The sequence below is a fragment of the Protomyctophum parallelum genome (genome assembly GCF_964188405.1).
Source record: "Protomyctophum parallelum genome assembly, chromosome: 11".
Classification (NCBI taxonomy): Eukaryota; Metazoa; Chordata; class Actinopteri; order Myctophiformes; family Myctophidae; genus Protomyctophum; species Protomyctophum parallelum.
This window is the reverse complement of record NC_139707.1, coordinates 21,330,299-21,574,321: the sequence shown is the minus strand read 5'-3', so window position 1 is coordinate 21,574,321 and position 244,023 is coordinate 21,330,299. Positions and strand designations below refer to the sequence as shown.

The window sequence follows — 244,023 nt, the reverse complement described above, 5'->3', positions numbered from 1 at the left end:
CAAAGACTGTTAGTCTTTGTATTGAGTTGTGCTTGAAATGTACTTTAATTTACAGTAATCTCTGTACTTTAAACTGTTAATAAATATTTCAATCAATCATGGTTGACTTGGCAATAATGCACAGTTGCACAGTGCACACCCTCACTTAAATGATAACTAGAAGTAGCGCCTCCATGGCACGGGAATAATAATAATAATAATAGCAGAAACCTGTTTTTTGATTGATTGAAATATTTATTAACAGTTTGTAGAATTTACAGTACATTTTAAGCACAAACTCAATACAAAGACTGTCAACTGTGAGTGGACGACCCAATTAAGCATTACACTTGTTTACAACAGGGTCCACATTGTTCAATTCATCAAAACATTTAAGGACATACAACCATTTAGAGACATACAAATAGACATTTCTATGTAGCTAAAGAACAGAACAGGAATTCATCATATGGGAAGCAAAAAAGGGAAAATATACAAGCACTGGGAAAATATACAATATACAGTGAGGGAAATGGGTTGGGGGGGTGGGGGGGATTCAGATTTTACAGAGGCCAGTTTCGAATTGCAGCCATCCGTAGGTGCCCTTTGAGAGCGGTTTTGAAGGAGTCAAGGGATTCACATGTCTTAATGACTGTTGGTAGGGCGTTCCACATTTTGGTGGCATAGGAGCGAAAAGAATTTAGTCCCTTGTTTGTGCCGAATCTGGGTTGTACATGGTTTGTTGCACTCCCTCTGGTGTTGTGGGTGTGGACTTCGTTTACATTAAGGAAGTATTTAGACAGGTACATGGGTATCTTGGTGGTGTATCGAATCTTGTGGACCAGACCCATTGCAAGATGCTGTACTCTGTCGACGACCCTAAGCCATCCCAGCCTGTCAAAGTGGGCAGGGGTGAGGTGGGTTCGGGGGGTGAGGCCAAGTAGGAGCCTGACCAGTTTGTTTTGGGAGGTCTGGAGCCTTGTTTTAAGGGCCTTTGAGGTGCTGTGGTACCAAGAGGTGGATGCATAGTCAAAGAAACCTTGTACGAGGGCTCCTGTTAAGGTCTTCAAGGTGTTTTTGCTGACCAGTGAGGAGATCCTGTAAAGGAATCTTGTTCTTTGATTGACTTTTTTGATTACGTTGGTGGCCATTTTATCACCGGAAAGATTAGCCTCCAGGATGGAACCTAGGTAGGTAATTTGATCTTTTCGTGTGATAATATTGTCACCCACTCTAACCAAGAAGCCATCTGCCTTGCTGAGTTTACTATTTGATCCGAAGAGGATGGATTCAGTTTTTCCCAGGTGTAAGGATAGTTTGTTATCAGCGAGCCAGGTGCAGATTCTACCGAGTTCAGAGCTGAGGGTCTTTTCAACCTGCAGTTTGTTCCTGTCCGAGACCAGCAGTGCTGAGTCATCTGCGAACAGGAACAAGTTGCAGTCACAAGCTGAAGTCATGTCGTTAACATAAATTAGGAACAGTAAAGGCCCTAGTATGCTTCCTTGTGGGACACCACAGCTCACTGGGAGGGGAGGGGACAGTGTTCCGTTCACCTCCACCATCTGTTCTCTCCCCTCCAGGTAGGATTGCATCCAGCTCACTGATGTGCTATCAAAACCAATAGCTTTAAGCTTGTTAACCAGTATGGAGTGGTTCACGGTGTCAAAAGCCTTTTGGAGGTCCAGCATGACCATGCCGCAGTATTTTCCAGCATCCACCTCGTGTTTGATGTGATCGCTCAAATAGAGGAGGCATGTGTCAGTGGAGTGGGATGTTCTGAAGCCAGATTGGAACTCGTACAGCAATTTATTAGTGGCAAGATACTTTTCAACCTGTTCATAGACTATTTTTTCCATCACTTTCGAGATGGAGCTTAGAATAGAAATAGGGCGGTAGTTGCCGGGTTCTAATTTACTCCCTTTTTTGTACAAGGGGGTTACTTTGGCCAGTTTAAAATCTTGGGGGACCTGTCCCTGTTTGATGGAGAGGTTAACTATGTGGGTGATGACTGGAGCTATGGAAAAGGCTGAGTCTCTGAGAAATTTGGAGGGAATATTGTCATGGCCAGTGGCCTTGTGGGGTTGGAGGGCACTCAGTTTTTTAAGTACCTCCTCGGTTGTTACCATTGCCATTTTAAAATCATCTTTACAAACACCAAGGTTTTTGTGGCCTGTATAATGATAAGAGATGCAGAAATGAACTAGAAAAAGTCCCATTCTGGGCACAGGTTTCCACCAGGAGGATAGGAGAGTGTGTGATGTTTGGCAAAATGTTTAGGAGTAATTTAAACATGTTTGTTTGGGTTTGGGTTTGGGTTTGTGTGTGTGTGTGTGTGTGTGTGTGTGTGTGTGTGTGTGTGTGTGTGTGTGTGTGTGTGTGTGTGTCGCCGGGGCATGCACGGCATGGGAAGGTGGATATGCTTGGGATAGCCTATCCGTGGATATGCACAGCTTTGGATGTCCGTGATGCTCCTGAGGAGGAGGATTCTAAAAACGACTTATAAATCCTATTCCTAAAGCCTTGTTTATACTTCACTGTGCAACGGTCCATGCTGGAAAATAGCAGATATGCAAACTCACAGCACATCTCATTCAAGACACTGAACTTGCAGATCTGCCATTTTTGCCATCCAAATGCATTATATGGTTAAATGGGGATGTTACTATAGGGTGCACGTTGCTGTTTGATGATGTTGCGTAGTGGTCCTAATGGAAAAAATCACACAAGTGTGAACCAAGTGGTGCAACTCCCGTCTATTGGTTCTCTGTATCGTTCCAATTTGTATCGTTCCAATTTCTTCTCTGTATCGTTCCAATTTCTTCTCTGTATCGTTCCAATTTCTTCTCTGTATCGTTTGTCCAGCAGGTGGCAGCCATGTCACATACTTCTCTCGTTCCAATTTCACGCATGCGCACACCACTCGTGCTCACACAGGTAGGCCTACACACGTACACAGGTACATGGACATTGCATGCTGGATGTAGAAGTGGTTGCACCACTTAAAAATGCTGAAATATGCCTGAATAATGCGTTTTATATTAACTGTACAAATTATGTGGAGACATTGATAATAATCCTAGTGGAAAAATGCTGAAATATTCCCGAATAATGCGTTTTATATTAACTGTACAAATTATGTGGAGACATTGATAATAATCCTAGAACCTTATGGCAGAGTACTTCGTCTGTGGAAGTGTGGAGGCAAGTGGAGCACTGGTAAGCTCGGCCCTAGCAACCAGATACCATGCATGTCGACCCTATTCTGATTCTGGTAGTGGGATAAAACTTTATATCACACACTTCACATTATTTGATAAACAATACAATATGCTTTTCAAAAAGTACAAAACACTAACAACTTAATACAATGATTATGACAAGGAACCGTGAAAATAAACACACACCTGAGGTAATGGTCTCATGACATGTTGTTTTTCAAACTTTTGTTGTCCTTCTCATGGTCCTACTTTTAGTTTGTTTTAGTTTTCTTTTTTAGTTTAGTCTAGTCTTTATTTTTTTTAATGATTTGTACTTTATTAATTTTCTTTTATATATATATATATATATATATATATATATATATATATAAAACATTGACAAAGACATAGACAAAACACAACCAAAGAAATACATAACAAAACAATATTACAGATGCACAGAAATATCCCGCAGTCCACCCCAGCCCCAATTCCAGAAATAGCCTATTCCTTCAGAGTATTTTTCCAACGTTGCAGCCCGTTCAGAGCTCACTCATAGCCAGAAACTAATCAGAGTCATGATACATGCATAATGGTAAAAGCCCCACTTTAAGTCATAGTCGTCCATTCTATTGAGCAGCCTGTATGACAGTCGCTCGTAAACGGCCAATAGTCCCATCGAGGCATCCCAGAGGGACGGTGCAGGTGCAGATGGAGCCTTCTTTTATCCAGGAGCGGTTCGAAGTTAGTTTTCACCAACTCGTCCAGTCTAGAAGGGAAGACTATGCCCAAATATTTTATGCCCTTTTTAGGCCATTCAAATGAGCCCGCCTGAAACAATGATTTAGGACAATATGAAGTGAGTGGTAGGGCCTCAGATTTTTGACCAATTTATCTTATAGCCTGATATGGATGAGAACCTATCAATCGTTTTAAATATAGTCTAGTCTTTATTTGACTAAATATAAGATTTTAGTTGATTTAGTCAACTATAATTATATTATGTTGGCAGGCATGGCACCACAGCCTTTGACATGGCAGAGACAATAATAAATATAGCTGCAAGCAGTGATAAGGCAGGGCCAAGCAAGAAGGCAATAAGAGCTACCTACTGAGCTATCCAGACAGAATCTGATGTTTCTTTGTTAACAGCAAAATCATTCAGTGTTTTTGACGACAATTGTGTGTGTCCTGGTTTTGGGCATTATTACAGTATGTTCGCTGTTCTTGTTTTCACGTACAAACTTCTCTTCAACTGGGATTTCAGATAATGGTCCATAGATTGTAATTTGTGTGTAGAACGTTTCACGCAAATTGCTAAAAAATCCAGGCAGAACATCAGGTATAAGTATTTCTCAAACTGCTCAAAATGGCAGAAACTCTGAGGGCGGAGCTTTCTGGTCAAAGTGACAGTATGTATTACAAAACAGCAATTTTCATTGGCTCATAAAACCTATATTTTTTCAATTAAAAATAATTTACTTCCGATTTGTACGTAAAGGTCCAAAGTTCATGTGTAGAACATTTCGTGCATTTTGATCAAAGATCCCAGGAGGAGATAGATTTGAACTGTTTTTCATATAATTCAAAATTCAAAACACGATACTTATGAGGCATGAGGAGACATACCAGTATATGTGTATCGAAGTTTCATTGCTTGACGGTCAAACGGTTCATGAACTATACACATTGAAAGTTTGCATTTTCAATTGAGTGCTATAGCGCCACCTTTTGGCCAATGCTCTCACCGTTTGGCATAGCCCTCTACCATATTGCTGCGTTTCGTGAAAACCGACTGCACGGTTAAATTGGGTATTTATTGTTTTTCAAAGTTTCAACTGCTCAAAATGATGGGCGGAACTTACTGGCCAAAGTGAGATATGTTTCACATGAGTCAAGGCACATGTGTAAACAAGGTCCATGGAATTTGGCCAAACGAGGCATGAATTATGCCTGTTCAAAGTTTTCATTTTCAAGCGATTGCTATAGCGCCCCCTTTGGCCAATTGGAGTAAGACTGGTTTCAGCGCTATTTGGCATAACTCTCTACCATATTGTAAAGTTTCATAAACATGTGACTCTGCATGTATATATTAGGGACCGATGGTCAAACTGTTCATGAGCTATGCCTGTTCAAAGTTTGCATTTTCAATTGAGTGCTCTAGCGCCACCCTTGGTTGTGGGCTTCGCATCCTCACCGTTGGCATAGCCCTCTCTACCATATTGTTTTGCGAAAACCGACTGCACGGTTAAGTCAGAACTACTATTTTTTGAAGGAGAAGAAGAAAACAGATAAATACAATAAGGTACCAAGAAGTCCCTTCTGGCTTGGTCCCTTATTACAACTAGCCCTTACCCGCGGGGGGTACTGCGCCCAGTGCGTTTTTAATTCACTAATAAATTCATTATTAATAATTAATGTGTCAAATCGAAAAAAGGGCTCCGTTACACCCTCCATATGGTCAATGCCTGTGTGAAAAGGGAGCGATTGGTGCAGGCATTGAGGAGATAAGTGTTTGTTTCTGACAGACAGACACACACACACTCAGACATTGTTAGAATTATAGTATGATATGTGAATAAGAGGTTGAGGAGCGAGACAGAAAATGTGTACCTGTGAAGTCACAAAAAATTGTGCGATTACACAGTTAATTTAAAAAACAAAAGTGAACCTTTATTATCTTTGCACGTTTGAGTTTTGATGCCATATTTCTCCACATCTCATAATTTCTTTATATATTTATATCTATTTATCTATAGAGATTTAACATGGCACAATTTGTTTAATTGTTTTTTTTACCAGTGCTGATGAGCGTAAACCAGGTAACACGTTTTCTTTTGTTCTGTATTTACAATAAAATGAAGGAAATGTACACGACTCTATGGCATACACAATTTTGACAATACGTATGAATACAGTTTGATCCCTCTGTACAAACTAACATCTTTAGTTTACTATTATAATTTTACTTTTCTTTTTTTACAGATACTGTATGAGTTCACAATCCATTTTGGCTTCTGCACATACAACATACACTTCCCCACCTAGACTCTTTGCCGCGTACCTTTCCTCACATGACTGACATCTTTCACCATGCTATCACAGCTATGGGTTTCAGAAAGAAACCACGAAAAAAACCAACAATAACTAACATCTAGAGACAGAGCAGGGCGCACATGTCTCATGATAGTGTCCCGTAACGTCCATCAACAGATCCACTGCATTATTCCATCTTCAAAAAAATAAAAATAAAATAAAAAACATTCCTAAATTTCCTTCTTTGGCTCACATCCTCTTTCCATCTGTCTTTCGCTTGTTTGAACTCCCCCCCACCCGCCCCCAACACACACACGCACGCACTCACTCACTCACTTTAGAATAAACTCGCACACAAAAAAAAAGTTCATGAAATAGTTCATCTGTTGGGAGAGTGGGTTGTGAACCCCACACCTCTACTACAAGTTGAAGATTTCCCTCTAGATACAGATCTCATCTGAACCTAAAATCACTTTGTCCCCACCCCGCCAGGGTTTCCCCTAGGTCTATACCCAGGAGTCAGGGGAGCCAGGGTACTGCTCTGCCCTGTATGAAGGCCTTTGTGTGCTAGAGTAAAAGTCCACGTAGTTGGTGGTGGATTTGAGTCCATGAGGCTGGGAGCTGTAGTCTGCCGTGGGAGGGTAGGTGATGACTTCATCCATGTAGGGCTCATCATAGCCATAGGGGTGCTGAAGGTACATTCTGTAGGTGTCATAGTTCCTCCTGCCTGGCTCCTCACCATAGTAAATTGGCTGCAGGAAGACAAGCAAAGATTTTAGGAAGACGTGCAATTCCAAAAGGAATGTCGTAAGGCATGTCGTGAGGCAGAATGTAATGTGCAAAAAAACTAAATAGCATCACTACTACCACAAGGTGTGTTTTCCCTACATCTTTGAGGGGCGCTAGACCCTTCTATATTCAGCTATATTGTAGATCTTTGTCCTAACACAAACATTAAATGCCATTGACAATGAATGGAGAATTTACGTCATATGTGTCTGAGCAAATCAACATGCTACATCATGATTGATGATGTACGATGATAAATAAAGAGCGCCCCTCACATCACACGGGTATGATTTTCTTAACACTAGACTGGTGTACTTTGGGCCCGTATACTCAGGGGCCACGTAAGTACTCACCCCAACCAGCAATACTGCTCAATTACATTTTATTATAGTGCCAAATTACAACAAGTTGTCTGAAGACACTTTACATAATGGAGCAGAGACATTGTCCCGCTCGGAGCAAGCAATTTTTACCAACCAACACATTTTGCTTTGCACCACTTATTTCGTTCGCTGTGGCTTCCTTTACCCATGAACACAGATCTGGTGCTTGTTCCATTAAACATGTCACAAACATGCTGGCGAAGCAGCACAAATGTGATGAAAAGCTCAGCCAATCAGTGAAGCCAAACAGACAGATATTTGGTGTGTCCATTAAGACCCGCGGACAGACAGATTTTTCAATTATCTTTGGTTTCTCATCAAATTGCCACTAGACACTGCATAGCCCTGGGTCAAACACAGGTTTAGTGAATAGATATTACAATCCAACTATGCATTTATTACTGTATATACATATACAGATTATGACTATCTTGAAACCTCAAAATGCTGTTAACAAAATAGAATATCCACAAGGTTGTATCGCAAAGCATTGCGAGCTTGTAAATAAAAGGAAGGAATAAAATAATTCTGAAATTCTTTTGACAAAAAAAAAACACTTAAAAATGGGCCTGTGATCCAAAATGGGCCCAATGGCCTAATAATTAGCTGTCGCTTGCTGAAAGGAAACAGATCTTGTCGGCAAACGACACAGTGGTGTGATGGGAGTATAAATTGAGGTTATATTTTACCTGTGTTCTTCTTGGCTCCTCCCTTGTGGGTGAGGAATAGGACCCTATGTAATACGGAGAAGGTTTTAAAGACCCTAGAAGAGAAAAAGGGTATTAATGCACAGCAAATACTCTTACAAATCCATATGAATCCCTTTAGGACTGGTGTCTGCATTTTGATAAAGAGGGGAAAAGCACTGCTATGCAGGGGAGAAGAATAACACCAGGTTATAAAGCCAGCTACCAATGCATTGACATCTACAAAACACATTCCATAGGGTTTTTTCTTCTTCTTTTCTTTGCACATTTTCTAAGCAGAGGAATCCTGAAACTCAATTCTCCACTTCTCTGTGTGGGGCTGGGAATGTTGCGGGTGCAGCTAAGTTTGTTTAGTCTGCCCTGCCAGTGTCTGACCCAGCCGACCTTCTAACCAGCCAATAGCCAGGCAGCCTGGGTAGCTCAGATAGCGGCTTTGGATGTTATCAGATGATTTGATCTCCGTCATCAGCAGTTATCTTATCAACACCATTCAATGCAGCCAGTATGGACATTTCCACATACTGACCTTGTTGTCAGCCATTGTCCAACTTGGCGTTGGTCGCGTTGTCCGACTATTACTAACCGTAACAGCAAAATCTAACCCTAACCGTAACCTCAGCCTTAACCGGACACGTAATTCCCTTAAACTCATATCAGTCTTAACCGGCCCTGTAAGTCAGTTTCATGATGTTTTTGCTTCAACTGCAGTAACTTCACTTCCGCATTTCCTAGTCGCCTAGGCAGTATGTGGAAATGTCCATACATTGAATGGTCCTGATAAGAACATACTGGTGATTATCGGCTGATAACAATCGAAGCGGGTGGCTCATAAAGGGCTCCCCATGTGGCTGTAGTATGTCTAGGTACCCTTTCTGCGCCTGCCCGCATAGTCCACTTTGGGCCTGCAGTGGCAGTGTTGTAGAGCAGAGGTTCCCAACCACCGGTACACGAGAAGGGAATCCTACAACCGTCACCAGGATTTTCCGGTGAAAAGTTTACTCAGGCCGGTCGTATCTTTACCGTTCACGTGTTCAGAGCAGCACCAGCAGCATAACAACAAGCTGTAGCATATTTTGTCACACTCGCACTAATGAAACAAAACACTACACGGTATGGGATTATAATTTAACTTCAAAACATTCAAGTATTCAGAATATAATGTAACCCAGGTAAAGTACGCACTTAAACTGCATGTTTAACTAAAGTTGTCCACATGTCCAGACTCCAAGGTCATTTCTGAAAAAGACATGACAAGACCAGACAATGACCGTTTTTTGGTCATTGTTGATATAAAGCCTTTTGGGTCAATGATATAACATTATACTGTGATAGCGGCGGGTAGGCTACTTAGGCCAGTCAACTGTCTTCTGTGGGTTAGGTGTTTGCGATCCGTGATAATAGAAAGGTTGGGAACCCCTGTTGTAGAGATTAGAGAATGCCCAGCAAAGAGACTCCTAACACTTGTAGACTATGCCGCAAGTAACGCACCCTCCATCACAATAAATGGAACTTGAATGTGAATGCTTCTTTTCAAAGTAGCTGACTCTGTAAGAGCTAGCAGGCCCTAGTAGTGGAGTAAAATATGTCGGTGATGGCAGTTGGTACAGGGGGATGTTGAGAGGTTTGGAATGTAGCGGGGGGATAAAATGGATTACAGCCTTCACAGGCACAGACCCTGAGGGCATCCTTTCTTTACAGTCTGGTGCACATGGCCGATGTGGTTCAAATCATATTTCAAAGACTTTACTGATTTGCAAGCTATACGCAGCTCAATGATCAGCTTATTATGATTACTGTACCTGTATATTGGTTTTTATGCACACTGTTGTCCCCTTGGTAATTATAAAATTGCATAGTTGACTTTGCCCTCTGGTAATCTGAGCGGTTCTCTTTGATGCCCAATATGGCAGGAGACGAGGTGGCACTACCAGCTGTGGATGGAAACAAAAAGCACAATTTATACCTTTATAGGACATTTTCAACTTGATCGGGGAATGTTAAAAACAGTGGACCAGGAATTGGAAATACGAGAGCCGGACCAACTTGTCGGATTAGTTTAATTTCTACATGGGTTGGGTGTTGCAATATATGAAACTGATTTTTGATTCCCATTGCTCAGACTAAGCTGCTGATCTCCATCTGTGCCCTAGTAGTCTTATTCCCATTCTTGAACTGTATGTCATATAGCTAGTTTTAATTAAAACTTTCACCTGGATATGCAGGTGCTGAGCACCGCCTCATTACATCTCTAACTCGTGTTTTTTTACCTACCAGGGTTGTTGACAGGGGACATCTGTATGGAGCCAGTAGGCAGAGTGGGCTGGGACTTGAACCTGTCTCGCTCTAATGTCGACACTGGAGTGAGGAAGTGGTTTTGGTTCCATCCATCCTATTAAGAGTAAGAGAAGAACAGTGTTATATATCAGTCCTGTGTTGCAGTTGTTTCCTTATGTTTTTGGTACAAAGCAGCAATGTTTGTAACATCACTACGATGCAGATGCACTGAAGCCACTGAGTGTATGTGTGTGCGTGCATGCGTCTATATGTTGTTGAAGGGAGACAGATTGCATGATAGCAGTGTGGTTAAGGTTCTTACTTTCTTATAGATGGTACGCAGGTCCCTGTACTGCCACAGTGTATTCAGCACCTGAGCAGCTGCTTTAAGCACCTTCATGGAGTACCTAAGCAGACGGATACATAACAGGTTGTCTTTAGGTATTCCAGAATCACATGAGCCTCATTTCCAGTCATAAAAGCAAACATTGCATGTTAGCGGTGGAAGGAAGAATTTGGAAGAGTGGTTGCACTCAGAGTCCTTTTGGACACATAGGAGGCCAGAAATAGCTACCATGCCACCATTCCACTAGGAGGTGTAACCTCAGCATACATAATACCACCTTCCCTCTGGCTATGGCTTCTGTGTGTGTGTCTGAGAGTGTGTGTGTGCGTGCGTGCGTGCGTGAATGCATGAATGCATATGCTCCTATGTCTGTGTGAGAGTGTGCAATGTCGCCGGAGCACTATCAACGTCTGCGGTGTATTCATTAAGCTCTCCTCTGGAGCAGGGTTCCTCTCAAACTGACACGTGCTGCTGTAACACACCTGTCCCCCCTGCCCTTGGTGATGTTGACCAGCTTCTCGATGCCGCCCGTGTCGGCCAGGGCCTTGGCATTCTCCATGTTCTTGCTCGTGACCTCGTGCAGTGTGCAGCAGATGGCCGCCACCGTCTCGTCAGACAAGAGCGTGGTGTTTCCTCCCGGGAGGCGGTTGACCAGGTCCCTCATTGCATACTTCCCTGAGGGAGGGACAGTGAGAGAGAGAGTTGAGTGATACTAAATAATACGAACGTGAATTATATGCTTTTTGAGCGGTGCCTCCGCTCCATTACACAGCTATGTGTGTCCTTGTGTATGTATGTGTACGTGTCCGAGCACAGACACCCCCACACCCTAAAGTGGCCAGTAGAGTACAATAGAGTACAGCACAGCGTAAAGTGGCACAGAGTACACTACAGTACGAGCGGCACCCTGGGTGCGTTCCTGCCAGGGTCTGGATGTTCAGGATGGTAGTAGGCCAAAGAAGTAACATTTCTTTCAATTTAAACTTTAAATTGAATAACTAGATTTGTTACCGGCCAACTCGGGAATCAGGAATGATGCATACCCATTGCATACCTGTACATGTTTAGGGGCAGTGGTGCTGACAGATTGAGATTAGGGTACATATATATGGGAAGTTGCAGGTTTATCAATATTGTCTGTCCGTGTCCCTTGTATGGCCATATATGGAGATCTCTGTATGCGTTCTCTGACTTCCAAATTAATTATTTCATTCATAGAATGAGAGCATAGCATAGACAGGAGGCTGAGCCGAGGGTACCTGATACCATTGGCAGAATAACTAAATTGGAGAAAAAAGAAGGGAAAAACGTCTTTACAAGGTTGAACTTGCACAGGTTGTACTCTGCCATTTTAGTCTGTGCTGTACTCTACTGGCCACTTTAGGTGTTGCAGCTGTCCATGCTCGGACACATACACGGTTCCGGCGAGCCGCCCTGTGTCCGAAACAGTCAAGAAATACCGATGTGGGGGTCCCCGGGGGGTCCACTCCCCGGAGCATCCAGTCCCCCAGAACGTGCCCAGGGCTCGTACTGTAGTGTACTCTGTGCCACTTTAGGCTGTGCTCTACTCTACTCTACTGTACTCTACTGGCCACTTTACGGTGTGGGGGTGTCCGTGCTCGGACACGTACAAATACACATACTGTACATACATACGGACATAGCTGCATGAGGCACCGCTCAAAAATGGCAATAGCTAATTATTATTAAAAAAGAGAAGAGAAGGATCCGGGCACACAAAGTAAAAAAATGAGGAATGCCTTTATTAAATTAAAAGGAAGTTGCCTTTTAATTTAATAAAGGCACACACACATAAAGGCACAAACACACAATTAAAAGGCAGTTGCCTTTTGATTTAATAAAGGTGTTCCTCATTTCTTAACTTTGTGTGCCCGGATCCTGTTTTGATCCCGTTTTTGATCCGTGTGAGCACCTTTTTATCATTATCACACCCTGCTACCTCCATTGAGCACCTGGTTAGTTCCTCTTTCTTCTCAGCAAATTATTATTGTCTGGCAACTCATGTCAGTAATGTAATATGTATCAATATGTTGGCGTTTCATTGGACTCAGCTCAAATGAAGTGAACCAGTAGGCCTACAGCAGCACTAACCTATGACTCAGCTCAAATGAAGTGAACCAGTAGGCCTACAGCAGCACTAACCTATGACTCAGCTCAAATGAAGTGAACCAGTAGGCCTACAGCAGCACTAACCTATGACTTGGCTCAAATGAAGTGAACCAGTAGGCCTACAGCAGCACTAACCTATGAGCTCCTTGTTCCTGACATCCAGTGCCATGTTCCTCAAGGCAGTGGCGACAGAACACACCACGCGGTCGTTATCCATCCTCAGCAGCTCTACCAAGATTGGCAGTCCCTTCTCCTTACGCACGGCTGCTCGAATATATGATGCAAACTGCATTCGCACACACAAATCGGAAAATAAATGCACATTGCCGCACATATTTATCCACACAAGAACACGCACAGAGGGCATTAAAACATCAAAAATGTCCACAGGCCATGTGGGACACACATTGCTGAGAATGGATTTTAGGAGTGCACGTTTAACCACTTTCAACCTGGTGTTGCTATTTTAGGCATGTCATTATAGCCTCAATGCTATGGCAGTGCACAGATTAACGAGACAATTAAGTCAGACAGAGAATAGAAAAAAAATACTTGGTGCTTGACATGAAATTAGGTTATGGAGTCATTTATGGTCCTTTGCAAAGTCTTTCAAACCATTTGCTTCGACTTCAGATGTCGAATATAACTTTGAAAAGTGCAATGTAACGGAGCTTAATGAAAGCCTCTGCTAAATGAAAAGGGCATGCTTACCTTCCAGTTGCCAGCAGACAGGTTTTGCAGTGACCCAGCAGAGCCTTCCAGAGTGGCTGGGTTGGAACTCTCAGCTAGCAGAGTCAGATAGGGTTTGACCACCGCTGGGTGCCACAGCATCTCTGCCCCCTTGGGAGACTTGGAGAAGCCAGGAATTGGTCCTACCCCATCCCACTGAATGACACGAAACAAATGGTTTGTTTAATTCATCTGATGGCGGTTGCTGTAGCTTTTCAGGACTGTGGGTTCACTGTGTGTATTTTATGTTAAACCTGACGTTTAAAATTGACTAATTGGCCTTACACCTGCAAGACAGGTTTACTTGCATAGCACATATCTCGGCTGTCGGGAAGAAAACAAAGCAATACTGCCTCATCAGAGTTGGTATTGTGACTTTATATATTGTCAATTATGTGCATGAGAGGGGGGAGAGGTGGTGGAGTTAGCTGCTTTAGCAGACAGTTTGAGGGTCCAATGGAGTTAAGAGGTTTTGTCCGAAGCCCTTTGTGCTACTTTTCATTTGGGTCAATATTTATTTTAACACACAGACTACACCACGGTAGGCTCACTCACCGTGTCTTCTGTGGAACTCTTTTTCTTCTTCTTCTTTTTCCTGCCCCAGCAGCTAGAGTCCAACTCCTTGCTGGGTGACTCGTCGCCCAGCAGACCGTCCACCTCTTGGCCCCCAGTCAGTCGAGATGGGATCTCCAGCTCCAGACGGTACGACAGGTTCCTCAGAGTGCATATACAGTTCTCCACAATCTGAGGGCAGGGAAGTGGAGAAGGCGATTGATTGATTGATTGATTGATTGATTGATTGATTGAAGCCTGGAAGCTTGTTTCCATTGTGGTCCTTAGAATAGAAGAACGTAGAATAGCCAGGTGGCAATACAAAAAAGGCAAAGACAAAACAATAAAAGATGCATTAATATAAAAACCCTGTTTTGGGGGAACATTCGCCAAAAATAGCAAATCTCCAAGCTACAAGTGCAGTGGCTGACTCCAGTCAACTAAGTATTAGTTTAATTAGCAGGGATTCCCAAACTGGTGTGTGCACCCCTTGTGGTGTGGGAAAGGCCTCTGGGGGGTGTGTGACATGAAAAAGGGTAATGGCGGTTTAATGGTGTTATCTAAAACAAATTAAAAAATCCGGTAAAACACTGTTGTAAGGAGATGTATAGTATATAGCAGCTTGCCTCACAAGACGTCATAGAGGCATGACAACGTTATGAGGGCCAATTCCCATATGGTCGCTTTCTATATTACAAATAAGGCTTTTTTCCTCTCCTTTTTCTTTCCTTTGTCACTTTACTGTTCATGGGTGCATGTCTGGGAGATTTCAATTTCTACCTCCAGACACATACGAAGGTAGGGCAATTAAATGAGCTATCTGGAATCTGAATGTTTACCACGGTGTGTCTACGGGTTGCAAGTTTGGTGACAAAAGACATCGCATAGCTGGTGCTGCTAGGCGGGCAAATTAGCCAGCGGTAACAATGATTCAAACTGGCTGGGCGGGATGTTTCCCCAAAGCCTTTCATCATGTGGAAACATGTTTTCCTGTTAGCTTAGCTTAGTGTGTGTGTGTGTGCATGCGCTGTGCTGTGCGTACCTTGTGAGCATGCGTTTTGTACCTTGCTGAGAGCGTGCACTGACCTTGCTGTGCGTGTGTGTGTCGTGTGTGTGTACTTTGCTGTGCATGTGTTGTATGCAGTGGTGGAATGTAACTAAGTACATTTACTAAGTACTGTAGTTAAGTACAATTTTGACATATTTGTACTTTTGACATATTTTCTGTACTTTTACTCTACTACAATTACTAGTTACTTACTTACAAAACACAAATCAACAACTTCAGCCCTATTTGAAAACTTGAAATGAGACATTCTGCATGAAGAGTACTTATTACTTTTGGTACTTTAAGTACATTTCAATACTTTTGTTCTTTTACTCAAGTAAACTTTTACTTCTACATTGCAGTATTGAAACTTTCACTTTTACTTAAGTGAAAACTTTGAGTCCCTTTTTTCCACCACTGGTTGTGTGTGTGTGTTGTGTGTGTACCTTGCTGTGCGTACCTTGCTGTGCGTGTGTGTGTACCTTGTGTGTGTGTGTGTACCTTGCTGTGCGTGTGTGTGTACCTTGCTGTGCGTGTGTGTGTACCTTGCTGTGCGTGTGTGTGTTGTGTGTGTACCTTGCTGTCGAAATCGGAAGTGTTGACACAGGCTTTGATGACGTAGAGGAGTGAGTCCACGAGACCTTCGCAAGTACGCATTTGTTTCCTGGCCTCCTCACCAGCTGAGCTTAGGTTCCTTCAAAACCACACACACACACACACACATCAACGTTTGTCAATAGAAAACAGTCTGAAAATGTTTGAAATGTACATAAACAAATTGAGAACAGACATTGTGTGCGCGTGTGTGCTTCCCCTAACCCAGCGCCGGAGAGTGTGGTGTGGGTTTTACTATCCAAAGGCTCCATCCATAATACATGAGGTGTGTGTGTGGTCGGACTGAAGCCATTATAAGCGCTTTGCTGAGTAAATGAGAAACTAACTGAGCGTGCTCATCTCGCACGCACGCACGCACGCACGCACGCACGCACGCACGCACGCACGCACGCACGCACACACACACACACACACACACACACACACACACACACACACACACACACACACACACACACACACACACACACACACACACACACACACACACACACACACACACACACACACACACACACACACACACACACACACACACACACACACACACACACACACACACACACAGAGTTCAATTGACTGTTATCAAGGTCCATATTGAGCACATGTCTTCAAAGGAAAGAGCCCCCCAGGAGGCTGGCTGGCCCAGTGCATTGTCCTTAGCATGGCTCCTGCACTAGGACTGTATTGGTACTTCTCTGGGAATGATGGCATTAAAATATTACCAGTCATCTGGTAACACCACGAACGCCCGGGGGTATTTAGGACCATTACATCAGAGCACCCAGCGATTTGCAGCAACGGAGCACATTTAGCAATGCACCAGGCGCTATCCCGGATGTAGCTGAAGTAGCTAGATGTAGCCAAAACACCCCCGAGGCGATCGACAACAACGGGAAATATGATTAATTCTAACGCGACTAGCGACGGGACCGCGATGGCCCGTCCTTTTAAGATTTTCGTTCTCATCCGCTAAAATGGGGGGGAACATTTTGGATGACGTCACAACCGGAATGACATCGAATGTTGCCCAACAGGCGCTCCCAGGCTGTGGAGCGATGCGCTCGGTTTTGATATCAATAAAGTTCCGTCCTTTTATTAATCTCCGTCCTGAGCGTCGAGCGTTACTATTTGATAGGACGGAGAACTCTGTTTATGCCGCTAAGGGTGTTAACAAGGTCTGGTGTAGATGTCATCTTTGCGCAATAAGGTCCAATGTAATTTGATGTCATAATGCATGATGTTGAGTATACTACAAACAAGCCAAGTGTGCTAGTATGCTAGAAAAAAAAACTATTTTTAATTGTGCTTGTCGATCTGCTATTTTCACTAGTTTGGGGCCCGGGCAAACATGTACAGTAATTTCTCTTTTGGGTCACGGAATAAAACGTTTGGAAACCACACTGCCTACGTGGATGCCTATGTCTCAAAAGACACACATGCATACTGTATGTGGATGCAACTACTCCAACTGTCCACAGTGGGGTGCTAGAGGCCAGGCCGTACCTCAGACAGCCCGAGGTGTTCCTCAGCACCAGGGAGGAGTGGAACTTGAGCTTGTGGTCGTCATCGAAGGTGGAGCTGCTCCAGCCCGAGTGAGGGATAATCACAGTGTTGGTCATGGTCGTTAAGGCGTCCCGAATGATTGTCATCTTGACAGAGTCACATGACGACAGGTTCCACAGCACCCCTGTGAAGACATACACACACACACTCATTAACATGCAGGTAGGCACGTGGACGCAAACCGTCACATTCACACATGTACATGGCACACACACACACACACACACACACACAGTTGAGACCTCAATAGAGTAGTGGGTCCTTTTACAGCTGTGTGAGTGTGTGTGTGTGTGTGTGTGTGTGTGTGTGTGTGTGTGTGTGTGTGTGTGTGTGTGTGTGTGCATGCGTGCAAAAGCACATAATATACACACACAAACTGAACCCTGGGGAACATAAAAGTCCTCCAAATGAAACCAGTCCTGCAGCAATGCAGCATGCATGCGTCCAGGCATCTGCATCAGATAGCATGCTAGCAGAATACCCACCAGGCGAATATTATTCACTTGAAATGGAGAAAAAAAAGAAAAAAAGAGAAAAAGCGGGGGCTAAATTTCCATATGGTGTTGGTTCAGACATTTTAAATGAAACATGAAAAATGTCTCCCCAAGATTCATGTAATAATTTCATTCATTTTCCAAATGCATTTACAGCAAACACTGATAGTTGCACACAGTCCAGGGCAGGCACTAGCCTTTGATTCTGCATCTGTGAGGGATTAGCCTGCATGTAGCATGTTCTTCTAATTAGATGGCACCGCGCTTCTCAGCTGATAGCGAGGCTCAGGCAGTCAACGTTCCTGCCTGGCACACGTTAACCTTGGAAGGCGCCAATGCTGCTGGAGCTCAGATGTGTGGTACACAGGCACAGCCACGGAGCTAATCACGAGTGCTGCCACAGCAAAATGAAAAGAATGACACAGTAATGTCTCCACACACCCGCATGTTGTTTTGAAAGAGGGAGAGAGAGAGAGGGAGAAACAGATCTCGAATTTTTCCCTTCGTTCTATTGCAATTGCCGACCTGGCCTTGTTGTAAATACAGAAAGTATAGCATGGGTGGAGGCAAATTATTGCATTGCACTTTGTGTGTGGTTGTGTGCGTGTACGTGTCTGTTAAGAGAGATCCTAAAGGAATTGTAGCCTTCCTGAACCGTCCTCTTTCAACCTCAGCGTGTATTTCCTCTCCACTCTCTCTAATTAAACCAATAGAGATGATAAGAGTCCCTAATGTGGCTCAGGGGGCCCCATTCAGACCCAGTGCCAGAGACAGACGGATATCTGTGGGACAGAGAAATAAGATAAATAAAATCGCTTAAACGAGGGCAAAAAGCTTCAGATTCCTAGTCTTCATTCTGACGAGAATATCAAAACAAAAAGGAATGCCACTTGGCTCTCTTCAGTTAACATGCAGCACGTGCCTCTTATCTCTGCCTAACAGCGGTGTGCGCGCATGTTTAAGGTGTGTATGGGGCTGCAGGCCGAGGCACAGCCTAACGTCTCCACTCAGGCTGTGGGATTAATTTCAATCAAACCTTTCAGATGTGATGGAGCCTTGGCCATGACTCTGGCTGTCGACTGTACCATCCCTTATTTTTACTGTTGCGCGCGCACGCACGCACGCACGCACGCGCACGCACGCACACGCACGCGCACACACACACACACACACACACACACACACACACACACACACACACACACACACACACACACACACACACACACACACAACACACAACACACACCACACACCACACACCACACACACCACACACCACACACACCACACACACACACACACACACACACACACACACACACACACACACACACACACACACACACACAGCTAATGCAGTGATAATAATACAAAGCCTCTCTGTGCAAAGATTTCCTAATTTCCCAGCTGTTATCAATTACTTATTTAAAAGATCTTCCGGTCCGTACCACCTTTTTTATAGCTAAACTTGGGACAAACAAGTCCTCCTGCAGCTTGCGGAGGCTCTCGTATGCCGCAGGAGACGAATCACCAGTCAAAAACGTATGTGCCTGACAATGTCTGCAGTGCTACACCAGCAGTCGCCAGTAGCCGCAAGTCACATTTGACAGTCAGATGGAGCACAGCTGTGTACTAGTGTTTATGCATGTGCGTGCACGCGGGAGAGAGCGCATGCTCTCATGTGCCGCTCTGTGTTGTAATGTACAATGGTACTTTGGCCCAAGGTAGGTAGTACAAATACCTCAACATTGCACTTAAGTAGAATACTTGAGTACATATACTTAGTTACTTTCCACCACTGCCAGTCACAATAATTATAATCTCAAAAGAAGTCAATGAGGTACTGGACTGACTTTATACTGTAATTTGGTATTACACCCAATATATTTGGCCGTGGACTCCCATCTGAAACTATTTCGTGCCAGGGACCACCCATACGAGATATGAGTTGTTTAAAAAATATTCAGAAATTATTCGCATTAGCTTCCTATGTTTGTACAAGCGGTTTATCTTATTTTGCTGTGCAATATCTTGTCTCCAAATGAACTAATGGTGCTTTTAATTTATTAGTTTTTAAGTGGATTTTAGATTTTAATAGTATTTTAGCTCTTTTAACTAGCATACTAAAAGCCAGTGAAACGACATTTCGTTCTCTTATGCATTTTATGTATCTGCTGAATGACAATAAAGCTATCTATCTATCCCCTGGAACCCCGTTAAGGGACCCCACTTTGAGAACCTCTGCTTTAGGGTGTAGCACAGTATAAATGTAACCGTGTTGGAGCCTGAGTCATGCCAGATTTGTGGGTCCTATGCCGATCCAGATTTTGCACAAAAAGTGCAACATTGTCTACCCAATTTGGATTTGAAATGAATTTGATTAAAGTAATTTAACAACATTTCATTTATAATCAAACTAATAAAATAAACACAATCTTTTTCTATTCAACAATAAAAACGTGAGCATTGTGAGCTTGTAGATCAGCTATTTCTGGAAACATCTGAAAACTCACCAAAAATGTCCAAAATAGGGATGCTAAGTTGAAAGTGTTTCAAAATTGGGGACACATCGGCTGCATAACTGCAGATCAAAAAAGTATATTACTGGCACATACAGTATATATCGCTCTGGCTCTACTGTGTGTGCATTGGAGTATTTGGATGGTTAATGCAGACTCAGAGAGAGGCTAGATGACAATCAGCAAGCTGTTCTGTATGGCAGAGAATGAAATGAGGCTTTGCAGAGGCTGTAGCGCGTCTCGCTTCAGGACCTACACTCTGTTCCAAACACTGAGCCTAGCTCTGTGGGGTTTATTTCCCCACAGGCCATCCACAAATACACACAAAACAAGGTTTGTCCTTTGGATAATTGCCAAAACATGCCTCATCTAACTGCGGCCAAGGACTATATAGCAAAAGTATAGCGGAGAAAACTACTCGCACTGCAGAAATGTACAATCAGGCTCGCATAAGCTAAATTGAATCTCACCTTGGTTAGGTGGTTGGTTATGTTTGTTGAGAGTGAGAGCCATATGATAAGAGCTGGATTAATTAGGACAAAGGCTTCCACAACATTGAGAGAGAGAGAGAGAGAGAGAGAGAGAGAGAGAGAGAGAGAGAGAGAGAGAGAGAGAGTTTGTGTGTGTGTGTGTGTGTGTGTGTGTGTGTGTGTGTGTGTGTGTGTGTGTGTGTGTGTGTGTGTGTGTGTGTGTGTGTGTGTGTGTCATCTTCTGGTGACATATATGGCCCTCTGTACGGCCAGTGGCCAGGTGTACCGTGCATAACAGCTGATGACAGCACAGGGTGGTGTGAACTTTTGATCTCGGGTGGGGGAATGGGTGGGGGTGCTTGTAAGGACAGTGCAACAACAACAACAGCAGCAGCTGAAAGGGGCAGGACCCGAGAGTGTGTCACAAGTCCCCACAACATGACCCCCTAACCTAGAGTCCTGAACAGGCACAGACTGCTCCTGTAACGAATACTCTGTGGAACTCAGGAACCAGGGGCAGCTAGGAAAAGGGCCAGTGATGCAGGGACGACAGACGGCGTCTCGGTTAGGCTTGTACAACAGTGTTTGCTGCCCGAAGGCATGTTTCATTTTCAAAGACGACCATGGCCCAAACAAGAGAGAGACAATGGCGGGGCACTAGGCCTAGGGAGTGATTTCTGTCCGTTTTAATTAGCACTCTAATGGTGGACACCCCTCATCAGCCAGCTGAAAACTCTTCATGTGAATTGTTCTCATCGCTAGCGATTATCCAAAGGTGATGTGGCGGCACTGACCTTTTACTAATTGTTCAGAGTCTCAAACTACCAATTAGCCACAGTTTGGCTACTGACTGGGAGGGGCGGGGGGTTGGGGGCTGTTGACTCTACTACAAACATCCCTCTGTTCGAGTGGCCTTTGAAGGAGAAGAATTTGCCGCCATCGGCTTACAATGTGAAGCGTTTCAGTCTTTAAACCTCTGCCTTAAAAGACAGAATTTGGAGGAAAGGAGGAGCAATAATCAATCGACTCTCATTAGAAGACAGTGACATTCCTCTTTCAAAACATTGCATTAACTTTGAAATCGGTGAGCATGTGTTCACTGGAAATGTCAGTCGATTATTTCTTTCCTCTGGCTTGCATCAAGCTGGAGCAAACCGAAACTTAATTGAAACAGGAGACCGGGGGTGGGGATGCGATGCTACACTAGCACAACAAACAACATGGTTGTTCCTCTTGCCCTGCGCTCGTGCTCCCACTGTATTATGTGTGCCTGCGGGGATTGTTGGGCTGTAATCTGAGACCATTAGAGTGAGGGAGGCCGGAGCCAAATGTGAAGTGCTGACTCAGGCACCTGGGAGCCAAGCGTCTTGGCTTGGCTTATTTTCTGTAACTCTCTACCCCAATCCTAAACAACTCTGATTTACACGCTGTTTGCAGAGCTCAGACGACACACAAACACAAGGACAGTGATTTCTTTCTTCTTCTACAGGCACTGCGAGTGACCGCGGAGTCTCGGTGCATTTCACAAAATGAGAACAATACATCTGCTAAAGTAAATTACTGAAAATAATATGAGCAATAATAAAGACAGTAGTATATAACTAGAAATTACAGTCATATTATACCAGCTTGCGGCAAGCTTTTTTTGGCCTAAATTTAAACATCCTGTCTTGAACAAACTAAAAGATGTCATTATATTAAAGGGTAGGTAACCTCATAAAAAACATGCAGTAATCCTGGTCTCTAAAATACCTCCCCCTGGCTAGCCAGGGCGCCTGATGGAGGGGAAAGGATCCTGGTCTCTAAAATACCTCCCCCTGGTCAGCCGGGGCACCTGATGGAGGGGAAAGGAACTGGTTGGAATAACGTGTTCCTTCCACACGCTACGTCCAACCAGGGAAACTCCCCCCTGTCAGGCAAAAAGAAGCAGCATGGACCATAGATATTTAAAAAAATAGATGCCTCATTGGCCGCCACAGTTCAGTGGAGCCATGTGTGTTGAGGGCGGAACAATTCACACTGGGGGAGGAAGTATACGCCGGAAGTGTGGAAGGCACAGACCCGGACAACATGTGCTCTGTGACAGACACTCATGCTTCCGCGGTGCTTCGCAAGGAATCTCGGGAAAGTTTTGCCCTCCTTTGAGCACATACGCTCCAGAGTCGGAAAGGGCGTCTAGCCGTCTACCTTTATATGTCTATGGCTTGGACTCCTCATGCATAGAAGGAAGCATGAGGTCAGTCCGCTGCCCCCCCCCGCGTTGGCAGAGGAAGTGTAGCGTCCAGGATAGCATTATATAATTGACACTGGGTGAAAAAATTCTGTGGCAAAATCGTGGGATAAAAAAAAAAGTCTTTAAAATAAAATCTAGTAGTCAGTGGGTTCCACAGACCACTCATGGGATGTGGAACCCAGTGACTACATTGGCAAAAAACAAACCATGTCACTCTTTCAAGTATATTCAATGCACAAAAGTACCAGTATGTCACTGCTATGCTCTAGTCCAGTGGTTCCCAAACATTTCAGGTCGAGACCCAAAAGAGAAATTAGACGTTTGCCTGGGACTAAAACTAGTGAAGTGATGTATTATTTGTTTAAATGTATGAAAATAAATGGGATTTTTACTCGAGTCGTGACCCACAAAAATTGGTCCGTGACCCATAGAAATTGGTCCATGACCCACAAATGGGTCCTGACCCACTGTTTGGGCCACCACTGCTCTAGTCTAACTGCTAGCCCCAAACTGAATTGACAGTTCTAAACTCTGTAAAGGGATGTATGTTTTGCTTACATCGACGTGTTGTTATCTACTTCCATGGCCAACTTTGTTTGAGCTGGCATGCTTTTTTTTCCATGTACTCCCTATGACCGCAGAAGCTGTCTGCTTGGCATGATTTCAATCAGCTGATGCAGGGAAGGAAGAACGGCTGGTGATATCATAGAGGACGTGATGAGACCTGAGGTACCACATACGATTTAGTCGAGAGTCCATTATATGATACAGCCAACATGACAAACTCAAAGAGCCGCACGAGAGGGATATGAGAATCAAGATTCATGACTGTCTCACTAAAGTGTGATGGCTCCAACCTGCTGGCAGCCCCCCCTAATACTTGCACTTCCACAAGGTTAATAATTCAGTCATCCCCTGTCCAGGTTGCATAACACTCCCCGTGGGCAGAACTCTCGAGTAGGATGTGGGCACAGTGAGATGGTGCTGGATAGCTGTGCGCTGGAATGCGACCTCACTTCACTTCCCAGCGCCAGATGGAAAGGGAAGATACTACTATACAGAGTGGTGACACAGTACAGAGGTTCCACATGGGCTTATGAAACTATGTGAACGCTGTACTCACTTATTTATATTCAAAGAGGAGGAGAGGGCACAGTTGATACTCGGAGAGAGTTCAGTGTGCATGCTTAACAGATACACATGCATGTTTCATGCACACACAAGGACAATCGTCTCTTAGGCCATTTAGACTGGCAGCCAAATCCAATCAGATCTGTGCCAAATCCAGATTAAAATCCCAATTGTTTTATGAAGTCTGAACACAAACAAGTCACATGGAATCCGACTTGAGACACATTCAGAGATGGTTTCATTTTCCAGCGTTATCATGCATGCATGCATGCATGTATATGATTTTGTTGTTGTCGCTTGTCTGTTATGTCGCATTTCCTGAACGTAATCAACTAGCGCCTACATCATTATGCCTACACCGTTGCCACGGTAACTAAAGCAGATATCTGTGACCGATCTGATCTGATCACTTGCAACCTCAAGGTAGCAAAGCGTAACACCACATTTGGTCAGTCTTCTTACTCAGTACAAGGGATACACCTGTGGAATGCCCTACCAACTGAAATAAAACGACAAACTGATCTACAAATGTTTAATGATGAAGTCAAACTCTGGTTGAAATCGGGCCAGAGGTGCGACCACTAATGTGTTAGGTACATTTTAAAACTGTTATTGTACTGATGTATTAGCATTTGTATGTAAAGGATTGTTTTAGTATAGGTATGTTGTAAAGGATTGTTTTAGGTGGAGGTATAGAATTTTAGAAAGGTCTAACCAGGGACTGGGGTTGCAAATTAGCCTTGGCTACAAACCCATATACATTGCAACGGTTTCATGTTTTTACAACTTGATACATTGTTTTTTGCATTGTCCCTGTCAAATAGACGTATAAATAAAATGCGTGTGAACAGTCAGGCCAAAATATCGGATTTGAGAAATCCATTTTGATTTGACTGCAGTCTAAATGGGGCCTTACACTCTCACACATGTCTCACGCAGGCATCCTCACACATGTCGCAAGCAGGCCTGCATCCTTACCTGTGACAAGTTCTCGCACTTCTGCATCCACAGTCTTCCTCAGCAGGCGGAGCAGGGCAGGGATGCCCCCTGCGTTCTTAACAGATATCTTGTTGTCGTCCATAGCCTTGCCGTAGACCAGGTTCCTCAGCGCTCCACACGAGTTCCTCTGGACCTCCAGGACCTTATGGTCCAGCAAGTCTACCAGGTGTTTGATGCCCCCCAATCGGCACACCTGGGGACGGGGTTAAATGAGAGCCATGAGTTCACACACTGGTATCGATGCAGGGAACAGAACCCAGACTGCCAACGCAGCAGTTTGGCTGCCCAGACACTGCAGACGGCGCAGAGAGTTGAAAGGCAGGAGATAAAGGTCTGGGCGGTGATTCAGAATCAATACTGTAATCTCACATAAGAATTGGGCATAGATTACAATTTAGGCATTTAGATTAAGTAGGAATGTAAAAAACAAAAGGTTCCCCAATCATGAGTGAAGGCAAGCATTTATTCACACACGCACACGCACACGCACACACACACACACACACACACACACACACACACACACACAGGAATCCATTCAGACAACATTCATGTTATTTGGAAAATGTAATGTAGGTAAGCAAGCAATGAAGCTGCCATTAAAAATAAATAAAAACAAATTTCTATCAAATGATGTGATATGAATACAATTCAGTATGTTGATATGTTTCCACCGGAGAATGAGAACCACATTCCTTATATCAGTAAAACCTTGATTTGAACTGACCTTATCAAAATCTAATGTTATTTTCTTGGAAAGGCATTAAAACTGTCTACATACGTAACTGTATGGTGCATACATAAGCTTGCCTACATTTAAGAATAGGGCTGTGGTGACAATAGTGATGTGTGTTTGAGCGTGTGCATGCATTTGTGTATACAGTATGTGCATCTGCGGCATTGTGTAAAATACAACTTTTGTGTGTGTGTGTGCATATGATTATCTATGTGTCAGCTTGTTTGCAGTCGTATCTCAGTATTCGATGAATGCTCTGAGGACCCTGGTGGTCCCCCCCCCCCCCCCCAACCCCACTCCACTGCGGTAAAGGGGGACTGAGTGGCCACGCTAAGCTTTACAGTCTTCGGTGCACAATTGGACACACTGGTGCATACAACCCCCCCCAGGGTGAGATCGTACAAATGGACCTCCACATGCTGGCTACTGATGAATAGAGTTTTTAAGGGGGGGGGGGGGGTTGTGGAAACCCTCAAGCACTAAATAATGGGTATCGATCAGCGTGCTCAGTAAAAGTAGAGCGTAGCGGTAAGTGCAGGGGAGGGGTTGAGGTGTTGGGGAAAGGTTAGGTGCTTGCTGGTGTGTGTGTGCCGATGTGGGTGCACGGTCTGAGACCATGGTGTGCGCATGTGCGGCAGTGGTGGAAAAAAGTACTCAAATTTTTTACTTACTATCAATACTGCAACATAAAAATACTCTTTACTCTTTACTTACAAGTAAAGGTCCGGAATTAAAATACAAAAGTATTGGCTTCAAGTACTTAAAGTAAAAGTAGTCATTGTGCAGATGGTCCCATTTCAAGTCTTCAAATGGATAAAAATCTATTGAAAATAGCCGATCTACAGGCCGACCATGCGTCACATCGCAACGCATTGTGAGCTTGTAGATCGCCTATTTTCAAATAGCTGAAATGTATACAGTATAATAATCAAAATCAACATCAAAATCCACAAAGTAACTACAGTAGTAACTAAAAGTTTCAAATAATTGCAGTGGAGTAAAAGTACAATATTTGCCACTGAAATGGAGTAAAGTATTGGAAATTTGGAAATACACCAGAGTAAAGTAAAAGTACCTCAAAATTGTAAAGGTATATTCAGTGATTTCACTTAATTCAAATATCACCTTTTTTTGTGATAATCCTCCCTACTTTAGTGTGCTGACCATAATTAGTTCCTCCCTATCCCCAGTGAACAGCAGGGGTCAAAAAACCCTAGTTTCGGCTTTGGTGGTGGGTGAGAAAGCCTTCATTCAATCAGGATAGAGGGGGCCTTCCTCCAATCAGGATCGAGTGGGGCGGGCCTTGGTGCACGTGCGGTTGGCCTGTTGCGTGTCATCCACTGTAGAGCGTGTGCATGTGCATATCTTGTTACCGGGGCGGAAACTGAATGCTCCTTTAAGTAAATGTAATTAGTTACTTTCCACCACTGGTTGAGCAGCGGCGAAAGTGAATACCCACCTCGACCTTGACTCTGTTATCGCCGTAGCACAGGTGCTGCAGGTAGGCGGCTGCGTTGGCCTGCACCGAGGGGAACTGGTGCTGTAGCATGTGGATCACCTCGGGCAGCTCCGGGTCTCGCCATGCAAACTCCCTGCCAAGACAAAAAAGCACACAGAGGTTATCAGCGTGACAGCAGAGACGAAACAACAAAATTCCCTCCACCCGCACCGAACCCCGCGTTGGCAAGCCTCGCACCTGTCCCCCCACCCCCCTCTACCCACCACCACCCGCAGGGCTGACCCATGCACGTACGTATATCCCAGGAAATGATATTCGTATCCTGTTATATATTACATCTCACATGCGTTACAGTTGAATTATTGCTGTCCCCCACACAGGTTATTAGAAAAAAAGGGAGGGAGGGGATTTTACTTCAGGCATTTGGAGGTTCAGGTACATGGAGTTATTTGTCATGTACTGTAGGAGAACACTGTCTTACCGACAAAAGCTGTCCACATGGAAGTAGTGCTGCATAGCTACTGGAATGTGAACTGTGTAAGTTTCTCTATTTGGTCCCATGGTTTGATAATGGGGCAAATGCTGATGTCTGAAGAGGGAGTGAGAGAGAGAGTAGCATCAACATATCCCAGGAAATGGAACAGAAATGGATGTATTGACGTTTAACGTGTGGGCAGATATTCTATTGCCCTTGTCAGTGCGTGATGTATGGAGCATGAGTGTAGTCCAATCAGATCAGCTCTTAAAAAACAAAACAAAAAAACACCCAGTTTTGACAATCAACAATACAAATACACTGCTGTATTTCCCCATGCTTCCTCAAATGCTGATATTGGGGCCAGAAATCACTCACTACTCACTGTCTGTAGTGAACTACACTACGTAGGGAGTTCAACAGTTTGTAAGGCTGACCAAATGTATAGTGAGAATTATTATTATTATTGTAATGAATCCAAGCACTCATCATGTATTGCACTGAAAGAAAAATGAGAGGACAGAGCGCATCATTTTGGTATGTTTTAACACGATTGCCCGGGGTTATTTAATCCATTAAATCATAGTGCCCAAGCGATTTATAGCAGCGGAGCACTTTTCATTTTTCAGATGGGTTTACTACAGTATAGTCACCTACAGAGAACTCCCTATAGATAGTGAGTAGGGAGTAGTGTTTTCAATGTTTTCAGACACAGCATAGCATACACAATAAAATCCTGAATGTTACCCCTCATTGGTCCATTTGTACACTCTCTGAGTTAAATGAACACTCAGGACTTTACTGTGTAGGACAACAGCACTGTCCTCCCCTGGACTGGTGTTACCACTCTACACTAACATACAAGGCTGTGAACAACAGAGCTCCTGATGTGCAAGGTCAGGAGTTTACCGCTTAAGTCAATGCTGACCCCCCCACCCCCCTCTCTCTCTACACTCACACATGGCTATGTGACAGAAACAGACGCAGCACTTCAGTGCATGTGAGAATCCATTGTAAAGTGTCCAGACGTAGTGTGGGCAGCTTAATGGCTAAGGCTGTGGATGGCTCGCTGTTTTAATAGTAAGAGGACACCAGTGTTGACCCAGCAGAATAGAGACGCCTTGTAAGCGTTAAGTAACGCTCATGGCTGGCTGATTCACACTACACCACACCGCACTGGCTGCTGATCGTTGCTTAGAGACACACCAACATTTAAATTGTTTTCCTTACCTCGGGTCCTTCTGTATGCTGTCTATGGAGGGTGAGCGGGTGGCGCTGTCGTCCATCACGATGGCCTGGCGGGCGTAGGTGGGGTCAGGCGGCCGATACTGCGCAGAGCGGTAGGGATCGGCGTAAGTGGCCGCCGCGTTGAGAGCATAGTTGCTTCTTTGGTAGGTCATGGCACTGCGCTGGCTGGAGCTCCTCTGGAGGCTGCCCACACCTAGTGCCGGAAGAGACGAAAAGAAAAGGAAAATAACACCCAGATAAAACCTCCACTGTGAAACTTAAGGCAGAAGTAAGGACACATGCAAACAACACCGACCAACCAGCGAGGGTTTGTGTTGTCGCTCAAGACCTTTTCAGCTAAACACCGGGCATACAAGAAAATACACACACTCACGCCTGCTCTGAGAGGTGAAGCAAATCCTGCCCGTCTGGAACCAATTAGTGATGATGATAAAACACAGCTCCCATGATGCCACGGTGCACAAGCCTCCCGTCTTCAAAGGCCCATTTGCATTGTTGTTTGTTTTACAAGCCAGTGGGATCCTGCAGGTTTACAGAAGGGGGCTGGTGGCCTCAACCAGCAAGATGATGCACAAAATCCCTTCCTTTATCCCTCAAACTCACACCTCTCTCACTGCTTTCCACTCAATGTTGTAGGCTCAGGACAACTTTGTCTTGCACGGCAGTGCAGCAACAGTAAACCGAAACCGCGTCTAAAAGGCAGACAGAGAGGCAGTGACTCCCCACAGGTGGAATCCCATCCAGAAAACAAACAACACACAGAGACAGGATATGTTTCCGTACGTGGCCAAACATCCTATCTGAGAGCATCTCCCGTCTGCCATCTTCCAATGTCTTCTATTTGCTTATTACTCTCCTCCAAGAGATACTGTGACCTAGCATTGCGCGTGCGCGCGCACACACACACACACACACACACACACACACACACACACACACACACAAGCTGGTGTATTTCCCCTGCTCCCTAGAAGCCACGTGACTGTGAGGCAGCGTGACTGCTGCTCTGGTCAGATTGCTATCTACCATCAAGCAGAGACTGGGCATGTGCATATGAAGCCTCACCCCCTACCAGAAACCAAGACGTCAACAAGCAGCCCTGCTCCAAAAAATACTATTTCTCACATCAGTGCCCTTCTGTGCTTTGCACTGAATGGCACTGCCCTGTGATAGGAGGGTAGGGTGATTTTGTGTCTCACAATGTGATTTTAGGGATCTCATAAATGGCAGTGATCCTAGGCTGGGTGAGGCTAAATAAAAGATTATGTGTCGTTGCGTTTTGCCAAGGTTATGTGCTTACGTCTGCAGTTTAATAACAGTGCTTGCAATTTCCCAAGCAACACCAGGCCAATTCCTAAATATATCTAATTTGATTTGATCAAACATTTTCAACTCCTTTACCCATGGTGGGGAGAGGTGGTTGCCAGAGTCACAAGATATATAGTACATTGTTATATTTGTATTCTATACACTGATCGTTGTGGACCAAGGATCAATATTTCCATTTAACGTAAAGAATGGCTCTCCCACTCACATTACGAGAAGAAAAAAGTACAGCACAAGCTTCCAGAGGAGGATAAACAATGTATGGATCCTGAGTGAAGGAAAATAGCCCTGTAAATTCAAAACAATAACAAAGAATATTCTGGGATTTAATTGGATTCATTAAATTTTTTACAAAGACCCCACACTGCATGCACCCCACCCCACCAATACAGTGTGTACACCGTGGGGACGCTGGGGCTTCATCACAGCATCAATAGCACATGTACAGTATCACTGGACTTGGTGTGTATGTGTGTGTGTGTGTGTGTGTGTGTGTGTGTGTGTGTGTGTGTGTGTGCCTGCGTTAAGTGCGTTATACATAATATATGTATATATGTATATATTATGTATGCACGTCCGTGGTGATGACACTAGCAGCCTTGGATCCAGACAGAAAGCAAACACCCAAGCGATACCTGAAGTCTTGTATTAACCATGAAGTGCTCCTCTAAAAGAGAGGCCACTTAAGACCTCAGTGCTGCAGTGTCTGCATCAGTCTCTTTGCTAAAGAGACATCATCTACCTCTCCACTTCACAGCTTTCCATGTGCTCTGCTGTGAAACAGGCAAACAGCAAGTGACTCAATAGCCACGGGTAGGATTGGGCCAGTAAGAGCAATTTCATTTAAAATAATATTTTCTTTATTCATCATTGTTGTTCTATATATAACTGTGAAAAGTGGAATGGCTAAGTAATCAATTGTCAGGTGTGGGGTTGCCATGGCAGTCAATTGGCAGGATGGAAATTGCACAGGTGAGGGGAGTTGACCAGAGCCTTTTGTGGAGTTTCTGGACAACTGTGGGTCCGACCGACTCGATACCGGGCACTGGGGGGGGGGGGGGGGGGGGGGGAAACGTGTGTGTCGAATTTGAAGTCGGAGGGGCAAACGGTTCTCGAGTTACGTGCACACACACGCACGCAGACAGACATGGCGCATTTATAGTAGGATTGTGAACTAATAAACATTTAGAAAACCAAGGATTTGTTGACTCATACGTCAGCTATATGCTATTTCACTCCAAGTCAAAGCTCTCTCCAGACTCGACACTTCACAATGCTGTAATCACAATTACAGCAGTACTGATTAAGTCTGTATATAGGTACATGATTACGTATACAACAATTCATCGGCAGGTGTATGACATGGTAAATTAGCAGGACCAACCTGAAGCACTCCGATAGAGGGTGCCCTGTGGGCCGTGATTGGGGCTGCGATACAGCGGGCCATGGTACGTCCGGTCCTCATAGATGGGTGCGATGTGGCGTTCGGGTGACATGGCCGACCTCAGGTCCTGACCCAGCGGGCTGTGTTGACTGGCATAGGAGCTCCGCAGTCCTGGAGACGGAAAGACAAGAAGACAGAGTTAGCCCGCTAGTGCTAGTCCAAACGAACCGAACAACTGGTGAGTGTCTCTAGTTCACAGTTTCTCAAACAGTGGGTCGGGAGACTTGGGACCCATGTTTGGGTCACGGACACATTTTTATGGGTCATGAGTAAATATGAATGCATGTCATTTCAATGACAGGTGGCTTGTGTAAACAAACCGTAATAGTTGGACATGTATTTTGATAGGCTAATGATATACTTAATAGCCAGTGTTGACTTCATTATACGGCTCACATATATTTGCGGCTCTATTTTGTATTTATTATTTTTGTCCAAAATGACATTAAAGGTTGCCGACCCCTGGCATAGTCTGAACAAGTAGGTGGAGTGAGATCAATCAAAACGAAAATGGGAGAGAAAGGAAGGCATCGTAAGACATATGGTGGTTAGAAAATGTCACCACAGAATAATTTCTCGTGTGACATTTGCATTGCAGACTGATCACTGTCACTAGGGTTATGACACCAGTGCTAAATATACACAACAGATTGATTCATCACATGCACAAGAACATGCAGTGAAATGAAACAAACTAAAACAACACAGCACGGGTTGCGATATCACAGTTTTAACTTGACAGCTCAACTGCACTCTAAAGACTTAATTGAAATATATTTGAAATACATTGTTTTCAACGAACAAGGGCGGCGCAAATATCAGCAATTTAAAATAAAGGGATTTAAAGCTGAGCTGTTCCTGAGTCTAGTGCATTCTGCCAACTTCCGGTCTAGAACTTGTCACTCGTCGCCTAGCACTTCACCAATAGAAGTCGACAGAGTTACTACAACTCTGTTCACGTCATGGGGCCAGTCCAATGGCGGCATTGGACTGGCCCCATGATGTGAACAGAGTTGTCGTAACTCTGTCGTATTTCAATGGCTCTGGTCACGACATAGACGTCATCACCAGGGGCCCTTCCCCATATATGGGAAAGTCAATATATGGCCATATCACGCCTCCATATATGGTCACGCCTCGTAACATCATACCTCCATATGTGGTCACGCCTCGTGACCACGTGACATCATGGAGACCTCCCTATGTCTCCCTATGTCATTCTGACATCATCAAACCCAAAAATTAAGGCCCAGCCCTACCTGATCCCTAATTAAACCCTGAACATTCCTACACAAGTAGGAATTGCACAGGCAAAATAAATATCATTAGGTATTACTGTTTTATATCTGTATTATTATTCTTTTTTTCCCCCTCCAAAGACCGGGCCGTTTGTTTACAGTAAGTGTTAAAAATGTATATTTCATATATCTCATTAAAAACACTGGAGTTGACTTTGTCACTGCCCAATTTTGTACTCTCCCTACACACCCACATTGCACTGCATCTTTAGCCCATTAATACTGACTAAGAATCTATAGCAACATAAGTTTTTTATAAAACTGTCAGCGGCCAAATACTCGATTTTGGGGGGGTCCTTGATATGAAAAAGTTCACACCTCAGCTCTGATAGGTTTATATCCCCATTACACCATTAAGGTAGACAAGGACAGGGACCAATTGGATAAGGAAGAGCAGATGTCAGGCAATGTGCAGCACGGTGAACAGTCTGTGCTTCTGTTGTGAACCACATGTACACCTGCCAGGGCCCCTGGCCCAGGGGTGGGAAACCCCAGAGAAATGACTCCTCACTGCCAAACGGGTCACTATGACGACATGCTGTGGTGGCGAGGCTGTCTGACTCAGGATCAGGCAGTCCAGATGTGAAACAATAACGGGCCTGTGATCGAGTCAACAGCAACATCTGTTGCTCTGTGTATGGCAACATACTGTAAATCATGTTAGGCTCTTACCATGCACACAGCCCCAGAGCTCAGAGGCTATTCTGCTAGAGTCAGCATATTGCTTTTGTGTGTGTGTGTGTGTGTGTGTGTGTGTGTGTGTGTGTGTTTAAACCGGTGCCTAGCAGGTGATGTACCAGCCGTTTTTAAACATGCTGTGGTACAGCCGTTGCTTAAAAAGCCCAAACTCGATCCCTCTGTCCCATCCAACTTCAGGCCCATTTCCAAGCTCTCGTTTAACTCAAAAGTTATGGAAAATTGCGTCCTGGCCCAACTGATGCCCCATCTGAACGCCCATGGCATCTTAGAAGTGTTCCAGTCTGGGTACAAAACCCTCCATAGTACTGAGACTGCACTCATACGAATCTTTAATGATATATTTTTGGCTACGGACTCTGGTGATTCTCTTATTCTGGTGCTCTTGGACCTTACTGCCGCTTTCGACACGGTAGATTACAGCATTTTGCTCTCTCGCTTGGAGCACTGGGTTGGCATTAAAGGGTCAGCACTGGAGTTTTTCAGATCCTACCTGTCAGGGAGAAGTCTCTGTGTTACCCTAGGAGACGCTACATCCTCCACAGCATCCCTCCACTGCGGGGTGCCACAGGGCTCTATCTTAGGTCCAATCTTGTTTATGTTGTACCTGCTCCCCCTAGGATCTATTTTTAGAAAACATGGTGTTTCCTTCCACTGTTACGCTGATGACAGCCAAATCTACCTGCCTCTGAAACGTAACAACCCTGACTCCTTAAAACCCTTGCTCGCTTGCCTGGAGGATGTAAAAGCATGGCTGGCTTTAAACTTTTTAAACTTTAACAACGGCAAGACCGAAGTTATGGTGTTTGGGCCAAGCAACAATGTGTTTCCCTCCTGGTGATTTAGGTCCCCTTGAGCCTTTCTTAAAGCCAACTGCCACCAATCTAGGTGTTAAAATAGACTCTGATCTAAAAATGGACAAACAAGTAAATGAAAGTCAGAAAGAGCTTCTTCAAGCTTAGAAGGCTGGCAAAGATTAAATCTCGTCTTTCCCGCCCTGTGTTCGAAACCGTGATCCATGCCTTTATGACATCCCTCCTCGACTACTGTAATGCCCTGTATATTGGAGTCAACCAGGCCTCCATCTCTCGCTTACAGTTAGTCCAGAATGCCGCCGCACGGTTGCTTACAGGTACACGTAAGCGAGACCACATTAGTCCTGTACTAGCCTCCCTCCATTGGCTTCCTGTGCGATACAGGATTGATTTCAAAGTTTTGCTTTTTGTTTTTAAATGTTTCAATGGTTTGGCACCCATTTATCTGTCTGAACTGCTCAAACCTTATGTTCCCACAAGGACCCTCAGGTCCTCTGACCAGCTTCTCCTGGTGGTGCCTAAATCAAGGCTGAAGCTCAGAGGGAACCGGGCTTTTGCAGTGGCAGCTCCCAAGCTCTGGAATGAGCTGCCTCTGCACATAAGACAAGCCCCCACTCTTCAGGTGTTTAAATCACGCCTCAAGACGTATTTGTATTCTTTGGCTTTTCCAAGCATAGTATGAGCTTTTTGATGTTGAAAGTGACACTGTGTACTGTATGTTGTTTGTTTTTTAAATGAAGTTGTGATTTTTATTATTTTATTGTAAAGCACTTTGGTACAACTTGTTATTTAAATGGACTATATAAATAAAGATGGTATGGTGTGTGTGTGTGTGTGTGTGTGTGTGTGTGTGTGTGTGTGTGTGTGCGTGTGCGTGCGTTCTAAGTTGTTATGGTCTGTTATGGTCTGTTTCAGAGAAGTTGGATAGTATTTCTTGCACATACTGTACAAAAACAGTGTCCCCGACTCCCCAGGAGTCTATACTGGCTCCCTCCTATTTTCCCTCTACACCAAACATTAAATCAGTCTATTTTCACAGAGAATGATCATCCCAGAGTAATGAAGCTATGGTTCATTGCAGCTATGGTGTTATTTGGGGATGTTGTGAATGATACATTTGGCTAACATAACATATTTGCATAACATCTGTTTGCAGAGAATATTAGGTTAAAAAAATAAAACTTCTGGGAACTCAGATTAATTAGGTTATAAGATTTACTGATAAAATGCAACATATTAACATTTTTATAAAAAATTTATAATGAGATCATAACATGAAATACATGAGTGTCCTCTTTCAAGAAAAAACATTAAACCATCACATTAGTTTCCAGCATTTGTAAGAAGGGTTCAAATGTTTTCTTTCAAATTAATGTATAGGCTAGTGTTTAAAAACAGCCCATGATTACATTAAGACATAGCTTCAGATTATAGCAAGCTCAAGGACAAGTGCAGGCCCAATGGGTTTCATATCTTGCTTTAATAAGCTCTTTTTATATGGCAACCATACTCACTGTACATTGACAGATTTCTGAGGACAGATGGAAGTGTAAATGGAACGTGGACAGTGATCCCATCAAAGCTGAAGTAAACCAGAAAATGTGTTTTACTTGTAAGGTCAATGCAAGACAGCTGGGTTTTCTTTCCCTTGACCTACCTAATAAGAACTAGATGAGACTTTAAGTTCAGTTTGAACAGTTAAAACAGAACATGCTGTAAGTGCATGTGTGTCACCTCACATTTCTGAACCCTAGTGGATCTGGGTACTGTTGGAAACCTATTGCTCAGTGCTCATCTCACCAGGCTCCAAACATCACTTTGGCCAAGTTCAGACTGGCATTCCACATTTTGGCCTATACAGATTTAATTGGAATCAGATTTGTTTTAGTGTGAAAAGCAAACAAACAAAAAAATCAGATTTTAATCACATTCATAGGTGGTTTGAAATGCGATTGAAATCCAACTTCCACAGGCGTGTCTCAGTCTGAACACACAACAGCCGATCTACAAACTCAACGCGTCGTGACACAAGCGGCATGAGTTTTTGATCTGCTATTTTCGGCAAGCGACCATCATATAACAGAGTAAACATTAAGCTCACACCTATGTAAGTAGGGGCGGCGGCGGCGGTGGCTCAGGGGTAGAGTGCCTGGATGGTAACCGTGAGGTTGCCAGTTCGAACCCGGGCTCCCCCAGAGTTACTGTCGAAGTGTCCTTGAGCAAGACACTGAACCCCTAATTGCTCCCGATGTGCTAGTTGGTGCCTTGCATGGTTTCCGCTGCCATCGGTGTATGAATGTGTGTGTGAATGGGTGAATGTAATGCACAATCTCTGTAAAGCGCCTTGGATAAAGGCGCTATATAAATGCACCATTTACCATTTATGTGATTACCACAGCAACCAATGACCAACGCTTGACAATGACAAATCTGATCTGATCACTTGCAAATAACAGTGTTGAACAGTCAGTTCTAAAGCTCGTACTGGGATTTGCTGCAGTCAGAACAAAGCCCTAGCCCCAGTTAGAACAAACTACAAAGCCCTAGACCCCCCCCCCCTGCCCTACACACGCACTTAACCCCCTAACTGCTCCCCGGGCAGAATTTCAGGTATGTGCAAATGACCCCAACAGCAACTAAATGAGGGATCCTTATCACACTTCAACATAGAGGTAAGGAATAAAGGAGAGAGAGATCTGAGAACCTCTTGGGCGGTGATGGGATGAGTGAGTTTTCCTCGGCTTTAAGGCAGAGCCACAAGAGACCCATGTACAGTGGACAGGTGAGGCCAGGGCGAGGAGCTCTACAAAAAAAGGATGAAAAAAAGAATATTCCCCCAGACCCCCACTCCTTTGGGGTGTTTTTTATATATATAGTATATATGCACATTCGTCCTCTGCTTTTTACACATCCTATAACAACTAGTGAGCAGCCATTCCGGCGCAGAAGGGGAGCAATTCGGGGTTAAGAGTCTTGCTCAGGGACACACATCGACACATTGCTGACCTGACCTGGAATTGTACGGGACAACCAGGGGCTCTGGCACCCCAGACGGGCTCACAAAGCACTCAGCTATGGTGGCCCGTAAGCGGCCTCTATACCTTATTCGTACCTCTAACCCTAACCCTATTCTCTGTGGGCAGCTTTAGGTCAAGGGACCATGTAAATCGCCATCTGTGACATGCATGATGCTAATGGTGAGCTGAGACAGAATACAGTATCAAACAACTCAACAGGTGTCCGAGTCCCGTTCATGACGACCTTTGCTGCATGTCTCTCTCCCTCTTTCCTGTCCATCTTCACTTGATACTATCAATAAAGGCCAAAAAACTCAAGGAGTTGTGACGTTGTGATATATAATGGGTTCAATGTGAAGTGACGGGATGCTTTATGGACTGTAGCTAAATGGAATAAAATATATTATACAAGAATTGAAAGAAGTATATTTCTCGTTTTTGGTGACACATACACCGAAGCTGGCAGCATTGAGAAAGAGGTGGCATGCATTCTGACAGGAACATGCAAGGAGCAGTAAATGAAGGGAAGCAATTCTCCCCCACTAGACAGGGACCGCTGCCGTGTGCTGCGCGACGGCTCATTCAATGGCCGTGGCAGCCTTTCAATGTAAAGACAGAGCACACAATAACCAATAGCAGCAGCAGCTTGGCAGGAAATCAGCTTCTCTTGTTCAAAGCTTTTTCTTTTTTCAGGGGGTGGAGGGGCTAATAAGAGCGGTGTGGGGGGGGGGGGGGGGGGGGGGAGGGGGAGAGATAATGAACAAAATCGAGCCACATCAGAGACTCCTCTTCCTGTGTAAACCCTGGTGACACCGTCAGGCCTCTCAACACCGTCGTGCCCCAGCTGCAGGGAGACCTCCGTGAGTCTCTCCCCTCTCAGTCTCCCTTCAAGCAGCACATTAAAAACAGCCTCTAGAGACAAATCGCCCACACCCACCCACCTCCTCCTTTATTCTCCTCCCTTAGAAGAAAATGCGGCAGTCACTTCTAAGAGGCAAATCTGCAAATTGTCACTGAAAATAATAGAAGACAGTCTTACAGCATTCCTTATGCATTATAGTCGTTTAATTCTTGCCCTCGGCTCTCTCTCTCTCTGTGTGACTTTAACAGATTGCACTTGGCAGAGGCTAGGCGAAAGGGAAGGGCGGTGGCGGCTTGGCGTGCGCACGCGCCCTCTCCTGCTCTGAAGAAACAAACATTTAAATGGATACAGCTGACTGCATTCCGCAACGAAAATAATGTTGAAAAGGAAAAAAGAGCTCTCTAAGAACAAACAGTCTGAGTGTGGGGGTTGGCTACATGCTGTGGAAAATGATTATCAAAATATAGTGAAGAAAAGATTTTGAACCTGCAAAAACTTAACAGCCGGTGCTGTTGAGTTTTTACACACAGGCTTCATGGCCATTACAGGAAAGTCTGGAGTGATAATATAACTCAAGAGATTGTCAAAATGGAGCCATAGGCGCAGACCCACTCTTTTTCTATTCTGCTGTGCACTGAAATGGACACGAGGCATAATGACCGAATTACAGGGACAATTTGTCTTCATCTTCAGTGACAGAGGGAGGAAGGTAGGCTTTTCCCTGCCGGTGACTGTGCAGAGAGGTAGGATGGAGAGATGATGAGGGAACGGGAAGGAAAGACAGGAGGCGGATCAGCGAAGAGGGAGAGGAGCAGAGCCAAGGAGGACAAGAGTAGACGTTTTTATATTGTTATGGGACAAGAGAGAGGGAAGGAGAAATGGGCATTGGCATTTTGAGTGGCATTCGTAAACAGCATGATGTGATAGTAATGAGGCTGGCCATGTGACCTGTCCAGATACTTCCAGAAAAGCCTCGTCAAGCACCAGGGATGAAAACCACTTGTATGTCAGAGGCAAGGATAAAGTGAGGAAGAAAGCGTGTGTTAGGCCGTATTGTGAGGTCCCTTTTCGTTCAGTTCCGTTCCCACGGAAGTGCGACTACACAATTTTTTCTCCATAAAAGAGATTTATAGGTAGAAAGTCCAAATTCTACTCGTGCCCTCCTGCAGTTTTTTTATAATCCGTGATCGAAGACGGGACTATTTCTTACAAGGCGTAATAATATGTGCAAGGGGAGTGGTGTGGTTTTGGTCAAATGGACCAATCGCGTAGCCGCTTTATTCCCTTGAGTATGTGCGTGACGTCATCGTATGCGGAAGAACTTTTTGTTGTCCAAAGCAACCTAGCAACTCACTGTTGCGACGCTGTTTTCATTCACTCTAAACTGGGAAAATGGGAAAGAGCTGTTGTGCGATTGACTGTACAAACAGATATCTATTTTTTTACAGACTGCCGAAATGTAAAGAAATAATAAGTAAATGGATCGCTGCACTTCGCCGATGTAGTCATGTTTCAGGGCTACTGGAATCCATGGATTTGCGGGTGCCACTTTCACTTTGTGTCAGGTATGTTGCTTTTTTTGTAAAACCATACGTTCAATGTAAAAGGGCCTTTTCACACAATGTCCCGTTTTAAACGAACCTAACGGAGTTCTCTTCTTGTGGACCAAGAAGTGGATTAACATAGGCCGTTCCCCTGAAAGAGATCTGGTCAGGAGTAATTACTCATCAACATGTTACGTGAGTCCGTGGAAAGACTTGATGTTAATGTTCTTATTGATCAACACACCCAGTTACTGAATGTTAAGTCTCCATGGTTTTCCTCGTATGACACTGATTTATATGACACATTAAGAGTCCACTGATAACCACTACAGTGGTTTAATATCAAACTTTTTTTTGTTTTTGTTTTTTCAAGGACCCACATAACTTTAGATTGTTATTGCACAAATGGATCCTTAAGGTCTGTAACTTACTCTGAGAGTGTACGAATGGAACCAAATGCACCCATAGTGTCAGAGTTACAGACCCGCATGTGTCCATTTGTACACTCAGGCTGTAAGGGTCCATTTGGTTCCATCTCTCAGAGTTACAGACCTGTAAGGTCCATTTGGTTCCACTCTCACAGACCTGTAGGCTTAAGGCCTAAGAAGGGTCCATTTGGGGTCCATTGGTTCCATTTGTACACTCAGTTACAGACATGCAGGCTAATCCTCTCTCACTCTAATGCCAGACTGGCATTAGAGTGAGACACTGGCATTGCCAGTGTGTGCCAGTGGTCACCCTTGGCACCCGTGGTTAAAGCTGCCTACCCCTGCTCTACACCAAACTTATTTGCCAAAATAGCCGGTCTACAAGCTCACAATGTTGTGAGCTTGTAGATCTGCTATTTTCTGCAAATGTTCCCTCCAGAATAGGGATGCTATTGTTCCAGTGGTTAATGTAAAAAAATAATCTCACAATGATTTGGCAGCCCCGTCCCGGATGAGTTTGTTTTGAGGCTGATGTCTGAAACAGGACATAATGAGAAAACACCCCATATATGTAAACAAATTAATATCATATTTCTAGTAAATGTTTTTGTTGTTTTTGTTATTTAAGGGAAAAAGAGTGATGATCCTCAACATCCTGACTACATGCCAAGGTTATTTGGTTTCACCTCCATCACTGATCGAAGTACAGCAGAGGTACAGACTGTTGTTGAAGTCCCAGGCATTGGGGTCCAGACAGAGGAAACACAAAATGACATTGCCTCATTACAGATTAAATCTTTAAATGCTGAATGTGGGGGGGGGGGGGGGGGTGGATGTACAAATGACAGATGCTGTGACACACTTGCGGTACTTGTAAATAAATGTTTCATACAATTATTTTGTAATCATTCTGACCTCTAGTACTTTTAGTCTTGTGCATTTTTTTGCATTATTCCAATTTAGGGGGCGTGGTAACATTTGGATAGATTTTCTGCCATTTTGGTCCAAGGTGCCCTGATTTTCTTTTCTACCTTACATTACACAGTAGGTTGAGACATTTTCTATGTATGAAACATAAGCTTTTGGCACAATTTACTGTGTAGGTTTCATTGTACTGTGTGGAAAACACTTAAGTTGAAGCATATTATTTAACAAATATGCTACATTTCATGATCTAAATTCACATATGAGTAAACTAAAGGCACCAATACTTGTTTCAGATGTTAACCCTTGGCCTACAATTCACGGAAAAAACTGAATTAATCGAAAAATCTAAACCTCCCGTTAACGAAAAAAACGGAATGACAATCAATATCAGTTATCGCGGGGTCAAAAGAGCAAAAATTTATATTTTTTCGCTAATATCACTAATGTTGGATGTAATTTACCAAAAAACGGCCGAAATCCGCATGATCGTGCGCTATCGTGCACGCGCGCCGTCTCTATGTGCGTCGCTGTAAAAAATGTGATATTTTGCGATCTTTTGGGGTTGATTTGAGGATAATTTGACTTAGTTATGAAAAATATAGCATTAGCTTAGCAATCCGGACCAGCCAAGCTATTGACTAGGGTCAAAATAGTACAGGATGTTGTTGATCGTTCAACCGGAAGTGACTTAGATCCGTCTATTTTAGCCAAAATCAGCATAATGATGCTTTCCCGCCATCTGGTGGCGAATCGAGAGAATACATTTGCAATGAATGAATGACAAAAAAACATCTCTTCAATCCACCAGATCTTTCTTGTATGTTAAAACGATGAATTAAAAATATGCCAATTTGTTACCCAAACAAAAAAATTGGGGCTGGCAGGGCAAGGGTTAAGTATATGCATTTGACATTTGAGAAAGATTTTGTGTTGCCAAAAACACATTTTACAAGCAAAAACAGCAGCACAAGATTTTCGTTTTTTGGTTATACACTGTTTATACATTTCTGGCTTGTGACAAAATACTGCAGGATATTATGAGTAGAACTTTTAACCCAAAGTCCAGAAGGGTATTATCTATGAAAAAATGCATTGAATGAGTAGTTCCCATGACATAGGAACGAAACTCATTTTCTAAGCACTTTTTCATGGGTCCCAACACGGCCTATGTGTGTATGTATGTGTGTGTGTGTGTGTGTGTGTGTGTGTGTGTATGTGCATGCGTGTGTGTGCATGCATGTGTTTGTGTCAGACAGAGAGAGCAGTGGGAGGGAAAGTGGAAAGCCTGATTTCTACTTTCTTGCACTGTGCCGCCTGACGATAATAACCGATATATAAGCTCACAGCGTGTCGCATCCGCAGCGCATTGTGAGCTTGTGTACAGTAGCTTGCGTACAGACAGACAGGTGACTATGCAGGCTGAGCAGTGCACATCTGGCTTGGCTGGGTTGGAACTGCCCAGCATCTCTGCCTGCTGCATGAAAGACAACTGAATGCCAGTGGTGGAAAAAGTACTCACTTTTTTTACTCTTACTTAAGTAAAAGTATCAATACTGCAATGTAGAAGTACTCCGCTACAAGTAGACCTCCGGAATTCAAAATGTACTTGAGTAAAAGTACAAAGGTATTTGCGAAATGTACTTAAAGAACCAAAAGTAGAAGTACTAATTATACAGAATGTCCCATTTCACAAATTTTCAAATGTATAAAAACTTTTGAAAATAGCAGATCTACAAGCGCACAATGTGTCACACGCATTGTGAGCTTCTAGATCTGCTATTTCAAATGGCCAAAATGTATATAGGGCTGAAATGGTAATGTATGTTTTGTAATACTAATCCAAATCTACAACTTATCAAATAAATGTAGTGGAGTAAAAGTACAATATTTGCCTGTAATGGAGTAGAAGTAAGAACTGAATTTGACTGTGTGTGTGTGTGTGTGTGTGTGTGTGTGTGTGTGTATGTGCACGCGACACACGCACGCGTGCATGTGAGTGCATGTAATGATGAGCCAACACCAGGCAGTGGAGTAATGGGCTCTCCGAGATGATTATTCCTAACTGACTTCAGCAAACGACAGGAGACAGCAGAGAAATGGTTAAACACACAGCAGTTGCCATTTGGTCTCCGGAGGAATACAACGCAAAGGCGCGCTGATGCACATCTAGCACAAGGCATTTCCCCCGTGGCCCTTTAAGAGTGAATTGGATGGGTTTAATGCGAGTCACAACAAATAAGAAGAAATCAGCTCTGATTGATGTAGCGGTAGCCACATACAACCACAGTACATGCACTGATGCAAGAACAACACAGACCAAACACAGCATATCCTCGCTGACGGGCAGAAACTTGCATCTCCGTAGTTCTACGTAGTTTAAAAAAAATGAATGCCCTACTATTAATAAGTCTCTCTCCAAGTATGAAGTGATTGTGACTAAATAATAACTTTGGCTAATAGTAGCACTAATAGTAACACTGGATCCGTTGGAACACAGGTCATTTTCTGTTCCAATTTCCTGAATAGTAACGGATTTGGAGGTTTCCACCCAACAGCAACGATATGGAGAGAATAATGGTGTTAACAGCATAATAAGTTCACCTTGAAGGTCGTCGTCTACCAGGGCATCTGTGAAGGCATCCCACGGCAGCATTGAAGTTAAGCACAAGCACTCAATTAACCTTATGGTAACCTGGTGGATAAGTGCTGATGGCTCACAATGTGTGGAGGGGAGAAAGAAATTAAATTCTGCTTGTTTAAGGGTGGAGCCCTTGATGCACGCAAACTTTAAAATAACCACTCCAGGCTTACTGTTTCCACTGAAAAAGCTGCCTAGAAATGGGAACAATTGTGTACTTTTTGTAATCCGCCTGGTGTGCAATAACAAAGATTTTCTTAATCTACCTGACCTGTATTGTTATCTATGGTAAAAAACATTTTAAAGAGCCAATAATTAGCTTCGTGGCAGATAGGCTGAGAAGCAAAGAGTGAATACTGGATGTGCATACTGGATGTCAGTATGCTGATAATTACAGCTAGTAGTAGCCTATATATTTATTGGCCAATGGTACTGTACCAGCAGCAATGGCACAACATGAAGAATGCTGCTGGTTGTTAGTGTTCCGTTTAAGTCTGGAGTGAGAGACATAAAAAATATTTATGCCTGGCAGCATAAAAGGCTGTGTCCATAAAAAGCATTTTTTTAAAGCTGCCAGCACCTTCCTGCCCCTCGCGTTTTAGTGATCTCGTCAGACGTAGAAAATAGTTCAACATTTAGAGAGGAATTTCACTTGACTTCTTTTGACCGGTCAATGGAGGAAGAACTAAAGGACTAAAAAGATCAACAAACGGATGCTGACTGCAACTGTGAATCAATCCACTCCTATCTAGCCTGGTAAATCATCCCGGTCGCGTGATTAACATTTTTGTGTAAGACACATGAAAATGTGAATTCACTCGACCAGGAGGGTTTATCAGACTAACTCACACCCCTACTCAAGGCAGTGGGATATTCATTGAGGACCACCAATCGCAAGGATTTAGTTTCTGACATAGACTTTTGGAGCTGCGTAACGCTGGCTGCCTGTTGCTATTGTTGTAACAAATCAATTTCCCCTCGGGGATTAATAAAGTATTTTCCATTCCATTCCATTCCTAGACAAGTTTACCGTTATGTTATCCGTTAGCTAGGTAGGTTATAAAACCTACAAACATAAGCACTCCATCACATGTTTGATTGATGTCCAACGCACTCAACGATGACAACAATGCTTTCTGAGAACACAGGCCCTAATAATACATTTCAGTGGCCAAACACTGTTCAATGTACAGTTTTGTTGTATCATTTAATTGCCTGCCACCACAGAAAGATTTTTATTGTATGCGTTACACGTATACTGTATAGCAGTGGTTCCCAAATGTCTTAGCTTGAAACCCAAAAGATAAATTGTATGTCTCCCCGGGACCCAAACTAGTGAAAACAGCCAATCTACAATCTCACAACAGCTTGTAGACCTGCAGTGAATTTGTTTTTACTAGCTTATGAAAGATTCTTTTGTTTTTGGGGGATTTTTTAAAAATGTTTTGAAATAATGATAATTAAAAACAAAATGTAGGAAACAAAAACCTATACAAATCTGTCTGTGACCCACATATAGGTCCCGAGTCCCGACACACTGTTTTGAAAACAGTGCTGTATAGTGTATAGGATATATATATACGCAGCAGTTACCAGACTAATACAGACTAATGAGGGCTTATCAGTATCACGCACGTCTTAATAAGCCCACTTACTATAGCAGTCGATATACATTTCCACCTACTGGAACACGAAACATCTTGGATGTTGGGTTTGCTGATTCTTACTTACTTATGCCTGAAACCCTTCATTACTTGCGCAAGCAGAGCGCACAAGTAATAATTTCGCCCGGTCTCTTCCGCCGTGACAGCCGTCCCGCCATTTGATGTTTATGCAAAAAAAACATCAAATCTGTGCCTGTTTTGCTGGGACCAGATTACACAAATGACCATATTTCTTACGTCATCATTTAGAGCTAGTCATACGTATACTATATACATAATCAGTAAAAATAAAATAGCAAATTGTGCCTGATCTGCTGCATATTTATTTATTTTTTGTTAAGAGGGGATTTAGGCTATGGTAGATATTTGAAGAGATAATTTCATAACTGCTTAGTGCTACAGCCTAGGCACCACTGTAACAAAAATCCAGCATAAAGATTAAGATAACTGAAGAAGCGTTAAGATGGAGGCTTGATTTCGGAGGCAGTGAGTGGGAAGACAAAATGCAAAAAGGACAACGATTCGTATTTACGAGTTTGAAAATGTCAAGCCCTACGCAGAAAAACTACAACACATCCATCAATCAACTGCAGGACGTGTGAAATACTCCAAAGGACCTGTCAGCTACTAGCGCATATGATGGGTTCTATTGTACATCACACGGTAAAATTCTCAGTGTTCAGACGAGTTTTAAGCAAAATCACAGATAGCCTAGGACGAGTTTGTATGACTTTTATGCAAAGTCACAGAGTTATTAGTTTATTATGAATCCAGAATAGCCCCTTTTATATTTTGACCTCACCAAGATGGCCGCTGGATAGACTCCTGTAATAGCACCGATCTTTAGCATCGTTTTTCTTGGAATTGAGACTCAGATTGAGGCGAATGAACAGAACACTGATGTAGTATCGATCGGCAGATTGGTAATGGCCAATCTTTACTTTCGCTCAATTTGGGCAGAATTTCTGGGTAAAATAAAAAGACACCTTTTCTATGGCCGGCGGTGAGGGACATTTGACTGAATCATGGGTGACAGTCAAAGTGTTTTAACTCCAAGAGCGTACAAATGGCAAATGGGCTCAATGCTCACTGATCTCAGACCTAGACATGATTTTTTGGACACACTAGATTTATTCTGGGTTTTGAGCTGAACTGGTTTAGGAACCCCTAAGCATATGGACGCGCTGTCAGAATGTGAGCCTGTTTGAAATGGGCTGGCCTTGAAACCACACAGTGACTCACACAAATCTACACCAGTGGAAAAGACGAGTGCAGCAGGGCTAAAGAAAGAAGATGCTGCACAGTGACTCTCCTTTTCTTTCTTTTTTTCTTTCTTTTTGTACTGTCAGCCAGCGTTGACTTTAAATGTGCAGTTTTACAACTGGCTGGCTTAACACGCTGTAGTGGAACTCCACTGACAGCTAACAGTACACCTCGTTCTGATCTAAGAGGGTCTGATAGGTCTCCAGAGGGAAGCAGCCACAGAGCACACACCCTGAATACATAGCTATGGGTGTTGTTGGAGTGTGTGTGTGTGTGTGTGTGCTTTTGTGTACCTGTGAGGCAGTCGGGCCGTGTCATCCTCTCGTAAATGTCATAACTCTGTGCTCCGTAGGGGTCAGTGGGGTCGTGGAGCATGGGGCGTGGCAGAGTGGAGCTGTAGTGCTGGGGCACCGCTGTCATACTGGCTCTGACCGGCGATGACTGCGAGGGCTGCATGGTGAGCGGCTGGTTGGCACCGTCTAACATAACGAGAGGCGAACCCATGTGGCCAGATGGCGGACATGTGGACGTCTGGTACGGCGAGGTGGTGCGGCTGGCGTTGCCTGAGCGCGAGCTGGCAGAGCCCACGCGACGCAGGGTGGCCGGGGAGTTCTTCTGGGTGGCGTACGGTGAGCCGCCGCCGGCGACCGCCGCTGTGGCACGCTGGGCTGCTGGCAGTGTGGTGGAGTAGATGCTGGAGAGGGGCTTGGGTTCCGCCACGATGGCCGAGCCGTAGGCGCTTCCCGTGGAGGTGCGCAGGGAGCCGCGGGAGGGCGACACGCCGCTGGTGTAGGCCGGCGACTGGGTGCGGGAGGGCACCGAGCTCACCCTGCGCATGGCACGACCCGGTACAGCACTGGGCACCGCCGGAGCCTGCCAAGAGGAAACACCCCGCTTCATCATTACATAAGTCTATTAACCCATTTAGGACGGGAACCCGTTCTGGGGTTCTAGTTGCTATATGTACAGTATATAGCAGTTTTTGAGGGGTGCTAGCCCCTCCTATGCCCAGCTTTCCGGGTTTGTGTGAACACAAACATTGGCTTGTGATTGGCTGATCACTCCATAGCGATGATTTGATTGGCTGAGCAAAGTAAATATTTTTTTTTTTATATATATTTTTTATCCCACGATTTTGTAACCCATTTTTCACCCCTGTGTCAATCATCTAATGTGATCCTGGGCTCTACACACCCTCCGCCAACCTGGGGAGAGCAACGGACTTAACTCATGCTTCCTTCATGCTTGAGTGTCCAAGTTGCTCCTTTACACCTGACAGGGGGGAGTTTCCCTGGTTGGACGTAGCGCATGGAAGGAACACGTTATTCCAACCAGTTCCTTTCCCCTCCATCAGGCGCCCCGGCTGGCCAGGGGGAGGCAGTTTAGAGACCAGGATTACTGCATGTTTTTGTGAGGGTATCTACCCTAGGGGACACGGGGAGAACATGCAAACTCCACACAGAAAGGCCCTTTCGCCAACCCCGCCTTCCGGTATGGGCACTGATGATGCGGAGGAGGAAACACGCCGCCAGCACCCACAGCGCCCCGAGCGGGAATCGAACCCAGGACCTTCTAGCTGTGAGGCGACAGCACTACCAACTGTGCCACCGTGCCCCTGAGCAAAGTAAATATTGAAGATAAAAGTGAGGGCAGAAAAGTGACTTTTGTGATGATTTACAATTACAATTTACAATTTGACGCTCTTAATCCAGAGCGATTTACAGTAAGCAAGAACAAAAACATGGTAATACATCATATACATAAAAATTGTCATCATGACTCATACGTAAGCTAAGAAGAACCTAACAGTGGAATATATAGAGTGCATATCTACATACAATACTATCTAAGTTACATGAATTGAGCCTTTGCCTAGGCCTACGCCTGAAAGGTCGTTGAGGCTAGGGCAAGTGCTACGGCAAGTGCTACTACGGGCTAAGATGGAGTCTGAAGAAGTAGGTTTTCAGACTATGGCGGAAGATTGGTATTGAGTCTGTAGTTCTGATTGCAATGGGAAGTGCATTCCATAGTTTTGGAGCCAGAAGGGAGAAGAGTTTGGGACATGTGGAGACGTTTTTAGTGAAGGTACATCCAGCTTCCCTGCATTGGGTGATCCGAGCGTGCGGGAGGGTTTGTAGGGTTCGATCAGACTTGCAAGACATGGGGGTGCCATACCTTTGGTTGCTTTGAATGCCAGCATCAGAGTTTTGTACTCGGCTGAAGTCGGCTTGATTTGATTGGCTGAGCACGGAATGTGATGTACTGTATGTATGATTGATGCATCAGATTGCAATAAAACAATGTCTTGATTTTCATATTCTCTAAATATTGTTATCTATCCACAGTTATTTGAATCATTCTTGGTTCTTTGTGTTGACATAAAAAAGTCCATACCATCTAAGCAATAGTTATATCCAGGATGTGCATCTGAAAATAAAGCACTTTGAATCTCGGTTCCCGTGAGGTGATAGTTTAACAAAAACTCTGCAAGCCGCTTAACTCGCCCCACAAGTAATTTAAAAAGAGTTCAGAGACTCTTCATCTCTGAGTGCAAAAACTAATACTAGCACCATTAAACTTTTTTATTAAATTTTTTTCTATCTCAGACATCCAACTAATTTAGTATGGAAACTGTATTAGGGCAGCAGTGGTTCAGGAGGTAGCCCGCTTAGTTCAAACACCAACTCTTCCTGGCTTAGCGTTGAAGTGTCCTTGAGTAAGACGGTGAACCCCAACTGCTCCCTGGGTGCTGTTAAAAAGTGTTACCCACTGCTCCCATTAGTTAGGAGTCTGGTAAGTAACGTACATGTGCAAACGTATTTGGCCCATACCCAAACACTGGTAGTACCTGGGCTGAAGCCTGACCCTCAGCCCTGGCGTTCCTCAGCAGCGTGCCTACGCCAGGGCCTGTGCCAGGAAAGGAGTGCTGCATCCTCAGCTCTGTCTTGCCCATGTTCTGGCTGCTATAGTAGCCGCTGCTGGCATCCTGGTAGCCGCTGTCCGAGTACGAGTTCATCTGAGTTGAGCTACGCGAATTCCCTGCGGACCCTTGAGGGCGGGACAGAGGGGAGGATTAGTGCAGGGGGAGAGGGTGAAGATGGAGGAGACGAGGACAGGGTGTGGGATAGAGGGAGAGGAGAAGGAGAAGGAGAGAGAGGGAGGTGGGTACGAGAGAGGGAGAGAGGAAATCATAAGTGGTTTTCATCATAGACGTGACCTTTATCCAGACCACATCGGTAACGACAAGAGGACCAGTGCGGGTGGGGCTTGGGGCGAGCAAGTTCTACTTCCGTGCGGTTCAAGTGTCAGCCAGCAATGCATAAGCTGTAACGGGAGGGTCAGCTTTATGATCCAGAATATGACCGGGAAACATTTAATGTAAGTGGAAAGGAGAAAAGCCACAAAAAGTCCAAAGTCCAACAAACGAGGAAAAGAAGTGACAGACACACAAGACAAACAGTGATAAAAAACAAAAATTAAAAACAGCCAGGTGGGTTGAAAAAGGAAAATGTAGATAGGGCGAGTAATAGTAACAGACCCTCACTTTCATGGAGAGATGTCTGCTCAGGAGAGTACAGGGACACCTGCTCCGACTCGCTCCTGAGGCGGTAACCGGGCGACTGGGAGCTGTCCGTCACCCGAGACTTGCCATCGCCTGAGGTGGAGGCATCTGGATAGAGAAGAAACGGAGCAGAATGGAGAGTCAGAGGAGCACAAAAATTAAATTTTCAATCATTTCAAAAACGTACAGATTGATACATGATTTTATTTAGTTCAAATCTTTTTCGGGTCAGAGCAGGACAAAAAACGATCATATCTGCTACATTAATTTCATGCTCATGTACATTTCGAAGTCATTACGTTTTATTGTCCCACTAAATTAAGCAAGAGGAATTGGGGCAGGGTGGCACACCACCATGCCAGGGTCTGTCCCCACGATACACACTGCTCCCTTCTCTGATGCCCACCCTCTGTCTCTTCATGCACGACAGTCACCAAATTTGGTGAATGGCAGTTAGAATTAGCCCCGTAATGTCTACGGTTAACTGCTGCACAGCGTTGCCCGGCGATCTCGTTAAGCGTGACCTCTGTCAATGGGTCCTTTAACAATCACTATAACAATGGGTGATGGGGAATGGATGGGGGCTTGGGGTGAAAGGATTGGCAGACTGCATCCCACAGGAGGGGGTGCTGGATAGCGCGTTGGCCGGTGTATCGTTGAGGGTTTAATTGCGTGTAGAAGTTCCCCTTGTTTGGCTGTTTGTGTTGATCTGTTGACACTGAGGCCTAGTGCGTTGGACAGCCCCGGTGGCTGGCACGCCCACTCCAGTGACCGTTTCAGTACAACCAGCCAAGAAACCCTCATCTACAGTATGTGCCTGCCCAGGCCCACTCCTCTAGCTTTACCAAATGACTGTGTGGGCTTATTGCGGGGAGGGGATGGGAGGGGGGGGGGGGGGGGGGTGCTGATGCGTCCGCAACAGAGTACATTCTCTTTGTGCGATTATTATAGCCTAATGTGGAATGATGGGCATGACCGCAGCGATCCGAGGCCAGTTAAACCTGGAGGATAGGACTGCTGTGTTCACTGAGAATGGTTATGGTGTCTGTGCTGTGTTTGAATACATTATGTAAAATTCATAGGGTTCTCAGGCCTCGTTAAAAAACTATATTTATATTACAGCAGTAACGCATCTCCACGATGGAGACACTTGTATCCAAACAGCATTCATGTGCCCTTCTGTAGGCATGAACAGCAATGGAGTGTTTTGTCTCTATTGGTAACTTTCCATTGCAGACAGTGGTTCCATTTCTGCCACACAGCATGTCATTTCAGACCACGTAGCTCTTGAACTGAGCCTTGGCCTTGTGGTTTGATCAATTAGATGCCAAATAGCCACAGAGAGAGGGAGTGGGTTAGAGAGAGAGAACTCTCCCCCAAGTTAAAAGAGCCCGTTTCCACAGTAACACTTCCTCCCTAAACTCTCAGGCGGACGAAGGATATGGTGTCCCTTGTAGCCAATAAGCCTCTTTTAAGTCAGACCTGGCCCATTAACCTTTAAAAAGAAAAAGAAAAAGGCATTCCCTTCAACACCAGTTCTTCAAGGTTCAGGGTTTCTTTATTGTTATATCTAAGGGTACATTGCGGTACAGTTTATAAGAGTTAATGTCTTTATTGTTGATAATACAATGTTACTCAGGCCTACAACATAATGAGGAGAGAGGCTTTGAGGATGGATAACTCAATAATATACTCCAATATTGATAGTCTATTACGGTGAGGCATTACAACTCAACAGCAGCCTATATCTCAACACTGACAGCACCCCCGCAAAAAAAAGAAACAAGGCATTGTCAATAAACAGATCTAGATTGGAATTAATTTAGTTGGGAAAAAAGTACATTAAAGCGCCCGTCTCCATCTATCATCTACAGTAAAATGAGAAATCGATGGGAATCAAACTAGCACTAGCACGGATTATTTCCCGACTCTGTTCAAGAGCTAATCAAATGCATTCTGCAAGGAAATGCCTCTATCAAATGAGAAAAAACTAATTAATATTCCCATGGCATATGTACAATCATAACCCCCCATAGGCTACTCTGACAGGATCGACAATAAAAGATTAATGGCCATTGCATAAATACACTACATTACAAGTTCCATTATACAAGTAATAAGGCATGAAATACAGTGTTAAATTAAGTTCATTATCCTTCCCCTTCTGTAGATGCTTCAAGGATGAAAAACAAAGACCATGGGGGGGATTTGGGAGGGGGTCCCCTTCATCATTGACAGGCTTGTCAATGATGTGGAGACAGTATTGTATATATATAACAAAGAATATGCCTGAGGCAATCAGTCATTGGAAGGCTAAGTTCTAAAGGTTCCCGTTAGTTATGATTACTGGGGATATGTAAAACATGCTAGTCGTGCACATCATACATGCATGCCTGCACACTGACACAGAGCCAGTGGCCACATGCCGAGTTCAGCCAGCTGGTCGTCAATGATTCAAAACAAAAATGCTTGACATTACGCGCTATTGATGTCATGTTTTATGTGTCAGGTGTGTTTTGTTGTTGTGATTGATCTAAAATGTTAATCCTGCTACGATGCCGTAATTGCAGTCTCTCCTATACTAGAACTAAACTAAATCAAACTGAGAGCAGATGACACTGAACTCATGATGTACTCTTAAAGGCTGTACATTAATGAATAACTGACGTGAAATGACAGAACAATGTCTTTGACAGAACAATGTCATTTCAGGAAGTGGATCTTTTGTAAGGAGGTTGAGATAGAAAGCTCCTGTATATTGATGAACAGCTGTTTGCTAAACTGAACTACTCTCGAGAGTCGAGACTACAAAGAGTAACAATAGGACAATACACGTACCTGCAGATCTCCAAGGGAGGGACTTCTCAGATGAGCTGAAAGAGGCAAAAAGTGCAAAAAACAATGAATGTACAGTACAAATGCAGAGAAATCACAATCAGTGAATAGCCCGAGTGGACCACAATGGAAATAAGCTTTAGATTTTGTATGATTTGATCCACAATTGTGTATGTATTGTTGTCGTCTAGTCTTTTATTGATGCCCATAATAAATGTCACAGAAATATGTAGTATCTCCCAGTATTTTCCACTGATAGAATATCAGAATATAGAATAGAATAGAATGGACATGGGCCACAGACACAGTGACTGTGTAGCATGCTGTATACCTGCACTAAATATACAATAGACAATAAATTAATTAACCCATTAAGAATCTGTGTGACATTAGTGTTTAACCACTTTAACCATTATTTTAAACTGGCCCATACCCTGTTAGGTGTTGAAAAATAGCAGATATACAAGCTCAAGCTTGTAGATCTGCTATTTTTTTTAAATCACGAAAATGTGACACAAATCTTTGAATAGAGGGTATGCGCAATTGCGCATGCATAAAGTCAATGGCAAATTGAGTGGCAAAGTGAGTGGAAAAGTGAGTTTAACATTGTTTAACATAGTTTAATACAATCAGATAAGACATTTCAGTTTGGAGCATCTGCTGATACCGATTTTTCCCATATTTTGCCATATCACAATAGTATTGGCTCTCGATCCAATTCCGATCATTTGAAAATGACGTGATCGACAACCGTAATAGAAACATACGATTTGTGCAATTGTTGATGTTTGAAGGTATCCTGCAGGAGAAACCACAGAGCAGAGAGCCAGACTACTGTTTTTGAGGAGCGCTAGCCTCTCATATGCACAGCTTTGTGTGTACCACATTTGTGATGATTTGATTGGCTGAGCACGGAATGTGATGAATGATGATGTATGATGATAAGAGCGCCCCTCACTTCACACAAGTGTTATTTTTACTCATCTGCTGAGGTCCTTGATGACCACACAAAAAGGAAACTGCAATGTGAGACAATGTGCAAGCTTGGGCTTATAAACATATAAGTACATACTGTATACATCCCTGCAGTTTATGTGGTGGTGCACAAGTCAGCAGGCCACAGGTCCACTGTCCTCCCGAGGGAATAATAAGGCATATATCCAGGCCGGACAGGGAGCGTTTAAATTTCAACATGACCAGTGCAGCCAAACACGGAGCATTACCTAGTGATGTTCTGACAGACAGGATCTAAATGTATAGAGCCCTCCATGATTGATGGTGGGGTCAAGAGTGGCTGGTCCTGGATCAGTGGTGGAGGAGTGCAGGCTAGTAATAGACAGACAGATAGCTCAAACTGATGGGATTGGGAAGACCCGGCAGGCCAGCAGGATGCAAGGCATCCATTCCTTCCTAGCAAAGGGAATGTTCTGGGATGAGGTGGTGGGGAAAGCTCACACACAAAGAGAGAGCAAGACCGAGAAAGAGGAAATTAAGTGAGGCAGCAAAGCAAGAGGCGCAAACGATGAGATTGAAAATGAGGGAGCAAGATACAATGCAGGAGAGATTGAAAAAGTGAAACAGAGAGAGAGAGAGAGAGAGAGAAAGAAAGAAAGAACGAGAGAGGTAGGCTGAGTAAGCTGTCTCAGAGCATACAGCACTCCACACTGATTATAGGGGTTGCACAGCAAGGTAAGTGCAGCTCTAAGGCATATTAGCCTGAGCACACAGTCATTTTAAAAGCCACCTGAACAAATTCAACTTATGTAAGTTCTAAACACTTCCCTTTTCCAACAAAGTGAATGCAATTTAGAGTAACATTTCCAGGGATTATTATTTTGAAGGAGATTGCCCATGCAGTGAACCTTGGAACATCTCCCCCGTTCTCCATCTTCTTCTACTTCTTCTTCTTCCCCCCCACCTGCCATTGCCACTTGCTTCCTATGATCTTTCCACTTAAAGTGCTGCTCACTGAGCTTAAGCTGGGCAGGATCCTCTGAATGTTAATGAGTGCAGCAGGCAATTAAAAAAAAAAACAGGCAGTGGAAGTTTGGCGCTGTGTGCTCCATTAAACCATGGCAATGGTTGAACAGAGATGGCTCCTATCACTATGATACACTGTGCCATCCCTCTGCAATGTAAGCATCTGGCCGGCAGGCTGTCTGGCTGGCTGGTGTGGGTGGAGAGAATGAAGAAGAAAAAAAAAGATCTAGACGGGGTCCATAATGGTGAGGCTCCGATCAACATACTGTTGATGATGAAGGTCTGTGGCTTCTGGTGCTTCTATCATGCACACACCTCGTGTGTTCTTTCTGTATCTGCTAGCCTTTAAAATGTATTTCTGGTGTTTCAGCAATGTCATATTGATGTCAGTCATCTCCAAATGTGGGCATGGTTCCAGCCTGATCCGAGCAACATTGATTATAATATTTAAAGTTTAAAGTCTGCTCATCTGTCCGATGGTTTTCAAGATTAGCTCTGGACAAACATACACACAGACGATTAGCCTCGTACAGAGCCGTGCTGTAAAGAGAGGCCGTTAAAACTGCTATTGCTCACAATCAAGGACCCAAGCCTTACAGGACATTTTATTTCACAGCATTCTTTGGCGGTGGTGGAGGGGGATCTTTTCACTGGCAAAGTGGGAGGTCTGATCTTTTCTTGGAGTTTTGCCCCAAGGTCAAGTTTGACTGCCAGCCTTGCCCTTGTAGGCATATAAAAGGGGCCGGTCCATTCTCGAGGTTCTATGAAATGTAATGACCCCCCCCCCCCCCCCCCCCATCAAAGCCCACCGGTGTGCCGTCACCTCTATTGTTGTCCCTACTGTATGGGCTATTGAGCAAAAAGCAGCATGACAACTCCCAGAGCTAATCGTCTACATTCACACACAAATAGGGGAATACCTAGTTGTTTTTCTATTCTCTGGCCCTTAAAACAAACCTTTATTCAAAAAAGGTGTGAAAAGGGGTCTGTATGTTTTCTTACAGTGTTGTTGGGGTGATACAGGGTGGTGTTATTGATTCCCTACTGGTCAATAAGTCTGCCTGGAGGTCCCAGTGGTTCATGTCGAGTAAAACTGTCGACAGATAGCACTACAGTAAACAGACCTGCTTGTGGAGAGACAGACAGACAAATCTTAGCTCAGTTTCAGTTCAGTTCCACACCCCCACAGGGAGTGCAGTGCCCGGTGTCAAGTCCGTCGGACCGCTGGTTGTCCAGAATCAGAACAAAAGCCTCTGCACGGGCTATGGACAGGGCCCAAATTAGCCAATTGATCACACCTTATCGCCCCCAGATCTCCAGGTATGGAGCTGGCTTGTTCTGACATCACAATGATGTTCTGACATCCAGAAAAGGAATACAGACACACACATAATTTTGCATAAAAAATAATTTCATAACTGGGTGTGCCATCTATATTATCTATAAATTCACCAAGTCTCTGTGTGTACGTACCTGTACGTACGTGTGTATGTCTGTAATCCACGTAACTCCGGAACCGTTCGCCCCACCAAATTCAAATTCGACACACGTTCCACACCCCCACAGGGAGTGTTGTGCACCCCTAGATCTCCATATATGGAGCTGGCCTGTTCAGACATCACAACAAGGTTCTGACATCCGCATAGACTGACATCTGCATAACTTGGGCTAAAGTGGTTAATGTATGTTTTGTAATAATAATCCATCTAAATCTACAAAGTAACTAAAGTTTTCAAATAATTAAGTAAAACAAAGTAGTAGTAGAAGTAAAAGTACTGAAAATTGGAAAAAATAAAAAATAAAAATTGTACTGAAATATATATGTACTTAGTTACTTTACACCACTGCCAGTAGGAGGGTGTTCTTTATGGGTCACAGACACACACACACACACACACGGTGGCTTGGCCAAAAAATAAAAAAAACAGTGTTGAAATTGTTTCCTGAAGTAGAGCTAAAAACATTGCTGCAACGTGTCGACAGCACCCCTCACTAGGGATACACAATGAAATCGGTAGCATAATCGGAATTGTCCATAAAAATCGGAGATCAGTCATAATGTAATAATCGTGCACCCCTACCCCTCACCCATGTGGACCAAACCCACCGCCCACCCACTGACAAAATGGTCCCTGGTGGCATCTAACCGGGTCGTAGCGCCAGGCACCACGAAGTGTTAATCCTAACCCTAATGTGTAATCATAACCCTTCCACTTAAATAAAATAGAAGGAGTATAAAACCGGCCCAGAAGACATTAGGCAAAATGTGGCAATGGAGAAAGAACGTCAGTATTAAAATACAGATGAGTGAGACAGGAAATCCCTCCATCCCAGATCTCGTACCTGGTAGTCTCAGACAAAAATCAACAGAAGCCCTTCACATTAATAGCCGCCATTAACATGTGCCCATTAAGCAATTTCTTATTAAGATGTCATAGTCCATTAACCTCCACTCTAATTTCCCTTGTCGCTATAAGGAATACATTTTTTACCAAGAGCTAAATGCATCCCCATGTCTGACTTACTCGTTTCCAACTTAGCAGCCATTCACGTGAACTATGAGGTACATGATGTGACATTGAAACGACTTGAATGAGCACATTGGAAAAGTCTCAACCTCTAGCTGATGAGAAGGACTAGAACATGGAAGCCACACTTCCTACAGCCAGTACTCTACAATCCACCATGTGCCTCCACAGTTCACACACACATACATACAATGATCACAGAATTTCACCTACACACAGGATAATATTTCAGAGTAACTGCAGCTCAGCCGTGAGGCAAACTGATTGGAGTCAAACAAATGCACAGGGGATTCTTGAGTGGAGACAAACTGATCTGTCCCTTACAAAATAGATCATGTCTACGGGAGAAAAAAAACCTTCCCACTTCCAATCAGAACTGAGCTACGATGACATAAGGTTCCACTATGGAATATGACTACCGCTGAGAAGGATGGAAAAAGCCATGTGTTGAACTGTGGCAGTGCGGTGACCATGGGCACAGTGTGTGTGTGTGCATGTGTGAGAGAGAGAGAGATACTGTGTGGGCATGTGTGTCTTCTCATTACCTGCTGCTAGCAGCGCCTGGCGACTCGGCCCCGAGTCTGCATCGTTCCAGCTGATTGGCCACAATCTGTCTCTCCACTTCCAGTTCCCTGGTTAGCCGTTCAAACTGGAGCTCCTACACACACACACACGCACGCACACACACACACACGCACACACACACACGCACACACACACACACACACACACACACACAAGAGGAGAACGTAAGTTATTTCCATTGACAGATGTGACAAATGTGAAGTCAATATGAAGGGGATAGCATGACAGCTTGACAGCTCGGTTGGACGCCATTACCACCTCGTCGCTGCCTCGCGGTTTAATAACCCCATAAAACACACCCTTGGGGCAATCGGGGAAAATAAGCCATGGGTTCACGGAGGGTGCTCGGACAAGCTTATATAGCCTACAAGTACACGTTGGTGCACATGCACTAACATGCGCGTTCAGAAACACACCGTGTAGTATGTGACGATGACGCACACGCCACATGCACTAACACACGCGTTCAGAAGCACGCAGACGCAGTAGCACTAGTACGTGGTGGTATTGACATTTCAGCCAGCCCACGCACACAGAGCAGTAAGCACCACTTCAGCGGGTGCAGAAAACGGTGATATTCAGCCCTGGCGGGAGCGTTCCTGTGGGAGCCGAGCAGAAATCAGCATCTGACTACTCTAATTATCTAGCCTGAGCAGGACCGCTGATGCTGTGAGTCGCACAGCTCTCTAGCTGCACACACACTGCAGCATGTCACAGTCTCTACACATAGGGACAACAGAACACAGCAACACGCGCACACACACACACACACACACACCCTCTCCAGCATATATTTTGCATGCACATGCCTCACGCACACGCTGTGCTCACTCGCCGCCCCCCTCATACAAACTCTGTCTCTCCCCTACTTCTGACCTCTTTCTTGTAGCCCAACCTGCCCACCTCCGCCACACACAGACACGCACACGCACACGCACACGCACACACACACACACACACACACACACACACACACACACACACACACACACACACACACACACACACACACACACACACACACACACACACACACACACACACTCACTCACTCACCCGAGCAACCGTGTTGAGGCGGTATCCTAGCCTCGTTCTCCGTCCTGTGCCATTTACGTTAACACCGTCATTTGACAGAGAGAGGCACATTGAGCACACGCATACACACAAGCGCAAGTTCAGGCTCCTTCTGTTCAGTGTGCCCGCTCTGGAAGTTCGGCGAGCTCTGAAGTCTGGGACAGCCTACTTTTCACGTCTACCATCCCAACACTCCTCTTTTTAACCTCTGAAGGTGCTCTGAAATTCTCTCTCCCTACACTGAAGGCTTGGCATAATGGTGGCACCCCTCCCCTCCCCCGTCGCTTTTCTCACCCCTCCCCCAGACCCCCTCCACTCCCCTGGCTTGATTCAGTAGTAGTCATGTGGACTTTGACTGCAGTGTGTGTGTGTTTGTGTGTGTGTGTGATGTGAGCTTGCAGAGGAGGGAAAAACTGCCCAGTCCTCGTTTCCTCGAGATCAGCCAGTGCTGCAGCTTCCTCAGGAAGTGACAGGGAACATCCCAACAGCTCCACTCTGATACCAGTGCATGTGCGCGCACACACACACACACACACACACACACACACACACACACACACACACACCGGATGTAGTGCTGCAAACATGACAGAGATAAAGTGACCACAACACAACATTGATTTACTCACAGGAAATTAGCCATCATCCATTGTCTGTTTCCGACAAATTAGCCCATTCCAATTCACTTTTCAAGAGACAGATTTGTCACTGTACAGTACAAAGATATCTGAATGTATTGTGCGCAAACTGCGCATGTGTTGGTTCGGGGGATTCCAGTGTTAGTCTGCTATTCACATCACTTTACCAGCTGAGCTTGCAAGATCTCAAGATTAAATGTGTTTTAGAGAACAACATTTCCAGAGGACATCCCATCAACACGTTACTAACGTGAATGAATCAATGAAATGCCACGAATCTCTAATCACACACACACACACACACACACACACACACACACACACACACACACACACACACACACACACACACACACACACACACACACACACACACACACACACACACACACACACACACACACACACACACACACACACAGGATATTTGCAGCAAATAACAACCTGCCCATGCACCCCGAGTATTGCACAGATTGAGCCCCAGCTCCTGTAGAAGACTGCGGACTGAGCAGAGGTTGTAGATCAGAACTGATATTAACTGTGGTCTCTGGGTGTCTCAGCATTAAAAACTGCACAGCAATGTGCTACGTCACAATAGGGCTGGGCAATATATAGATATTATAAATATATTCATAAAGTAATATGAGATAAAAGTGATGTAATTTTCTTTCTTGAACGTTCTCAACTCAACTTTATTGGCTTATTGTTGGTATCGGCCAAGAAAGCCACAAGTCTATCGCTGTTACAATGCGCGAGACACCTGGGAGATGGATTGCTGAGGTGGAGCGCAGCACCTAACATCAAATCCCAGTTCTCATCTCATGACTTTCTGCACCCTGGCCATGCTACTCATAGGCCGAGTTGGCGGCACCCAGGATCGAACCCATGACCTCGCAAAGGCGAGTGCTCCACCGATTGAGCTACGCGGACAACTGAGCAGTATCATCGTACCACCTGCTACAAAGAGGAGGCTGGGGGTGCTGAGTGGGAGGCTGGGAGCATGTTTTAGTTTGCTTTGGGCAAGCTACAGAGAACAGAGGGGGTAAGTTGGCCTTTCATGGAATAATAGCCTACAGTGTAGCACCTGGGCTGTTTTTCTTTTTTGCCTTTAAAGTATTTATTTGTTTTTGCTTGTTTTGTTTGACCAGTCAATTCAAGGAGCTATATTGGCATGACAAAACATACGTTTACATTGCCAAAGCAAGTGTCAAAATATAAGTAAGTAAGTATATACAGTATACGTATCGTATATACAGTTGGAGAGGGTACAGCATTGTGTAAACAGAGATATGTCGTGGTCCAGGCACCTTGGCTGGTAATCCAGTCTGGCAGTGTGCCGCGGGTTCGACTCCCGACCCGACAGCCTTTACTTCATGTCTTCCCCCCATCACTCTCCCCATTTCCTGTCAGCCTACTGTCTGTCCCTCCATAAAAAATATAAAATAAAGGCGAAAGCCACAACAAAAAAAAAACATTTAACAGAGATATGTCACATCGCATTGTTATATACATGTTCGTATATACACGGTATGAAGCTTTTTGAAACAAATAGCAGCATTTCTTCTCAAAACTACTACTACTCCGTACAGATGTAGTCCTTAGGGTGTTTGTAGTCATATTAGTGATGTTTGGAGGTGGACTTTTGGAGCCTTAGGGCCGATTCATACTCCTATTTTACCGCTGTTTCGGCGCTGTAGTGCCGAAATTATTTCGGCTCGTCAGAAATTTTCAGTAGCACCGAAGAGCCGACTTTAGGACGGTACCCGCCCCCCCGAACCTCAAATGACGTCAAATTGTAGGCTCTACAGCGCCGAACCGACTTTTATTCGGCTCTAAAATAGTATGAGTATGAATCGGCCCTTAGCTATTGGCCAACTATACAATAGGCATCACTGATTATTATTCATCAATGTAATACTTTGAGTCATCCCCATAATTTTGTCACTATATACAGTACATACAGGTATTTGGTACAAAATAAATCGCACTGTGCGAACTGAGCGGTGCATTGTGTGTGTTTGTGTGTGACGTGTGTGTGTATGTGTGTGTGTGTGTGTGTGCTGCAGTATTCAATGGGTGAGTGTGTGTGAAACAACAGGGTCAATAGGTCGTACTCTCTAAACAGCAAGGTCAATGACCCCAATCAGCGTCAGCTGCAGGGGTGAATGGGTCATGCTCATACATACAGTACAGACATACACACGACTTAAAAAAGCATTTGACTAAATTTGGCACGAGGGTCTACTGTACAAACAGCTAGAAAGCGGAATTGGGGGAAAACACCTATGACATCATAAACTCAATGTACACAAACAACACATGCACTGTTAGGATTGGGAAAAAAACACACAGACATCTTTCACCAAAGCAGAGGAGTTAGACAGGGATGCACCTTGACTCCTTTTCACAGACATGGGCCCTGACAGTAAATCTTATCTAACCAAGACAAACATTATGATATTCCAAAAAAGACATAACCACCTGAACCAACAATTCCTTCTAAATACGACGGCAGTAGAACACACAAAAAACTATACTTACCTCGGCCTAAACATCAGTAGCACAGGAAACTTCAACAAAGCTGTGAACGACCTGAAAGAAAAGGCAAGAAGGGCTTTCTATGCCATCAAAAGGAACTTTAAGCTCTAAATCGGGTTAAAGATATTAGACTCGCCGAGGCGGTGGCGTAACCGTCTGGGCACCCGACTGGTAATCCAGTCGCAGTGTGCCGCGGGTTCGACTCCCGAGCCCGACACGGCCTTTACTGCATGTCTTCCCCCATCTCTCTCCCGTTTCCTGTCAGCCTACTGTCTGTCCCTTCAAAAAAACAATAAAAGGCGTAAGCCGCAAAAAAATATCTTAAAAAAAAAAAAAAAAAAGATATTAGACTCTGTCATAGAATCTCCATCTATGGTTGCGAGATCGGGGGTCCCTTTACCAACCAAGAACCTGAGAAATGGGATAAACACCAAACTGAGACTCTGCACGCAGAACTCTGCAAATCCATCCTCCGCTGGACCGCACCCAACAAAAAAACACAAACAATGCTTGCAGGGCAGAATTAGGGCGATTAAGGCAAGATACATCTGTCAGATTGTGTCAGATAATCCCCACATAGTCTACACCTACAACAACTTCCGTGAATTGAATTCACTGTACTAGTAGCCTTTTCATAAATTATATTTCGCCGTGAGCTTGCTATATATAATAAATAAGTTGATGCAGTAAGTTGTGTGTGTGTGAGAGAGAGAGAGAGAGAGAGAGAGAGAGAGAGAGAGAGAGAGAGAGAAGAGAGAGAGATATTGATCACAGATCATTGTTTGAGTGATGAGTGCTCACTAGAGACAGACAGAAACGTTATGACACTATTACTACACATACACACCCACATTACACAGCCCTGCAGGTCTACAGTGCAGGTACACTGAGCTGTGGTAATCAAATCAGTTGACACTATAGAGAAAACTAGGACAGAGGGATCTAGAGTTAATGCTGTGCCTCTGCCAAAGATAACATTAGGCGATAGTGACAGGAGGAGACAAAGCGGACGGCTGCGTCTGTGTGCGCACGCACGCGCGTGTGTGCGTGCGTGTATAGCCAGGAGGAGAATCAGGAAGCATTACTCTCCGATTTGAAACTGATATGAGGGAGGAGCTCGATCCAAGAGCACGACAAGGGTTTCCCCGAACACAAACATGTACGCACATGCATGCATGTATGCTTATTGCTTACACACAAACACGCAGCACTAACAACATGTTTAAAGGAACAAAAGAGGACATTGAGTTGTGCAAGCCATGCATGAATAATATGCAGCAGAGCACGTAAACCATGCACATGAGAAACACAAACACGTAAGGTGAGATATTTATATCATATCCCCTTTTGTTTTACATCTCATTGACAACGGAGATGGCCTATTTTTGGAGCTGGCGCTATTCTCAGCCCACTGTGTCTCTCTGCCTTCCTTCCTTTTAAGCTTCTAATCCAATTGTCTTTGTTTATCTTTGCATGGACTGCGTCTGAGGGGGCCGAACCCTGAGCTATGACAGCTCCGCTAGGAAAGTTGCGCTGCGGCCCTGTGTAAATATGCCTTTGCTAAAGAGCACCCCCACACACACACACACACACACGTGCGCACGATTTCCATCCTACTGATCAGCGAGATAAGACTGTGATCTTGATGAAACGGAGTGGGAAGAGACATATGCTGCAGCCATAAGGCATAGAGGTCTACTCTCCGCCACAACCAACAGTTGGAGCCCCTCCAATTCGATGCCAGGGAAGCACCATGGCTGTGCGCACAGCATCAGAGAGCATCATCCTTCCTGAGATGACGGAACCTCATGCTTGCCATGGGGCAGTATGGAGGAGGATACAAAATAGTTTTCCATAGGGGGCACTGTGGCACAGTCGGTAGTGCTGTCGCATCACAGCTAGAAGGCCCTGGGTTCAATTCCCACTGGGGGACGCTGTGGGCGCTGGGGGACGTGTTCTCTCCTCCGCATCATCAGTGCCCATACCCGAGGCGGGGTGTGGAGTTTGCATGTTCTCCACGTGTCCCCTAGGGTAGGTACCCTCACAAAAAAACAACGACCTCCCCCTGGCCAGCCGGGGCGCCTGATGGAGGGGTAAGAAACTGGTTGGAATAACGTGTTCCTTCCACACGCTACGTCTGGCTGGGGAAACTCCCCCGTCAGGTGAAAAGACGCAGCTTGGACTCCTCATGCATAGAAGGAAGCATGAGGTCAGTCCGCTGCCCCCCCAGGTTGGCAGAGGAAGTGTAGCGCCCAGGATTACATTAGATAATTGACACTGGGGTGAAAAAATGGGTTGCAAAATCAAAAGAAAACACGTTTTCCATATGGTGGTCTCTGTGTCAGGGTGTGTTTGTGTGTGTGTGTGTGTGTGTGTGTGTGTGTGTGTGTGTGTGTGTGTGTGTGTGTGTGTGTTTGTGTTTTTGTGTGTTTCTGTCGGTCTGTCTGCCGTGTGAGAACTGTAAGAGTCCCAGTTTTATCGTTACAATTTTGTTTGTTGGCTGACAACTGTGGAAAATATATTATTCTTAGATTTGTATATATTACTTAGAATTAAATCTATGCCTGTATCATTAATGATGGAAAACCATGCAATATCCTTATTGGCCATGTTGAGGTTGAACACGCCCATGCAAAACATATGGGGTGTGTCTCATTTCTGTTTCATATAGCCAAACAATAATAACGATATGGAAAAATGCACTATAGGTTCATCATAATTTCCTATAGAATGTAATGTATATTTATTGCCATCTCATGCCCATATCATCAGCATGAGGACATGTATTAATAATACCACGCTATACAAAGAAAAGGATGGTGCCATTTGTGGTGGCACTACTAACTGAAAAGGTTGGTGGCACCAGTGCACAAGTTAGTCTATAGCCCTGCCTTAACCAGTCTCAGCCTGGTGTCCTGATTTTGTGCATTTCATTATAGGCGAATACATTTCAAATAGTAGTCCAAAAAATTAAGAGTGAAACTAGAAGATCTATGAGATTGGCTACTTTCTCCAAGTGTTATACAACAAAGTATAAGTAGTTATAAGTGGGATTTATATATCGCCCCAGAGAGAGATTTGTTGTGTACCCACTGCTCGGCACAATTCATTGTGTTCTCAGCCCTCGGCCCTGACAAAGAATAGGACACATCTATTCAGCTTAATGATCCGTTGCGTCAGGCCGAGCGCAGCAGTAATGACCATTAAACAAGGCCTATGCTTATTTAGCCCATGCGGGTCCAGCCTTGGTCAGTGCCAGGCTTAGTGTGGAAGGAGGCAGGGGGACAATGAGTGGCCGACTGTCCTATAGCAACAAGGCCACTGGCGTCATTGTTCACCGACCACAATGAGCATCAGTTTGTGCGCGCCTGTCAGAACCAACAAGCCCAGAGTCGCAGAGAGCTGAATCACATCCTGTCGCCTCGTTTCTCTGACCGGGTCCAGAACAAACAGATGACACGCGGCACTGAAAACCCACACCCCACCCACCCATATACCGCCTGGCCCCTGGCCCCGTGTCATCCTAATGGATGCTGACAATACAAGACTCGCCTGAAAGGCCACTTGGCCTCGCTGTCGCCGGCTGTTGCTGCTTCAACAGCAGTAGTGGGGGAAAAATTATCTTCAAGAATTATCTTCTATATTGCAATACTGCAATATAGAACTACTTTGTGGGGAAGATTGGGAAAGGAGTTGTGGGAGAAAATATATAAACAAAGAGTTGTATTATCTGTGAAACTTGCATATGATGTCATACTCTTTGAAAAAAAAATAACTACTTTGTTACAAGAAAAGTCCGGAATTCAAAATTTACTTGAGTAAAAGTACAAAAGTATTAAGTACTATTTATGCAGAATGTCTCATTTCAAGTTTTCAAATGGATACAAATCTTTAGAAAATAGCTGAAGTGGGTAAAGTATGTTTTAATCAAAATCCACAAAGTAAATAGTAATTAAAGTTTTTAAATAAATGTAGTAAAAGTACAACATTTGGTTTGTAGTGGAGTAGAAGTAAAAGTATTGGAAATTGGAAAAGGAAATACTCAAGTAAAGTACAAATACATCAAAACTGTACTTAAATACAGTACTTAAGTTAAGGTACTTAGTTACTTTACACCACTGCACCTCATCACGCAGGCTCAAACGGAACAGGCATGGGAGTTTCAACTTCAAGATTGTCGAAATTGCTGTTGGCAAATGATGCCCGATTTAAATTTGGTTACGCATGTACAGGCTCACAACAACTGAACAACATTGCTTGTAGATCTGATATTTTCAGTCTGTGACACCGGCACACAACCAAGTATAAATCAGACTTACTGTAAAGGTAATCCGTGCAGGGTTAAAAGTTACAACGCTCGGGAAACAGATATCTGTGTCACTCAACCATGTCCACTATGTCAGGAAATGAGACCAGAGGGAAAAAGATAACAAGTGTGTATTTTAACATATTGCATTTACACAGTAAATATCACAAGTTAACCCCTATGACACAAAACATGAATAATACATTTATTATACAATTATGTCAGTGACACAAGTGTTTTCCCCTGGGGTAGTGTACACAGTGTACTGTACATCAATAATGTATGCCTGCTAAGCAGAGTTCATTGGTATGATGTACAAGCCATTCATCACACCCACGGTGTACGGAGGCTGGCTGCCACTGGGACCAGAGATCACAATAGACATAGCTGTAGTCCCGGGTTTCCAGAAGGTGGCATACCCTTCCTATTCCTGTTCTTCGTTTGATTTGCTCAGCATCAGGTTTGACCCGGAAACACATATGAGGCCTTCACATGCGTTTCCAGTTCAAATCTGCTGCTGAACCAGTCAAATAAAGTAAAATAAAGTAAACTGAACAGGTACTTTCTGGAAACCTGGGACTACATTGATCCACTGGGCCTATTGAGTAAAGACTGCTAGATAATATGTAAGCAAGTAACACAATTAAACTGGAAAGTGAGTCTAGACAAGAGGTGTTACAAATATTACAGGTATTTCCAAAATGTAATATATTCAATTTAGAGAACAATTGTCTGCATTTCATAATTCATTATCTATAAAAACAGGATCCATTAACCAGGAAATGTGATTATGTATCACCCTTTTAAAAATAACTTAATGTTGTGCTCTCATGCCATGAGCAGGAACTAAATTATTAGATATGATCTTAAATTGAGAGGATGCTGGCTCTTCAAAAAGCAACAGGCATCCATCAAACAAAGCGCATCTTCAGATTGTTTATGTGCTGAAAGCCCTGTATTTAGTACATGACACAGCCATCTTTCTCAAAAGCCACAAATTATTTCATGACCAACACATTGAAAACAAGTGCAAAGAGACTAAAAGAAACCATCACATGCCACGTAGATTAGATTTGTAAAGAATAAAGTGAAAGTCATGTTAGACAAAATAAGTATGACCAAAGGCAGCAAACCCTCAAAATGAAAGTGACTGAGACTTTCATTTTGCTATTCATGACTCAGGGTTTAAAAATATATAAATAGACAAAGCCATGACACACCCTTCACAGACAACCAGAGGTAGTGATGCCACGTATCGTCACCTTGGCCTGCCATGGGTTCCCTCATATTTTAGGAAGGCGCTTAAAAACATTGCTCTATAGTCTATAGTACTAAACATGTACCTTGATATTGAAGATTGAGAAAGAAAAAAGTCTCTCCCTCCCTGGCACTCTTTTGGCAAAATGGTAATATTGTGAAGGTGAATGTACGTCTCTTTCCTGTCCAATTCAAGATGTAACGCTACTGCACAATTAAGAGGATGACGGTAAAGAAAAACCTACGATGTTAGACCATGTAATTTGGCTCGTTATCTTCATGGAAGAGTGGTTTGGGAGAAGCAGACAAACAGATTGTTAAGCAAACACCCATGTGCATTCATCATCCTGTTGGCAGCAGTAAACTAAAACTGCCAAATCTGTTTTTTTCTTTCTAAAGAAATTAAAATGGGTGTTGTAGCCAAAACAAAACATTAAACTGTCAACAGAATAGACTTAAATTCAATCCAGTACAGGTAGCATTTAATGTCATACCCGACAATCTGACACAAACTTGTATCAAACTTGTGTCAGATCGTATGATGCCGGCTAATCTATGCCATCTAATGGGGTCTTAGTAGACATACTGTATGGATAATATGGGTGATGTAACGGCACAGCTATAATACAATTACATTGGATGCATTGGACTACACATAATTGATGCTGCTCAAATGAAAACGAGAATCTTGTGCATAAACATTTTTTAGGTTTAAAACAGCTTAGCTCAAACATTCCAACTTTACAAAACTAGGAAATCAATAATAAAGGTTACTGAGAATCAGTTTACACTGCTAAAAATATTCTATTTTAACCTAATAGTAAAATCTTCTACCTAACTTAAGGAGGACTGAAACAACATGGAACTTGAACATGAACATCACAGCATCAGCCAATACAATGGCTTGATGTAGGCATGATGTAGTGCTGGTGGACACCGTAATCCTCAATTTTGTCTTGTCAACTCAGCACCTCTTCCACATGAGCAGACAGTAACAGAGGTATACATCACCGACCGTAATCTCTGGCTCATCCTAGCCAGTCCACGTCCAAATCCCAACATTAATTAGGGCTACAGATCTTATCTGGCATTAGTTACATCATTTCTCATTACCTCCGGTGCTGCCCATGTGAGTCTGCTGTAAAGTGCACAAGACAAGAAGCCCTTTTTTGTAGCAGTCTGGTTTGGCCCCTGGCTTGGAAGCAAAGCGCTAGCAATATTCATCAGCTGCTCAGGAACATTTTGCGTAACTGGGGCAGATGGATTCTCCCGTTTACCGGGGACAAAACTCTACTGGAAATATGTTTGTTCATTAAGTGGCAATGATGCTTGACCGTTCCGCACTCTTGCTGCAGCGTGTGGCAGACGTATTCTGGTGTGCAGTTTGAGCCCTGGCACACTGTGCGAGAGCGACAGCAGAGGTTAAGAGGAGGTGAGTGACTACAGCAGTAGGGAGTGGGACAGGTGAAGAGGAACAGGGTCCAAGCAACAAACTGCATGCTGTGACATAGGCTGAGGGACGGGGCCTCTTGGACGAGCTGCGTGACCAGACCTGGAGGAACCACACGGTGCAATTACTCACTGGAACAGCAACAATGTCACCTTGCTAAAATACCCAGGTTTTAGGAAACTGACTGCAACGTCATGGCAGTGCAACATAATGCTAATAAAGATGATGGAGAGAAGGCCGTTTCAAATTGTTGGGTGAAATAAAGTGATAGAGCACATTCTGCAGCAGTCAGGGCTATTAGAGAGTATGGGAGAGAAAATAATTGCTTCGGCACCAAGAGCTGCCTGCAATACAGCTTTATTCAAGCTGATAAGTGACAACCAGCCATAAACAGAAATATGAAAAATCATTCACACACAGATAATGGAATAGCAAGTTTACAATGCAGCATCATTTCTGCCTGGGCGTCTGCAGATTTCTTATGTGGATTTACAAGCATTTACAGGAGGAAGCTTACAGACTTATGAAAATTACTTTAAAATTCTTCCCTTCTGTCAGTAAAAAGGGATTAAAGGCAAAGTAACATACTGTAGTCGAAGACACTAATGGAAAAGAAGGTCAAAGCCAGGTAATCCTCCAGGAGAGATAGGAAGCCTATATTGCATTGACTGTTTAGAGAAATCTGTGATGTATGGCATCAATGTCCCATCATCACAACAACAGTATATTGTTAGGTTGTGTTTACTTTATTCTATCAATTTGTTTTCTACCTTAAAAGGTACTGCAGCACTGTAGTGCTACCGTCAGTTACCTAGTTACAGCCTAGGATCCCGGTGGGCCATTTGAATGCATTATGTATTATAGAGAGGCCGAATTGTGATTTCTAGTCATCATAATTACTAGTGAATTAGGCTACAACAAACACAACCAATGGCAATGAATTAATGGAGACAAATATCACACACTGTGTTCACTCACTGTCTGAGAACAACAGTGAAAGCACATCCGAGATTGATGAAATAAACAGCAGCCATATATACAATTCCAGAGCCATCGAGATAGAAGGGTTGACCCCAATGAGGGGTCAGAAATGCTACATTTGGAGTAAACGGAGATGGCTCCAGGTTCCCAAGTGGCGGGTGCTTTAGTGGCTAAGAGATGGGCCAGTTGCCACAAATCAAATATTAGGTACACTTTCTGAGAAAACTGAAATTGAAAAAGTAGACCAATATTTGAGGCAATTGTACAACTGGTCTGGTGGTGGAAGTGGAACGGACAAACACAAACAATTCACTCTTTTCTAATTGTAATATAAGATAAGATATAGAATAAAGATTTATGATTAAGATAGTCTCACACGCTCTGACAAATCTGAGATGCTACATTACAGATAAACATGCCTTTGGCACATATGAATCCCATGAGCCTTTACCACCCCTAATCCCCACCCATCATGAATATGTAATTAAAGGAGCTGTGAACTGTGTTGGAGGCTATGAGCCACAGATTGATGACAAAAAAAGATAGGCAACAAGAAATGTGTGAAGGAAAATACTGTATATGGAGTGCCCAATGATTCTCATTTTCTAGATGTGTTTTCTTGAAAATTCAGGGATGATTTTCCCTTCTGTTCTGGGTGACTTAAACGTGTTGTCATGTGCCATGTGAAAAATAAATATATGAAAAACCACAGCTAAAGAATCAGAGGTCACCACAGTTCCCTGGATTCTCATTTTAGCTGATGCCTCTGACTAACCGACACGAGTCCCTCTACAAGAATGTAAACAACGCATGGAGGAGGACAATCAGCTTGTGGAGGCGCAGGGGAGTGAGGGGACAGAGTATTGGGGACTGGAAAAACAAGAACCATGTATTCTGATCAAAGACAGACTTACTGTTATTTGCTACAGTATGTATGATAGATACTAGATTGATAACTCAATTGATCCTGCTTTGGAATTTCAGTCACAGAGGTGTGCAGAGGGATTTCAATCACATAATGGTAGCACATAATGGAGGGAGACAAAGTGGAGCGCGATATATTGCCCAAGACTGAAAAGCAAGACAATGAAACAATTGTTTTGGAAGAGCAACAGAACTGGGTTAACCTAGTAGTTAACCTAGTAGTCCATGTTAATGCTGCAACCAAAGTGGTGTTGCCTTGCCTTCCTGGAGTGTTTGTTTACATTATGCTAGCTACCCTGGCACAATTTTGCATCAGATTTTACACTGTGTGAATTTACCAACATGGTTTCCTGTTTTACATCTGCAAACAGCTGACTGTGACTGATTGTGTTGTTCTTGCTTACTGTAAATCACTCTGGATTAAGAGTGTCTGCTAAATGCCTAGATTGTAAATTGTGACAACTGTTACCATGTAGAATTAAATGGTATTGCAATGAAATCTAAGTTAAGACACATAAGAGAGAACATGTATCATTTCAACTTTGCTTCAAATGCATGTTGTGTGTCATTGTGAAGACTTTGGTTGGTCTCTCTCAGGACGATAGCTCTAAACTCGTGTCACCAGGCTTTCCACCATACTGCTAAGTGTTCTGATCCGGTCTAGAGCCTGAAATTAAAGTAACACGAAGGCAATCTGTGTCTCCTGGATTGGAACAAAAAGTCAAAGAGCCGCATTGGTGCAATCACACAATGACACCTAGTACAATTCATAGCCTGTGAAGGGACACTTCCACTGTGAGACCAATAGCTTTATGTCAACACAAAAAGAAAATCCGCTCCAGGGTCTCGAAGACGAGAAGCAGCAATCTAGCGACTGTCAATCTGGGAGTTTTTGTAGTGAACAACGATCTACGGGCAATGATGCTGTAAAGGCCTGGCCCCCACGGGGAGCCAGTGCCCTTGATCTGAGAGAGAGAGAGAACCGGGAGGGAAGGGGGGAGGTATTCCTAAAGAGTCTCAAAACCTCATTTTCAAACCCTCCAGGCAAGCCAAGTGCACCCCCCAACTTCCTCCTTGGATGTGTGGTTCCAAGGACGGCCCCAAAAGCGTCTCACCATGCCTCCATCGTCCTGGGCACGCAACTCCCTAGATGAGTGAGGCTGCTGTGTGGCCTGATGACAACTACGCTGATGATGATAACATTAATGACATTGATGGTGATGAGGATTAACGGGACAGGAGGAGCGAGGCGTCCCAGGGCTAGGTTCAAACCGACCGCACTGCGCAGGGGCTCCAATGCATTGGTCCTTTGACTTCATGTCTCATTGGGAGATTATCACACACACACACACACACACACACACACACACACACACACACACACACACACACACACACACACACACACACACACACACACACACACACACACACACACACACACACACACACACACACACACACACACACACACACACACACACACACACACACACACAGTTTGCCTCTGCACAGTGATACAGCACGATCTCACAGTTGACAACATCTCAGGCTGTGCCTCTCATTCCATCAACCTTTCAATGTTGTCCTTTTATCCCTCCCCGCATATCTCTCTCTCTCTTTCTAGTGCTTCTTTAAAATGCTCCACCCCTCCTTCACCTGTATCGCTCTCCTCCTTCCATATCCCCCTCCCCCATGGGGTAACTGCTCAGAGCCATTTTATTACTATTATCGAGGCCAGAATGCTTATGCCTCCGGATTTCTCCTTGACAGTGTCACAGCCGTGGCAGTGGTGGTAGAGGAAAGTAGATAAGACCTCTAGGAGTTGAGAAACCAGTCGATTGTAATTAGAAGCCTAATTTTGCCTATGACGACAGAACAGACATTATTGCCAGGTGGAGCAAACTCAACCTTTCTCCTGCACTTACAGCGTGAAAAAAAACAGCTAAACTACCACTGCCTAAAAACGTAACCATGTCTGTTGCCATCATCACCTCGAGGCTCGAGCTGGGTCACTTAAACAAAAAACATCACTTTGGCCTCATTAAAAAGCAGACAGAGGAAAGGACTGCACAGCAGAGTCTAGAGTGGGTAATATTTCAGCTCATCAGTGCTTGAAGAGGGTGCTGAAGTTGTAGTACTCAAAGCAAGGTCAACCCAATGAACCATGGGCTCGTAACAGAACCTTAAAATGGGTTTGCGCGTACCGTGTATGTGTGTGTGTATGTGTGTGAGCGTGTGTGTGTGTGTGTGTGAGAGTTGATCCAGACAAAGGCAGGGTCACAGAGGGAGTACTTCAGTTGATCAGAAGAAAAAAAGCAAGAGGCACAAGGGTTCTTCTTGTGTAATGGACTCTGAAAAAGTGGGAAATTTCCACTGTAGTGTTTTCTAGGACTTGATGACTTTTGAAACCGCATGGTATGCCATGCCTGAGAGGCCCATTTTGCCATGCTCTGTGGTGTAGATAGGCATGCCCAGGCACAGTTAATTATAGCACTATTCTCTAAGGGGGCACAGCCTCATGACTAGTGACTAAGGAGAGTTGAGAACACACAAAAACAGCCCCGGCCACACCAGCACCATTTTCACAGTCTGACAACACACTCACATAAAGTGGCTACAGGAAATGATCTGCTCAGGACTTTTCTATCAGAGGCTAGACGTGAGGAAATTTGTGTTAAAAACAAGGGAGAATAAAGGGAGAATAAACACGTATTAATCCGCTATAAACACATAGTGTCCCTGGAGAACAGTGGCACTGAACCTTAATTGAGGGGGTCTTGCCTTCATTCCTTAATAGCATACAGAGCAGGGGATTGGTTAGTAGTTTACACATTATCATCATTTTTCGACCGTGGTCAAGATTACACACACACCTTAGGGAACCTGCCTATGACATACACAATCTCTTGCATCTTTACATAACATTTCTAAATGTGTAATGCCTGTGTGTGCCATTGATACAGGTCTGTTATTAACAGAGACCCAAATGTGAGAAAAGTTTCAATAATGAATGAAGGAAAAGGTGCACTCAAGAATTCAAGTATTTCTAAAGCTGTCTAAGGTGAAACTGAAAGTGAGCACAGCAACATCTAAGAGTATATTTCTGAGGTGAAAATGTACTCTCCAAAAACAATGGAGCCTCAATTTCTATAATTTTTTAATATATTTTTATCCCACGATTTTTGTAACCCATTTTTCACCCCTGTGTCAATTATCTAATGTGATCCTGGGCTCTACACACCCTCCGCCAACCTGGGGAGAGCAACGGACTTGAACCCATGCTTCCTTCATGCCTGAGTGTCCAAGTTGCTCCTTTACACCTGACAGGGGGGAGTTTCCCTGGTTGGACGTAGCGCGTGGAAGGAACACGTTATTCCAACCAGTTCCTTTCCCCTCCATCAGGCGCCCCGGCTGGCCAGGGGGAGGCAGTTTAGAGATCAGGATTATTGCATGTTTTTTTGTGAGGGTACCTACCCTAGGGGACACAGGGAGAACATGCAAACTCCACACAGAAAGGCCCTTTCACCAACCCAGTATACAATTTTAACAAAATTGTATACTGTTGAACTTGAACTGTATACTGCTGAACTTTGCACCTAAAATGCACTAATTTAATCGAAACTTGGTCTATGGTGCCTCTGGATTCTGGAATCAACATTTAGCACTACAGCTTCAATTCTTATAGTTTTATTTATTTTTTACTCAAAGATACTAAACACAAACCAACCCCATAAATCCCAAGGGTTTCCCCTCCTCCAGGTATGACATGAGAGCAAAATGGCCTGCAGGACCCTGGGGAGGCCATAATAATACATTACAGTTTGCTCTGGGAACCTCCTGGATAGAACCACTGATGGAGTTCTACAAACATACTGTAACTAAAAATAGCCATGCAGGGGGACCACTGAAGATGTGTCTATACTTTAAGGCAGGCAGTGCTCAGCGAAGATGAAATGAGATGAGACGAGAGGCATCACAATTCACAACCCCTTCTTCTGGGATTAGAGGTAGGAAGGAAGCAAACCGGGAGAGCAGGCTGATCAATGGGACATTCTTCATAGAAGACCTGACCTCATAGTCATTGATGCTTGCTCCCTGTCTGGAATAATACAACAGCACTGAAGAACCTGCCTGGGGCCCTAATAAACACCACATTATTATGATGAGGTAACCCATCAGACATACAGTCTGGTGACGTTACAAATCTCAATGCAACTGAGCAACACAACTCTTAGACCCTGGCTAAACAAATACATTGGTGATCAGCCTGCAAGATTAATATAAGACAACGTGGGATATTGCACTGCCGACAAATCACAGTAGTTTGATACACATGCAATCTCTTCTCATCATCATTCATTTTTCTATCTACTCCATTGATATTGTATAATTGAACTCATTATAGCTGATAATGGCTAAAATGATCATCCTGATTATGTCGTTATTATATTGATGGTGCTTATTTGTCCACACGCTATGTATTGTGTAATGCATGGGTTTTCAACAGGTGGTCCGTGGAGGTATTGCATATGGTCCCTGACCATGCATTTAGTAATGTAAGATTTGTTGATTTGTTTTAAATGTTCTTTCCACTAGTTGAGAAACCGTGAACTGAATGACCTGGTGACCTATGATGAGTCCATCCATGTAGTCATTTACTGACAACTTGGAGTTCAAGACATTCAACAGAAAAAGGGAGTTTGAATCTCAAGAAAGGGGAAGTGCACCGGATTGTCTGGTTGAGTCATTATTATTAGGACATTTTACCAGTAGTAGTCAACGGTTGAGAAACTGTGGGATGTATACACATGGGATGCATAGCAAGTGTTAACTTACAAAAGCACTAATCTTAGCCCATATCCCCACCCAACACAATAGTGGTCCCCAAGTTGATTCTAAGTCAGGGTGGTGGTCCCTGGTTCACAATCAGTTGAAAACCCCTGGTGTAATGCAATGTTATTGTGAGCCTGGTGGAAGAGGAGATGGCTTGTACAATGTTCTGGGAATTTATCCATGTCTAATGGTGGACACGAGGACATTTACAATTGGCCAAATAAACATGTCAAATTTAACTGCTTGCTAAAGTTCAGTGTTCGGTTGGTCCAGAGTCTGGATACCCAAACAATCACTCCAGCCAGTAGAAAACTACTATGTTACACAGCTTGAACAATTCCTCAGCTGTTGTTGACTCTATTGGATCCACCCTGTTCCTCCTCAACCAGGCCAAGGCCAGACGAGGCCAGAGTCATAAAACTGTAAAGTGGCCAACCCTCCAAGGCAGGGCAGTAAAACACACCCACACACCAAGTGACTTCCTCACTTCCTGCTTTACTTTAATCTGGAACATATACTATCGTTCTCAAAGAGTAACAATTACATTTACCAAGGCTCTCTTATCTCATGGCCACATTTTAGCGAAATAGTGCTCAACATGTATTCTGAGGATCAATTTAGAATTAGAAGTAATAGTAATTGCACACTTCATGATCGCTGAATCAACAGAACTGCAGGCACACCGACTGGCAGAGTGCCATTCCTGCAGCTTTGTACTTCTACAATTAGACTTCTGATGGAACGGATTTAAAAAGGAAAATCGCACCCGTGTGAAGCATTCAAGGCGCTCTTATCCTCATAGATCATCATAACGTAAAATAACCACTATGACATAAAATTGTCCATTCATTGTCAATGGGAATTACATTTTTTTGTAGGACAAGTCTGGTGAACATCTATCTATAAATGCACCATGTCTCTGTCCACCATGTCTGTCTGTCTGTACATACGTGTGTACAGCTGAAATGCACATAACTCGAGAACCGTTAGCGCCACTGAAATTCGACACACACGTTCCACAGTTCCACCGGTGTCAAGCCGGTCGGACCCACGGTTGTCCAGAAACGCCACAAAAGGCCTCTGCCTGGGCTCCATATAGGTGGCCTGTTCTGACATCACAGAACTCCATATATAGGAATAAAGGGACACAGAGGGACAGATACAGAAATCGCCATATATGGGCATAAGAGACAGACAGATGGGTGGAACGGGTACTCTGACATGGGTACAACGGGCTGTAATAATTTATAACTATAAGATGATGAATATTGGAGATGAAGAGTGTAGTGTTGATTCTGAACCAACATGAAAACTGCTGTCCAACAACCCAAAAGGAGCAGGAAAGTGCAGATAGAATAAAAACACTTCCATTAATATGCAGAAATTGAGTCTATAATAATAAGCCATTATGGATGTGTTACACAGATGGTGGGTCAATGCACTAAAGAGTGGCAGTGCAAAGACAGGACTCTAATAAGCAGGAACTGCAGAGCCAAATTCTCACATTAGCAACAGACCCCGCTGCTGGAAAGTCCGTCCTTGTTTGGGCATCGGGGCAAAGCCTGACCGGCAACAGTAAAAGACACAGTAGAGACAAGTTTGAAAAGCCCTGTTCAGATATAGAAGATTTGCAGGCAACTTTTAGCATATTTGATTTTAGTTCTGTGAACTGTGAACGTGCAATCTTGTTTCGGCATGATTTGCAGGCAACTTGTTGGCATATTATTTCATGTGCGACATGCAATCTTGTTTCGGCATTCATGCCAGCTTGGGACAACATTGCAGGCAAAGACTTTGCGGAAAGCAAGTGTGAACACCATGCCGGCATGATAAGTTAATTCACGTGAGGTTACAACTAATCCAACTCACTGTCTGTGAAGGTCCCTAGCTCGACCATGAATGGCCAGACTCCCTCTCTGTCTGTTGTGTACAGCAAGCATGCTTTAACTAATTTAGACCTGAGGCCGATTCTAAACATGGCTTCTAAATCCTGACCCAAGTTTTCTGAAAAACATATATGCACCAAGTCTCTGTATGTACGACTACGTACGTTTGTGAGTCTGAAATCCACGCAACTCAGGAACCGTTCACCCCACCAACTTCAAACTCGACAGGGTACAGGCTTTAGTACCTGCATAGACTCCATATATTCATGACAAAGAACTCATGTGGGCAACTGGGCATAAAAGGGACTCAGACATAATAACTGGGTGGGGCTGCTGGGGGATGCATTCCCAACTTGCATCGTTCCAAGTAGACCAGTGCCCAATTATTGACACCGTTCTGGTATTATAAAATGACAAAAAATAAATACTATACTGTAAATAGCAACCCAAAAATGGGTTCCCATCTTGAAAGGTAAACATCCAAAAGGGGGTTCCCGTCCTTAATGGGTAGTGGGAGAGAGTTACGCCAAGAATGAGAATGGTACCGCAAACTGTACAGGAAAATGGGGAATGTGAAACGCCTCTCCTCCTACTGCCTATGCCGGCAGCTTATGTTAGTTAGCGTCGCAAAAGGTTAACGGTATCCATATCTGAACGCAGCTTGTGAGAGAGCATGGGAGCATCGATAGAGTACTACTCAGTCACCACCACACAGGCACTCATCCTAAACAAGCTGCAGCATTAGTAGCCCCAAACCACAGTTCCAGCATGGTGGGCTAGCATGTTTATGCCAGCAGCAGGATCCCTCGAAGGTAGGCGTTTCCACAATCACAGGAAAGCCTCTCGCAAAAAGACCAGAGGGAAAAAGCCCACGCTCACTCTCACACACACACAAGTCTATGACCTCTCACTCGCCCTCCCTCTGGTCTCTCCCAACTCCCTTAAAGACAGAGAACGATTAACTTACAGTCATCTCTCGGTTCTCCAACAGGAATTCGCCCCCAAGGCATACATCTCCAGCCAGTCATTCTAAGTGCAAAGCTCAGGATATCTGCGCTGCCTTCATATCTGTGAGTCTTGGACGAATGGCTGAGCAGCACGCCAGGGAAGGAAGTGACATCGACAGGTGCTCCTTCCTACTGAATTGTCTAAACAACAGCAACATTCCCGCAGAAGGAATACGTGGGGTTAACAAGAACCCCCCCCCCCCCCAACTGTCAAATCAACTCCATTGTCAATGTACAACAACAAAGAGACAGACATCTTGCTTTCAAAATCTGTAATAATGGAGTAAGTAACCGCATTTGGCCATGAAGTGGAAACTAGGCTATATGAACACTGGAAACGGGCCAGCGAGAAAAGTCAACCGTAGTGTGTGTGTGTGTGTGTGTGTGTGTGTGTGCGCGTGCGTGCGTGTACACACAGACTGAGAGAGAGATTGAGAGAGAAGGAATGAGTCAGAGAGCATGTCCCTCTCTCTACAGGCTCAATACTCTTTATTCTAGATGGCCCCTCTGATTGTGAATCGATGTGAGACTGGCCATGACAGCGAGCCTCAGCAATCAGCAGCTTAAGCACAATCCAACCCATTTTACCTCATTGAATAGTGAAAACAAAGCAGAGACGACTTGGTATATATGGACAGTTGGAATGGACACACAAGCCATAATAGAACTTCCTGTTTTCCGTTTGGCTGCGGGTCTGAAAATGTATATGTTGAAACTTTTGTTTCTGAATAGTGTGCACGACTGTACGTGCATGCGTGTGTTGTAATGCCGGATTTTTTTTGCAATTGCAGTATGCGTTCTTCATTTGTTCACCGTAAAAGACATTTGACAGGGAATGAGAATGAAGAAATAACATAGGACATTTACTACACTGTGGATAGACTACGGTCTATTTGTTATGGAAAGCACTTTGGGTCAACTGCTGTTGTTTTTAAATGTGCTACTGTATATCCAGGGTTGGGAAGTAACGGATTACATGTAATCCGTTACTGTAATCAGAGTAAAAGAAAAAGTTTAACTAACGTCTTAGAGTACATTTTAAAATGTGTAATCTGGATTACAGTAACGGGGGTGTTGTAACGGGGGTTACATGAGGATTACATTCTCCCTTCCCCTCATTAATTTTACAAACAAGTTATAAATTATTATAACACCAAACAGAATGGATTGGAGTTGAGCGCACCTCTCTGACTCTGTGTAAAATCCTCACAGTGGAGGCTGCTGCTGCGTCAGGGCGGTGTTGCCAATTTGCGAGAGAAATAAGCAACCAGGTCTATGAAAACAAGCCCAAAAGAAGCGACTATAAAAGGCCACACGAGCACTTCAAAGCTATATATATCGTCCATTAAACAATGTGCATATTTATATATGTTGGCTATTTGAAAATAGACGATCTACAAGCTCACAACCGTTCTACCATTATTTACAAGCAACTTCAGAAAAATAAGCCCAATGTGGCTTATAATAATCAGACCAGGCAACACTGCAGAGATACTAGATAGGAGAGCATATATGATATATTGGATTGGGGATAAATAATGGGTAGCGCAGTCTTCTCTTTTAGGTCAAATACAATGAGGCTTTTTATTTAAAGAGTAGCCTACGGGTATAAATATAATTGTATAGGGCTGAGTTCTTTGTAGACTATATAAATGAGTCTTTACTGTCTAGTCAATGTTTTAAACTCATGCCATGTCTATCTAAATGAGTGTCAGCCAGGAATGTCAAAAATAGTTTTTATTTGCCACTTTGACCACACATGGATGGAGTTGTTGGTTGTCAAAGTTGTTGGTTGTTGTCAATCAAACAATCAAAATGGTTCTGTAGGTCAAGATGCATTTTTCTTATGATCTGTTATAAGTTGACACAATGACTCTACAGTAATGTAACTGTTCAGAGGTCAAATTCTTAACAATTAAATGACCTTAACCATATTTCAGTTGTCCTTATCTTAATTTCATAGGCTCAACATTCTTGTCTATCAATGGTAAAACTTGTATTATCTAATTAAATTTAGTTTTACTTAAAAGTAATCCAAAAGTAACTGAAAGTAACTTGTAGTTACTTTTTAAATGGAGTAATCGGGATTACGTTGTTACTGACTACATTTTTTTAGCAAGTAACTTGTAACTGTAGGGGATTACTTTTTAAAAGTAACCCTCCCAACCCTGTGTATATCATCATATCATACTTTAATTCACTCAATGTCTGAATGTCTGTCTGAAACACTGTCTGTCATAGCTCCTCACTGGCTGCACCATAATATTACGTGACGCCCTTTTTTCAATTTAACAAATGATTAATTAATATTAAATTTATTAGTGAATTAAAAGTCCCCATCGATTTACATGGGAAAATGCAAAAACTCACATCAAGTATTTTTCTCTCAGAAACCGTCAGAGCTAACACTTTTCATAATAATTATAAAAATGTATGTAATACATAATTGCATCAGTTGGCCTCATGGTGGCGCTATAACAGCCCACTTTACATTTCGCCTTATAACTTTTGAACCTTAGGTCATTTGCGCCCTTTTCCGCCATTTTGACTTTTCTTCAAAACACACTTTTTGCTCTTCCACCTACAGATTTTGTGCAAAACTCACAAACATAGGTACATGATCCATGGCCCTATCCGATTAAAACACCACAGGCAGAATTTTCATAGTTTGTATCGTTCGGCTGTAATGGGCTTCCAAAGTTAGTGGGAGGGGCCTGTTTAATTCCATTTGCATCCATAGGGGGTGCAGCAAATGCTGAATCTCACAACGTATATTGCAAAAACATGCTTTTTGGGGGATACATCCGCTATGAGTGCGATAGCGTAGCCTACGTGCACTATAGCGAGACAGGACAATTCCCTCCCAATCAGCAATGTGATCTATTACATCGCATCACCCAGACTGTACATCATTTGATGTTCATATTATTCAGAACGGGTAAGGTCTAGTATGATTCATTGCAAGCTTGGTGGTTTCTATCAATCGGAGTGGTAATATGGAGGGACATAATGCCGCTGTCGAGACTATAGGCGGTGATGACCGAGCAGGAGCGCTGCCCACCTGTTCTTTGACGGAGGCCAGGATGGTGTTGGCAGTGTGGTCTACCTCCATGCTGTGGCCTGTGGACCCCTCTCGGATGGTCAGCAGAAGCCCCTCCTCCGTCACTGGGCTCGGCTCAGGAGCTGGCATTCCTCCTGTGCGCGCACACGCACACACACACACACACACACACACACAAACACACACACAAACACACACACGATAAACAACTCGATTGTGTTTTTGTCGTCAAACACAGAGACATATGAATACAAATATTTCTTTTAGGCTTTGAAGTTGCACATGCCGATATGGTAGACATAATCTAAATAAACAAAGAACAGAGTGACATAATTAATAACTTTATACTATATATATAAAAAAGCATTAATAGTGGAAATAGTCCCTCAACAAGCTCACAATGCATGATGCTTTGTGAGCTTGTAGATCTGCTATTTCCATTATTTCTTGAAAATGTTTGCAAATAATGAACATTTATCAACATGGAAACGTTTAGAAATAATTGCAATAATCTCAAAAAATTGCATAATAATGATTGCGACAGGATTAGAAACACACACAAAAAACACACCAACCACCGGCACACGCACACTATTTTTTTTTTTTTTTTAAGATATTTTTTTGCGGCTTACGCCTTTTTATTGATTTTTTGAAGGGACAGACAGTAGGCTGACAGGAAACGGGAGAGAGATGGGGGGATGACATGCAGTAAAGGCCGTGTCGGGTCCGGGAGTCGAACCCGCGGCACACTGCGACTGGATTACCAGTCCGGTGCCCAGACCGTTACGCTACGGCCTGGGCCTCACGCACACTATTGTGTGTGTGCATGCATGTGCAAACACACTCCACAAATAAACATGCACATGAGTCCCCCCTCCCCTACATAATACATACACAGCCAAGCAATACTGAGACTGGAGTTGTGATCACATGCCACCAACAGCAAATAAACACGCCCACACATGCCATATGGCCAATTCAAGTTGTTTTGCATGAATATTTGATGTCTGTGATGCCGTAGGTTAATTCCATATCGCCTCCAAGTGACAAATGAACTGATTTGTGTATTGAACGTTGATGGCAATGCCACAAGGAACACACACAACCATGACCCCATTTGAACTTCCACTGACTGATGTCCAAAATGCAATGAAAACCCAATTCTAGGAATGCTGAAGTGCCAGGCATATAGTGTGCATAATTTGTGTGTGTGTGTGTGTGTGTGTGTGTGTGTGTGTGTGTGTGTGTGTGTGTGTGTGTGTGTGTGTGTGTGTGTGTGTGTGTGTGTGTGTGTGTGTGTGTGTGTGTGTGTGTGTGTGTGTGTGTGTGTGTGTGTGTGTGTGTGTGTGTGCGAAAGAGAGAGAAGGAGAATCAATGCACGTTCAAATGTTTTAGGTATGAGAAAGCTGTGAACAAGAGAGACAGGAATAATAAGACACAGATAGAGAAAATGAGACAGTGAGAGAGAGAGAGAGAGAGATTCAGCAAGCGAGACAGAGCAGGTCTCAGAGGAAAACACATGTCAGCAGCCCGACGGAAGAGATAAGGTGCTCCCTCCCTCTCCCTCTCTCTTTGGTTCCTGGACGACAGGATTGAAATGAAAAAGGAGGACAAATAGTTACAGCCTCATTATATCTGTTGACAGGAAGAACGTCGAGGGGAGGCGGCTGAAGGCGGATCCATATTTACTAGAAGGAGCGTGCTCAGGTAGATAGGGACAGCTAAAAGCTCCTATGGGTACCTTGCGGTGCGCAGGGCTGAAGCTCAAGACACAACAGCCATTTGACTTCGGGGAAACAAGGATTTTATTTTTTGCCACAGCTTTTACTGCCTTTAGAATCCACCGCTGTTGTCATTTAAAAGCCAAGCACACAGAGATACATGCCACAGCTCAATTTCCGCACATAATATATCTTGCAAAGACCTACAGGCCCAGCAACCAGCATGTCGCTATCTGGGAGAATGGGGTGAAAGGGTAGCCTCAGCGTTCCGTAGACATGGGCTGGAATATGAGCCGCTAAATGTGCCATTAAATAACCATATGCTAAACTAACTAAATACCCTTGCCTGCTGCTGGCATTATAACTCAACATTGCTTTCATGACTCTGTCCATTTTAATATCTGCAATTCATTATGGCAGCTTGCAGCTCACTGGAGGAGTCTACATAACTGCGCTGATTACGGCTGAGCAATCTTGGCAAAGGAGTGACTTCTAAAAGAATATAAATAAAAAAACAACATCGAATGGCATGTCGCCATGCACAATCAACTCACACACACATATTGACACACCAAGATACACGCTCTAAGACACACACACACACACACACACACACACACACACACGCGCGCGCGCGATAAGAGAACCATTTAGCGCCGGCTGACAGCCAGTTTGGGAGCTAGCTGGTTTGTTTACAGTGAGGATAGACATAAAAGGCCCAGGCCAATGTAGTCTGAGGGGAAGATGAGCCAAGACATGGAGGTTGTGGGAGGTCCCCCAGACGAGGCCGCGAAACGTGACCCTAAAGTATTCTGGGCTGCTGTCACCGCGGCAGCATGGGCATTTCAAGTTGTCTGAGCCGATCATGTCAGAGCCGGGGGGGTGTCGGCGTGGCAGAACGACATGGGATTTCATTAGGAGTAGGCTGGTCACAGGGCTCACACTCAGGGCACCTCTTACTAGTCCCCACAGGATTTCGCAGAGAAACCGTATTGATTCCGCAGAAAACATTCCTGATTCTGCGGAGAACAATCCTCGATTCCGCGGCCAGTAAATATTCCAAATGCGGGTGTAATATTTATTCTCTTCTGCTTTAGCATCGTCAGGAGGACTCAGGACACAGATTCAGATTCAGTTACGAGGACCATTTATACAGATTCAGTTTTAGTAGGACCATTTCAAATGACGGACCGTCCGTCGTCAACTAGTCCCACCAGGGCCCTGTGAAGAAAAGGTCCTATACGAATTGTCCTCAGACACCTCACCAACAGTACAAATCCTTATTATAGTAGGTAGTAGTATCTAGTATTAGTAATAAGTATCCCGGTAGATAACTTTGTCAGGTTTTACTCCGCCAGGTCCCGCCGCTACGTCAGTGGTTTCCAAACTTTTCAGGTCGAGACGAGAGTCGAGAACCAAAAGAGAGATTAGATGTTTGCCCGGGACCCAATCTAGTAAAAATAGCAGATCTAGAAGTGCTCCACTTTTGGAATTGCTTAGATTTGTATTGTTTGTTATTTTAAAATGTATAGGATTATTATTTATTTATTTTATCTTTTTAAATATATATTATTAAATGGAGAGGGATTTTTACTCTAGTCGTGGCCCATGAAATTGGTCCGTGACCCACAAATGGGTCCCGAGTCCGTCCCACTGTTTGGGAACCAGTGATTTACGCAATTCCATGTCTCAATCAAGATGAGAATAACATGCAAGATGACACTTGAATGGGTGAGAAACCAAATGATTTTTCTTTGAAGTACAGTTTGCGTTGATGGAAACATTATTTTCCAGCAGAGCATTGACTGAGCGGCACCTCCTCCACCCTGCTAAATCTCAGACAATACAATACAAAACGAGCAAGAAAACAACACAGACCAGATTAACTAGTTGCAAACCCACACCTCCTTTCTACTGCTATTCTACTAGAACAGAAGGAAATGTTCAACATGTCACCCTAATTCTGCTCCTAAACACCATGAATGAAGAATTAAATGGCCTGTCCTTCGTGCATGAATGTTCTTTTAATCCCTGCTTAAATGTTACCATTTCCGTGAGAGGATGGAACACAGCATTCACAAATACTGCTTCGTCTCATCACGCAAATAATGACTACATCCAAAGGTTCTTTAGAATGCCTTCCACACTGAGACCCAGAGATCAGGGCTCCATTTCCGTCAGCGCTAAACCCCTTATACCTAAACTTCCTAAAACATTTTTGAATAGTTCAACTAGCCAATCTACATTGACAGACACGTTGTGAGCTTGTAGACTGGCCATTTTAACTATTCAAAAATGTTTTTGAAAAAGGCAAAGAAGTTTAGCGATAAGGGGTTTAGCTGTGACGAAAATGGAGCCCTAAATCTTTCCGGGTCATGAAACGTCCCACTGCAGCCTGACTTTGCCAATAGGAAACTGCACATTGTTCAGACCGAAGTACAACCACTGAAAAACCAACATATGGAAAGAAAGCCAAGCCATATCTGAGGCCCATACCTCCATCCCCCCTTAAGCAAAGGAAAGTTGTGATTTGTATCGAAAGCTTACCTCTGACATTTCCCATCCTGGCTATCTGGGCAGGAATTACTTAACTCTGACAGGCTTGGGATCCGAAGCAGCTCTAAGATAGGAGTCAAGGGAATATTGCTACTAGCAAACTACCGCAATCCAGTCGCTGGCTCACAGGCACACACCACCAACCCATCTGGTTCTTCAAGATTGCTCCTCCTGTTTTCCTTCAAACCTTGAGAAGAAAATATCCATTCATTCACCTCTCCGACAGTTAAAAGTATCAGGCCTCTCGCCAGTTTGAACTGAAGTATATGTTAAACGCAATTTGAGGACTGACACTAGTCACGTGAGATGCAAAACGGGCAAGTGCAGTCAGCACTGCTTTAAAGTTTAAAGGCTATCATTACGGATAATGCCTCAGGCCAATGCTAGGTGGTTCACAGGACGACCCACAATGAGATCACTCTAGTCTAAACAAAGAGACACATGTCATTATGGCAATTATGGCCATCCTTTCCCAGACTAAGCTAAGAACATTTACATAAAAATCCATATGATATTGGGATTGTAGTATATAGCTTAATATTGTCAGCATGCATGTATCCAAGTCAAAATCTAGTACAAAACATATCTCTGTCTGTGCTTGCTTTGATAATTCATTGACCTGCTCATCACAGCAGGGTTATCCCATTCCTAAACCTTGAGGTAACGGGCCAAAAATACATAAAAAAAACAATATCTTATCAGTCAACTACTATATCTACATCTCAGGCCAAGCCAATTTGACGAAAGTCAAAGCGAAATCCCCTTTTTAAATCATTCAAATCCTCAAGGTCTGCCAAGAAACTGCTCAGTCTGCACCATCCTGACTTTAGTGGGTCACATGATTTGGTTTACTAACCTGGAAGACGGCCGCACCTTAAAGGTGCAGTGAAATGAAAAAGACGTTTTTCACACTTTTAGACCATATCCGTGGTCATTATATGGGCATACCTAACAATGGATGCCAAAAAAATGTGAAAATTCTCATTTCTGTGTGTTTTTATATCAAAGGTCCATGAAAACGATTGCATTATTTATTTATTAAAACGAAAACGTGCTGCGTGATGACGTGTAGAGATACACATCGATAAAAGCCAATAACAATGAAGCTCACCCGTTTAATTTCCCATATTTGCGTGTCCGTCCATCACAGCTGCTACTGATTACAGAATACTCCGTTTTTATTTCCATTCCAGATAACATCCAGACAGTGTATTACTCTCTTTCAACTTAATCATCACGCTAGAATATGTATCTGAAAACATTATATGGAAGAAATAAGCCACATAACAGTAAACTGGCTGTGCTGGCCGACCATATGATTTATAAACAAACAACACCACGCTGTTGCGCCTAGCATAGCTACCGTCCCTAGCTACCGTCCCATCGCCTGAAGGGATGCAACGCTCTGATTGGTTCAGAAACTTCAGACCGGTGTTTCATGTTGAAACACCATTTTCATGTTGTTCACCATTTCCGTTTCACTGCGCCTTTAAAGGGATAGTTCATAAGTGCATTTTTCAACTTAAGCTGTATGAAATACTTGCCATTAATATAGTGGTTGCAACTGTATTAATTGATTGCCCGAGTCCCGTGGTGGGAGTTTTGCTCTGGTTTTGGTGAATATTAAGTAGTCCCGGTCATTTTGTGGGGGGCAATGGGGCCACGCATTAAAATGAAATTAATTCACAAAACTTTCATTTAACTTTGACCCCTCTAACACATGGGTCAAAAATGAACACAAGTTGCTCTATATGGTGGAAATTAGGCCAACAATACAAATGTGAATTAATTTCATTTTAATGCCTGCCCCCCAGTGCCCCCCACAAAATTACCGTAACTACTTAATATTTCACCAAAACCAGAACAGAACTCCCACCACGGGACTCGGGCAATCAAATAATTCAGTTGCAAGTTGCAACCACTATATTTTAACGTATTGCAGTATTTCATACAGCTTAAGTTAAAATATTGTGAACTATCCCTTTAAAGCATCTCGCACAACTCCACAGGGATGACTCCTACAAGGATATTCCTTGATTCTCTCCTCGCTTCCAACAGAGCAAAATAATCGAATATGGCAAAGAAAATGTTTTTGATCAGCCTGTTTGCTGACATACTATTAAGTCTGAGGAGAACTGGTGGTGTTTTCCTGTTGCAGCATGTCAGTTGTGAGACATAGGCCTAGACATCTTTACACCTTGAATCTCCTTTACAGACACATTAATTCATCCGGTCTCTGATCGCTCTGACAATCACTGACATGATCACTGCGCATCATGTCACCCCCCCACCCCCCCCAGGAAGAGGGGGAAGGACCTCAAGCATGCGTATAATTTAATGGTAACTAGGTTCACATACATACTCATTAATTTCTTATCCAATACTACAAATGATGCAGGAACCATAGTCACTCGACTACATACAGTATAACGGCAGGTCAATAGACTCAAGAGCCATTGGCCCTCATTTATCAAGCTTGCGCAGACCAAAAAAGGGCCATACACTGATCTCACGAATATTTATTTCTATTGTCACTTTGACGTGAGCATGCATACCCAACACTCGCATCTCCAGGTCGTGTACACAAATTATCTTCATCGAAGACATGCAGTATAGCATTGTCTGGCAATCTGACAGCCATCTAAACGTGTAGCAGCAACGTGTTACAGCAGCAACACCTAAATCCTAAAATAATGATGTAACCTAACATATAATATCTAACATAACCCTAGGCTAGTACCCTACATATCACTTACACATACAGGGTTGACAATCAAGGCATTAAAACAATCTTATCTGATTAGATGGTCAGTCAGACAGTCTAGTCACCTATTAATTAAAACGGGAGCACATCCATGCATACGTTAGTGTGACAGATAGGCTATTGAAGATTATTGCCTCATGCAAATAGGCCACCTCATAATCCCACTCGCAGACGCATCCATTCTTACGATGTGATTGACAGGATAGATGTGAGCCCCGTCGTGAGATGATTCTACGCTGGTTTATACACTCCCATGATAAATGAGGGCCACATGAGAGGAAACCCCTTCATGTCACCTGCTAAACGAACCAGGTCATTGACATTCATCAACACAGACAAATGGGGCATGGACGAAAATGAGAAGAAAAAAAAATAGCAGGGAAATAATTACAGTTCCCTGAATTCTAAGGTGCACACAGCACCGACGTTGGCTACGGAAGGAGTTGGATAGTGTCCCCTGCCGACAACTTAACGTCTGCACTGCGCTATCGACAGGTCGGGACCTGATCGGAAATTTGTTTTGGTGCAGATGCAGGTCTATGAAAACAAGCCCAAAAGAAGTGACCGGTTTCACCACTTGAGCCCTATTAAATCAGCTATTTTCAAAGGGAATCTTGAAAGCAAGTCCAAATAAGCAACTACACGTCAGAAATAAGCCCAAAAAAAGCAACCCGCAACTAGACCTGGCAAAACTGCAAATCAGCGCTGCAGGCTACTTTGCATGCGCAAAAACAATGTTTCATCGGCCGACTGTTAAAAAAAAAAGCTTTGTCTTTGTCTTTTGTGCCATTATTGATAGTTACAGTGAAGACGGACAGGAAAGAGGGAGGGAGAGATGTCCAGCTTATGCCAACTGATCAACTTTGTAAGTGGGACTCAGCAGTGTTCCATTATGGAGCTACTGGCCACTGCAGCAAAGTGTCACAAGCGACAAGCCTCATTCAAAGCGCACATTGACTTTGTTGAATAAAAGTAATATTTGTGGTCTGGAATGCTTTTTCACACTTCAAAAGGCATAATCAATACTATATTGTAGCCCAAAAAACAATTTGTTGAAAAAGAATTAGGCCTAGCTGTGCATCAACTGAACTCGAAGTATTCATGACAGCTGCATTATATTTCTTCGAGACTGCCCCCAACACAGTGTGTGTGATGTGTGACGTGTGACGTGTGTGTGTGTGTGTGTGTGTGTGTGTGCGCGTGCGCGCGCGCACGTGCGTGCGTGGTTGTCTCTAACATGATTGATTTGCTAACAGCAACACAAAGAGCTATTAATAGATGCGTAAATGTTTGACTTTCTGCTACTCCAGACAGCTGAAACCTCTTCACTCAGACTGACCAATACAACAGCTAAGGAATGTCGATTTACACACGTGCACGCACAGTCGCACACGCAGAGATGGGCAAAATACATTGAAAATGTATTTTGATACAAAATACAAATACTGGGTCAAAAAATGTATCTAAATACAAAATACATCTTCCATCCCAGCGAAATACAAATTACAAAATACAGAAAAAGTATTTCAAATACGTATTTCAAATACATGTATTTCAAATACTGCCCATCTCTGATGGGCAAAATACATTGAAAATGTATTTTGATACAAAATACAAATACTGGGTCAAAAAATTTATCTAAATACAAAATACATCTAATTTCTTCCATCCCAGCGAAATACAAATTACAAAATACAAAAAAGTATTTCAAATACGTATTTCAAATACATGTATTTCAAATACTGCCCATCTCTGCGCACACGCACACACACACACAGACAAAATACCTCTTGTTTTGATGACAGTGGATCACAGTGTGTGACAGATAGTTTGGTATAGATCTGGAGACGATACCCAAAGAGTCCACTCCTTATTCAACAAGAATTGGTAGAAACGAAACAGGGCATGTGAAGGAATTCCCCAGCGTTGCTCCCATGCCCACTGCACACCTTGAACCGTATCCCCAAAAAATTGTTGCAAAACGTCAGGGCTGATCTGAGCATGTGTGTGCACACACAGGGAAGGGCTTGGCCCTAAGGAACGGAAGGAAATGCATAACACTATGGAACAACCTGTGCAATACACACACACACACACAGACACACACAACTTACTCATACTCAAATATTGTACTTTGCCTTGACTGACATTCCATGACCAACTTCCTGGTAATCATCAATTCAACATTCACCACAAGACTATGGGGTAGGGTGGGGAATGACGCAAGAGAAAAATGTCCGGCGTGTGAATATGGTCAAAACTGTGGCCTGAGTTATAAATCTTAAATCCCTCCCCATCTAGTTGGAGCTTGGTGTTGGCAAACGTGCTTCATCATGTCAGATGATGGAGTAGGAACTTCAGAATGACAGGATAATGCCTCTCTACGTAAAATCACAACACAAACAACTAGCCTAACAATGAGTGCTCCAATTATAAGAGTGAATGCAACTAGCTCACTCTTTGCAGTACAACTCACAAAACTCAACAGGGATACACACCACGTAACTTTAGGGGTCCATGCACCAGCACCACCCATGCATATTGAGTTGACTGAATAAAAGTATGGTTAGAAAAGAAATGTCATCATTGCTTTGGAAAATTCTATATTCAAACCTGAGGCGCTATGAATAAAATTGAATCAATGCTGACCTCTATTCTGGCATGCAAGTGCCAGCTTTCATTTATTTCCATTGCAGGCCATATTTAGTGTTTATTGCATTATAGTACAAAACTTTTCTGGAGCACTGCACTCCAAACCTGCAAAGAAGCACTGTGATGATCAGAATGGGGGAAATCAAGTGATTTAAGAGGCTGATTTGCATAACAATTGGCCTGCTATCGGCATAGAGCTCTTGCTCACACAATGTGAGGTGTCTTGAGGAGTGAATAAAGTGAGCACACTCAGCACCTGCTTCCTCGTCTTGGGACTGATTAAAGACGCAGATTAACTGCGCCGCAATGAATGATCTATCATGTAGCCAAGACACGGAATTAGCTTAATTTAGCTGACAACTAATCTCTCAAGAACAGATTAAGGAAACAAACAGCAGAGGGTGCTGTTTTTTCTTTTTTTTTGCCGATGTGTTCCCAGATTGGCTGACAACTGACTCATCAAGATGAACTGGAAGGGGCCGGGGTGACAGTTTCAACTGAGCATTGGTGTCTGTACACCTCTCTCTCGCAGATATTATCCATGCCTTAAGTATGTCAGTGAGTGAATGTGCAGAGGTTTACAATATCATGCGTGTGGTTGTGAGAGATAATTAATATGATCACTTCAGTTATTCGTAACCACAGGCTGGCCAAGAGACATGGGTACGGCAAGTTGAGGCAACTGGTTGTGCCCAATCAGTTATGGTTCCTCAACTTCCTCCACCATGAGAAATTGACATACAGTGTTATCACACTAGTGAGAGTGGGAGCCTCAGGAGCCCTTTCTATAATGTTCTTATATGATGGTAATATTATTATCATAATAATTTTCCTTAGAAAGTAAAGTCACTGACAACCCAATAGCTTCTGTCCACAATCTCCACATTTAAATCCCCAGAATAATATTCTGTTAGCTCAATAATGTACATTATTACATTAGTACATTATTATATCTCCAAGTCAGACTTGACCACTTGAAATAAGTTGACTTTATACTCAATACTTTGTTTTCAAGAGTGTTTCACTGTAAGTCAGTAGATTACAAAGTACAAGAAAACCCTTCAAATTAAATTTCCCCATTCCAAGTGAGTTTGTCTTATATGTAACACCATCGCCGCTATTCCAAAGCCCCCTCAGTTAGGTTTTTGAGGGGTGCTAGCCCCTCCTATAAACAGGTTTAATGTTTGTTTTTAGTTCAATGTTTGTTTCGTAAACGCCATCGACAATGAAGGGAAAATTTACGTCACAATCTAACTCATTACGTCATATTGTCTCTTTATTGTTAATGGCGTTTAATGTCTGTGTTGGCACCGTTTGTTTTACAAACGGTGTCCCTCGTTAGCGTTAGCGCCCCTCACTTCACACAGGTGTGATTTTTAAACTTATGTTCAGCAATGGAATAATATTTTTTTGATGTGTAGATCTTGTTGAGCCGGTCATTTTGAAAGTAGCTCTCAAGTCAAAAAGGTGTGGGCACCCCTGCTCTAACGCATTGGCCCAAACCCGAAAGAAGGGGAGTAGGAGGGGAATATGCTGGGTGAGCAACTTTCACAGAAATGAATGAAGTGAGGTTTAGTGAATGTATACCAGTAAGACGCCCTGAGGGCGAGAAGCGACCTCGCCATAAAGGGCGTGGTCGCATGCACGCATCCACCTGGGTGATGGCAGACTGCTGGGCGAGCGCTGGCACTTTGGCATGGGGGGTCAGATCAACATATGAAGGAATTATGTAATGGCTATATATGGAGCATGTCTTGAGTGTACATGGTTTGATTAGTTTATCAACATATGGAATGTCAGAACAGGTCAGCTCCATATATGGAGATCTAAGGGTGGCAGTGTCTTGAGTGAGGCTGAAAATTATGACAGTGACTAGGATTATTTGATGATACATTTATATGCCTTGAGATTTATAGGATTCAAATATACATTGCATCTCACTGGGAGCTTCTCAAACATTGTATTGGTATAACATTGCAAGTTAGTTTTGGATGTCTGGTTTCTAGCTCTGGGGGAAAGTTATTCATAAGGAACAATGGACTGTTCCCCCACCATGAGATTGAGAATAACTTTGAACTCTTAAATCCAGTGGTACTTATTTACCTATGAGCTGAAATGACCTTGGGTAAATAAAAGAGCATTACTCAAACAAGATGAAGAAAACTGCTGCAGTGAAGAATTGTGGATAAGCTGGCATAAGAGGGAGATGGATAAACATACCGGCCTGCCGGGCTACATCTTTCCAGACAGCTGGCTCATTTGCAGAGCCAGTCTGACCTCCATCCAGGGGACCCGACGCAACATTCTCCTATGTAACCCGTGAGCCATGTAAACCATTGCCACACAGTTACACCTGGCTTGTACTAGGCTTGTATAGTCAGACAATCCCAGGGCTTGAAATTAAAGTTTGTCCTGTTGTCCGGGACAACTAATCAATCTTTCTCCGGACAAGTGCATTAAAATTTTCGTTTGGACAAGTGACTTTGGTTTCACTTTTTCTGTGACACTCATAGCAGCCAACAATATTGTCTGTCAGGCTTTCGTAATAATCACCTTTCCAATATTGTTGCCATTCCGTTTCAGGAAAACCGAACCTTGTGTTATTCTGTGGCTTGTTTCTTTACTTTCAATAGGGAAAAATACACTATGTCACATACTTATTTATTTATTTTAAACGGCTACTGGCCATCATTACATCTTTCTTTGTGCTAAACGAGCAATCAATCTTATGGCTCGATGATGTCAAACATTTTAAACATTTTAGAATCAAATCAAGAATATGAATTAAAAGACGACACATTATTCAGCAAATAGACAGCCCCGGTCTATTGAGAAAGTATTAACTTGTAAACTGAATATATTCATCTAATATTCAAACATGTATTCACCAAAACCAACTTACAGTTAATTTATTTAAGAACTATTTGTGTCTGCACATGCTCCAGACAAGTGGCTTTTCCGCCCAGGACAAGTGCCTCTAAAAGTTAATGTCAAGCCCTGCAATCCTATACCTCCGCCTACTGATATGTCTGATGTGGTGGTGATGTGATCTGAATTCAATGCAGTTCCTAAAATTGGGTGGAAATACTTCTGCGATTTAAAAATAACTTTTGGGACAATGATGTGATTTGTTTTCAAAGCAGTAGGTGTAGGTTTGTTAGTGGCCATTCTCGCCACTGTTCTAGCAACTAAATTGAATTCATAGGTCACCAGACATCGCAGTAGGCGGAGACCTCTGATCATCTACGCAAGACTATGCTTCTACATGGCTGATGATTATGAATCTCCTTCACTGACAAAGTTGGCACCTAGGCTATAATATATAGTATTAATTTAAGGAAATTTGTGGGGCCATCCGCCATACACAACATGCATAGTGATCATTTAGGACCGCTCAGTGGACAGTTGAACAATGTGCTGTTCTATTTCCAAATGATGGAGACTACTGCTGACTGACACTACTGATAACAAGAGCCACAGTGCTGTGCATGAAGCAAATTCTTTCTGGAATTAAATGGTGGTCCAAGCCAGGCCATCATCAAGGCCTGGTTATGTTGAAGTAAACATCCACACAGCTCTGTTGGCTATTAGCACAACAGGGCTGACTTCTGTACTCATCGTTCTCAACAAAGTGAGCAGCAAAACAACAGCTGCTATGTGTTGATATTGATATATATCAACATCAGTTGTAATAATTTGGTGTCTGATACCGGGTCTTAATTATTTTCCAATGTTTTACCTACTGCCACTGCACAGAACGTTGACACACTTCTTTTGAAAAGTGGTTACAATAGTTACAGGCAGCCATGAAATAATGAGAACAATACAATCTTTCAGTGCAAGATTGCTATAATTGCCAAGGTCTGGGTCTGTCATGTGGGAGAGAGGCAAATAATTTTATAATTGGACTGTTCACAACTAAATTAATTCTAAAACTGATGCCTATTTAGTACTAGTATCCCATAAAACAGAGAGTGAACTATGCTAATAATAACACTAACACCTTCAGATCAAAATAACTATAACCACTTAAAGTTGTGACACGTTGTGAGCTTGTAGATCTATTATTGGCAAAGAGATTGTGTACTGTAGAGGAGAGGGCCAAGGATAAAGCCCTGCGGGACTCCGGGCAACAAACAATGCAAAATATGAGACCTCATTTGACCATCATTTGAGGATTATAGGCCTAGTAAATGAAACATTTAAATGAAAATCACTGTGCTTCAACAAACAGGGCACCAACATGAAAAAGTCATGATGCAGAAAGGCAGACGGAAATTAGTTCCTGGACAAAATGTCAAACTATCCAAGCAGCTCCGGCTGGCCTTTTGAAACAATGCTTTAGGTGAGGTCTGAATAGATTGTACGGGATATCCAAAAGTTCATTCATTAATTAGCATAGTTTAAGAGAAAACCCTGTACTGCAGGAAACCGCTGGCTCAGGATCTCAGGTTGACAGACTTATGAAAAGACCATTTCCTTTCCACTGCAAAGCCAATGCTGGGTTGTTGTTGGAAGCTATGGGAGATCTATCAAAAGGAGCTTTAATTGAAAAAATAAATCACAGCCAACAGGTTAGTAAAATAAATGTCCCCTTAGTGGTAGTCTGTAATATGATTCATGGAGGGCATGCATTGGCTTACCGCGGTGCAGTACTGTATGAATGGATTTCATTTGAGGCACTCGCTAGGGATTTATGGCCATAAGACCACAAAGTGTATGGTGCCATCACGTTCATCACACTAGATCCAGATGCTTTCAGGTATCTTTTCTCATATTCCAGAAATTGCCGTACAAAAATGGGACTTCGTTCTTATTCAATAAACCACTTGAGAGAAACTGAGTGGACAAATGCAAGCAATATTTTTTGCAGAATATTGCATAAGTTGATTTCAGCTACGGTACATTGGTAACTCTTACAGACATGTGAACAACACCTGGCTGGGAGTGAAGCTCCATCCAAATAGAAATGTGTCTGGCACCGACCATGCAAGGCTACATTCCAGAAAACACAGTCCATTTAAAAAAGGTGGGAGAAAATGGACCATTTAATGGGCTGGCTGGGCTTGATGTTATATTATCTGTTAGCATAGGGGTCATAGCCGAGTTTGTATTATAGCTGTTAGCATAGCGGTAATAACTGAGTTACAGACTTGCCAAATGTCAAGTCCACAGACTTCAGACTTACACAGAGGTAGAAATTGCTGGAAATTGTCTTCACCAGGCCGAAGGCATTGGGAGAGACAGAGAGAGTATTCAGGCAAGACTGTGGGAGGCGGCTTATGTATCTATGTAAACAATGCACTGTGCACTGACAGCACCACAGTTGAGAGTCACTGCTCTGCTAACTTGGAATACCTGGTAGTTAAATGCAGACCTTTTTACCAGCCACGGGAATTCTCTGTCACCCTAGTGATCGCAGCCTACATACCCCCTGAGGTTAATGCTAAATTAGCAATGAAAGAGCTTCATGCTGCTATTGGCAATACCAGACTCTGCACCCAGAGGCAGCCTATATCGTGGCTGGAGATTTTAATCACTCCAACCTGAAGACTGTGCTCCCCAAGTTCTACCAGCATGTCAAATGTCCCACACGAGGCGACAAGATCTTAGACCATGTCTATACTAACATCAAAGAGGCGTACAGAGCTGTTCCCCTCCCCCACCTGGGACGTTCTGATCACCTCTCCTTGTTCCTCCTCCCCAAATACACGCCACTTATCAAACGGATTAAGCCTTTGACCAGATCTGTGAAAATATGGCCTGATGGGGCAGACTTGGAGCTACAGCGTCTGTTACAACCCACAGACTGGAGCCTGTTTGCCACCCAGGCCACCATAGACTCCCACATAGACATTCACTCCTACACATCCTCTGCCCTGGCTCACATCAGCTCCAACATCGACAGTGTCACCACCACCAAACGGATAATTACCTTTCCCAACCAAAAGCCGTGGATGAACAGCGAGGTCCGGTTGCAGCTGAAGGCACGTGACACCGCCTTCAGATCAGGTGACAAGCAGGCCTACTGCTCAGCCAGGGCTACAAACCCTCCAACGCCCCCCCCTGCAACCGACCCTTCTCTCCCCAACGACCTCAACCACTTCTATGCCCGCTTCGACAGAGACAACCGGGAGACGCCCACCAGGGTTGTCCTACCTGCTGATCTACAACCCCTCACTCTCTCCACCACGGATGTACACGCCGCACTGAGCAGCACCAACCCACGTAAGGCAGCTGGGCCTGACGGCATCCCGGGTCGGGTGCTTATGAGCTGTGCTGAGCAGCTGACGGAGGTGCTCACGGACATTTTCAACCTGTCCCTAGCCCAAGCTACTGTCCCTGCGTGCTTTAAGTCCACCTCCATCGTGCCTGTGCCGAAACACTCCTCTGCAAAGTGTTTTAACGACTTCCGACCTGTCGCACTCACCTCAACGATCATGAAGTGTTTCGAGAGGCTGGTCCTGGCTCACCTTAAAGCTGGCCTCTCCCCATCCCTCGACAGGCATCAATTTGCCTATCGAGAGAACAGGGGCACTGATGACGCCATCTCCTCCGCCCTACACTGTGCCCTCACTCACCTGGACAAGAGCAACACTCACGTACGGATGCTGTTCATCGACTTCAGTTCAGCATTTAACACCATCATCCCATCCAAACTCATCACTAAGCTTGGTGACCTTGTGGCAACCAAGGACCTGGACATCACTCCCTCCATCTGCAACTGGATCCTCGACTTCCTCACTGACAGGCCCCAGTCTGTTAGGATAGGCAACCTCACCTCCTCCACCCTAACCCTGAGCACTGGTGTCCCACAAGGCTGTGTGCTGAGCCCCCTTCTCTACTCCCTCTTCACCCACGACTGCACCCCTATGCACGGCACCAACACCATCATCAAATTTGCAGATGACACAACGGTGGTAAATGGTAAATGGTGCATTTATATAGCGCCTTTATCCAAGGCGCTTTACAGAGATTGTGCATTACATTCACCCATTCACACACACATTCATTCATACACCGATGGCAGCGCAAACCATGCAAGGCACCAACTAGCACATCGGGAGCAATTAGGGGTTAGTGTCTTGCTCAAGGACACTTCGACAGCAACTCTGGGGGAGCCCGGGTTCGAACTGGCAACCTTACGTTTACCATCCAGGCACTCTACCCCTGAGCCACCACCGCCCCTGTGGTGGGTCTCATCAAGGAAAACGATGAGACAGCCTACAGGGAGGAGATCCAGCATCTGGCGTCGTGGTGTGCCGACAACAACCTGGCGTTGAACACCAAGAAGACCAAGGAGCTCATAGTGGACTTCAGGAGGACTAGGGCTGTCACTCACGCTCCGATTCACATCAACGGAGCGGAGGTCGAACGGGTCCCCAGCTTTAAATTCCTGGGGGTCCACATCTCTGAGGACCTCTCCTGGACCCTCAACACCGCGTCTCTGGTCAAGAAGGCCCACCAGCGTCTCTTCTTTCTGAGGAGACTGAGGAAAGTAAATCTGTCTCCTCAGATCCTGGGGAATTTCTACCGCTGCGCCATCGAGAGCATCCTCACATACTGCACCACGGTCTGGTACGGAAACTGCACAGCCTCTGACCGGAAGGCACTGCAGAGGGTGGTGAAAACTTCCCAACGCATCATCGGAACATCTCTCCCTGTCATTAAGACTATCTATGACAGTCGGTGCCTGAGGAAGGCTCATAAAATCATAAAGGACCCCTCTCACCCCAACCACAGTCTGTTTGCCCTCCTCCCCTCTGGGAGACGTTTTAGGAGCCTTGGTTCCAAGTCCAGCAGACTTAGGAACAGCTTCTTCCCCTCCACTGTCATCTACCTAAACTCCTCATCCACTCCTTTCCCTCCCCCAGTGCCAGCCCCCCCTCCCCCCAACCCAGACTCATCCTAGTCTATAACACTATGTGGACTCATGCGATATGGCCACTGGACTTGTGGAATATGGTCTCTGGACCTTAGTTTAGCACCCTGTGCATTGGGCCACGTGCAATAAGGGCTACGTGCAATATGGACAGATCATGTTTTTCTTCTTCTTCTCTTATCTTATTTATTACTTATTTAAATGACTACTGCTCAGTTCACTACTACTGTACTACTGTAATTAATGTATCCTCCTTGCTGACATGTTTGCACTATTGGTGAGATGCGAAAATACTTGTCGCTGTGCTGTACTTGTACTGTACATTGACAATAAATTGAATCTCATCTCATCTCTCATCAGTATGTTTTGCATTCTGTGCGTCCATCCGTGTGTCAGTCCGTCCGTCTACTATTTTTCTGCTCCATGGATAAGGTCTGCTAAAATGCATGAGAGCAGCTTGAATTGCAGTGGAAATAAAAAAGAACCATAGCAGGTAAATTTGTCCTTGTCTAGTCAAGGATGCAAAAGCATTGGCATGACAATAGGGTTAAAGTACCTAAAGATTGTCAAGCTTTTTTCAAAATAGCTACCCGTCACATTGTAGCTATCTGCTTTTTTGAAGTAAATAAATTGTAAAGGGTGCATTTATATAGAGCTTTTATCCAAACTAAAGCACATTCCCCCATTCCTACACCATGCAAGGCACTGACCTGCACATCGGGAGCAATTAGGGGTTCAGAGTCGTGCTCAAGAACACTTCGACTCTACCTCTGGGGGAGCCCGGGATCGAACTGGGCAGCTCGCTGCGCCCACAGGACCCAAGGCGCCTGCAGGTAAATACCTGCAGGCGTAAATACCTGATCAGTTCAATGTTGGCCAAACATTTATGCAATGTCAAAATTGTAATTGTTATCAACAATCTTTTCTCCAAGGACTTTTTTTGGTCTTGACTTTTCAAATTAGTTATCGCTTTTGAAATGCATTCAAATACCCAATCCAAACAGGTCATGGAAAATGCTTAAAATGCTATTTACCAAAGTGAATTTTACATCATAACAGACGTTTAAGTTATGTTGACATATAAGGAGTGAATCTGCTGCTCCTCTGCAGTCTTTTATAGAAGCAGGTGAGGTGCAGAAATTCTGCAGGTCGCCTCAGGTTTCAGATGTAGTCTGGGAACAGGCGTAACCCCCTGACATTAGCCCGCATAGTCAATAGAAGAAAGGGGGTTAACATAGGGGAGATGCCTTCACCTTTGACTAAATCCAGCAGCCAAGCGTACACACAAACACCACTTTGGGATGACACCCGATCCCACAAGTATGATATTAGAGCCTGACAGAATCAAAACCAAGAGGCAAGAGCCCATAGCACGAGTATGTGCCTGTGATTAATATGACTCCATCAGTTGTAGTAGAGCACTCATTTTGAAGGACAGCTTGCTGTGAAGTCACACATGAAAAATGTGGCGTTAACATGATTCTAAGTACTTGGTCACCCTGGGCCCAGAACAGTGGCAATTTTCTTTCCGCAGCACAGCATCAGATTTAGCAACTGTCAAAGTGTTATTTGAGGTCAAGTCATCCAACGTTAAGACAATGACTATTAGTTGACAGTCCATATAGTCCACCAAAATATAGTCGCCTATCACAACTTTTTTGACCATGTGTAACTGGAGAACATTTGCCTGGGGTGATAAGTTAACAACTATAACAAGCACTTTGAAATATTATTTAACAAGGTACCACCATGTACCCTGTTGAGATGAGACTGTAGGTGGATAGGTTATTGTCTCCACCAGGCCGAAGGCATGGGGAGAGAGTATGTTTTGCACTCCGTCCGTCCGTGTGTGTGTGTGTGTGTGTGTGTGTGTGTCCGTCCGTCCTTCCGTCTGTGAACAGCTAATCTCCAGCACCGTTAACCTCTCCTCTCCATAGTCATGTGATTAAGACGGGTTTGTTTGATTTCTCATAATCCACCCTCATTGGCTACAATTGGCTTCTAAACTTTTCAGGAGTAGCCCGCTTTGTACCCGTTTTGTACAAATCGCCACAACTACTCAACGCAGCGTCCAATTATGGTGAAACTGTGTATGCATATTCCCACTAGGCTTTGGAAGAAATGCCACTTGACAGTTTTCAAATCAGCCTCATGGTGGCACTACAACAGGCCAAGCCTTCTCACACACACACACACACACACGTTTATATTGCTCCTAAACATTTTGCCAAACATCACACACACACACTCCTATCCTCCTGGTGGAGACCTGTGCCCAGAAGGGCACTTTTTCTAGTTACAAATAGGTTTGGATAGAAAGAGTAAGTGGGTAATGAGCAGGGAAGAAGACAGTAATAGTAAGGCCACATCTGGGCCATCTCACTGTACAGAAGCCCATCCCTAATTCACTGACACAATCCACACAGCACAGCAGACACACTGGAGAGGGGCTGTCTTTCAGACTCAGCATGTCAGGACTATGGAGGGCTATTTCACCAGACAAAAATCTATTGTGTGCCTAATCTCTGAAAGCGCTGACATGCTTTGTGTTCTTTATTATCTTCAGCCGTCCAGGATACAACCCAAGCATGAAATCTGGACCTCTTTCAGGAATTTATCTACATATCCAGTTAGATCAGCAGTGAACACACAAGCCAAGTAGTAACTAACGACCCAAGCCATTGCAGAGCTGACTGCACTCTACACACAGAGTACGATTCTGTAATGAGACTTTTACATACAACAAGCAAGGAATGAAATTATATTATATCTAGTATGGAACTAGCCTGCATTGAGCTGACTCTGTGCAAATTATTAGCGATAAACACTTAAACTGTGAATCCTATTAAATGTGTTGATCTCTTCATTCAGTTGTACTTTCATCTTACAAAAGCCTCTAAAGTGGCGACACGAAGATAGATATTACTGAATTACTAATTCAGAGTGGAATTTCCCTGCGCCACTAGTGGTTTGTCCTCAAGAAGCCAAACAACTCTCTTTAGGGCCACAACATGAACATGGATGGAAAGAACCTATGTAGAGTGAGTGGAAAGAGGAGCATATTCGACCAAAATGAAAGCATAAATAAAACTCTGATGCCTCAAGGAGGCCACACGTCCACAGTGGTGCAGAGTCCAGAAACAAGACCCCACATAAATCAGTGACTCTCACAGGCTTGTTAGATCATGGAAAATTATTGAGATTACTATATTGAGATTTAATGTAAATAAATTTGTGTTATTTTATTTCATTTAGGCATAGTCCCTGCCTAGTGCCTACATGATTTCCACTCATTATAGCTGTTTATCACCAAACTTGACTGACTTTATTTCCAGAAGCTAAGGAAAGATGAATACAATTGTTATGCACCAAAGAAGTGAGTCTTTATCAAGCAGATTTATTTTATACCAAGGGGATGTGGGGGAGACGTAAAACACAGCGTGTGCCACTGTTGCGACAGAATTGCAGAAAGGAAATAAAATTAAACAGAATTAGGGGCCCTCAAAGACCCGCTGAACTATTCAACTGATGTCAGTTCCTGTTAACAATCGGGCCAAGAACACAGCCTTGAACAATCAAACCAACATACTGGTCACAAGGCTTTTGTAACCAAGGATTTAGTTGTTTGATGGGTTTTTTCTCCTTCTGAAATGGGAATGAAGCAAGCTGGTCTTCAGACAATATGCTTCCTCGATCTCGTTGGCCAATACTCAGACATACATGTACAGTCAATGTACCAGTCGACTTTTTTCTGCAGCATAGTAAAAAAATAAATAACGTTCTTGTATGCTTGTTGCTACGATCAATATCCAAGAAAGTTGAAGAAACATTAGAACAGAGAGAGAAGTTTAGCCTTGAGACTGTTTATCCATTATTCCTATTCCTCTGGATTTTTAACAGTGAACCCGTTCAATAGATGTCAGCTGGGTGGGAGTGTGTCTTGTGTAGTAATGCGAATCACGAGGAGTGTCCTGAGCAACCTAAAAGGTTAATCAAGAGGGAGAGTGTGAGTGTGTGTGTTCATGTCCAGACCCAAATTGTTATGCACTACTATACCCATTTATAGTTGACTCTCTTAAAATCAAATTAACCAGATAACTATGCCACATCTGCAGTGCACAACATATTTTAGTACACACTGCTTGAGCAGCAATTCTGAGCATATTATTGTATAATTTACTAATCATCTTTCCATTACATGTTTACATTTCATTCTGACTTTATAATATACTGTATAATATGTTGATTATAATAATCAACATAATATAAAATGTGCCACAAAGTCTAAATACCTGTGTCAACTAGGATTAATATGTGTCACGTGGAGTGCAAGCCCAAAAAGTAGTATGGGTTTATATGAGACAAGAGACTAAGAATGAGAGGTTTATTATAATGTAAATTCCCCTAAATAAAAAATAAACAAACATTAGCTCATAATGGATCAATAATACAACACTGACAGACCAACTTACACGTATCTTAGTATTTCACGCATAAACTACTATGCAGGTTAATAACGCCCAGGGAGGATTATGGTAATATGATGATTACAAAGAGGAAGAAAAAAATAGGGAAAGGGGGGGGGGGGCTTTATCTTTATTGGCGTTATTTGATTGATCACAATTATGATGGGAAGTGAACGCAATTTTTAAGTGTGCAAATCTCCCACCCTGGCCTGAAGTAGACCGCGTGAATCTCCGCCCTACTCGCATTCCAGAGATTCCCACACTCTACCTGCGTTCTCCCTCCCTGTGACTCTCTCTCTACAACAACAAGGGCTGTGTGGATTCAAGGACGACATCGGTGACACATAAAGTCGTAACGTTTCTTTTTTGTTGGAAAACTGCTCCTTGGAGCACTACGGCGCTGAACAGAAACCACATAGGCTAGAAGAGTAGAAGCCACCCTTTTAAGTTTTCACTGGAGGAGGGAACACTCGACTACATTTGAAGGTCCCTCCTCAAAGGTGTGCGTGGCGATTAATCAGTCACAACTTAAGAGGAAGATTAATAGTACGCGTTAAATTCTTCTTATCTACACACTATCACTACACAGCGACCTGCTCTTTAAAACCTCGTATTCTGGACTTTGTGCACATATTTGGTTGTCCGGACTAGACTCTCCAGTCCTGCGCACAGATGCTTTCATTTTACCCCATTTCCTTTTTCCTTCTTCTTTACAGTCATTTGGGATAGTTATGAAAAGAAAATGTTCGGTTATCAGTACCTTAGGAGGGCTGCTATTGTGCTGGCCAGCGCGTGACACCGCTCCACATCGGTAGGACATGTAAGTTCACCTTCTTTCTCTCTGCTAAAGTCCCGTCTTTTAGTCCCATGCGTGTGGAATAGTGCAACTCGCCTCCATGGTCTCGGGAACAAGAAGACCCTTGGCTTCGTAGCTCCCTGCTTCCACTCCGAAGGAATACGAGCGTGCATGACGTCACCACACCGGGGCTTTGCAGTGCGTACTCCCGATTGGCTCGCTTTTAGAGAAGGGGGCGTTTCGCAGAGTCTTGCATGGTTGAGTCGGCCAATGACAGCGGAGGGTGACAGTTTCCTTGGTTACAAATTTTGTCAACCCATGCAGTCGGAGACTCTGAGGAGTGGATCGGGATACTACAAGGTAGGATTAATATTACAGGAGCAAATAAAACATGTAGCCTAGTATTGTATATTCTACATTTGACACCACATTTTAGCTTTCAATACTGTGTCGTTGTGACACTCGCTGATCTTTTATTGAGCTTTTTGCCTTTTGGGATACGTTAGACCAGGGCAGGCTATAAACTTAAAACTCATTAAAAATAGATATAATATCGCAATATCAAATGTTCTACTTTTATGTCTATTTTCTGTTTTCTTGCAAGGCTTCTGCTAAAGTTTTGCTCTACCATAATTTATTTTTGATTGTGTGGCCCTGGTTTTGCCCTAGTGGGACTGATTGAGGGTAGCTACTGGGACGTAAGTCGGGACTTGATCACCCCGGCTAGGTCGCCTGAGTGAGGGGGGTGATGTTTGAGAGACCCGAAACCCCAATGACCTTGGGATACATCACTGAGGATACGTCCCAGGTGCATCCATGCAATGTTTTTTGTTATAGTTCTTCTATAGTTCTTCTGCTGCACTGCAGCCCCCCATGGGCTCCAGAAAAAAAATGAAAAATTGCAATGTGCTTCAATTAAGAGGCTAGATCTATAAAGAACTACACACATCATATTAGATTATTATCATCTTTACTGTGCTATTGCCAACAATTCAATCAACCAACTGCAATCAACTGCAAACCATTTCACCTGTGGGAAGTGGGCCACAGGTGTATTGCATAATGCAATTTGCAACTTGCATTCAACTGCATGTGGCAATGTGGCATATTATCAAATTATTCTGTTGTGTTTTGTGTGAGATCTTAATTTTATTGCATATTAAAATAACAGGACGGGCCCGGTCAGGAGTCAACCCACAGTGGGCCTGGTGAGAGCAGGAGTGGACATGGTGAGACGTACAGTAGGAGGGGCCCGAACAGGTGTCAACCCACAGAGCCTAGTCCTTCCATACACCAGAAGCGTACCTCCCAGCCCTGGCAGAGTTGTTCTGGAGTAGTTCCAACGGATTGTGTGGCCCTGGTTTTGCCCTAGTGGGACTGATTGAGGGTAGCTACTGGGATGTAAGTCGGGACTTGATCACCCCGGCTGGGTCGCCTCGCCTGAGTGAGGGGTATGATGCCCGAAACCCTGATGACCTTGGGATACATCACTGAGGACACGTCCCAGGTGCATCCATGCGATCCATGCAGGCTAAATAGTGTCAATTTGGGGGTACTTGACATGAAAAAAGTTTGGGAACCACTGGACTAAATGATATGCTCTGTTGTCTTCGCTTGCCAGGCTTGGTGGCATACCCAGGGCTGTGAGGCTGTCACTGTCAGTCAGTCATAGGTTGGCAGGACTCGAGGAAGCTGTGGAGGGGGGGATATAGGTTTCTCTACTTCCACATTAATTCAGATGGCACTCTTAGTGTTCATTACAGAAAAGCTGGCTAATCGCTTTAACAACTTCTTTACAACCATAGGCAGCCACTTGACTAGTGGTTAACATTCTGCCCTGTCATTCTAGGCTGTATGTTGTACATTTTTTTAATTGCAGTATTGATAGTTTTACTTAAGTAAAACAACTGAGTACTTTTTCCACCACTGCCGGGCCACAACAATAAGTAGTAAGTAAGCCTTGCCGAGCTATGAGGCCCATAGGGCAGGAGCCTATCTCCTGTTTCTATAGCGTGAGGCAGCTTGATGTACAAGTACACCCCCTGGACATGACGCTAGTATGTCGCAGGGACTAACCCCCATCAGTCCAACCCTTGATGCTGAGTGCCAAGCAGGGAGGCATTGGCTCTTTTTTAAACTAGCTCCTCGTCACTCGCCCTACAGACTTCCACTTGGTATGAGCATAGGGTTATAAATAATACAGACGGCACCAGAATTCGATAGATGGATAGATATCCAATTATTGCTTGAATACTTTAAAGGTTTGCAAAGTTATTTGTTAAGAGGAGGTTTAATCAGTGCCTTTCCAATTATCGAAAAGAGAAAGGCAGCATTGTGTTAAAATGCTATCTAAAAGCATGTTATATGTTTAAAAGGCAGCAGCATTAATGAAATGTGTATAAATATAATAAAGTAAGGATAAATATAATCAACGCCTGGTGCGATCTGCAACAGCGCTACCTGCTTCTAGTAACAGCAACACTGCGGGGCCAGCGTGCCTAACTGTCACTCAAGACAGCCGTGGACACTCAATGCCAAAGTGGATGGGAGGGGAATTCCGGTGTCGTCTCTATTATTTATACAGTATATCTATGCACAAACCGAGTGGAACAATCATCTCAGAGACAATCATTGCCCACATAACAAACCTCCATCAGCTAGTGTCACGTCACGTTGTACAGTGATAGAATATTGTATATGCATGAGGAATATGCTGTTTCTAGTAGTTTAGCATGTTTAAATTAATTCTATAAAAGTAAAACCAACTGAGATTAGGACGCTCATAACTTTCTAGGCCGGGTATTTCTATTTTACATAACGTTGCTGTCGGGAGGAAACCTCATAACTCCATTTTTGAGGGGTTTTAAATCAGTGCTATTGAACACCCTTTACGTCTGTGAAAAATATTGAACAAATGGAAAGTTGTAAAAAGTGCTTTGGCCGAAACCTCTTAACTCCATTGGACCCTCAAACTGTCTGCTAAAGCAATGAATTCCACCACCTCTCCCCCGCTCATGGAAGTAATTGACAATATATAAAGTTACAACACCAACTTTGATGAGTCTGTATTTCTTTGTTTTAAAAATATAAGGTTTTCTTAATTTCCTGAAAAATGTATATTTTTAATTTCCTGAAAATTTTATATTTTTCATTTCCTGAAAAAAGAACAAAATGAACATTTTGGAGTTATGAGGTTTCCTCCCGTCCCGACAGCAGAGATATGCAGATTATGCACTGAATAGCCTACATGTGTATATATTTTTGCTTGTGCAGTTCAGACATTATGTAATCACATTCATTATGTCTATAGCTGTGCTGCGAGGAGTGGAATGGACCTGTTATGTATGCCCTCATCACAAACTACAGAAGCACGGACACAAGTAAGTCAGTTGTGATTGAATGCGACCCCATGGCCTGCTGCTCTTTTGAGCAGATGTGACCTGAAGTCCCTTTGTTGTTAGGCACTGAATTTTCAAACAACAGCCAAGGCTTTGAGGCCTTTGTTGTAATCATAATGACTGTATATATCTACAACATAAAAGTCACAGGATTTTCCTTTCATTCTTATAGAAAAACTGACGTGGAGGCAACAGTCATGATGAGATCAAAATACAAGCCTGCTGACTATGTAAGACTACAAGCCATTGTTGCAGCCAAGCGTCAAGAATCTGAACTCATTGGACAAAAGGTAGAGTCAGTCATAATTCAATTATTGGTATATCATTATTACAGTATTAGCTATTGTGTTCAAGATCATTTAGTATTGGGTGAAAGCAGGACACAAACGCACTCACTAGCAGCAATGCCATTATATTGTATTATTATTTTTGTACAGGGAGTCTTCATTACACACTATTACACACTTATCTCATTGGGAAATACTTGAACTGATAATGACACCTGATATGGAAGGTGTGAAGTAGGCCTAAAACATTCTGAACACCTCTTATGATTGAGCAGTGTCTCTGTCTCTCCCTCTCTTTACCATCTGAGTGTTTTCTACCTGTTTATCAGAGTACTTGGAGGCCACTCTAGTGCAGTAACCATTGTCAAAGTACTTTGAGGCCAGTCTATGGCATTAGTACTGTGGTGTCCAGCATTTCCATATTTGGGCAAAAAAGCAGAGACAGACACGCACAGAAATACCTTGAATTTATTACATAGATAATGTTCACATAGCTGCCATTTTCCTCTTACTGTAGGCCTACCAAAATGCCCCCCTATCTGTATTTCACATAAACAGCATCTATTGCATACTCATAAATTGCCAGAAAATATCAAGCAGAATCGCAATATCATCATAAAATTTGATTTTTTTATATACACAAGGCTGCCTGAGATTTCAACCATAAAGTGTTTGACAGTCTCCTGCCTCTAAGCATATGAGCAGAGCAGAGAACTTAACCCTCGGGGCATTGGAGATTAGGCTCTCAGACCTGCAGTGTTTTAATTGGTAAACTGTGGCAGATTCTTTGTATCTCATTACAGTTGCCTGTGGCTCGTTCCAATCCGTCTCTCTGCATAGACTAGATAAGATGGGCTATGTTCACATTCAGCTGCCACGTTGAAAGGCAGGCTTTTTGAGCATCTCCCTATGGTTATAGAGGGTAAATAAACAACTATGAGTCGCCGCAGGGTCATGGGATAGGATCAGATTTGCACACCAGGAAGAATGTGGCAATGTTTCCTACTGTAAATACTAGAGCCGTAAGTCTTTGCAGGACACCTGATAAAAGACCTTGATCAGGAGCACTGTAAAGAGAAGACGTGTGTCCATGTTCATGTTTTTGGGATGTTTTACAGGGTTTGAGAGACTCATACAGATTGGATCACAGGCCCGGACCTCTGCTCGCGTTGCGGGTTCAATTCCCGACCCCGGCAGCTTTTGCTGCGTGTCTCTTCACATCTCTCTCTGTTTCCTGTCTACCTACTGTACTATAAATAAAGGCATAAAAATACATTTTATTTATTTTAATTTGAGCAGAAATTACTCTCATGAGTCTCACCTGTGGATGAGAGTCAGTAAACCACACCATGTAATTCAAGTAAACCTCCATGGCCTATTCTAAAGCTGAAATTTGTTTAAAGTGTGTACTGTGTATCATCCTGGCAGCGTGAGATTTCCATTGTACAATTATCTGAGCCAGTGACCTGTGCAAAAAACACTGATAGAGGACAATGAAGCACTGCATTGTGCAGAATTCCCCCCTCCTCTCCTGACAAGAAAAGGCACATAAAATGATAGTAGATTACACCCCCCACCCGCGCCTCTAGAAAGATGACTCATGCATGCTTTGCATGTTCCACTTGATCGTTTCAATATGCAACTGTTTATTCTAATTTCATGTCTCTTAACATTGATTTTGTTATGAATTAATTCCTGTGGGACATGAGCCTTGCAACGTCAGTATTTCAATGACAGAGCCATATATACTGTCGGAATAACAAATCCTGAATAAACGTCTCCCTTGGCATGCAGACAGTGAGCGAGCATCTGCCACTTGAGTATGAGATAAGGATATGACCTGCTTGTTGCCTCAAGATATTTAACTCCTGCTATGACTTCTATTCGTCATATTCACTCTAAAGTGCTTACACTGACTGTGGATGTGCATTACATTCACACACCGATGCTCTCAGGTTGTAAGGCACCAGTTTAGTCTTGCACAAGAACACTTCAACACGAAGCTAGGTAGAGGCAGGGATCGATCCAGGACCATGAACCTTGATTTCAAGACTATCGCAATGGCAATGATAATGGCCATGTTAATGGGTTTATTACCCTATCTCAGATTTAGATTAGTTTAGAGATAAACTCTGTGTACCCAAGGGGAATATCTTCTCATAGCTAACATCAAACAACAATAATACATAGCAAATGGGGAGCAAACACATGAAGTACCAACTTACATGGAGATACAATTAATTGTTTTACATGGCAAATTCCACTTCCAGGGAACTCTATTTAGTCATGTTCCAATCTTATACGTCTCTTGTAGGTTCAGAGGACTCTGTCTGCAGCCAAGGCGACCAAGGAAAACTCGGCTCTGCGGCAGCACAGACAGGTGTGGGCCGGGGAGTACTCCAGGCTTGCTAAGGCTGAGTAAGAGTCCCCTATTATTTCTTCCTATTATCCTCAGACGTTTTCTGAATCCACATTATGCCCCACAGCCACCTTTTTTATGTTCTATTCATCCAAGCTAAGAAACAACTCTGAAGAGTGTACAAGAGGACCCTATGGGTCCTGCAGTAGGACAGATATCCTCTTCAGAGTTAAATCAACACTGGGGATTTTACTGTGTATCTGAATGAAAAAAGAGTGCAGAGGAAAGAGGTAGTGTTAAACCAGGGGGAGAGATCAATCCAGGAGGAAATAGGCCCCCTGTAAAACATTTCGATGGGTGATTTAGCATGGATGTCATCTGATAACTCAAAAGAGCAAAAGAGGGAGAGGATAAGGAACAAAGAAACAAAGCTGTAAAGGGGTACACTTGGGTTGAAATGGGAGTTTTCGCTTCACCAAGTGAAGGAAAGTTTTTTTCCCTGCAAGCCGAGGCAGGGAGACACAAGCATGGGACTTTGCCAGACCCCAATGGTGTCATGCATGGTGAAGTGAGAAGGGCAGTGCTAGCTCTGGGGTGCAGCCTGTTGGCGAACTAATGACTGTGTCTGAGGCTGAGCCACACAAGGTTAATGGTGTACACAAGCTTGGGTTTCAGTAATGAGCCGCGTCATAAAGATGTGCTACTGCTGCCAATACTGCATATCATATAGCCAAATAAACACCCCTTACGATTCATTAGCCACTGTGCAGTGTGGTGAGAGAAGCAAGTTAAAGTATTTATTTACCTTTCTTTCTCATTTTAATTGTAAAAATCACAACGTATGAAGTGAGGGGCGATCTTATCATCGTGCATCATCATACATCATCTAATTCCGGCCAATCAGAATTTGCGTCCTCACCTTTGTCTTCAATGTTTGTGTTACCCAATGTTTGTGTTTACACAAACACTAAAAAATGTCCACTCACATGGTATTCAATGTTTGTGTAGGACAAAGTTTGTGTTAGCACATACACCAAAAGCTGGACATAGGAGCCCCTCAAAGAAGAAGAAAGTAGCCACCCCAAGGTGTGACGTGTGTATAATATTATGCCCATACTGTCCTTCCTACAACAGGGAGAAGGCTGAAAGTGACCTACATGAATTTCTGCAACACATCAAGCCATGCAGTAGGACAGATACAGCTATCTTCACCCTTCAAGATTATGGTAGGCAGCAGCAGGCTCCGTTTTCGGATAGTCACTACTATGCAATAATATACCACTTCAGTACAAAGTTATTAGTTAATATGCATAGTAGTATGTATCTGTGCATATATTCACTGTGAGCGTTTGTGTTCTTCCATGCTTACCATTAGGGCCGATCCTGGAGAGGGAGAGAGAAGCATTCAGGATTGCCACCGTGGAGCCGGTTTCTCAGCTTAGGGACGACCTGCAGTTCAGACTCAGCGATGTACAACATCAGCAGCTCAATCCCCGTCCATCAGATTTGGAGCAAGTACTGCAACAGGTAGGCTATCTATCTGCAGACCTGAAGTAAAACCAGGAGAATATATCTGTATGCCCACTGCTTGTAGACACATGGTGCAAGGTTGCGCATGGTCTCTAAACTAAAGCAGATCCAAATGTGGTAGTTAAAGGAGTACCTCTGCACAAAGTGAGGCACAAGATGTAAAATGTTTGCTAATCTAGCAATGATAATTGCGCTGCATTTTGTGTCAACTGTTGGTGGCAGGATTTCAATTTGGATCACAAGACCACTTCAACACAGTGTTAACAATAAAATAGCTATAGCTTCTCGAATGAACTTTGGATAGCATTTGACCGTAAAGGCTTTTGCTTTTCTTTTCATGATGTTTGTGGAAATGAATGGTCTTTGAAAAGCAGACCTTATTCTTATAGGGGAGAGGTGTCATGTCGTCTACCAGACATTTTATCCGCCATGCATGTGTGTCACTTTGCTTGCCTTTAATCCCATGGTGCTCCCACTTTTTTATATTCCAGCCTTGCTGGCCCATTGAGCCCATGCCCACCTGAGTGCATAGGCACAATAGAGTCCCCCGCCACACACACACAGCCACACACACACACACACACACACACACACACACACACACACACACACACACACACACACACACTGCCTGCTAAATGTCTCCCCATCCCCCCTCTCTCAATTCAATTCAAAGGGACTTTATTAGCATGGGAGACATGTTGCACTGCCAAATAAAGTGTGAAATAAAAAAATAATTAATATATTAAAATGTTGATTAGGTGATGTAATGGAGATGAGGGGAAAAAGGGCTGGGTGGGGGATTCAGATTTTACGGGGGCCTGTTTCGAATTTCAGCCATCCGTAGGTGTCCTTTGAGAGCGGTTAAAATGTCATATTCTATATTTTAAGTGTTGCAACATTGAAAACTAAACATTATTCAAAAAACTGCATACCGCTCGATATATTGGCGATATATCATCATATATCATTGCACATGTTCATAAATCGATAACGATACGATAACGTCCTCATTACTCAGTTGGTTAGTGACAGTCAGTGGAAAAATAAGGTTATATAAAATATCATGCAACTCTATAAAACAAAATCACACACTAAATAACTATCAAACTAAGCAATCAAAATAATTTCAACTAAACATGCAAAAGCACAAAAATCACAATAAACCAAAACACATCTAAAATTCCACCGGCTGCCACTTACAGTACATACCTAACACCATGCCAGAAAGTGCACAATCTTGATGATTTGGGCCAAATTGCCTCCCAGCTATAAAGGGTTTTTATAGCCTTGTAAAAACAACCAAAAGGTGGAAGAGACAATCAGCATCTGTGCTCAGGGCCATGTGATTGACAGACTCTGATTGGCTCTTCCACTTTTTTTCCTCCCACCCAGCTCTTGGAGCCAGACCAGTCTGAGGTGACATCAGGCTTGGGGGTGTGGGGTGGAAGTTGGGGTGGTTGCAGGTTATGGGGAAAATCGGTCTCATAGTGGCGCTATAACAGGCCTATGTGAACAATTTGTTTATTGGGGGTTATGGGAAAATTGACCTCATGGTGGCGCTACAACAGCCAGGCCTATGTGAACAATTTGTTTGTTGGAGGTTCCTTGCCCCTATGCCTTCCAGGCTTCCTATAGGCTTCCTATAGCCTTCCAGGAGAGTGTGTGCAAAGTTTCACACCGATCTTTCCATGCCCGAGATTAGCTGTTCACAGACAGACAGACAGACAAACTCACAGGAGCGAAAACATAATGACTAACCTTGGCTCTTCCGGGCCTGACGGGGATAACAAATAAAACACAGTTGTAGATGGTATTTTAGGGGGATAGCATAGTGAACAATGACAGGAGACAGGGAGTGACATGCAGCAAAGCCTGTCGGGCTCGGGAATCAAACTTGCGACTCGCTGTCAGGCTGCATTAGAGCCTATATGTGGTATGTTGAAGATGTGATTGGAAATCAGCATAGACTCGAGGATCCTCCTCTGGAGACATTCTCACAAGGACATTGAGATTTTGGCATATTGATTCTAGGGGTCATTTTGGCATATCAATGAGGGCTTGATTCTACAGGCGTGGCATATTGGTATAATTAATTGGTCCTGAAATGGTAAATAGGGGCAAAGATAGTCCCAAGTTTGAGTTACTAGTATAAACTGTCCTTCATGGACGTTTTTTGTGTGAGAAAAAATAATTGATATGAACATATATTGATATTATGACAGATATTGATAACCACACATAGTGCACATGTGAACTGTGACAGGCACTACAACTTCCCTTCCAATGATGGCCTGTTTTCCCTTCTGCTGTCGGGAAAGAGGTACAGCAGCATCTGAGCCAGATGCAGCAGGATGCTGAATAGATTATTCCCCAAGGCAGTGAGGAATGAGGATCACAGTGTGACCCCTGCCAATGCCCCCCTCAAACTGAAGTGAACCGGACTGGACTTGAATCGGGACATCCCGATCCTGGCTAACTGCACTTTCTAAAATGCACTTTCACATACTGTGCTGCTAACTTTAATAATAAAATCACACTAAAAAAGAATGCACTACAGCACTTTAACATACTGCACAATGCTAACCTTTTCAAATGCACTATGCTGCTGTACTTCTTTGTTTTGGATTTTATGGATTTTCTTTTACGTTTGCTAGATGTCTTTTTTATGTTGCTCAGCAAGTAGTTAATGGAGAACAGCATGAGCCCGCACCTACAACTCTTGAACTATATCTTTATTCCTTACATCTGAATGAGTATGACCTTAACCTCTGACCTGTGCATGATAACCTACTACTCCCTTCTCCCTTCTATTTTGTTCAGACACACACAGACAGACACACACACACACACACACACACAGACTGACTGACTGACTGACTGACTGACTGACTGACTGTTTACTAATCTCCGGCACCGCTGGCCCGGTTGATACCAAACTCTGCACACACTCCCTGGATGCCAACGATAAACCTCTGCTCCAATTCTTCCACAATTGCCTGTTATTGCGCCACCATGAGGCCGATTTTTGCAAAACACATTTATTTTTATTGTACCCATTTTATCCATACTTCACACAACTCGGTATACACTAACTCTAAAGTCATGTGATCAACACGGACCTGTCCGCTTCCCCATATTCCAAACCCATTGGCTAAGATTGCCTTCCAAAGTTTGCAGGATTGGTCCGTTTTGAACAAAATGTTGCATGCACATACCATTAGCCTATAACTGCACCGATCAAAACTTTGTATGCACAGTTGTTTTTTATTGAGTATTTGATCCACATCTCATGGCAAATGAGATGAGTCTCACATCTCACACATGGGGCTGTATTTTGCATGTCTTAAGTACCAGGTCTTATTAACTTAAGACCTGGAGGCGTGGCCAATGCTCTTTGGCCACTCAGAATAGCCAAATGGCCAAAAGTTAAGTAATAAGACCTGGTACTTAAGACACGCAAAATACAGCCCATGATCTCTATAGTCATGTGATCATGACTGTCTGTTTGTTTTCTCATATTCCATCCTGATTGGCTAACACTGGCTTCCAAAACTTTTCAGGAATGGCCCGTTTGTACAAAACCCTGCAAAATATTAACACAATGTCCGATTGTGGTGAAACTGTGCATGCATATTCCCACTAGGGCTGAGGAAGAAATGCCACTTGACATTTTTCAAAATCACTCCTATCCTGGTGGATAGGGGGGCCCGAGGGGCACTTTTTCTAGTAAAGATGTAAAATAATCTGTGAGAAATAATGGAACGGATACAGCAGATAGGAGTTTTCCTTTCCTCCTCCGGTCGTTTCATCTCTTCCTGCCTCCTCTTTCTATACTCCTCCTCTTCAATCTTTCTCTGGGCCTCTAAGTACAACTTATCCGTGTAATGATGTCCACCATTGGCCTTTACCATCCTATCAATCTTGGCTAGCAGACGGGTCACCTGTGCCCGGTTGTCTATATTTCTGTTGTTAAAAGCATGGTAACTTCCCGAACACTCGCCAATTAGCTGCTTAAGTGCTGAACATTTCTCTATATACTCTACAGTATATACGTTATTTTGATGGCGTCTGCATAAGTGAACAGAACCAATGCGTACTTCAAAGCCAGCTTGGAGAAGGTCTCCTTATCCTCTGGGGTGAACCTCGTGGCCAGACTGATCACCAGCAGGAAGACGTGGGGACCGGAGGTGGGAACGGTCATGTTCACGCACTTCATAATCTCCTCCTTCATCTCCTTGTTGGTCAACTTTGTGTTGAAGAGCCCGGGCGTGTCGACCACCACCACCTTTCTTCCTGACACTTTGGTTTCACGTTTACTGCACTGGCTGGTCACCGAGTCACCTGCGGCGTCGTGGATGAACTCCTCCTTGCCCAGTATGGTGTTTGTTCCCAGTAGCACTCTTGCCCACGCCGGTCTTACCCAGCAGCACAATACGCACATCATTTACAGCTGCTGACATAAATGATATGAAGATAAATCAGCTATAGCTCTTATTGCTGAATGAACACACACAACTCATGATACAATATGACGAGCAAGTAAATCTTTAGGTGGCGTTGGGAATGGAGGTGGGAGAGAGACCATATTGCACTCTACTATAATTCTTTGTATGATTTCCTATTTAAAGATGGAATGCTGTTAGTCCCCCCCCCCCCTATAACATGATCATCAGGTACTATGATTATACTAGGGAAAATATTTTTTATTTTTATTTTTCAAAAAAGTGTACAGAAAGAGTTAAAATTATGTTTTTATGTGGCCACACCCACCAGTTCATTAAGTAGCACCTGGGGAGGGGATGATATTGTGATGTCACTAACGTGGTGTATTTCGGTTGGGCCTTTTGACTCAAAAGATTTCAGCTTTTAGGAAGAAATCAAAAATACACAGCGAAGACATGTCCAATATTCTAAGCACACCTGGGGGTCTGTTAGAGTAATGTTAACTCTATGGACACATACAAAACAGAAAGAAATCACGGCACTAACAAAATTGACCAACAAGTTCAAAAGAAGAACTAAAGAACAACTCGCCCATTGTGGTCTGTGTACCTGTGTGTTCCACCTTGTTTCTTTTTACCTGTCGAAGAAACACTGGTAAAATGATTTGAATAAATCTGTGTGTGTGTGAGTGGTGTGTGTGGTGTGTGTGTATGCGCGCGTGTGTGTGTGTGTGTGTGTGTGTGTGTGTGTGTGTGTGTGTGTGTGTGTGTGTGTGTGTGTGTGTGTGTGTGTGTGTGTGTGTGTGTGTGTGTGTGTGTGTGTGTGTGTGTGTGTGTGTGTGTGTGCGTGCTAATCCCGACATCTATATATCTTTCACAGCTAATACACCAGATGTTGTTGTGGTTGATGGAGAGTCCAGAGAAGTGTCTGTAACTCTGTATTAGAGATAGACTGCACTTTGACCCTAGCCTAATGTATATGAAGCTATTATGACCATGGCGAGCTCATTAAATACCAACCACTCCTACATGCCATTGTACAGCTGAGTTATAGGTGCAGGGCCAGGCTATTTGTTTTTATGTTTGGCAGCCTATAGGGCATACCCACAGACTGGTTTTAGAGCGGCTACTGTATACTTTGCCAGCCTTTTTGCCTACTGAGTGGCATTCATATTGTAACATGAAAACACATGCAATGATTTTGTGAATGTAACCTTACATGCAATAATATTTACACACACACACACACACACGCGCGCACGCTCGCGCGCGCACACACAAACACACACACATGGCTCATACATCCATATGCATAATTGCATGTACACATAAATGTTTATTTAGCATTAGTAAATACAAATCACACCTGTGTGAAGTGAGGGGCGCTAATATATTGAAGTCTAACTCATGTTGCTATGATTAGGTGATGGTAATGGTGATGTAAAACAAACGGTGATAAAACAAACATTCAGTTCTCTTTATTGTTAATGGCATTTAATGTTTGTGTTAGGGACAAGATGATGTACATTTTCCCTTCAATGGCGTTTTTAAAACAAACATTAAACCTGTACATAGGTGGGGCTAGCGCCCCTCAAAAATAATAATGTACAGATTGTGTAACATGTTATAGAGGCTCTTTGAAGGGTGCTAGCCCCTCCTATGCATCACATTCCCTGGTAAAAAAAACACACAAAGCTGTGTGTTTTTGTACCACGGAATGTGATGATTTGATCGGCTGAGCACGGAACGTGATGCTGTATGATCACGAGTGTGATTTTTTTATTTTATTAAATTAACATGAGATATACCAGAGTAATCACATGCAAGCAGGAATAGAAAAACACAGAATAATGATGTTACACCAACCTGAATGAGACCATTCAGTAGTCCGTCTGTCCAGCTTCCAGGAGAGTTGCCTCAGTTGTCTTTGCGGTCTCTAGGCTATATAAGAAAACTGACTTCAGTTGTCATGTGGTCTTTTATAAATGGCCTTATACAATTTACAATTTATCTGCGCGCGTGCACACACACACACACACACACACACACATATATTTGAAAGGATGTTGAAACCAACGTGGGCGTTCCTGCAAGTGACTTTTCATTTAAAAGTGCCTCAACATTGAGAATCTAAAGGAGACACTGGGGCAGCTCGGACATTTAAGTCTCTTGTATTATTTTAGTAAGGTGCTAGGACAAGAATGACTGATGTTTCGATATGAGTCAGAGTTAAGGCAGCAGTAGTTGCAATAGTAGTAGGAGTGGTAGGAGAATCAGCAGCTGTATATAAATAAGTACACAACGATTATGACAAATACAGTAAACTACCGGTAGACAATACTTTTCCTGAAGAAACCGTGTGGGCTCGAGTATCTGTCTACTCGATGATGATGTATTGACCCACATGACTTCCTATTGATTAACTCACACAAAACGTCACAGCAGGAAAACGGGCCCGGGAATAAAGATGAGTTTAGTAAGGTGGCCGCAGTTAACTATGCAGTTAACTATGAAACCTTGCGTTTTTGACACCTAACCCACAATCCCAGTCACTCAGCCCCCATGTCACCCCAGGCAAGCCCCCAGGTGCCCAGGTCATCGTGACATCACGTGACATCCGAGGGACATCACGCACACCTTCGCGCACAGCCGCGGACAGAGGAAGCTGACGTCATTCTGGCTTTTTAGATAGCTGGTGGATGGAAAAGAAGCTCCACCTCCGCGGCTGACAGACACGACGGACAGATTCCCGGAAACGCTCTACTCCGCGTCAGTCAGCCGCGGAGGTGGAGCTTCTTTTCCATCCACCAGCTGTCTAAAAAGCCGGAATGACGTCAGCTTCCTCTGTCCGCGGCTGTGCACGAAGATGTGCCCCCGGCCTCTCTCTCTCTCTTTCTCTCTCTCACTCTCACTCTCTCTGGCAATCAAGTAAATGCGATTATGCATGCGATGCGAAACTTAATATTAATAGCATTTTTTTGTTTTTGAGTGCCGCAGGGCGGGCGGGGTGTTGATTAATATATTGTTTTGCGACAGGACGGGCGGGTTATGCAAAAAAGCCGGCCCGTGCTACATACATACATACATACAAACATACATACATACATACATACATACGTCATACATACATGCATAGTTAGGCACCGCTCAAAAACGAGCCCTGGAATAAATACGATAACAATACTGGAGTCGCTTCTCGAACTTGAATCCTCTGTATAGCTCTTAAACAAACAATATTGATGGAAATATTTGCGATATAATGTTGAGAATACAAATAATGAATGTACAATTTTGTTGGTGTGAAGGCTAATGAGAAAGCAGATGCACAGACAGACAATACATGCTGCATTACTATGTGGGTGTATAAGCGTGTGCAAGTCCCACACGTCATTCGCTGATGTGGCAGTCAGCTTACCAATTGGGCGGGATACTTAAGCTCACCAGTCTGCATATGGTTCTTGGTTGTTATGTGATGTTTCAATTTGCTCCCAGCACCACCGGTGGGCTCTGTTATTTATGCTCCCCATGGGGGAGTTTTACGAAGGTGTTTAATCGCGCCGAGCAGGGAGAAAATGCAGCAGCGCTGAACGCCAAGTCTAATATTGTATGCACACTTGTATTCTCATTCTCTAATAAATATTGGTTAAATCTATTCGTGAGTTGTCTGACTGAACTATGGTTTTATCTCTTAATGAACTGCTAGGTAAACTTTGTGAAAGACCAGCAAGCGGGCATCAGTGTGAAACTTATTGCAGAGGGTCTGGCCTTGGAGAAAGAGATTTCTGCTCTAGGTCTGGAGGTGAGAGATTCTTTGGCTTGATCCCATCCATAGACGGGGTGCATACTTAGTTTAGACTAGTCATTGGTTAGACATGGGTGCTGCCCCGTGGGAGGTTAGGGTTAGGGTGAGGGTTTGAGATAGGTTGTAGTTGTAGGACTAATGACTGGTCTAACCAATGACTAGTCTAAACCAAAAACTGTCTAAACTAAGTACTGCACCCCCATAGACATGCTTTGGTTTCAAAGTTATCTTTAACCTGTCTTTTTGGTATTAACATTCCAAACCACTCAATTCCTGTCTAGGACCATGTTAGTAGTACCCAAGAGAATCTGCTGGACATGGAACAAGTTCCAGGGGAGGTGTTAGAAGCAGACTGCCCATACCCTGAATTGAAAGAGTCACTGCACCAGGCCTTCTGCTCCCTGACTGAAAAGTATCAGAGCAGACTCCAGGGTCTCCATGACAGCATCCAACAAATGGGCAGGTTAGATTTGACAACTATTAACACTTCCTTCACATCACAGTCTCTCTTTCTCCTGTTACTCCTCACATGGAACAGATGCACCAGTTGTTATGAAACAATATGATGACAATCACTGCACTCTCTTGATAGAAAGAACTAAAGACAAAAATCGCAGCAGACTTACAGCATTGCTGCAGAATCATTTCTCCCCTTTGAAGCAAGCTCTTGAATAAGTCAGGTTTATTTTATTAAAGTGTAATTTATACTTTATCTCATATAAGCCAGGGTAGGGTAGAGGAAAACAAGGGAAAAGAGAGAGGAGAGGCATTTAAAACAGTGAGACAAGATTTTTGAACCCAGGTCCTTGCTCACTAGGAGGATATTGGTCTGTGCACTAACTGGCTGAGCCACCATGGCACCCTTTCACACATTTATGACTTTGGAGTAGTGGTAATATAGTGCATTTTATCACTGTATGTACTGTCTATAACTGGATGATGTCAGCCACTAGCTAGCTTGTGCAGCTAGGCTTATGAACTGGACTACTATAGTTTTAGTTACAGAGTGCAACAACAAACGATTATTATTCCCATTGATGCCTTTGTAATGATCTTCTTGGTAATACTTCATGACATATTAATGACCCGTCATAAAACATTTAATCTAATCATGAATAATCACTAATAATGAACAAATAGATTGTTCACGTTCGTAAACGATTACTAAAACATACATTAATAATGTATTAGTAAGTAGTAAACGATTCATGAGTAAGCAATTTTTTTATACATTTGTAAATTATTATTATACTAAATATTATATAAACAAATAATTATTATACTAAACATGAAAGACAATTCTAGTAATTGTTTTGCGTGCAAATCATTCAAGCCAGGTAGTTTGCAACAGGTCCACATTGACGGACAGACAGTCGTGATTGATTGAAATGTTTATTTCACAGTATATGCAGAATGGGTACTTTGTGGACGATCCATGATTAACCATTACACTTGTTTACAACAGGGTCCACCATTTTCAATTCATCAGAACATTTATATACGTACAAATATACACTTCTTTAAAAAAAAACAATCGTAATCGTTACGAATGTGAACAAACTATTTGTTCATGATTAGTTACTTATCTATAAACTGCTTATAAATGTTTATAAATGTTTTATAACGGGTCATTATTATGAAGCGTTACCCTTTTTTTTGGCTTATTCATAATATATTTTTACATTACAAGTCTTCTCTCAGTTTTAACCAGTGACCCCTCTTTTTGTGCTGTGTTTTTGGTGCTAGCATTAGTCTATTAGTCTAGCATTAGTCTATAGTCTGCACGGCTACTGTCGTTACTGTGTCATTACCTCATCTATATCAACCCCTGCATCAAAGGCACCGCTCACTTCATATACTGGGTGTGATTTTTAAGTAACCTTACTGTATGCCTGTATGAGCTACTATATGGGATACCTGAATTTCCCTTCTGGCATTAATAAAATATGTATCTATCTATACATCCTAGAAATGAGTCACACGAATGAGTCACAGGAAATAATGTAATGATGTTCAGATATTCTCCATCTAATTTGCTTCAGGTTCTGTGGCTGGCCTGCATTGGACCACCAGCGCTTCGAACTGACAGTGGGCCAGTACCCTCGTGACATGCCTAACCACAGAGCACTGTACATAGACATGCTACAAAGGCTCTTCCCCCATAAAACCAGAGAGCAGCTGGTGAGTCCTTTTGCCAAAGTTATATGCAGTGTATGTAAGGGTGCTCTGAATAAGATAATTGCATAAAACAGACAGAAATATGCAAAACAGGCATGTACAACTGCAGGTGTGCACTCGCACGCACGCACGCACGCACACACACACACACACACACACACACACACACACACACAACACTCTCCCTGTAGCCCCCCACTCAAAAGTCTATATTCTTTTTAACTCCCTTCTTGCGGTGTATAACGCTAATGCAGAGAGTACCAGGCTCCCTTCTCGAAGTAGTGCAGCATCGTGGACAAAGAAGGAGATTCAGATAGACGGACAGATACAACCACACAATGATCTGCTCAGCAGGCTGCAGGATGTGCCTGCATGTCAGGAGAACTCCCTCACGCCACTCCTGCTTCTCCCCAAATCACCATGACAACCGCCAGTCCCCCCCCAGCCTTGACCCTTAGACCTGCATGTCCTCCTATCAGTTCCGGCTGGGTGCTACATTTAGAGCCCTGATCGTTCAGCCTCTGCAGGCTCGTGAGACTGAGAGCTGTTTCCCGGCTCTCATCCCACGACACTTTGCTCACTTTCCCACAAATAGATACAGAGTCAATGGAGTGCTGACTTCCAACTAATCCAGCTATTAGTCACAATTAGGCCTGCTTAATCAGCCCAAATTGCAAATGGAAATGGTTGAAACCTTGTTTATAATGTGCACAAACGTGACTCCGAAGATTGTATGTGGAAGAACTACGAAGTATTCCTTTAACGTTTTTGCGGCTTTCGCCTTATTTTATATTTTTTGTAGAGGGATAGACAGTAGGCTGACAGGAAATGGGAGAGAGAGATGGGGGAGTGACATGCAGTAAGGGCCGTCGGGAGTCGAACCCGCGGCACACTGCCAGACTTGGACTACCGGCCAAGGTGCCCGGACCGCTGAGCCACAGCCCAGGCCGTATTCCTTTACATTTTTGGGGGCATACGTACATTATGTCTGTCTTTTCATGTGAGGTCTTTGCCCTTCCAGAATTATCTAAATTAAGTATAAATTATTATTATTATAATTACAACTCTACAACTACAATCCAATTCCATCTGCATTTCTGGGTGATGATGTTTGTTTTCTGCTAATGTCAGCTGTCTGCTTGCTCTCAGATTACCATGCAGGAGAAAGACTTTACAGCATTGTTTGATTGCAGGATGGTTAAAAGGGTGTTGAAAAGGCTGCCTTTGTGACTTAATTCAATACAGACATTTAAAATGCTTGACAAAGTGCCATTGCTGTGGTTTAACATTGTCTGTGAGCCACTTTTGTGATGTAATTGTCGTTCTTCCTCTCTCTTTGTTCCTTTAAAAGAGCAAAGGGATGTGGTTGGATTATGAAGGCAGTTTTTGTTTCTTCCTTGAATCCCAAACATTGAGAATGAGATATTCTGTTTCTATTCAAATCATGTAGTATGTGAAAAGTAGATAGTTTGTTCCAATGTGTGGGTGTGATCGCTTCAGAGTTTCATTTTCCCAGTTGATAATTTAGATGTTGATCGTGTCCCTGACAGAAAGTGTTGTGTTCTCTAGTCTAGTCAGTGTCACTTGTCCTATCTATCAGAGCATATTATGCCTCCTGGTGGAAGTAGCCTGCTACTGCCTGCTACAGTTTTGATGATGAGCTCATCATTGCAAGTAAGTGGGATGGCAAACGCATGCATCATGCATGCCACAAAGATTTGACAGGACATGTCCTCATAACATTCCCCTGAGATGCTCCACATTGCTCCAGGGAGGTGTCTTTATTTCTTCATCCCAGGAAGGATCACTCCATAATCCATATGTAGGTATCACCCTGCAGAGGAATGTCAGGAGCAGGAGCTAAACCAGTGCAATGCCGCTTTAAGAGCACTGTATGTACACACATACTGTATGTACTGTATGTACACAGCACATGCACTGCGGTTAACATTAGCGCATAGTTACAATATACAATGTTTTGCAATTTGCACAGAGATTTTACGCAAAAGAAGAATGTTTCAGCGCTTACATACTGCAGGGAAATATTACATACAGACCCCTTTTCCACCGGTTGGTTCCCAATGGGAACCGGTTCAGTTCTTTTTGGTTTTTAGTCCATTTAGCTCCAAAAATTGGTGGGCAAACTATACCCTGTATTAAATTGTTTATAGGATCAATACTGATACTTGATCAATATCAAGTAAATTAATACATGATAACCCTTCCACAGTAGTAGCTTTTTCATATTTTTGATTATTTTGCATATTTTCCTACATAATGCCTCATTTGCATATTTAAAAATGTAAAATTTGTAATACAATAAATCATTGTCTTCGTGTAAGTACTCAATTGTGGAAGTTTAATGGTGATAACAATCTAATATTCATATATATTATATATATATATATATATATATATATATTCATTCACTCAATTCATAATTAACGTTTCAATTTTGGAGCTCTGGCTCATGGACTAAGATCCAAAAAGAACTGAACCGGTGGAAAAGGGGCCACAGTGTGTGTGTGTGTGTGTGTGTGTGTGTGTGGGTGTGGGTGTGGGTGTGGGTGTGCTATACACACACAAAGGTACAGTATGTTCCTTTGTCCATGCAGGCTCACCAAATAATTTCAGAACAAAAGTGAGGAAAGCGACTATAAGAGGGGACGCATTCCTTAAGTTCTGAAGATGTGCATAAATAAACAGGTTTTTTGCTTGACTGCCCCTGGCACTTCTGTTCCTGGCACTTGTCAGCTTACTCGTTTTCAATACAACCAGTCAGCCGTCTAATGCCTTCGCACTGTCAGTTAGCCGCCATTAGCCCAATAGATGAATATCATTCCCTCTGTTCCAATGAAGCAGCCATGTGGTGCTGCCTCTGTATGAGTGCTGACACAATGATGAATAACTACAACAGGCAGCTCTCACACTCACACAACAGAACCATTTCCCTTCAGGACATGTCACACAGAAGGTACATGTTTAGACCCCAACAACACAGTTTCTGCACACACACCCTTATCTGTAGGAGATATATATATATATATATAAATGCAAAAAACTACTGTGGTATTTATGGATTTAGGTTTGCATGATAAGTTACATGACATGGAATAAGTTATTACTCCAGAATTAATTACTGTTAGAGAATGAATGTAGGGGGTCCGGGAAAATAATAAAATAATAATAATTAACCTTCTGACTTGTGTGTATGTCTCAATGAACTCGCTGCGCTGGATTCATTCTAGAGTCTAGACTCTAGAATAACAGATGAGCAAAGTATGAATTGTGCGCGTGCATAAAGTAGTGGCAAAGTGAGTTTAATGCAATCAAATATGACTTTTCTGTATGGGCTGTCATGGTCAGAATGTATTTCTTTCCCGCATAATTTCCGGGTATGATGATGATATCACGCACACATACTCTATATGAATTAAATGTTCTGTCCAACAATTTAATTAATTAAACAGACTCCATAACAACTTGAGTGCGGGACCTCCCCAATCAATGACTTGACCTCCCCCATCAATCTTGTTACTTGTTCCAGACGGAGCACGAGCGAACCTTGGACTGGCAGCGCTACAGCCAGGTCCAGCTGAGTGTGACAGGCCAGAGCTGGCGAAGGGACCGAGCTGACCTGCTGACCAGGGCCCTGTTGACACTGGAGGAGGCCAGGCTCGTCCACCAGGAGGAGCTGGAGCTCCACGGTGATCGCCGGCACCAGCAGCACATCTGTTCTCGCCTCAGGGGCAAAGTTAGTGGATAATATAATATTGTTGACACTATTTATTTCACCAAGCGGTGTCTCTTAGAATATATGCAGTAGCCGAAAATCCCCTCCCGACGACTGCTGGGTTTGTGCCCAGCGACATTATGGCTCAGAGAAGTACTTATGTGTCATGCATTATTGCTGGCAGTTATGCCACAGTACAATGCCTGCCTACAGAGCATCAATTCCTTCAGGAGCAGAATCATAACTGCAATGTGCCTGCTCAGTGTTCTGCAGCCAATATGGAGTCTCTGCAGTCTGCCGTTCTGCCCTATTTCTTTGTATGGTAGAATCATTCACATTTGCTAGAATAGGGGACATTGTGCTGTTACATCCATTTTGCCTTATACTTACCTCAAAAGTTCATTATTTAAGTGCGGAGGTGTTACTTGAGAATGACTTGGTTGGGCATGCAGACATGACATGTAGTAGTATACACACTGACTAGGCTGCTTATTACACCAGCCTGCCAGTGGCTCACACGTTAGATGCCCCTTGGGATGGGCTGTGAATGCAAACAAGCTAATAAGGAAGGCCTTGTCTTGCTTGCATGATGTAGCTGTCTCCAGGGTGTTTGTGTCTTTGGTTTTGCACAAAAAAAAGTAACCCATGGAAAGAACATCCCAGTCATGTTTGTAAACTGTAGTTTGGATGGCGTCGCAAGTCAACCAACTAGAAGGTCACATAGTTTAGGTATAGTACTATACTATAAGAAAGTTTTGAACCAAACAATCAGCTTGAAAAATATGTATTTACCACTCTTGTCATCCCACAAATGAATTCCCACACAGGGATCAAAAATGGCTAGAAACCATGTCACAGTTTGGTAATGTGCATGTATCATGATGAAACCTTGTGTGTAGACTGTACAGTGTCTACACACAAGGTTTCTGCCAGCTATGACGTGTCATGGTATACATGCCTTGGACATTCCAATATGCTTTAAGTAGCATAGTGTTTAGCTTAGTTTTGCACGAAAATCACTCATTGGGGTAAATGCGGCTATAGCCACATGCCCAAATGTGCCAAAACCAAATATGACCTCATCACATTTGTGATGACGGCTATGGCCATCTTTAGCCCAAGGAGTGTTTCTTTGTGCAAAACTAATGCTTGTAATGGATTCAGAATCATGAAAACCCCCTAGTTTGACATGTCAGATGCTACTTAAAGCATAATGACATTTTGAAAATAGGTTGTGGTCACATATAATCTCAATGACAGCCAGTCAGCTAGTGGATTCATGAATGTACAGTATGTACTGTATATAGACAATATTTTAGGCCAATAAAAAAAACTATATACCAAGATTCCCACTCCACGCCCCCGGCTGCTGGTCTATAACCATTGTATCCCTATTTTGGGCATGTCGTTACAAGCAAACATTTGCAGTTTTTCTAAAATGTAAAGAAATAGATCTACAATCTCACAAAAACGTGTTGCACGCTGTCAGCTTAGAGGTCAGCTATTTTAGCTACTTATGTACAACACTGTCATACGATGAAGTATAAATATAATATAAGTATAAATGTAATCATTTGTGAGAAAAAAAGATTTATTTTCAACAGCTACGAGGCTTTGAAATGCAATAGCAGGGTTGTTGCCAGGAAGAAAAATATATATTGATCGGATCCCGCGGGGGGAAATTCAGGCACAAAAGGACAATAGGTACAGTACAGAAGAATAACACCACATCATCGCAATAAATACAAATATAATTCAAGTTTACAGATGCATATACCCAATCAATCGTCTTGGCTAGTGCAGGGTAAGAGACACTGTCAATATAAATATAAAAGTATAAAGATTTATATACACACACACACACACACACACACACACACACACACACACACACACACACACACACACACACACACACACACACACACACACACACACACACTATGAATTGACAACCACTTGGCCCCAATGTGTATCCATGCACTGTAGTCAATCAGAGCTGAATTTGTGTCATTTGGAGAACATCTGATCTGTAAAATATAAATTCACTTCCTTAAATGACTGAAGGGAACCATGTTTCATGTATTTTTCAGCCCCGAGATACCAAACTTTCAACCTTCACACGCGTCACGTGTCAGAGAGATTGTGTGTGTGTGTGTGTGTGTGTGTGTGTGTGTGTGTGTGTGTGTGTGTGTGTGTGTGTGTGTGTGTGTGTGTGTGTGTGTGTGTGTGGGGTCCCAGATGGAAGTCTGTTTCCAGCCAATCTTTCGTTTCAGTGCCTTTATCATGGCAGCACAGTGACGCGTCCGGCGGATAAGATGGATTCTCCTTCCATTCAATCTGCCTCTGCTAATGTTTTGTTTTTGCAGCTGCTGCCTCTGTCTCCTGTAGCATCCCAGAGTTGATCATGATTTATTGACCACCTCTCACAACATCAGCCATGCTTTTATTGCATTCTGATTGCATGTGAACTGTATGATTTTGGCAGTGGATGGTGCTGCTGTTGGCAAGTCACTGTACTTTCCTTTAATTTAGGACAAAATGCTGTCATAACTCTATATGCACAGTGAAGCTTGACAAATAAATGACATATTAGTATGAAATGGCAAATTAAGATAACTGTGACTATAGCAAACATTGGTTTTACCAAGGTGCAGCGTTGCCAGATAGACTTGACCATGATATGATTCATACAACATATTCAGTACGTAACAGTTAACTATGAATAGATTCACCTGATTGTGATTAGTGACATCAATCAAATATGCCTCATATAGTGTCTTATAAAATGTTTGCTTTAAATGGAAGAGATAGTGGAGGACATGGAGGGCAGAAGTGTGACTGCAGTGCAGACCGGGAATGCTGAAATTATTGTGCTCTCCAGGTTACAATATTCTCGAAATGTTGCCACAATGGGCCAGTGCCACACACGTACAGTATGCCAGTTTCTGTTCCAGAGATACATGCTGATGTCCAGGCTCCCTCCTCATTTCACCTCCTGTCTGCCAAGCTGGGGCCAGAGAGGTTATTGGTGGAGGTGAGGGCTATCTTGGATGGACTGACCTCATCAGGAACATGACTGTGCAATGCTAACCTGTTCCCCTTCTGGGGCACATTGTATGCTGTGTTAGGAACCCCAGTATAAATGATGTGCCAGAGCCAGTTTGAACCTCCCTGCTTTGAAGGGCAAGTCTGTCCCACAGGCCAAGACGTGAGCTCCGACCGATAACCTTTCGGACCTGTACAGATGGCTGTAGCTGCGGTGCATGGATCCGTCTATATATGTGACACAGATGATATTGATCATCACACAGCTGTAGCTATTAAACTTTAGTGAATGGTTATACAAAGAGAAGATAGATTCAAATGACTACAGTATGTGTAATCATGAAAATTATTACTGAATTTATAAAATCCTACAGCTTGTTGCTCCACTGTCTGGAGCAACAAGAGACCGTAATCTGTGAAAGAGACCATAATTATTGGCTGTAAATCATAGGTATTGTAATTGGCTATCTTTGTTCTTGGATTTTAATTAGCCATTGTGAAGAAATTGCCCAAACCCAAATCCTCTGCAGTGGTATTTATTTTGCCTCCCGCAGATGTCTCACTCTCAGACATGTTTGATGAGCTATTGTACATTTCACATCGTAGAAGTTTGGTTATGACACTTGTAGCGATGTACTCAGGTGGGAAGAGGCTGAGTTGGCCAGTACGGTGACGACAACGGAAGCGAGAAATGAAGTGAGAATATACGTAGGTACAAAGAAAAAGTCCCTGTACAAAAATAAATTCTCTCATCCAGATCCATTACGCAAGTTTGTTTTCTCCGTGCCTGTTCTCCGGTGGACTTTGTGGTATCAACAGCACTGTTACATATTAACGTGTGCTAAGCTACAGTACGGTACTGATCTACATGTTCTCCCTGATGTAATCACAGTCTCTACTAGGTGAAAGCAACACCTCCCCTGTTGCTATGTGGCGTTTCTGGACGTTCTGGCACCCTGTATAGGTGCAACAGGAGGAGAACACGTGCTTTCAAAATAAGGTTTTAGTGTTAGTATTATTAATACAACTGAGGCCACCTCTGTACTTCTGTCTCATTGCTTCCTCTATTGCCTCTTCTTTCTAAACTGCCCCCCGATGACTTTAACCTTTTCATTGGAACAGACCGGCAGTGTACTCACCCACCGTCCACACCTGCCAGATGTTATGCCATATACTATTGGTGACATGTACGGTACTATTTATTTATTTGTTGGTTGGTTTGTTTGTTTATTTGGGAGGTTGGTGCCCCCCTACAGGTGATGCCCTAGACAACTGTTGAGGTTGTCGAAGCGTCCCTGATGCCACGCCCTTTACCTTACTGAATTTGATCTTATACAAGTAGAAAACCCCATACGAAACACCGTTACATCAGCTTGCCTGCAACATGTTCAGATTCCGGTACCAAGCATTGACCAGGTGAGCACGAAAACAGCATGGTTGTTTTTCACCACATGTGCGCAACCTAACACACACACACAAGCACATATTAACTGTATATGATAATTTCGGGTGTGCCAGTACAGTACAGTACAGTACAGTAGAGGGTACAGTAGAGGGACCGGCAATGTTGCTTTAATTTAAACCTACAACAAGTTTCCCTGTCTCTCTCCTTCCAACCAACTCGGTCCCTAACAGAGAGTCTAAATCTTAGGCTAAGTAATTACCCATCCATTCAAATGGATATGGATTAGGCCTATAGGAAGGATTGACCCCTTTTAACCTCATATAGGAAATTACACACTAGTGTTTCTTGGCATGGAAAGATCGATGTACAGTACAAGCTACGTGTTGTGAACATGTTTGTAGATCCACTACTTTTGCTATTTAACATACAACTAAGTATACATGGGTCCTCTATTTGTGCGAGGCATGCTCTTATTCAATGTAAATGACTACACCGTGTCTACTACACCAAGGCCAGGTTGTCTAGAATATATAATGATGTGTCTCCTGAGTGTGATAGATGTCAGCAGGCTCCCGCAGACCTCATCCATACGTTCTGGCTCTGCCCCTTCTCTACACAAATATTGGACCGATATCTTTAATTCCTTATCAAAGATAGTCGGGCAAAGAGTGGAGCCCACACCTTTGGGGGCCCTGTTTGGTGTTTTTCCCTCAATACCGTCACTCTCTAAACCAGAGAGGGATGTTTTGGCCTTTGTCACTGTTAGCTAGGAGACTAATTCTGACCAACTGGAAATCGCCCACTTCCCCTTCTCACACTCATTGGGTTAGGGACACCTTGTACTGTGTAAAACAGAAGATTAGACACTCCTTGAATGGTTCTTCCGATAGGTTTGGGAGGATATGGGGTCCATTCTTTCAATTCATTCAGAATTTGAATCCGTCTCTGCTTGGGGATGAGTGAGGTCTGCTGGACTTTTGTTTTAAAAGTAGCTTATACTGTGATTGGATTGTATGGATTGTATTGTATTGGATTATGGATGTATCATGTACCTATGATTTTCTTATATATATAGGATGTTGTGTACTGTTGTTTTGTCTGTTTTTGTCTGCCTTTTATTTTTCAACTTTTACTGATCTTGTATTTAAGGTTTGTTTGTCTTGTTTTCTGTTGTCCTTTTTCTTTGGGGTGAAAATTCAATGTGTTTACTCTTTTATGTCATACTTGTGGGGTTTATTTAAGAGAAGCTGTTAATGTTTATTATTTTTCAAACTCAGTTTTTCAATAATGCTTCTGTGAAAAAAACCAATAAACAAAGTTATATAGAAAAAAACATACAACTAAGTATAATAGAATTTAAGTGGGTTAAACAACAGGGAAGCTAGTTGTTGGTATTTGTCAGCTAGTAAGCACCATGAATGATTGATTTGATGACGCGGCTGGACGGTGCTAATGTGAGTTAGGCCATGTTAATGTGCAGCCTCGTCCTGCGGGGCTGCTTAAGCTTTCAACTGATAGATCTGTGAATGTGCCTGGCGGGTTGAAATGTAACACTTCAGTACACACCATGCCGCCGGGAGCCTGCTGCATAGCATACCTGTCACTCACGCTTCCAACTTTGATTGTTAATATGAGAGAGAGAGACCGGCCCCATACACACATACAGTATGCCCCATGCACACCTATCAAACTTGTGTTCTGTGTCTTGTCTGTGATTAATGGCCGCCACAATGCTTTTCCAATGGGAGTCACATGGTTTGACCAAACATTTGTGTTTTGGATGGCTGTGTTCTGCCCATCAAACAAAATTGTTTGGTTAAACCATGTGACTTCCATTGAAAAAGCATTGTGACAGCCATTAAACACAGACAAGACACACAGAACGTTTTTGATATGTGTGTATGGGGCCAGAGAGAGAGAGAGAGAGTGTGTGTGTGTGTGTGTGTGTGTGTGTGTGTGTGTGTGTGTGTGTGTGTGTGTGTGTGTGTGTGTGTGTGTGTGTGTGTGTGTGTGTGTGTGTGTGTGTGTGTGTGAGAGACTGTGTGTGTGTGTGTGTGTGTGTGTGTGTGTGTGTGTGTGTGTGTGTGTGTGTGTGTGTGTGTGTGTGTGTGTGTGTGTGTGTGTGTGTGTGTGTGTGTGTGTGTGTGTGTGTGTGAGAGACTGTGTGACTGTGTGTGTGTGTGTGTGTGTGAGACTGTGTGTGTGTGTATGTGTGTTATTTTCAGTAACCTTTGGATTACTTGAATTTACAGCGTATTCTATTGATTTTGGGGTAATCCAAACTACCCAAGGTAATTAGATTAGAACATTACTTAGTACTGATTACAATTAACATGCACGTAATTAGTCATCTGTTACCAATTACATCTTGAATGTAACCTCCCCAACCCTGTGTGTTCACATGTATAGCTGCAGCAGTGGCGTGCCCAGCAGGAGGAAGTGGCGAGGCTGGAGGCGGCAGTGGCGGAAAGACGACAGGAGGAAGAGCAGGAGAGGATGATGAGGGAACAGGAGAGAGACGCAGCCTTCAGGTCAAAGCAGAAGGAAAAAGTAAACGCATTTACTGCCCTCAAAAACCCACCTCTTCCCCACCCTGTTTTAACTGTTTTTTACTTTAAGACATATTTTTGTATGTAAAAATATTTTGAGTACTTAGAAAATAACTATATAAATCTAGGTATTATTATTATTATTATTATTATTATTATTATTATTATTATTATTACCATGAAGCCTAATTTATATATTGTTGTACGACAGTGTCACTGGAAATAACTGAAAAACCAGGAAATCAGAATACAAAAATGTTTGGTCAAACCATGTGACTCCCATTGGAAAAGCATTGTGGTGGCCCAAAAAACCAAAAAAACGACCAAACATTTGCTTGATTGGTGTTTGGTACGTGTGAATGAGGCCTATAGGATGTGTATTTGGGAGTTTTCATCAGCGTTATGGGAGAGGGTTTTCTTCCCTGGACCTGGTATTTTTTTTCTGTTTCATGTAACATCTCTCAACCCTCATCCACAAACCATCCATCTTGCATGAATACATTTACAAAGTAAAGTACATCAGTTTCAGAGATCACATCATCACATGATACAGGTAAAAACACCTTTAGCCTTTGTTCTCAGCGTGTAGCTTGCGAGACTAACAGCTGTCATTTAGACTATTCAAATATTTAATTCGTGAACTGAGCTACGATGTAAACTTGCTTACATAACCTGTGTGGTTTATGGGGTTTAGAATGTTTTGACTCGATGGACTCTTTTAAACATTTTAAACAACCCCACAAATTGTTTTTTAATGTTTTAGGGTATTTTTACTTTGAATTTAAGATAATTAAATGTGTTCTTCAAACTGATAATGTTTCTTTGTGCTAGAGCTAGAGTGTGTAGTGTGTACAGTGCACTGGAGTGCTTGTGTGTCCATTTCATTAACTCCGTCCTAAGGGGTTCTGCCATGTGCAACCTGAGATGCTCTCTGATTAATGAGAGCATTTAGGCAGCATTGGATTCCATATAATTTGGCACAAATGGCCTGGCAGACAATGAAATATCATCTCATTCTCTCTATTTACTCCTATCTGATTTCGGTGCTGTCAGAATCAATAGGACATGAAGATCTTTAAGTTCCTCCGGAGCCGACTCACGGGGAAGTGCTGCCGCTGTTATTGTTGTCGTTAACCTTTCGTTGTCAATCTTTGTGAATGTTTGTCTTCTCCTCAGGTTAGGCACTTTTATTTAAAGCAGCAGAGGAGGAGGGAGGAAATGGAGAAGAGTGACCAGGAGAAACTCGCCCAGCTGAGGGCCGTTATGGAAGAGCAGGCTCGGCAAGATAAGGAAAGGTGAGCGTTGCGCCACGGGACCTGCCGCTTCGGCTGCAGCAATACTGCGTCAAGGTTACTAAAGGAGAACCCAGACAGTACTACAGCAACCTCCTTCAGCTTCATTAAAGCTAAAGCTAAAACATTAATTTGTTTAGCCTTTGACTTGTGGGTGTATTGATTTAAAGTATAGGGTCACCATCCTGTTCAAACATTTCTGACTCTGAACTGTTCATTCATGCCCTTCCGAATAGGCAAATCCATTTTCTCCACCAACGTGATTATGATGATGAGACACGGGCAACTCAGGCCGGTAAAAAGGGGTCAAGAGCGAGATGAGGATGGTCATTGGTCAATAATGGGAGAGAAGCTGTAGTCCGGCAAATTCATAAATGCCTCCACAGCCTGAGGCGCATGATGTGTCAGGACTAGGAGAGATAGTTGGTGATGTTAGTGGTGGAAAGTGGTCTGATGTAGGTCTTCTCTGCGGCCCCTTAGGGTGCAGTTTCGGGAGGGGATGCTGCATCGTCGCAAGGAGGAGAGGGAGGCTCGACAGCTGGACTGCCTCAAAGAGGAAGAGCAGAGGCAGAATCGTCTGGAGGCTCTCAGGAATCAGGTGGGCCATTATAAGCCCTTAACCTTTTCACCTGCACTGATTCAGTTCACTTGACACACTGGGAGATTTAGACACTTCCAACTGTTCCGAGCTGAATTGGGGTGCCACTGCCACCTTTTGGCGGAAAGTAAGAAGACAGTCATGTCAACAGTAATGTCACAATATTGAACGCTTTCTTATTAATTTCAGGTGGCGGTGGTGGCAGAGGCAGACCCAGCGAGGATGATGGGACACACAGAGGCTTGGAAGAGCCGACAGCGTCTCGAGCAGGATGAGTTTGTGCTGCACAAACCTCTGTATAGCATCAACACGTATACAGACATCCAAGTGAGCTATTGCGAGGCCTAGAAACAACCTTTACCTTATGTTCTCATGATTTCACATCACCAAACAAAACATACCGCAATCTGGTGACTCCTTTCCCCACAGTATGTTTGCAAGCTACCTAGCTGATAACACTGCACTGCCCTTTCTCCAGATCTCTCTGCCTCTTTGTCTACAGTATGCGCCAATGTATTATATATACATACATAAGTTGATGCATTGATGCATTACTCTTATATAGAATTAAAAAAGAACATATACAGCATGCAGATGGGAGTGGGAAAGTAGGCTATAAAATATAATATAAACCTTAATGGAAGTATAAACATAAATGTAGGGTCAGTACAGGCGTGAGGTGTGTGAGCAGTATGATGATCATTATGCTATGATGACAGTGGTGAAAATGTTTAAGTCTTAAGTAAAAATATCAATACAGCAATATAGAAATACTCCTGTTACAACTTAAAAGTCTGGGATTCAAAATGTACTTGAGTAGAAGTACAAAAGTATTGGCATCAAAATGTACTTAAAGTACCAAAAGTAGAAAGTACTCAGTATGCAGAATGTCCCATTTCAAGTTTTCAAATGTATAAAATATTATGAAAATAGCAGGTCGACAAGCTCACAATGCGTCGCAGTGCGATTGCAATGCAAAATGTGTACATAGACATTGGTACTATCAAGTGCAAACAAACAGCAAGAACACTGGGTGATGTGTGCAGCGCTGGATATTGTTTGGCTTCTTCTGTGAGACACTGGCTACGTTTACATGGACAGTTAAATCCACTTTTCATTCAGAATAAAAGTTAAATCCTATTAAAAGTTGTCATGTAAACACCTACAAAAACTTAAATCGGAATGAAAATGGCCAATCTGATTTAAACTTAGATCTGATGTAACTGACCGGATTATTCAATTTTTAAATCCTATTGAAACAATTGTGGACTCATGTAAACACTCATTCGGATTTAAGTTCATTCTGGTCTTTCTGTGCATGCTTGTTTCCATGTAATTGGTATGGCTATATTATGCTCTTGTTTTGCGATTAATTATAAGAAACTAGACATTTAATTTCACATCTCTGAGAGCAACCTCTCATAGGCTACTACAGGATACATCAAATATAAAGTACAAGTAAGACGCGCAAACGTGGGAAGCGAACGCAGCTCGTAAATTGCAATAACAACAATTAGAATAAATTACGTACTTTCTTTTTAGTTAGTAATTCTTTTAAGTTTTCTACTGTGTGTGTGTGTGTGTGTGTGTGTGTGTGTGTGTGTGTGTGTGTGTGTGTGTGTGTGTGTGTGTGTGTGTGTGCTACAGCTGCGCCCTCTGGTGGCGGGCGGGTGGTGTCACAGCGGGACAGACAGACAGACACACACAGACATGATCTGCAGGGTCTCATAGTTAGTGCTCATTGCGTTCGCAAATATGGCATAAAAGTGTTTTTATATTATTATTATTATTATTTTTGTTTTACCTGAAATGTAGTGGAGTAGAAGTAAAAGCATTGGAAATTTGAAATACTCAAGTAAAGTAGAAATACTACTAAAGTAAATGTACTTATTTACTTTCCACCACTGGACGTAAACATATCCGCCCCGCCCCCTATCCAATCAGAAGCCTTCCCAGCCCCAAACCTGATGTGGAATGAAATAATGGGATTTAAAAGTATTGTCCATGTAAACACTCATTCGGAATGACCATTTCCCATGTAAACACGCAGCAAAAAACTTACTTCTGAATTAATTAATTCTGAAGTTTTCATTCTGAATGAAAAAGCCCTCATGTAACCGCAGCCACTATCACACACTTTACATAAGTGATCACAACAATGTTTGACTGAGGTAAACCTTTTTCCTCCAATGAACCTTTAAACCGTCAAGGCTGACCAGTCAATCAGTGCACACTAGTGTATGAGATTACATTTTTACTGTATCTGTTTTCTAGATTGTGTCTGACCCAAGAGTGCGGGTGGAACAGGCTCTTCGGGAAGCAGGCCTCCACCACACCCAGTATGCCAAAGAGGTTTTGGCTGGTATCAAACCCACGAAACCGCCGCGACGGGACACCAAGTCAGCATTCATGAATTCTTAATTCAACTCTTGCTAAGAAGCTATCTTTTGTAGCACAAGGAATTTGGTAGCATTTTACCTTCACAGGTGTGTAAAATGCAATTTGTCAGTTTGGATGTATTCACTGGAGACCACAGAATAATGTAATTGTTTTCTACAGCTGCTTAGTACAAATGTTAAATTATATTGTTTTTGTATCATGAAAAAACCCTACAATCTCATCATTGAGAAAAATGCTGATATTCTCAAACATTGAAATATAGACATAATGGTACATGTTTCCTATAAATAAAATGTATGGATTATTGTCAGTATTTTTGTGTAGGCTATTATGTACCTTCATGTTTTTTACACTGAGAACCAAGAAAGTATATTACAATTTAGTGTATCTTGTCTTACAGGAAAGGAGGAAAAAGAATATCTTACAATTTAGAATTCATCAGAATTATCCTACATATAATTCTTGGAATGTCTGTCTGTCGGTCAATCTGAACACGTTTTTCTCCTCAGTGGGTGGGTTGAGCAATTGATGACATGCACACGAACATGCACACGGGCACCATGTGCAGACAGATATTTTTCACTTTTCCAAATTCAAGCTTCATCGTTATTGTGCATGTGCGGCCACGTGCGCATGCATGCGCGGCCATGGGGTCTGTTGTAACGGTTATGGATGGTTCCCCAGGCCAGGCATGTACAGATTTAAAATGTATTTATTTTACTGTCTAGTGACATTGGCCAAGTTATTGTAGAACATCTTGCTTCATTACCATATAACCATAAGACATCCAATGTTTTTTTTAATGTTTTTGGCTTTTCTGCCTTTATTGATATTTTCAAGTGAAGAGGGAAAAAGAGAAGGGGAGAGACATGCAGCAAAGTCGTCATGAACGGGACTCGAACACGCGACAGCGACGCGCTGTCAGGCCAGAGCCTACATGTGGCATGCGCATGGACCACAAGGCCAGTGGGCGCCCCAAGACATCCAATGTAGCCTACTACATTTCTGATGTGAAATGGCACAAGGGATCCCCACAAAAAACCGGCATGCACTCCAAAATCGTCCCTATTCTGGGGTTTGGGCACCTGCCCCCTCTGTGCTCTCTGCACGGCCTGCCCCAGGCTGTGGGACATAGGCTACTCCGGTCCCAATGAGCTGCCAGCTGACCTCTTGCTACTAATAGCATTGCATGTACTGTAGATTGTTGAGCTTGTAGATCGGCTATTTGAACTATTTAAAAAAAAACAATATAGTATACAAAAAATGGCAAGAAGTTTAGGGATGATGAAAATAGGGCCGTGTGTGTGTGTGTGTGTGTCAGTAAGGAGTACTGTAATTGATACGGTGTGTGTGTGTGTGTGTGTGTGTGTGTGTGTGTGTGTGTGTGTGTGTGTGTGTCTCAGTAAGGAGTACTGTAATTGATACGGAACACCATATCACCAGTCAATGCACGGATGTACCTTGTAATGTTACAACACTGGACTGGTTTAAAACTACAGGGGAAGCTAGCTTCCCGATGCAGACCACACCGTATCTCATACAATATTCAAGAATTATGCAGTTGATGAGGATATAGTCACCTTTACAGTCAAAGCCAGATTACAGGTCCTTCCAACCAGACTCAATCTCTCTCTGTGGTACCCTAACACGTTTCCTCCTTATTGTCTGCATCATGACCACACTCCAGTTACAGAAACACTGTCACATTTTCTTAATGGCTGCTATGTATATAAGGGATTGTACATTGCTAGGCACGACAGAATTGTTGACCTATTAGCTAAGCCTAAGGACATAAATTCATATGTTTCATCATCTGCCAAAATGTATAAGCACTCACGTGTTTCAACTGTCATGTTCATGCGCAATAATGAAAATTATGCCTTTTCAGATGTCACAGCTAATACACCAGATATTGTTGTTGCTGATGAGGACAGTAGAGAAATGATCATTTTGGAAGTGGCATGTACATTTGACCACAGTCTCGAAGAGGCATTCCTTACCAAGGTGCTTAAGTACCAGCGTCTTAAGGATGCTAACAACTTGGCTACAAATGTAAACTACTTGTGTTCATATTTGGAAGCCTCGGTAATGTCCATAAATCAGTCGTGAGGGGCCTGCAGATTGCAGGCATGCCCAATCCGAGAGTTAAGGCATCGGCAGAGTTCTGTTCAGTGTCTGCAATAATTGGCAGTCACCACTTGCCATATACGGAGAAGACGATGCTTTCTGTAACCGTGATCTGTATCCTGAAGCACTTGTTGTGGAGCTTTCCAAGTTTGCGCATATACTATTGTTTGTGTTCAAGAATTTCTTGTAAAATGTGAATGCAAATTAAGATGTTAAATGTGTTTAACTGTCCATGGTTAGGCATAGTACAGTAGCCTAAAGATCGAGTCAGAGGAATACACTGACGGCTGTTGTCTTGTTATCACCCAACTTATACCCAACCTACGGTCTGTGGACCACCTGCCTCAAGAAAAGGATTTATTTCATTTGTTAATGTGCACATCCCAAGCTGATCTCTTAACTCGTCTGTCTGTCCTACCACCTGCTCAATCAATGTCATTATTAACATGCAAGACTGCAACAAACTTGGTATCCCAAAGTTTAATTAAGCATAGGCTACTGTGTATACTACTTTGTAACCCAATGTCTGCAAACTTATACTTTTGACTGCACACATCCCCGGTTATGGACTATTTATTATTATTTGCATCATGTCAGCTGTAGTGGATGGCAGAACTAGGCCTATTTTAATATGAAATGATAGGGCACAACAGATCCATGTCTGATTTACTATTACTACAATTATTCCATATAATTAACATAATGTGGCAAAAGTCATAAACACAATCACAAGTACACTTGGTTACCTGATTTCAGTTCAATACAGTGTAGGAAGAGAGGCCAGGAGTTAATATTGTATAGAACACCTTTTATTTACTTTAAATTACAGTCATAGCACCTTACATAAGAAGCAACATATTAAATATAAAAACATACAATATATAACAGGTAAGTAACATACACTCTTTGAGCTTCAAATAAATCACAAATCATCACATATCCTTTTTACAGTAACCATGTAGGGAACTAAGTAATGCACATAAGAACATATTAGCTATCTACATATATCTACATTTTATCTACATATTCATCAGTCATTACTATATACACATTCTGTTGTTTCTTACAGCACTATAATGATAACATCTGTTGAATTCACCCTATTGCTGGGGTCATAAATGTTTATTTAACCCTAGAACACTAAACATAGGTGATTTTCATAATGTTGCTGATGTCTGAGGTGGGTGGGTCTTTCAGTATCTTCATGATGCTCAGTGACATCATAGAAGGTAGGTTTGTTGCCCTGTCCACATCCCTGTTTTTTTCTACAGGCAGGTGTTTGTGTGAATTTCACCCGAGTTTAGTGATAGTTAAAAAACACAATGGCCTTTTTTTGCCCCCCCATGATATCTGTTTTCTTTTGGTAAATGGTCCTGATGAAATATTAAAGAACAGTATCTCAAGTTGCCATGTATTGCTGTACTTCCATATATTTTGATGAGAAATAATTTTATGGAATATATTACAGTTTAGTGATGGTTTGACAAACGTTAAGTTTAGTGTTCTAGGGTTAAGGCTGGGGGAGTTGGTAGGTATCCTAGGCGTTTCTTAATGAAGTGAGACACCAGGACCTGAGGTCTCTGCTGGTACTCCACCAGAACATCATGAGGTGTGGTGATCTGGTCTCCATCTAAGCGGTTTAACAATGTAACACAGATGACGGCCGCTGAGGAATGAAAAAAGAATACAAGATGTCAGTAACTTGAACCAATACTGTAGTGTTAAACAGTGAAATTATGACAGGCAATTCCTGCTGTCAAAATATGACCCCCCAGTCAAAAAACCCTTTGTTTGAAATAGACAATCATGCTTTCTAAGGTGTGATTTGGGGTCCTAAGGATGAATACAAAATGAATATCAACATCTTAAAACCAAAATGTTGAATTGTGTTTTAAGTTGTATTTGTAAACTCCCTGACAGCAGGACATGTCTTGTCAGTCAGTAGTGATGCCTCTGTATGGTTAACTATTTAAATTCTTGTCTACAGTATACTTCCCCCAGGGGTCTACAGTACACTTGGTACCCTCCTTTTTTCCATCTACACCAACATTCTTTACTGAAATAAACAATCTACAAGCTCTCAACATGCGTCGTGTCACGTTGTGAGCTTGTAGATCTGCATGTTTTTGCCATTATGACGTGCCAAGAATAGGCCAAGAATTAGGGTTCAAGTGGTTAAGTATCAATGTTCTGGAAAGATTACCTTTGAGGTCACAGACTGCACACATTGCAGCGAACACTGTGGACTCCATTTCAATGTTTCTGACTCCGGCCTCGTGGGCTTTCCTCAGGTACTCTAGTTTCTCTTCAAGTGAGAAGGAACAGAGCGCCCCATCAAGTCGGCCTTGTCCTAGAGACACAGCAGAGGTTAGGTTAATATATCTTAGCAGCAATCAGCATATGAGCCAGATGCCATCTAGCTGGCGTTCCACCAGCAAGTGGATCACTCACTCCATGCATGGTAAAGTCTGGAGCGTTAATTATTTAACTCTGAGTGTTAAATTAACTCCATGTTGTGTAACTTTAGAAATTAATTGGATTGTGTGTGTGTGTGTGTGTGTGTGTGTGTGTGTGTGTGTGTGTGTGTGTGTGTGTGTGTGTGTGTGTGTGTGTGTGTGTGTGTGTGTGTGTGTGTGCACGAGCGTGCGTACGTGTGTGTGTGTGTGTGTGTGTGTGTGTGTGTGTGTGTGTGTGTGTGTGTGTGTGTGTGTGTGTGTGTGTGTGTGTGCGTGTATGTAAAAGGATGACCTGCTGTTTACCTTCATAGAAGTCATGGGTGCACATGGTGTTCCCTATCACTGTTGGAAAGCCTTGGAGCTCCGAGGAGCACTGTAGAAGCTCATTGGCTATGCCATCGTCCAGCTGAGTGCTCCGGGTGATCACCTTACCCAGGACCACCTGCTCAAATTGAGCCCTGAAGGAATAGTCCACTGCTTTGTCTGTGATCACCACTGTCCCTGGAGCCAGGCCTAATGGGGGAGAACATCAAGAAGATAATAACTGACATGGTGTTCTGTCCACAGTGCTTGTATCTGTACAGTACGGTATACAGGATTCCAGACCAGTGTGATTCAGAATAGCTTTGCCAATTTCTACTCAAGATTACTTGGAAAAGGGCATGCAAACTTACTTTTAAAATGTAATATATGTTAAGTATTGACCTCATTAAAAAGTAATGAGCTATATTACTTTCAGTGACTTCTATTGCCATGTAATGCAATGTAATCGTATTGTAATGTATTAGTATTATATTACTCTAGCATTACTTTAGAAATGACAAGATCGTTGAGTAATGGAAAATCTGAGAGTAATGGAATAGAGAATAACGCTATTGGTATAAAATGCTCTTTGGAAGTCTAATGTTGCTCAGGCAGAATTAGACTTTGTTTGTGCAGGGTATATACTACTATTAGGTAGTATAATGTACAGGGCTTGACATTAACATTTTGAGGCACTTGTCCTTCGGACAAGTACATTTCCCATTCACTTGTCCGGGCACAGAAGTCACTTGTCCAGAGCACACAAATAGGCCTACATTTTAAATCAACTAACTGTAAATTGATTTTACTTGGTGAATACAAGTTTGAATATTAGGTGAATATTCTAAGTTTGCAAGTTAATAGCCCTGGATTAGAATGTCTATGATCTTACATATATTTCATGTATTCCAAATACACAAGCCATAGATCGGTCCTATCCGCGCACTGCGTGCACGGTTACCAGACTGACCTCGTCGGCAAGATTTAATACTTGTCCCGGACAAGCCTTAATGTCAAGCCCTTTGTTTAAAAATCAAATAGTGAATTGTAGATGAACTGCAGTTTATGTTTCTGAAAATAATGGGTAAATTGACAGTAATTATTAATATCTCTTTTCTCATTTGTATAATTAACAACTCAACCCCCCTACTGCCCCTAGTGCCCCTACTGGCCCCTATTGGTACATACTGGTGCTCATTAACGTCACATAGGTGCATGGGTAAACACAGACACACGGACATTTCTCGTTGTAGGAGTGGTTGCACCACTCAAAAATATTGTATACCGGTATGTGTATCCCAGCCCCCAGTTATCCCCACAGAAACAGATTAAGCAATGTTCTTACCGACTCCGCCAGATGTTCCGAGGCGAAACAGTACCACATCATGACAATGGGCATGGTGTAGAAGTTTGATCATCTCATGGAGCATGATGGAAATGGATGGGACACCCATGCCATGCTGGAAAGAAGAAACAGCAATTGGGTTAAAAACCCACACATAGCACACAACTTACATTGACTGTTTATAACAGGAGTCACACGATTGATCATTACGACATAATGCTGTTGACCTCTGATTTAAACATGAGCAATGTATACAATGGATGTCCCCGTTATGTGGAAAAACTGCATTGCAATACTTACACTGATAGAGAGCACTGGTCCTACTTTGTACATGGAGTAGCGATCTGTTCCCTCACAGACATCACTGATTTCGTCTTTGTTGCCTGGCAGACCCAATTCTTGGTGGATGAACTGGGCAAAGGCTTTCATCCGATTTGCACTTCCACCAACACACACAAACTATGAGAGACACAGAGAGAGATTTCTAGGATTTCTGCTGGCGATACTTTGAAACATATTTCATGTTCTCGCTCTCTCTCACAAACCTTGATATCTCCAAACATCTCAGGAAGATTGTGGGTCTTGGTGCCTAGGCTGAAGTGGTAGAGAATATCCTCTTCCATTGTAATCAAATGGGGATTTTGTACCTGGACCTGATGTCTTTGACACAGCATATCAGAATATGTCAAAGCACAGCAAAATACAAGTCCATTTAGTTATATGAACATCTCCAGATGTTGCTGTAGTGTGTAGTAAAGAGAATGTCACAAAACTTGACATTGGGAATCCACAGCAGTATACTGTTTTCCATCTATGGCAAATATATTTTCCAAAAACAGGCGATAATTTTGTAGTTACCCTTACAATATGGATACTGAGGTTCAAATGGTAAAAGAAAGCCAGACACAAATAATATGCTAAGATTTTATACTCACTTGATATATTCAATGGGATCAGTCCCCATGCAGTTTACTAGAATTGGTCTCATGACTGGATAGGATATTCAGAAAGCAATGTATTGAAATGTCTTCAAAAGTGTAGCTGGTGAGAATAGAAAAGTTGTGTCATGCTGTAGAGCCGATATATATATGACTGCCGGTCCTTTCTTTGGACTGATTGGCTGCAGAAGGAGGAGTACTGCCTGCCCGCAGCCAGTTAAAATCATTCATGTCTCAAATAAACAAATGGCAACATGAGGTCTCAAATGGTAAACAGTTTCAAAGATAAGCCTTGGTGTATGTTTATTGTTTAAACATCAAACCATGTCTCCAGGCTTCAAAACAACCCAATGCTGCTGGGATTTCCATTGGGTAATGTCTTAATAACTAATCAGCAAACATATTTATGTACTTTGATACCACTCAGGTATGTTATGTTCAAGTTGTTTATGATCGCATACACATTATGTACAGAATAAAGCAGGTAGCAACATTGCAGACAGTGACATTCTTACATACAACTGTTTCAAAGAACGTTTGAGGTTTGCGTCATTAAGAAATAACATTACATAACATGGTATAGTATACTTGCATACCTTATACCAAAGGTACGTATGCAACAACAAAAAATAACATCACACCTAGTGACAATTAAAAAAAGAAATCAATGTTCTAACAGCAACTCTATTTATGTGATGTGAATCATCCCTTTACAACTACAACTTAAAATTAACTATTTTCTTTAAACATCTGCATTACATTTTTTCCTGACCATTTTCTGTTTGGAGACAATATGTTAGGAAATTGATAGATGAATGAACCACAAATAAGATACTTGAAAATGCAACTGCAAGTGCTGTAAGCATTTTTAAACTACTGTACATTTCTAATGAGCTCAACAAAATGATGATGCCTACAGCAGTAGGAATAATAGTAAAACATGCACCCAATCAAAAACAATGCATTAAAATAATGTTTAATTCCGAAAGAAACTAAAAGCCCTAAAAACAAACAATACAAAAACACAAAACATCAGACACAATGGAAGGCAAGAGAAAACATGGGTCTGTTGCTTGATGATATGACGGATTATGACGCTAACTCTGATCAACACACACTTACCCTTTAACTTTTACCTAGCCAGGAGATAGAATCTAGGTTGCTTGGAGCACTGGTCAGGCCAATGTCCTACTGTATATTTGTTGATCTAAGTGCACAGAAAGAGGTGGATCATATCCGAAACAAAATCTTTCAAGTGAATGAGTGTTACTGGAAGATGGATATATTTGTTGAATACTGCAAAGCATGTCATGATGACAATTTTACTCGGGTGGGCAGGGTGGCTATCATCTTCATACACCAGTCTTCAAATCTTCTGCTGGCAGACGCACGCACGCACACACACACACACACACGCACACACACACACACACACACACACACACACACACACACACACACACACACACACACTTAGCTGGCTGCAGATAATGCAAGTCATGATGAATTATACCTTTTCTAAAATGAATTGTCCAGGTGCATATCACCATTAGTTCTAACCTTAAGGGAGCATTCAGTGATTTGGAACCCCCCCAGTACGCCCGGTAACACATGCACACGCTCTACAGTGGGGAGGAAGTGCAACAGGCCAACAGCACGTGCACCAAGGCCCGCCCCCACACAATCATGATTAAATGAAGGCTTTCCTACCCGCCACCAAAACCGAAACTAGGGTTTTTTGACATGGAGGAACTTATATGGTCAGCACATTCTATAGTAGGGAGGATTATTATTTTTTAAACGGGAAACATTGAGTGAGATTGAATTAAGTAAAATCACTGAATATACCTTTAACAGTAGTTTAATTATAATTTCATGCTTTTATTTTCATGATCTTAATGTCAAGTATGAAGTCAATATGCTACGTAATTTAAAATATAATTATATCAGGGCCAGTCGTACATTTTGATTGCATATTGTGATGACTATGCTTTATTACTTTTGTATTTATATTTATTTAAAATTAGATCTCAAATCACCATCATAAAGCTATACTTACAAGGCATAACAGTAATATCACTGTTATGTTTGGTGGGTTCATCCTCATCTACATAACCAAAGCTCAAGAGCCTTGCCATGTTGACAGGGACTGGTTTCTTGTTGTAGGATCTAGGAGAACGTTTTAAAGGCAGTTTGACAGAATCAAATAAACAGGACAAACAAAAATTAAGGATATTGAAAACCTCCTGATTAAACATTTACAATTGACCTTGACATGTGTACTTCCATCCCCTGATACAATGTAGAATACGTGCAAAACCTGCAACTTGCACTAGATAGATTATGCTGAATTTGGACAGGCCATTGACATTTTACGAAATGATATTGGAACATTTGCACAGAGCAATAAAGGGCCAAATCAAACACTGCTGCTGCACATGATCTGCCTATGTTTAGAAGCCAGAGTGCTTTGTGTGGTTTCATTTTCATAAAAGACACTGGTAAAATAACGGTAAAAAATGTAATGTCAGAATCAGAATCATGTTGATCCAGATCTATGTATGGTCTCGTCTCTTGACTTAGACTTATTTTTTATCCCACGATTTTTGTAACCCAGTTTTCTTTTCACCCAGTGCCAATTATCTAATGTAATCCTGGGCGCTACACTTCCTCTGCCAACCTGGGGGGGCAGCGGACTGACCTGATGCCTCCTTCTTTTTTTCTTTAAATTTTATCCCACGATTTTGTAACCCAGTTTTCTTTTCACCCAGACCCCTTTTCCACCGGTTGGTTCCCAATGGGAACCGGTTCAGTTCTTTTTGGTTTTTAGTCCATGAGCCAGAGCTCCAAAATTGGTGGGCAAACTATACCCTATATTAAATTGTTTATAAACATGATAAACCTTCCACAGTAGTAGCTTTTTCACGTTTTTGATTATTTAGCATATTTTCCTACATAATGCCTCATTTGCATATTTAAAAATGTAAAATTTGTAATACAATAAATCATTGTCTTCGTGTAAGTACTCAATTGGGGGAGTTTAATGGTGATAACAATCTAATATAGGTATGGTTTTGCCCACTCAATTCATAATTCACGTTTCAATTTTGGAGCTCTGGCTCATGGACTAAAAACCAAAAAGAACTGAACCGGTTCCCACTGGGAACCAACCGGTGGAAAAGGGGCCCCAGTGCCAATTATCTAATGTAATCCTGGGCGCTACACTTCCTCTGCCAACCTGGGGGGGCAGCGGACTGACCTCATGCCGCCTCCTTTTTTTTTTTCTTTTTTTTTTTTTTATCCCACGATTTTGTAACCCAGTTTTCTTTTCACCCAGTGCCAATTATCTAATGTAATCCTGGGCGCTACACTTCCTCTGCCAACCTGGGGGGGCAGCGGACTGACCTCATGCCTCCTCCAGAGGGGAATTTCCCCGGCCGGACGTAGCGCGTGGAAGGGACACGTTATTCCGACCAGTTCCTTTCCCCTCCATCAGGCGCCCCGGCTGGCCAGGGGGAGGTAGTTTTAGAGACCAGGATTACGGCATGTTTTTGTGAGGGTATCTACCCTAGGGGACACGGGGAGAACATGCAAACTCCACACAGAAAGTCCCTATCGCCAACCCCCGCCTCGGGTATGGGCACCGATGACTTGGAGGAGGGAACACGCCGCCAGTGCCCACAGCGTCCCCAGCGGGAATCGAACCCAGGACCTTCTAGCTGTGAGGCGACAGCACTACCAACTGTGCCACCGTGCCCCTCCTTGGACTTATGTTCTAAAACAAATAAAATGTCTTGGTGCTGTCATTAAATTTAGCCTCTCATCACCAGGTTTTCCATACAGCTGAAATTATATTGATATCTTAAATGTTAATAGAAGAAATGTCACTTTGCATTCAGTAGTTAATGACAGAATATATATATACTTTAATATTATAGCCATTTAGGATAATGAGTGCAATCATATATGATATTATATTATGCAAAGTTGGGGCTAGCTGAATGGTTTGATTGACAAAAAACACCCCAAGGAATGGGGGCAAATTATTATTATAATTATGATATAGGCCTTTACAAACGTCTCTTCAATAAATTATGGATACAACATTATTTGAGCATAGGCCAGTAGATTAAAATCTATCTGGTAAAATAGATCTATTCTGTTTCATGGGTAGGCAAATTGAGATGAAGATACCTTGTCTGAATAATAGGGTAAAACAAAGCCAACAGCGCCATCTTGTGATAAACAGAAACTTACGTCTTCCTGAATTTGCTGGTCTCATGACTGTGAGTGGATAGCCTCTCCATCTGGCTGTTAGGATCATTGTCCTGCTGTTGGGGAAAGCCAGTAACAACAAAACCATTATCTGGTGTTTACAGAGTATAAATATAACACTATATATCAGCCAAATGCTTGCAAATCTTTGGCTGTTAAGTTTTAAGTTTCTTCAAGACTCAAGACTCAAGATATTCCTTTATTTATTGTATTATTCAGTACATTTGGTCCTGAACAATATTTTATTTATTACCGGTATACCTTTTTTCGTATTAAAAAATATTTTTATTTTTAAACTGTGTAAGACCGTGCCTGGCACATACTGAAGAAGAGTGCACAAACTTTTGAGATGTAGACCATTGCTCGTCAGTGATAGATATTCCTAAGTCGTTTTCCCAAGCAGTTTTTAAATACTCCAAGGAGGCATTATTATCTAAACATGAGAGAGAATTATAAATAATAGAAACACCTCCTTTGAGCAATGGGTCAGGTAGAAATATAGATTCCATTGATGAGTTGGGAGGTATGTTTGGAAATGAAGCAGTGTGTTGTGTTAAAAAATGTCGTATCTGTAGAAATCTAAAGAAATGTGATTGGGGTAAATTGAATTTGCGTCGTATTTGTTCAAAGGTCGGAAATAACCCATCAATATAAAGATCTTTGAAGGAGTGAATACCATTTCTATGCCACACTTTAAACAATGAGTCAGAAAGGGACGGTAAAAAAGCATGGTTAGCGACCAGAGGTGCGCGCACAGAATATTACCGGTATACCTAAGACTTTCATTCTGACGATCAATTTGTGAACAAGACAACTGGCCATAATGCAATAGTTTGAGACAAACAGGGCCCATGACTGAAGTTCACTGAACTATTAAATGAAGTGAACATGGGCAGATTAACAGTTTGACTGTTTTTTACGATTAACCCGCATTTTAATCAACCCCCCTTCACTGCCGAGATTGTTGTATTACCTTTAGAGCACACGCTGAATTATTTGGGCTTTTAATCCGCGAAAATCGAGCGAAAATAGCTCCCCCCGTTTGTTATGAACGATCGAACCACCCGCCATCTTGCTACACCGAGAAGAGGCAGCACAGGACCCGCCTCCATGAGGCGTTGAACCCAATGCGTTTGCATTGGCCTCAATTTCCCAGAAGCCCTAGCAGCTCACAGCATGTGACGATTTCCGGTTCATTGTCAACACGAAATGCACCTCCTCTCTTCCTAAGCGGCGAAAAAGAATTTTCTTTTTTTTGTTTACATTACGGCGGATTAAACACATAAAACAAAAGTCGCGTAAGTCTTTTATGGCAGCGACATTAACCTGGAGTAATCCATTCGCGGCACGGAAACTGTTAACAGTATAGGCATTTCGCTAAGCAATGAGGTTTAGCAAACTAAGGCTTTGAGAAATGAGATAGCTGTAACGACAGCTCAAGGGACTATGATATTCAAACACATGATTCTGTTTACCTTCTCCTTGCCATCACTGTTCCGCTCCCAAACGGACTTGTTGTCTCCCCCAAAGGGAGCTTGTAGCTGTTGAACGGCTCCAGTGTCTCTCTTCTCTTCATTGTTAATTAGGCTGATGGAAAAGTAATATAGCCTTCACTTTAACCACTTAAACCCTAGCATCCCTATTCTGGTGCTAACTTTCAGTGAGAATAGCCCATCTACAAACTTGTGAGCTAATAGAGCGGCTATTTTCTGTGAAAATAGTAGTATTGAGCAGAAACAGGAGGGTGCCTAGTATAGAAGAGCCCTTCCTTTTATTAGACTGATCCCATGAAGTTTGTAGTGAACAATTAATTACATATTTTGTTAATGTTTGTTCACTCTTGCTTGTTCAATCTGTTTGAAACAAGCTGAAACAATAAACAATCCTTTATATTGTAATTTATTATTGTTAATATTTAGTATTATTTCACCTTCATCATGAAACTGGACAATGTGGAGAATAACGTGATAAAAGTCCTACCTTGGCTTATTATCTGTGTACCATGTTGATGTTGGAGTTCTGTATGAGTTGGATTTTGAATCAACTACTTCCTCCTCTTCCTGCCATAAAAGATCTGTTATATTGTAGGGAGAAATAACAACATTAAACCATATACAGAGTTACAGACAGTACCCTAACAACTGAAAAAGCATAGGATCATAGCTACCTTTCAGTCCCCCTTGTTTTGCAAGTTTGACATATGGGGAGTCTGTCTCCAGGACTCCGACTCTGCGGCCACGACCCTTCTCCTCAGGACCACTATCCCCCTGTGATAATCCAGGGATGTGAGATGTCTGGCCCCCAATGCCAGGAGGAGACCCTGTTTTCAAGAGATAATAAATTAAGTCTTTCATCGTAATTTTTGAAGTTATGTCAATCTGTTACATTCCACCATATAGCCCACGATACCATTATGGGCAAGCCCCCCCCTCAGGACCAGGGCTAGCCAGTAGCCCCCCCCCCCCCCCCCACCTGCAGCAACATGACCCAAAGCTGAATGAATGACGCTTTATTTGTACTTGCCATATGTTGACGGTGGAAGTTCCGAATCCGAATTCATGTCCATTGACGTTTGTTTTCTATTAAAAATGGAAAACAAAACCCAGCACATTGTTAATCTTGCTAACTTTCATTTGCTAGCATTAGCTACCTACCACACATTTATCGATAGAAAACAGTTATGCATTCCCAATCACATGAAAGTAGCCATGGATTCGTTTCTACCTACGTTAGAAACAGCAACAAATTCACACAATTACTTTATAGCTACTTCGTTCGCCTTTTACATACCCGGAGTTAAGTTTGAACAACGACCAGGAACAAGATCGTACAGAGCTCTGAGTGTTTGACTTCAGTTCAGTTTGAGCTTGCTGCTTGGTTTTGTGTTGCCGTAGAAACGGTCTGTGTGACTGAACTTTCAGAATAGAACTAGAAGGTGTAGAACGGTATGGACTTGTTGGAAATAGAAATGGAATGGCTAGAACTATATATATATATATATATATATATATATATATATATATATATATATATAATTATTTATTTTAAGGAATGGTTTATAGAACTGGCACCATTGGGTAGAACTATTATTGACCAGATATGATAGTGTTACTGTTACTGTTGTGTGATTGTTTGTTTGTTTTTTGTTTATTTGCCTAGACTTGCCAAGTTCATACTATACCATAACATTTCAATCACTGCATGTATATGACACATACCCTTTCTCTAGCTCATGGGGAGGTCCTCCTGGAGGTCTTTTATGGTCTTTGCTGAATAATTCAATTCATTTGAAATTCGAAAAGCATTTAAATAGGGAGCCCGTGGCCCCATGAGAGAAAGGGTATGTGTCTTAGCCTGTTGTAGCGCCATCATGAGGCTGATTTGAAAACTGTCAAGTGGCATTTCTTCCTCAGCCTATAGTGGGAATAGTCATGCACGAAGCCATGGATATGCACGGCTTCGGCCGGGTATCCGTGGATATGCACGGCTTGGGATACTGTAATCCATTCATCTTTTCGGCGACACCTCTGGTTGCTTCGTTGTACTTGTATGGCAGAATTCAGTTAATATCAGACCCATCTATGGAAGTCTAGAGCCCAATAATTCATTAATACAAAAACTTTAATAATAAATACTGCAATGAAAAACTCAAAAACTCAAATTAAATAAATAGGCCTACATTCATTTATTGTTATTTATACTGTTATTATTTATTTCCTTAAATTTTTTATTTATTTCATGCGGTATTTATTATTAAAGTTTTTGTATTTATTAATTAATTATTGGTGTGTGTGTGTGTGTGTGTGTGTGTGTGTGTGTGTGTGTGTGTGTGTGTGTGTGTGTGTGTGTGTGTGTGTGTGTGTGTGTGTGTGTGTGTGTGTGTGTGTGTGTGTGCGTGTGTGTTTGCTGCGCAACAGTGACACTTGGTGGTCAACAAACGCTATAACTCTATTTCCATGATGGACAGACCCAGTCAGAGACTGGGCCAGCCAACCAGCCAGCCAGCCAGCCAGGGACACGCATTACTGCATGTGCATTGCGGCTGCACTACTCAAAAACACGGACCAGCCACCCAAAATTATTGCTTTTTAGACCAGGGTCCAGTGGGTGGTAAGTTTTATCTTCCATGTACATAAATAAATCAAGCATATATTCCAAATCCCACACATGCATCATTTTGGTGTGAGTGTTGAGGCAGCAGCTCCTGACTAAAAATAGTGTATTTTAGAGATAGCGAGAAGTTCCTTGCAGGTGAGAAAGGAAGCGAGCGCTTCCAAACTCTGACACAAAAATAATCACCTGCAAGGAATTTCTTGACAGACAGTATAGCAGCCTATAGCTCCTAACATGTCTACGGTAGACTTTTATGAAACAAACACTTTGCTGATAGAAAGAGGATAATTCAAGCTTTTCGTACAACGTTGGTGAGTTTGACGTTGTTTAATACAATCAGATAGTACTTTTCTGTTTGGATGTATAGGTTGTCAATGGCAAATTGCGGCTCTGCCATTAACTTATAAATGCAAGATGGCCGTGGTCTCATGGTCTGCATAAGGTCATGGACCTATAGGTTCCATCCTGGAGGCAAAGCTTTCCTGTGGCAGAATCAGCACAGCTACACCTTAGCGCACAGCCGCAGACAGAAGAAGCTGACGCCCGACATCATTCCGGCTTTTTAGACAGCTGGTGGATGGAAAAGAAGCTCCACCCCGCGGCTGACTGACGCGGAGGAGAGCGTTTCCGGGAATCTGTCCGTCACGTCAGTCAGCCGCGGAGGTGGAGCTTCTTTTCCATCCACCAGCTGTCTAAAAAGCCGGAATGACATTGGGCGTCAGCTTCTTCTGTCCGCGGCTGTGCGCTAAGGTGTGCCCTCAGGCCCCGGCCCAATGACTACCAATGTAATCATAAAAGTCAACCAAAGAACAAGATTCCTGTACATATATCACCTCACTGGTCAGCAAAAATACTTTGAAGACCCTAACAGGAGCCCTCGTACAAGGATTCTTTGACTTGACCTCATTCATGGTAGTCTACCACAGCAGCTCAAAGGCCCTAAATACAAGGCTCCAGGCATCCTAAAACAAACTGGTCAGGCTAGTACTTGGCCTTTACTCCCAGAACCCACCTTACCCCTGCCTATTGGAATGGCTTAGTGTTGGCGACAGAGTACACAGCAACTTGCAATGGGCCTGGTCTACAACAATCGCTACACCAATAAGATACCCATGTACGTAACCTGTCAAAATACTTCCTTAATGTCAACTAAGTCCATAATCACAACACCAGAAGGAGTTCCACAAACCACGTTCAACCCAGATTCGGCTCAAACAAGGGGTTAAATTAATTTTGCTCCTGCCACTAAAATGTGGAACGCCGTTAAGAAATCTGAATCTGGCTCCTGTAAATAAGTGAAAGTACCTACATCAAAGTACATGTTTTCCCTTACAGGCTATGATTCTTTCTTTTTTTTCTTCTTTTTTGTCATAGAAGTGTAGGGGGGGTTACTTTAATTGGCGAGTTTGAAATCTTGAGGGACCCGGACCTGTGTCCCTGTTTGATGGAGAGGTTAATTATGTAGGTGATGTTTGGATCTATAGAGAATGCAGAGTCTCTGAGGAATTTGGAATTGGATCAATCAAAAACCACATTTGGCGGTGGGTGGACCCCGGTCCCCATGCCTGGCTGGAACCTGTCTCACTGTCTGGCCGAGTGGCGGACGGTCCCCCAGAGTCCACACTCACAGCACACTTTGAAAAGCACTGCCCCTAGCGGCTGAGTGTGGATCATGCGCAGAGGAAATGATGTGGTAATGGTCCTCTAATTACAGTGAGTTGCAAGGCAACTTCCTCCTTCAATCCAGCAGCCGCTCGGCCGTCGCAGCGCAGCCAGAGCGCCAGGCAGACGCAGGCACAACCGGAGCGGTAATAGCACACGGAGCGTGTGCTATTATGCCAAGAAGAACTTTTGCGATCTCCAATGGAACACGCCGAAGAAGTAACATTATCGCAACTTTGGATCAACTTTGGATTATGAATGTAGAGTAAATCTCTTCACGTCGTGTCGAATTGGCGAAGGACAATGTTTTCTGAACGCAGGCAGTGCTTTTACACATCAAAACAAACAGGGTATTGTCGGTGAATTATCGGGAGATGGCAGAGTAGTTTGACTTCTACAACTGTGCGGACCCTTAATAAAGCATCGAAGTATTAAATGCGAGGTAAGTTTAAGCTTTTTCCCCCCTACTTAAAGTGGGAATTCCCAGCACAGTTGTTTGTGCTACACAGTTCTCTGTTTGGGTACGCGAATCATTATTCAGCATTTGGGACGTTTGTTTTAGTCTTTGAAGTGTCATTTATTCTTTCAGAAAGTCTTTCAAGTAGCCTTCAAGGAATTCAACCTCTCCCTTCAAATCCTTTACAAATCGTATGGTAGGTACTTACTAGGTAGCTTATATATTACAATACTTTGTTTTCTAGTTGTTGGTCGCTTCCAAATCCAATACATTGGAACGGCTAAAAAATATAGTTTATTTGGGTGTAGCGCATGCTCAAACGATTTCCTATAATACGTGTTGATAGAGAAATGTATTCGTTGCGTCGAATAAATTGACTCGGCGTGGGATTGTCTTATTTTCATGGTCACTTTTTTGTGTTTTTCACGTTTAATCAGGGGGACAACATTGCAGCTAGTTGTCACTTTTGTAGTTCTTTGTCATGCCAACACTATTGGGAGGGTCGTTCCTGCTTGATCGTGTCTACTCTCCATCCCACGCAGGGAACTAAGCATCACAATGGCTCCTGCACCCGGGGAGGGGGAGAACCTTATGAATATTTAACGACATTGGTGGACACATTGATTAGTCTGCATGTGGAGTAATCAGTTAAATCTTGCCTTGGTTTAAGAGAAAGCTGGTGCCATGAATATATTATGTAGACTGAGCTCTGCTCAGACCATAAACTCACCATAGTGCCATTATCTAAAATTATTTGGGGACAGGTCTTGTCTCAAATTGGATTCATACTAGGTCCCCAGAACAGTGCAACAGGAAATAGGTCTAGTAATGTGATAAGACAGCAGGGCAAATCTAAAGGTGAAGCTAGCAGTTTAGCACTGACTGGTGAGAGGGTGCAAACTTCATTAGGAAAGGTGGTAATGCTAAACTGAAGGCATTCAGAGGTGATTGCCCTGATTAAAAGGCGTGTGTGTGTGGTGGGGGGGGGGGGGTCGATGAAGTTTAAGTGTATATAGTAGGCCTCTAGTCTATAGTATACTAAGCAGGGGGGTTAGTAGTAGATCTAGTTTAAGTATTATGCACTACAGTAAAAAATAATATAAAACATACTATTGACACTTTAAATTCAATCATTACATAATTTCAGACTCTCCAGTGTCCATATAGTAAGAAACGTATACATCAGAAAATTAAATCAAATTATTAGGTTTAATTGGAGGCTGTCTTGTCAGTGTTTTTGCAAGACCACTTCTTCCATGGAATGGTTAACTCCTCATTGATGCTGTTCCCTGACCCAGACCCATGGGCCATCCCGGTGACTGCCAGTTAAAAGTGCTTCACATGTCGTGTAGGTGTAGGGCCTACAAATGGCATGGTGCCGGCACTGCCGGTTAACTAGTAGGTCTTCTGGTGTTAACCGGCACCATGCCATTTGCACCTAGGCACCTGAAGCAGCAGCCCCATGGCATCATTAGGTCACTTTCAGCCTCTGCAGTGCTCTTTAATTCTATATGGTTTTAAGCACCAGAAGAGAACAGCCTTTGAATTTGTACCGCAGTGCCAACCAAGTCTTACACATATAACCGAGCAAATCTTGTATTATTAAAATGGGATGGGGGTTGTGTTAATTGTGGTGGTCTGCTGATGTGAACTAGAGTATGAATACACAGTCCACACATGTTTGGGAATATTGATTGTTTAATTGCCATGGATGAAACTATTTTCTAACAGGATTGGGAAATGGAGAAAATATTGAAATAAAAAAATCACAGCTTGGTTTAGAAGCAGCATTTTGGTCCATGGACAATGTGGTCATTTGTGGTGCTGTGTTTGTGTGGTTGGCTGGTGATCTGGAAGTGCTCTGCGGCGCCCTGTATCTGATTCCTGCCTTTTGAGTCCAGATTGCTTTTTGTAGGCGCCTGGTGTGCTCAGTGGCTTGCTTCCCAGAGGCTGTCTGATAGCGGTCAGATAGTGGGACGTCAGTCAGTCTGCACTGGGACGTGGGTCAGGCACCAGGGGTTCTTCTTGGGTCTCCTGTTCTGAGGTGCAGACCACTAGCTTGATGATAGCCAGTCACCCAGAACCTTCTCTGATTAGCCATCCCCTTCAACCTGTCTCTTATGGCATGGCCTTGTCAATGTTTTGCCAATGGGTTGGTGGCTCTGTTTAAATCTGGGCTATCTGTGGTAACCTAGTCCTCCGAGCTAAGAGTTTATCTGGCCTCTTAATACATTCCCTACTGTGGGATAATGGCCTGGAGTCTGTACTTTTTTTTTTTTTTAAGCCGGATCTAGCCAAGACTATGTCTAGGTCATCATTTGTTAGCAAAAAATCACACTCATGTGAAGTGAGGGGTGCTCTTATCATCGTACATCATCAGTACATATGACGTAAATTCTCCATTCATTGTCAATGGGAATTTAATGTTTGTAAGACGAAAATCTACAATAATAGCTGAATACAGGAGGGGCTAAAAAACGTGCTTTGAAATTATTTGTGTGTTTTGATTTTTCCCTTTCTGAATTGAAATGTAAAGTTAGGTAACTTGTGAATGGGTTATTAAACTACTTAATATTGAGTTCAAGTGAGTCGTAAAGCAAAACATTATTTTAATATAGGATTATATAATATGCTCAGCAAACTGCAGAACAGTCCTTTGAGATGCATCTGAGGGGCTGTTAATTAACCTCCATACCAGAGGCCTCATCCAAGTCATTAGTACTTTTGGAGCAGATATAAGTTGGCCTCTGCTCATCAGATCCCTTCCGCAGCTGCTCTTTCTAAGAACCACAACATGTATAATTTGCCCACAGAGCCCTGCACATTTCAGAACGCAGGGGGCGAGAGAGGGAAGGGGGGAATAGTCTTCCGAATAGTCCTCCGACAGCAATCATTTCTCTATGCACACACATACGCAGTAATTTGGCTGTCAGTAGCAGCTGGCTGTATGGTTTGGAACAATGTGAGAGAGAGCTGAAGGAGAGAGAGGGAAGCAGCTCCAGTTGGGGGGGTGGGGGGGGGGGGATCAGGTTACACACTGTCATTAACAACAGACTGCCCTTAGTCCCAGACTGAGACGGAGATAGACGGCTTCAAGTCTGAGCAAGACAGTCTGAGCCTCTGAGGCGCAGTGCACTACTGTGTAGGTGGCTCTTGTGTTGGGGGAGGGGGCAGAGGGAGGAGATACTGTATGTCACTGTATATGTCGTGTGTGTGTGAGGGAGATGGAGGGACATTTAGGAAATGGGTCAATGCTTGACTGAGACTTGAACAACATCAGTCTCTAAAGATCTGTCAGCTGTGAGCCTAGTGGTCTGAGCTATCTGTGTACTATGTGTCTGAATTTGTGTGTGCGACTGTGCGTGCCTTGGCATGCTGACAAGTTTAGTTCTGTTTGGATTAGCAGCGAAGCTTAATGCAGTGGTTCCCAAACGTTTTCATGTCAAGGACCCCCAAATTGACACTCATTAGCCTGCAGACCCCTTTGTGAACAGATATGCCAGCCAGGGACCCCCATAAGAAAATATTTTATACAGCTCTAGCAGTGATTCTCAACCTGTTTATTTGACCCCCATTTAATAGTATTTCTAATATCTCTGGGACCCCCAATTTATAATTGTAAAATCATTGTTAATTTAACTCTGAGAGTGTACATATGAAACCAAATGGACCTTTTGGGGTCCGTTTGGTTCCATTTGTACACACTCAGTTACAGACCCATAAGGGAACTATCATTTAGCTGGGGACCCCCTGGAACTCCCTCAAGGACCCCTGCAGGTCCCGGACCCCACTTTAGGAACCACTGGCTTAATGTATACTTCATCCCAATGCCTCATAGCTTATGAATTAACAGATTTTCAGTTGGGCATCTACATTGCCAAATGCCATCGTTGTCAGTCCATCCAACACTATGGTCCCATCTATTATATATTAGAGAACTTGTACCCAACACATGGCAAGAAACCCAAAGCCACAACAGCTACGTCGCTATTGCAACACCCACAACACCATCTTACACACTACACCCACACACACTCACACGGCAGTGACGTCACACACTTACCTTCGCAGTGTCCGGGACCTATCTCCTCCTATCGCGCCGAACGCCAACACTCGACACCACCCACCAAAAAATGTTCATTGCAGTGCCACCAAAGATGCCTCCCGTCCACACTCACGGCGGCAATGCATTTGTTTACTACAAACATTATCGCCCGAAGCACCCACACCCCCAGAACACTGTTGCCCTTTCACCACGCTAAATTCGCCAGGTCTATGCAAGTGAGCACAAATTACATGTGAGAAAATTCATTCACAAGCCCACAAATGCCATTCAAATGCCATTCAACACACACTACGACTCGCTTAGAATTCGCAAACCTGTCTTCTAATAGGCCCACACTAGCTCTCAGAATCTCATTCTGATCTCCCGCAGGAGAAGAGAAACGAGGAAGGGGAGAGGAATTGTAGCCTCACGATTTTGCTTATTCCTTCTAAATCTCTGTATTTAAAATATCGCTCTCTCAGCGAATCTCTTAGTTCCATCAACATTGTACTTTGTCTGTAGTTTGTTTGTGCCTACATATTACGATTACACGGAACGCTTTGGCTATTTTCGCCTGCCAGCCAACTGCCGAGTACACACGCCTGCACACACACGCACACGCACGCCTGGCTTGCACACACACACACACGCACGCCTGGAAGCCACAATCTCTCTCTCTCGCCACGCCTCTCTCTCTCGCCACGCCCCACACACACACAGGCTATACACGCACGGCGGCGCCGCGGCAGCGAGACAGGACGTTATAATCTTGAGTTTCATTAAATAACTGTCTTTCTCCGCACGCGCACGTGCGCACACAACATTATTCAAGTGAAATGCGTAACGGCAATATTGGGCTAATATAGGCTACCAATACAGGACGTTATAATCTTCACTTTCATTAAATAACTGTCTTTCTCCACACGCGCACGTGCGCACACAACATTATTCAAGTGAAATGCATAACGCCAATATTGGGCTAATATAGGCTACCAATAAACAACCAGCTCATATACCCACCAAATAAAACTATCATCCCATTGCAGAAAATAGTTACAAAATGTAATTGAGGCTACATACAGTGGTGTCCCCTTCGTCTGTACCAGGCTGACTTCTATAGGTTTTGAAAGGTACCTTTCTTTTTTTTTATTTACCCAGGGAAGTAGCTGAGCACATGTGCTCATTTTCAGCAACGCCCTGCACATCGAAACACACACACACACACACACACAAAATATAAAAACTGTTTAAAACACTATGTACAGAGCAGGAAAAGAGGGGCGTGTCACCTGTCTAAGGGAGAAGTGATCATTTCATCTCCCTTTGGTCTCCTGTGGTGAGTTTTCAGCGCTGTTTTATAGCGTGAATCTATTTTGCGTCTGAGCATAGACATGGTAACGCCCCTGATTGGCCTACCGACACTGCCTGCCTGTCTTGACTGTCCTCCGAGACGCGGATCAAAGCAAACTGCATAAACGATATTAGTTTGCCTCTTCTACAAAAAATAAAAGTTACAAGTTACAGTTTTCTTGTATCATACCGTACTTGTATTATTTCCCACCACGGAGTAACCTCGCATCTGACTATCCAGCATAGCTATATCCACCTCGGAGGACAGTCAAGATGGGCAGGGTCGGTAGGCCAATCGGAGGCAGGTGGGTGTTACCATGTCAATGCTCGGACACAACATAGATTTACGCTGTTTTATTGGAAGCCAGTGAACGACACGGTTGAGTGTAAGTTTCTGTTGATTATCCCTATTTTACATTTTACATGGGTGTCGATCATAGAGTATATAATATATGAATAGAGAAGGCACCCAGAGGAAACCCTGAGGCGAAATGGACATAGTGGCCGAATGAAGGTATGGCAGCCTGGCCCCAAACACATGAACGCGCTGGTCCGTTGACTATCATTGTGCACGTTCACGACGGCAGCACGCTCGTTCGTGCACGTTTGTGCACGTTCAACGGCAGCGCGTTGATGTGTTTGGGGCCAATCCATCCCAGAATGCACTCTGTTCCTACACGGAAGGAGGAGTGAAATCGCCTCATGCGCTTTTGAGCAACTTAATGCAAGTGGATGGAAGGAGAACTCGGGTGCCCTTATATACTCTAATAAGGTGTCGATGCGGCTATGCAACACAGTATTAGCCATGAAGCTGGCATCAGACGAGGCAGCAGGCTGGGGAGGAACGCACCCCATGTGGGATGAATTTACCTGTTTCTGCTCATTGTTCCATTCCAGAACGGTTGGCAATGTTATTTTTAGAGGGGTGTGGGGGGGTGTCCTCCTTGAGCCTTTAATAATCATAAGCCGTATGTAGCCCAAACATATCACGATGAGAGGAGCCTTCTGGTGGCACTGTATTCTCAGCAGGAGACAGGAACTTGGTGGGAGGAAAAGGAGCAAGAGAAAAAGCTGAGTTTTGTGTGCTACACTTTGGTCCTATTTCAGTAACTGCTATGGTCCTTCAGCTACCCCACTTCATCTCTTTGGGGTCATTGATTTCTGCTTTTCTAGGTTCAAAACTTCAAATGTGGAGGTAAAGCAAGTGAGGACTAGGAGAGGAGTCTGGTGGTGTCTGCACACACACACACACACACACACACACAAGCCTGAGTTATGCTTAGTTAGTTGCGTGTCTGTGTCGCACACAAATAGTCGATCTACAAGCTTGCAAGGCGATTCGCTCTGACAGTGTGAGTCTACAAGAGTCTACTCTACACTGAAGATACAAGATCATACACCGAAGATAGGTCTACAATGTAGAGTAGACCTATCTTCGGTGTATGATCTTGTATGTACAACTAGTGATGTGTCGGTCACGAAAATGGAATCGGCTTCCAACCGTTTAAACTTGGATTTTCTTTGCCGTTGCTAAATTCAAATTAGTTTAGACCATTAGCGGACCTTCACTTTTTTTTTTTTTTTACAATGTGCATAAAATGGTAAGCAGCGTTCTTTTTCTGAACCGCAGTGGGAGGGAACGTCACTGGAGGCTGGAGGCTACAACACGGCATGCAACCAAGTAGTAAAAAAAATCACACCCGTGTGAAGGGAGGGGCGCATCTCATTCCGGCCAATCAGAATTTGCCTCCTCACCTTTGTCTTCAATGTGTGTTTACGGACAAACGCTCAAAGCTGGCCAGTCATTATCAATGGCATTTGTTCGTGTTGGGACAAACGCTCAACTGGCCATTCATTATCAATGGCATTCAATGTTTGTGTTTGGACAATGTTTGTATTTACACAAACCCTCAAAGCTGGACATAGGAGGCGCTAGCGCCCCTCCAAAACGGATATTCCACTGCTCCAGGCTCGTCTCATCTCTCTCTCCCTGCTAACCCCAGACTACACTGGAGACAGTCTGCAATACACATTTTATGAGCACTTCACTCGGTTCAGTGGCCTTGCCTTATCGCTCAGCTGTTAGAGGGAAAGTTATGGCTTTGTTTCAGTCGCTGCCTTCCTTCCCGGGGTTGGGCTCTCTCTTCGATGTGGCCACTTTGTCCACAAAGTAAACAATGACCCCTCTTTTATCTTCTGTGTGTTGTGGGTTGTAAATTGAGATACTGTTGAGATGTTGACCACTTCTGACGAGTCACATGTATGTGATGTTTTAGGTAGCCCAGTGACACACACGCATCTAGATTGCCTTGTGCTTTTGTGCCATGGACATGATTACACTTAACTGATGATGACAGAGCAACAAAATGTCCTATTGGGGCTATTCGGTTAGTAGTACATGAAAGAAACGTAAAATGTTTTTGAATGTTACAAATTTTACGTCTTTATTGATATCATAACCGAGAGCACCAGTCTACATGCTATTGAGCAACATTCGATGTAATTTTGTTAAAACGTGAAATCGTGAATAACTCTTGATCTTCTAAATGAATGCTTCCAATTCTGTTTTTGACGACCCATTGCGGTCCCGTCGCTTGTCGCGTTAGAAGTAATCATAGCTCCCGTTGTTGTCGATCCCCTCGGGGGTGTTTTGGCTACATCTATCCACTTCTAGTTACTTCCAAGATGGCGCCATGCCACCTTGAAATAGGTCCTGAAGCTGCCAATCGCTGGGTGCCCTGATTTAATGGTCCTAAATACCCCTGGGCTTTGGGGGTGTTAATCATATGATTGTGATATCTTATCCACTTACACTGGTATGTTTTATACAGTAAAACAGCTTTAAAACAAAACTCGCAGAAACGGACATATTTCAGCTGGAAATAGAACAAGAGTCTATGGTGGCAGTTGTGGGTGTCCATGTAAATTTTACACGTCTGACATGTCCAGAATTGGGACGTGAGGGTTCATGTGGTTAAGACATTGGTGGTAGGATACTAGGATTGGCTTGGTTGACATTTGGGGGCCACTGGGAGAGCAATCTCTCAAGACGGATTCAGAGCGCCGCAGCTGAATCTGTCAGCACAGCTGTGAGTGTTATTGGTTTGATTCCTTGCTTGCAAATTGCAGCTGTCTACAGTCTCCATAACTCTCAATTAGGCAAATGCCTAAACCTAAAATCCCCCGTCTCTCGGACCAATCTGTCTGCTTGACTAATCCACACAGGAGGGGGTAAAAATGTGGTAAAAGGGTCTACTGTGATACAAATCAAGGTGCTCTTTAGAGAACTGTGTCGTTCCAGCACGGTGAACTTTGCGAGAGGGTCGTTTTGGAGGAGCAGTGTTTGTGCATTCATCTGTCTGCAAACATGGCTGAAGGTCACAAAGACGGTGTTTGAATTGGCGGTTTCAAGTATTTTGATGGTAGTCTGACAATGAATGTCTGAGTCCCATGGTGACCAATGGGGATGTAGTTTACATCAGTCGTTGTTTTTTTTTTGTGTCATCAAAGTCTTTTAATGATTTTAAATAAAGCATACAAAATCCACATGACTTACACAAAAGAAAAAGACAAGAAAAAACAAACAAAACACACCTAGCAGTAAAAAAAAAAGAAAACACCCCTCCACACTCTGTTCTCCAGGCATCACAGGCCTCTGCGCATTGTGAGCTTGTAAATCAGCTATTTTACAATGGGTTGGGTAATTGTGTTTGTGTTTCTGTTTTTTATACTAGAGTGCGGTCTTAAGGACCTTTCAAACGGGAAGCGATTTAACACGCCTATAGTTCATTTTCAATGAGACCTGCGTTTCTTTTTCTGTACGCGACTACGCGCAGAGAAGTCGAGGGGCAACATCGAAAGTGTATTTACATTAACGCGGTCCCGTGAATTTGTTACATGCACACGCCCGTGACTCACCAGACCTGGATTCTGTTTTTTTTACGCTTGCGTTGTTGCGCCCCTCTTGAGCAGACCTGGAGGAGACCTGTCGTTGATCCAGGAGACAATGTCTGGGTTCATCGCTGCCCGTTTGAAAGGACCTTTATACGTCTTATACACCTTGTATCACTCTTCAAATAGTACCTGCCTGTGTCATGCATCATGGCATGCTTTACTTACTTACTACTACTATGCAAAATTGCCAGAGGTATGATGTTCTAAAAGGAAATCAAACTTTACACAATTGTATGGGATTGACCTGTCAGCAATCCAGTGTATACCAGGGTGGTGGTGGTACCCCCTGTCTAGGGGTCAGGGGTGGGGAACTGGGGAGTGTGTGTGTGTGTGGTGTGTGTGTGGTGTGTGTGGTGTGTGTGTGCTGTGAAATGACCCTGTATCTGGAACAAAACCTTCCATGCTGGATCCTTGTAGAAAGTATCTGAAGAGAGGGGGAGGGGAGGAGGGACAGACGGACGTGCACAAACACGTATGAGTGAGAGTTTACATGAAGATGGAGGCATTTGCATTTGATTACATTCCTCACATTGTGAGGGGAGGCGGCTGCTGAATGAAGAGCTGTGAGATGGGACTTGGCTAGACCTGATGGGACTGTAGATTCCACAGGGTCTGCTAGGGGGGCACAGGGCTGTGCAGGGGGCTTTTCACTCCATCTCTTTAATCTCCTATTTGATGAGGCCCTTGGCCAGGGAGGAGGCTTTCCATCAGTTAAATGAGCGTTTCTTCCAAATGCATAGAGTTGGTGCAATTATGGCAGCTCTCCCAGCTGTTTAGTTAGCTAGCTGCCTAGCATGCCTTGATTAATAGCGGAGGTCTCAGGCCTAGATTCTTTCAACTCTTTATGTTTCGTTCCCCACTTATGTGTTTGCAATGATGACACATGTAAAGTAAATGGTAGTACATCTGTATGAATATGCAAATTAAACTTAAAAAAAAAAGCACAGACCAATCTACTTTATGTGAAGACGACCCTATCACTATGTATAAATATATATATATATATATATTGCAGTATATATATTTTACAGTATGATTGAAAAACCAGTCGGATTGAAAAAGGAGTGCTTGTTTGTTTTCTTGAAGTTCACCTCCCAGGCTCCCACACTCCCAAAAAAAGAAATGACGTCTCGGAATGCAGATGATTTTTTTCTTTCTCCACAACGGTTGTGTCCTGCCAACCTCTCAACTCTGTTTAAATAGCCACAACCTTTGTCTTCAATAAGATCGCAGGGACTCTCTTTGTTCTATTATTTATAACCCTACTTAAAAACATGGATTTATTTTTCTCACCCTGTGTTTTGTGTTTGACTGTGGGCAGAGAAGCCTTTTTATTTTACATGTAGGGGAACACGTGTTCATCTGCTGAGCTGCAGTCAGTGTGAACAGTGTGGGTTGCCTTGCTGCAGTGAGGACAAGCTTTGCCCTCAGCTCTGTATTAACACCCACATCCACGTAGGAGCAAACCATCTGCGTGTCCCTGATGGCGCGCTAGCACTTTTCCTGTCTGGGTCGGAGACGACAGGGACACGAGCGCAAGCTTGGCTTGGCGTCGCCCCCGGTCTCTGCCCTGTTTCTTACCCTGTCCTCCCGCAGAGTCGTCGCAGTTCTCCTTGATGCACACAGAGCTATTTGTGCCATGGTAACTGTGCCAGCCTGCCAGCTCAGACACAGATTCCACCTCTCGTCTGCCTCCCTACCAGCATGATGATGACTCAGCAGCTCCTGCAGGGCTTCCAGCCTCCCTCCCTCCCACCCACCAGACAAAATAGTGGTTTGTCACTCTTCCTTTCTGACCTAAATTCAGAAACAACCCAAAATGATTGGCCTTAAAGCAATCCACCTTGACTGTTTTTTGATTGATTGAATACTTTAGTTAGAAATGTAAACAATTAAGGCTAAAAGGATAACGCAACAAAAAGTCCTGGGGAGGTGTTTCCATTGTGGTCGAATGTATTCAATTCATCAACATAGCATTAAAAAATTATGCGTGTCATCCGCAAATACTGGTACAAAACACTGTATAAAGGAGAAAAGGGAAAGTGAAGGACACGTCCTTTCTATGAGGAATTGCATTAACCTCCCCTTGTGTTCTCCGTGAAATGCATGAAACGTAATGTGGCGTGAAATGTTAATCGTCAGTCGACACGTGTTTTTGACTCATTACATCTAATCGTGACTAAATAGTGACTTCAGGTGCAAACATTGTATCGAGGAGAGTGTTGAGTCATTCCCATATGAGTGTCGCTTTTCAAATTCTTAAAGAGCTGTATCAAGATTGCCCTCTGGAGTGGGATCACTAGTGGAAACATGCAGGAAAATCGGTTAATTTACTTAGAACTTACAACTGGTAAAGTGCTAGTTGCTACTTTAATTGACTATGAAAGTCCCTTAACACTCACTGTGGGATCACATAGCTGCATAGCCAATCTACAAGTGCACAATGCAGAGCTTGTAGATATATTTGCTATTCGTTGCACGACAAAGTGTATATAGGGTTTAAGACTTAAGTGATTAACTTCCAAAGCTATGCAAATTTCTGGCTCAAGAGACATGTACCATGAGATACTGTACATGTGGCCAGGTTTATTTCCACTCTTTTCTACGGAGTCAAGTCTTTGGCTACTTTTTTGTTTGCTGACTGAGACTTTGGAAATGAGACGAGAACCACATTGAGCCAGAGCCTTGTCTCTGCCAAACTCCACCCATCTCCGTTCTCTTCTTATGCAGAGAGTAGTGTGATCTGGATTTTTGCTCTTTTCTCTGCTTCAGCTCCACCTACAATGTTGCCATGATACAAAATATTGGCTGTAAATGCTCAGAAAATGGCAATTAACACGAACCGCCTGCCCGACCTTGAGGTAGAGATGGAGGAGGGCAAACCGGAAATGGATAAATGGGACTGGTGAAGAAAACCAGATATAAATGTCAATGAAATTGTAAATGGTGCTTATTAGTACCTTTTTTATGCAAAGTGCTTTACAGTGTGGTTTGCATTCACCAATTGACATACATTTTCATACACCAATGGCGGAGGACGCAAGGGGTTAACTAAGTGTCTTGGTCAAGGACACTTCACATTAGGCCAGGAGGAGCTGAGCTGGGGATTGAACCGTTTGATTTCCCAGGCGGCTGCTGCACCTCCTGAGCCCTTCAATCTGATGGAGGTCGAAGTTAGCACAGGTCTTAGTCATAGTCAATTACCAATGTATATGTTTAAGTAAAACATATGCAATGAAAGTTATAGAATATTGTGAAGAACGTGAGGCCAACTACAATGCCATGCAAAATACATAGTTTTGCATTAGATGTAGCGAATACTAGCGATTTAATTTCCTAACGTTGCATACGCTGGATTGCATGAGGCAAGAGGAGGGTTTATGGGGGATGAGAGTCTTGAGAGCACACCCTTGGCTGGATGTCAGTTCTGTGAACACTGCCAGAGAATTCAATCTGCTGGGATAGAGGGACACACACACACACACACGTGCAGACGGAGAGCTCCAAAAAGTTGTCTACTCAGATCTCAATCGGTTCTGCAGATGCTGGCCCCCCTCCCTCTCTGTTGTTCCCTCTTTCAACAGGATCCTATTAGAAGTTTCTTACATCAGGACTTGCTATGCATTCTGACTATGTATCCCCCAAGCAAACCTGTCAGACTCGCACCTGGCTGGCAGCATAGTACCTTCGCAATAGTTGCCTTTTTTTCCTAAGTAACACGTGCCTTTCCATGTAACATACTGTATTTCACAACTTCTGGATTTGCCATAGCTTGGTTTCGGATAAGGTTCTCGGAACGTCATTTCTAACCTGAGTTCTGGCAACCCGTGGGAAGAGCAAGCAGTACTGTTGCTCTGGAATGTCAAGCTACGGTGAACGACACTGCTCGAGCAACACAACACTGCCATTTAAAAAGTGCGCAAACCTGCGAAAACAATACAATACAAATGTGGAATTTTTTTGGTATAGTCTTTTATTGGCCTAAAATATTGTCTATACACGTTCATGAATCCACTTGCTGACTGGCTGTCACTATTGAGCAAGTTTTTTTATAGGGGTTTATATGTGACCCTACCAATAACGTAAGGCAAGATGACATTTTTCATTTTGCTTTTTGTAGCATGTGACAAACTAGGGGTTTTTCATGATTCTGAATCCATTCCAAGCATTAGTTCTGCACAAAACCACTCCTTCGGCTAAAAGTGGCCATAGCCACTTGCCCAAATGTGCAAACCTCGTCACATTTGTCATGACGGCTATGGCCGTTTTTAGCCCAATGAGTGTATTTTGTGCAAAACTAATGCTTGGAATGGATTCAGAATCATGAAAACCCCCTAGTTTGACATGCCACATGCTTAAAGCATAAGGAAAGTTTGAACATTTTTGCCTTATATAGGATGTTAATGGTAGGGTCACATATAAACCCCTATAAAGATAATTGCTCAATAACGATAGCCGGTCAGCAAGTGGATTCATGAATGTATGTATATAGACTATCATAGGCCAATAAAAAAGACTATATACTGTACCAAATGTTGCACTTTTAATAAACGAAGCCTGATGGCTGCCGGACTACTAAATAAAACTTACAGATTGTGTGGATATGTTTCTGTATATTAACGTACAACATTGCAGGACATACATAAAATGTAAACAATTACAGAACTTTATGGGGTTTGGAATGTTTCAGGTTGGGGAAGGTTTTACCCTTTTGTAGTCAAGAAGAGCCAAATAGTCTTTGTCGTTCAGGCTTCAATGCAAAATCCTAGGTCATGCATTGGAGCAGCCTTGAATTGGTCTCTTAAAAGGCAAAAAAGTGCATCTGATAACTTGCAATTTAATGAAGGCGAGGGAGAGTGGAAATGAGACAGAGGGGGACAGAGTAGTAGTTCACCCCGAATTTTAATTCCTATTATTTACTCACCACGTGATGAGGACATGAGGAGAATTTTCATTAACCTTCCTTTACGGTGAATGAAGAATCCAATACTTGATTAATTGAAGTAGATTAACGGCAGCAATCCTATATCAAAAATCTGGTTGTAAACTTAGGGCAAGTCAGGAAACGATAGTAACATTCCCTGAAAACCGAAATATCCCTTTTTAAGTGGAGCCTTGTGATGTGCTGTGGTTTGTTAACTAAGGCGAGTTATGTATCTCTCAACAAGGAGAGACGGAGGATATTATACACCTTGTAATTCCCCCACTAGTTCATCCACTAGTGTGCATCCGCAAGGTTCAAATCAAGGTTGATGAAGACGCCAAGTCTGACACTGTCCCATTGTCGTGCCTTCCCTCTGTCCCAATTTCATCTGCCCTCTGGCTGCACCCTACCCTGACCCAGCCAGGCGGTCCTGTCAATGCACAGCAGTGCCAACCCCCCCCCCCCCCCCCCCCCCCCCCCAATGGGCACACAGAGTGATAGCGGACACCCTCATGTCCCACTACTCTGTTCCTACTTTAGCTCAGCACCACTGCCACTTCTCTGCTCTCCCATGTCTGTGCCCACATTCCCTCCACACTGGTCCCATTATCTCTGCCCCGCTGCCCTCCGTTTGCCCCCTGGCTCTACCTTCGACTGTCCCTTCACTGCTACCCGTGTCCTCACTTCAGCCTCCTCCTCCCCCCCCCACCCGCCAACCCCCAAACGAAGAAAAAAAAACCCTCTCCTGATTATCTCTGTGTGGCAGCCTCTGTTTTGTGCTCTGATTAAAGGAGCAGCATGTGGTCTGTGTGTGAGCGACCCGTACAGACGCCGCCGTCGGGCTAATGCTACCATTACGTGCTTAATCATTTATGTCTGGGAGACGGGCACAAAGGCTCAGGGGAAGAAAAACAACCATTTGGATATTTATCAGTGGCGTGCGTGTATACAGACACACACACACACACACACAGACACAAACACACACAGCCAGTACTTAGCATGTCATAAAGAGGGGCATGTTGGGGGTGATTAAGCCTCCGCAAAAATCACACCGTTAAAAAAAAAGGGGTGATTTAATTTTTAGTTGGATTGTGTGTGTTTTTTTTATCTGTCCAATGTGAGTTCTTCTGTGTTCATCGAACCCAGCGGTCTTCCCAAAATCACGAGGAGGTTTCAGGAGGACATGCCTGCAGATGCATTAAATATTGACAGATCAGACTCCTGGTCTCTAAACGGTAGCATTTGGGCGCCCACCCTGCTGCGCTCCCCCTGGTCTGTCTTCCTCCTCCGCCTCCTTCTCATCTCCCCTCGTGTCTGTCTGCTCCACTCCCCTCACTGCCAAGCAGCCTGTCCCTCTTTCTCTAACTCTAACACACACACACACACACACATACACACAGGAAAACTCATATGCAGTCCGCCAATAGGAGAGCGGCAGTCACCCCATTGCTTGCCACTCAATGCCTTGTTGCCAGGACAACAGGAAGGCATGAGACCCACTTTGCTTGAGCATTTTAAACTTCGTGTTGACTTTTTCTTTTGGGGGGGCTGGGGGGAGCAAAGGTCGCTCTGTGAAATGTCTCTGTCTAATGCCCTTAGATCGACAGTACATCCAGCTGATGTCTGACCTCTCTCCCGTAATGATTCTTTCTGTCTATTGTGGGCTCCACTGGACAACGATAGGCAGGAGACACAGCAAGTTTTGCCTACTCGGGCATTTATTGAGGATTTAGTTCGGTTCAAGTTCAATGTTCGGTTCAAGTTCAAAGGCAACTGAAAATCCAGCGCACACACACAGCTGGTTAACTTATATTCTTCCTATGTCAGGGTATAACAGTCTATAGTTTTCCTCCTATTCCTTCAGGAGTGATATCTGGGTTCCTCTTCAGGATTCCTCCATCCCGGGGTTGCCTGTGTAATGAGACATAGGTTTAGCACAGCGTCTGAACCAGTGGCAACAGTGAGGGGATGTGTGTGTGTGTGTGTGTGTGTGTGTGTGTGTGTGTGTGGAGACCTACCGCCAGATTGCCACGTCAGTGCTCCCTCTGTGAGTCAGTGGAGAATGAGGCGGAGCGTTCCTCTGTTTCCTGCCTTTCAAACCTTACGCGCGCAGCGCGTCTGTTGCGTAATTAGTTTGAGGAGGAAGACGGGCAGGTACTTGTGGTCAATCACGTGACCCAGGGCGGGTCGCTGTCTTCCGAGCTGTGCTCCGCCTCTGACGCTCCACTGACTCTCGGTGGGGTGGCGCTCTGACGGCCCGCTGTCATGCGACATCCCACACTATACTTTCCTCACTACATGCCGTCCCAAAGGCATGCCTCTTGTGTGTTTACTGTAGAAGTTGCTGCTAAATGTAAAATTTCAGATGTAAGGCAGAGAACATGCTCTCCTCTCTGCTTAGCTTACCATGTAAAATAAACAGATTATTTTGTGTGCAACAGTTCTCATCACAGTAGTAATGTCAGTGATGCACCTCTCTTCCAGGTCTGCAATAAAGAAACAAGGACATGTTTCTTCTGGTCTTCATCACCCTGGTCTTCCTGCCGTACACCAGTGCAGATGGTAAGCTACTCTTCACAGGTCTTTATTTATTCCAGCTTAGCCACAATGGCGAATTTTTGTGTCTCGGACGAGAGAGATTTGGGCATTTTGATTGTCTGTCACTGGCAGACTGTTTTGGCAGTCTGTAACTACACTACACATGCACTGCAGAGCCATCATCCCAGCTACTGTATGTGTATATGAATAAATCCCCCTTCTGTGGCCAGGAAATTACATCTGGCCACAGAAGATCACAGGATCTACTGAATGTGAAGGTAGCCTACTGGGGGGGAGCCACACTGGGCTGTATTTTGCGTGTCTTAAGTACCAGGTCTTATTCCCTAACTTGAGTAAACTAAAGACCTGGAGGCGTGATCAATGCTCTTTGGCCACTCTGAATAGCCAAATGGCATTGATCACGCCTCCAGGTCTTTAGTTTACTCAAGGTAGGGAATACCTGGCCCAGGCCGTAGCGTAACGGTCTGGGCACCGGACTGGTAATCCAGTCGCAGTGTGCCGCGGGTTCGACTCCCGGACCCGACACGGCCTTTACTGCATGTCATCCCCCCATCTCTCTCCCGTTTCCTGTCAGCCTACTGTCTGTCCCTTCAAAAATCAATAAAAGGCGTAAGCCGCAAAAAAAATATCTTAAAAAAAAAGAAAAAAAAGGTAACGAATACCTGGTACTTAAGACACGCAAAATACAGCGCTGTGTCATAGGCTCAATATGTCAGTTTGACACATTCAATAAATCCTGTGATCTTTTGTGGCCAGATGTAATTTCTTGGGGTCTAGTAGGACTATAGTAAATAATAAATCGCTATAACATTTTGTAAAAAAATAAAGTTGTCCTTTAAGTACCAGGTCTTATTACTTAACTTAAGAGCTGGAGGTCAATGCTCTTTGGCAACTCAGAATAGCCAAATGGCATTGGCCACGCCTCCAGGTCTTAAGTTAAGTAATAAGACCTGGTTCTTAAGACACGCAAAATACAGCCCTCTGAGTCACAGTCCCATAAGCGTCCATTTGGGCTATTTGGTTCCTAAACTATCTATCATTTTGCTGGGGACACCGTGCAACTCCCTCAAGGATGTCATAAATGTCGTTACAGTTACGTTGCTGTTGGTTGTAATGTTTATGAATATGCTTGTCCCGTCAAAATAAACTAAACATGATAAGAGCGCCCCAACTTCACATGAGTGTGATTTTTATTTTTTATAACTGCAGTGGCGCATTGCACATTCAGAACATGGCAAGAAGTTATGTTTTCACATTGTTTAATGGAGTTACAATAATCTGCAAATGGTCTTGTTGTTTTTCCCTGACGGGGGCATTTCGATAACTTTGAGGTATACTGTATAATCATATTCGTTCCATGAACGGCCATGTGTGAGATCAAAGTGTTTCGATGATGATCCATCTGTGATTGTATATTCTGACAGCTTCATTCCTGTTTGTTTTTCTTTTAGATAAGGAGGGTGCAGGGAGCTACGACTGCATATGTGAAGGTCCGACTTGCAGAAACAGGGAACGATGTTCCGGCCAGCAGTGCTTCTCCGCCCTTGCAATCCTGAACGGCACACAGGTTCAGCAGAAAGGCTGCATTGTGGGTAACGGAGGCAAGGACTCTGTGAGCTGCGGAGGCCCCCCAGCCCCTGAGCTGGTGATTGAGTGCTGCCATGGCGACCTGTGTAACATAAACATCACTGTGCAGCCACTAGGAAGAGGTGAGCTGTTGGTCGGACAGTCAATACCACATGTTATTATATGAAAGAAATAGTTTCAAAGTGATGTATCCATGTAGGGGAAAAGAAATTCACGATATGAAGTTTGTTATATCATTCTTAGTTAAGTATATAGGAACAAGCTGGGGGAGGTGCTACCTTCCCATGTCCTTTTCAATCCTTTTAACTCATTTAGGACTAAAACGCCCTAAAAACCTACCTAAGTTTTCTGAAAAACGTCAAATATTTATTCAAAAATTGCAAGAATTTCATGCTGCAAATGTACTGTACATAGTAACAAGAACCGCAAAGGGGTTCCTGTCCTGGATGGGTTTAAACTAGCGTTGAGTGAGCCTCACTACAATAATACACTTTAATCTTCTGTGTTTTTTCCATCTCACTAAATGCCATTCAATTTATTCAGATGATAATAGCATTGCGCTAATGGATTTCCTCATATCTGTCTTGATTCCTTTCATCAGATGTGGAAGTGTCTTCCGGCAGACCGGTCCTCAGAGAGCAGGAGTGTGTGTGTGAGGGGCGTGCGTGTGAGCAAGGCCACCGCTGCCTCGGTCAGCAGTGTTTCTCCTCCGTGACGATGACTGACGGGGCCGCCGTCCACCAGAAGGGCTGCCTCAGGGATGACGAGGCAGGCAGAGGCACATGTGCCACTCCGCCCTCATCAGCCCATGTTGTCAAGTGTTGCCAGGGCCACCTATGTAACATGAACGTCACTGTGCAAGCAGGCACAGGGAAAGGTGATTTATCCGATAGTCATCATTTTACACAGACCATTGTCACTTTAATTTGAGTAGCAATCTTCTTGTTTGTAAACGCAACAGATAGAGGACCAACTCGGCATCAAACTTTATCCCCATCATCTCATTCAATTTTAAAAAGCCAACCCCCACATCTATGCCCGAAACATCTGAACATGAACTGCGCTGCCAGTAGGAATGGCTTCATTAAAATGGAGCAAAAGAAAAGCAGCGTCCATGCACTTACGCTTGCACGCTTGGCGGGTTTCAAGTGTAACACTTCAATTGATGAGTTATTGCTTTATAATTTTCCTTTTTCCTGTTCAAAACCCCCACAGAAAGCGAATGTTTACATTGATAATAGTACAGGACTGGCTTTATCAGCACTGGCTCAAGGTCTTAATTCTGTCCTCTTTCATGTTTCAGAGGAGGAAGCCAGGCCCCTAGCCAAGGAGGAGCATGAATGTGTGTGCGAGGGCAGCTCGTGTGTAACGGGGGGCCGCTGCATGGGCCATCAATGTTTCTCATCGCTGACGATGAACGAAGGCTCCCTGGTGTACCAGAAAGGCTGCTTCAAGGTCTACGAGCAGAGCAGGATGACCTGCAAGACCCCGCCCTCCAGGGACCAGATAGTCGAATGCTGCCACGGGCACCTGTGTAACTTGAACAGCACAGTGGAGCTGCCAGTCCAAGGTACTGCACTACCCAGAATGCATTACATGCACCATCTGTCCTGTTTTTCCATGCCATTTGTGAAACACGGCTCCATTATGTCTGGTGTGCATCAGCCTAGCCCTAGTGCATCCAAGGGGATTTTCTTTTTCTCTTTCGCCTCATTCCAATTAGGATTGCCATTGAGGGTTTGGTTTTGCCTGTGTTTAAGTAAAAAGGATGCACATTCCATCCTCTCCACTAAGGGGGACAACAAGTCAACAAGCCCTCGGCCATGAAATTGTCCATCCTCGCCAGCTCACATTAGTCTTTTGGGTATATATGTACGGTCACATTCCCAGGGGAACCACAGAGGAAATAGGGAAAAAATGGAATGGACAGTAGGGGGAATGGGAATGAAGAGGGAGGCTGTGGATATATTGTTTAGTCATGGTCCACTCATCCTGTTCCCTCTGCGGCTGTCATGGCTGGCTGACATAAGACCAGGGGGTGAAGTCCTTGGGGAGTGGAGAGACAAGAGGCAGGCCACCATATTTAAAGTCTTTGTCACCCTCCCTCACCCTCACCTCCACCCGTTAACAAACAGATGGCCTGGCTCAAAAAGCCAGGATATCGCATTGGGATATATTTCATAGGTGACTGCAATCTTTCTTCCTGGTGTACATTTTTGGAGCAGACCTGCATCAAACGGTATTAGGAAACAGAATCTTGTTTTATGATTCTTGAACTTTATACTAATGGTGTCCATCACTCATTGTGTTGTATTATTTGGCTACACCCATCAGACATTCCAAGCAGCAACAACAGATCTGTACATTTGACCCAAATCTGCTATGGTATGGGATGTGTGACTCAAATGCATCCCCTCTGGCTTGTTGGTTCAAGTCTGGGTAGCTCCCAGAATGTGTTGCCAGGTCTATGTAAGAGGGAGAAAGGGTTCAGTATATGGTGGGAGAAAAGGGGAGCATTGTCTGTGCTAGAGGCTGTACCAGTCTTTCCCCCTGGAATGTTTGGAGTTTGTGTGGTCACTTCCAGAGGCTGGGCTCCGCTGCCTGGATGAGCTCCATCTGTGGGTGTGTGTGTGAGTGAGAGTAACGTTCTCCTCAGAACTTATGTGCGTGCGTGCGTGCAATTCTGTGCACACGGGTGCGTGTTCGCCTCCTGTGTGTTCTATGGACCTCCACCCTTCTGTGGTTTTGTCCGTGATGGCCATATTGCTGTGTGCTGGTCTCAGTGAGTGTGTAGGGTGGGGGTGGGAGGAGCTACAGGGAGGGAGTGTTTTGCGTCAGCATCAGTAATTATCATCATCACCTGTCTTTATGACTCAGCACAGGTGGAGTTGGTTGACCTCGGGCACTGACTCACCTGACTAGTGTGATGTGGTCCTTGACACGGCATCGACCAGCACGTCAAGACACTGCTACACACCTTTTGTGTGTGTGTGTAGTCTTGAACTTTATTTCCTTTAACCACTAAACTCTACAATGGTTTCCCTCTCCACAGAAGATGAGTTGCCCAACTACAGTGTGACGACCCTGGCCGTTGTCATAGTGGCTCCTATTATCGTTCTCATCGTGCTGTCCGCCATCGCTATCCTGGTTTTCAGACGCATTCACCACAACCAGATGGAGAGGTTAACGGCACGGGACGCTGAATACGGAACAATCGATGGTCTCATAGCCTCCAACGTCGGAGAGAGCACCCTGGCAGTGAGTAGCGGTTTGGCTGACTCGTTGTTGCTCTGCCGATCACCCTTGCGAATAAATAAATGTGTTTGTATGAGCCATTTTGTTGGCAAACAAAAGAAATATCCTCTGTCGGTATAAGTCTTCCTCTGCAGTTCAACCCCCAACATGTGGGTTTCATCCACAGTGGTTTATGTTCTGAGGTCTTCATACGGCTCCAGTGGTTGGGTGGAGTCCTGTGGTTAGCGTTGAGCCTGAATGACAACCAAGCACAGTCATTGGCTGATGGCACTATGTAATCAAGTTGAGCATAAACAATGCGCAATGTGGTGCGTGCCCTCAAAAATTTACGTTTGCGTCACTTCAGTCTGTTTTGTTATCCCTTAAATCATGGAATAATATACATGTAGAACATATTCCTTGTTCCCCTTGAATTTGAGAGCAATTGTTTGTACTGCAGCATATAAACATTTGTAATTCCCATGTTGCTTTGTGCTAGGGCTACAAAGAGTCTTTGAGGACATACTGTACTCTTGTACTGAACTGTGTCAATTTCTCTACACCTTATTCCAAGCTTGGCAACTGAAATCCCAGACAATCCTTTAATGACTAAACATAAAGGCATGGAGGACCATGTTTATAGTGGCACATATAACACAAGGTTAACTAATACATTTAGTTGATTATTTAAAAAAAATATTCATATATAAGACAAAACAACCTTCTCAATTATTTGGTTGGTTATCTGTTCTAAATATCGGTTTTCGATATATTTTTGTTTAATTGCCCAGCCATAGTGTGAGGAGTTGCTGATATTGGATCTAATTCAAGTTATTTTCTAAATCCAACCAGTAGTCCAAAAAATACATTTGGCAGCACCATGAGGAAGGTTATTAGAAAAGGTAGTGATGCTGTAAAAAGCTAATTGGACTGAAACGTGTGATGTGTAGCCCAGGGTTCAGAATTCAGCTCTGATTATAAATCTATTCTAATGTCTGCTTGGATTCTGGTGCAGAATAGCCAGGCCCAGATGTACCCTCCCACAAAACCGGGCTATTTAACCTAGCAAAATTACCCATTTATTTGATGGCATCTACTCGCATTCATGTGTTGCTGTTCCAAAGTGTCTCTCAGCTGTTTTATTATGCATTTGTTTATCTGAGACTTTATTTCTTTTTTCTGCCCTCCCAGTTTGGCAGTTTGTTTTTGTAAGCAGTAATCGACCATCTCACAGAGGGCTGCTGTACACTGCCCCCTTGTGTCAACAAGGGGTCGATGCGGTGGCCAAGTGGAGATAAAAATAAATGGCTTAACGCCATCCAGCCTGTTTTGAGTCTGGCAATGGGATTAGATAGTATCCAGCACCCAAACAAATAACCAGGGAGTGGGTGCTGCTGCTGTTGTTTACTCAGTAGGGTACCCTACTACAAACACACACACACACACACACACACACACACACACACACCCTAGTAGTTTGAACATCTCATGCAGCTTGTACCCTTCCTTTACATTAAGATTTTGAAAATGACCGATCTACAAGCTCACTATTTTCAAATAGCCAAAATATAAATTGGGGCTTTAATGTGTTTAAATCTTTAATGTTTTAATTTATCTGAGGACCCCTTGGAACGCCCTCAAGGGCCCCTGGGGGCTCCTGGGCCCCACTTTGAAAACCAGTGATCTAGGCTGTGGCATTCCTTTTGCATGGCCTTCCATTGGGACAACTTTATTTTTTTTAAACTCTTTATTTCCAATTGTCTTCAACAGGACCTGCTGGATCATTCCTGTACTTCAGGAAGTGGTTCAGGACTCCCGTTTCTCGTTCAAAGAACAGTGGCTCGACAGATCACACTCAACGAGTGTGTGGGTGAGTACTAAACTAAACGTTCAACATCAGCAACTGAACTGAACCAGTACAGCTGACACTGACAGATTAAATGACAATGAAACGGGACAACCCACCACAAGAAACCTCATTTCTAACGCATTTGTTTTAACAACATTAACAACAATTAACGTTTGTCGGTTAGATATGTCTGTCTTCAGTAAAACATGTACATTGTCAGAGGAATATTGCTCTACAGAGACAATTTAGTTTGTAATAATTCCCAGCACAGTGTTTTCTTAAAGTTCATGCAAGCTAACACAATCCTTCATTAGCACTCTGCATGTAGCTCAGAGAAAATACTGCCCTACAACCCGAGGCCCACTTGCTTGATACATGAGATAAAACAAAACACAGTCAATATATATGCTTCCTTGATGGATTCTCCGAGCCAGTAGGATGAAACATTAACGGATTTCGCTAAGAGAGCATCACTGTTCTATGTTATGGCGTCTTCATTCGTGACACTAATTGAGTCATAGTCCAGCTCTATTTTGAGCCCTTCCATTGCAAGCACTGGTCAAGCAGCACTTAACCATAAGTGCAGTACATTTTTAATAGGTATTTGGGTTACAAAACAAGCCAGTGTGCTGTGGGAGTGCTCAGAATGCCTGCCAGGATGCTGGCGCAACTGTCCCAGCAACAAGTCCCTAAACCCAACATTGCACACATTTTGATTTGTAAGGTCTACTTGAGCATTTTCAGAGCCAGAGAAAATATATAAGCAAACGTGTTTTCTCAATAACAAATATTCAGCTGCAATGTCTTATTGACTTATAGTCATTAATGTGAAAGGCCAAGCCATCGGCTGAACAGCTTTTTTTTGAGTGAATAAGCATAAGTATTCTGAACTATATCTGCATTGTAAACATAATAATAATTAATGATTATAATGTATACCTTTTTATTTTATCTGGGAAAATATTGACCAATGTGTACATTGAGTTAACCACACTGCTTTCCCCTCTGCCAGGTAAGGGCCGCTACGGAGAGGTGTGGAGGGGCCAGTGGCAGGGAGAAAGTGTTGCTGTGAAGATCTTCTCCTCCAGAGATGAAAAGTCCTGGTTCAGAGAGACTGAGATCTACAACACAGTACTGCTAAGGCACGAGAACATTCTTGGTATGTAGCCTGCGTAACATGCTGTATGGATACATTATGCCATGGCACTGTGGATGGACTTGTAGCACTCGTTTCTAGAGAAGCACTCATTCAAGCTTCTGCATGCTCTCTTACCTCAGGCTTCATAGCATCCGACATGACCTCCAGGAACTCCAGCACCCAGCTGTGGCTGATCACCCACTATCATGAGATGGGCTCACTGTATGACTACCTTCAGCTCAGCGATGTGGACGCTGCCAGCTGTCTGCGCATGGCACTCTCAATTTCTAGTGGCTTGGCACACCTCCACGTGGAGATCTTCGGCACCCAGGGGAAGCCAGCTATCGCCCATCGAGACCTCAAGAGCAAAAATATACTTGTTAACAAGAATGGACAGTGCTGCATCGCTGACCTGGGTGAGGATGCTGATAAATCAGGACAAAGCCAATTCACTTGGAAGCCTTTTATCTGTTGTTGCACATTTCCGCTGTCTTTGTAATGTAATGGGGTTCAGCGTCCTGTTCTCCCTTCAGGGTTTTCATACGATGTACTGTTATGCCCGTTATTGTGTTTGTTTGTTGCATGAAAAATGCATCCGCAATACATTCTACTGTTCTAGCCCTGTCCCTCTCATCTATTTATTGAACATTAGACCATGAATAGCTAGCAGTCGAGCGAGCTCTTAGCCTTTAAACAAAAACACATTAAGAAGCACTCAGACCTCTCTGTCTCAAGCTGGCAATGTTCTTTGCCCTAATGAAAACGTAAAAAAAAAAGTTCAGGTGCTGGTTCTAACCTGGGTACATGTTTATTGGATGTTCAGTCTTTGTTGCTTCTCCTTTGTGCTGATGTCCTGAAAACCACAGGCATAGTTCAATTTGTCCACAGTGTGATAATAAGGCAGTACATCTGCTTTCGGAAATTGAGGGAACAACATAAGCCTACTCGCTTTCATTGACACAAAGTTTAACATTGTGAAAGGACCATACTAGTGTGAATACCTGAATACCTGCCATTGTCTATTCACAGCTTCTGCCGTACTTTGACCAACTAAACTGAATATTTACATAAATGTTGGCTAGACATCGTACTTTGACCAACTAAACTGAATATTTACATACATGTTGGCTAGAGATCATTGTGTGGTTTAAATCAATATGTCTCTACTTTAAAATGCATTTAAACGCAATGATAAAATAAGTGCAATATTTTGTGTTGGATTACATACCGTATCAAGAAATGTTGATTTTCATACTGTACCGAAATTAATGGAATCCAATGTTTTCCTATAAAATAAGACAAAACCTGGCATGCTTTTGGAAAATACATGTCGATATACTTCAAGAGTTGTAGTATATTGGCTAAACCTGTATGGTCCTTTTAAACACTTAAACCATATATATATTTTACTGCCTGCTGTCCCCCAGGAGTCTACATGGCCACCTGCTTTTTTCCTTCTACACCAAATGTTTTTGGAAAAAATAAGCTTAGTGTTACAAACAAATGTTATAAGATATGCCAAAGAAATAGGAATGCAAGGTTAATAATACCAGTATGTTAAAATAGAACTAACCTGTGTTTCCGTTCTAGGTTTGGCTGTGATGCATTTCCAAGACACCAATGAGTTGGATGTGGGCAACAACCCTAAAGTGGGGACAAAACGCTACATGGCCCCTGAGGTACTGGATGATTCCATCCAGATGGACTGCTTCGAGTCCTACAAGAGAGTGGACATCTGGGCCCTGGGCCTGGTCCTATGGGAGATAGCCAGAAGGACTGTAAGCAATGGTCAGTACATGTTCACATTGTTTTGTTTTCTCCAAAGAGTCGCATCACTCTCTTGCCTGCATTTAGCTTGATCTATTAAACACAACACACTGTATACTTGTGGATTTATGACCCGTCTACTCAAGCAGTCATATTGACACTTGGCAAGAGCTGTCTAAGAATTAAATTCCAGGCCTGTTAAAATAATACGTTGTTATGGCTGTAAATTATTAACCAACTAATCACTTAAACTTGTTGAAAGCCTGTCTGCCATTGATGAAATAACTTGGCTATGAGTGACACATCCCACACCCACCATCTGTGGTCTGTGGGGAAGCCCAGTGGCGTCTTATCTGAAATGGATCCTGCTTTCTGCTCTCGCAGTTAAATGGCTTTATCGCTATTTTTAGTGGAAACTGCACTGGCGGCAACACTTAAGATATTGGCACTGGACACAGAAACCTCACATTCCCATTTCTCTTCCACAAATGGCATCTTGGAGCAAGTTATGACAAAAATGGCTTTGCAACATCTATTCTGAGATACTGATTATTCACTATAAGCTGTAATTGAAGAAGTGATTTGCTCAACCACTTAAACCCAGTATATACGTTGTATTTCAAATAGCAAAACTAGCTGATCTAAAAGCTCAACACATTTGCAAAGATGCTATTTTTGCCATGCAGAATGTTAACAAATATAACATGCCCATAATCCACACATGTGCTGATGTGTCCAGCAGAAGTATATACTAATTTCTTGCTTTCTCTTCATGTAGGCATTGTGGAAGACTACAAGCCTCCTTTCCATGATGTTGTCCCCAGTGACCCCAGCTTTGAGGATATGAAGAAGGTTGTATGCGTGGACCAGCAAAGGCCCAACATCCCAAACAGATGGTTCTCAGACCCGGTCAGTACCCCCTAGATGCAAGAACATTTTCATACTTGATTGCATTGCAACAAGTATTTGTCGATCAAAATCACATAATATTAACCACTTACCTAGCGTCTCTATTCTAGGCATGTCATAACAAGAGAACATTAGGTTGATCTAGGAGTTGTGAGCTTGTAGATCAGCTATTTTCACTGAAGAGATTTGGTGAAGAGGGGAAAGGGTAGATCGCTAAGGGACCCAAGGGTCATTGAAGGAGATATAAGTCGTTAATAATGTTTTAGTTTTTTTTACCTTTCTTATCTTTCTTTAGGCTTAGCTATAACCATACAAATATAATCAAATTGAGTCGTTTTCTTTTTCTCATCATCTTTCTCCAGACTTTAACCTCCATGGCTAAACTTATGAAGGAGTGCTGGTATCAGAATCCATCAGCCAGGTTAACAGCTCTACGCATCAAAAAGACTCTGACAAAGATTGACAACTCTCTGGACAAAATTAAAACAGACATTTGAGTCTTCCTCACGGAGCGATGAGGCAGACGTTCTAAAGATGCCCTTTCCGGGGGGAAATCATAGAAGATGAGAGACTGGATGCGCTCAGTGCCCTTATAGTGGCACATTGTATTTATTTTAAAACACTTGGTGGGACATGTTTTGGCATCCAAAGATGGCTTACAGGGCATTTCTTGGATATTAGGAGATTCATCTTGAGACATAGGAACGGAAGTACTACTTAAATAGCAATGTTCCTCAAGGAAGAAAAAAACAACTGTTACCCGGGCATTTTGAGTAAGCTTGCTTTTGTTTAGAGCTGCAGATTTATTTTGACTTGTTTTTAGTTTGAAAAATGTCTGAACATATTTCATTTATTGACATCACTCTTTCATTGCACTAGTATTTGCTGCGTTTGTTGTCTGCGTTGTGGTGGATGCATTTGGGAAAGGGTTAAACTCACCAATCCAACTCACCAACTTCTTCCATGTCTTACAATTCTTAAACCATGATCAGAGCAAGGAAATGACAAATTATATTTTACTTTGACTACATCTCACGCACCACTGTTTACAATATTGTCAGAACAATGACCTCCATTGGATTCCATTGATGCTGTATACCTTAGTTAGTAGTACAACTGCAGTTATTACTGGTCTTCTTTTCCGGAGATGTTCTAACAAAACGTAACCTGCTGCAAACATTTTGTATATCACAGTGCATTTTTACACTGCATTATGTATCTGTTCCGTTTTTATTTCTTCAGCTTTACAGAGACAAAATGCTAAAAGATCAAATAAACTACCTAGAGGACTTTGAACTCTATTCATCCACAAAGTAAGCCTGTAAAGCTATACTGTCTTAACGCGAAACGTGTGCATTGTTGTCTTAATGAGTGCATTGTCACAGTAATTGAAGTCAAACTTCAGCCTTTTTTTATTTCTTTAATATTTTATATCAATTAGTGATTTCTATTAATTAAATAGAAAAAATATATTTTATCTGTCTCATTTGTGTTGCTATATCCACTTTCTTCTACTGCTGTATGCACATTCATTTTGACATTCTGCTCAGCGGACATTGATACAAAATTAATCTGGGTGTGACTGAGTAATGGTGTATTTGATTATATTTCTGGGCAAATAACACATCTGCCATTTTCAATGTTTTTTAATTAAATAGAAATGCATTTATTTAATTATCAGGTTTAATGTGGTCAACAATAACATACACTAGAAATTGGGAAAATATCAAACTAATTGAGTCGGACTAGAAGCAGGAATTATAACAACCCCACTGCCTATAAATTTGAATGACTAGACCTGAGCTCTCAAAAGCACTAAAGCAATTGAACCCAGACTTCAACAGCAGTGAGCACTTTACCTGTATGGTATGCGTGTGACATCATCATACCCGGAAGTTATGCAGGAACGCCTATACTGAGTGGCCAATAATTACTTTCTGGCCTTTGACAGCCCATAAATCCAGACAAAAGTCTTATCTGATTGTATTAAACATAGTTAAATGTTGAACTCACTTTGCCACTATTCGCTACTCAATTTGTCACTCAATGTATGCATGCGCATACCCTCTATAGTTGCAATCCTAACCCAACTATTGACTGCTGCAGAACGGTAACAAGACAACTCACCCCTTTTACCCTTTTTGGTGAGTTGTCTTTGTTGTCACTTTCGGCCACTTGCAGAACTAACCCTTTTGGGTGTGTTTTGCATATTATCACTCATAATATATATTTTTTCACATGAAACATGGTTCAGTTTATTTTCCATTAAGGCACATTTATATATTGTTGCTCACTCACATTTTTCAAAGTTACTTGAATTAAGTTCTTGGCAGGGTGGACCATGTGACAAAAATAGCTTCATCATGAATGAACATGCAGCTAACGTTATAGTCCACTTGCCAGAATGTGAACCCAGGCATGTTGAGTACACAAGTTTTATGTTAGAAATGTTGAGTATGGGTCCCCAGCATGTAGAAACTGACAGATGCTAACTTTCATATGTTGAGTAATTTTCATAATTGGCATAATATGTTTATATTATGCCATTTAATAACCATACCATTAACAACCTATAGAAGTCAAAATTTCATCATGCTTTATGTAGCATGTGACGTGTCAAAAAATACTCCTTGGGCTAAAATGTCACAAATGTGACTGGCTGTTTTTCGCCCAAGGAATGTTTCTTTTGCAAAACTAAAGCTTGGAATGGATTCAGCAGCATGAAAATCTGGCAGTTTCTAAATGCTGGGGAGTGGGAGTGGGACCCATAGGCTACTCAACATTTTTAACATAAAACCTTGGTGTACTCAACATGTCTGGGTTCACAATGAGGGAGGGAGGCTCCATGGGCTGGCAAGTAGACTGTTATGCCCTCCAGCTGCAATGACCAAAGATTTGATTTGTCACATTTCAGAATCTCATAATTTCCTAATTTTCGTTTGTGTAGGCTACTTGAAGTGTGCTCAATAGTAGGCTATAGTGGTTTGAAGAAATGGCCATCTTGTGAAAACCTGTTTCAAACAACTAATTTGAATGAATTGTGTAACTACAGTGAGATATTGAGTCACTGCTTAGTTCATTATTCAAATCATTAGTGCACAATTTATAATGATATTGACGTGTCACTCACGTTGCATATAAGGCCTACTTTTGGGTGGCTGGTGCGCTCGGAGATGCGCACCGGGAGCACACTCGCCTATTAGTTTGCATTGCACCAGTGCGCTATATCCGAACGCACCCATAATAATTACAACAGCTGTCAGAACAATACTGATAAAATGAATATGAAAATGTTTGGACTTTAGGCTCAAATAGCCTACCGTATTTATATGGTTCGATTGACATACAGCTCTTGGAGCAAGGGGGGGGAAGTGGGAAACATATCTTCCATAACAAATCTGCAATTCTTTTTTGTTTTCCTATCCAAAGAGAGTGCTAAATTGCTACAGTCCCCTGCTACGCCCTCCCCCACATGATGAAAGCGAAAACTCCACAATAATGGTTCTCAGATTCAGCAATCAGATTCCTTGTAAATGGGTTGTTAAAATGAACAAATTGCGTTTTGTAGATTTGGGGTATAGCGGCTATACCCCAAATCTACAAAACGCAATCTATAGGCTATATAGCCTAGCCTATAAATTACTTTGCAACAAGAGCAAGCTAGTCATAGGCATATATACGGTAGTCAGACGGGAGCATTAACGGCATGAATTATTATAGAAGATTAGAAGAAGTGTTGTTGTAGGCCTACTTGTAGCCAAGACAGGAAAGATGCGTAACTACACGAAGGGACGCTCACTCTCAGTCACTCACACTTTCTCCAGCACTCTCGTTCACATGTCTTTATTCAGTTGTGTTCTAACTTCTGAGCGTTAATCCTCTTAAACTCCAGTCGACAGAGGCGGAGCAAATCTCATTGCGTATTCAGTTTTCTCTCTCACTTATTTAGAAATGGAAGCAATGTGGACGGTCCATCATATGTTTGTCGGACGTACCACGACAAATATGTTTATCCCTAGAACACTAGCGTAGACAGTGCGTCCAGGGGAAGCGACCAGATGCGTCCGCGGCTCCAGTCCAGACATGACTCGTACCAGGACCATGGAGGCGGCGTTGATATTCCTGTCCATCGCACATCTGACAGCAGGTAGCAAACTATTTGTCTTGGACTCTAGACTAGACGATGGTGATTGAACTTACTTCTCGTTGAATTGGAAGCAGGCGTACTATATTTATATGAATGCCCCCCAATCTCATATGTGCTGAGTCTGGTCAACTTTTTTGTGTGTTGATTTGTAAATTTCCCATTAGGCTACTTCAGCTTGTTCTTCCACTTTAACATGTCACAGCCTGTTGGCTGTAGCCTACTCTGATCACTGTTAATACGTTTTCGTAAATTGTAATTTTATCTACATAGACAACCCCCGACTCCCGAGTTAACGAGTGAAAGAACTGCGTTCGATTTCCGTAGATGTAAATTCGATAATTAACCAAAACGCTGTTCAGCTGAATATAGCCTATAGCGGCAGCCTATAGTTGTTAGGGTTGAATGTAGTCTATAGGCTACTTGTTTGACATAGGCCTATAGGCTATCCATACTGTTAATTTTTTGGGTAGGCTACTTAGAATTTAGCTAATTAAAATAATTACAATTTAATTTGAACAGTGCAATGAAAAGTGCAATACAAATAAAATACACTATTAATATTTCTTTCCGTTTGAAGCGCCAAGATACAGCTCACATAGCCTACTGTTTCAAGGTTACTGACTGACAGCACAGCAAACTTCAATAGAAAATACCTTGACGAAAGATCTATAGGCTACTCACAGAGTGGAGTTAGATTTTATTTCTAACTATATAGCTGAGCTACTGGGAATGGTATGCAATTCATTTCAAAAGAGCTTTATTTGCAGGAGAAAACACATGCATTGGCAAAGCAATATAACAGGATAGTAGGACAGGCTACAATACGCCAAAACTGATCTAATGTTTAGAATCTTGCACTTGACATAATTCATTATCAATTATGCCACTACATTACTGGCCATGAACATGAAGGGCATGCAGTCACCTTTAAAACATCAGGTTCAGTGTTAATGTTTTATGCTAATCCTGAACCCTGACTGAGTTGCCAAATTATGCCTGTATAGTAAAATCCTCAGTGTTAATTTATCAATTTGTAGCTCAGAGATTGTACAAAGGAGATGTTACAATAATATTGTATTACCGGTATGTTTCCTTTGGGACAAGGAGATAGGTGTGATCATTGTCATCGAATATAGATGGTCAGGTCTACATTGAACATGGAGTAAGCTTTCTTTTTCAGTTGTATATTGATCTGTAACTGCATTGCACAGTGTAGCACAGCTGTTATATACAGAATGAGAGGCAGGTAGCTTTTAAAAAAACTATTAAATTAATCTGTAGATCCTTATTATAAATTGATTTCCCTTAACTGATAGGCTACACAGTACACACCTCTTCTACTTTGCATTGACACTTATTATCTTTACTTGAGTTTACTGATGAGATGACAAATAACTCAAATGTTGAGTTTGCTTGTTTGCTTGTTTTTGTGCTTAGATGTGATGGTAAACACACAGTCAGTCAGTCATTGTCAAGTGGCAAGACTTGCCAATACCCATGAAGTGAGTATAGGGTAGTATAATAGTGTGTCTTTGCATATTAATTTGAGAATAGTATTTATTTACAGTTTGCAGAAGTACAGTACATTTCAGCACAACTCAATACAAAAAACTGTTAACTGTGAGTGGACGACCAATAAAGCACTAGACTTGTTTACAAGAGGGTCCACCTAAGTAGCCTGCTCTTCTGTAGGCTACTTTATTTAGAGAACACAGTTTTAAACAACATACAGTAGCTTCAAATTGGTGGTGTTGAAGTAATTGAAGTTAGCTTTAACAGCCACAACTGCCATGTAGAAGTTTGGTAAACTCCTTGATACCACCGGGTGCTCTGGCTCCTCTGGTGTGGTGCAGTCTAGAGTTAGAACAATGACATTTAAACAAGTGATGTTTAAACGTCTTAAACGTCTGGGCTTCCGAGGCTACACTCAGAGTGACAAGAGTGAGTTTATATTTTATTTTATTTCTCCATGTCTTTACAAGACAGTCCCTTTATCTTGAAGGACATAAAATCAACGTATCAACTAACTCACATGTGGCACTGAGTGCGACCCATCACTTGTTTAAATGTATAAAATCTGGTAATCTATTCCCTTGAGGGCTTTATATTATGTTGTATAGTTTGTACATTACACAAAATCAACAGACATCAAGGAGAAAGTGAGAGACCCAAAACTTAAGATTTTATTTGGGCAGCTAGCCATTTCTTTGTCTAGAACATATATGTCAAACTCAAGGCCCGGGGGCCAAATCAGGCCCGTGAATGAATTATCTTTGGCCCGCGGGATGATATTGAATTAGTATTAGAACTGGCCCTCTGGTATATTGCACGGACCACTATAATACTACAAGTCCTGCTTTGTGAGGATCATGGAACAGGAAACTGAGCTCAATAATAATGCATTTTCAGTTTTAAATGCATTTACTTTTTTGCTATTTGCCTGGGACGTCCTCCTGACCGCGGTGCCCGTGTGTTGAAACACAGTCCGGCCCTTGACTTCTACCAATTTCTTTATTTTGGCCCACCGTGTATTTGAGTTTGACATCCCTGGTCTAGAAGATGTAGTGTCTATAGAAAGAGAAATTGGAATGGTTCTAACTAGCCTACTGCTTAGCATGTACAGCATAGGATAGTTCCAAAATGTCCACCAATCCTTTGTATCATTAGTCTTGTCCATTGGAACATACTGACACAACCGTTGACCCTTTTCAGTTTAAAGTACTGAAGTGGTGCACACCTGGCATGTTATATGGTCAAAGACACAATTAAAACCCAGATTATTTTCAGGTCATGTCTGTGAGGGCCAATTGCATTCCTATTGCTCATCAAATAAAGAAGGACAGTGGTTCCAAGAAGAGCACAAGATTATCTGAGAGGCATTACTCTTGTTCCTACCATTCCAGGCATTTGCTTTACATAACAGGACACCACTGGTGAAGAAAAAGAGGAAAATTAAGGTCCATATATGGGCATTCCCAGCCAATGCCCTAATACAATCCTTGTTAAACCCTTATATGGGAATGTCAATATATGACCATATTGTGACAGTCTTATGATAACCAGTGTGGTTGCTGCGACGTGATTCAGACTTGCAAATGAACCAAGTTGTTACAAACATGGATCTCCATATGTGGAGCTGACTATCATCACCTGGATCTCCATATATGAAGATCATGCACAACACAGACCTCATCAAACCCCGGGTAGCCATACATAGTTTGTTTGACATACTCTGCATATATGAGCCGACGAGCAACTCTACATCTGACCTTACTGACACCAGATTTATAGTTTAACTCCTGCTTCTCAACTGTGCCGTATTAAGAAGCTCTGTTGTTTCAGCGTGACCTCGCCCTTTAGGGCGTCTTACTGGTATAATAACTTTGGTAATATTGTGTGTTTTGTTTCAGCGCTGCGGTGTGTTTGCCAGCTGTGTACCACTACCAACCACACATGTGATACAGGGGCCGACGGGGCATGCTGGAGCTCGGTGATGCTGGTTGACGGGATGGAAAAGACGGACAGGTCCTGCATGTCACCTGCAGAAATGAAGGCTGAGAATGTCTATTGCTTCAGCTCCCGTATGCCTAACGTTGTTAAAAGGAACTGCTGCAAAACAGACTTCTGTAACAACGAGACTCTACACATTCACCTGGGTAGCTTTGACAACAGCGACAACAAAAGTAAGAAAGCCACCAGTTGCTGTGTTTGAATTTCCTCATAACCTAGTCAATTCTAATTATTTGCCTTGTTCTTTTGGCTTTTAAACACAAAGATGTGAGTCTGGTTCAGGATTTCACTGGGTCTTATTGGTCTGTGGTCGTTTGAAAGGGACTGAGTGAGAAAGTAAAAGGGAAAGTACTAAGTGAAGGAACGACAGAGCTTTGCTTATTTTTGAGTGGTGCAACCATAGGGTGCCCAGCTTTGTCCGTCCCTGTGTCCCTATGTATGTTTAGGGTACCAACAGGGGGCGCTGTTGCAACACTCACTTCAGACAGGTCTGATTTTTAACAGTCTGTTAAAGTTGGGAGAAACAAGCAGGAGAAACAAGCGGCCAACCTGGTTTGGGTTTCCCACCTGTAGAGAATGGCATAAGCCTTGTATGATAGTGTCGCACACCAAAAATAGCAGATATACAAGTTCACACTCACAGCAGGTCGCATAGTGACACGGCAGTGCTGATCCTGCCAGATCCTGTGACATAATACCGTTGGTAGAGGTTACGGGCCGCCAGGCTGTCACTGATCTTCCCCTCTGATTTATGAATGCCTCCGACAGCGTGTAGCTGCATGGTTTGTGTTGATCTTGGATGACGTCATGTGTTTTTTTACCACTCTTCTCTTTCAAAAATGTTTGTGGTTAGATGTATGGATATGTACGATGTATGCTGTAGCCTATGTGTGTGTGTGTGTGTGTGTGTGTGTGTGTGTGTGTGTGTGTGTGTGTGTGTGTGTCTCATGTTACAATTGTTGTTTTCCATATTCAGTCAGAGTTCATTGGAATGAGGACAGCATTTTCTCCAAGTTGTTCATATCACATTCATTTTCACATACATTTTTGAATAGTATCAGATAGTATCAACAGCCTTGACAAACAATCACCAGAGAAGAAACATCTGCTGTCCCTCATAATGGTGTGTTTTGTTTTCTTTCATGTTTTCCTGTATTTTGCTGTGACCTTGGTCTTTTGCTTTAGTGGATGATACTTCTCTTCTCTGGAGGATAATGCATCCTCCAGCTTTTCTTCTTCAGTGCCTGTTTCTCAGCACATAATGATTGTTTCCCTGGTAACCACATTGATTCCATGGACAGAAGCACAGGTTTTCAAGTCTTGCCAAATTGCCAGCGTTTCCAATGCGATTGTCATCCAAAAACACAGCAGGAGCTGGCTTTGTCATTACAAAGAGCCTGCCCAAAATAAACACCTGCAGCTTTCATTGGCATTATCTACATTATTTAGAACAGATTCTATTTCTATTTTCACAATTGTTGCCTCTTTCTTATATTATTTGATCATTTGGCCAATGTTCATTACTGTTCAGTGTTCAGTACTTGTCTTTTCTTTCTTATTCTTATTTATTTGGGGTATTCAAATGGTATTAAAAAGTCGTTGAATTGTCACTTGTCATCTGGGAAGAGCTACCTAGAAGTGAATGAGTGTGAGGAAGACTTTACTGTTCATCACTTTCCTCCACAAAGATCTCCAGCACTTTGCGTCTTTGCATATCCTCCAGTTCCTTAGCTGTTGGGTAACAGGCTTTTAGGTGGGAGACATGAACAACGCATATGTCCTCCCCAGTGTCCTCTTTCACCACCTGATAATTCAGGGATCCCATTTGTTTAAGGATCCGGTAGGGGCCTTGCCACTTGGGTAAAACACTGGGTAAAGAATGTTGAGTAGAGTGCTGGACAACTATCATGCAGAGCTGCTGCCAGCATACAAACAAACTTCTTCCACCCTGATTCACACACACCTGTGGCAATTTCAGTAGTGAGCAGGGAGATTACCAGGTGTCAATCATCATTGAGTGGTGATGGCTTGTCAATTAGTCAATTAAGAGTCAATTGTGACTGGCCGTCACAACTGGTAGGGTCTAATGAGAGTTTCAGGTCTTTCTGGACATTGCAGGCACTTCTCTAATGGCAGGAATAAAGTGTGGAACACAGAAACAGTATTCCATCTTGTCTTGCTTTCTAAATAAATACATTATCCATGTTAAGTAAAGAATCAAAATCAACTTCATGGGGTGAAGTGAATTTCCATCAGATTTTGATTGTCCATACATAACCTTTATTTTTCGTCTTCTTCTTTAATACAATAAAATGTACTGCACACCATCTACACATGCACAATGACAACTTTATATAGGCCTAAATTCTAGACGTCCGTCACAGACGTCCGTCGACGTCGCCTATGCAGACCTTGCTTTTTCCTCTTCTTCAGAAATATTTTCTTTCAGGATTTAATTACATTCGACTCGAACGTCAGAGGTAGGAGTTTGAATGAATGTAGAATGATTTCCAGGATGTAATTTGTATGTGAGGGGATATTTCAAAAGAAAAAACCTCTCTCACATACTTATGATGCTGATGTTAAGAAGTTGCAGGAGTTTTATTGACTCAGGGGAATGGTGCAGGCTTCAGTCTTGCTTTACACCATGCGCTTTGCTCCAGTTGGATATGAGATGGAGTTTGTCTTTTAGGTAAAAGGCTAAACGATGTCCTAAGAAATACTTGACTGTTCACATCACTCAACACAGTACAAAAAATAAGCTTGTGTGTGCGTGCGTCTGCATCTGTAGATGTCGCAAGTCCCTTTTGACAAAGAAGTTTAATGGATTGGGGGGAAATATTGGGACACTTGAACTGTATTGGGCTAACAAACATTCATTTGGTCATAATTTTTTTATGTTGCCAGTAAATTCACAGTAAAATGCCATAGTGTTGCCTTTAGTTACATTTGTGTTTTACACTCTGGGAGTTAAATTAACATTGAGAATTTTACTGTGTTCAACATAATGACCTGTGCAGTCCCCCTCCAACGGTCCCTTCTAGTGGTGTCTGTGTCTTCTATGTCCGATACCGACCTGACGAAGATCTGTCAAGATCGAAACGTTGTCGATTCAATAAAGTAATTCTTTACCAAAAGAATGGTGTGCGGGCCCTATCTCCTTCCATAATTGCCTTATTGGCCCTGCACCCACTGTCGAGGTGCGTGTAAATAGGTATGCTCTTCTATGTCGACATCAGTTCTGGTATTCCACAGGGCTCGATTCTTGGTCCTCTGCTATTCTCCTTGTACATACTGCCATTGGGTGAACTCATTACCAATCACGGAGTCAATTTTCATTTCTATACTGATGATACCCAAATATATCTTTCTGTGGCTCCAGATGATCCCTGTGCTTTAGACCCGCTGTTGACCTGTCTGTCTAGCATCAAATGTTGGATGAGTGAGAACTTTCTCAAGCTAAATGAGGATAAGACAGAAGTTCTCATAATCGGTTCTTCTAGTGAGCAGAAAGAATCAATAATAAGAAGACTTGGCAACCTGACTGTAGAAAGTAACAGTACAGTAAAGAACCTGGGGGTCATTATTGATTCTGAATTGAATTTTAATTCACACATTAATCATGTTACCAAGATTGCCTTTTTTCACCTTAGAAATATTGCACGAATCAGAGCCTATTTATCTTTGGACGATGCAAAAACGCTAATCCACGTCTTTGTTTTTTCTCGGCTTGATTACTGCAATGCACTTTTTTCAGGACTGCCTAAGAAAACAACTGACAGATTACAACTTGTCCAAAATGCAGCAGCCAGAGTTTTAACTAGAACTAAGATGAGAGAACATATTACTCCAGTTTTGGCTTCACTGCACTGGCTTCCGGTTGTTTTTAGGATTGATTTTAAAATGATTTTACTTGTCTATAAAGCTCTCAATGGTCTCGCACCTTCCTACCTACATGACTGCCTGCCTAAATATGTCCCAAACCGCCCCCTAAGGTCTTTCACTGCTGGCCTGCTCGCTTTGCCTAAAAAAATGGCAACTAAAAAATACGGGGAAGCAGCTTTTTGCTTCTACGGGCCGTCAGCATGGAACAAGCTCCCACTGTACCTTCGTCAGGCAGCCTCTGTAGACATTTTTAAAGCACAGCTCAAGACCCACTTCTACAACATTGCTTTTAATTGATCTTATATTTTTTGTTATTCATGTCCTCACTGTATTGCATTACTGCTTGTTTTTTAATGTCGTTGCCTTGCTTTTCTTTTTTATTCTCCATTGTTCTGTAAAGCACTTTGAGCTGCATTTCATGTCATGAAAGGTGCTATACAAATAAAGTTTTATTATTATTATTATTATTATTATTTCCTCCCACAGAGAGAATCAAGCACAGAGGCAGATATGTTATTACTGAGCTTCACAGTTGTATTGTAATGTAATGTCAGAATGGTGACAGCCAAAGCGACAGGCCCCCCCCCCCCTGTCGCTTTGGCTGTCACCATTCTGACATTCACTGTGGTTTTCAAGATATTAGTGCTGTACTTTTGTCATGTATTCTTTTCACTTTTGGGGGACTAGGTTGTGGAATTTGTGTTTGCTAGCTTTTTTATTATTCTTACTGCAAATATTTCAAATGTTTTGTTCTTGGCAGTAAAAAAACGGAATCTGCTTCTGCCAGCTATCGATTTTGATTGCGACTCTATGATATTGGTTGGGGTCAGGAGGTAGAGCTGCCGTTTGGGAATCGGAATGTTCCTGGTTCGATAGCCATGAGTTAGTGTCAGGGTGAGACAATGTTGGTTCTTTGCTCTGTTGCAAGTGTCTTGAGGCAACTTGTTGATGTGGCACTGTATATTTAAATTTCAGTTGAATTGTGTTTGAGCAACACACCAAACCCAAAGTGCTCAGGCACCATGCTAGTGAGCAGATCCGTGCCTTGCATGGTTTCCTCTGTTGTCGGTGCGTGAATGTGAATGCAATCCTTTGGATGAAGGTGCTATTCAATCAATTCAAACTTTATTCAAGACACTCACAGGGGGGTCCATAGGGCGGAACACATAAAACATAAAAACACAAAAGTAAACAAAGCATAAACAAACAAGGTGGACTTATATAGGCCACTGTCATTTTTTGCAGGCTGCCCTTTTTGTAGTGTCGCCACAAGTGGGCAGTGTACAGCGGAGTACAATAGGCTTTAAAAAGTGAGATTTTCACTGGAACAGAGCAGAAATTAAGTATGAGTCTGTTGGCTTGAGCATAAAGTTTACGTCGCTGTCTAAAAATATCTCTGTCATCAGATAGGTCATTTGTTATAAAATGTTATACGTTTAAACTCTTGTGTGGACTCCCTGTTTTTGCCATGCATCCCCTAGTGCATGACAATGACCTAGATATTTGGTTTCTTTGCATTTCTTTAATGACATTCTAGACAGGTAGAAATCAGAAACTACCAGCTTACTGTCTTCCTTACTTCTCACAATCAGAGTTATGCTCTTCTTAGCGTTGACCAGCACTACATGGACATAGAACCACCAAGTCATCTGCAAACATGAGGTGATTAATGAAACAGTCACCAATGATACACCCTGTTTTAAATGCACCATGTGCCATTTATGGTCAGATGCAAATGTAATTTTTTTGCGTAAAAACAAAATCACACCCGTGTGAAGTGAGGGGCGCTCTTATCATCGTACATCATCATACTGCACATCATCTCATTCCGGCCAATCAGAATTTGCGTCCTCACCTCTGTCTTCAACGTTTGTGTTACCCATGTTTGTTTTTACAGTTACACACTCAAAATTGACCATTCATTGTCAATGGCATTTCATGTTTGTTTTAGGACAAAGTTTGTGTTTGCACACACTTAAGGCGAGACATGGCAGGTGAAATCATGATTTTTTTTTTTTGCTATTTTGCTTCCTAAACATGTTTTCTTTCAAACTAAAGCAAATAAACATTAAAAATACAGATTTAGATGTTTATTTTGATAGTTTATTTAGCCAATGACAGCTCGTTTTTCATGATTGGTTGTTGGTACAAAGGAAGTGACCATATTTGGATCAGACCATCCACAGTCAGCTCGAGGTCCAGACTTTTCCAATGATATATGCCATTATATGTTGTTGCCAAGGTTTGGATGAGATATTTTGTCTCAAAATAGTGGCTTCAAATATTATAAAACGTTTTGGAATTTTACAATACAAATCTTTAAAGGCCGTTTTCTCAAAATGAGCTTTCCTCATACCTGAGACAAAGAATCTCCACTTCAATTGAACTCACATACACCAAACGTTCCAGTCTTATTCATAACTATATTCCGCAGAAATTTACAGAGGGATGTTGATATATCATATATACATTTTATACCTAAACACATGCCGAAAATTGGGTTTTTTATGCTAAATCAGAGGGGAAGATCAGTGACAGCCTGGCGGCCCGTAACCTCTACCAACGGTATTATGTCACAGGATCTGGCAGGATCAGCACTGCCGTGTCACTATGCGACCTGCTGTGAGTGTGAACTTGTATATCTGCTATTTTTGGTGTGCGACATTATCATACAAGGCTTATGCCATTCTCTACAGGTAGGAAACCCAAACCAGGTTGGCCGCTTGTTTCTCCTGCTTGTTTCTCCCAACACTATTTTCTGATTTGTGGAGTGATAATTAGAGATATCTAAAATCCCATCTGTAATTTTCTTTGTCTCTAATGTGTCAACAAAATGAAACGATAATTTTGAACCTGGCTTTATCCGATCTTCAGATTTATCGTCCCGAAATGTATGCAAACTAGCGCATATAATGCCTAATTTGCATATTTAAACATATAATTTCAGAAAACTTGTAATACAAAAAATCTTAGTTTTAATATAAGTAATCAACTGGAGAAGTTTCATTGTGATATTATTATTATTATTATTATTTAACTTTCTTTCCCTATTCACCTACCATGTCTCACCTTAAAGCTGGATATAGGAGGGCCCATCTCCCATCAAAATCCAGTGACACTGACATAAATGACAATATCCACTAGAGGGTACTGCAGTACTAACAGTGTATGCAGTAACTGCCCTGTTTAAAAAAATAAGCATCTTGGTGTCATGGTGTGCAACTATGACTGCATAATTTAATGACTTTAATGAATGTTGTGTATACCTGTATGTTTTTACTAGATGCACTATCCTAATAGCTTTTCTATGTTGGCCTTTTCAGAGAGGCTGGAAGAACCAGGCTGGGGCAGACTGGAGCTAGCTTTGGTAATCCTGGTGCCCTCTTGCCTGCTATGTGTGAGCATTGTGGTTGGAGTTTTTGCTATACTTGGCCAGGGCTGTGCCTACAACAGAGCCCACATACAGGATGCAGAGGAAGCCCTGGATGACCAAATGCTGGTGTCAACTGACAAATGCCTCAAAGACCTGATCTATGACATGAGTACCTCGGGCTCTGGCTCTGGTAAGAAAAACATTGCATCACCATGCATATTCACATACCGGTACTCATAGGGCTCTATTTTACAAATGTAATGTGTGTATAGGGGAGGTAAAGCTTGATCAGCAGAGATTAAAGTGGGAGGGAGGATGGATGAGTCAGCCTGGGCACACTTGAACTTCCATGCGCAGCCAAAGGAAGCTATGTTTTGCGTCATCTCCGGGTTTTTAGACAGCTGGTGGACGGAAATGAAGCTCCACCCACGCAGCAGAATGCCGCTGGGGCAAGCTTTTCCGGGAATCTGGCCGACGCGGAAATCTGCCACGTGGGTGGAGCTTAATTTCCATCCACCAGCTGTCTAAAAAAAACGGAAATGACGCAAAACACAGCTTCTTCTGTCCGTGCATGGAATTTAAAGTGTGGTCAGACCCAGAGAGGGAGAGGGAGGGAGGGAGAAATGGAGGGGAGAGACTAGGCCTACCTGTCCTGTGCTCAGTGGAATCCAATGTGCCTCTCCCTAAGGACTGCCTTCCTGAGTTCACAGGCAGCCTAAATTGTTACACAATGCCAAGGACACTGGCACAGAGATACAGTTTGTTTATAACTTAAGAAGCCTGACACACAGCACCTTCAAGAACCATAAGAGCTAGAACCACAAGTCATAATAATATTATGAATAATAATATATTCATATACCGGTATATCTCTCGATTAGTGATGCACAGGCCGACCGTTGAACCGCAGGGCAGCCTGACGGGTCGAGATTCCAGACACAATTATTGTGTGGCGGCCGGAATGGATCAACAGGTCAACACAGGAAAAAAATACAAGAAAAAGCTTTCCAGTACCTTCTCTCTCTCCTATTTTGTGTCTCTCACTCCCTCTCTCCCTTCTCCTCCTGGAATCATCTGAGCTTGTGTTCAATGTGTTGCTTATTTGATCAATTATGCACAGCTGCCTCTAATGACATCCCCGCTGCACCGGTGCCTGCTGCAGGGTTGCCTCTGCTTGTCCAGTTGCCTCTAATGACATCCCTCTGCATGGTGCCTGCTGCAGGGGGTGACAGACCCCCATTCCGAAACACCACCATTCAGAAACACCGCCATTCAGAAACCCGGTTAGGGTTAGGGTTAGGTTTAGGTTTAGGTTTAGGGTTAGGGTTAGGGTTCTGAATGGCGGTGTTTCTGAATGGCGGTGTGTAACCGCTGCAGGGTTGCCTCTGCTGGTCCAGCGCACCATAGCTCGGACCATCGTCTTGCAGGAGAGTATCGGTAAGGGTCGATTTGGTGAGGTGTGGCGAGGGAAGTGGCGAGGAGAGGACGTGGCGGTGAAGATCTTCTCTTCCAGAGACGAGAGGTCGTGGTTTCGAGAGGCTGAGATCTATCAGACCATCATGCTCAGACATGAGAACATTTTGGGCTTCATTGCTGCTGACAACAAAGGTAGGTGTGTTTAGAGCTGAGACCCAGTGGACGAGTAACGTAAACAGTAATTTACAATGTCTCTGTTAACACGTCCTCTGCTGTTTGTTGCAGATAATGGCTCATGGACTCAACTATGGCTGGTATCAGAGTACCATGAACATGGATCTCTATTTGATTACCTGAACAGGTACACTGTCTCTGTGGAGGGCATGATCGTCTTTGCTGTGTCCATCGCCAGTGGTCTGGCCCACCTGCACATGGAGATCATTGGCACTCAGGGTAAGGACTCGTCATTCCTGTGTGTGCTCGACATATTATATCTTCAGTGAATTGTACGTAGATCGTTCACCAATGTTGGAGGATTTGTGCTAGCTGCATGTGTAAATTAATACATTATACACATAGTTTGGATCTATAATTAACTAAACTAAAATAGTTGTGCTTTCAGGAAAGCCTGCAATTGCCCACAGGGACATCAAGTCCAAGAACGTGCTGGTGAAGAAGAATGGCACCGCAGTCATTGCAGACTTAGGGCTCGCTGTGAAACACGACTCCAACACCAACACCATAGATATACCATCCAACCACAGAGTTGGAACTAAGAGGTGAATGTTTTTCCAATCAATCAAGGCAAACATTTCAGTTTGTTGGCTAATGTATTGATAATAGGTTATTCATTTTTGTTTACGCATATATTATACGGCAGTGGTCGTCAACAGGCGGACCGCGGTCCACGACCGGACCACGGCACACCTCTCTGCGGACCCTGTAGAAATGATAGAATAAAGAGAAAAGGCCTGGGCCGTGGCTCAGCGGTCCAGGCACCTTGGCTGGTAATCCAGTCTGGCAGTGTGCCACGGGTTCGACTCCCGATCCCGACAGGAAATGGGGAGAGAGATGGGGGAGTGACCCCCATCTCTCTCCCCATTTCCTGTCCCTCCATAAAAAATATAAAATAAAAAAGAATAAAGAGAAGAAAAAAAGTCACCACAACCGCGAGTTGAATTCTCCGTTGTATTCGATCAATGCCAAGAAACACAAATATGTGTGTATTATGGGCCGGCATGTCATGACTCATGATGACAATGTTGTGCTGACTAGTCACACATTCACACATTCAGTTGAAATAACAAAATTTGATTTTTGGAGGTGACTAATTAACATGACGTCAGCATCGCGGTAAAAAAGCACAAATCTAATCCGAAATGTGGATGGCAGAAAATCCACCATGGACAGCGATTTTAGAAGAAGAGTTATGATTATGAGTTATTTGAAAGTCTTCCCTTCCACTGCTCTCCACTGAGAATATATATGCAATCCCATAGTTGGAACGGTGGGGCGTTGCTATGGGAACCCGGACCAACATTAAAGGCTTCCGTAGGAATCAACCATTATATAGACGGAGTCCATGTTGGAGTACGTATATATACGGACTTGGGATATGACGCCACCTAGCGTCGACGTACTTGGGAAAGAAATAATTAATGTTTGTGTTAAGACAAAATCTACACTGCCCCTCAAAAACAACTCAGTTGTTGCCCAAAAGAGCTATGCAATTTACGTAGGCAGCGGCTCAAATCACAAAGCACAACCAATGTTACCCCCCCGGGAGTAAGTGGTTAAATGTTAAGTAATTTGTTATTGTCAATCTGTCGTAAAAGACTCGTAATGGAAACAAAATTTTACATATTTACATACAGTAATATGACATAAATGTAATTCAGGGGTGCCTTGGATGAAAAAGATATTTACAGGGGTGACCTGAGACAAAAAAGTTTGAGAACCACTGTGCTAGATTATGCTTTGCATACTACTACAAACAACGTCAAATCAACACTCAGTGCTTACAGATTAGAACATTTTCAAGAGACAGTGTGTTGGTGAGCAACAGGCGCCCACAGTGACCTAGCCACCTTTGTTTATGGAACTCAGAATGCAGAATACAGGTGTCTGCTTTCACGTGCCCCATCATTCCCAGTGTGCTATTCTTAGCACAACATATGCTGTGTTTGTTAACATAGTGATGAGACTGCTCCAGTTGTCAAGGCCAGCTTGGTGGCCAAAAAGAGACATTATGGTTTTGGGAAGGGGGTGGGAAATATCCCAAGGTAAGACACCTGTGCACCTTAATTATATGTTTCACTGTGCTAAACAGCTAAACAGCTTTAGAACTTGAATATGAATAGTAATATTATTGTTATAATATGACAGTGGAGACTTTTTCTAGACAGTGAGCTGTCTAGAAATGGGTCTGTTAGTCTGTCCGTGTGTCTGGGTTAATCTCACAAACCTCTGGCTACACCAAAAGTTTAAATACAGATACAGATTGTGCTCATGGCCTAAGCACCGTGCTGCAATGTAGTAGTAATGTTTCTAATTTATCTTCTCAAATGACTTAAGCATTAAGCAGAGGATGCTATTGCCTCTGTTCTACATCGGAGCCTGGCCCATCTAGAGGGTAAGAACACCAGTGTGCGTAACTGGTCGACAAACTGTTCCCCCTGGGTCTGGGCACTACCCTGTGTAACTGGCTGCTGGACTATAAATTAACAACTCCAGCGTCATCTCCCTGAGCATTGGCTCTCCCCAACACACACAACCTGGTCCTGAATGTCAACAAGTCAAAAGAGGTCATTGTTGACTTCAGAAAGAACCAGCGCAGCCACTCACCACTCCTCATAGAGGACACTGCAGTGGAGGTAGTGTCCCCCCCTGTTCCTGGGGGTACAGATCACAGACAGTCTGTCATGGTCCTCAAACACGTCCTCTCTTGTGAAGAGAGCCCAGAAACCGTCGTTCTTTCTGCGCCGGATGAGAAGAGCCCAACTCCCCGCTCCCATCCTCACTACTTCTACAGGGGCACTATAGAGAGCATCCTGACAAACTGCATCTCTGTCTGGTCTGGAGGCTGTAATGAAGCAGACTGGAAAAAAGTGCAGAGAGTATGAGGACAGCGGAGAAAATCATCAGGACATCACTGCGTTCCATCAAGGACACAGCTCACAACCGCTGTCTGTCTAGGGCCAATAACATCAGGAAAGACCCCACCCACCCATACCAGGGACTGTTCACTCTGTTGCCTTCTGGCAGAAGGTAAGTTGTAGAACTGCCTTAAAAGCAGTTGCATATTAGTCTTAGCACTTAAACTGTTCATGATTCAAGATGAACTTCATGATGAGCCTCTGTGCTGTTTCGTTTTACTCATAAAGGGGATACTCATTGCCCATGAATCACTCTGTCCTCTGCAGGTACATGGCCCCAGAAATACTGGACGAGACAATCAACATGAGAAGCTTTGAGACATTCAAGAGGGCTGACATATACGCCTTGGGCCTGGTATTCTGGGAACTGGCCCGGAGATGTTCTGTTAGAGGTATGTAACGCACGCACGCACACACAATGCAACGCATACAGTTATTATCGTATGTGTCATGTCAGATTGACCCGTGCAGGTTGTTAGTTAAGATACAGGTAGTTGCAGTTTTGCGTCATGAAGCAAGAGAACAGAATACAGGACTTGTACTAGCAGGGATGTCCTGCTTTTTGCAGGGCTCCATGAGGATTTCCAACTGCCTTATTATGACCTGGTGCCTTCAGATCCATCCATTGAGGATATGAGAAAGGTGGTTTGTGACCAGAAACTGAGACCCAACGTTCCTAACCAGTGGCAGAGCTGTGAGGTGAGGGAAGCCATTCATTCATTCATTCATTCATTCATTCATTCATTCATTCATTCATTCATTCATTCATTCATGCTGTATGATTCTCACTTGAAGCCATATTTAAAGGTGCTGTAGTAGGTGTATTGTTTTGAGTTAGTGTTAGAGTTTGCTATAGTGTTTGTCCCCATCTCCACCTCTTCAGAAAATATTAAAGTTATATAATATTAATAGTTTATCTTATCATAGGTTTCACTCTCTCCACCTACAGTTGTAGAAATCCGTACTCCTGTAAATCTATCATGCCAGGTAGTCCCATGCTCAAATGGGGATCCATGGCTCATTACCTGTGAATTTAGAGGTCCTTGACATGACAACCATATATAGAGGCTATTATACTTGTCCCTTTCAAAATTGAGTGACCGTAGGGTTTAGTTAAATAACACATACCGTGTTAATGTTTACTTTGTCAGGCTTTGCGTGTGATGGGCAAGCTGATGAGAGAGTGCTGGTATGCCAACGCTGCAGCTCGTCTCACTGCATTGCGGGTGAAGAAAACCATCTCTCAGGTGATCGTCATCAAGGACATCAAAGATTAGCTTGACTCGCTGTCTCACAGACTGGCACTATGACTGCCTAGAGAAGCCAGCCAGCTTGTCAGACTGTCTGAGGTTGCCCCCCTCAGGACAAAACCAAACTGTACATGCTCAGCGACCATGATGGGCTTGTCGATAGTGCCAAAAGATTTGAGAATGTATTTAGGACAGCCTTTCCTAAGATACCGTAATTGGAACTGCCCATGTAAGTATGGCTGACTGTACAGCTATGGCTTTGGGCAGTAAGCGCCATTTGAAGAATAATATGTACAAAGTATATATAAATGATTTTTCTACCTCAGACATGTAAGTGCCCAGAGCTGGAAGTTGCACATTGAGGTATCTTTTTGTGTGCCATATTGTCTCGTATATAGTGCTGTACGCAACATGCTGCTAACTCACTGTCATGAAGGATATTAGATAAGACACTACTAAATGTAGTGAATTTATCATTCAGGCTATGTTTGTGGGAGGGAGGCTGTGTGGAATAAATACAGCTCCAGTGAAAGCTCCAAATTAATCATCTTTTTTATGTATGTAAGTTTTGCAAATTATTTTTCATAATGTAGATATACACAGCAATGAGCACAATTTCCTACTAGGAACATTGTAGAACAAAATCCTTCAATGTAAGCACCTTATTGACGGAACGCTGAATTGCGTTCCAATGAAATAGAAGATTATGTAGGAATTTATGAATGTATACTTGATTATATTTATTCACACTGGAAGCATGTTATTGATTAAAATGTTTAAATCAATACTGCCAGTTGCACAATAGGATTATGACCAACAAATCACTTAAAGTTATTTTGAGTGCATCAATGTAATGTGTGTACAATTATTGTAGCCTAACCCACATTTACTGTAGCCCGGGAAACCCTATAAGTGACTTTACTATACGTTTCAATGGAGGAACCTCTTTTTGGTATAGGCCTAGTTGTTTCTATGTATAGTAGGCCTATATCATAAATTGTTTGTAATGTTTGAATACATTTTACGTTTTTTAGAAAACTTAGGACAGGATTTAGAAGGCGTTTTTAGAATCGGCCTCAGGTCTAAAGTAGTATCTGTATTTAGTATATTTCCTGGATGCCTGTGATGAGGGATTTCACTCAGAGTAGCACAGTCTTTAGTTTGAACCGAAACTGTGTGATTCGTGCACATGCATATAAGTACTAAATGCCTTTGACAAACATGGCTTTAAAAAAACGAGTTATGACCACTTTTCCCACTTACCTGACCACAGCCAGGGTCTACATATCTCAGTTGAAGAACAGGGAGACCACCTCCAACCACTGAAGATGTGCTAGTTATATTGTCTTAACATATTCTAACATACATATTGGTTTAAAATCTATTCACTAAAGGAAGTTACAGATTGCATCTTTAATCTGTGTCTAGTTTAACTTTACTTGAGTTGTTTACTTTTTGTCACTTAATTACTCAAACACTATCTGTATAGCATACATTATTTACATTAGGAGTGTTACATCATGTTGATCCGTTGTTTTTCCACATTGTGCATGATTTCTTGCTTTTCTTTTTGTTACAATAATAAAAGAATATTACTGCATACTAATCAGCACTAATTGCAGTTGAAAATAAGCTAACATATACTGTAGCTTCTGTCAGAAAGCACCTTTCTGGATGGTACAGTTTCTTCATGCCAAATCATGGGTTGTGTCAAATAAATGTTCAATTCGTATACACCATTGCAGATGATAAAGATTGTAAATGCATGCCTCTATCATGTAGACATAAATGTTTTTGTTCTTTGTCTGGTTGCATATGCTGAGCCATATTTGTGTTGTGCCATGAGGCCTATCATTGAGTGTTTTGCTAAGGACCAGATGACAGGTGACAGAGAAATGTAAACACTGAAAGTGGATGAGTTACTTAGCTTAGAAGAGACTCCTCAGTCATTCCAAAGAGAGATGATTACCATGTGCAATTTATGATTGGGGACATTTCTTTTTTTGTATTGTTTTTTTTACACCTGTTTTCCGACAGTGATGTAAAACCTTTTCTTTCTCACATGTAGGTCTCTTGTAACAGTACCTGTCATTGCTTTGTCTTGCTGCACTATTTATTGAAAAGAAAAAATACATGACGTACAGATCGTCAATAAACAATCTTTCATGAACATACAGGTTTCTCCTATTTGAAATGTACGAATTGTGAAATGTCTCAAAAAACGGTATGAATGTCATTATGAGGCCTGAGTTGCTTTGAATCCCAATCCTGACGACCTTTCCTGTGTGTCACTCCTCATCTCTCTCTCTCTCCCCCCATTTCCTGTCAGTCTACTGTCCTATCGATAAAGGCATACAATAAAAGCCGCAAAACTAAAAACAAAACAAAATCTTCGAGAAATGATAGAGTTACCGTATGGGGGTCCCCGGGGGGTCCCCAGAACCCCAGGAACTCGTACTGTTGTGTACTCTATGCCACTTTACTCTGTGCTGTACTCTACTGGCCACTTTAGGTGTTGCAGCTTTCCGTGCTCGGACACGTACCTACATAGTACGTACACATACTGTACATATAGTACATACAGGACACACATAGCTGCGTAATGGAGCAGAGGCACCGCTCAAAAAGAAACAAAGAATGACATTATGATCGGTGCATCATGTAGAACTGTACACACTAACCACTGCAAGATACAGCATTTTCCCTACTTGAAATATCTTGTTTTAGTCATTTAGAGAAATCACGTAGCTATCCTTGATTATTTGTTTGTGACTCATCTCAAATTTCTGCTGTAATTTTCTATGTATCATTTCTCTTACTGTGGTTGTGTCTGTTAGATAAGGTAAAGCGTGTAACCTTTGCTGTCAGAGATGAGTCACAGCCTTCACGGATTTTAGTCTCAGTCAGTATTTGCTGTGTCAGTAACAATAATCAGTATTGTTCAGTATGGTAACACAAGGGAGAGTTTCATCAAAGCCTTTGGATTTGCACAGTTGCACAATTATTTTTAATGTTTTAATGGGTTCAAAATGTTCCCATGTTCTGCAGGGTAGGCTAAATGAGATGCCATTCTGTAGCTGCAGCATAACAACTGGCAATACAGAACAATACAAACAATCACAGTGAGGGAAATGGATGCAGTAAAATATACCAAATAATAGCAAACAAAGATTTCAGGGATGGCTTTAAATGTCATACTGACAGTCTGATCATAGTTGTTGCAATGTCTTGTATACTTTGAGGATGACTCGCGTTCCAGACGTTACCATGACTGCCTGGTGTCAACCACGTTTAGTGGGGCATAGGGGACCTGTTTGAGGCAATCTGCTAATTGAAGAGTCAGTCAGCTGTTTTAGGAGACTATGGTGAATATGATGGCTAGCCTATAGCATAATATTCAATTATCCCAATGGGCAACAATGTTTGTTGTTTGATTAGGATGTTTTGGAATGCAACGCGGAGCAGATGGCATACGAGACATGCTATTCACAGACAAGCTCAATTTCACTATACTACAACAATGTGGAAAGATGGTACATGCATGTTTTACAGATATAACTTGATGTCACTTGATATTATAGGCTTTGGTGAGATTTGGCATTTGTGCCCTGTGGCTCGGTTTTGTCTAACTCATCCATGTGATGTGTGTGTGTGTGTGTGTGTGTGTGTGTGTGTATGGGTGTGGGTGTGTGCGTGCATGCTTTTGATCCAACCACGTCTGATGCCTTCAGCCCAATGACCCGTGCTGTCTGTTTGGAGAGCATGTCACTGGCCCCGAGCTAAATCTGCCTTTTGTCTGTCCTGTCCTCCTAAGACAGGTTTAGGTCTCAGGCTCAGGTTGAGAGGCTATGAGTCCTCTGCTCTACCGAGGGGAGGCCAGTGAGAAACTGAGAGTGTAGAGGCGAGAGACAGGTGCTCGTAGAGGTGGCAGAATCTCATGCATTACTGATTTCAGACAGACCATAAATCGAATTGCATGGACTGCAAGAAGAAAAGGGGCTGTTTGAAGGGGAGGGGAATGGGGAGGGCTTAAGCAGATTCCTTTCCTATTCACAGCAGCAGATCAGCAATTCACAAGAAAGAGTGAGAGAAAAAGATATATATAGAGATATATATATATATATATATATATATATAGAGAGAGAGAGAGAGAGAGAGAGAGAGAGAGAGAGAGAGAGAGAGAAAGAGAGAGAGAGAGAGAGAGAGAGAGAGAGAGAGAGAGACAGAGAGACAGAGAGAGAGAGAGAGAGAGAGAGACAGAGAGACAGAGAGAGAGAGAGGAAACAAGAAAGAGAATAAAGCAAGTAGGACTGAGCTCTGTAGAAACAGGTCCACCACAAGCAGCCAACCATCACATGCGGTGGATTTCCTCTTTGACACAGTTGCTTTGAGTTGCAGCATAAGGCAGGGCCGCAGGGTTCATTAACAGCTACTGTAGCATGGATGTGCTTTGAAAAGAGTTCTATACCGTCTAGTCCACCATGAACATCAATGAACTTCAGCGGCGGGGCAGCCAGGACACTTGCATTCTGGACAATTCTCTGAGGAAGAAAGGTCGCCTGTGGTACCGCCGCTCACTGAAGGAAAGTGATGACAAACGGCGACAGACTTCTGGAACTTTACCCAGAGGCTGGAAACAGGTGAGTGATGTAGGGCAATATGTATTTATACCAAGTGACTAAATGTAATAGAAAATATGATGCAGATACTTATGAGTTGTACTGTGCAATACTAAGAAGCAATGAACTAACTGTTACTAACCACAACACAACAGCATCCCTTGACACAGGCACAAAGCCCTTTGACAATTTTAATCTTTTAGAGTTGTGTAACAGACTAGGATCAAAATGAACAAAAATTTAGAACTCATTGTTTGTTTGAACCTAAGAGGAACTCTGCATTTCCCCCTTGCAGACAAAACAATGCAAGTCCAACAGTTTGATTGATTACTCTGACCCTCAAAGGTAAATATATATTTAATAGCTGTATAATCTTACTTTGACTCGTATTGTATACTGCAAAGCTAACAATTATATATTTCTACTTTACACAGAACATCTGTGGTTTTGGAGAAGCAAGACAATGATACATATGGATTTGAAATTCAGGTGAGGCGCTTAAGGTTATACTGTTATATTTTCTTTATTGACATTAATTTGGTAATATTGACTTTATTTTCTGTATTGTACTAAAACGTCTTTTCATTCTTTGTTACTTAACAAATTGGTCTATAGGCCTATATGCTATACCGGCTTTATGTTGTTTTGAGTACTTGTCTGTGTCTGTGGTGTATGTGATTGTTCGTTACGTATGTATGTGTGTAAAACATGTTGAAGAATTCAGTAAAAATAATGTTATATTATTATTATTATTATATTCACAGTATTCATAATCATGTCAAGGTGAAGCGTGCAGAAAACAATATTTTGCTAAAGTTTTACTTATACTAGCCTACATCCATATAGTGTCACCATGGATGCAGTATTACTTGAGTCAATCTTGTTTTGGCTGATCTTGAGAACAAATTGTCTCCTGTTGCAGACTTACGGACTGCAGCAGAAGAGCAGTGCGAGCAGCGTGTCTTTGGAGATGTGCACCTTTGTATGCAGGGTGACAGAGACCAGCGCGGCTGAAACGGCAGGCCTGACCACAGGTGAACTTCCCATAATACCGCCCACTGTGTGGCCTCTTTCACTTCCTCCCTGCACACACATGTTTAGTTCACAGGAGTCCCCCAGGGCTCTATACTAGGCCCCATCTCTTTCATTCAACACTAAATAAACTCATCAATGCGTTGTGAGCTTGTAGATATGCTGTTGTGTGGAAATATTAAAAAATCATTAACATTGTGAATCACATCTTGACGACATCATCAAGATGTGATTCACAATGTTAATGTTTTTTTCAGACCTACAGTTCTAGGAAACAAAATGGGGGGACTTTTTTTATTATCGACACAACAGCTCTAATGACATAGTAAAATGTTGAAAATGAGTGGTATTCCCCTTTAAGTAAAATGTTGTCTAGTACAATCTGCTATTTTCATATAATTTCCATTTTGAACTTGAAATTATGGGACATTCTGCATAATGAGTACTTTCTACTTTTGGTACTTTAAGTACATTTTGATACCAATACCAGTACTTCTATACGGCAATATTGGTATTTTTACTTACCGGTAAGTAAAAAATTTGAGTAATTTTCTACCACTGGTTAGGTTATCATCAGCATCAATGTGTTCTGTGTGTTAGGTGATGTTATCATCAGCGTCAATGGGGCGAGCATTGAAGGACTGTCTCATCAGCACATTGTTGACCTGATCCGAGACTCCACCAACTTACTGAAGTGAGTAACAGAAATTATACATGTCTCTATAATCATCGTTCTGCTCAGGACTGCAGTTATCGATTATTTTCGTAGTGATTATCCTATCAATTACTTTGTCAATTAATCGAATGAAGAAGCAGTTTTTTTTTTTAATTAGTAGGCCTAGTATATATCAATAAATCGACCTGAAAAAGGTCTAACAGATTTGTTATAATCAACTACCGGTAAATCGATTTGTCTGATTAATCACTATTTTATACTTTGCCTCAATGCAATGTGTGCTTGTAGATCTGCTGTTTTTGTAATTTTTGAAAAATCGAAAATGTCATGTATTGTCTAAACAATACACTTTGTAAATTATATGAAGTTTTAGATTTTTAGATTTACCGCTGTACCCCTATTATTATACACACTTTATAGAATCTGCTGTAGCTCCAGTCTTTGGAGACCAGTATTGTGAAACTAATGAACACCACCTGAAAGTGTTTCCTGACATGGACAACTGACTTGTTTCGTCTGGATGTGTGATTGCAGGATGGAGACCATTTGTGGGACTGTTGTGAAAAGGATTGAACTTGAGAAGAAGATGAGCTTGCTTAAGGTGTGTAGTCTATGGCACTGTCTGCCCATATTTGTAGTCTGTTGTTAGTTAAAAAAAAGAAGCATATACATGATAGAAATGAAAGAGAAACAGCAGGTTACCGTGGGTTCACCTGTTGTATCACCAATGTGCAATAGGTTCTGATCAGGTATTCCACAACTAAACCCATTAAAATTAAGTGGGATGGGAACAGGCACGCACACACGCATCTATCTATCTATCTATCTATCTATCTATCTATCTATCTATCTATCTATCTATCTATCTATCTATCTATCTATCTATCTATCTATCTATCTATCTATCTATCTATCTATCTATCTATCTATCTATCTATCTAACTAACACTATACATAATGAATTATATATTATTAAATATTTCACATTACATTATAATATACATATTTAGTGGCCTATAAACAATATATTTATGCCAGTTACAACCCTATCATTTTAATCTAAGGACTCCAAATATTAAATGTACAGTCAACTTAAAAATGTGTAACCATTTCTTGTTCCATACAGCAAATGCTGAGAGAGAAACGGGTGGAGTTACAAGCACTTACGTTACAGGAAAAGCGGCTGATGAGAGGTGAGGTTTTCTTTGCCCAGCTGTCAAACCGCAGCACTTCCTTTCCCACTATCATGATCATTTGTGTTTAGCTGGTATGGTAATATTGTGATACAAAATCAAGCAGTCTTCAAGGTGAAGTACAAGAAAAAGTTTCCTTGGTCAAAAAACACATTTCCTGTCGCTGGGATGAACTTTCCTCTGAACCTGCTGGTTTATGTGACACTGTGACAGCTTTACATCAACCACATCCTGTACACAGTTAAAATGAATGTATTAATTCAGAACAACACTCACTTCATTCTCAGTCCATTACAGGAATGTATTTGGATTACATTAATACTTTAACATGGCCTACTGATACATTATGATGTGTATGTACATCAGCAACATAATGGTAGAAGGATGACAGGATCTCACATTCAGTACAATGGGACAGTGTGAGACCATTTCATTTTGGCATAGATTATATATTACTGTAGAAATGCTCTTAATCACAAATTGCAAGCGGTATGCAAAAACGTTGTTGCTGTACAGCACAGGTGACAGCCAACAGTGCATTACAGAAACATTACATGAGAGATATATTGCATGGAATGGAAAAGCAAGAAACAGACTGATTTCACAGGAACTAAACTGCTAGTGAAATGTGCAGAGTCCTGAGCAGACATACGAGAAGTAAAACTATAGGTCCATATTTTCTGCCAGTCTACGATAATAATCTTTGCTGTCTCAATTATTCATCACAGTCTCAATATAAGATAAATGTATTTTGTATCCCCCCCATGCAGGTAACTTGAATGTAAGCTCTCTGCACCCCTCTCTGGAGTCCCAGGCGTCTTTAGACTCGCTGACAAGCCATGGCCAGCGTTTTTCCAGCGACAGCAGCTACAGGAGTGTGATGACCGAGGACAGTGACCAGCCCAGCAGCGTGTTTGGGGACCTGAGCTCTCCCAGCTCATACAGCACTGTCGGCACCACAGATGACAGTTTATTCTTCTCTACCGATTTCCCAAACCAGGAGAGCCCTGGTGGTCAGATTACATTTAGTCCCATCGGCCCCCATCGTATCCTCGGCCGCAGCCGCACATGCGGCTCCAGTTTGGCTGGCAGCAGCAGCTCCCTCTCCACCCCTTCCTGGGATGAAACCAGGGCCTCTACGTTATTTGGCACACTCCCCAGGAAGAACAGGCGAGGCAGCGTCCGAAAACACATTCTGAAGTTAATACCTGGATTCAACCGGTCAGTGGAGGAAGAAGAACTGAGACCAAATGAGATGGAAATCAAATGACACACACACACACACACACACACACACACACACACACACACACACACACACACAAAGAAAACAAGAAGAATTTAAAGTGAAGTGAAGATTGACAGGAAAGAGGGACAGGGGAGTCATGCAGCAAAGTTCGCCATGAACGGGACTCGAACATGTGACACGCTGTCAGGCCAGAGCCTATAAGGCCCCATTTACACTAGCAGACAAATCTAGACTGAATCAGATCTGTGCCACATCGAGATTGAAATCCGATTGGTTTAAATGAGTCCATCATGTCACATGACTCATGACAGATTCCAATATGGATGTGGTTCAGATCTGATTCAGGCTGGATTTGGCTGCCAGTGTAAATGTGGCCTAAGTGGCATGCTCCTGGACCACCAGGCCAGTAGCTAATTCAGACACCAGAAAACCTAGCACGTTCACAGTTTTTTGGCACGACATGCATGAGCTACACATTTCCTCTCAGAAATGCAGAAGAAGGCTTGGAAGTGTTACTGATTTGTGAGTGTTGATGACTTAATTTGCTTTTGATGTGCCTCTTGGGTTGGCATCATGATTATTCTCCAAAGTGCTTATTCATTTGAAAAGCACATTCTCTATTAGTTTGGAAAATGTGATAAATCATTGCATAGCTCAGAGATAGACACATGGGTTGAAAACATTATGCTTCTTTGAGCAAACCTTTGAGTCAGTTTAGTTTGTAGCATGTATTGAAAGAGTCTCTGCTTTGCCATAATAACCACGAATGATAAGCATTATTGTCACTGTGAGAAATAGTGTCTAGATTTTAGATGCTGTGTGCAATATACTGTCTGCCATTTGTCACGTTCAACATAGGAGGCTAAAATCCACACTGATGAGAGAGTGAGGCTCAAAACAGGATGTGGTAAGGGCGGTACTATTTTCATTTTTCACTTTCAGGTTATGCACATCCTACTTTTAGAAATATACAGTGCAGAATAGTTTCCTTATATGTTTAATTGTTAATTGTGTATTCTTTCCCCCAATGATAAAATTGGGGGAAAGAAAATTAAAATGTTTTAATTACAGTAGATTTTCTTATACCCTACTGCTGTTAAAGCTTCTGCATCAAGACTATATGCAGGCTATTCATGTAATTAATTGAACAATTAAAACTGGTAAATTGTTTAAATAAATTTGTATCTCTTTTGATATTTCAGCTAGTGTTCTCTAGTGGTCAATCAATGATATGCAAGCATTTCATTTAACATTAACAGACGAGTAGCCTAATGACGAAAGTGGTCAGAATTTCTGAGTTGAACAAAGTTTTAACAAAATCGTATGCGTATCAAAATTTGATAGAACAGGCGAGTTAAGAAAAACTCTGTTCTTCAGTGCAGGGAAGGCTATAGTCTGTATTTTCATTTGGAGTAGGCCTATAGGTGATATTCAAAATAAATATTAAGTAGGTTAAATATTATTGGTTAGCCTATTTTTGAAAAGGTTCCTGCTTTTAATTAAATATTTCCCTTCCCACATGTATGACATGTTTGAGGCTATTGATAACATGTCACAAGGAAATTATGTTTAAATAAACTAATCAGGTTCTAAACAGTTTAAATGCAGATCACAGAAAGGGGGCGTTTCTGACTACTTTAGTGAACATTCATTAATATTTGGCCTATAATTTTGATTTGAACTAAACTGTAATAAAAAAAGCCCTGTTACACTTCCCAAAATATTTAGAATATTTCAATGTAAAATAAAATATGTTTTGGAGAAAAAATAAGCTAGGCGAGCAATAGTACATTGTGTCCACCAGATGGCAATACAAACTCATTCAAGTTCAAACATTGCAACCAACTGGGTGGCTCCACTGCTTGGTGATCTAATAATAATAATAATAATGAAAAACGTTATGTTTGATAGCCTATAGAAAGCACATTATACACTCAACTTCTTTGCTCTGACTGTCACCATACACCAGAGATACTAAAACAAAAATGTAATCTTTCAGATTTCATCTTTTAAGTAAAATATAAATGTATGTAATTATTTTTCAAAAGCAGTTTAATAGAAAAGTAAAAGAAATATAAATAATCGAACGCAATCAGGATTGTGTAAGAATGTATTGCAGGTCAGATAATTGAGCTACTTTTGAGAATGTAAGGTCTTTATATACACATAATGTCATTAAATACATTTCAAGACATAACAAGGCTCAACTCAGAATACATGGAAATAAATTCCAGTCTCATTAGCTTTCATTGGACTAAACCTATGGCAGAATGTTAATCGTGCCTCATAATGTTGCTGAAAGAAGGAAAGATTAAGGAATCAGTACAATCTCTCCATTTGTGTATGCCAAAGTGACAAAGAGCCTTTATTGGCCCCACAACAAAAGTACTGTTCTTCAGTGGCTCAGCACACACAGAATTACATTGCGTAGTATAGCACCGAAAAACGGCGTGGCTATGCACCATTGATTAACATGCAGGATGACATTCTCTCTCTACACTCAACGATTCTGCAAAAGTCTACTTGATAACCTAGAAGAACAGAGCAATTTGAGTATTTACAGGCTTTGAAAACAAACAAACAAAAATGATGGAGACAGAACAGAGCATGGCCCCTCCCAAACCATCCCTGGATTTGGGGATAGATGAAGATGCACTGGCGAGCCAGGTGGTGGAGATCATCAGTGGCATCACTCTAGGAGCCCTCCAGTCTTTGGAGGAGGCTGTGGACAAAGCTGCTCCCCCAATGGATGAGGGAGACGACGAGGTATTCTACGACGACGAGGACCCGGCTAAGGACGCACAAGAAGCTGCATCTGGTCCCTTTGGCACATCTGAGTGCGGGGGCGGGAGTTGTGTCTGCAGTGATGCAAGCAGAACACCTTTTCCACAGGAAGAGGATGCTACAGGTGGCACAGGTGCGGATCTGATCAGTGAAAATATGTCTTTGCAGATGAAGACAGCGCGGATGCCAGAAACCGAGCCCACAGACCCTGTTACAGAACATCAGCTTACCCCAGAAATGTCAGTCAGCACCAATGGAAAACATGTAAATGACGGAACACACACAAGGCTCCAAACACAAAACCTACAGACAGCATCCACACATGAAGGTAAGACAAACTCAGAATAACACTGTGAACACATCAATAAACACCCACAAGGGCTTTCTTTATGCTATGGTTATGGGTACAATGGTGATGTACAGTTATAGGTCCAAGGTACAGTTACATTTTATTGCTTAGTAGTTATGTTAGTAATGTAATTAGTCATACGTAGTTACCAATGTTGTATTTTGGTTTATTTTAGCTATTATAAAACAGTTTTCAACTTTCCTCATACCAGATGAGGAGAAAGAGGCAGCACCATTGCTGCAAGATCAGACGGAAAAACAAACACCTGAAATTGAATCCTTACATGAACCTGAAGAGGGAAGGGGAGCCGAGATGAATGGAGGTAGAGAAACCCCAGAGCAGATGCCTAGTGAGGAGCTCCATGGATCTGGTGAGAGTCAGGGGGAGCTGGACCAGGATCACAGCTCCCAGAGCTCCTCTGGGTCACCTCAAGACTCCAAACCCGGCTACACCACCCTGCCCCGGGCAAATAAGTCTGGACACACTGATGACAAGTCATCCTTCGACCATCACACCTCCAAGTACAATACAGTTTCCTACCGCAAGATCCGCAGAGGTAACACCCGTCAGAAGATCGCCGATTTTGAATCCATGATGATGAATTTATAAAAGAGCAGTTATTATTGCACTGTAAATATCTGTACAAGGCCCATACAATGTTAAAAATGAGTATCGCAGGATGCTGAAAAAATGACCAATGTGGGTGTATGTCTTTCTGCACATGATCTTACTTGAAAATATACTTGTCCACAGTCCATTCACAGAAACGTTATGTAATTTATATGGCCAGGGTTGACAACAAATGCTATGACTCCAGTAAGGAGCATTCTATTCATATCTGTTGCATGGTAACTGTGTGGAGAATGATCCATGGGACCTATCTATATCTAATCTCATAAAGGTTTTTCATTTAATAGCTTTACAGCATGAACCATTTGATTATGTAAACCAGGTATTTGTACAGCAGATTTAAAAATAAGAGGCTTGAGGCCCTATAATCCTGCTAGCTAATATTAATGAGATGTTGGTTGGTAGTTATTAGAGCTTCAGTACGGCAGAGACCCTGGATAGCATTCTCTGCAGAATCAACTATAAGTACATTAAGGAACAATACCAATCTCCAATATATGCATTCAAGTAGTCTGTACCTAAATCTGTACTGTTTAGATGTATTCTGTATTCTAAGAATAAGTGATTATATTTTACTTGAATGTTTTTAACTCTTAATCAAGGTCCCTATTTTAACACTTACCGGTATACTGAATGTCTTGGTGGGTTCAAATAGATTAATGTGAAATAAAGTAATTGGTACAAAACCCTTTGTCATAACAATCACGTTTATTCTTACATTTTAATTAACCATCCCCCCATTTCATGTTTAGGTGACAGATAAATCACCAGTAAGAAACTCACTGCAAAGGTATCTTGAATCAACACTTCCCTATAGTGACAGCAAGAGAGACATACCAAGAGAAGGTATGCATTATCAAAACCAAACCTTAATAATCCATTATTTAGCTCAAGTGTCTAATCAAGCAGTCTTGTGTAGTAGATGACATCTGAAGTCTGGCATGTCTGGCTGATATGTTTACATTACATTCATGGAACAAACTCACAACGTTGCATGCATTGACATTTTATATCAAATTCATTCCCAACAATGAAAACAAAAATAAAAATATTTGTTACTATCAGAGAATGTTTTATCTTCGGCAGTCAAACCACATGTGGTTTGCTGCGTTATCAAATGGAGTGCTCAAAGTTCATCATCGGAACATCATTTTTATACACATCTCAGTGACGCCCATATCACCATTCACCAAACAGAAGAGCTTTTCGAGAGAGAGAGAGAGAGAGAGAGAGAGAGAGAGAAAGAAAAAAAGCAGTGATCGGCAGGCTGAATATCCCAGTATGTTCCAACTTCCTAGACTAGAGACTCTTTCCACTCTGGGCATGGTAAGAAAGTCACACTAGTTCGGCAGTCCGGGTTGTGGAGTGGGAAATTTGGTATAGTCTTTTTTATTGCCGTAAAATATTGTCTATATACAAACATTCATGAATCCACTTGCTGACCAGCTGTCGCTATTTAGCAATTATTTTTATAGGAGTTTATATGTTACAATACCATTAAATGCTATATAAGGCAAGATTTTCAAATGTTCTTTATGTAGCATGTGACAAACTAGGGGGTTTTCATGATTTTTATACCATTCCAAGCATTAGTTTTGCACAAAAAAACACTCCTTGGGCTAAAAACGCTTAAAACGGCCATCACATTTGTGATGATTTGTGATTGCCTTATATAGGTAGGGCCACATATAAACCCCTATAAATAGAATTGCTCAATACCGACAGCTGGTCAGCAAGTGGATTCATGAATATATGTATATAGACAATATTTTAGGCCAATACAAAATACTATATACCAAATTCTGCACTTTAAACAAAAGAAGCCTGTTGGCTGCCAGAATACACTGCAATGTCAGTGTGAAGGCTGGTATCATTGAACAGTATGTCCACTCAACCTCCTGAGATCCCATAGTGGTGTGCTCCCCCTTCAGGATACTGGTGTAATGAGAATGAGCATCACTGAAATGACTGCCAGTGCAGCATTCCCCAGTTCCATGGGACCGGTGTGTCCACGCTGGACCACTGAGAGTTTCTAGTCCAAAACACTTCTGACTTTTTAACTCCCATCACTGAGCGTAGTAGTGTGTGAACTGCCACTTCTGGAAGGCATTGCTGGATTCACATTGGCCGAGTTGGATAGCGTCACCGTGAAGACCAGCCTCCAAGCACATTTGGGGAAAGAACTCCGCCATGAGGTGCTCGTCCTTGGCAAAGACAAAACAGATAATTAAGTTTAGTGGAAAGTATTAATAAATATTCTAGATCAGGGAATTTCAAAGACAGACCAGGTCAAACAACATTTAATGCCACTCATGTCGAGTTCTGTTTCGGCTGAATTTATGCTTGAAAGGCCCATCAGCGCCAGCCCGTTTGTTTGTTTGTTTTGTTTTAAGTGTGTGTATGAGAGAGAGAGGGGTCAGGTCCACCAAGGGTCTCTTCCTCTAAGTCTAAGATAATGAATGCACCACTTTGAACTGATACTGTTGTACATTGTTGTACATTTTGTTACAACACGTTACTCTGTACTGTACCATTGCCAAGTATAAGTTTACACATGCACATACTGTTGCAGATGCATGAGTGCACGGTAGGAGAATGATAAAACTGGAAACTGAAAGTAAGAAGTGCTCCTCGTTTCATTATCTGTATGCTGGATTTACTATACATACAGTAATAACTGTTGGATGAGGGATAGCTGATATACATGTGCGTGGTGGTATGGTATGGTACTACACACCTGTGGTGTATGAATGTCATCCCCACACATTCAGGTAGAGACAGGTTATGTCATGACATGTCTGGTACTGACTCTGGCCTTTGTTTCGTTGTGGCTATCTACTCTAGAACAACACTACAACGAAGGCATGGCAAGCAGTTTGTGGTTGTGCTAAACTTTTGGTTCTCGTCCGTCGTACAACTGAGCCCGTCAGTCATAAATGTGGCCACCGTTGTTGAGTAAATCTGAGGTCATAACAAGTAACTTCATGTTGTTCAGCTTGACTCACTTGCCCTCCCCACCGAGCCCCCCTGTAAATGCTCACCATGACATACTGTGTACATACCTCAATCAACACTATACAATTTATACTATGAGTGATTATGTAATTTTGACTTTGCCCTTGAGTCATAAAAAGCCTTCCACCCATTCTTGAGTTAATTTGCAACAGTTAAACGGAATAGGTTGAAAAACTGTTGTCTGGAGGGTGGGGTATATGTGGGGTTGTTTGTCTACAAAAAATTGAAAATCTTATAAATAAAGTTATAAAAAAAAAAAAAACTGTTGTCTCTCACTTTCACACAACTGTGCACATTAGCTACAGTATGTGCAATGTTTTGTGAGAAAATGTGAGCGATGAGTCACAGTGGCAACATAAATCAATAAATTAATAGACCCCTACATTTAAAAAAAACAACACATAAATCTTGAGTCTGTATTTTGTGAAATAAATTCATAGGCTATCATAAATGTATAGTTTACTGACACTGTCATCTTGCGTGAGAGAGCAAGTGTATAAGAGAAAGGGAGTGAATTATCTTATGACGTGACGTGAGCTTAGTCATTTTATAGTAGGTTATACAACTTTAGACAGCTCAGTGGCCTTGTGGTTAGAGTGTCCGCCCTGGGACTGTGAAAAATGGGACCTAGTGCTTCCCTGCTTGTCACTCAGCATCAAGGATGGATTGAGAATATTTTCCTTCACTGAGCATGCATGCTCAGTAAAGGAATGGGATGGGTCTTATGGAGCTTCAGTTCATTTCCTGCTTATTTCACATTTATTTTGTGAAATAAATGTGTAAACTATTTATAACTATTTATAAATGTATAGAATCTACAACTGCGATCAAATGCTAATGCTGTTGTGTAACACACACAGTCTATTCTGCAATGCTTGCATGCAATTTAGACACACAGGGAGGCTTTACTGCAGTTAAATTCTGTGTAGAAAGGCAACTTTAATGCGAGCTCTTAGTCATGCCAATATTGCACAATCTATGTAAAGGTGGTTAGTGACAAGAGAAAAACACCATTCTCTTAATTGTGAATAACAGTGGCTTAAGAACCACCCATGCTGACAAAAGCGAGTGCCCCACTGAAAGCCAACCTACCAGTGCTGAGTTGGAGCCCTTGTGGAACCAGCGGAGAATCGGCTTGGCATTGTCACATTGCTCCAGAGTCAGGCTACTGTGTTTGCCCTGAGGAACGATGCATAAATCTAGCTGGCGAATGTGCCTCATCCAGGTGTAATTAAAGTGCTGACTCTGAATTTTAGAGGGAAAGAAAGGGGAAGAGTTTGTGACAGGCATATAATTAAGCTTCATGAAAACTATAGGTTATTCCAAGAGTGGTTCAGTGGGAGGGGGTGCTCTGAAAACCAACAAGAATGCATTTTGAAAGTCTTGCTCTTGTCTCAGTCTATGATCCTATTTGTCTTGGCCTGGTTCTAGTCTTGTATTTTTCTGTGCTGGGTTACTTGCCATGAAATTTTGAAAATTAAATTAAATTAAAGCATTATATAATTCTATATAATGCTAAGAAGAAAATGGACAAGAATTATTCTAACAACTCACTTTAGCTTGAACTCTTGACTCATCGTATGCGGACTGTGCACGGCTGGAATAATGTATTTTATACTACACATGCAAAGACAAATCAGATAGGGGAGCAAAGATGTTTACCTCCTTGCTGAGATCACATATCTCAAACGATAGTGAGCCTTTTTGCAGAGCAAGGCATTTCCTTAAGCCTTGATTGAACACCTAAAAAAGGGAGATGGGTAGAATAACAGCAATGTCACAGATCTAAAAGAACAGCGTTAAGTATTTGTTCAGTCACTCATCGTGCCACATGACCGAGACGGAGCTTGTTTTCCTTCTCTGTTCCTTCAATAAACACTGACATTAGCTGTCACAGGCCAGTCTTTGTTCAATACGAGCACAACAGGCTCTTGTTTGGGTTGAGTCATTAAAGATCTCTCCACAGAGACATCACTGACTTCTTAGGAAACATATACAATTGTCCTTTTATTTAGAGAATGGGGAATTTAGGGATATGTAAACAGGGTTAACCCATTCTGGAACCCCTTTTGGTTTTAGCATTGTTATGCTTTAGCTATTGAAAAATAGCAGATCTACAAGCTCATAGCGCGTGAGCTTGTAGGTCTGCTACTTTTGAAAAATCGAAGAACGACTGACATAGAAACATAGCTTTTTCAGAAAACTGTCAGGATGTAGAAGACATTTTTAGAATCTGATCTCAGGTCAAAATGGGTTAAAGTGAAAGCAAAGGTTAGAGCATTGTGAGTCGGTACCGAATACAACCAACTGTTTAGAATCAAATCAACATACCAGGCCCTCTGCTTTGGTTAAAGGAGCATCAATATCTGGATATACATTATCCAGGTACCACTTGAAGCTCTTGCACTTAAGCCTCTTCCGCAGCCCGATCTGCTCGGTGAGGTTGCCAATGTCAATGACGTTCTTGTACTGCAGGTGGTGGTAGCCGTGGCCATAGAAGAGGTCCTTGTATTCATCCAGCCACACCTCGACCACGCGGGCTAGGTTACGCTCCACAGTCTTTTGCCTGTCCTTGGGGAACTTGTAGGGGTTTTGGCCTCGGAAAATGTGGCCCACTCTGGAACAGGGGATTATCTCGATTTCTCCCCCACACATCCAGATCTGTCCAGTGACAAAACATGAGGAAAGCATAGGACATCATCATGAGGTCAGAAGTGCTGCATGGTACCTATACCAGGTATGATATCAACATGCATGTCAAGAAAGTTTTGTGATTTTTTAAACTGTAGAAGCCAGGTGGCCATGGGTTGGTCTCATTGGCTGACGCCATTCGTTTTAGCTATTTTGCACAGATCAGTCATATTTTAATGTATAATCTGAAAGAAAACCTTTATTAGATTTCTTCTGTTAACTGACTTGCATGTGTTTTGATTACATAGTTGCAAGGGATATATTTTGAGTATTAAATTAGCTAAAATACACTTTACCTTAAATGAAATCTCCATGTTCTCTCCTCCCCATACATCCAGTCCAGGATCATAGGCACCCAGTTCATAGAAGTATTTCTTGTCTATAGAGAAAAGACCCCCAGCCATAACTGGACACCTGTATAATTTAATTAGTAGTTTATTTAGCAGCAGTAGTTTGGCAATTATTCTAATCTAAATGCCAAGATAGTAAAGATACTACTACAATTTGTTTTCGAACAAACTCCACCTTTTGTCTTTTGCAGCTGCAAAGTGCACAAAAAGCAACCAGTGTGTCGAGTTTCAATGTTTGTAATTGAACACTTGCCTAATTGGATCTATGACTGTCAGGTTGTTCTTCTTGATGTGCTCTTCTGATAATGTGCTCCAGCCAAACACCAAAGGCCATTTAAATATACCTCTTTGGAAGTTGTCGACAAGCACATAACTGAAAAGAAACCCCCAACATGGAAGAATTAATAATTTTGTTGAGATTTGCAGATCAACATGCCATTTGCTTTTATACTTATTTCAACACTGCACAGACATGCATTATGACATTGAACAGGATGCGTTACACGGTCACCTCAAATCCTTATCACTGATGACTTCAATAACCGGACATGCCACTTTCTTTCTGTCAAGGTAGACTCTCTCTAAAAGCGGCTCCAACCAGCCCACATTGCATTCAACATGGGAGTCAAGGAAAGTAAGAACCTCCCCTGAAAGGAAAGCAAACAAATTGTTTCAGTCACACAGCCACATCTCAACAGGACAAGGATGCAATATATTTACTTAGTGTGGGTGAGGCCCCATAAATTCAAATATTACTTCCTGGTAATGAATGCTTTTCAGTGCCTTATTGATAAGATATTGTTTTATATTTAATAACCCTTTAGCAACCCTAATGCAGTACACGGATTTATTTAGGGCTGGGCTGCTAGTCGTGCTGTGAAATGAAGAAATTAAATAAATAGAACCCCTCTATGTAATGACAAGGGATTTCTGTTTTTGTACAGTATATTTACCTTTGGCAACTGCAGCTCCTGCCATCCGAGCCCTGATCAGACCCTCCCTCTCCTTCAGACGAATAATGCGGACTTTGGGAAACTGGGACATGTACACATCCAGCTGGTCTTTCAGATAGTCTGTGAAAGGAAAGAACAGTGGTCAAACTTCTGAAATGTATTTCTGTGGCTGGCATGGAGAGAGGGGAGACCGCTGTTAATGAACGTGAACACTCAATAGCAATCATTACTATCAGAATATAAAGCTGTAACTAAAAAAGAAAGTTTTGTAAACTAAACAACATCCCTTACAGCTCCTTTGACTAAGTTACTAACACTAGTGAATATCTTCACCAGTTACGAAAATGATCTTCGTAACATTCCAATACCTTTGGAGCTGAAGTCATCGACCAGGATGATCTCTTTGAGGAGCTGAGGTGGGGACCTGTTGAGAACACTATGCACAGAGCGGAGCAGTGTGGACCACACCTCATCCACAAAGCAGAAGATCACACTGGTAGTGGGCAAATTGTCGTGGACAATACTCTGCGCACACCTAGGAAAACACAGATTACATTTAGCACACGGCAGAGGTTGCAGGATAAACACTAAACAGTTAAATTAACATTGAGGATCTACTGTATCCATCCACCATCTACACTCTCAGGGTCAGAGTGTCCTAGTTCATTCTTAATGCTTTTTATTTGTGTAATATATATTGTTTGATTTGTGTAATATACTATGAGTCATCATAGTGACAATGTTGTCTGCTGCTCTGTACCTGTACCTGCACATTGTAATATAAAATATTATAATATTATAAAATACAAGACTCACGCCTCAGGTCTTGTATCAGGGATTGCACGGTCCACTGGGATCTGTTCGCTCAAGTAGACATTGAAGTGTCCTTCATTCCATCTCTTCTTCGACTCTGCGTCCTTCTCAATGGGAACGATGGCAGCATGACCAAACTGGCCAACCGCATTGGCATCTCTAGGGGCATGAGTCATGTCAAGAGGGAGAACTTTGTGGACACCTGGTTTACGTGCAACCGTGGAGTTTACCGTGAAGTCCACTCCCGGTTGTAACTTGAGGTTGATTGTAGGTTTCAGGGGTTCTCTCACATCAACTTTGACCTGCTTTTCCTCTTTCTTGCCATCCAACTCTTTTGATTTTACCTCATTGAGAGGTTTAGAAGTGTTTTTAACTAGGTGCATTGCCTCAGTCTTGATATGGGTTGCCTGTTTGTTAGACTTTGCCATGGGTTCATCCTTGCCTTTATCTATTGTCTTTGAGTCCATGTTTTCAACAGCTTTTTGTAGTGAATCCCAAATTTTATGGAGTTTCTTCTGTGAGGTAGGTTGGATGAGGTGCTTTTCTCCCTGAACACTAGGTGGCACTTTGGTAATATTAGAAACCACTGCATGCAATATTACATGTTCTTTAGCTTCCTGTACAGCGTGTAACATTACATTTTCTTTAGCTTCCTTTATATCTGTTTTTGTCTCGCTCAGGTCTAGGTTCACTGCTATTTTGGCAGGTGCCTTGTTTTTTACAATTAAACTTTTCTTTGGAGTGATATGTTGTGGGGTAGCATTTTCATTGTGCTTAGAAACCACATATTTTGGACTGTCAACCTTGGGTTTGATATGCCCTTGCTGTTGAAAGGAGCTCTGTTTATTTTCTCTCAACTTTTGTTCCGGTTTCTTTGCTCGGTGTCTGTACACTTCGGCGACCTTGTTCACTGCAATGAGTGGCCCTTTGCCCGCATAGTCTATATCCAAGTCCACCTTCTGCACTGGATGTTTAAAACCCCGGTGGTTCGCCAACAGTGTCACTTTGGTCGTCCGTTGTTTCATGATCTCCCTTTCCTTGATCACACGCTCCTTCAACAGCTGACTAGTATTCACATCATTTAATGATATACGAAGTGCCGCCATATCGAACAGTAGCCAAATGACAGAAGCTATGAAAACAAACGCTAGGACCCTCCCACTATCCCTAAAGAATCTCCTTATGGTCTTCATATCTAAAAACAAAACTTTGATCCAATAAGCAGGAAAAATAACTCAGATTGTCAACATATCGTAGCAGTGGCGCCACTCGCTCATACTTATTACTACTGCAACAAAACTTTGCTGTTCTTTGGTAAATATATAGCTCTGCCTGCGTGGCACGTCAGTCACGGATGTCTCTGTGCTCATTTCGGTGGCATCAACGGGACCGCGCACACGCGCACGGTGCAGTCAGTGTCCTGTCCTGTAATAAACACCGGACGCCTGGGAGCATTTCCTCCTCACCGGACAAGTTGTTTTGTTTCGCTCAACTCACCCAGGCGTCCGTCGGTAAGAAGAGGAGAAGCGAAACGGTCGTTCCATATAAAAATCCAGCACGCCATGAGAGTGATTCATTATGGACACTCACCACGACGTACGTAGCTTTACTTCAACTTTGCACTTTGAGAGCACATGGTGATTGGACAGAAAACGACAAAGTTTCGGCCCACGTGGAGGCGGGGTGGCAACAAAGTGTCAAATATCCAAAGTAATGTAGGCTAACTAGACGAACTAGTATGGACCAGAGCTATAGTTGCAGTATAGGCTACTGTACGGAGGAATTCGTACAGACTAGAATCCGTACAGCTCTACGGAAGAAGTTAAGAACTATGGACCAGACTTAGCCCAAACATTTAGACTAACCTCTACGAGAGTCTAATGTTTGGGCTAGACCACCAGACTCCGAGCTATAGGCTACTGTATGGAAGAACGTTCCACTAAATGTAAAGAAAGAAACAGATGCATGTCAAAATGAGCAACTTTCTCAAAATGATTTCATGTTTCAATTTTTTTTGATAATTCAGTATTTTGAGGTTTCTCATTATTTTTTTAATTAATCATCACTCCAGACTCCTCACTTCACATTGTTTTAAGAAAGTTCATCACGTGTTGAGATACTAATTATTATCATTTTGAGATAGGCTGTCATTTTTTAAATAAATAACAATAGGCTATAAGTGTTTTCCCATTGCATGCAGGCACACTTAAAGGTATATTCAGTGATTTCACTTAATTCAAATATCACTTATTTTTTTGTTTTGTTGTGATAATCCTCCCTACTATAGAGTGTGCTGACCATATAAGGAGTTCCTCCCTGTCCCCAGTTAACCCCTGGGGGTCAAAAAACCTTAGGTTTCGTTTTTGACTATATCCTGATTGGACGAAAGGCTGGGTCCCACAGCCAAAAACGAGTGAAATCACTGAATATACCTTTAATTACAGTCATTATTTTGAGATACAACCTAAAATTCTGATATTATTCTGCTATACTATATACTACTACTACTACTACTACTACTGTTGTGACAATGATATCGTAATCATTTCAACCAAAACAGTCTTCCTGTTATTCCAGTTCTTAACAGGCCCAAAAAGTAAGATTTTACCCCCCACGCCAAAGCGCCAGCGCTCGCCCAGCAGTCTGCTGTCACCCAGGCAGATATGTAGCCCCTCTCGGAACCCTCCATAAAGCTTTTCTGAAATTTTGATGTCGCTTTATTGTAGGGTCACTGTTCATAACTATATTTTCGTATGGGAATTTTGGAACGCGGACATAAATATGCTCACTAACATCGTATCTGTGCCGTTTGGCGGCCTGTTTTCCTTTGAGGGCTTCTGAAATCGTGAACTATAAGTACCTATACAAACCGCTGGGAATATCTCCTGTGGCGCGGAAGCCGTTAAGTATTTTTAATCTTTGTTTGACCGATTTGGTCGCTTAATTTCTTGTTTGTTTACCGTTTATTGTACCGCCTCTCGGTGTGCGTTTGGCTTGTGCGGCTACGTCCCTGCCTCTGATCTGCTCTGTCATAGCTATAGCGCCACTAGCTAGCCAGATAGGCGGTACAATGAGGTGTCAATAAACAAGGAAGGAAGAGAAGAATCAAAGCGACCAAATCGGTCAAACAAAAATTAAAAATACTTAACGGCTTCCGCGCCACAGGAGATATTCGCAGCGGCATGTATAGGTACTTATAGTTCACAGATTCAGAAGCCCTCACACGAAAAAAAGTCGTCAAAGAGCGCAGACAGGCCGTAAACACGGTGTTTATGTTTTATTATGTCCGCGTACCAGGTGGCAGGATACTGCTGCAACAGGACCCCATGGTCTGTGTCGTCAAAAATGTCAGAAACTTCAGTACCATTGGGTTCTGCTTGGAGGGCTAGCAGATATGCTGATCTGACCCCCCATTTCAAAGCACCAGAGCTCGCCCAGCAGTCTGCTGTCACCCAGGCGGATACGTGCACACGCTTCTCACCATCAGACGTCTTACTGGTAAGCAGACAATACCTTTTTAGATTTAGATGATTTCTCTCTTGTATGCATTATGAGTTATCACTTTTGATTGGATGAAATCTGTATCTTGACCTTTTTGAAATGTTTTCTCATTTTCTGTTTACTAAAGAACTGGAGAGATGTGAGACAGCTACTGAACATGAAAACTTTATAGAAAAACAATGCTATAGTATACAACACCACCTTCAATTTGAAGGTGGTGTTGTATTCTCTCTCTCTCTCTCTCTCTCTCTCTCTCTCTCTCTCTCTCTCTCTCACACACACACACACAAAACCTGTATTACTGTGGCCATTAGGCAGTGATTAGTGAGGGCGACGACAGGTTTTCCTCTTCATCAGCAGACAATCTCCTGGGAGTCACACTGGCTCCATCCAGCCTATTAACAGTCCCCGACCTCAACATGAAGAGAGAGAGGAGTCGTACCTCTCCTGGTGGCTGCCCTTAGCCACACTACACAGGCTTTCATTAGTGTGTTAGCTAAATGATTGGCCTCGGGATAGCCCCCAAGCTCTGCAATGCATGTGTTAGTTTATATGTTCCATTCACTGGCCAATTTATTCATTTATTCATAAATTTTTGCATCCACACACACGATGTGATCATTTTGCTGAATTTGATTGCATTTTCTCTCTATTTAATGGTGGTGGGGAAGACACTACAGCAAGATAGAACAGGTGACATGTAGTGTTTGACTTTAACTTTAGACATTATTTGTTAGTGTATAATTATAATAACACAATCATACTATAATTAACCGAATGTGTGTGTGTCCGTGTGTGTGTCTGTCAGAAACAGTGCCGTAACTCCTTACTGCCTGCACCAATCGCTCCTTTTCACACAGTTATTGACCATATGCATATGGAGGGTGTAACGAAGCCCTTTTTTCGATTTGACACAAATATTCCCTGGCAAAAGGGCACCTCTTGAGTCAATCACCATTACCTACTGGATTACACTGGGGGACTGTTGACTCCAGTTCTTATGCAGGGGGAGCAGAAATATAAATATAAAGCTAATGTCTCCTTTATGGACGTATAAATATCTCTGGCAGAAAATGCACAATCTTTTTTATAGTTTCACAAGATAGTATTACTCAAATTGTTACTGTAACACAGCTCCGTTTACACGTTTATTTTATTGTTTTATCTTGATTGTTTGGTTCCACTTTTGCTTTGGTAATGTAAACATATGTTTTCTCATGCCAATAAAGCACCTTTGAATTGAAGAGAGAGAGAGAGAGAGAGAGAGAGAGATTGAACATTGAAGTGGTTGCTTACACGTCAACCTCTGGTACAGTAAAATGCTACCCTAAATCAAGGGCTTTGAAATAGGATTGAGCAGTAGTGCAGCAGTGCATGAAACCTAATTTATACTTTGGTGCATGACTGTCACTCACCAAAAATAACAGTTTTTTTGTGACTCAATGGGTGTGAGAATTTTTAGAGTTTTAGAGTGAACAAAAATAACTTTTTCCATCATTGTAACATACGGTCATATCAATCATTGTAACATTTGGTCATATCAATTTGTATTATCAGTATCATCATAGTATCCTTATCCTATCCAAGGGATTATACAAAATGAAATACAGGCAAATTAAGGTCTTAAATTGACACTGGCATATGTAAAATGGGCTAAATGTAGTTGTAAGATATCTTTTGAACAGACCCTGGAATTAAAATTACAACAGTTGGTCCCTGTAATTTGCATAGAGGTCATGTTTTGCTAATACAGCAGTCGTTGAAATAGACATCCAGCAAGAATACGGTTAAGTCTGACCCACTGACATTTTCAGCTCCAAATTATGCACATTGTCTGAATTAAATTAATTGGAGAATTCATTAAGAAATATGGCTTGCGGAAATGAGTACAATATTTAGTTATGTGATGTAATTTTCTTTCATTGTTAAAGCTAATTTGTTTCATAACAGTTCCTGCGGTCGTTTCCCCCTCTATGTTAACTATGATGTATGTAATTTGTTAGCCATTTAATTAATTATGATTAGAATTAGTGAATGTACAGCTTGTTTTGACAGATGGTACCCATCAGGGAGACCTTTGCACAATTAACTTGAAATCAATTACACCCACTTTTTCTGTTTGTTACATCTTGAAGTTTGTGTGGAAAATATCCAACTGGACTGTAGGCCTACTCTGAATTTATCAACTGCTATATTATCTATAATTTACCCCACAGTACAAGCCAAATAAATACTTTTGATTTATTTCATGTGTCATGAGATACCTGAAGCCTACTAAAGCTTGTTCACTCAGTGACTGTGAATTCAGACATTTGTGTTAATATTGTACCGACTGTATCGCACTGTACAGTATCTCTGTACATCTCTAATTGTGCTCCTACAAGTAAATGAGGTGCATTGATTGATGTTTCTTGAGATTTCTTCTATAAGGACACAGCAATTTGAGCAGAGTGACACTGACTAATGGATTTGGTGTTTCAATGTTTGACCCATGCATGTTTGAGTTTACTGCTGCCTAGCTGTCTGCTAGATTTAGAACAACTTTGTTTGCAATCATCCTGCAGTTGGCAATGCAGGATAATCTAGGGAATCATTTAAGTACTCAGTCTGTACTATAGTACTGTACACATTTCAGGCCACAAGATGGAGCTTTTGCTCTGTTCATATTGCAATGGGGAGGGACATCTCTTCCACATAGGTTTCTGAAATAATTTGAAACGGAGAACAAGAAGTTCTGCACTCAGTAACTCCCTTTGCCATGATAATAAATTATATATATTGTGTATACAATGTTACCTCAAGTACTGGTTTGTGCCACAAATCCCGATATGTTTGAAATACATATTGATCTTTAAGGTAGAACAGTTTCAAAACGCTATATGATGGTCAAAAAACCACTATCAGTGATGCTTACAGGACAGGTAAGTGTATGGTACTGTGTTCTATCAAACCATCTGCATTCTGTACAGTTCAAATCAGTAAAATAAAGTCTCAGCATGAAGTGTCAAATTACTGTTCTTACTAGTTACATTAGTAATTTACCTACCACAAATGATGCATTGTTTTAATGTATTCTCATCTGTTCACTGTTTTCTATCTCTCCAGCCTTTGAAGACAACGAGCACACACCACCAAAAGGATATTTCAAGAGTTCTGCAGTATACAGGTAGAACATCTCTTTGGATTTGTGAGATAGCTTCCATGGTTACCTTGGAAGCAGAATACACTTTAGCAAAGGTTGAATAGGGTTGAACATGACTGTGATGTTGCTTGTGTGCCATATTATGCTGTGATTTATTTATTCATTTATATTTATTTATTTTTGCCAAATTTCACTGCAAACCCTATTTCTGACTAACAATCTGCACTGCAATTGTTAACATTTATTTTCTGAACCGTCAAAGATGATATGTCATAGTATCAAAATATACTATATATATACTATATAGTTTAGCTTTGATAGAACAGAATATTTCTCATCGCATCCCTTGTTTTGGTAGGTCATAGGAGAAAACGTAAAAAACAATAAGTGCGTGTGTGGAGGGGGGGGGGGGGGGGGCTTTTAAATTTAACAGAACATTTTAATTGTTTGAAAATAGGACATAAATGGTTACGATGTCCACTGCCTTCCCCACATTCATTCTTTTGAGCAGGTGACATGAAGGTGATACTGATTTCCCTCCCACTGGACATGACTTAATGTCTGACATAAAAAATAACTACATAATTTGTCTCAATCCAAGGGGCTGACTTGGCATGGACAGCAGCAGACCTAAATGTCACACTATAATGAGTTCTGGCCAAAGGTACACAGTTAGGACAGTGCCCGCTGGCACCTGGGATGCCCACTGGCTAGCCTTTTCCCCCAAAGCCATTTGGACCACCCCAAGTTTGTTTTCTGCACACTGAGCATGAGGTTATTATGCCATGTGTATCCAAACAAAACGTTTCAGGGCGTAGGGTAGTATAACCTTCTAAATCCCTATTTTGGGCTTGGTGTGTGTGTGTGTGTGTGTGTGTGTGTGTGTGTGTGTGTGTGTGTGTGTGTGTGTGTGTGTGTGTGTGTGTGTGTGTGTGTGTGTGTGTGTGTGTGTGTGTGTGTGTGTGTGTGTGTGTGTGTGTGTGTGTGTGTGTGTGTGTGTGTGTGTGCGTGTGCGTGTGCGCGCCGTCTGTTACCAGCTAATCTCCGGCACTGTTAACCTAGTCGATGCCAAATTTTGCACACACACTCCCTGGATGCCAACGATGAACCTCTGCCCCAAATTTTCCAGAACCGTCTGTTATATTGCCACCAGGATGCCGACTTTTGTAAAACACGTTTTTTGATATTACTCCTCCAGATTCTGTCCAACAATCCTGCAAATCGTTACACAGTATCTCTATAGCAGTGGTTCTCAACCTGTGGTACGCGTACCACCAGTGGTACTTGAGCCCCCCCCAGGTGGTACGCGGAAAATCTTCCCAAAAGATCAGGGATGCCGTGATCTGATCCACAGATCGGATATCAGGTCGATATCAGCCAAAAAACGTGATCTGGATCAGATCGGACTACAGCTAAAATGACCGATCCCAAGCTTTGCAAGCACTCCACTCCAGTCCATTCCAGTACTCCACTCCAGGCCATTATTCCTCCAGCAGTGTTCATAGACTGCTACAGACACAGTCATATGGACAGTAGCAGACTGTGCAGGCTGCTAGGCTAACCACTAGCCAGCACTGCTGCTCAGAAAGCAGCACTGACAGCCGCTCGCATGGGAGTATTATATATTATAAAACGAAAAAGACAGCCGAGTGCAAAAAAATAAAGGGATGGATTTGCCACCGTGGCAACTACAGCAGCAAAGTTTCAGCCTTAGCTCCATGCAAGCTAATCTTTAGCATTGATTAGCATCAACATCTTAGTAGACGAGAGAGACGGAACAGCGCAACAAGCTGACAGCTGAGCATGACGACATGCTCATGTTCTTAAAATTATATCTCCCCACAGTCCCCAACAGTTTTGTTTGACAAATATGACCGCTGTTTGTCAATACTTATGTGACAGACCATGCTATGATGCTAATAACTGCTTAAGTGCTAACTGCCAACCAATGCTTAAATAGAACGGACATCACTATAGTTACATTGTCACGGACAGACACAGTGCTGTGTAGGACAGTAGGCTATGGTTTTTAAAGTGGGATCAGGGGTCCCCACTCCCAGCCAAATGATAGGTTCCATTTGTACACTAAGAGTTAAATTGACATTGATTTTACAATATAAACAAATAGAAAATAATAATTTGGGGTCCCAGAGATACAAATGGCTGGGTCCTTAATATTAAAATGATGTGAATTGATAGATCCATAAAAACACACAGCTGCTGTATTGGGGCAAATGAGTTTCAAAACCTGTATTCAGAATTAATGTGTATAGCCTACCTATGCTATTGATAAATGTATTAACTCAAAAAACCTGGGGATGCCTGTATGGCTCCTCATTGTAAAGTAGTTAAAGTGCCTGTTTTGTACAGCATGATTTTGGCTGACGTCTGTGAAAAATAAATAAATATTCTTAATTTCTTATTAGGAATATTTTTTTTCTCCTGTGTGAACTGTGCATATATGTATATATTTTCACATAAGTTATAATGGTGGTCATATTGTCATTATCATTTTGATAACAGTAGGTAGGTACCCGAAATCCATCATAAACCCGCCAAAAAAGCATCAATAACCACTAATAGCACGCGCGTGCACGTTTGGCGGTGGTGGTACTTGGAGTGATAGAAAAATCTGAGGTGGTACTTGGTGTAAAAAGGTTGAGAACCACTGCTCTATAGTCATGTGTTCAAGTCGGATCTGTCCAATATTTCATATTCCATCCTAATTGGCTAACATTGGCTTTCAAAGTTTAGTAAGATGAAATGGCACCCTTTACACATTGGCCTATTATAGCGCCACCGGGAGGCCACAACCTGACATGCCCTGGTGGGTACCTGTGCCCAGAGGAGCACTTTATCTAGTTTGCTTAAAATTTGTACTACAAGCCCCTTGATGCATTGCACTGAGACATGTTGTTGTGAACCTCTAAATCAGCTTTTTTTGTAATGGGGCTTACTTAATTGGTTAATGAAGTTTCAGTCTCAACCCCTTTTCAATTGAGAAGACCTGTGTGTGTGTGTGTGTGTGTGTGTGTGTGTGTGTGTGTGTGTGTGTGTGTGTGTGTGTGTGTGTGTGTGTGTGTGTGTGTGTGTGTGTGTGTGTGTGTGTGTGTGTGTGTGTGTGTGTGTGTGTGTGTGTGTGTGTGTGTGTGTGTGTGTGTGTGTGTGTGTGTGTGTGTGTGTGTATGTTATACCAGTATGCAAATATTATATCTTAATTCATGTTGGATCCACTTATAACTCTCCAGTGATTAAACTTTTATTGAGAATGTATTTCATGGCAGGGGTAGGAATTGCAATGATCAGATAATATCCACAAAGTTGCCATTCTCTCAAAGGAATGCAGTCAGACATTTGGATTTGAGGAACTTGACTTCTTTTGTTGGACTCATATGAGACCTATTGGCAAACACGGCAGGTTTATTATCTTACAAAGGCACCGGAGATGAGGGAGCATTGTATCTAAATTAACTTTTTCTATTTCCTGGTAAATGAAATCAATTCCACCCCTTTATGTTTCTTTTCATCTGCCTTTTGTCTTGTTGCGGAATCTTTTCTCCTTCTCTCTCTCATTCATCTGTTTTGCCCTTTCCTTGATCTGATAGCATTAAACATATAATTAAGTCATAAAGGAGGGGACTGATGAGTGTACCAGATGGTAATTGCGTCCTACATTTGAATGAGACGATATGCATTGCTACAATTTACAGCCTTCGCCTCATATTTTATTCAGCAGCCTTTTATCTCCTTTCCTGCCGAATTATACTGCAATAAATTTAGACATCTTATCAATAGCCAGAGTGATAGTGGCAGAAACATGGGAAATAATTGAGCCTCTGCCGTTGTATGCTGTTTAAAATAATTTTCCATAATAAAGGGCTTATCAGGGCTGCTCTGTCACTGTAGAGGGGCGGATATTCTTATTTCTAGTAAGGCTGCCTTTGATTTGTGGACAAGCTGTCACTCTTCTGTTAGTCTGAAGAAATGCAAAGGGACCGAAGAAGTAGATAGTTTAAGTGAAGTTCAGTGGAGGATTCTGAAGCTCAGGGAGTAATAATCATGATACAAAGTCATCTTACTACAGCTATAATCAACATAGAGAGGGTTTGTTGTAAAATCATAATACAGCGCATACGGAATTATTCATACGGAACTATTAGTAACTGTTCATAACATTATATGGATTTTTTTATTAGCGCTGTAAGGTGTTTCTTGATTTAATGTTATACCTCTTTAAGGGTTGTAGATTTTAAGGAGTTTCCCGGCCAGATCCTATACTAATTTCAATGTTTAGTTTCTGTGGTGCTTCTGGATTTCTGAGTCAACAACACTTAATCTCTGTGTTAAATATCATTCCCAGAATTTCTATACATGGACTAATCTAATGACTTATCATCATCGTGCTGACGTGCTCCTATTCCGTTGGATGGCCAACAGAAGGACATTTAATTAGAAACCTAATTAATAATTTTAAAGACAAACTGATGGGAGTTCAAGGCTACAGTAGACGCATACCTATGTTCACTTGGTTGTCACACTACTGCCATTATATACAAATGGATAGTACAAACAGATAGTAACTGAGGATGTAAACTAGTAATGCGACGAGTTTGCCAAACCGATCGTTGTGCTTTTGTTCAAACTTTATCCTGTTGAATAAGGCATGAGCTACAACAGGGATAGTTTGTTATCCACCTTTATATGGTGAACCCCCTTCTCTTCCACTTAGTTTCTCCATGAAAACTTTTCTCCCACAGTAGCTCTCAGCAGATCAGTTGAATGGAGTGGTGCCAGATGGAACTGCTTGTACAACTGACATGCTTTCCTCTCACCAGTCCCCAGTGAAGAGCTGGACTCCGTTGATATTTGAGAACTGGTAGCTGGGGCAATATAGGTTTAATTCTCTTGTTCCCCTCGACCTGCCAAGTACAGTTGCAGGGTGCCAGCTGGAAGGCGTGTGTGTGTGTGTGTGTGTGTGTGTGTGTGTGTGTGTGTGTGTGTGTGTGTGTGTGTGTGTGTGTGTGTGTGTGTGTGTGTGTGTGTGTGTGTGTGTGTGTGTGTGTGTGTGTGTGTGTGTGTGTGTGTGTGTGTGTGTGTGTGTGCGCACGTGCATGCATCTGTGTATGTTTGAGAGAGAGCGACCAAGAGAAAAAGAGGTACAGAAACACACACACACACTAGTGTCTCCAGACCTTGAAGGTGCTACAGAAGTGCTTTCTATAGCCAGCCACCCCAGGCATTTAGTGTTTAGTCATGACACAGGTCCATTACCTTTAAGTACAAGTGCTTATGTTTGGTCGCCTGTTTTTACAGCCCCTCCAGCTCGGAGGGATTCTACCCGGGGTGACCCAACTCTATTTATTGACGCCTCTTGAGTTTCCACTTGCTGGTAATAGACTGGAAAACACAGATAATGCGTTTGATCGATCAGCGTGAACAAATTTCATTTGTGGGGATCAATAACAGTTTACAGTTGACAGAACCTAAAGAACTACATTTATCTGAGCCTTTTATTTTTCTTTTGTTTGTTTGATTGAAGTCGTCTCGGCGAGCCAACCGTGTGGAGCAGTCCATGCCGGGCCAGTATGGCAGGCATGGAGCCTTCTGTTGCACTATTGCCAGCAATCTGTATTTAAAACTAATATCAGTGTGTGCTGCATGGCTGGGGGCAAAAGGCAGCAAACCAATCTGATATACAGTAGTGTTTCTTTTGGGTTCTTTGTGATGTGAATTAGAATGTGAAAAATAACAATCCCTCCCCCCATTTTTCACTGGCTATCCGTTGTTTTTTCATGGGGGGGTATAATGATTAGATTTCTTCCAGCAGAACGTGATTTGTATTATGTTTTCGATGCGGTCGAAGCATAATAGAAAAAGTGATCTGGAACCAAAGAGGGGCTGTTGGGTGGGGTGGGGTGGGAATTAACTGACGTGCAGAAGAAATACGTTTTCCACGGCTCAACCTTTTACAGTTTGCTTGGCGTTTCTGCTTTTCATGATCATGCTCTGTGGAATGCCCCGAAGACACAGGAGCCGCTACTCTGTGTCATACGGTTTATCAGCCACCTCTCTACAGTACCTCCAGACCAAACAACATGAGATGGAAAGTCCACATGGATAAACATTTGACATGGTAGGTGATGCTCCCGGCAAGTGCTATTCAGAGGGAATTTACTGGTAGGGAAACTGGTATTGTCGCAGTAACCCTCTTATAGAGCAATCCCCCCCCCCCACCCCGATTCTTTTACAACACAATAAGAGTGTTAATGTACTTCTGACTGAAAGTGTACAAAAGCGGACCCGTACAGGTCAATTTGTACCCTTCCAGAGCTACATTGGCACTCTGGGTTTTGTTGTATACTGCGCAGTGAATGTGCGCAGTGAAAGCTTGTCATTATGTGTCCTATTTTACGGCATTCAACATCAAGTTATCATAAATTTAGTTTAAGGTGGCTTTTCTATGCAGGAAAATCTTAAAATGTATGAAAAACATATTATTCCCTATCTGATGTCTTTCATACAATGGTTGGGGGGGGGGCGGCCTCCAGCTAAATCATTGACAATTAAGACCTAAATGGACCCTTACGAGTCTGTAACGAGTGTATCATTTATACACTCGTAACAGACTCGTAATGGTCCATTTCATTCTTAATTGAACCAAATTGGCCCATACTCAGAGTTAAATTAACAGTTCTGAGGTCATTTTAAAATCTACTTGGTCTTTAGTGTGCACTCCAAACAGTTTAAGTTGCTTGATTCAATATTTAGATATTCATTATATTAGACACGCCCCCATTCAACCTTAAGCCATTTTAACATGGCTATATTCTTTTAAAACACACATCCCTGGTTCTGGACCTCTGGTGGCATATATTATCCCTATGTGAGGTGGTTGTGTTTTTTTTTCAATTTATTTTTACGAATAAAATAGTATTTGAAAACACGCCCCTCTCACACGTTAGAAGGGCAATATCAATCGGCAGAAGCAGCAACGTGTTTTCAATGAGTCTGAAGTTCAATGGGCTTACGTATATAGGAGGGGCGTGTCTGATAAATTCAATATAAAATATCAAACAACTTAAAAACAGTCTGGGGTGCACATGAAAGCCAGAGTAGACGTTAAAATGACCCCAGCAGTGTTTTAAAGTAAAAGAGTAAATTTGAGTCCATGGCTAATATCAAACAAGGGTCCTTGAAATTAAGAATCATAATGTAGAGGTACTTTGAGACACGTTATTGCTGCATGCCTTATGTCAGTGGGAAAAGCAGGGACATGGTTTAAAGCAGTATTTTTGTCTAAAGATAGTACCCCCTCTCTCATTATTTTGATGATTCTCCTAAATCTATTCTAATAGTTAGTATCCAACAATATTAATGTACATATCATCACTCTTAATTGTCTCCGCCAGGCAATAGCTGGAGCAGAATATGTTTTCGCCCCTGTCTGTCTGTCTGTCTGTCCGTGTGTATAATCTCCTGCACCGTTGACCGTTATAGCACCACCATGAGCCTGATTTTTTTCCAAAACGTTTTTTTCAGATTCCCAAAAAATCCAATTCCCACAAATCCCTATAGTCATGTGATCAACATGGATATGTCCAATATTTCATATTCCATCCTAATTGGCTAACATTGGCTTTCAAAGTTTGCAGGATTGGCCCGTTTTGAACAAAATGCTTCAAAGCATGAACGTAGTGTGCAGTGAAATCTTGCATGCACATTCCTACTAGGCCGAGGAATAAATCCCATCCTTTTCACATTGGCCTGTTATAGTGCCAGGAGGACACAATAACCTACCTGACCTGGCAGAGACCTGTGCTCCAATGAGCGCTTTTTCTAGTTTCACTATTATTTGCTAATAACTGTCTAGAAGAGAGAAAGTATAATCTGCTCTTATGGGGTTCTCTGACACAAGATCTATTTCAAATTGAGTTCCTATACATTTCAGGGTTCTGGACATGAACATGTTTGAGAATGGGTATGGGAATGGGACATGCTGCTGAGGACGGGCAGACATGGTCACCTTGGACATGGTTTAGAGGACAGACAGAGACGTATCTTTTAGAGGACAGACATGGACATGGTTTAGAGGACAGACAGGGACGTGGTTTAGAGGACAGACAGGGACATGGTTTAGAGGGCAGACGGGGACGTGATTTAGACTTTAGAGGACAGACGGGGACATGTTTTTTAGAGGACAGACAGGGGCATGATTTAGAGGACAGACAGGGACATGGTTTAGAGGACAGACAGTGACATGGTTTAGAGGACAGACAGGGACATGGTTTAGTGGACAGACAGGGACATGGTTTAGAGGACAGACAGGGACATGGTTTAGTGGACAGACAGGGACATGGTTTAGAGGACAGACAGGGACATGGTTTAGAGGACAGCCAGGGACATGGTTTAGAGGACAGCCAGGGACATGGTTTAGAGGACAGCCAGGGACATGGTTTAGACTAGAGGATAGCCAGGGACATGGTTTAGAGGACAGACAGGGACATGGTTTAGAGGACAGCCAGGGACATGGTTTAGACTAGAGGACAGCAAGGGACATGGTTTAGAGGACAGACAGGGACATGTTTGTTTTTAGAGGAGAGACAGGGACAGGGTGTAGAGGACATGGTTGGCAGGAGTCGCAGGACAATGCTTTAAGTCTGCTGGTCCCTATGACTTGGTATATTTGGCACAGGTTAGGGAGAGGCATGCATTGCATATTGTTGGTGTTCATTTGAATAAGGACAAATGTCAGATTTCCATGGCTGCAGGCGGCCCGCATGTTACATTATCAACTCTTTTGGGCCCCTGGTTGTGGGGTCATCAGTACTGCTTCCAGGTCACTGTCACTGCATGGTGGTTTGGGGCCATAATTGACCTTTTGACAGAGCGCAGGGAGACAGCCATTCTCTGAGGGCAGGAATAATCACTTCAGTTCATATGAACATAATTAAAACATTTTGGACCTCAGAATTTGTGTTTAGAAATATATTCTTATAATTATAGTTGTAGTTAAAGTTGTATTGTATAATGGTAAACCCACAACAGATGAAATACAATAATTGTATTTCATCAGTTGTGGGATCGTGTTTGTGGGAAACGGGGTCTTTTCAGATAAAAATAGTGAAAATACCATTATTGCCTGAGAACTAATTGATGATATTGGCTGTTGCCTAAATGTTATTAAAATAACGATAACCACAAATAAAATAACGGTAGAAGTCCTTTTCCTTTGTCTTAGTATGCCATTGTTTTGTTCTTTCATGATTCTTATGATTTAGTCATCTCTGTAGTTTGATATATTCCTCTATGTGTTGCCTGGTTGTTTCAGCAGCTCATCCATCCCTTCATTCTACGTTGTCCCATATGTTTTGGGGAATCAGAGATTAGTCATTTCTTCTCGTGGCACGGCGTAAAAGTGCCTCATTTGTCGCTGTACTTCTTGCTTTGAGGCTACGGAGAAAGGTTGAACACAGCCCACATCCCACAAGCCCCTGAGCTCCCTCAGGGTTCCTTCCAGTTCAGGATCTCCAAAGAGGCATATTTGTCACCCTTCACTGTGCTTGTGATTCTTCACAACACAACACCCATGGCTATGTGTCTCTTCATAGCCCTAAACATTAGCTTACATTCACACCAATCACTGTGCCCGTGTGGGTCTTATAGGCCTATACTACCTCTTCTCCACTATTCTTCCTTTCTTTCTATTACGTTTAAATTCCCCTTATAATCTAAAGTACCACAGTTGCAGACACACTGGTCTTAGTTAATGTGCTATTAGAAATTGGTACACACAGTAAAATCCTCAGTATTAATCTATCCATTTGTAATTTCAAGAGTGTACAAAATGGTACTGAATAGCATTTGGTACCATTTGTACACGTTCAGAGTTAAACTAACACTCGGGTTGTACAGTGCAAGAGCGCGTTTTCATTTACTCTCAAACTGCTTGAGAACGCTGCTGTGTTAGTTATAGGCCCAACCATTATGGATCGAATCCAGCTGCATGAGGGTGAACGTGTAGAAAGAAATGCTCCAAGCATCATCTCTGTTGGTTTCTTGAAAGTGTGAATGCCAGGGGGGCTGAGCCTTTGAGACTAGGGTATTACATTATTAATTAAAATACAAGTCGCCTTGTTGCCCATGGGTATACAATGTAACACACTTGATTGAATCAGGTAGTGGCAGCAGAGCCTTTTTGTATTTTGCGCTTGAAGGGACGAGAGAAATGTGAGCTTGGCTGTACTTCTCTACACACACAGAGAGAAACAGTTGTAAGCTGTCAGGGGAAGCAGTGGCAGACTTAAAAAATCAGTTAAAATCACAGACTGGAGTCAGATTTATCCCATGGATGAAAGTCCTTTTCCCCATTATTTACAGTTTTCATAGTTTCAGTAGAATATAGGCGATGTAGTAGAATAGAGGCAATACGTGATTGAAACATATCTGATTAGTACTACAGTTTTTGGACATGGTGTCTCGTCGTTAGTAGCTAGTTAGTTATATGTAGCACTGCAAAGAACTTACTTTGTAGTACAACCCCCACCACACACTCTACTTACATGACCATGACCAACCCTTGTTGACTAGGGTTCATGCCATGTACTCTAATCTTGCATACTTTGGTTAGACATAGCATTGGTTAGACATAGCATTTGTTAAGACTACCGGATTAAGATTGTCGAGGGGTGCGTTTAGGAACTTGAGGGTTAGGAGAGGGTTAAGGTTAGGTTTAGGTGTGCTGCTGCTGCCCCGTGGGAGGTTAGGGTGAGGGTTTGAGATAGGTTGTAGGACTATGCACCCCTTTATAAACCTTATACTTCATTGACCGGAGTCCCTCCTCTTTTCTCTCTACTATACACCAAATATCTTCATTGAAAATAGCCGATCGGGCGGTGATGGCCTAGTGGTTAAGGCAGTGCCATATACAGTATAGGCTTTGATTCTTAACAGTGTGTCCCCTGTCCCTGTTTCCTGTGTCTCTCCACTGTGCTATCAACCAGAAGCAGAGAAGCACGCATCCGCCTGGGTGACAGCAGACCAGAGTCCTGCACTGGTCCAATTTTCGATACCCGCACCCGCCCCGCCCGTCAATCATCAGTTCTGCTACCCGCCCGTTACCCGTGATTTATATAAAACTCGAAACCAGATCCGACCCGCCCGTCAAAAAATGGACCCGTTACCTGCCCCGTTACCCGTTCGTATCACAGGCACCGATAGCTATCATTGACTTTATTTCATCCAACACCGCATGTGGCGTGGTGGTGGTGGTGGTGGTGGTGGTGGTGGTGGGCGGCGGCAGTGTGTTGCACACGGAGCGGAAGACATGTAGTTCATGACTGAGGCTACTGCTGCTTATTATCACAACATAAAGTTATATCATGATTTCAACCTACAGTAAATGGCATATTGGCATAATATATCAACAAGGAGAGGATGATATAAAAAAAGATTAGCCTGATGAGTCGACCGTCTTGATCCAAGGCTGTTTCAAACATGGTCATCACTCATCAGGCTAATCTTTTTAACTTTATTTACACTTAGACAGAGTGGCGCATTAGGCCAACATTACCTGGGTTAGCTTACATCTTGTGTTGAATGTTGGCATTATAAATTATAATCCCTTGGTGTTTCATCAACGCGAACGAAAATATAGGCTACAGCCTGGTGATAAAAAAATAAACTCCACACGTGAAATGCTACGATAAGGAAGCAAGGATTAGACCGTGATGTCAGTGCTATGCAACAAGGAAGTAGCATGAAGCACAGCGGCAACAAAAAAATCTTAAAAAAATAATGAAAATAGCCATTATACAAGTTGACAATAATATTGTCAACTTGTATAATGGCTATTTTCATTATAATGTGTCGCAACATGACATATTATGTCATGTTGCGACACATTGGCATATTGTAAATCTCATGCGATGCTAGGATTCATGTGGTTAACGTCCATGAAACACTTTGATTCAACAACCAAAGTGACTGGAAAACTGTTCTTTAACTTGATTCCTTCCTTTGTTGTTGGCCATCGTTATAAAATGAATGGTATTAATATAGCTTACAGAGAGACTCCATTAGGAGCTGTCAATGTTTGATCTTTATCATAATGTTTGTTTAATATTGTACAGAACAACTGTTGGGATGCTGGAGCATATATTTTGTGAAGGCAATGTGGAATGCAGAGATTACTTTAGCATGCTACTCATTAACATCCTTCTCATTATGCTAAGTTTATTCGCCAAACTGCAATATGGCGATCATAATATGACACGGTTATCCTAATTTAAACCTTTTTTTTTACTAAGCTCAGTCTCATCATATACAATACAATTGTTCTGCTCAAACTATAGGGTAGAATTTGCTTGGTGTCCACTCCAGCTCGTTAATACCTAGAGTACGTATATAGCTTATGTCACAAAAGGAGTAAGAAAAACTCGATTAGTCTCCCTTCATGCTCATTAAGGCCCTGTCCTACGGAGGTGTGAGTACAGTATGTAATCTTCTAATTAGCACAGTGACAGGATAAAGGCGGTTCCTGTGCTTTTAGTGCTGGGGAGGGAGTGGTAATGGCACCAAATACTAGACAAAGGTAACCATAATGAGCCTAGAGGATGGTGTGTGTGTGTGGTGTGTGTGTGTGTGTGTGTGTGTGTGTGCGCACGTGTCCGCACGTGTGTGTGCACGATAAGTTCCTTGACCATCTCAGGGTATGTAGCAGGAAGAAGAATAAATCTGTTGCAGAATGTGTCTCCCCCCCCTCCCATCTTCATGTGCTCTTCCACTGACCCCCAGTCTAGGTCTGTTAGATGTAGCCCAGGTCATAGCTGACGAACCGATGACGGAAATATCAAAGCCTGCCCAAGGCTTTTACATTTGGATTTGTTCTCCTCCAGATAATCACATGTGTGCAGATCAGTGCAGAGTACAGTCAGGGCCTTGTCTCCTC

At 42.6% G+C, this 244,023-nt stretch overlaps 9 protein-coding genes across 14 annotated transcripts; 5 read left to right on the top strand and 4 right to left on the bottom strand.

Moving 5' to 3' along the window:
- Positions 1 to 5,793: 5,793 nt before the first annotated feature.
- pkp4 (plakophilin 4) lies at positions 5,794 to 105,474 on the bottom strand. 5 transcript variants are annotated; one of them, XM_083776961.1, is made up of 22 exons: positions 86,757 to 86,880; positions 82,489 to 82,622; positions 58,491 to 58,603; positions 53,441 to 53,475; positions 50,579 to 50,710; positions 49,889 to 50,088; positions 47,334 to 47,934; positions 31,829 to 31,999; positions 29,101 to 29,311; positions 27,396 to 27,528; positions 25,180 to 25,393; positions 17,292 to 17,475; positions 15,747 to 15,864; positions 14,126 to 14,314; positions 13,553 to 13,726; positions 12,977 to 13,127; positions 11,194 to 11,386; positions 10,688 to 10,772; positions 10,363 to 10,480; positions 9,891 to 10,022; positions 8,074 to 8,147; positions 5,794 to 6,964 (listed from the first exon to the last, which is right to left on the bottom strand). In XM_083776961.1, the coding sequence occupies exons 1-22, from the start codon at positions 86,770 to 86,772 to the stop codon at positions 6,719 to 6,721; spliced, it is 3,624 nt and encodes a 1,207-aa protein (XP_083633087.1). In that variant the 5' UTR covers positions 86,773 to 86,880; the 3' UTR covers positions 5,794 to 6,718. The 5 variants fall into 5 exon arrangements, with proteins under 5 accessions (XP_083633087.1, XP_083633090.1, XP_083633089.1 ...); XM_083776964.1 differs by lacking the exon at positions 86,757 to 86,880 and adding an exon at positions 105,290 to 105,474 and having other exon boundaries at positions 5,795 to 6,964; XM_083776963.1 differs by having other exon boundaries at positions 5,795 to 6,964; positions 47,334 to 47,913.
- A 6-nt stretch (positions 105,475 to 105,480) lies between these two features.
- Positions 105,481 to 138,370, top strand: LOC310866927 (coiled-coil domain-containing protein 148-like; the record flags this gene model as incomplete). Its single annotated transcript, XM_083776722.1, has 15 exons — positions 105,481 to 105,685; positions 108,636 to 108,705; positions 108,896 to 109,013; positions 111,325 to 111,428; positions 112,504 to 112,595; positions 112,745 to 112,896; positions 121,048 to 121,143; positions 121,428 to 121,609; positions 123,189 to 123,327; positions 126,872 to 127,078; positions 133,920 to 134,060; positions 135,236 to 135,354; positions 135,832 to 135,949; positions 136,139 to 136,276; positions 138,224 to 138,370. The coding sequence occupies exons 3-15, from the start codon at positions 108,921 to 108,923 to the stop codon at positions 138,368 to 138,370; spliced, it is 1,728 nt and encodes a 575-aa protein (XP_083632848.1). The 5' UTR covers positions 105,481 to 105,685; positions 108,636 to 108,705; positions 108,896 to 108,920.
- A 3,283-nt stretch (positions 138,371 to 141,653) lies between these two features.
- On the bottom strand, positions 141,654 to 145,343 carry upp2 (uridine phosphorylase 2). The gene is made up of 6 exons (XM_083776974.1): positions 145,126 to 145,343; positions 144,881 to 145,039; positions 144,581 to 144,695; positions 143,236 to 143,445; positions 142,680 to 142,826; positions 141,654 to 142,142 (listed from the first exon to the last, which is right to left on the bottom strand). The coding sequence occupies exons 1-6, from the start codon at positions 145,252 to 145,254 to the stop codon at positions 141,973 to 141,975; spliced, it is 930 nt and encodes a 309-aa protein (XP_083633100.1). The 5' UTR covers positions 145,255 to 145,343; the 3' UTR covers positions 141,654 to 141,972.
- A 1,046-nt stretch (positions 145,344 to 146,389) lies between these two features.
- Positions 146,390 to 152,678, bottom strand: LOC310867145 (uncharacterized protein C7orf57 homolog). Its single transcript, XM_083776975.1, has 8 exons — positions 152,584 to 152,678; positions 152,317 to 152,372; positions 151,961 to 152,113; positions 151,774 to 151,867; positions 151,269 to 151,380; positions 149,776 to 149,849; positions 147,578 to 147,687; positions 146,390 to 146,893 (listed from the first exon to the last, which is right to left on the bottom strand). Coding segments are annotated over exons 2-8 (588 nt in total). The 5' UTR covers positions 152,360 to 152,372; positions 152,584 to 152,678; the 3' UTR covers positions 146,390 to 146,891.
- Positions 152,679 to 155,661: 2,983 nt separating this feature from the next.
- On the top strand, positions 155,662 to 184,358 carry LOC310867139 (activin receptor type-1-like). The gene is made up of 12 exons (XM_083776967.1): positions 155,662 to 156,010; positions 172,786 to 172,863; positions 174,312 to 174,569; positions 175,049 to 175,324; positions 175,751 to 176,017; positions 177,500 to 177,705; positions 179,452 to 179,551; positions 180,543 to 180,689; positions 180,809 to 181,084; positions 182,259 to 182,456; positions 183,214 to 183,344; positions 183,707 to 184,358. Exons 2-12 carry the CDS (start codon positions 172,809 to 172,811, stop codon positions 183,839 to 183,841), a joined length of 2,049 nt encoding a protein of 682 aa, XP_083633093.1. The 5' UTR covers positions 155,662 to 156,010; positions 172,786 to 172,808; the 3' UTR covers positions 183,842 to 184,358.
- Positions 184,359 to 187,277: 2,919 nt separating this feature from the next.
- Positions 187,278 to 206,184, top strand: acvr1c (activin A receptor type 1C). 2 transcript variants are annotated; one of them, XM_083776972.1, is made up of 9 exons: positions 187,278 to 187,491; positions 190,902 to 191,174; positions 198,210 to 198,449; positions 199,637 to 199,867; positions 199,961 to 200,128; positions 200,298 to 200,454; positions 203,098 to 203,222; positions 203,447 to 203,529; positions 203,982 to 206,184. In XM_083776972.1, exons 1-9 carry the CDS (start codon positions 187,428 to 187,430, stop codon positions 204,105 to 204,107), a joined length of 1,467 nt encoding a protein of 488 aa, XP_083633098.1. In that variant the 5' UTR covers positions 187,278 to 187,427; the 3' UTR covers positions 204,108 to 206,184. The 2 variants fall into 2 exon arrangements, with proteins under 2 accessions (XP_083633098.1, XP_083633097.1); XM_083776971.1 differs by having other exon boundaries at positions 203,399 to 203,529.
- Positions 206,185 to 208,396: 2,212 nt separating this feature from the next.
- cytip (cytohesin 1 interacting protein) lies at positions 208,397 to 213,869 on the top strand. The gene is made up of 8 exons (XM_083776973.1): positions 208,397 to 208,720; positions 208,995 to 209,044; positions 209,134 to 209,188; positions 209,622 to 209,733; positions 210,332 to 210,425; positions 210,942 to 211,008; positions 211,534 to 211,600; positions 212,371 to 213,869. Exons 1-8 carry the CDS (start codon positions 208,562 to 208,564, stop codon positions 212,868 to 212,870), a joined length of 1,104 nt encoding a protein of 367 aa, XP_083633099.1. The 5' UTR covers positions 208,397 to 208,561; the 3' UTR covers positions 212,871 to 213,869.
- A 1,566-nt stretch (positions 213,870 to 215,435) lies between these two features.
- On the top strand, positions 215,436 to 217,144 carry ermn (ermin; the record flags this gene model as incomplete). Its single annotated transcript, XM_083776721.1, has 2 exons — positions 215,436 to 215,961; positions 216,194 to 217,144. 2 exons carry the CDS (start codon positions 215,436 to 215,438, stop codon positions 216,589 to 216,591), a joined length of 924 nt encoding a protein of 307 aa, XP_083632847.1. The 3' UTR covers positions 216,592 to 217,144.
- A 157-nt stretch (positions 217,145 to 217,301) lies between these two features.
- On the bottom strand, positions 217,302 to 226,039 carry galnt5 (polypeptide N-acetylgalactosaminyltransferase 5). The gene is made up of 10 exons (XM_083776966.1): positions 224,438 to 226,039; positions 223,990 to 224,156; positions 223,622 to 223,741; positions 223,180 to 223,315; positions 222,922 to 223,041; positions 222,615 to 222,732; positions 221,959 to 222,288; positions 221,290 to 221,370; positions 220,720 to 220,872; positions 217,302 to 218,816 (listed from the first exon to the last, which is right to left on the bottom strand). Exons 1-10 carry the CDS (start codon positions 225,625 to 225,627, stop codon positions 218,679 to 218,681), a joined length of 2,553 nt encoding a protein of 850 aa, XP_083633092.1. The 5' UTR covers positions 225,628 to 226,039; the 3' UTR covers positions 217,302 to 218,678.
- Between the last annotated feature and the right edge of the window lie 17,984 nt (positions 226,040 to 244,023).

Bases quoted from the DNA above. Each gene is read 5' to 3' on its own strand.
- pkp4 (XM_083776961.1), bottom strand. The intron at 29,312-31,828 runs GTTGGTCCTGCT...TTCCGGCACTAG, and splicing joins CCTCTATCGGAGTGCTTCAG to GTGTGGGCAGCCTCCAGAGG. The intron at 15,865-17,291 runs GTACGGCCTGGC...GTGGTTTTGAAG, and splicing joins AACACCTCGGGCTGTCTGAG to GAACCTAAGCTCAGCTGGTG.
- upp2 (XM_083776974.1), bottom strand. From the start codon at position 145,254: ATGCTGTGTCAAAGACATCAGGTCCAGGTACAAAATCCCCATTTGATT. The intron at 143,446-144,580 runs GTAAGAACATTG...CTCCCCCATTAG, and splicing joins CGGAACATCTGGCGGAGTCG to GCCTGGCTCCAGGGACAGTG. The intron at 142,143-142,679 runs GTAATCTTTCCA...TTCATTCCTCAG, and splicing joins TGCAGTCTGTGACCTCAAAG to CGGCCGTCATCTGTGTTACA.
- LOC310867145 (XM_083776975.1), bottom strand. From the start codon at position 152,359: ATGGACATGAATTCGGATTCGGAACTTCCACCGTCAACATATG. The intron at 151,868-151,960 runs GTAGCTATGATC...ACAATATAACAG, and splicing joins AAAACAAGGGGGACTGAAAG to ATCTTTTATGGCAGGAAGAG. The intron at 147,688-149,775 runs GTAAGTTTCTGT...ACGTTCTCCTAG, and splicing joins ACCAGCAAATTCAGGAAGAC to ATCCTACAACAAGAAACCAG.
- LOC310867139 (XM_083776967.1), top strand. From the start codon at position 172,809: ATGTTTCTTCTGGTCTTCATCACCCTGGTCTTCCTGCCGTACACCAGT. The intron at 175,325-175,750 runs GTGATTTATCCG...TTCATGTTTCAG, and splicing joins GCAAGCAGGCACAGGGAAAG to AGGAGGAAGCCAGGCCCCTA. The intron at 182,457-183,213 runs GTCAGTACATGT...CTCTTCATGTAG, and splicing joins CAGAAGGACTGTAAGCAATG to GCATTGTGGAAGACTACAAG.
- acvr1c (XM_083776971.1), top strand. From the start codon at position 187,428: ATGACTCGTACCAGGACCATGGAGGCGGCGTTGATATTCCTGTCCATC. The intron at 198,450-199,636 runs GTAAGAAAAACA...TAACCGCTGCAG, and splicing joins TACCTCGGGCTCTGGCTCTG to GGTTGCCTCTGCTGGTCCAG. The intron at 199,868-199,960 runs GTAGGTGTGTTT...TGTTTGTTGCAG, and splicing joins CATTGCTGCTGACAACAAAG to ATAATGGCTCATGGACTCAA.
- cytip (XM_083776973.1), top strand. From the start codon at position 208,562: ATGAACATCAATGAACTTCAGCGGCGGGGCAGCCAGGACACTTGCATT. The intron at 209,045-209,133 runs GTAAATATATAT...TACTTTACACAG, and splicing joins GATTACTCTGACCCTCAAAG to AACATCTGTGGTTTTGGAGA. The intron at 211,601-212,370 runs GTGAGGTTTTCT...CCCCCCATGCAG, and splicing joins GGAAAAGCGGCTGATGAGAG to GTAACTTGAATGTAAGCTCT.
- galnt5 (XM_083776966.1), bottom strand. From the start codon at position 225,627: ATGAAGACCATAAGGAGATTCTTTAGGGATAGTGGGAGGGTCCTAGCG. The intron at 224,157-224,437 runs GTGAGTCTTGTA...GTGTTTTCCTAG, and splicing joins CCTGATACAAGACCTGAGGC to GTGTGCGCAGAGTATTGTCC. The intron at 223,742-223,989 runs GTATTGGAATGT...TTCCTTTCACAG, and splicing joins CGATGACTTCAGCTCCAAAG to ACTATCTGAAAGACCAGCTG.